This window comes from Micromys minutus, assembly GCF_963924665.1.
Source record: "Micromys minutus genome assembly, chromosome: 1".
NCBI classification, from domain to species: domain Eukaryota; kingdom Metazoa; phylum Chordata; class Mammalia; order Rodentia; family Muridae; genus Micromys; species Micromys minutus.
In genome coordinates this window covers 14,662,714-14,951,071 of record NC_137969.1, presented here as the reverse complement: position 1 = coordinate 14,951,071, position 288,358 = coordinate 14,662,714, and the positions used below count along the sequence as shown (strand labels likewise).

Genomic DNA, 288,358 nt, shown 5'->3' with positions numbered 1-288,358 from the left:
TCGATTTACCTGCATTCTATATAAAATGTTTGCCAGTTCCTTGCTTGCCCAAAAGGGAGGTAAAACCAAGCTGCCCTGGAGGAGGTAATAAAAGGTCCTGTTGCACTCAGTCTTACCAAAATGCAAGAGTAAGGCATGAACTAGGCCTAGTCCTGCTGCTGATTGTCTCAGAATGAGTAAGCTGTGTGACCTCAACCTCTATGCTAATAGCTTCTCTGAATGGGAAAGGAATGTAGCTTTTGTTAAATATAGAAATGTTGAACTCATTGTTTTTTAATAGCTGAGTAGTACCCCATTATGTATATGTACAAAATTACTGTATCCATTCCTCTGTTGAAGGACATCTGGGTCCTTTCAAGCTTCTGCCTATTATAAATAAGGTTAATATGAACAGGATTGAGCATGTGTCCTTGTTAGATGTTGGAGCTTCTTTTCGGTATATGCCCAGGAGTGCTATAGCTAGGTCCTCAGGTTGTACTATGTCCAATTTTCAGAAAAACTGCCAGACTCATTTCCAGAGTGGTTGTACCAGTTTACAATCCCACCAACAGTGGAGGAGTGTTCCTCTTTGTTCACATCCTGACCAGTACCTGCTGTCACCTGAGTTTTTGACCTTAACCATTCTGACTGTTTTGAGGTGGAATCTTTGGATCGTTTTGATTTCCATTTCCCTGATGACTAGGAATGTGAGTATTTCTTTAGTTGCTTCTCAGCCATTTGATATTCCTTACTTGAGAATTTTTTGTTTAGCTCTATAGCCCAATTTTTAATAGGATTATTTGATTTTCTAGCGTTTAACTTCTTGAGTTCTTTGTATATATTGGATACTATCCCTCTATCAGATGTAGGATTGGTAAATTTTCCTAGTCTGTTAGTTGCTGGATTGTCCTTTTGACAGTGTCCTTTGCCTTACAGAAGCTTTGAAATTTCGTGAGTTCCCATTTGTCAATTCTTGATATTAGAGCAGATGCCATTATTGTTCTGTTCAGGAAAATTTCCTCTTTGCCTATGTGCTCTAAGGTCTATCCCACTTTCTGTTCTATTAGTTTCATTGTACCTGGTTTTATGAGAGGTCTTTGTACAAGAAGAAAGAATTGGTTTTCATTCTTCTGCATGCTGACTGCCAGTTAAACCTGCACTATTTGTTGAAGAGGCTGTCCTTTTTCGACGGAATATTTTTAGCTCCTTTGTCAAATATCAAGTGGCTGTAGGTATGTGTGTTCATTTTTGGGTCTTCGATTCAATCCCATTCAACTACCTGCCTGTCTCTGTACCAATACCATGCAGTTTTTATCACGATTGATCATAAAGCTTGAGGTCCGAGATAGTGATTTCCCAGAAAGTTTCAATGGATGAAATTTGAAACTATTATCCTGAGTGAGGTAACTCAGATGCAAAAGAATGCACTCACTCATAAGCAGATACAAACCCCCAAAGCTTGAATACCCAAGAAACAATTCACACAACTTATGAAGCTCAAAGAGAATAAATGCTAGAAGGTGGATGCCTCAGTCCTTCTAAGAAGGGAGAACAAAAACACCCCTGGGAGGAAATAAAGGAACAAATCCAGGAGTAGGGATTGGAGAAAAGTTCATCCAGAAACTGCCTCACCAGAGGATCCCATATGTAGATCCTAAAGCCAAGCACTATTGCTGATATCAAGTAGTGCTTACTGCCAGGAACATAATATCGATGCCTCCTCAAAGACTCTGCAAGAACCATGCTGATACAGAGGAGGATACTTGAAGCTAACCTTCAGACTGAACATGAAGACCCCAACAAAGGATCTAGAGAAAGTACTGAAGGAGCTGAAAGGGTCCACACCCCCATCAGAAGAACAACATTATCAACCAACCAAACCCTGCAGAACTCCCAAGGACTAAAACATCACCCAATGAGTTTGTGTGGAGAGACCCATGGCCCCAGGTGCATGTGCAACAGAGGATAACATTTTCTGGCATCAATAGGAGGAGAGGCCTTTGGTACAGCCAAGGCTCATTTTCCCAGTGTAGGGGATTGCCAATGTTCTGAGCTGGGAGATGGGGTGGTTGGGAGAGAAAATACCTTCATGGAGTAATTGGGAAGGGGAGGGAGGCTAAAATTGGAGAAAGGAGATAATATTTGAAATGTAAATGCAGAAAATAACCAATAAAAAGGAAATGAAAGTATTAAATATAAAATGTAAAAAACATAAATGATGGCTAGTGCAGAGGTAGATGGATGGTTAATTTTTGTAGGTGTAAAATAGAACATCCTTGATGAGTTTTAGAAAAAAAAAAACAATGAGGACATATCATTGACATAGAATTAAATACACTGTAGTTAACTGTAATTATTCTTACTATTAGCATTATAGTTGTAAAGCTGTGTTACAAAACTACTCAGAATATATCCTCACTTTTGAGATCAACCATTATTATCAAGAGGTTCTACTGTGTTGCTGATGTTTTCTTTCTTTTGAGTTCAAAGCCCTTGTCCTAGCAATGGCTGTAATGCCATTGCAATGTGCTGAACTTTGCACGAGTAGCAGACTTGGGTTGGACATGTATTGGCTAACTCCTGAAGATGATGAATGATTTTCATTAAAATTCAACCAGCTTTAAGTAACCCAGGTACTGTATGTACACAATTAAATCTTCTGATAAATCCATGTGAAGGCAGAATGCAAAACAGAGTCATTTTGAGAAGTGAGATCGGTTAATCAATTCATTTGTATAGATGTGAAGGCATCCTGCTTAGCTAGCCATCAAGTAGTCATGAAAATATAAATCACTGTTTTAGGTTGGCTTTATAATATCAGACACTAAGTAGCGCTTGCTCCAAAGAAGCAAAAGATTATTCTCAACAGTGTTAACCAGTCGATCACAACCTGCCAGAGAAGAAACCACCACATCAACAGTGTCAAGCATCTCAAGAAAACTTTTTCTTTCTCAGCATATTTTTCAACCCTTTGGTTATAACCTCCATTCCAGAAGAGATATATCTGAAAAATCCACAGTCCAAATTTTTTTTTTACTATTTTCATACTTCACTTCTGAGCATTTCTTGTATTTTCTGTACTCAGGATTGCTATTCTTCTAATTCCTCCAAGCTCCAGTTTTATGGAAGTATCTGATTCCAGTTTTCTAGTTTCCTTCATAACAATTGGCCAATGAACCAGAGAGATGTCTCAGTTGTTAGGATCACTTGCTGCTCTGCAGAGGGTCCAATTTATTTCTAATATCCACATGTGTTGGCTCAGAAGTGACTATAACTCTAGCTTTAAGAGATCCAACACCTTCTTCTGATTTCTTCAGGCATCCTCATATATGTAAACATACACACAAAGATGCTGTAATGCACATAAATTAAAATAATCTTCAAACAGTAACAATTGATTTTTATGCTTCCTAGTTTACTGCGAATATCAGTGATGTACCTCTTAGTGCCCCTATTTAGTAGCTCTGAATTTGTCATCTAGTTTTCATAAGTGACATACGATTTTCAAAATATAAGGGCACAAGAAGCAAATTCATATGCTTCTAAAAACCACAAAATTTACAAAGTTGAGGCTTGCTGTCTATAAAACTATATGCTGCATACTATATGAAAAATAGTTTATTTGTACAAGTATGCATAAGATATCCTAGCTTCTTTAAAACTACTTATTCTTTACCTCAGTTATCACTTGACAATTTAATATTTACCTTCATCAACTAATATTTGCATATCTTAAAAGGGCTAATTGTAATGGAAGTATTATAGAAAAAATTGATCTCTATGTAATATTAATTACTCCTTATTGTTTTGAAAATATGCAACAGCACACTTTTAGTAAATCCTTCTTCCACTACAGACTCGGTTCTATGTTTTTTTTTTTTTAAAAAAAACCTTATTTTAAAAAACAAAGATAAAAGAAAAAATTTAAACATTTTTGCATAAATGTATACAAATACAATCCTCTTAGATGGGACTGGAGAGATGGCTCAGAAGTTAAAAGCACTGGCTGTTCTTCCTGAAAACCTAGGATAATTTCCTAGCACCCATGTGGCAGTCTATATCTGTCTGTAACTCCAGTTCCAGGGAATTTGATATCTTAATACAGTCATACATGCACGCAACACACCAATGCACATAAAATAAAAATGAAATGATCGTTTAAAAGAATGCTTTTATATTACTGTTTTGCATTTTCTGTTTCCATTAATATTATACATAGAGAAGGATGATTATCTTTTACAATTGACTTCATGACCTATAACTGCATCCCAGAAAAAAATAAAAATAAAAAGTCTAACAGTAACAGTTTTCATGTGGCAGCATGTATCAGGATGGTATAGACTAAAAAAGCACAAATTTTTTTCTCTCAGTGTTTCTGATTCAGCAGTTCTGAAGTGAAAGAAAACAATTTGCATTCCACATCAATAGAGGTCATAGGCACAACTCTTCAAGTGGCCCCATTGTCATAGCTATGTCATGTATTAGGGGAGTAACACTGAATTTTTGTGACATTATTATTTATAAAATCAATAGCTGATATTGTTACTTCAGTGAGCTAAATATCACTCCAATGTGTTCGACATAGTTTATGCTTGTTGCAATTCTGTTACTATAATATTTTGTTATTCCTAGAGGAGATAATTCTTTCAATTTATTTCCAGATTTAGATGAGAATGTAAAACTCACCTGTCTCAGTGTCTCAAGACAGTCAATCGGATACTAATTGATTTCATTTTTTAAAAGTGTTATGGAGCTACACAAAACAAATGTATAAATATATGTATGCCTGAAAAATATAAATGTGTGTATGTGTATACAGTCATTCTCTTTAGAATTCTATCACAACTTCTTGTCGCAACAACTAGAAATTTTTGTTGCTTTTGTCTTGAATTCACCAGGTTCCCCATCTTAAGCAGCAGCTGTGATTACAGACTACACACTCATGTTTGGATCTGTATTGACTTTTCTCATGCCTATATTTAATTTCTCGTATTTTCATAGTTTCCACTTTTATTTTATTAAAGCAAATGTTGCAAAGGGTGATCCTTAAGTTAATTCATATTTATATACACTTTCTATATCTACATATTTGGTTGTCATTTGGGTAGTTATAGTCTAGAGATATTTACCTCTAAGTATTTTTAAAGGATCATATTAAATATTGTTATTTTTTAATTGAAAAACTTTATCTTAAAAAAACAAAGATAAATGTACAGATTTTAAGCATTTATGCAAAAAAGTATGAGAATACATTTTTGTCAGTGCTTAATTTTTTTTAAATGTGTGATAGTATGCATTAAAACCTTACTAGTTACAATGAACATAAATTACATGTGAAACAAGGTATAACCTGGAAATAGTTAAAGTTTTCTTGATGTGTAAAGATTAAGCATAATGATTTTTTGTCTATTATTTTAATTGAATTTCATATAATCTGTAAGTTTTTTCTAGGGTGTTCAGAGCTTTCTGTGGTTAGTATCCAATTATTAGTGACTGCAAATTATGTCTGTTCTTTTGTGGCTGGGTTACCTACCTCAGGATGATATTCCCTAGATGCATTCATTTTCTTAAGAATTTTATAAAGTCATTGTTTCTGATAGCTGAGTAGTACTCTATGATGTAAATATACCATAATTTTTGAAACCATTCAACTACTGAAGGACATCTGGGTTCTTTCCAGCTTCTGGCTATTATAAATAAGGCAGCTATGAACATTGTGGTGCATGTGTCTTTGTTGTACCTTGGAGCTTCTCTGGGGTATCTTCCCAGAAGTGGAATAACTGGGTCTTCAGGTAGTACTATGTACAATTTTCTGAGGAACCACCAGACTGATTTCCAGAGTGGTTGTACTACTTTACAACCCTACAAACATGGAGAAGTGTTCCTCTTCTCCGCATCTTCACCAGCATCTGCTGTCATCTGAATTTTTGATCATAGCCATTCTGACTAGTGTGAGGTGGAATCTAAGGGTTGTTTTAATTTGCATTTCCCTGATTGCTAAGGATGTCGATCACTTCTTTAGATGCTTCTCATCCATGCGATATTCCAATTGAGAACTTTTTGTTTAGCTCTGTATCCCATTTTTAATAGGGTTATTTGATTTTCTGGTGTGTAATTCTTGAGTTCTTTGTATACCTTGTATATTATGCCTCTATCAGATGTGGGGTTGGTAAAGATCTTTTCACAATATGTTGGCTGCTGTTTTGTTTTCTTGACAGTGTCCTTAGCCTTTCAGAAATTTTGCAATCTCAAAGTCCCATTTGTCAATCTTTGAACTTAGAGCATAAGCCATTGGTGTTCTGTTCAGGAAAATTTCTCCTGTGCCTATGTGTTCTAAGGTTTTCCCTAATTTCTCTTCTAATAATTTTCGTGTACCTGGTTTAATGTGGAAATCTTTGATCCACTTGCACTTGAGCTTTGTACAAGGAGATAAGAAAGGGTCTATTTTCTTTCTTCTGCATGCTGAGTACCAGTTAGACCAACAGCATTTGATGAATAGACTGTCCTTTTTCCATTGAATGTTTACATCTTCTTTGTCAAAAATCAAGTGAACATATATGTGAGATCTCATTTCAGGACCTTCTATTTTATTCCATTGATTCATGTTCCTATCTCTCTGTACCAGTACCATGCAGTTTCAAACACAATTGCCGTGTAATATAGCTTGAGGACAGGGATTGTGATTCCTGCAGATGTTTTCTTGTTGTTGAGGATGGATTTCGCTATTCTAGGTCTTTTGTTATTCCAGATGAAATTGAATATTGCTCTTTCCAACTCTATGAAGAATTGGGTTGGAATTTTGTTGGGGCTGCATTGAATCTGTAGATTGCTTTTGGTACAATGGCCATTTTTACAATGTTGATCCTTCCAATCCATGAGCCTGGGAGATCTTTCCATATTCTGAGATTTTTCTCGATTTTCTTCTTGAGATTTGAAGTTCTTTTCATACAGCTCCTTCACTTTCTTAGTTAGAGTCACACCAATGTATTTCACATTGTTTGTGACTATTATGAAGGGTACCTTTTCCCTAATTTCTTTCTCTACATGTTTGTCTTTTGAGTAGAGGAAGCCTAATGATTAGTTTGAGTTAATTTTATATCTAGCCACTTTGCTGAACTTGTTTATCAGCTGTAGGAGTTCTCTGGTGGAATTTTTGGGGTCACTTACTTACACTATCATGTCATCTGCAAACAGTGATGTTTTTACTTCTTCCTTTTCAAGTTGTATTCCTTTGATTTACTTTTGCCATTTAATTGCTCCTGCCAGGACATTCAGTACTATGTTGAATAGGTGGGGGAGAGTGGAAGCCTTGTCTAGTCCCTGATTTTAGTTGGATTGCTTCAAGTTTCTTCCTGTTAAGTTTTATGTTGGCTATTGGATTGCTGTATATTGCTTTTATTATGTTTAGGTATGGGCCTTGTCTTGGATTCCTGTTATTTCCAAGACTTTTAACATGAAGGGGTGTTGAATTTTGTCATGTGCTTTCTCAGCGTCTAGTGAGATGACCATGTAGTTTTTTTCTTTGAGTTTGCTTATATGGTGGATTACGTTGATGGATTTCCCTGTATTATACCATCCCTGCATCCCAGGGATAAAACCTACTTGATCATGGTGAATGATTTTTTTTGATGTTTTTTTTAGATTCAGTTTGCAAGGATTTTGTTGAGTATTTTTGCATCAATATTCATTAGTGAGATTGTTCTGAAGTTCTCTGAAGGGTCTCTGTGTGGTTTAGGAACGAGGGTTATTGTGGCCTCAAAAAATGAGTTAGGTAGTGTTCTGTCTGACTCTATTTTGTGGAATAGTTTCGAGAGTATTGGTATTATGTTGTCAGTAAATGTCTGATAGTATTCGGCACTGAACCCATCTTGACCTGGGTTTTTTTTCTTTTGGTTGGGAATCTTTTCATAACTACTTCTATTTCTTTAGGTGTTATGGGATTATTTAGATGGTTTACCTGGTCCTGGTTTAACTTTAGTACCTGGTATCTGTCTAGGAATTCATCCATTTTCTCCAGACTTTCCAGTTTTGTTGAGTATAGGCTTTTGTAGTAGGATCTGATGATTTCTTGAATTTCCTCAGTTTCAGTTGTTCTGTCTCCACTGTCCTTTCTGATTTTGTTAATTTGAATACACTCCCTTTGCCCTCTAGTTAGTCTGGCTAAGGGTTTATCAATCTTGTTAATTTTCTCAAAGAACCAGCTCTTGGTTTTGTTGATTTTTTGAATTGTTCTTTTTGTTTCTATTTGGTCATTTTCTGCTCTGAGTTTTTTTATCGCTCTCTACTTCTCAAGGGTGTATCTGCTTCCTTTTGTTCTAGAACTTTCAACTGTGCTGTCAAGTTGCTAGTGTATGCTTTTCCCAGTTTCTTTTTGGAAGTGCTCAGAGCTATGAGTTTTTCTCTCAGTGCTCCTTTTATTGCATCCCATAGGTTTGGGTATGTTGTCTTTTCATTTTCATTAAATTCTCAAAATCCTTTATTTCTTTCTTTATTTCTTCTTTGACTATAGTATTGTTTAATAGAGCATTGTTTAGTTTCCATGTGTATGTGGGCTTTTTGTTTTCTTTGTTGTTATTAAAGTTCAGCCTTTACCAAATATTGTTATTAAAGACTCTTACATTATTATCCTGTGTGCTTGTTTGTGTATATATGTGTGTTGCATGTCTTCTCATAAAAAATAATTCCTTTTATTTAAAGGGTATCTATGATTATAAATCATATCTCTCTTTGGAATAACTGAATGACCCAGAATTCCTGATAAAGTAATATTTCTAGGTACAGTTGTAAATATGTGAATATGATCATGACTGACTAATATTATTATTGTCCTCAGATTAGATTAAAATTATTTTTAGTTTTAGTGTTTATAGGCAGCTTTTTTGGGAAGAAAGCCTAATGACAAAAAACAACTTGCCTCTGGTTACAAATTTGAGTGGTATGATCCAGTCCTTTATACCATGATGTATTAAATATTTTGGTTAATTTTTGACATTTGGAATAGTGAAATTATGAGAAGTAAACTCTTTTATCCCCCCAAAACAATACATATATGCCATTGAATGGGACATTTAATGGGTGTGACTCAATGCTTATAGACATCTACATTTTAAAGTGATCAAAGATGATTATTATCAATCTGTTTAAATATCCATCTGTAAATCTGAAAACCTTCTCTAGTAAGAAAACTAGCCAAGTTCCAAAGTGATAGTGAAATGATAGGATAGATTTGTGGTAAGCTGTGAGTGATATCAACAAGTTATTGCTGCTTTCATTGTAGATTTTGTTATATTTTTATTAATGGCACCAATATTACAATGCCACAGATTCACAACCCTATGTAGTCTTTAGGATAGAGTTTGTGACATATTAATCATTCCATCTGCTATAATGAAACATTTATGGTATCATTGTTCATTGAGGTGAATAATAACATCACTTAGGACAAATGAGATGGCAATCTATGACAATCCTGAAAATCTTCATCATAACCCCTCCCAATACCATATGGTCCTTCTTGCTGCTCTGACTCTGAGTCTTTCCAATGCTTCTCTTTTGTATTCCTTGCCTCTTATCTCCTTCAATCAAAATCCCACTTTAATTGCCTCTTCTCTGGCAAACACAAACATTATCTTCCTTACTCCTGGAATTAATAACTTTTCTGATGGCTTATCATCTTTTTGTTCTCTAGTGTGCCAATTCCAATTAAAATGGAAATTAAATGGAACAGAGTCTGAACACCAAAGTCATGTGTTTAGCTTTTGGTGGATTTGGATTATAATGAGTGCTAAACAGAACCCTTTAGAAATGAATTTCTTTCCTCTTCTGTACATAAAACACAAACACACAGTTGGGAAGCTTATTATTGTACTGTTTATTGATAGATCCATTTTTAACCAGATATTTCTAAAATTCTAAATGGCTAAGGAACACGTAAAGAAATGCTCAGCATCCTTAGTCATAACGGAAAGGCTAATCAAAATTACCTGAGATTTCACCTCATACCAGCCAGAATCTCTAAGATCAAAAACTCAGGTGACAGCAAATGCTGGTGAAGATGTAAAAAAGCAGATTCACTCCTCCACTGTTGGTAGGATTGTAAGCTGGTACACCCACTCTGGAATCAGTCTGTTGGTTCCTTAGAAAATTGGACATAGAACTACCTTGGGATCCAGCTATACTACTCCTGGGCATATACACAGAAGATTCTCTAACATATAACAAGGATACATGCTTCACTATGTGCATAGCAGCCTTATTTATAATACCCAGCCAGAAACTGAAAAGAATCCAGAATTCCCTCAACAAAAAAAATGAATACAGAAAATGCAGTGCATTTATACTATTGAGTACTACTTAGCCATTAAAAATAATGGCTTCATGAAATTTTCAGGCAAATGGATGGAACTAGAAAATATCATTGTGAGTGAGGTAACACAGTCACAAAGGAACACACATGGTATGTACTCACTGATCAGTGGATATTAGAAAAAAAAATCTCTCAATATCCATGATTCAACTTACCAAAGTCTGAATGCTTCATGCCTACTTAGATGGGAGAACAAAATAATCACTGTACATAGAGGGTGGGAAGGACTTAGAAGGAAGAGAGAACAGGATTGGATACAGGCAGATATGGGAGAGATGTAAAGAGGCACAGGAATTGAACAAATGTTTGTAGCAATGGGAGATGGATAAGTGGGTATAGCCACCAGAAAGTCCTAGATGCCAGGAGAGCAAGAGGCTCCCAGGACCCGCCAGGGATGACATTAGCCAAAATACCCAATAAAGGGGAGAATGAACCTGTAGAGACCATATGTAGGGGTTAAGCATGGTCTCAGGTTGAGTGGCAGGGCCACCCACCCTTTTCAGAATTTAACCCAGAATTGCTTTTGTATAAAGGAAATACAGGGACAAAAAATAGAGCAGTTTTGAAGGGAAGGCAATCTAGAGACTGTCCCACCTTGGGATCCATCCCATATGAAACCACCAAACCCAGACATTATTGCTAATACTAAGTAGTGCTTCCTATGGTTGTCTCCGGAAAGGCTCAGCCAGAGGCTTACCAATACAATGCAGATGCTTGCAGCAAACCAGTGGAGGAGTCTCAGAAAGGACTGAAGGAGCTAAAGGAGTTTGCAACTCCACAAGAAGAAAAACAATATCAAACAGAAAAAACCAGACTCCCTAGAGAATGCAGGGACTAAGGCACCAACTACAGAGCACACATGAAGGGACCCAAGGCTCCATTTGCATATGTAGCAGAGCATGGCAGGGGAGTCCCTTTGTCATGTGAAGACTTGATGGCCCAGCATATAGGAGGGCAGTGAAGCAGGAGTGGGTGGGTGGGTGGGTGGGTGGGTGGGGGAGTACCCATATAAAAACATGGGGGAGAGGGGTGAGATTGGGAATTTTCAGAGTGAAAACCAGGAAGGGGGTTAACATTTGAAATATCAATAAATAAAATAAGCAATTTTTAAAATTCTAAATAAAATTTAATTTATTCTAAATTGAACAAAAACATTTTTCTTTCCCCTTTGTTGACTGGTATTTGCTTTTAACTGTTCTTATTTGAATATAGTTCTTACTCCTACCATTTTTAGGATAATGACTTCATGGTGTGAGCTTGACTAAGTAGCTCTGACTTGGTAACTGCTTGGGAAATGCTTGTTCTTCCACTTGAACTGCCTCTGTGCTTCTCTGTACCCTGTCTTTCTACTCCGAAACATATAAATCACATTGCTTGATCTTCTGGTATCAGCAAGTTCACTGATGCTTTCATCCATGGGACAAGTTTGGTCAAGGCAGGATGGATTAATCACTCAGTATTGTCTCACAACCCAAAGAAAAGATTCATGATCATCTAATATGCCAGGAGGTCACTAGATCCCACTAGATCAACTCTTTTAATTTTTCTTTTCAGCCTGGTTGCAGGCTATAAACTCATAGCTTATGAGAGTATCTCATTTTTTTCTAATAACAAATTTCATAGAACAGCATTTTAGAATTCCCTTGTTTACACTTCAAAGCAACTTTTGCTCTGTTTCTGTTCTATTTACTTCAGATTGGCTGTTATACTTGTTTATCAAATTGATACACAGTTATTCCTGTCCATCATTAGTAAAAATAAAAATTTAGAAATGGGAAAGTAAACATAAATTGTTAATGATTTTTACACATGAGAAAAGCATTATTTAATGATTTGGAAATACAGTCTAAACCTTTATTAAAAATAGATGTGTATGACAAAAAGAATTACCCTAAAAACTGAAATATATACATATTACTTATAGTTAATTATTGTAATAATGTGTCAAATCCTTTTTGAATTGAAGAATGATTCTGTACTAGTGAACACGGTCAATATTAATCATTACCACAGACTAACTGTTGATAGCAAAGTCCATTTTATTTCTAATTCTCTGAGCTAGAAGCCTGTTCCAGCACTGAGAGTGACAGTGTTCTTACTTTCTAAAAAGACCTTGTCCCCATCTTCTCATAGCTTGTTCTTTATTATATCTTTCCACTGACTTTTCTATGTTTGGGGAGAGAAAGAGATGGAGATGTGGGGAGATAAGATAACAGAAAAAAAAAAAAAAGAGAAAGGTACAAAACAGAAAACTAGAGGATCAGACAGATTGATTTTTTAAAGGCTGTGTTACACTGCAACACTCATCTTGGAGGTTGGGTCTGCAATATCAACTGTAGAGTGACAGCGTTCAGTGGATAAGGAACTTTTTCAACTATTTTAATAGTTATTAAAAGCTAATTATATACATATGACATAACTTGTTTCACAATACATTTATATGCTTAGGAATGCCTTGTCCTCTGTATTTTTAATCAGTAAGTTTTGTTAGGATGAATATCCTTGTGGAAAATTTTACACTTACTCTCTTTTGTTTTATTTGGAAAAATACTCATAAGAATAAGAATTACTTGGTCAAATTAGTTTTACGTAAACACAATTTTGTGTCATAGGTAAAGAAGACTTTAAGAACAATTCGTGCTACCTAAAATATACTTGAATAATTTGTTGTCTTTTATTGGTGCATGGCCAACTTACTAGGGACTAAAGTCTTAGAGAAAGTTTATCATTCCTTTTTATCAGCTAACAATTGCCAGTAGTTTCATGACTAGGGGTGAGTTTGTTTGTCTAAGTGTCCTATCCAAGCTGGGGTTTGTTCTAGTTTGGATTTGCAAAGGTTTTGTGAATGCTGTAACAACAATGGTAGGTATATTTGTGCAGTTGTATGCACACATTTCTGTATCTAGAAGATGTTTCTATCTAGTTATCCATCTCAGGTTATTACAGTTTTTGAATCCCCTTGCTGAAGAAAGAATATGATCACCTATCTATCAATTTATCTGTCTGTTTGTCTGTCTGTCTATCATCTATCTGTTTAACTATCCTATTTAACTTCGATCCATAGATAGATTGATAGATAGATAGATAGGTAGATAGATAGATAGATAGATAGATATAGAAACAGGCATAGATATAAATATTACATTTAGGGCCAAGAATTTTACAGTTTCTTCCTTTCCGCACCTTGGCCAGTTTTGTGTCTCTGCAAATAGAATTTTCTCAAACAAAGCTTGAGAGATGCATTATGCTGATAGGTATATGCAGAAAGATTCACTCAATTAAAACTTATTTAGTAATTTCTTTCATGTGTACAAGTGTTTTGTCTCTGTGGATGTAGGTGTACTGCATATGTGTCTTCTGCCCTGGGGGCAATAAGAGAACATCACAGGTATTGACAATATAGTTACATATAGGTTCTGGCAACCAAACCTGTGTGTTCTGCAGTAGCATCAAGTGCTCTGAATCACTGAATCATCTATTCAGCTTCCTTTTTCATGGTTATATTTACAGCAGGATACATAACTCTTCAGTACTTCTTCCTCTCTCCAATGCTTGGCACTATTACTTACATATCTGAGCATATGTTTAACACATGCTATTCAAAAATTAGTGTTGAAAGGTATGTGTTTGTGCTGAACCCTTGGCAAATTTTCCCAGGTATATTATATATAGGCTTAACTAGGTCATGAAGATAGTCACTCTTTGAAGGATAAAAAGAAAAAACTTATGTAGTTTACAATTTTAGTGGCTCAAGGATAAAGTATGAGGAAAGTTCTAATGAAGGCTGCGTTGTGGGTGGTGATTAAAACATGACTATGCCACAGCTTCTGCTGGAGTATGTAGAGAGTGGGAAGAGAAACTGGAGTGTCACAACACATTATGACTGTGTGTGGCCATTAATTAAGGACATTCCTTGTAAACTTCAGCTCCCAAAAATCTCCCCGCAAAGAAACACTGTGGGTCAAGTTCAGTCATGTCTTATTTATTATTTTTTTGGAGGATATTCCTATCAAATTATCACAGCAACTCTGAATCCACTTTTAACAGAATTGCATTTGTATTTGATTCATGTTGTTGGTATTGTTTTGTGTGTTTGTGTGTGATTTTGTGTGTGTGGGGTTGTTGTGTGGGTGTGGGTTGGTGTGTGTGCATATGATTAATCTAGACAGTGACATTTTTATAGTTTTCTCAAATTTTGAATAAGCTTTCCAAAACTTAGTATTATTTATACATCTAGAAAATGACAGTATATGCCTTGAACAACTTTCTTCTATGTTTAATATTTTATATTCCAAGAATTCATTTGTCCTAATTAGGAATCAATACCAGCACATTACAATTTACCACACATGATTAGGATATTACTCCCCCCCACAGTGTCCTTTCCTTTTTGGACTATTTTTCAGGATACTTACTTATCAATATTGTTACCACATTCTTACTTGCAATAATATTTCAGGCTTTCATTGATTTTGACCTTATTGGCAGAATTAAAGAACGTTGGAATCCATTTAGCAGAATGTTCTCAGTTTGGATTTGGGGAATGTTTTTATTATTCTGCAAATAAACTCAGCCACTTAAGATGACCTTTGCTCAGTGATGTTAGTATGTTTGCAGGAGTTGTAGTATTTTTTAATAACGACCTTCTGAGTAATGTCATTTCCTAAAATTTAGAAAACAAAATTTAAAGCAATGAGCTGACATAATAGGTTGGCTCATATACTCTTAAGCTTTGGTGGTTTCTCTTTTTATAGTCTTATATGTTATAGTCAGTAGACTAAACATGAATGTTGAACATGGGAGTGTTGGTGTCAAACAAGTTTTTTTATATTTAGGCTAGTAAATTTCTATCAATTTCTCTCATAGCCTGTCATAAGTTCTTTGGAGTGTAAGATAAAGACTGTCAGTGTTTTAAAATGTCCTTCTATTTTTGAAATTTGTAGGGAGTGTGTGTGCATGTGCATACACACACAGTGCTTTAATTAAGCACACACCACTGCCTTTCTCTAATTTGCACATTTCCCACATTTTTTCCTCCAAACTTTGTTTATCACCTCCCTTCACCAACTCTCATAACCCACTGAGTTAATTTAATATTGTCTGCTTATACCTGGGAGTAGGGCCATCCAGTGGAGATTGGTATCCTTTTAGGGAGGCATCCATGAAGAAAACTGACTGCTTTTAACTTTGAGGGGATTTGTAGATAACCATGAGAATCATGTTAACAATTTTAGTTACACTCTGAAAAAATCAGTTGTATATAACCACTGATCAGCTGAATTCTCCATAATTTTAAAGGCCTCGTATTATGCCTTTACTTAAATAATTTAAAATCCTTTAAAAGTACTTGTTTCTTTCCTTGAAAGTATTTATTGACTGTAATTATGTTATGAAATGCTTACAATTTATTTTTCTAAACTGAATTCTTGTACATAAGAAAGTAGCTCCTCTTCCTAATTCCATTTTAACTTGGAGATCAACTTTTTCTGCTCTCTTCTAAAACTGCTGCATTGAATTCTCGGTTTCAAGGTGGGTAGTATGTGGACATGAATGGCATCATGAACTCTCTTGGGTCTCTGGTTTGTTAAGTTGTTCTTTACACTAGGGACTGCACTGGTCCTCTACTAATGACCCAGTCCAACTTCTCATCTCTCCCTCTGTCTGTCTACATCACTAACCACTGTGTGTGTGTGTGTGTGTGTGTGTGTGTGTGTGTGTGTGTGTGTGTGCATGTGTGTGTGTGCATGTGTGTGTGTGCATGTGTGTGCATGTGTGTGTGTGTGTGTGTGTGTGTGTGTGTGTGTGTGTGTATAAAACTATTGCCTCTATTTCATTAGAGAAACCTGTATAATATAATGATAAAATGAACAAAACAAGATGAGATATTAATGAAGTTAAAATGTCCTAATTTCCAGTGTTGGTGATATTCACTTCAGTTGTAATTTCTCCAGCCTGTGCTTACCTGTCGGTGTCACATGGTCATTACAGTGGAGCAGCAGTGGTCTACATTTATAATTGGTATAATCCTTACTGCTGACATGTCAATATTTAACTTGCATTAACCTTTCCTCTGAGGCTGACAAATTGTGCATCTGTGGCTTCTTCAGTCTAATTTCTCATGTCACTGCCTTGCAAAGCATACAGATTTATAATGTCATCGTGTGATGGATGCAGACTCCTCCTTCGCCTTGGGAAAGTGTCTCAACCACTTAGATGATCTCTCCTTTGTTTATTTTCAGCATCACCTGGCACCTATGTCTAAATGCCTTCCATGAATTTCTTCCCGAGAGCTTCATATTTTGAGGATGAATGGAAGGCTACCCCTGTCATAAATCCTTAGTATGCTGCTATAGAAGAATGAATGCTGTCTTCTGGCCTGTCACACACAGACTAGCCTTCAACTGTGTGTCTACTTTGTCACTAACAATTTGATGACTGAAAATGAAGACTGGTATAGGAAAATCAGGTCAGAATAATATGTGGGAAGAACTGACAGTTTTTTTTTTTCCTTTTATTGGATACTTTTAAATTTACATTTCAAATGTTATTCCTTTCCAAGTTTCCCCTTCTGAATCCTCCTATTTCATTCCCCTCTCTCTGCCTGTATAATACTGCTCCTTACCCACACACCCACCCACTCCCTTCTGCCTTCCCTCCCTGGCATTCCCCTACACAGTCATTACAGTACAGCAACAGTGATATACATTTATAATTAGCATAATTCTTATTTCTGACATGTCAATATTTAACTTGCAGGACCAATGGCTTCTCATCCAGATGATGCCCAACAGAGCTATCCTCTGCTACACATGCAACTGGAGCCATGGGCCACTCCATGTATACACTTTGGTTGGTGGTTTAGTACCTGGGAGCTCTGGGGGATCTGTTTGGTTGATATTGTTCTTGCTTTTGGGTTGCAAACCCCATCAGCTCCTTCAGTCCGTTCTCTAACTTCTCAGTCCAACAGTTGGCTGTAAGCATCTACCTCTGTATTTATCGGGCACTGGAAGAGCCTCTCAGGAGACAACTATATCATGCTCCTGTCAGCAAGTACTTCTTGGCATCTGCAATGTTGTCTGAGTTCAGTGACTGTATATGGTATGGATTTCTAGGTTGGGCAGTCTCTAGATGACCTTTCCTTCAGTCTCTCCTCCACATTTTGTATTTCATTTGTATTTCCTCCTGTTAGTATTTTGTTGCCCCTTTTAAGAAGGACTGAAGCAAACTGACAGTTTTGAACCTGTGGTCAGCAGCAGACAATCCAGTTTCTTGGGATGTGAACAGATGGAACAGAAATTCAATATTTTTTTTATTTTTTAATATATAGCTTGCCTTTATTCCACACAAAGTTGAATATGGAATCTAAACAATTGTCTAAGAAGTCCCATTTATACTTCTTAGAGAGAATGTTATTGAAATGGACACTTCGGCAAATGCCTTCCTATTGGTATCTACCCACGCTACAGGTATCCAGGATACCTTGTTTCTAAGATGGGTTTACATACAGAGTAAGGGTGTTGTTATGGCTATTTTTGTTCTCAAATTGTCTGCATCTGGAATGGACTACAATCTAGAATTGGGGAAACATCTGTGATGCAGATCTTGGAGCTAGAAGACATTAGTTTCCCATGGATCTTGACATGGAGATTTCAAAACATAGTGGCCATGAAAATATTGGGATCAGGCAAGGTGGTACATGCCTTTAATCAGAGAAGACTGAGGCAAGCAGATCACTGAGTTCAAGGTCAGCCTGATAAAAAGCAAGTTCCATATCCAGCCATGTTGGTACATACCTTTAATCTGGACCACACCACTGGAAAAGACCTGTAGAAGGACATTGGAAGAAGGAAGACTCATTTTTTTTTTACCTGCTTATACTTACTTGCCAGTGCATCTATTGGAACCCACTTCTTCAGTACTCTATCATATATAGAAGACCAGCTGAAACAACTTGCCTCTTGAGACTGAGAAACTACTAGATTCTTCGACTTTCCATTCACAGGTGCCCATTTTTGGGTTAGTGGGACTGCAGGCTATAAGTCATTACAATAAATTCACTTAATATAGAGAAACATTTCATATGTTATATGACTCTAGAGAATTTTAGCCAATATAGAAGTTGTTACCAGAGACTGGGGTAATTTTGTGATAAGCCTGACCGTGTTTTTGTTTAGAGGTACATAGATTTTGAGACTTTGGATTTGGAAAACCATGGAATGTTTTATGTGGAGATTTGTAGGCTCCGTCCTAGTAGAAATATGGAAGGTGATGGTGCTGAGGGTGATTTGAACTGTGTTGGCTTACCCGTCCAAAAGGATTCAAAGGAGAAGAATGTTAACATGTAGCTGTGAGACTGTTTTTATGATATTTTGGTAAAGAACATTGTTGCCTTTTGACATTGTCCAAAGACTCTGCCTGAGGCTATGTGAAACCTGGTTGAAGTGGAAGGCTCCAGCAAATTGAAGATGCCTAAACCATGGGATGACCACTAAGAGCCATGAGTGCCTTTCTGTGAAGAAAATGCAGGGCAAGACAGTACTGGTGTTCCTCAAGATCCCCAAATATTTTCTTCTAGACCTATAATGAGACTTGAGGAAAAGCAAAACCCTAGAGCCGAGGTAGAAAGTATAGTCCACAAAGAAGTGTGCTACAGGTACTTGGTATTTTATTTAACCAGAAGGCTGGGGAGTATGTGTGAGAATGGTTTTTAAAGGTGTGAAATAATTTTAGGAGGAACATAATTGATATGGGCTCTCTAATTGGAGGTTCTAGGTTTAATATAAAACCTTGCACAATTAAAAATGTTGTCAGAAATATTTTTCCTTCTGTAATTTATATTTTTATTCACAAGACATCTCAGTCACAGCCATCATTTCCTCTTCCCCTCCCAGTCCTGCCCTTACAAATCCCTTCCCCCATTAACTAACTTCTCCTCAGAGAAGGGAAACCCCCTTGGGTAACACCTTGAGACAAGTCCCTGCAGGAATACTTTTCTCCTCCCCGTTTGAGGCCCAATCAGGCAGTCTAGGTAGGGGAAAGGAATCTAATGGCAGGTAAGTGTCAGAGACAACCCCGACTCCAGTTGTTAGGGAACCCACTTGAAGACCTATGTTCAGCCCCTGCACAATCTTTCAATGGTGGTTCAGTCTCTGTCAGCCCCCAACGTCCCAGGTTTGTTGACTTTGCATATAGCTCTTTTTACAGTGTTCTTGGTCTCTCTCTATTGTTTAATTATATCCCCCACTCTTCGAGAGGACTAGAAAACTCTGTCTTATGTTTAGATATGGGTCTTTGCATCTGTTTCCATTCATTGTTAAATAAAACCTCTCAGGAGAAAGTTAATGCTAGGTTCCTGTCTGCCAGCATAGAGTGGGCTTTCTGTTGTTTTTGTTGTTACTGAAGACTAGCCTTAGTCCGTGGTCATCTAATAGGATACATGTGATTATTTCAATCTTATATTTGTTGAGGCCTGTTTTGTAATCAGTTATATGGTCAGTTTTGAATAAGGCACCATGAGATGCTGATAAGAAATATTGTTTTAAGATAAAATGTTCTATAGATATCTGTTAAATCCATTTGGTTTATAACTTCTGGTAGTTTCACTGTGTCTCTGTTTTGTTTCCATTTCTATGATCTGCCCATTACTGACAATGTGGTAGTGAAGTCCCCTTGTATTATTGTGTAAGGGGCAATGTGTGCTTTGAGCTTTAGAAAAGTTTCTTTTATGGATGTTGGTGTTCTTGCATTTGGAACATAGATGTTCAGAATTGAGAGTTTATCTTGGGAGACTTTTTTCTTTGATGAGCATGAAGTGTCCTTCCTTATTTTTTGATAACTTTTGATGTTAGAACTTTTGTTTCATGGGGCCATTTGCTTGGATAAATTTTTTCAAGACTTTTTCTCTGAGGTCTTTGTCACTGATATGTGCTTCCTCGATGCAGCGAAAAGCTGGGTCCTGTTTCTGTGTCCTGTCTCTTAGTCTATGTCTCTTTATTGGAGATTTGAGTCCATTGATGCTTAGAGATATTAAGGACAAGTGATTGTTGCTCCCTGTTATTTTTGTTGTTAGAGCTAGAATTGTGCTTGTGTGGTTATCTTCTTTTGTGTTTGTTGAAAGAAGATTGCTTTCTTCCTTTTGCTAGGGTGTAGTTTTACTCCCTGTATTGGGGTTTTTCATCTATTATGTTTTGTGGGGCTGGATTTGTGGAAAGATATTGTATAAATTTGTTTTGTCATGGCATTGCTGTGCATTGTCCTAAAGCCATTTGTATTTTGATGTTAATTCCACTTCCCCAAGAAGGGCTGCTTAGTTATATACATAGGTGACTTAATTAGAACCTTCTTCCTATTTTAAATTTTAAAATAATGGCAAGAGTTGGTGATTGGGCAGGGGAAGGGAAGGAGAGAGAGGGTCAGAGGAGGAGCAGGAGGGAGAGGGGACAGAAGGATGATCAAGATGGCGCTCTGGAAGGATGAGCTGCATCCAGTTGGACTTAATTGGCATTAGGTACCTATGAACATTTTAAGGATTCATTCTTCTATTTATTGTATTTTGTTGGTGATGCTTACATCTTTGACTCCTAATCTCTTTCCTAGGTTTTCTCTATCTCCAGTGTTGTCTGCCTTTGAACTTTCTTTATCTTTCTTTATTGTTTCTATTTCTACTTTTAGGTCCTAGATGGTTTTGTGTAATCCCTTCACCTGCGTGGTTATGCTTTCTTTTAAGGAATTTTTATGTTTCCACTTTAAGGGCTTCTACCTGTCTACTTGTGTTCTTTTGTATTCACTTAATGAAGTTATTTATGTCCTTTCTAAAGTCCTCTATCTTAATCATGAGGCATGATTTTAACTCTAAATGTTGCTTTTCCAGTGTGATGAGGGTATCCAGGACTTGCTGTAGTAGGAGAACTGTGTTCTGATGATTGTAAGCAGCACTGATTTCTGTTGCTTATGTTCTTGTTCTTGCCTTTTGCTATTTGGTTATCTGTAGTGCTGCCTTCCCTTGCTGTCTTTGACAGGAATCTCTCCCTCTCGTGATACTGGTTGTGTCAGAACTCCTCAGAGTCCAGCTGTCTTTGTGATGCTGTGATTCTCTCATCCTGTGATCCTGAGATCATGGGTGTGTCAGAGCTTCTGGAAGTCAAGCTGCCTCTGGAATCCTGAAATTCTGGTATGTCCAGGCTCTTGAGATCCAGTTGTTTCAAAGTTCCTGAGAGTCAGGCTTTCTCTGTGTGTTTCAGGAGTGGGTGGGTAGCCTGAGCTCTGCACATGAGATTTAAATAATTGTGGAAGAGATAACCTACAAATAACCTTTGGGTACAGATGTAAGACATATAAAAGGCATACAGGATTCTTAGACTTGTGGTCTTGGATGGGTTCAGGAACTGTTGTAGAAAAATGACATAGAAAAGTAAGTCAAGATGCAAACAACAAAAGTGAGGTTATAGGGATAAAAATCATGAAAAATTTACATTGGTGTTTTGTTATGATTAGTCCATATATCCCAGTTTGTTTTTTAACCAGAGACAGAAAGGGTATGGATCCAGATGGGATTGAAGGTCAAGAAGAACTGAGCAAGTAAGGACAAGAGAAATTGTAATCAGCATAAATAGTTTAAACAAACTATAACCTCACACAGTAGCTAATGTCTACAGTGGGAGGATTGTGGGTTTGAGGCCAACCTCACTATATAGTAAGTTATAAGTTACTCTGTACTAATTAATTTCAACTGATGAACCAATCAAATAGCCAAACCCAAAACTTTAAAAACCAGTCGCTTCAGTATCACCATCCTCAACCAAAACCTTTCAAGATTATGTTTGCCAAATGACTATTATACAGTACAAAGGTAAATTTCTACATCATGATGGTAATTATAAAATTTATTTAAGATCATTTCAATGTTTAATACTTATGGAATATAATAGAAATATATAAAGAATAATTTTAACTCCTTGATCAATTTTGCTCAAGATAATTATCTGATGCTTAACATGTTGTCAATACACTTGGAACATATTTTATGGTCTGTATGAGATAGATGGTCACCTTGATTACTTTTTGACATAAAATCGGCTACTATGAAGTGAGTTCTTCTAAATATAAAAAATTGATTGATAAAGAAATCATTTTTGAGTCATTTTGTCAAATATTATAGTTGTTATTAGGTATGAGAAAGTTTTATAATTAAAACTATTGCCATTTGTCAGGGCACTGTACATGTTAATTCTTAGATCAATTCCAAGGTGAAGCTCAACATGCATCAGCAATGCTGATAGGAAAACCAGTGATACATTGCAAACTGCGAGCCTTGGGATTTATTTCTAGGATTATTTGTTTTGGAAGAAAACAGCTGAAGAAAAGAAATAATTGGTTTCTTATAAGTGAAGGTGAGGTCAGCTGAACATCTGGTTCATACGTACTTGGTGCATACATATGCTGCGTGACATATATTTTAGGACCTTTTCAGTTGATAGAAACTTGCTTTCAATTGAGTGCAAATTTATGTAAAATATATGACCTGAGTGCATTAAATAGTTAAGTTATAGTTGGTTAATATAGCACATATTTTAGATGTTTGGTTTTCATTTTCTTCTGTGGAGAAATCTAGTTTGAATTATTAATATGAAAAAGTTTCTTCATGTTCTTGAATTTCATGATGGACAAAGGTCAATCATCCTGACTTCAACAAAATGCTATCCTACATAACAGTGATACATGCTACTGATTATACTTCCTAGATCAGTCAGTGAACACTTTCGATAGATTGTTTCTTTATCCATTTAGACAGAAAAAAATATCAGAAAGCAAAGATAGATTGAATAGATTCACCATGTGTACTAGATTATGAAATTTAAAAATAAATTATTTGATATTCCACTGAATGTAATAATCTTTACAGCCAGTATGTTGATATGGGAAAATTCTACAGGAGGCAGTCTTTTGTATTCATTCCAATAACTGTTCAACTTTTCTTCAATTTCACCTATAATGGCTATTTCTTTTAGTTTCCAGTTGCATGACATCCTATTTGATCTTATATTCTAACACCTCGATTCTGGGGGTTAGGCTATTTCCTTGTAAGTATTTTGGTCAGCATAGATATCAATAGCTCCACTAGGTCCTGTCAAAATATGTTCGGAATTACTTTTGGTATTTAGTGTTTCCATTTTTCTTTGTCTTTACATATTTCCTATTTTCATGTGAGTTCGACCTTGTTATTGAATCATTTCCAAGTGTGTTCTTTATGTTAACAAGAGTGTGAATGAATTTGTAACATTTCTTTTCTATTGCCATTCTACTGTAGTAAACTCACTAACTTTTCTAAAAAGAAAACAGAAGGAATAGTAATTTCCCATTCGCTAAATACCAAAATATATAAAATATCACGTGATCCACTTTACTGGTAAGGCTTGCCACTCTGGCTTTTATTTGACTTATTGGGTCTTTCATTTCCAACATCACTGTTTTATTGTTTGGGTTTTCTGGCTGTGGAGTGCTCATTACACACAGGAGATCTGTGTCATACCAGCTCTTCAAGGCTTAAGGAACATAAGATTAGCAGAGAAGAACTATAAAAGCCAGATGTCAGGAAGGATGCAATTGAAGTGGTATCTTCTTGACATGGCAAGACTGCTGCTCTCATGCAGCTGTGTTTGCCTGCGCCTGACCAAACCAGTCAACAGTTTAGCATGGAAGATTTAGGAACCCCTAACCCCTGTCTGAGGCTGATGGCTTCTAGGGATAGAATAATCACTTTTCTTTAACAGCATGCTCCTTGGTAGATGACCAACACATGTGCATGGCTCCATATCAAGAAATATATGAGTAACACAGATTAAAGTTGCTAGGTAATATAAAAATATTTTAAATAAAATAAGATAGCAAGTTGGAGTAGAGAGAGTTACAGAGGAGGTATTGGATCTGGCAAAAGGTAAAGGGAGGAATTGGGGTAAATATGATAAAAATATATTATAGAGTTCTAAAATATTTTCTTAAAAATAAAAGGATAAGCAACATAATTGATAAAAATACAATTTTTAAAATGCTAACATACACTAAAAATGTAACAAATCCTGACAATATATGATATATATTAATAATTCAAGATGATCTAAATTTCAAAAACTGAAGATATATTATACAGTCATGCTGATCAAACAGCACAAAGCCCAAATAGCAATGTTATAAATAAGAATCCTTTTTAAATTCTAGGTCCCTGTTATATTAACAGTAATAAATATTAAAAAAATAATGCTGAATTTGTTGTACAAAGAAATGAATGTTTGGGAAGATTTATCATGTTCAGTTACACGGAAATATATTGATTCCCTGATTAAAAGCTGTTAGAATAAAAATTTTATATATATGTATGTGTCTGTGTATGTGTATGTGTGTGTGTGTGTGTGTGTGCATGTATATGTGTACCTATACTTGATAATATAAGGAACCCATAATGATTGCATTCTCAAACATAATAAAACTAAATGAGAAAGAAATTTTCATTTCAAATTTTATTAAAATCCTAAGTAAATAAAATAATATGACCTGCCACAACAAGCAGAAATAAATATTTTAAATAAATATTTTAAATAAAATGTATGTGCTTTATACTTATGGTAATCTGATAGTTGACAAAGTGACAAATACCATTGCATAAGAGAAGAATAATATTTCAATAGTGTATTCATTTAATTGAATGGTTAACAAAACATTACAAGACTATGATAACAATTACAAATTTAAATTGTACAGACTACTATGAGCTACTAAGACTTGTGTATCTGTTGTGTTCATTATATAAAGTTTATAAAAGTATCAAAATGTAAATCAAAACAAGCTTAAGATTCTACCTCAGACCAGTCAGAAATGCTAAGATCAAAAACTCAGATGACAGCAGATGCTGGTGATGAAATGGAGAGAGAGGAACACTTCTATACTGTTGGTGGGATTGCAAGCTGGTACAACAACTCTGGAAATCAGTCTGTCGGTCCCCCCAAAGTTTGGACATAGTACTACCTGAGGACCCAGCTATACTGCTTTTGGGCATATACCCAAAAGATGTTCCAACATATAACAAAGACACATTCTCCTCCATGTTCATAGCAGCCTTACTTATAATAGCCAGAAGCTGGAAAGAACCCAGATGTCCTTCAACAGAGAAATGGATACAGAAATTGTGTTACATTTACACAGTGGACTACTACTCAGGTATTAAAAACATTGACTTTATGAAATTCCTAGGCAAATGGATGGCACTAGAAGCAATCACCCTGAAGAAGGTAAGCAAGTCACAAAAGAACACATAAGGTATGCATTCACTGATAGGTGGATACTAGCTCCCAAAGCTCTGAATACCCAAGAAACAATTCACAGATCTTATGAAGCTCAAAAAGAAGAAAGGCCAGAATGTGGATACCCCATTATTTCTTAGAATGGAGAACAAAACATTCACAGGGAAAAAATAAAGAGACAAATAGAGGATCTGGGATTGAAGAAAAGGTCATTCAGAGACTGCCTCACTTGGGGATCCATGCCACATGCAGCCACCAAACCCACCACTATTGATGATGTGAAAAAGTGCTTACTGGCAGGAGCCAGATATGGATGTGTCTTCAGAGGGTCTGCCAGAGCCATACAGATACAAATGAGGTTAGCTTGCAGCTAACTCTCAGAATGAACTTGAGGACCCCAATAAAGGAGCTAGTAGAGAAAGGACTGAAGGAGTTGAAAGGGTTTGCAACCCCATGGGAAGAACAACAATATAAACTAATGCAACCCTCCAGAGCTCCCAGGGACTAAAACACCAAACAATGTGTACACATGGTGAGACCCATGGCTCCAGTTGCATATGTAGCAGAGGACAGCATTGTCTGTCCTCGATATGACAGCATTGTCTGTCCTCGATATGACAGCATTGTCTGTCCTCGATATGACAGCATTGTCTGTCCTTTAGCCCAGTGAAGGCATGTTTTCCCAGTGTAGGGGGAATGCCAAGACTGGTGTAGGAGAGGAAAGAGGGATGGGAGTGGGGGAAAGGGGATAGCATTTGAAATGTACATAAAGAGAGTATGCAATAAAAAAAGAAAAATAAGTTCAAAGAGAAAGTCAATTTAAATATGGAGCTTATTTAATATGCTTTCATCCTAAGAAGGTCTTATAATTTTCAATAAGCATATGAAAAGATTCTCAGAGTCCTTAGTCACTGGGATCAAAAGCAAGCATATTACTGCATACTTACTGGGATGCCTTTGCAAAATCCAAAATCCCATATATCTGGGTAATGCTATATATTTGCAAAGCTGCCTTATTAAATTCTTTATTATTGTCTAGCAGCTAACATTTCGAATTGCCATATGACATAGATACTCCACTTTTTGTTATACACTGAAGCAAAAACATATATACACACAACAATCTAAGTATGAGCATTTTTATAATATAATCATTAATTAAAGTCTCTCAAACAGGAACAACTTAATGCCTGGTATCTAACTAATATTTAACAAAATGCTACATAGATATTATGATGGAATCGTAATTGAATATAAAGAATAAAACACCAAACCTATCACTACTGAATGAACCTTAAAATATAGTAAATGTAAATAAAAAGTCAGACAGAAAATGAATTTGTGGTGAACCATTCTTCAGAGTTTCTGGGGTGACCTACTGACCTATCTTTATCTATAATCATTATAGTTAAAACAAACATCACAGCTCAAAAAAGGCTGATTACAAAACCTTTTCCTGACAACCCAGTCTACATTTTCTCTCTTCTCTATTGCTCAATGACTTTGAGGATGCTGGTGTTTTGAGGATGTGGAAAGCTGCCTGAAGTTTGTGCTTCTTCAGTTGACCACGCTGCTGGAAATTTTTGATGATATTGTCACTACTAGTAATTCCAATGATCTCATGGTTCACCATGCTGACAGTCGACTGAATCCTTCCTTTATTCTTTTGGTATCTGGGACTAATAGTTACTTCTATACTTCTCGCCATTTTTATATCCTATTATTTTTATTAAAAGAAATCATAATTCATAGAGCTAATGAAACAGTACCAGAATGGCAGCAGAAACTTTGAGGAAGATTTTAGAAACCCTGCTAGTATAAAGTGAATATCAGAGTCTTGTGGGCATCACTTGTAATGTACTGGGTCTTGTGTCCCAGAACCATATGTGGGTTATATTGTAAGCAAGGATATTTTATTTCAAGGAGGGTAATGTATACCAAAGCTTGTAAAGTGATCAAAAGCTCAATTGCACCATGATCAGTAGATGAAGGCTGTTGTATTTTTATGGTGTGCACATTGGCACGTTTCCTGCACATGCTGTTAGACTTTCACTTTACTGGGAAGGGCTTTCTGGTCTGATTTATTTTGCAAGATAAAGTTGACCTCACTGTTACTCAGGTGCAGTACAAGGAAGATGCAGATGGAACACAGAAAATAGATTCTTAATGAGGGACATGCTGACATAGTCAGGGTTGGGGAAGCCAGCCAGTCTCAGTGTGGAGTTGCAGGGCAGACATTGAGTGTCCAGAGAAAGAATGGCTAAATTAAGTTTGCATATAAGGCAATGGGGGAGAAGACACAACAGCATTAAAAAGAAGTGAATATTTTAAGCTTTTGTAACCAAAGCACGAACTGTTCCTATGGGAATGGGAATGCTCCATTAAGATAATATTTTAGTTTAATTTAATTTAATTTAAAATTATTGTATAAGTATATAAGTACACATTGAACATTGAGACTATTCCACATCAGAAATACCTCCTCCATTTTTGCCTTTCCTTTTTCCTGTTAGTCCATTTTGTTACCTAAATAGCTTTAGTTCAACTTCTATGTTTCATACATAATTTTATGTATTCTTATATAATCTAGGAACCAAAAATGAGAGATAAGGCATTTGTTTGTGACCGAATTGATTTACTTAATATGTTTTTCTCTAGTTACTTGTATTTTATTACAAATGGTATTAACTTAACTCTTCTTTATGGAAAAAAAAAAGGTCCAATTGTGGATTGTACAACACATTTTCTTTAGCTATTTTACTGGTATTGGATACTCAGATTGGTTCTGGACCTAAGCTATTGGGGTAGAGCTGCAATAAGAATCAGGAAAATCGAACTTGCCTCTTATGTTCAATGCGCTCCCCTGAAGCTGCTGGATTTCAGAGCTACCCACTTACGGTGATCTATTATCCTTCAACTCAGATGCTCCAACTTTACTAGCCAGGTGGTAAATTGTCAAAGAAACAAATGGCTCACTTGTGCACGAAGATACTTTTTCCCCAAATGTTCTCAGTTCAGAATATCTTTAATGAATCAGCCTGACCTTTTCTCGTTCATTGGTGCTGAGGCATAGATAGCCCAATAAACATTTTCAGAATTTCTGAGAGCGATCAACACGGATGCGGCAGCAGACTTGACCGGACTCTTGGATTGTGGGGATCATGCAAAAAGGGCTGATAATGTTCAAGTCTATAACAAGAATAAACGGAGGAAAGGTGACTGAAACTTGGAAGCTCTCTTGGCTCCTTATCTGTTTTGGGTGTGTACCCACCATACCATCATTTAAGTGTACACAAGAGATAATGGCAGCATACCTAGTCTTCACTGAAGCTGGTTAAAACAGAAAACACATCCAATTTGATGATTCTTGCAAATCCAAACAGCATGTTCTTAAACCTTTGAAATATACAGGATGATAATAGTCTAGGATTCCGTTGTGTTAAACGTGAACTTTGACCTACAAACTTTTTCACAAACCTTGTTTTGCTCAAGATTAGGCGCCTCATCACAGGCTTTCACAGGCACTCAACACTCAGTTCCAGGCCTTAGTCATCAACACCATCCAACCATCTGCTTAAAAGAAGCAAGACATACCTTCTTGGGCTCTGTGCTATAGTCCATAATTTTCTATCAAGGAGCTTTGGACGCTGACGGTGGAAAAACATGTGCAGCCTGGCTTCAGAGTAGTCTGACCTCTAGGCAGAAAAAGAGCAAGACATCCTAAGACATCTTTTGATGTTTACCAATTCGCTATCAGAAAATTTATATCTTCTATTAAGTTTGAGGATAGCAATGGCTTCCACATACGTTAAGCTCCACTAAAGCGCTCCAGATGTTTGTTGCCAGACCAGCAGCCATCTTGCATAGATGTAGACAGTAAGGGTATATGGCATCTTTAGGTGATTTAAAAGACTAGTGGGTTAGAGAGAAGTGAATTTAATAAAGGAGCATGTGCTCTTAGGAGCTAAATCTTAGTTCTAGGCCTAAATAGCTTTAAAACCGCAAATACACAAAAAAGCACAATTTGCAAACTCTGACTTTATCATTTTCTCCAGTATTGAGTAGAAAATGTGAGTAAACTCATATATGTATCCACATATTTTTATGTCTGTGCACCCAAAAACAAAACAGTGTAAAAATATAGTAATATGCATATTTTTCTGTATACTCAGTCACATTTGCATTACCTGCTTAGTTTTTTTCTAATTTTCAGTGAAATATAAAATGAGTATAATAATTAGACAAAAGATTACATAACTCTCTATGTTAACCTATGATAAACATTCAAAGATTCTGTTTATTTTAACTGATTTTTCTTGGTGTTTCTATGTAATTCAAAGTTACTGTAAATGTTCACAGAAATTTAAACACTCATCCATCTTTCCAAGAGGGCTGGGTATGAAACCCACTGGAGAATTTCTTTCAAATATTGACAGTCCTGTTCCTTCTGTATAGAGGATTTGAAAACTGTGTTGGCTCCAAGGCACCTCCTTAGTTTTCACTGCTGTTTGATGTTTGGGTCTCAGGGGTGGCTCAGGAAGCAGGGATTCTCGAAAGGCCTACAGAAGCAGGTCTGCTTTCCGTTAAGGGCCTGAGTCAGGTTTACACTGGAATTGTTGTTGTCTGTAGTTACCGTGGAGCCTTGGGGATGACAAGGGACATTCTTGCGTGCTCTGAGCTGAGGTTACAGGCAAATTTAAATCAGAGATGTGAGGCTCTGGCTGTCCAAAAGTAATTTTGATTTCTCTTTTTTCCTTACTAGATAAATTAGATCTCACTTTTAATGGATGACTCTTAGGTTATTATTTCACCTGGCAAATTTGTACACAATTAGTTTTGGAAATGTCACATTTTTAATTATTCCATTTTAAATTGAAATTCATATACCACTAAGACAAGCTTAACCTTAAATATATTTTTTTCTTTTCTTCTTAAAATTTAAACCTATTTTCTTTTACCTTACAAATTTAATTTTAAAAGTTCTGTGCTCTTCAAATTAGAGCATTTTCACAATACGGGTCAAATAGTGAAACAGATCTAGTAGTGAATGTTTAAACTGTTAGAGAACAAAGATGGCTTATTTTCAGAGTGGATCTCAACAAACCAACAAACAAAACAACAGAGATAAACATTTTCATATTTAAGAGTAAGAAAAGGACACTTTTTTGTCAATAGCTTTTCAGGGATGTTCCTTAAGAATGACCAACACAAATTGTATCACTTTCTGCAGAAAAGATTGGTGTAGATGTTATTGCTTCTGAGTGAAGGATTTTGTCAAAGGCTAGTGCCTTTCTGGGCTCAGATCTCATGCAACTGTGATAACTGTTTTCACATACATTTTTATTACGGCTGGCTGTTATGATGTGATACCCAAGAGAAACAATACCTACATTGCCATGCTGTTGGTTTTATGCCCTTGGATGTCTAAAACTCTTAGTGAAACAGGCCTCCTAAAATTCAGACACAAACCTAAGGGAATTCACACACCTGAAAAAAAATTTTGAACAAGAACAAAGTTGGAAATATCATGCTTTCTTATTTCAAAGTATACTACAAGGCAGTGCTGATGATAAATAGTATGTACTTTGTAAGCTAATAACTTCCAGAAAACAAAGGAAGCAACATATTGACAAACCTTATATTTGGTGAGGTGCTAATTTCTAAATATATAATGGAGCCTATGTTCCTAATCGCTTGGCTAACCTTCTTATGCATAGTTCCTTATTAAATAATTCACAAAAGAGAAGCTATTTTTGAACAGTTTAAAGTTCACAGCAGGCTATGGGTACAAAGGACATATTTCCTGTGCACTTTCTCCTTTTACACATGCATGACATCCTTCATGATCAACATCCTTCAACTGAATGAACACTTATTATAATGGATGAATTTGATTTTTCCATGTCGCTATCACCCACACTCCAAAGTCAGGATTTACTCTTGTTATTACATATTCTATGGATCTTGTCAGAATCATAAAGATCTGAACCATCATTACTATGATATATAGAATAGTTGCACTGCCTTAAACACCCTGTGTGCACTGCCATTTCCTTCCTCCTTTCTCATTAATCTCCAGAAACTACTGATGCTTTAACTGTCTCCATGGTCTTGCCTCTTTCTTACTTCCATGCTACTGAGCTCAGGCAGTATAAAACTCTTTTCTGATCAATTTTCTTAGTGCAAAGCATTCATTATTTGTCTGTTTCTTATTATGACTCTATAGTTTCTCTCCTTGCAGTACCTGTTTGTATGTCTAGTCACTGAGATGTACCAAATTTTGACAGCTATGAACAATGATGTTATAGTGTTCATTGTTCAGAATATTGGGTCTCCAGGTTATTTGCAAATGTTTTTGATAGAAACTTTGGCTGGGGTTTTCTTTTCTTTTTGTTAGATGACATATCGTAAATGGTATTAGGTTAATTCTTCCCCTTGGACTGGAAGACTGGTACATCTCTAAGAGAAAAATGAACATGTGATTAAAGTTGTACATGCTGGCTCCTACTTGAAATCTGAACAATGGAGCGGTAGAGATAGAGTTTGATGCTGGTCTATAGAGAGTTTGAGACCAGCCTGGGCTACATAAGACCCTGTTTCAATGTAATTTGTTAACTCATTTATCATATATTCATTTTTATATGTGAAGTTCACTAGCCATTAACCCCTATTTAACCTCTTAAGCACACTCCATTAGCAGAGCCTGCGTTCAGTCTTCTTGTGTCCCTGTAACCCTTGTTCTCTGCTTTTCTTTGCTCCCTGAACTTGGGCTCATTTTTGTTTCTGGTTTGAAATGTTTTACCCTTTTGCACAGGTTTTTGGCTGCCCTGAGAATGCCTGTTGCTGAAAAACTATAGAAGGAGCTTTAACATAGACATGGGTAGATCAGAAAAGACGAAACAGGAATGTGACCTATAGAACCTATTTCTTTTTCATCCTGAATGTCTGTAACTGCAATAGGAACAGACCTCTTGCTTTGAAAGGGTTACTATCTTGCTTTATAACACTTAATTTTAAAAGCTATATTTCAGGTTTTAAAGCAAGAATCTTATTACAATAATGCTTCAAATCTTATAACCGAAATTAATTTTTTGTGTATATGATAAAAAAAGATGTCTCATAACCTAACACTGGAGATGCATAGAATGCATTAATATCATGCGTCATTTAGCATAAGATAATGTGAAGTGTTGAAATATAATTAATCTGAAAGTGTTGACGTCATATCACAGATTATTAGGCTACAAAAGATATCACCAAACTTCTATGAGAAGCAGAAGAATTCAAGTAATGACTGATCACTGCCATATTAGCATCTTTTTCTTCTATTAAGACTTTTGGTCTCTAGTCTGTCCTAGTCTACTACTGATTTCCAAGAAGCTGGAATCTTCCTGTCTGAATAACAATCTTCCAGAATCCCACCCTTTTCCTATCTAGTTATCTATTCTCTCTCTCTCTCTCTCTCTCTCTCTCTCTCTCTCTCTCTCTCTCTCTCTCTCTCACACACACACACACACACACACACACACATACACACACACACACATGCATCTATCAATCTATCATCTATCTATATTCTATCTATCATCTATATCTATCTATATATCTGTCTGTCTGTCTGTCTGTCTGTCTATCTATCTATCTGCCATCTCTGTCTCTCTCTCCCCCCCACACATATACACACATCCTGATATTTTAAAAAATAAGATTTCCCATATCAATTTAGGAGTGTATTTTCTGTGTGTGTGTGTATTATATAATATATATATATATTTATATATATATAGGTAGCTGAAATGAAATTGTTCTATTGTTTATGCAAGAATGCATCAGTAATTGAATAATCTTTACATTTTTGCATGGCAAGAATCAACAATCAATTTATTATTTCTATGTTAAAGTAATACATATATTGCTCCATAAAACTACAGTCTTGATAAAGAAACCCCTGTACGCTCTTATTCCAAATATTAATGAGTCTCTCTGTGGACTGCAGAGCCCAGGATAGTTGGGAGAGGGCTTTATTTATTTGGTCAGTGGGGCCTGTTGCAGCTGATGCTTGATAAATATTTTCTGCAAATCATATCGAATAAGCAAGGTAGGAGAAAGAAAAGTGGAGTAGCCAAAACATTTCACTTTCAAAGTCCCATTTCTCATGACAGAAAGTGTAAAGTGATCTTCACCAAAATGATAATGACCCTTCACAAAACCAGCATCTATCTATGAAAAGCAGCTTCAGGCTTCCTTTCATCATGTCACTAATTGCACAAGGAGAATTAAATATAATTTTCTATCAAGCCTAAGTGATTATACATATGACCAGAAGACAATATCCTATAGAAGTTCAAAATTATTCTTAAAAATAAAATATGCATAATCCCAAAATTTGTCCATGTCATCTGCATAAAATATTAAACATACTAAAATTTTTACATGATTTTGCTTCATTTCTTTTTCAGCAGACTAAACAAATTGAGTGAAATATCCCTCCCTGTTGGAAGACTGTAGGATGTCTTAAATGGTAGAATGGAATCTTTGAGGCTTAGAAGTGTCTCCTGGCTACAGACTCATTTTTTCTTTGAGACATGTTTGTCTTTTCAACCATCACTATTATCTTACCGCCTAGGCATGGAATGGAAGCATAGCAAAGCCAAACTACTTCCTGTCTACTGTTCTCAGATCAAGCAAATATATATATATATATATATATATATATTCGTTTTTAGGGAATAGAGAGGGTTTTTTTATCATGGGAATCTGATTTTTCAGGGTACAGTGATGATAATAAGCAGGCTGGCTTCAGTGGTTTCTATAACTTATGTTCTTACCTTTTGTAAAATGAAAGTGTCAGCACCTTCTTTTATCAGGGAGAGATCCTAATGCCCTTTAATTGGTACATCACTTTGTTTGTACTGAGGAAATCTCAAGAGCTCATTCAAAACAGTAAATATTTAAAATATTTTATTCAATACTTTGTTGGTTGCTTCATAGTACAATTTAGGTCATAAGACCACTGGAAGCTCTTCAACCTGTGGTTTCTGTGGATCGTCTACCATTAAATTCAATAATGTGTGACAGAGCCTTGCAAAGGACTGTGGGAAATAGGAACTATATCTGTATGTTGGCAATTGGGAAATGGCATTTATTGAGTACATTTTCATGTCTTGGTGTTATATCACACACATATTTATGTCTTAGTTAATTTATTCATACTCCTTGACTAAGCTGATAAATGAGCAGTTTTTTAGCCACAGCAAAAGTATATTAATCATACATTTGGCATGAAACTCTAGAAAATATTATTGAAATAAAGACATTGTTTCTACAATCATGTTTTTCCAACACTAATTTATTTATATTTTTATACTCATGAATTTAAGTTAGTTTTGGAGAATTTTATGATTTATAATAGATTTTACACTTATTTTCTTATTTTAACTTAGTAGTAACAGTTTTTTAGCTTAAACAATATCTTTCCATCCGATTTTGCCAATGGAAGTACGGAGATCCAGAGATTTTAAGGAAGCATATAGTTCATTTAGTACATAACAAGCATTCTTAGAACAATGTTTTCTAAGGAATAAATCATGTTTAGCAGTCTCAGGTATAGCCAGCATTCATTCAACAAAGCTTTTTAGTAAAATTATTCTTATTTGGTTTGAAATTGTAGCAAGGTGTAATCATATGACATAGTTAACACACACACACACACACACACACACACACACACACATACACACACACACATACACACACACACACACACATACACACAAAGAGAGAGAGAGAGAGAAAGAGAGAGAGAGAGAGAGGCAAAGACAAAGACAGAGACAGAGAGACCAAGAATACATATGTACATCACACAGGCACTAATTCATATATGTTTGCAATTACCGAAGTTTGTTTTCCCACAGATCTTGTTTTTGGGACTTGATGGCTAGGTGTGCTCACAGCTATGTCTCTTCTGAAGTACTCATGGAGAAAGACATCCTATACTTTTGCAATATTGGCTGCCCAGGCAGTTTTTGGTTTTCTGTCATGACTCTGTTTTTTTTTTTTTTTTTTTTAGTATTTATTTTGAGTGGGTATTTTTCTTCTGTGTTTTCTCCTTAAGATTGCTTATAAAGAACTGGCATTTTCCTTGCACACTACCTAAATTACTCATTATGATCTCATCTCTGCATCCTTATGCATACACAAAGACACCTCTACCAAATAATTTCACATTCACTGGTTGTAAGTATTTGAATATGTGTATGCTTTTAGGGCTACCATTTAACTTAATATACTCGATATGTTTTTTCATACCTGTGCAATAACATATTACAACAAATATAAAGTCTGATGATAGTGCACAATTGTAGTTCTGGAGCTTAGAAGCCAAAGCATCTGATATATTAAAGCTGGTCTTACAGGGTTTGCTGGTTTTCCCTTCCTTGCCCTGTTCTGTTTTCCGGCTTCTGTCACAGCACCCTGTGCCACTAACCCAGACCCTTTGAAAAGTGGCCTCATAATACTATCAAGTACCACATTGTTCTAGGTAGTCGCATTGTCATAATTTTCTGATTGTTTGCAGTAAGAAAATGATATTCTTATTCTCCTGTAAGAAAACATGTTTATTTGAGCCCAGAGGATACGAGTATAGATCTGAGATACATTATTCACTTTAGCACATTCAGTCAAATATGTACAGAAATAATAAATCTATCAAAATCCTGCCACGTAGATAAAGTGCTATATTAGACACATTCAATTAGAGTTTTAACGAAGAGGAGACTGTCCCCTGCTTTATGGCTTGAGCTGACATTGAATGGAGAGCCCTTTTATTAGAGCAGAGCTAGGCTTGGTACATCAGTCCTTGGTTACTGGTTCCTGACTGCTGCTCTCTTGTTCTCAAACAGTGGTCCTTATTTCATCTATTTCTCTGTGCTGAACATAAAGCACGTTTGGCTTATTAATCTTTATAATACCCTCGAATACCCTTGTGAGGTTATCAAAGGGCAAAGGAAAGGGCAGCAGTAATTATCCTTATTTTGCAGGCCAGGGATTATGACAGGAGAGTGGTTCAATTAAGGTCTCCAGTGAGTTGCAGAGAAAGACAGGAAAGGTACCCAGATCCTTGTCCCATTAATCTGGTTCTTACTTCTGCAACCACGGATTTTTCTTTTACAGCTTCCCAAAAACTTAGAAAATGGTCTGGGCATCTTGGAAAGTGAGTTGGCAGCAGTAGACATGAAGGGTATATTCATTTCAAGTGTAAATGAGAAAGAGAGAGGAGGAGGGGGAGAGGGAGGGAGAGTTGGAGAGCGAGAGGGAGAAGGAGCCAGAGACAGAGCCCCTCTTTCCCTCCCTTCTTCCTTCTTTCCCTCCCTACCTCCCTCACCCCTCCACCCTGTATGTGTGTGTGTGTGTGTGTGTGTGTGTGTGTGTGTGTGTGTGTGTGTGTGTGTGTGATTAGTGGCAGCTTTTCTCTTGTGCCTCCCAAAGGGAGAGTAGAATGAACCACTCCCCGAGGAAGCATTAGCTGTACTGTGAACGGGCTGTAAAGTAAAGCCGGCATAGGTTTATATTCCATGTGGAAAGTATTTGCTAATACTGTATTTTTTTAAGAGGGTCAAACAGGTCACTCTGCCATCTGAAATTTGTATGGGGCAAAGTGTTCAGGGAGGCCTATCATATTCTCCTCTTTCTTTCTCATACTTTGGAACTTAAGTATGACTCTGCTCTTTAAGCTATGTTGATCTAAAGGTCAGCCAAATTTTAATAACACTATGAAAAGGGAATTGGGGTGAGGTGGGAGCTGCAGCCTCCTCTCTGTGATGAGAGAAGAAAGTTTATCTATTCATGAATCTGTATCAGACGTTTGCCTAACATATAAACATCATTTTTCTTTCCAGCCTCTCCTTTGTGTGATGAAGTACTGCTGCATTTTGGAACATCACACAGACCTTCAGCAAACTGAGGACAACAATGTGAGTTATACAGTGTGATCCAGTAGAGTGCTGTGGTCTCATCAGCATCTGGATTTGTGGATTTCCCTCAGTGCAGTACAGTGCTTTTGAAATCTGACCTACCTCATTGTGTCTCTGGAACTCTAAAATACATGAAAATTGGTAAGCATGCTATGATTGTCTCATATGAGTTCTTCTACACGAGATGTATAGTTTCCTTTACACATTCACTTTTTATACTTATTTCTCCTCCTAAGTCCCAGTTCGCATATACTATATATATGTCTTTCTCTATAAGGCTAACTTAGACATAACTTCAGTGTTCTAAGAGATGCTTCCAAAATATTGGTTGAATAAAACTAAGTTCAAATTCCTATACTTTTTTAAAGTTTATAACTGAAACATTTAATAGAATCATCCACTCAAGTAAAAACCAAAGGGAGCAGCAATCCTTGTACAGTTAATTTATAACTATATCATGTTGTGCTGGAGCGATGACTCAGCAATTAAGAGAGCTTCCGGTTCTTGCAGAGGATGTAATCAGTTGCCAACACTGACATCTGGCTGGTCACAATTGCCCTTAATTCCAGCTCCATAGGATCTGACACTTTCTGACCTCTGTGGGCACCCGAACAATGACATAATCCTTGCCCTGGAATCTGATTTCTAAAAAAATTATCAAGAAAGTGAAATTCTTATTTGTTTGAGTTAATTTTGTATCCAGCCACTTTGCTGAACTTGTTTATCAGCTGTAGGAGTTCTCTGGTGGAATTTTTGGGGTCACTTAAGTACACTATTATGTCATCTGCAAAGAGTGATGTTTTTATCTCTTCCTTTCCGATTTGTATCCCCTTGATCTCCTTTTGCTATCTAATTGCTCCAGACAGGACTTCCAGTACTATGTTGAATAGGTAGGGGGAGAGTGGGCAGCCTTGTTGAGTCCCTGATTTTAGTGGGATTGCTTCAAGTTTACCACCGTTAAGTTTGATGTTGGCTGTTGGTTTGCTGTATATTGATTTTATTATGTTTAAGTATGGACCTTGGATTCCTGTTCTTTCCAGGACTTTTAACAGGAAGGGGTGTTGAATTTTGTCAAATGCTTTATCAGCATCTAGTGAAATGACCATGTGATTTTGTTCTTTGAGTTTGTTTATACGGTAACTATTGGGTTTTCAATGCATACTGTCAAACCTTTAAAAATATCAAGTACTGACTAAAAATATATTCATATAGTTTTATGTAAAAATTATTTTAAAATCTGAAAAAAAGTACTGACAAAAATGTATTGTATAATTTTACACAAAAAATGCTTGAAATCTGTACATTTATCTTTGTTCTGTAAAATAAAGTTGTTAAAAAAAATGAAATTCTGAGAGCAAAACTTTGAAAAAAATATACTTATGGCTATATAGTTAGTAAACATGTATCTACTGATGTGATACTAAAATTTAAACAAGATATTAACAATGGCAAAATCAATAAACATGCTAGCATAAAAGTAGAGTATTTCTTGGTGTCCAAATTCTAGGCAAGAACTATAGGTAACTAGCTACTGCAGAGAGAGGAAGAAGTAGCCATTTCTAGGCCAACCAGCCCCATAACTGATCATCCAGTACAAAAGTGTCAGCACTATAATCATGTACATACAAACCACAAAACTGGATTCAGCAGGCTATATTTATATACTCATGAACCTAATATGTATGTAATAATAATAATAATAATAATAATAATAATAATAATAATAATAAATTTATCAATTTGAGAGACTTGAAAGTCAATTAGAGATGATGTGGGAGGTATTAGGAAGAAATAAATATTAGTGACGTAATTATATTTTAACGTAAATGCATATATATATAAGCAGCACATTTTAAACGTAGAAATAAAGGTTGTGGGTAAAATATAATACATCCATCAAAATTATTTATCCTGTAGATTTTATGCCAAAGATATGATACTTGCACTATAATATGAAACATGGATCATAGTTTAAAATGTTAATAATAGTTAACACATATTTTAATATAAAGGAATGTTAATTTAAATATGATGTAAAAGATACATCAAGTTGTCAAAGTTTTTTGAGTAGTAGATTCATGTCTAATCACTTTTTATTATATGTTATTTATTTTATTGTGAAATTATGACAAAACACAATAAAATTAACTTTATATGAATAATAGTATTTTATAAAATAAACTCCTATATTCCCAAATGCCATAGTGTGTACAAACATACATATCTACAACAAGCAAATAGTAACCCCAAGATGTTATATTTTAAAAGACAAAAGGTAATTGATGATAAAAGTAATGGTTTTCTTTATCTCTCTTTAGAAGACCTTGTCTACTTCTGTGTAGTTCTTTTGGCAGTAGATACAAAGGAACATACACAAGAAATAGCTTAATTTCTGCTAGTATACATCTCTTGTTTTTCTATCTGACAGTACCTGTGTTCTTTGGAGCTTGTGTCTTGACTTTTCAGTGGAGACAACTTGTGACATATTCAAAGGCTCTTCTGCTCTGAGAGGAGGGTAGGGACAGGGTTAAGTTTGGTTAGTAATTTTATGTCATTCTTGTCAACAAGAATAACTGAGGATTAGTGGCACGTGTTACAGTTCTTATGAAGTTTTGACTGCATATATTATTTGTAGTAAATAAGTCTCATGTAATATTTTCATATATACAAACCATGTATCTGTGCCCATGTGTTCTCTTTACACTTTCTTGTTCCTTAATGTCTTCACCTAACTGTTGGTCCCCATCTCATTCCTAAGTTGTCCTTGTGATTTCAGCTCCTCCTTTAATAACTTAGATCGCACATGTGAATGAAAACATTGGTCTATTGGTGGGACTCTGATTTAGTTAATTATGACAATGATCTCCAGGTTTCTTTATTTTCCTATAGGAATTTAGTCTTGTGTCGGTAAAGAACACTCATTTTCAATTCATTCCACATTGGTTCACACATTCATTCCTTAATGGTCATTAATGCTGATTGCATAATGTGGCTACTTCAAATGGCCATGACAGACATGGGTGTGCAGGTATCCCTATTATAATTTGAGTGATTTCATCAGGTGCATTCCATGGAATGGTACACATGGATCATGTGATAGACCAACATTTATACTGAAGAATTTCCACACTGATTTCACTAGAGGTGTCACTGGGAGAGGATGCCATGCCTTTGCTCTTAAAAAATTTTCATTGCTTCCACAACTTAATGTCCCCACAGTTGTTTATGATAGATGTATTCAGACAGTAATGCTGCCCCCAAATAAACTGCTGGGTTTTTTTTGTTTTTATATTTGGTGTTCTTTTGATAAAAATAGTTCAGGAATTTGGTTAATAGCAACAGCTGCCACTTACTTTTGGCTTTAGTTTCTAAAACACATCTGTAAAATGAAGAGTTAGCTCAATCCTTCACTACTCAGATCGGAAATACAGATATTGCACAGTACTGGCTGGTTTTGTGTGTTAACGTGACACATGCTGGAGTTATCACAGAGAAAGGAGCCTCAGTTGATGAAATGTTTCCATGAGATCCAGCTGTAAGGCATTTTCCAAACTACTGATCAAAGGGGGAAGGGCCCAACCCATTGTGGGTGGTGCTATTCCTGGGCTGATAGACCTATAAGAAAGCAAGCTGAGCAAGGCAGGGGATGCAAGCCAGTAAGTAACATCCCTCTATGGCTTCTGCATCAGCTTCTGCTTCCTGACCTTCTTGAGTACAAATCCTGACTTCCTTCGGCGATGAACAGAAATGTGCACAGTGTAAGCTGAATACATTTTTCCCTCCCCATTTTGCTTTTTGATCGTGATGTTTTGTCCAGGAATAGAAACCCTGGTTCAGGCATGCCCTAATTCTCCAGTCCTTACTCTCACAGTTTATTCATTTCCTGCACCTTGTCTCTATTTCAGATGACATTTTCAGATAATCTCTTCCCCATAGCTTCTCATTGATATGTCTGTCCATCAGAGTTTTTCATAACACCTTACTAATCATTATATTTACAAGAAAAGTTCCCACAACTTACGAAAACAAGGAGTAATTGTGGCATGAAAGCATCTGTCCTTAATGAGGTTATAGTTGCCATCATCTTGGCATGTAGATACATTCTATTTACCTGGGACATGGTCCTTGTGGGTTTATCCAAGTCTTCCATCACTGTATTTCCCCTTCAACCAGCCCTGATCTTGTGGTTAAGTGTAGGCTCTCCAAAATTAAGTCATTTATATAAATTCAGGTCTGCATGAAAGCAGCTTTTTATTCGAGGTAGAAAGGATTTTTGGATCTGTTTGACCAGAGTCTGGGACCATTTTGCATAGCATACAGTTTTCATATCACAATAGGATAAAAGTCTGTCATTTGCATTCTGAAATATTTTAATTTATAGCAATTATCCAAGTGCTTTTCAGTTAGTCCTATTTTCTAATAATTAACATAGTTATTATAGAGAATTAAAGAAAATTTATGTCTACATATTAATTAGGGAAAGAAATCACCAGAAGCTGCCATCTACTCTACAGAATCCTGGGTCACAGTAGCATCAAAGTCCACATTAGTGTCTGTGGGCCTTCAGTTTCCTCTCTTGTAGCTTAAAGTTTCAAAGATGTAAATTTCTTTGATTTTCTACATCTTAAATACATTAATTTGATAGACTATTATTTTATTAACAATTTGCTAAAAAATGATGTTTGATAATTATGTTTCAATTTTTAAAAATGACTAAATAGTTTATTCAGTGAGTAACAATTTCGTATGGCTAAGTATATAATTATGAGTGTGTATATTCTTTGATTTCATTGAAACATTTGTTTAGCATCTATTAAGTAGATTTTTCTGATATGTAGCAGAGCCCTGTTGTTCATTACTATGTTACTGCTTTGAAAGTTTTAAAGTAATATTTTGATTTTAAATAATAAATTATATAAATAATGGTAAAATTCAAGAAACAAATATTCTTACATTTAACTATAGAGGTAAATGAAATGTAAGAACCATCTTCTAAAATATTTGTGTATACACATATAAATTCAAATCTAAGCTTATTTTGTTGAGAAAGAGACGAATCACCATTTCTATGCTAAGAGCAGTATCATAAATATCAGCTATTTAATCTGTGTCATCTAAAGTTAAGGCATACAGTCATTAATTTTTTTTTTTATATTTCTCAGTTATTGCTTAAGTAAATGATGGCCTAGCAAGATGCCAAATGCCAGATCCATTTCCTGAAGAAACAAATTACTCAACACACAAACAGGGCATGTCTGTAATCTCACCATCAGGAAGGGCAAGAGGATCACAAGTGTGAACTAGCCTGGATTACCTAGTGAGATTGTGTCTGAAATAACAAGGGAAGAGTTAGGAAGGGAGAAGACTAGGAAGAGGAGGAGGAGGAGGTGAAGGAGGGGGAAAAAGAGCAACAAAACCCCAAAACCCTTTTCTTTCCCCTGAGATACTATTTGGAAGATAGGTTAGATCCTGCACCTGGGGTGAATGAGGCTAATAGAGTTTATAGTAATTAATCTGCAGCACAATTCTCTGGTGATCAAAGATGGAATAATATGAAGCGTGGTTTTAATTTCCTCTTCTAAATGAAGAACAAGAAGAACTATAAATCACATATCCAACTCTGCCATATATTTCCTTTGCTTGCTGACAACGTGAAAGAAGTATTTTCTTCCACACATTACTAGTTCCTACCAGGTTCACTGTAGCTTGCTCATTCTGGTAATAGCTAAGCGGAGAGCATAGGAACTCTGAAGTTATGAACAGCGCTTTTTATCTGTTGACTCCCTAGATTGACAGCAGATACTCAGGCATCCTGATAGTATTGCTTTGTCTTTGCACACTGCAGAGTGAGCCAGGGTGTGTGGAAAAAGCATCTAATGTTGATTTATGAGTTGCAGTGGGGGAAACAAAATCTGCAGTACTCTCTTGTCATAGAGAGATAGGAAATCTTCAATGTAGGATCCCAGAATGCATCCAGATACATCATCTGCATCACTGTCTAGGAAACGTTTTTACTAATTTTCAGGAGTTCCTGACAAAAATTTTATATCTATGATATTTTAAGAAGCATACCAAACAATTTTAGTCTTATAGACTTACACACATTTTTTTTCTTTGTTCGGCTTGACGTTATGCATGTTTGGTTTTTGCTAAGAGGATGAATCTATTAGATGCAATAGTGAGTCAGTTGATAAAGGAGCAGAGGTAGCTGAAGTTTTGTTTTCAAACTACTACATTTGCATGTGTTGCATGCTGATATGCTGACATATAAGTACTGTGTTCTAGTAAAATTGCAACAGGGTGTTATTCATTTCTTAGACTTACATTGCCTCAAAAGAAAACCATGGAAATAAGAAAATCCATATTTTGGAGTAATATTTGAAAACAATGTACAGCTCATCTAGAACTTCTGATGATGTGTATTTGTGTAAGGAATAGTCCTTACAATCACAGCTTGTCACTTATCATAGACAAAAACAAAACACAAAAGTGCCTTTCCTAACCCAAACCTGCCTAAAAAAAACCTTCATCAATTTCTGGGCTTATAATTTTACATATTTATTTATTTATTTCTTCGTGTTACACTATTATTTAGTGAATTTCCTTGTTCACTGGCTTTTTTGGCTTCCCTTCTGAGGATATAGAACTTTCACTTTCTCTCAAGGAAAATATCAGATCTTATGGACGTTTTTATGATAATAACAAACATTTTAAGGAATCTAAAAGCAAGAGTTAAATTGAATACAGCCATGTTTCTGGATTTTTATTCCCTGTAAAATAAAATGTGATATTTTAAGTAATGGAAAATTAAATTTCTTCATAGTTATAATGAACTATGAGGAGTGGCTTTTTTGCATTGTCTTATACTATAAGAACACTAAACAATTAATTTAAGCATAGAATGCAGGACAAAATATACACTGTCACAAAAAAGGAACCAGTTTATTTGCCATCACAGAGTTATGAAGAACATCAGTGACTTTTGTTACTCTTGAAATTCTATTTTATATCTGGTAATATTTTTATTTTCATTTTATGAATGAGTAAACTTGATTCATAAAAAAAGTCACATAGAATAATTTGACTATGGCCCCACAGCTTGTGTGGTTAAGAGATTTAAGATGCCTAGACAATTTGGCAGCATAATTTATGTTTAAAATCTGGAAAAAAAAAAAAAAAAACTGCGATTTCCCAGCATCTTTATAAAGATAATAAGCCCTTTTATTTTGAGAAATACTAAAAACTATGTGTGCAATGAATATAAGCTTTGTAGTTTTCCTTCTCTTTCATGTTTTTTGAGGGAATCTTTTCTCTACCTCATTCCTACTTCAAAATTAAATAAGTTGCTTTTAATGACACAGCCACATGGTAGAGAACGGTTACTTATAAGGTTTGGTGTATTGTAGTTGATCTATTCTGTTCGTATAAAATGGCCTCTTTATATAGTATGTACTCACTGATATTGGATATTAGACATAAAGTACAGAATACTCATGGTACATAGCACAGACCTAAGTTAAATAACAACAAAGACCCAAACGAGGATGCTTTAATTAAACTTAGAAGGAAGAACTTAGTCATAGGAGGACAAGAGAGGAAGGGAACTGAGGGTGGGGTGTGGGAGGCAGGATCACATGTGGGGTGTGACAGTAGAAAGGCCCACTAGGCCTGGAGAATGAATGGAAGGCTGCAGTTTCCTGGAGTGGGTGGGGTCTCTAGGAAGCCTCAAAGACCTGGGATAAGGGAGGATCCCAGGAATCAATATGGGTGACCTTATCTGAAATGCCTAATAGTAGAGGCATGGAACCTGTAGAAGCCACCTCCTATTTACAGGCAGGACCCCAACGGAAGGTTAGAAATAGAAATCCACCCACTAAACTTTCAACAGCAAATTTGGCTCATCTAAAATAAATGCGGGGATGGAGCAGAGACTAAGTCATAATCAGCCCAACCAGAAACCTATTCCTTGTACAAATACTAATTTCTGGCATTATTAGTGATACTTTGTTTTGTTTGCTGATAGGAGCCTAGCATAACTGAGTGATTCTACCAAACAGCACACTGAAACAGAAGCAGATATCTACAGCCATACATAAAATAGGAACATCTAGTTAGGAAATGTGGGAAAGAACCAAAACCCAGGAGAAATAAATGAAACTTCACAGGAAGACCAACAGAGTCAATACAACCTGGACTCCTGGGAGCACTCAAAATCTGAGCTAACACCAAAGAACATCAAAGCCTAGAATGAGGTCCCCTGTAATATATGTAGCGGATAGGTCAGTATTGATGACAGCCCTATTTGGCCTCAGTGGGAGAAAATACACCTAATCTGGTAGAGACTTCATGTGCCAGGTTGGAGAGTCTTGGTGAAGAGTGATGAGGGGGGATCAGTGTTTGAGATATAAACAAATTAATGCGTTAATTAAAAATATTTTCTTTCAGGCTGAGAACAAGAGCTGGGCCCACACCATCAGGACTCACAGACTGCAGACTGCTGAGTACTCAGAGGAGCTTCAGGAGCACTCTCCCTCCTGAGTCTATGGTGAGTCCCCACTTTCTCTCCATTGACTATTCAGGAAGAGATTGCCATTGAGAATTCTGGATGGAGGTAGCACAGTGCTGCCTCGAAGAGATTGTTCCTGCCCTCATCTGTGTCTAGAGTCAGAGCCGGTCTACTGCCACCAAAACTCACTGTCTACCACAGAAAGAAATCTCCCTCCTGAGCCTATGGGCCCACAGACATGCAGGAGAGATGAGCTCCAGTTAGAGAAAAAAGATCAGCTAGCATCACAGAGAGCAGCATGGCAAGAGGCAAGCACAAGAACCTAAGCTATGAAAATCAAGACAACCTGGCAACATCAGAACCCAGTTCTCCCACAAGAGCAAGTCGTGGATATCCCAACACACCAGAAAAATAAGATGTGGACTTAAAATCACGCTTCATGATACTGATGATGCAGATCCTCAAGAAGTGCAAGAAGAGCCTCCTTAAAGAATTATAGAAGAACAAGGAGAACACATGTAAAAATGTAGTAACCCTTAAAGAGGAAACACAAACATCATTTAAAGAGCTACCGGTAAAGGAATTGAAAACAGAAATAGAAACAAAGAAATCACAAAATGAGAAAACCCTGGAACAGAAAATTTAGGAAAGAGATCAGGAATCATAGATGCAAGCATCATCAACAGAATACAAGAGAAGGAAGAGAGAATCTGGGTATGGGGAGGAGATGATACAATAGAAAACATGACAAATCAGTCAGAGAAAATGCAAAAATCAAAAATCACCTAACCCAAAAATATCTAGGATATCTAGGACAAATTGAGAAGACCTAACCTAAGGATAATAGGTGTAGAAAAGAGCAAAGGCTCCTAACTAAAAGGCCCACTAAATATCTTCAACAAAATCATAGAAGAAAACTGCCCTAATGTAAAGAAAGAGAGGCCATGAATATACAAAATGCATACAGGACTCCAAATAGATTGAACCAGAAAAGAGATTTCTACCATTACAGAATAATCAAAACACCAAATGTTCAAAGCAAAGAAAGAATACTAAAAACAGTAAGGAAAAAATGACAATTAACATATAAAGGTAGACTGATCAGAATTACACAAGATTGCTCAACAGAGACTGTGAAAGACAGAAGATCATGGACAGATATCATACAGATCGTAAGAGAACACAAATGCCAGCCCAGGTTACTAATTACAGCAAAACTTTCAATCACCATAGATGGAGAACCAAAGATATTCCAGGACAAAAACAAATTTACACAATATCTCTCCACAAGCACATCCCTATAAAGAATAAGAGATGGAAACTCCAACACAAGGAGGGAAACTATACCTTACAAAAAGCAAAGAAATTATCTTCTTGCAACAAAACCAAAAAAAAAAAAAAGAAAGAAAGAAAGAAAGAAAAAGAAAAAGAAAAGAAAATCACACAAATATAATTCTTCTTCTAATAACAAAAATAATAAGCAAAAACAATTACTATTGCTTAATATCTCTTAACATCACTGGATTCAATTCCTCAATAAAAAGACATAGACTATCAGACTGGACATGTAAAGAAAGTCCAGCATTTTGCTGCATACAGGAAACTCATCCCAGTGACAAAGATAGATAATACCTCAGCGTAAAAGGCTGAGAAATTTTTTTCCAAGAAAATGGTGCCAAGAAACAGAGGCCTAGTGGGCCTCTCTCCTGTCACACCCAACATGTGATCCTGCCTCCCATACCCCACCCTCAGTTCCCTTCCTCCCTAAGCCTCCTATGACTATTTTTTTCCTTCTAAGTTTGATTAAAGCATCCTCATTTGGGTCTTCATTGTTATTTAACTTAGGTCTGTGCTATGTACCATGGGTACTCTGTACTTTATGGCTAATATCCAATATCAAGTCATTGGTCATGGTGCATTGAAGAGAGTAATACAAACCAAACACACTCTTTGCTTTCTCATTTTGCTTCCTTGTCTCCATGAAGTAAACAGATTTGCACTGTTCACCCTGCTACCAATCACTGTCCTGTCATATGCATATCAACAAACCAAGAACCAGATACTACTGCCTCCATCTGTGAGCCAGAGTAAAAATTTCCTCCTCATATGTAGTTTATTTCTAGTATTAGATACAGTAACAGAAAGCTAAATTAATCATTTCTGAACATACAAAATGCTGATCAGGAAATTAAGACAAACTAGGGACATTAGCATGTTTAATGAGCAAGAATGTGTCAGGGTTTGGGATGGAGATCTGAAGGCCATAGGTATAATGTAAGGATGTCATCAGCAATGCCTCTGACATCTCAAATTGGGGAGTCTTGGGTTTTTTCATCATTGTTTTGTTTACCCTGCAGCTAACAAAGACTTTACCATTTCTTCTTGGCTTGAGTGAAGATATGTTTAGAGATGATATTAACTAAAGCTTGAAATTGAAGGTAGTATAGATAGAAAAGGAAAGAAGATAAAGACCAGAAATGCTGATGGATTCTGTGAGCAATGAAAGCAAACCCTGAAATCATCTACTTCCATGCACCTTCCACAAAAGCTTGTAGGACTATAAGCTCTTCTGCTGTTGTTTGAGACAGATGTTTTGATCATATAGTTCATTTTTCTACTGCAGTAGATGAAATTTTGTTCAACTAAAACTTATGTTTGTATGTATGAATGTATATATGTTTTACACTCCAGATTTTATTCCCCTCCTTGTTCACCATTCAACTGTACCACATCACATTTCTTCTCCCTTCATCCCCTGTCTACACAAGGATGTCCCCAACTCCCCACCCAATGAGACCTCTAAACTCCCTGGGGCCTCCAGTCTCTTGAGGGTTAGGTACATCTTTTCTAACTGAACCCAGACCTGATAGTACTCTCCTGCGTATCAGCTGATGTGTGCTGCCTGGTTGGTGATCTAGTGTCTGAGAGATCTTGGGAGTCCAGGTTAAATTGGGAACACTGGTTCTCCTTCAGGGTTGCCCTCTTTCTCAGCTTCTTCCAGTGTTTCCCTAATTCAACTACAGCAGTGAGCAGCTTCTGTTCATTGATTTGGTACAGATATCTGCATCTAATTGTCTCAGCTGCTTGTTGGGTCTTTCAGAGGGCAGTCATGATAGGTCTTTCTGTGAGTGCTCAATAAACTCAGTAAAAGTGTCATGTCTTGTGGGACCTTCTCTTTAGCTGGATGCCACGTTGGGCTTATCCTAGACCTTCTTCCATTAGGCTCTTCTCCACTTGCATCTCTGCAGTTCTTTCAGACAGGAACAATTATGGGTCAGAGTTTTGACTGTGGGATAACAAGCCATCTTACACTTGATGCCGTGTCTTTCTGCTAGAAGTGGGCTCTGTAAGTTCCCTCTTTCCACTGTAGGGCATTTCATTCAGGGTTTCGCCCTTTGAGTCCGGACAGTCTCTCACCTCCCAGGTCTCTGGTACATTCTACAGGGTATTTCCAACCTCCATCCTCCTGAGGTTGCCTGTTTTCATTTTATTTTGCTGTCCTCAGGGCTTCAGTCCTTTGAAGTCATTCATTCCCCCACTCAATGTCAGATCATGTTCCCCTCTCCAGTCTCAACCCCCAGCCCACCCACCCTCCCCCCACCACCTTTTCCTCTTAGGTTCCATTCTTCCTCCCCTTTTTTAGTTGCTTCCCCTCCCCCCAAGTGAGACTGAGGTTTCCTCACATGGGCCCTTCAGCTTGTTGACCTTTTTGAGTTCTGTGAACTGTATCTCAGGTATTCTGTATTTTTTTTTATTGCTAATATCTACTTACTAGTGAGATATCTTACTATATTGAGCACAAATTTTATGTGCTACTTGTTACTTGGACAGAAATGAGACTGAGACTCAGAAAACAGCTTTATTAATTATAAATGTGTATTCAGAGAGATACTTCAAGAAATGAGTGTTCAATAAGATTTCATTGTAATGCTATTAGCATCCTTTTCTTGTGGCAAAACCAAAGCATGTAAAAAAAAAATGAGAAGGAATATAATGGTTTGTTGGCATTCAAATTTCTTTTCTCAGAAGCAGTTCAAAAAAAGCCAGTTATACTTTGTGATAAAAAGAAAGTGATGTTTTAAAAATTCATTGTGATCTATAAAGGGTTCAGACATCTGGGAAAGTATTTTGTGCTGTTTTTATTCTGGAATAAATGAAGACCTGCAGCTGACAGACCTATGACTTTGCATAATAGTGTGTGTTACATTTTATCTAGAAACCGTTTTTAAAAATGCTCAACTCCATTGGTATTGCATGCATCGAATTCATTGATATAATAAAGCAGAACATTTGATAAATAATCTATCAAAGTAGCAGCAGTAGCTGAGATACTAGGTTATGAGAAAAAAATTATCATTTGAAAATCAGTAATTCTTAAATAAGAAGTGCTGTGGGTTCTAGGAATCACTCCTCACTTTGTCTTTTAGCTTCACGTTAATGACTTCTTATGATCTTAAGGGAGACAATATTCAAAAATCTTAGCCTTGTATTTAGTCATAAGACTTCATAGTTGTGTTTTCCTTAGATAATTACCAATTTGATACATAGTGAAATACATATAGTACAAATTGGCCACTATATAGAGACTATAGGCAAAACTTGTTGAGTGTTTAGAGACAGCTTGTGAGAGAAAGAAAGAAAAGGCTAACATGACACCTAGTAGAAGTATGGATTGATCTGAACAGAAACGTGTGTGAGTTCTGTGTCCCCAATGGAAATGTGCTTCTGAGTCTCATACAGCAAAAATGATGCATCTTTTTCAACGTTAACTTAACATCAGCTTCATTCATGTGCTACATGGTGTGAGCTGTTCATCATTATCCCCCATTATTTGCTGTCTTGCACAATTTAACCTCATCTGTCTGATTGCTGAAATGCTGTGTTTGGATGTTTCTCATTGTGTTTGGGTTAAGCAGGCTTAACGGTGTTGAATCCTTAATGACTTGTCTTTATTATGTGAGAAAATTACACAATGATTTACTGACTTTGATTTAACCTGAGATTTTTGTTTCTGTTATTTGATTGTTAACCATGGGGTTTCAGAACCCAATTTGAAAAGGGTTCAGTGAAGAATTACTCCTGAAATTTTTCTAGTTAAGTTAAATTAAGCAAAAAGTTCCAGGTACCTGCCATGTGCCTGAGTATTTCATATTGTGATTTTTGTAACAGCATCAAGTCATGGTAACTGATACATGTTAGATACCAGTAAATAATTTTCATAAAATAATATTAGGTGGTCTAAGGATAACATTAGCATTACATTGAGTGGTAACATACATTTTTGAAAAATAATTAAGGGAGTAGTTATAGATGAAAAGATATAAAGTAGTGTATGGATTTTATAGTTATAATTGTAGTTGTTAAGCTCTAAATTGATCATACAAAATACTTAACAGTGAAACGAAATCTTATGAAAGAAAACCATCAAGTAATTAGGAAGAATGTTATCATCCTCATTTGTAATGCAGATACATGAAATTATTTTCTTCCATGAAAAATGTCATGGCTAAGTCTTTTCCAATATTATCCAGATAAGAAATCATCATCTATGCATGGTAAGTTTAAGTCAGATGGTTTGTAGTGATCTTAATGTAGTTATCTCCTCTAAACTGAAGCATGTTCTCCTAGAACCTTGATTTTCGTAAGACTCAGAGTGCAATTCTTCACCTGCTTTTACTTTGGTATCATAATTTGTTTGGCCCATGAGACAATTAAAAAAAGTATTTCCTGAAGTAAAATCAGATAATGATATTGATTGCTGAACAGTGACTGACAGAGTCAAAGGTAGGTTAGAGAGGAGTGGCTCCAGTAGGAGGGATCAGATATGTGCTGAGCCATGCCAATCATGTCATGGATGCCCTTCCTCATGTGCCTTTGGATTGTGTGCCTCCATGCTGTAATAGAAATTACATGTCTTTTGTCATGCAAGGTGAGAGGTGACTTCACTGATAAGACTTCTGATACCAGAACATAGTTGGGCAAATTCAAGGATTACTTTCTTTATGTAGAATGTATTGAGTGGCCTGCTGCCTTGATGAGTATGGCCTGCCTCTGAAGTACAGGGTTGTCCAGAATGCCTGATGGAATGAATAAAAAAACTATATTTGAAATCCAACAAAATAGGATATATGACATTAGATCATAACCAAGTTAGAGTGTGTGTTCCTATGGCTGGAACAATAAGAAATGCAACTGAGATTCAAAATGCCAAAAAATAGCAACTTACAGTCATGTGGATATGGCTAAAGTAAGATCTTACCCACTGTTGATTGGAGTGTAAACTGATACAACTACTAGCAAATCATTTTTCCCAGTAATGTAGAAACAAAATTGTGTTATGACACAGCCATTTACTGTATTTGGCAGATATATTAGCACACTATAGTTTTCCCAGTTTTACTCTGGGCTCCAGTAAACCAAAAAAACTCATATAAATTTGGAGAACCCTAACAAGTCCAAAATATGGTGTTTGGTTAAAAAACAGTTGTTTCCGATTTTTTTTATTTCAATATTTATTATATTTTAAAACTTATTTGCATTTATATTTTAGCAAGAATAAAGTGTTAGTAAATAACTTGTAATGGTTATATAGACATTAAATATTACTAAGTTAATGTGATATTAAGCAAGTTTTAGAAATATAGTGGCTACATAATTGGTCCTTGTGCCTAACATTTTAATTTCATTGATTTCTAATTAGTAGACATTTCAAAGTGAAATTAATTAAGGAAAACTTCATAGCTTATTGCATATTTGAAAGATCAAAACAAAACATTTGAGTTGATAAGAGGTATAAAAAGATTCTTCTTCCTACATTTACAAAACTCAGTTTATATACTATTGAGTTCTAACAATCAAAAGGATAGGGGAATAGCTTAGTTGTTGGAATGTTGGTCTGTTATATAAGACCTTCTAGGTTCTTTCTCCAACATTATATAAACCTGGACATGATGTTATATTGTGGTGATCTCAAATTCATGATATAAAGTCAGAGAATCAAACATGGAAGGACAACCTTGGTTACATATCATTTCAAACTAAACCTGGAATTCGTACAATCTTAAAAATTATCCTCAACAATAAACGAACTTCTAGGGGAATCACCATCCCTGATCTCAAGCTGTATTACAGATCAATCATGTGAAAAACTGCATGGTATTGGTACAGCGACAGGCAGATAGATCAATGGAATAGAACTGAAGAATCAGAAATGAATCCAAACACCTATGGTCACTTGACCTTTGACAAAAGAGTTAAAGATATTAAATGGAAAAAAGATATTTTAAACAAGTGGTGTTTGTACAAATAGCAGTCAGAAGGTAGAATAATGCAAATTGACCTATTCTTATCTCCTTCTAAAAAGCTCATGTCCAAATGGATCAAAGCCTTCCACATAAAACCAGGTACACCAAAACTAATAGAACAGAAAGTGGGGAAAAGCTTAGAACATATAGTCACAGAGGAAATTTCCTGAAAATGCAAAGTTTCTGTAAAGAAAAGGAAACTGGCAATAGAAAAAAAAAAAAAAAAAAAAAAAAAAAAAAAAAGGAACCAACAGAATAGGAAAAATCTTTAGCAATCCTACATCTAATAGATGGTTAATATCTAATATATACATAGAACTCAAGAAATTAGACTCCAGAGATTCAAATAGTCCTATGAGGTATGAGTAGTTGGTTAAGAGTAGGGCCATCTTTATGGAAGCAGGAAAAGGGGAAAAGGGGAATGATAGAGGGATGGAAAGAGGATAATATATATTAAATGTTAATACATAGAATATCCAACAAAATGTTAAAAAAGGATTTCAATAAAAAATAAAAATAAAAATGTTCAGAATGGAATTTTAATAAAATTTCACTTGATGTGAAGTAGATTTTGAGAATTCAGTGAACCTTATCACTAGCAAGTTCATTTTTGTAGTTTGAATGTTTATTTTAAGGGCTCCAAAGTACTCACACTCAAATAATTACAAAATAAATAATATAGAATGCTGCCAATGAGACATCCCCCAAACATGCTTAAAATTCAATAAACTATTCATTTAAATACAAACAGTTATATTTATCCAGTTGATACATATCTTTCTTTTACTCAAAAATTCAAATATCAAATTTAATCTTCCAAGAATTAACAATAAATTATATCAAAATTACTTTTTACTTGTAAAAACTATTCTTAGAGTTGTCAATGGGATATATATATAAATTCTCCAGAGTCTCAACTGTACAGTGTTTGAGTTGTATATGTATTATGGATCACTGTTCTATTCCACAAAATTGTGTTTAACCAGAGATAAAATATGGGCTTGGAATTGATCCCTGAAGAAATATTATATCATTGTAGGTTAAAACATCCATGCAGTTAGTTCCCATAGTGGCAGGGAGGCACAAACTTGAGTGCCAACCATTTCTTCTTATGGCTGCTTCCTCTTTAATCCCTCTTTAATTCTTCCTGCTTCAAGAGAACTAAACAACTGTATCACAGCATGGTCCATGGAAAATCATAACATTGTCAAAGTATTATTATCCTAAACCACAGCTTGTGATAAATATGTGAGTTTCTAAGACAAACCTGACATTTTATGTGGAAAAGTAATCAATGTGTTAAGCAAGAGTACTTCACTTCAGATCTTAACATATTGGCCTCTTTTACCAGATGTTTTCATTTTAGTGATATTTTGTTCCACACAAATGACAATATTCTTCAACTGTAAAGGCTGGATATTTATGGAAAAATAAGTTGTGAAACATTATATTTGGCATTTCCTTTCAGTGCCAAGACGTGATGTAGTGGAAAAATAACACATTATTATTGTGCTCATTCCTTGAGACAACTGTAGAGTTGTCCTTTTATGGTTGAATTTTTTCCATTTCTAATTTTATCTTCATCTTTGTTTTATACATTGTGTTATTGGCTACAAAACCCACCCAAAAGAGCTAAAGATTTAATGGTCCTCTTATGTTTAAAGCCAGGTTGAAAAAAATTCAAGTCATAAGATTAAAAAACAAGGAAGAAAAAAAAGAAAAGAAAAGAAACAGTGAGAGAGATCTGAAATGACTTTTCTCAATGGTCACCTCTGTTTCTTTTGGTCATATGTTTAGGGTCTGTGGCATGTATAATGTTTATAAATTAATATTGAAAACTTATTGCAGCTCAACATATGGAATGATATTTTACATCACAAAATAAATGTTCGTTTAGAGTTGTTCAAATACATGACCATTAAAAAGCCAGGTTACAGGAAAGAAAGGATCACAATATTACTTTTAGGAACTTATACTGCAGTGTACAGGAAGATTATAAATCCTTCCTTAAAATCTTACGATCTCACACCGAGAAAATAAAAAAGATGCCAGTTATCATTTTTACATATGGCCCAAAGTATGTCTGACATTTAAAAATTAATGGTGAGTCAATTTCTTTTCTTTTTCATTTAATTGAAAATAGTTTTTTCCCCCATACAATATATTCCGATTAGTTTCCTCTCTGCTTCTACAAGTTTCTCTCCACCTCCCCTCTAATTTGGATCAAAGCCTTTTCTGCCTTTCATTACAAAACAAGATTCTCAAAAACACTAATAAAAAAAATAAGATAAAGGAAAACCAAACACAGACCAGAGAGATGACTCAATGGTTAAGAACACTGACTCCTCTTCCAGAGAACCTAGTTTAACTCTCAGTACCACATGGCAGCTCAAAAGTATCTTTTCTTTTCCTGACAACTTTATTTTTAAAAGAGAGATACAAGTGTCTTTAACTACAGTTCTAAGAGACCTGACACCTTCATACAGACACACACACAGATTAAACACTAATGCACATGAAATTAATAAATTCTTTATGAAAACAAATAAACAAACCAGAATAGGACAAAACAAATAGACATGAAAATAACCCAAGAAAAGGCACAAAAATGTATATAGATATAAAGTCCTGCTAGTTTGCAATTTCAGGGATCATATAAAACCATAAAACCCAAAGCCATTAATATATGTGAAAAGCATTTGGGGTTTAATAAACAAATAAATAACTCAACAAACAAATAAATGAAAATTAAAAATAAGATTGAAAATAAAATGTCCAGACATAACATTTTGAGAGACAGACTTTCAAAAATGCCTTTTAATTCATTTTCTGTTGGCCATCTACGGCTGAGCATGCATCCTACTTTTAAGAATGGTTTGTTTCCCCAGTGAAACATCCTTGTAGAAAACTAACCACTCCACCTTCTTTCTCTTGTTTTGGTTCTTTTTTTTTTTTCCTCATGAGACAGGGTTTTTCTGTGCTTCCCTGGATATATGCAAACTCACTCTATAGAACAAACTGTTCTCAAACTCTGAATTCTGTCCCCTCTACCTGCTGATTGCTGGGTTTAAAGCCATGTGCCATCACTACCCACAGAAAACCAAATTTCATTTGTGTTTATCAATTGGAGATATTGTCCAAGTTAGGAATGTGTGATGTGATGATTTTTTTTCTGCCAGCTCAGTGTCCCCATGTGGTACAGACCTGTGTAGGCAATGTGGACCTTGTCTCAGACTCTGTGACTTTAGAAGTGTGAATTGGTTCATGTGTGCTCAGTGTTGAGAAGGTCTTGTTTTCTTGGTGTTGTCCATCCCCTCTAACTCTTATTAATTCCTTCTACAGGGTTCCCTGAGGCCTTAAGAGATGGGTTTGATGGAGACACCCCATTGAGTGCTGAGAGTTCTTAGGTCTCTCCTCTCTGCTTCTTGCCTGTCTGTGGGTCTCTGTTAATGTGTTTCCATCTGCTGCAGTAGGACTCCAGATGATGGCTGAGAAAGCACTGACACACGAGTATAGAAGAATGTCATTAGAAGTCATTTTAATGCTGTATTTCTTTAGTGGAAAATTATTTCGTTTTCCTCTAGATCACTGGACTGTGTAGTCTCAGGTTTTAGTAACAAAAGGAATGTTGGGAATGGGTTTCATCGCATGGCTTTTAAAAATTAAATATTGGCTGGTTACTCCCACAAGCTTTGATCAACAATTTCACTAGCATTACTTCTATGCATAACACCATAGTAGATTAAGGAGTGTGTAGTTCAGTTTGTGTTTATATTTCTCATAAGGCAAAACTCTAATGCAATGTTCTGTGTACTAAGTTAGAAGTTACAGCTTTTGTCTATTATTAATTTTTATATGGAAGTAAGTGATGAGGATGATTTTGGGACAAGGTTGAAATTGCTATTACCTAAGGGATGATTGCTAAGAACTACTTTACTGTTGATAAAATGAAAAACAAAAGATATTACCTTGACACCTGAGGACATTCTTCCCTCGACGGCAACATTCACAAAATTGGGCTACTTGCTTCAGAGCAAGTAAAGAAACTAGAGAAAGACAGTTAGACCAAATGATCAATCAGTAAATCCCTTTTTCCAATGAATATTCCTACCAAAGACTAAATTGTCCTATTTATCAACCAGGGAATTCTCATCTCCATCTGTAGCTGGGTTACTCTTTGAGATGTTGCTTGGCAACATATAAACAAAGCAAAGACAAGTAGGGGTTTTGGCCTAGATGAGAAGAAACAATGCAAAGCAACTGGAAAATGCTTTTTCTTTGGAAAGCACAAGATCAGCGTGGTCAGTGTGTGTCCTTTGAATACTCTTGTATAGTCCTCAATAAACACACCTGTCCACAATGATTTGCCATTGAAGGATGCAAGGCATGAAATCTTGCTTGTATGACCTTCTGGTCTGTGAATTAATCATTAGCTAGACAGAAGTAAACAAAATTGTTCTTAAACTTGTACTTATTAATAAAATGCATGATTGTATGAAATAATGTTTTAAAGATAAAATATTATAATCATATATTTTACAATGAACTATTTATGTGTTTGTCTGTATTAATCTCTCTCTCTCTCTCTCTCTCTCTCTCTCTCTCTCTCTCTCTCTCTCTCTCTCTCTCTCTCTCTCTGTGTGTGTGTGTGTGTGTGTGTGTGTAGCAAAGGAAACAAGTTTCTCATTTTCTATTATCTGAGTTTTGTGAAAAAAACTTCAGTTGTAAGATTTGATGAAAAACATCTATTTCTACTGAACTATCTCACTATCCCTTAATATATATTGTAAACTAATGATCAAATGACCAGGTAATGGATTCACAGTGAGAGAGGTCACAGGTTCATTTCCACTGCCTCTAAAGCAACTCAGGGACCATGACCAGGAGATTCATAGCACCATTGTCTGAACAGTCAGCATGGGTAACATCTTTTCTTTATGTCAATTTCCCCATTCACTTCTTACTGAGTCTCTCATTCATTTTTTATGAATCATAATTTAAACTTTTCATATAATTTGAGTCAGTAGGTCTCTGCCCTACGAAGTCCAGGTTTACAGAAGAATATGTTCTATTTGCAGTCTATACACATAGAATGAATGGTGAGCAAGCACACAGCTGTCCATATTACACTGAGAATTTATGCCAAAACTGATGTTGTTCTTAAAATTATAAAATAGTTTAAGTTAATATTTATGTGCCAGCAAATTATATTCTTAAACATGAGGAATACCAACAATTTCCAGCATAGAAAATGTACCAAAAAAGAAGCTAAAACCAAATTTGGTCAACAATTTAAACAAATTATTTGGGATAGCACATGTTTTCAATTGCAACTTAAAGTTTGGTGTATCAAAGTATAGTTAATGTGAAAACTATTGTAAAATGTAAATCAATTAGCAAGAATAACAGTATAAACTAGCTCCCCACACCTGACTTATCTTGACTGTTTCCTATCTTCTGAAAATTGTATGTTCTCTTCTTTCCTTTGTAAATACTATGAGGAGAAGTTCCAAACTTGTCTTTAAGCTTTGTGTATAAGTTATGTTGGTGAATAAAATACTAATTGTTTGGATGTGACCTTCTAATAGAAGGGAATAGTATCTGCACAAGTTATCTTAACTTTTTGACAATAAATATGTAATATATCTTTGTGTAGGATTTCTCTGTGTAGACATGGCTGTCCTGAGACTCCCTCTGTAGCCCAGTAATCTCAAGCTCAGAGATCTGCCTGCCTCTGCCTCTGCAGACCTGTGGCTAATGGTGGGTGGCACTGACGCCTAGTAAAAATATTGTGGAAGTTTCAAAGGCCTTTGAAGTGCCCGTTTAGAGTCATCTCTTCTTCAGTCCTTGTTTTGTAAGAGGGGAAACACCGAATAGAAAGGTCTCTTCTCGAGGTCACATAAATGTGCTTTACATAATGAAGCCAATGTGAGTTTAAGACGCTCTCTTTCCACCCTCAAATGAGACTAGGAGATCCCTGGTGCTTTGGTAACCTTTTAAGCTATGACAAGAAACTATCAGGTGCTGTTAATGAGAAATCAGTATTATTAGGGACTACTGAGATTTTGCATTTTGGAAAGAACAGATCCAAATAGTGCCACTCCCCATTGTCAGTGTCTTCTCTCTGTCCTTTACTGAGTGATGCGTCCTTAATATCATACCCTATTATGTTTCACTCTAAAACTATGTACATGTGCTGCCTACACTTTTTTGTTACTTGGTTGTTTTGTCAACATGATACAACCTAGAGTTATCTAAGAAGAAAAACCTCAGTTGAGGAAATGCTTCTGTCCAGATTGCTTAAAGGCAAATCTGTAGGACATTTGCTTGCTTGCTTGATTAATTCATTGATTGATCAAGGAGGGAAATACCAGCCCACTATGGATGAGACCAACAGTGATCCTGATTTCTGTAAGAAAGCAGACAGAACAATCTGGTAAACATAATCTTCCTTGGCTTCTTCTTTCATTTCTATCTCTGGAACTTTCTGGCCAGGTTTCACTTAGAAATAGGTAGGGCCCTGAAAGTACATAAAGAGAAAAATTCTTTTCTTGCCTGCTTAGTTTTCATTGTGTTTTATCATGGAGATAGAAAAGGGAGTAATACAATACTTATGGTAATCTTTACTCATGAGGTGATAGGTTAAATGCACTGAGGTAGCCTATTGTTAGCATTTATCACTGACAAAGGAAGGATTGCTTCTTGCAATAGATTTAAGACGAATGCATACTCTTTAACAAAATAAAGTCCCAAGTACACAAAATCATTTTCATATTGATTCCCTAGGAGCCTTTTCTAATTATATGTAACATTAGAAACCTTTCCATGTTCCAGAAAAATAAAGATAGCAAAGTTTCTCAAAATGGAATTAATTTGTCAGGTCAAGAACATACTTTAAGTTCTCTGACACACAAAATTTTCTGTCAAGCAGAACTTTTAGGAGCAATTGACTTTCCATCACCAATTTATAGAATTTTCGTTATGGGATGTCCTTGTCATCTGTTAGAATTGAAAATTTCACACATTTCCTAGGTATATAGCTAACATAGCACCTTGTTTAATCAGAAGAATAATGCAATCTGAACATGTTAGATTATAAGCATTAGAACAGAAAGCATTTGTTACTAGGACTCAGGCTGTGATTAGAAGAACTCGATGACAGCACATTAACTTGTGCCATGTAGGTATAACATTTATATCTCACACTTAATATTTCTCAAGATGTTTTGCTGAAGTTTGACACTAGAGTCGTTCTTTCATACAGAACTATATAGTGTAAGACACAGAGCCTTCCTGCTTCTGCCTACTAAATGTCATTTTCTTACTCAAATAAGTTTTCGTATTTTCCTCGTTGATGGCAAAATCATGCCTAAGCCATGGTTATAATGAACTATAAGCTCACTTTTTTTGCATACTTCACTCAAGGTGGAGCAAAACAGTCACAGGAGGAAATACAGAGACAAAGTTTGGAGCAGAGACTGGAGGAATGGTCATCCAGAGACTGCCCCACCCAGGGAACCATCCCATATACAATCACCAAACCCAGACAATATTGTGGATGCCAAGAAGTGCATGCTAACAGGATCCTGATACAGCTGAAAACTGAGAGGCTCTGCCAGAGCCTATGAAATAGAGTTAGATGCTCTCAACCAAACATTGGACTGAGAACGGGGTCCTCAATAGAGGAGTTAATGGACGGAAGGACCTGAAGGGGTTTGGACCTCACAGGAAAAACAACAGTATCAACCAAGCAGACCCCCCCCCCCCAGAGCTCTCAGAGAGTAAACTACCAACCACAGCTCCAGGAACATATGTAACAAAGGATGGCCTTATCATGCATCAACGAGAGGAGAGGTCTTTGGCCCTGTGAAGGCTCAATACCCCAGTGTAGGGCAGTGCCAGGGCAGGGATATGAGAAGGAGTGAGTGAGTGAGAGAACACTCTCATGGAGGCAGGGGGAAGAGCATGAGATATGGGATTCCAGAGAGGAAACCAGGAAAGGAGATAACATTTGAATTGTAAGTAAAGAAAATAGCCAATTTAAAAAAAAAAAAAAAAGAAGAAGGAAAAATTTCCAATATGTTTTGTCTCTATAAACTAAATGATCCAAACAAAAATCTGTTTGTCTTTGTCTATTTTCTACTCTTCAGAATACCAGAGGCTAAGTAATTTATAAACAAAAACTAATTTTTGTTGTCTTTGTTATATTCATTTTTTTAATAACTGTGGACACTGGGGAACCCAATAAGTTGTCAGCATTAGGCAATGCCCTCCTACTGTCAGCTATAGTGAGCAATAAGACAAGAAGTACTGTTAAAGAGCAGAAGGGAAGAGCTCTCTTTTGCACAAGCCCAGTTTTGTGATGGCTGTGAACAGCCCTGGAAACATGGCATTGATCGATTCATGCAGGCAGGCAGGCCCTCATGTCTAAGTCATCTCCTGTTAGCTTCAAACTCTAGTCACAGTTGCATTGGAGACTTGTGTCCAAAATGTGAAGTTTCAGGCATTTTTCAAATAGTTGTGATTGGGAAAGATACTCCTGTCTCTCACTCTCCATCTCTCTCCCTCTTCTTCTCTACCCTCCCCTCAACACATGTAGACATACATACATTCAAACACAGATAAGGGTTCCCATAAATACCAAATATTTAAATATGATTTTTTCCAGTGTCTTGAATGAATTTTGTGTAGTAAGAGTTAATAAATTACAATAAGAAATAAGCAAGGCTCTAACCAACAAGTGTAGGTCTCAGACTACATAAGATGAGAACAAATTAGCATATACTATTGGTTTTTCAGATATTCACACTATTTTCTAATCTAATAGGATTCAATTTATTTCAATGTTTCTTTCCATTACTCATATTCATTTATGCAACTAGATGTTATATGCCTTGACAACAGGCCATGCAGAGCTTAGAGTGGATCTTGAAATATCTTAATTCCCCATATATAATTAGTAAAATCAAAAGCAAATAAGTGAGCATCACGAATATATATTTTTTTTCTCTAAAAAGTCCTAGTCATCCAGAATATTGATGCTGGTGAAATGGACCAGGCAAGTCCCAGACAGGAAAACAGAAACCACTCTAAGGCTTTTTTTTTTTTTTTTTTTTTTTTTTTTTTAACAGGAAGAAATTTAAAACAGGGATAGTCACTTAAAAAACAATTGAAAATGTTCTGGGAGCAAAGAGTTGGTAAAAACCTATTAACTTCCAGGAAATGAGGAGCTAAAGTAATTGAGTGTAGACACTGCCAATAATGTCTGTAGCTGTCAGCAGTGGGAAAAACTTTACTCAGAACCTGGTGAGAACTTCCCCTCTGCCCCCACCCACACTTCTGCTGACTTCTGCTGTATTGGGAATGACTGTGTGGATTTTTTTTCTCTTCATGTTCTAAAGCTTTCAAAAAAATATCACTTATAAGAACACCATATCCCAAATTCAGCTAGCAGAGAAGCTGGGAAAATACATTTTCAGTTTCCAAGCCCAGCATATAACATCATTTTAAAATTTCTTTTCCCTCTCCATTTGCAGCATATGCAGTTTAGGAGAGGGTTGTAAGGTATTTTTAAGAGACAATGTGGTTCTGGGGCAGTGGCTGAACTGAGTGAAGGACACATGAGGAACCCTTTAGAAAGCGTGAGTTCTTTCAACTGTAGAATCAGCAACACCCAAACCCCAAATGTTCACTTGGAACACTGGCAAGTGCCAGGTGTCTGACAGGAAGGAAGAGGGGAAGAGAATAAATGTTTGTCTGCTTGGTTTTTAAGATGTTTGGATAATCACATGGACGAGTTGGATTTAGACGGATGTCAGAGAATTCATGAGGCTGCATAAGTGGGGATGGTAGTGGGATTTGTCACCTTAACAATAGACAGGATTAGGGTGCTCAGGAATAGAGAAAGGCATGGAAGCGAAGGAACATTAGGAAACAGGTGGCACACTGTGACACTTGGGGACAATCTCCTGGATACAACAGTACCACGATGGCTGCCAGGATTGAGGGATTGCTCATCTGACACACTGGTGCCATGTTTATCATTTGCTATGACATAATAATACATTTTCTAGTTTTTCGGTATTTAGTATTTTACTGCAATTTCTTTTTAACCTGTTTGCAATAAATTAGAGAATTGTTCCCTTAATATATATACTAATTGTGTCTTAAGGTTCAGTCTGTGCTGAATCTGTGTTTCATGGATAATTACCTCCAAATTTATATTCCCTAAAGATTTCTAGGTTCATAGTACTGTTAATGATTATAACAAGAAGTATTTTTCATCTCTCTCTAATCATTTTTATTTATATTTATTGGTAACAATTTTATGTATAGAATATATGGATAGATTGGTAGTTGAAGGCCACATGTTATCTTGAACCATCTCATTTCAGAATATCATGGAACTAAACATAATCCATGAACAAATAAGAAACTATAGGGATGGTCCAGAAATACATTTTAATGAATAATAAAATTCAGATTTTATATAATGTTCATGTCTCATACAATATTAATATTTTAATTTATTTTCAAGTATTTGTGAAAGTTAGATGTCATTCTTAATCACTGGTTTATTCAATATAGTCTGCATCCTGACTCTGGTCAATAAGGTATGGCTTTCCAACATCGTTTCAGTTCAACAATATCAGTAAATATAATCAAAGTTCATTATGTACATGCACAAAAATACCACAGTAGAACCAATTATTTATGCTATTAATTTAAGATATAAAAAGTTAAGGAATCATACTTTGTTATGAATCATGGTATTAAAGCTTACTGAAGGTATATATTGGGTAACCTGCCAAACAAGTGAAAGATCCGTATAATCTTTCAAGAAAGAAATCAAAGAAGGTATCAGAAAATGGAGAAATGGACCATGCTCATGGATTGACAGAGTTAACATAGTAAAAATGGCCATCTCACAGTTTACAGATTCAATGCAATACCCATCAAAATCCCAACACAGTTCTTTAAAGATATGGAAAGAGAAATCCTCACATTCATCTGGAAAGTCAAAAAATCCAGAAAAGCAAAAACAATTCTTAATAGTTAAAGAACTGCTGGAATAATCACCATTCCTGACCTCAAGCTGTACTACAGAGCAACAGTGATAAAAACTGCATGGTATTGGTACAGAGACAGACATGTTGTTTAAAGGAATAGAATTAAAGGCCCAGAAATAAAACCACATACTTAATAATACTTGATCACTAAGACAGAAGCCAAAAATATACAATGGAAAAAAGAAATGATCTTCAATAAATGGTGCTGGTTTAACTGGCAGTCTCTATGTAGAAAAATGCAAATATATCTGTATGTGTCCTCTTGCACAAAGCTCAAGTCCAAGTGGATCAAGGACCTCAACATAAAACCAGATACAACTGAATCTGATAGAAGAAAATGTGGGGGAAAAGCATTTTGAACAAATTGGCATGAGGGAAAATTTCATAAACAGAACTTCAATGGCTCACATTCTAAGATCAAAAAAATGATAAATGGGGCCTCATGAAACTAGGAAGTGTCTGTTAGGCAAAGGATATTGTCAATAGGACAAATGGACAAACCACAGACTGTAAAAAGGGTGTTTACCAATCCTAAATCGTATAGAGGGCTAATATTCAAAATATACAAAGAACTCAAGAAAATAACCGCTAAATATCCAAACAACTCAATAAAAAAATGGGGTATAAAACTGAAAAGAGAATTCATAACAGAGCAATCTCAAATGGCTGAGCATCACTTAAAGAAATGTTCAAAGGCCTTAGTTATCAGGGAAATACAAATCTAAAGGACTCTGAAATTCCACCTTACACCAATCAGAATACTAAGATCAAAATCTCAGGTGACAGCACATGTTGGTGAGGATGTGGAGAAAGAGGAACACTCCTCCACTGCTGGTGGGATTGCAAACTGGTACAACCACTCTGGAAATCAATGTGGAGAGTCCTCAGAAAGTTGCAAATAGTTCTAACTGAAGATCCAACTATACCACTATATATATATATATCTAAAAGATTACTCACTGTGCCACAGGGTCACGTGTTCATAAACAGCTTTATCTGTTAGCCAGAAGCTGAAAACAGCTCAGATGTCCCCAGCAGAAGAATAAGTACAGAAAATGTGGTTCATTTACACAATGGAATACTAGTCAGCTATTATGAATGAAGATTTCCTGAGTTTTACAGGAAAATGGATGGAAGTAGAAAATATCCTGAATGAGGTAACTTAGACCCAAAAGGACATGCATGGTATGTACTCACTAATAAGTGAATATTAGCCAAAAAAGTACAGAATACACAGGGTACAGTCCACAAAACTCAAAAACTTTAACAAGCCTAAGGACCTTAATGAGAAAACCTCAATTCCACTTGGAGGAAGAAGAAAGCCATCACAGGAAGTGGGAGGGAAGGAAGGTTCTGGGTTAGAAAGAGGAAAGGGAGATCAAGAGGGCAACATGATCTGATATTGACGGTGGGGAAAGAATTGAAGCCCTGAGGGTCAGAAGAAAGATTGGAAACAGGCAAACTTGGGAAGTAGGAGGTGGGGGAACCTCCAGAATATACCAGGTACCTGGAAGGTGAGAGACTCTCAGGACTCAAAGGGAGGAACGTTAGATGAAATGCCCTACAGTGGAAAGAGGAACTTGTAGAGCGAACCTTCAGCAGAAAAACAGAACACCAAATGAGGGATGGGGTTGGCATCCCGCAGTCAAAATCTCTGACCCATAATTGTTCCTGTCTGAAAGAACTGCAGGGACCAAAATGAAGTAGAGCCTGATAAAAGGGAGGCACAGTCAGCCCATGGGAGGTCCTAAAGCCTGGTACTATTACTTATGCTATGGAACACTCACAAAGAGGCCTATCATTACTGCCCCCAAAAGACCCAAGTAGCCGAAAGAGTCAGAATCAGATATTTACATCAAACTAATGGACAGAAGCTGCTGGCCCCTGTGGTTAAATTAGGCGAAAGCTGGGAAGAGCTGAGGAGAGGCTGACCCTGATAAGAGTACCCCAACACAAATCCAGCAGAGGACTGTCAGGTCTGGGTTTAGTGAGAGAAGATGCATCTAACCATCAAGAAACTGGAGGCCCCAGAGAGTAGGGAGTTCTGGTGAGATAGGGGTTGGAGGGTGGGGAAATCCTCGTGGAGACAGGGAGTATATATCTCTTGGGGGCAGGACATACAGGATATGGAACAATCAGAAGATAGACAGGAAGATGGATAAAATGAAAAAAATAGGAAAAATATAATTAAAGTTACTGTCTATAAAACACCAGATTTTAAAGATTTATTACAAAAATGCACATAAAACATATTACCATTTAGATGTTGTTTTAAAATTATAATTTTTACTAAATGTACATTGAAAATGATTAAAGTTTTTGAATATACTCCTCCAAAAAGTGCCATTATTAAGTAGTTGTATGTTTTACTTTATAAAATAATGTGGCCACCTGAAATTTTATAGTTGCATTCATGGCTACATATTTATGTGTGTTGGACAGAACCACCCTAGACACACAGCTAAGCTTCATTTCCTGGCTTCTCTTGAAACTCAGTCAGCAAAGATGACTGAATGAGGTTAAAGGCATGCTGGCACTAGTGAACTTATAAGCATGGCCTATGTACATCACCAGCTTCTGCTTTCCCCATCAGCTAAATGTAGAGAGCTCTGAAGAAAACATAGAAGGCTTAGGGCATACTGACACAAAAAAAAAAATTAGGGAACTTGGGTACTGAGTGCTTTGGCACAGCTTATCTGGAGAACCCACAAACCAATATCCCTGCTTTACATTGTAATGAGAACCAGAAATCTAATTTTAATTATAGAAGCCCCTGGAATGTGTACTTTTTTTAGTTGTTATTCTACCCCACAAATAATTGAATAGCTGTCAGAAACAAACCTGTGGAGGCAGAATAAAATATAAGACAGGGATAAGGTGTACTGCTGAAAACTCATGGATAACTGGAGAAATAAATATAAGCCAAGAATTTCAGACTCAGAAAGGGGGAAGCCTAGGACTACAATCACAGAGAAAAGAAACAAACAAACCAATCCATTTGCAAGAACATACTGCCTGCAGCAGTTTTCAGATTACAGGAGAGAGAAGAAAGACAAACAAAACTGGGTGGCTTTTCTGATTACAAGAAACAGAGAACAAAATTGAGGGAGGCCAGGTCAACTAAAATTTACAGAAACTAGGATACACACACACACACAGAGAGAGAGACAGAGAGAGAGAGAGAGAGAGAGAGAGAGAGAGAGGGGGGGGGGGGAGAGAAAGAGAGAGAGAGAGAGACAGAGACAGAAAGATAGAGAGACAGAGACAGAGATACCTAGAGAAAGAGAGACAGAGACAGAGACAGAGACAGAGACAGAGCTCTCCACAGATCTATAGGGGAGCCTCTTCATTAACCTGACAGATAAAATGAAGTTACCTAAATTATAAGGAAACACTTCTAAAGAAGAGTAGACAGACAATAACAACAAAAGTCCTACTTACAACAGGAGTTGGGAAGAACACACATTTCTATTAGGTAGCACAGAAAGATGGAAATATCTACAAGACTGGTATGTAGAATCCTCAGAAATGTATTACCTAGTACTCAATGTCTTAGACTAGAATAAATCCTCTCCTTAACATAATCTGAAAATCTTGAAAGACTCAAAGTATTTCAAAAAGCTTAACTGTCCACGAAATCAAAATAAAATGCTATTCTTAAAGGAAATGAGATATATCATGGGAAGTACAAAAGAGAAATTATTCTAGCACCCAGTTAGAATTGGCTGGTATGTAAAATATCCCAGAGGAAAGTTGTAGATTCAAAGCACTGCACTGAGAGCTTTTAATTCTCAACTTGTGCCTCTTGACCCTTTAGGAGTCCATTAACCCTTTCACAAAGGTCATGTAAGATAGTCAGTAAACAAAGATATTTACATTATAATCCATAACACTAGCAAAACTAGTTATGAAGTAGAAACAAAAATAATTTTATGCTTAAGGGGCACCAGAATATGAGTAACTATATTAAATGATCACAGGTATAGGAAGGTTGAGGATGAATAAATAATATGCAATACACTTTATTACATATCCATTAAAAAATAATGACAGCATAAAATTTGCAAGCAAATGGACAAACTAGAAATAAGTCTTCTTGAGTGAGGTATTTCAGACTCAGAAACATGAATATGGTATGTTTTTGCTTACATGAGAATAAAAGTTGTTTAATCTATGATAACCAATCTATCTTAGAAAGGATAGCAGTAGATTAATGAATTACAGGAAAATTTCAATCTCATTTTGACTGGGAAAAATAAAATACATGTGGATGGAAGGGCCTGGATAGGTAGATCTAATGGCAAGCTGAAGGGGAGAGGTAGTTGACGCAGAGGATTTGGGGAGAGACAGTTAAAATTAAGGGGCATTTGGGGTTAATATGAAAATCTAATAAAGTTTAAACTTTCTGAAATATATGTTTTTATGAAGGCAATCTAGTTGAATTCACTACATAATACAGATGACACAGTCCCAACTAGCTAATTCTCGTCACTAATTAAAGATTCTAGTACTAGGATTGGGTGACATCTAATAAAGTTCTTGGCTAAATGTTCCCTTCACGAATCTCAAAACAACTGAAGTTATTACCAGGTCCATAAGTTTTTCAGGACAAACAGACCACAAGACCCTATTGCTGAAGATAACATCTACGAAGCTCACTGAACCTAGAGAGGTCATTCTGGTACCTATATGGAGTCTTCAACCCTAAATTCCAGCAACTTTGGTACAGGACTATGCTCCCATGTTATCTACGTAGGTCCATATCCTAGAAATCTTACTCTAAAACCAGTATGAGTAGGATTGTGCCCAAACTTTGCCCATAGGCAGGTTAAGCTCGGCTTACTGATATAAGCTCATATCCAACAGCACCTGGAATTGCTCTGTATAAACAAAGGCATTCCTAGTGCTTTGGAACTGGCCAATTGCATACACGTACCACAAAATGTTAAAGAAATAACTTTGTTCTCTCATTTAAAATGAGCTGTCTCAAGGAAGCTACCTCTTGAGATTTTTTTCTCACCATGCTCACATCAGCCTGAAGTCTCTTCATTCCTAGTGGTCCTTCCCCATATCCCCACTAAGGATCCAACAATTGTGGTCTTGTAGGCTTCATGTTCAAGTATAGTAGGTCAACATATAATGGAATTTACAGATTTTTTTGTGTGTGTGCTTTTTCCATTTATATTTCATTGTTTGTTTCCTTTTTATTTATTGGATATTTTATTTATTTACATTTCAAAAAGTTATTTCCTTTTTCAGTTTCTCATTCACAAACCACCTATCCCATCACCCTCCATATGTTTTTATGAGGGTGCTCCCCCACCTACCCATCCATCTACCCATCCTTGCCTCACTGCCCTATCATTCCCCTACACTGGAGCATTGAACCTTCCAGGACCAAGGGTCTGCCTTCTTATTGATGCTAGATAAGGCCATCCTCTGCTACATATGCAGCTGGAGCAATGGGTCCCTCAATGTGTACTCTTTGGTTGGTAGTTTAGTCGCTGGAAGTTCTGGGGTGTGGTATGGTTGGTATTGTTTTTCTTCCTGTGGGGTTACAAACCCCTTCAGCTTCTTCAGTCCTTCCCCTAACTTTTTAAATTTGATAACAATGCTCATTCTGATGGCTGGCATCATGCATCAGTATCTGCATTGGTTAGGTTGTGGCAGAGCCTCCCAGGATACAGTTATATCCGGTTCCTATCAGCAAGCACTTCTTAACATGAGCAATAGTGTCTGGGTTTGGTGGCTGCATATGGGACGGATCCCCAGTTGTGGCGATCTCTGCTCTCTGTATTTTTTTAGACAGGAGCAATTCTGGGTTAATATTCTCAGATGTGTGGATGGCTCCATCCCTCAAGCAGGGCTGTGCCTATCCTCTGGGTACGGTCTCTACAGGTTTTCTCTCCCACTGTTGGGTACTTTAGCTAATGTCATCCCTGTTGGGTCCAGGAAGTATCTTGCTTTCCTGGCATCTGGGACTTTCTGGTGGCTCTCTCCAAGTTCCCCACACCCCACTGCTACATACCTCTGTTCAATTTCTTGACCCTCTCTCTGAACATTTCCCAAGACTTGTCTCATACCTGGTCCTGCCTCACATTTCTCCTCCCCGTTCACTTTTTCTTCAAAGTCTCTCCCACCCTCTTCATCCTGTGATTATTTTGTCCCCCTTTTAAGTAGGACTATAGCATCCACCCTTTGGTCTTACTTCTTCCTTAACTTCATATTGTCTTTGATTTGTATTATGGGTTTTTGCCTAATATTCACTAATTAGTGAGAACTGTGACTGGGATGTTGTTACGTTACTCAGGATGATATTATCTAGTTCCATTTATTTGCCTGTGAATTTCATGAAGTCAATGATTTTAATAGCTGAGTAAATATACCATTGTGTAAATATACCACAATTTCTGTATCCATTCCTCGGTTGATGTACATCTAAGTTCTTCAATGCATCTAGCTACACTAAATAAAAATGCTATGAAAATAGTGGTGCATGTACCCTGGTTATATGCTGTAGCATCTTTTAGGTATATGCTCAGGAATGGTATAGCTGGGTCCCCAGGTTGTACTATGTTTAATTTTCTGAGGAACTACCAGACTGATTTCCAATGTGGTTGTACCAGCTTGCAGTCCCATCAGCAATGGAGAAGCGTTTCTCTTTCTCAACATCCTAACCAGCATTTATTCGGTTATAATTTGGTGGAAAAAAAGGAATGGTATTTTCTTAACAATTATTTTAAAACATTAAAGTTGTTTGCCTTTTTAAAAAGTAGTTGTCACAAGAAGTACAAGGAAAATGTTGAACGCTATGATTTTTAATTTGTTTACATCTTAGGAAATAGGATGGAATTTTTTAAGGCATAAACCTTTATCTTGAAAACTTAAATTTAAGTCGATTTTTTTCAGTACTTAACTACACAATTTTGTTAAATGTGAAGCTGAAAATCTTTTCTGGCCATTTTCAACTAGATCTGAAATAGAAGTGAAAAAAATAAAGATCATATTGACTCTCTAATTCTCTCTGTCTCTGTCTCTGTGTCTCTCTGTTTTACACACACACACACACACACACACACACACTGAAAATGAAAGTGGAAAAAAACTCAGTACTGAATTATTTTCCTAAACCACCAAGTAAAATTAGATAAATAAAGGGTTTAGAAACCTGTAGAAATAGAAAAAGAAAATAGAAATAAGAGATAAAGAGCATTTAAAAAGCAAGGGAGGAAGAGGGAGAAAGAGAGAGGGAGCCAGATAGATAGAGAGAAAGAGAGAACAAAAGAGAGAGAAAGAGAGAGAGAGAGAGGGAGGGGGGAGGAAGGAAAGAAGGAAGGAAGGAAGGAAGGAAGGAAGGAAGGAAGGAAGGAAGGAAGGAAGGAAGGAAGAAGAGGTGCGATTCTTTAATTTATTTATTGGGCCCTCCAGCTAGAGCACAAGGGTAAATATCCGTGGAATCTGAACTGTATGGCAAGTCAAAGAGTGTCCTCATTGGTCTGTATTCATTAAAATTTTGTTCCAATCCATCCATCTGTTAGAAGTGTCCTCAATGGGTGGCCACTGGGTTTTACTTTTTAATGATTTCTTGTGTTTTAATATTTTTTTCTAACCACAGGATGTTTTCTTTAATCTATTCAATTAAGTGAGCCAAGAATTTAAAAGATACTGTTTTCCAACTTCCTTTCTGATGAATAATTAATGTCACAAAGGAATTAGGTAGCAGGAGGTGGTTTTGTCCACACCATCTGTTATCCATGGGAACAAAAGGAAGATATTAAACTTTAAATTAGCTACTGCTTCATAGAACCAAAAGATGCATGAAAACACACTCTAATGGGGAAGATATTCATCAATTCTTATCAATAAAGAGATGTGTATGAAACAGAGTTTTGAGAGGCAACCAAACTCTTTTACTTCTTGATCAGTTTAGTTGAAATAAATACAGGAAATCTGTAACTATCATGTGTCTCTCTTTTAAGATAATGCATTTTCAGTTTTCTATGGAAAATATGTACCATTTCTCTCCTTAGTACAAAAAGAATAACTAGACAAAAGTTAAGGACTAGCTTTTCAATATACACAGCATATTCAAGGATGAGTCTCATTTCCATGGCAACCAAGTCATCAGTCAAAGGATAAAAACAAACATTTACATCTGTGTGCATTTAGTGTAAGAATCATTTGCTGAGTGTTGATCCTTATAAAACACAGTTAATTTTAATGAAGAAATGACATTGTATGCTCCATTTCCTTATAGAAGTAACCATAATATTTTTAAAATCATAAGTGTGTATTTCTATACCTAGATGCCTCTATTGTTGTAACATTACTTCTTCTTAAATAGAGCCCAGAGGAAATATATTTTTTCCAAAGTCAATAAATACTCCAAAGGACGCTGTGAAAATAACATAGTTGTTAAGAGCATAGGGATTAGTGGTTGTTAGCAGCATAGCTTCACACTCAAGCACAGGCTGCAGGGAAGTTATATTATCTGGCCTTTGGAAAATGACCCAATCTCTTTACATCCCAGTGTATCCTTCTATGCAATGGAAAAGCAGTCTCTTAATCATGAAAACACAAAATACAGAAGGCAGTATAAAACATGTGTCTCCAAAAAACGAGGCATATGTGTTGAGCAATGCTGAATTTGTCTGAGACCATGGGTCTTACCACTAGTCTCTCTTTATACTCCTTATACACAGGCAAGTGGATAATGAATTTAGAAAAAAAAAAAAAAAACAATTCAAAAGAAAAGTAATATAAACTACAAAGATGTAGAAACATTCCATTTTACTAGTGAATAAATAAAAATGGATTTGTTACTTTCATATGCTTAAAATATTCAAAATATTAGAATAACCAGGATCAGAGACAGAAGGAAAAAACTATCACAATGTTTCTTGTTATAAAATTGAAGTCACATTTTGGAACAGCACGTAAGAAGTGATTGGAAAGGTTAAAGATATATTTATTGTTTTATCAATCTGTTTTCTGAATGTGACTTTGTCCTGTGAAGACAAATGGACAGAAGTTTAAGCTACGCGTAAAAATCATATTTATTACTATTTTATTTGCAATTGTAAAATATTAGATTAATGAAAACATTTGTAAACAGATTACTTTTCAAATGCATTACAAAAATACTAGGTTGTTTTTAGGCAACTAAAGTTTGTGTGTGAAGACATATTGATAGTCATTAGATAGTCATTTGCTCATTATCAGAATAAAAATTTGTTTCTAGGATTATTTTTGAGACATGAAATGAAATATAGTACAAACATGTCTCAATGAGGTTGGTGATACAGGATAAAAATGATAGATCATAATATTGCTTGAATCATTTCACCGCACTGGTAATTCATGCCAAGAGTACAATTTTAGCATGAATTCTTAGCATCAATTGCTGAAATGTTTAGGTAATTGATAGACCATAGTTTCTGAATTCTGTAGGATTATTGGGATCATAAATTTAAAATTTGTACCCAAACTAAAATGTTTCTTCAATATTAACAAAATTAAAAATATATTCACTGTTTAATTTTAAATTTATTACTTGCTCCTGAAAAATTTTATTGAGACAACAGTAATTTAAACAAGGCAATGAGGGGGAAATGGAAAAATAGAAAAATGTTAATCAAAGTATAGGTTTTACTTTTTACTTTTAAAATTTTTGTTTATGGATGTGTAGGATTTTGCATTTGGGGTATAGAGGTTCAGAATTGAGACTTCATCTTGGAGAATTTTTTTTATGTATATGAAGTCATTCTCTTCATCCTCTTTTAGTACTTTTGGTTGAAAGTATGCTTCCTTCTTAAACATACTTAAGCTTCTTTATTGTGACTGTGCTTCGAAAACCTTTCTCTAGACTTTTAAAATAAGGTAATGTCTATCTTTGTTGGTGAGTTCTATTTCTTGTATGCTGCAGAATTCTGTATTCTATTTATGTACTTACTGTATTAGCTTGTGTCGTTTTATTGGTAAATTGAAGTCCATTGATGTTGAAAAATATTAATGAGTAATGATTATTAACTTCTTCTATTTTTCTTGCCACATACAAATTGTCTTCTCTTTATTTCCTTTCGCTAATGTGTCTTGAGTCTTTAGTAGGCCTAAGATACTCACTCAGTACTGAGGGATGCATTCAGATAACTTTGGGTGAATACTTTATGATCAATAAATTTTTCATCACTATAAGCTCTGGTGTCTTTTCCACTCTTGGTGCCTATGATGGTCTTTACTGAAATTGTTTTTGATATAATAGTCTTTGTTTATAACATTACTGCCCAATAAATGAGAACTATATCTGATGAGAATATAATTGCTGAGGGAATGATTGATTGTGTGGTGCCATGAAAAACTCTGAAGTCTTTGAGAAAAATCTTGATTTAATATTTCTGTGTTTCCATCAGGCTTAACTGTATAAAGTATATTTCTTTTGAAAATACCGGTTTGGTAATTATATGGCTCATGTTGTCAAAATACTTCTTGTTTAAACTTCAGAAATTCAGGACAGAGAGAAGTTAAGGCAATTATATTCTTCTATCAAAAGCATCAACTAAACATAATTCTAAACACAGTATTCAGCATGTTCTTGAATAACTTTATGTAATATACACACTGCATATAATTAAGATGTGTGTTATCACAAATATAGGGCCTTCAATTACTATCTACAGAGGATTAGTAAGCTTTGGACACTCATTATTAATATATATATATCATTTTAGCTAAAAGAATTAGTGGTTTTATATTGCTGATTAGAACAATATTGGGCTACAGTCTTGGAAGCAACTCCTAGCATTTTCTTCCTTGAATAAAATAGAGAACTTACAACTCATTGCCCACTGTATGCTGACTTTGAGAACTTTCCCACACTGGTTCTTCTAGGAATGTTCCATGTCTTATGAGTCAGCATTGCCCGTCTTCTCCAAAGACACTTCTTATCTCTTTACCATATATCCAATGCTTTTTCTTCAGTGGTGCAATTTTCTAACCAAGAATCTCCTGTTTTTATCTACATTAACTACAACTCTCCTATCCACTCATCCCCACTGAGAAATCCCCTTTTTTGAGAGTGTTCCTGTATCTGATGGTTGAACACAAAATAAATGAAGTATTTGTGACCATCACTCTACATATATCCAGATCTATTTATAGCCACTATTGTCCAGATCTCATTCTTCATATGAGCTTGCAAAGCACCTGAAATCAGAGCCTTCTTAATCCACTGCTATGCTACTCTGGTTTGGATACATGCATATTTATGTCATAAACAAACTCTCAGAGTTACTTGTTATAAGGCGTTAACAAGAGTTGTCAACTAGATACAAACCTAGACTTTTGTTGAAAAGAAAAACTCAAATGAGGATTTGCCTCTTCAGATTAGCCCGTGGACATGTAAGGAATGTTTTCTTGGTTGCTATGTGAATTAGGAGTGACCAGTCTATTGTGGGTGGTATCATCTCTAGGCAAGTAGGCCTGGGATATAAGTAAAATATATAAACATGGAACTCGAAGGAAGTCAGTTATCAGTATACCCACAAGGTTTTGGCCTAGTGTTACTGTTTTGTTTTTTCTTGATGAGGGACTATAATCTTTAAGATGAAATAAACCATTTCCCCTCTAAGTTGCATTTTATCATAATGTTTATTAGGGAAAAATAAACAAGATGAAGTAGGACATTGTCAACCTGAAATGAAGAAACCATTTTGCATTTAGAAGTGACTGATTCTTTTCAGAGGATGAGGAAGTCAGTGAATTCATATACAAACATTCCTTTCATCCTAGCACATTTTCCTTTCCATTTTGACATTACAAAAGTTAGTGATGAACAAAAAGTAGGAAGAGTCAACTGAAAGGAGACAGAGTCTGTGCTATAAAGTTAGCACATTTTTTATCTTATATCCAATGCTGGTATGTGTGCGTAAGACAAAGTATACATTGGCACATGTATTTCAGTCATATTACAGGTCATTTCTTCAGTAACCATGGCAATAGAATTAGATATAATGATGGCAGGGCTATATTACATAAACAAGTTCAAAATCACCTCTATTTATTAGACCTTTGTTCATTTCATAACCAGAGGCTGAGGCCTCTTGGCTTAAAACTTTAGCAATGGCAAACTCAAAGTTTTACATATTCTTACTGCTAGATTTCTCTATTGTGACAGAAAAGCAGAAAAATGGAGTCTGACCTTAAGTAGGCTAAACTGGACTGTGTTTACTGGTACACACATGGCATGGGGGACCAATATTGATCACATGGATGGCTGACCTGTGTGTGTATCCCATACCATGCTGACAGATGAGAGAATTTTCATACCATGTGAGTGGATGAAGGAATGCATAGATTAAGCAACCAAGGAGTGAATATCTACAGAAAAATATAACTTCGACTTCTATATGCGTTAAAATGACTCCCACATGTGTATTATATTCATTCCTATAACCTCTCTCTTTTGAAGTTGTCTCGCCTGGACCCAGACCAAGAAGAGAAATGTAGTCTTTCAATAGGAAATTATCAGCTCTTTTTAGTGCAACCTCCTCACTAATTGTTTACCATTCAGAGCCTGCATGTCTTACATACTTTCTGAAATCTAACTTTTCATCTCTACACCATAAAGTGATTCTCAGCCTTTCTCTAAGGGCTCTGTGACCAGGAGAAATACTTAAATATGGAAGTCCAAAGAAATTGATAGCCTCTCTCTACTTCTGGATAGCATCCTATGTCCTGTGCTTCTGGATGGAGTCATACCCAGAGTACCACCTTGCACGCTCATTGTCCAAGGTCCTCACCGCAAAACTGTGTTAGTGTGCCTTTTATGGTGACCCCATTGTACATATACTTGTCTTCAAATCTCAAGCCTGAAACAAACAGAAAAAAACAGATGAGTATCAAAACTTTTTTGCAGAAGAAATAAGAGAAGATGTTTTTGAGAAAAACTGTCATCAATTGTTTATACATTTTAACCTAATTAGTAAATGAATTTATATTATTAAATGCAAGATGGGAAGACTCTTTTGCATTTGTATTTCATGTGTGTAGCACACATATAAAGTTATATATCTTCTTTATGTATTAATTTATTTCTCACTTTTACTCCCCTTTGATCTCTTGCCCTTTTCTCCTTTAAACAGGCCCATGGAGTTTTATTCTGTCCTCTCTCTGAGGAATGGAAGAATGTTAAATGGATGCATATTTAGATGACATATAAAGACTAGCCAATGAGCACAAAGCATTGATACTTCCCTAGAGCAGTTATCTAGGAAGATAATCTGCTAAACAAGGCTTCTCAGAGGTAGACATTAACTTTCAGATCTCCACTGATTATGAGGAGAATGCAAACTTTGGTTATTATCCTCTCCCTTAGTAGACATTTTTAAGACCATAAGTAAACTACACCCTTAATAGAGAAAAGAAAACTCATGTGGACTTTGTACAGACTGGTCATCCCTTTAAGCATCCGGAGAAAATCATGTCAGGAACTCTTCACTGAAGTTTTCCATGGCTCTCGATCACAATTAGGGCTAAGAGTGCTTGGCCTTCCCTGAGTTCCCTCTCTCCAGTTGTGAGTGAATAGGGTTTCCTGATAGGCCCCATCCCCCTACCCCATATGACATCAGGAAGGAAGCTCTCAACTTTCATCTAACCTGATTATGTAGGTATATGCTTCCCATAGCAGCAGGATGAGATCACAGTGGAAGTTTTACTCCCCCCTGGTTTGACTGCTCTGATGCTTTGCTGTCACCAAAAGAGCACTTTTAAGTAGCAGAGGAGCAGGAGCCTAAAGAAACTTGAGCAAGGTCTTAACCTTTTATCTGTTTTAGTTTAGCATGCTCCATAGAACCAATAAGGGAAACGAAAGGAGATTACCGTGTTCAAATACTATTATATGGAAGCAAACCTACTGAATGTTTTATTATAGCAGGTTCTACAATACTACATGCTAATAAAAATAGCAGGCTAATTGAACAAACACAGTTATTTTCCTAAGGTGCAAGCTGGATGTCAAATGTAAAGAATATATGTACATACAGAATCTTGTTAGTAGTGACAGTGACCTGTGTGGTATGACTGCCATCTAACCACTCTCTATCAATAGTCTGAGATGTATCAACATTTGAGCAATTGCAAATAGGAACTGTACTCTGTGTAAGGCCCTGCTCTACCCCCACCCTCAGTCTCTGTCAGCACCTGTGGCTCCTCCCAACATCTCTCCTTCATCCCCATCCTAAACCTCTTCTTCTCAGGGGCTTGGTTTCAGCTTCCCTTCCTCTAGCTCTAGATTCCAAAGTAATTCAGCCATTTTGCCTACAATCTCTTTGTCTCCTACCTTTCTCTTGGTCATTTGATCCAAGACTCTTCTCTTCCTGGACCTGCCTCTTTCCCCTACCTGTCTCCACTCCCATAGTCGAGTTCACCATGGTGGTGGTAGGTGTGTTTATTCTGGACCTTGCCAGAGATGCCTCTGAGTATTCTCTTCCTTGTATATACAGTAAATCTTTCTCCTCTACTATACCTTGGAGCACTCATGTCTTCATTCCTTCTTTCATTTGATGCTGAAACCCATCCATTCTCTTCTTTCATATATTAGCAGACTAGTCTACTAGCCATCTGCCTTAGTCAGGGTTTCTATTCCTGTACAAAACATCTTGACCAAGAAGCAAGTTGGGGAGGAAAGGGTTTATTCAGCTTATACTTCCACATTGTTGTTTATCACCAAAGGAAGTCAGGACTGGAACTCAAGCAGGTCAGGAAGCAGGAGCTGATAAAGAGGCCATGGAGGGATGTTACTTACTGACTTGTTTCCCCTGGGTTACTCAGCTTGCTTTCTTATAGAACCCAGGTCTACCATCCCAAGGTATGACAGCACCCTCAGTGGGCTGGGCCCTTTCTTCTTGATCACTAGTTGAGAAAATGCCATATAACTGGATCACATAGAAGCATTTCGTCAGCTGAGGCACCTTTCTCTGTGATAACCCAGGTTGTGTCAAGTTGACACGAAACCAGCCAGTACACCATCTGTCCTGCATTTATTTGAGATCTATTTTTATGAGAATGCAAAGTTTATTCAACCTTCTAGAGTAAAGTACATTATCCAGGGCAACTGAATTTTTATTCTTATTTCATAGTTATTCATATTGCACAAGAGTAAAGTATCTATCATTTTAATAATGAACTGTGTATGGTTTTGATAGAGAATCTGAAAAGAACACTTTTCCAAAGAAAATGAGAAATCATATAGCCAGACTTTATATTGGAGTTCATGTTTTAGAGTTATTCCTCATTCAGGTGCATCAAGTAATGGGAAGAAAAAGTGTTCAAGTGAACAGCATGTGTATGTCTAAAACTCATTCAAGTTTTAGTATAGGTTGGGCTTTGTCTGCAAAAGAAGCCTAGAAAAAGAAGAGAACACTATTTCACTCACATAGGCTATGTATCAGGATATCTCCTGCTGAATGTTTGTGTTTTGGAATATGTCTAACATAAAAAATTCTTATTTGGTAGAGGACTACTAAAACTATTTAGACTGTCTAGCATAGAGCTAGAAAATCTGTTCGATGGAAGTGATTCATAACCTGACAAAGAACAGTGCAACCCATTAATAACACAGAAACAGCAGCACTCCTTACTCAACTGCTTTTCACAATCTGTGTTTTAGGAGTTGGGAGAGGTGAAATACATAATAGGCCTAAGCATTTGAGTTTAAGCACTGACCTTTTGTTATCAAGACAAATAACCTATCAAATGACTTTAGGAAGAACATACTACTACCTGAAGCAATGCTGTGGTAAAGAGGCAAAAGGCAAAAGAAATTTGGATAACGGAATAAACAGGCATTTGCTAAATGTGTCTCATACTGGGCATGACACAGAATATAGAAGCATTCAATACATGGTCAATGATGTCTTTTATTGTTTGATTTTTTCATGTTTATGAAGTCTAACCTTATTTAAACACAGTCAAATCAGTTTAAGTGGAATTAGACAGTATTCTTAGTATGTTCATGAGGTTCTTTTTATCTTAGTGGGTGAATGAATCTAATTCATATCATATAGATATTGGAGCAGTGCTTCTCAACATTTAGGTCCAAACCACTTTCTGGGGTCAAATGACCCTTTTCCAAGGGCCACTTAAGACTATTTAAAAACAGATACTAACTTTAGGGTCCATAAGAGTAGCAAAATCACAGTTATGATATAGCAATAAAATTAATTTTATGGTGGAGGTATCACAACATGAGGAATTATAGTAAAAGGTCACAGCATTAGGAAGACTGAAACCACTGTTCTAGAGTATTTCTTCAGAGGTGCAGAGACTTAACTTCTGCTTACCCATATTGAAGTCAATGTCAGAGCAACCACCACTCTGCGTGATCTTAAATTTTTTATCGTTTGCCTCAGTAAGTGAAGAAGATTTCAAAAAACTATAGCATTGTTATGTCTTTTAAAAAAAAACAAAAAGTATTTTTCGACAAATTACATATGCCCTGTCAGTTATCAATGGTTATTTTGGGAAAGAACATTTTATTTTAGAAAGTATTCCAGGAAACCAATTGGAGAAAGGAGGGAATTAAATGTGCTTAGTGTGTTCTACTTTTCTGTCACATTCATTGTGTACTCTAGGGGAGCGAGCTTCTATGGCTTATATCAGTGCAGTTCCTTTTTCTCTCTATTTGGGATTTATGAAGAATAGGAAGGGAAAAAGATTTAAAAAGTTTATTACCCAGGTTTACTTTCTAGCCAATATTTTCTTGTATCATAGCTGTACATCTTATCAATGTAACCCCACATGTTCTCCTTGTGGATTCTGCTGGAATGCTTTCCCACTGGACCTGCTGAAAAGTTAAGAAAACGCCCCTGTAGTCACCGGGCCTATGGGCAACACTCTGTGTTCTAGTCTCCAAATCTCCCACACTTTTGTATACATACTATTGTTGTTATTAATTTATTTTAATTATTATGAAACTATTAACTTCTAGTATCTAATTAATAAAGCGGTTTCTTACAAAGGAAATACTGAAAGCATCCCATTCACATCTGAACATTATTCACAGAATATACTCTAAATAGCAAGTATCTTCATATATAATAAAACTAAAATGAGCAGAGACTGCAGGCACATAGTCAAAGTTACAAGCAGGGAAATTCAACATATTATCTCATGGACTTTTCTACATAGGCCTAAATAATTATTTCCATTTTTTTCTCTGATATGATTTAATATTTTAACTATGAAATGTGGTTACATAAAAATAGCCAAAAGGCTCAATAGGAGGAAATGGAAAATTTAGTTTGGTAGAGGTTCAAGCCACTGCTATGTGTGTGTACCCTCAGCATTACTCTATAGACCTTTCCTTCCCATTACCCAGTTATAACAAACTCAGTATGAAGAAAGACAGAGGCAAGGGAGACTGCTCTCTAAAGTTTCAATTCAGTGTTACAAAGTGGAATGACATATTTCAAGTTTTTTCCTGTCAAATGTCTTTCCTGGATACTTTCCAACATGTAATAAATTAAATTAGGAGAGGGCATTTGAGGAATATCATATGGATTTGTTGAAGTTTTCATTGGGGAAGAAAATAGGGTGTTTGGGTTAACAGAATGGAAAATGCTTTTAAAATAAGCTAGAAAAAATCTAACAGAAAAGGAAATAATGCATTATATGATCTCCACATTAACCATGATATCAAATTGCTCTCCTAAGAACACACGGAGCTCAAGTCACTGAGCCTGGTGGGAAGCAGTGAGCACTGTGCTTTGCTGTGATGTAGATCTCCACCTTCACCCACAGAAAGAAGCAACACTCACTGGGATCAATCCTATTATATTATTTCTGTTTCCACATACTTTATTGGTTTGTGTTGTGTCACTATATGCTGAAAATGGTCATTTAGTGAACAGAATGAAGCAACCCTTAATTTTCAACTTGTAAGTATCAAGTTAATTAATCAAAGAGTAAATAATCATTAGATATTACAATGTTTACGATTTTATATACATACATACATACATACATACATACATATAAATACTATGTGTGCATGCATGTTTGTACATATACACATGTGTCTACATATGTACATACATACATACATATAAATACTATGTGTGCATGCATGTTTGTGCATATACACATGTGTCTTCATTTGCTTGACACTCAGTGCTCAGGATAAGCCCAAATTCTAATTCTCATCAGAATAGTAAAGCCAGTGTATATCCAGTAAATCTTTTGTAAATGATATGTTTTTGAAATGCTCAATCTAATTTCTAGATAATGAAAAGTAAAGCCTAAAAGAAAATAGTTAGGTCAACTTATAATAACACAATTTGATGAACGAATAGACATTTAATTAGATAATTTTCTATGATGATCTCCTACAAGAACACAAAGTTTTTGTGTTAATAAAAATGAAAACACAGAGATAAGACCATGTCAATTAAAATAAAAGGAATAACTTGTAATAAACAATCTACACAACTTGTATTACCTCACATACTCAGAATTTTTTCACTTAATATGTGTGTCATTTAGGCTGGCTGTTTGCTATAGTTATATACATATTTGGGGATTGACCTTACATTGGCTCAATTTTGACACATTCTTTAAAAATCACCATGGCAGAAGAAAAGCACACTAAATTAAACCTTCTAACAGAAAGTGCTCTTCCTCCTTACATGTTTTATGACTAAAGATACCTGATAGTCAAATATACCTATAAGGGAAATGGAGAAATATAATAGAGTTAAAATAATGGATAAAAACATTTGTTACGAGTTCTAATCCTTTATCTAATGTGACTCAATATATCATAGAGAAGCTAACAATACACTGAAAAGATCCCTGAAAATTTGAGGAAAGAACTTTCTAGATTGGTTATCTAAATTACCTCTACCAGTTTGTTTTTCTGTAAGTTCTTTGCTTTTGTATATCTGTGCACTACGTTTAAGATGGTGCCATTTATTTGAATATGCACATGTATGTTTGTGGTCTGAAAGCCAGATGGTGTATTCTGTCTTGCCTTTCATCTACATTGCTTTCTGAGATGAAGGCTTTCACTTTTATGAAACATATCAAGTCTAAACAATGAGTTCTAGGGATTCTTTTATACATATATATATATATATATATATATATATATATAATATCACATTATATATTATATATAATAATGTTATATATTATAAATATGTTATATATTATATAAATTTATATATTATAAAAATTCATATATTATATAATTAATTTATTATATAATATATTATATATGATACTGTTATTCATTATAATATATTATATATGATACTGTTATTCATTATTATATAATATATTATATATGATAATGTTATATATTATAAATATATGGAAAGTTTATGATAGAAACAATATAGATTGGAAAAGTATATTTTAGGTAATAGGGATTGGATTTTGCTACTGCTGAATAAAAATTTATATACAGAAAGGTGTAATTTATAAATTCAAAATAATAATGTGATAGTGTACTCTGGACATTGAGAATTCAGTTTACTAGTCAATAGGAATAGAACATCCATTACGTGCTAAATATTCTATTTGGGAGAGTTCATTTGTTGAAGATGTTAAGCAGATTTGATATATTAGTTTTAAACCTAGAGTAAATTTCAAGTAGAATATTTAAAAAAATTCTATATAATATGTTTAAATGTAGTAGCCTTAGTTTCATTTTCTTTCCAAGGATCTTCTTGGGCCAAGAAACTTGGTAATAGAGTCATACTTTTCTTTAAAAATTCCCTTACTCTTTATTGTGCAACAGTTTCTGACCATTTCAAAAATAAGGAGAAGAAAAAGAAAAGAAAAACCAAATCAAATCATACAAACAAACAACCTCTAAAAAACCAAACCAAACCAAAACAAACAACCATTGCATGCATTTAATCACATTCCCAGAGGAGTTAGATTGAGTCCCATCTCCTCCTGCATCTACAGCTTCCTTTCCTTATGAAATGTATTCTTCTCATTTTATAACCTTTTTCCAGTACTACATCTCATTTCCCTCAGCTTGCTGCCTCTGGTCTTTCTAGTCAGACTTCAATATCCTGCCTGAACATCCTGAGATTTTTATTATTAATTTAAGCTCCAACTTCTGTGTTTTTAATAGTTTCTCCTATGGCTTTGAATGAGATGCTGGTGAGGAATCTCTCATATGTATTGGTTTAAGGAAATTTAAGGTTCCAGGGCAGTGCTTCCTGAACATATTCAGATGATGTCCATATATCCTCCAGCAGTTCTTAGTTTGTGAGTCATAATGTGGGAGTTGCCTAAGACCATTAGTAAACACAGATGCTTACAGTATGATTCATACCAGCAGAAAAATTATAACTATGATGTAGCAAGGAAAAAAATCATTTCATGGTTGAGGTTACCACAACATAAAAAAAAATGTGTTAAACATCACAGCACTAGGGAGAATGAGAACCAGTAAGATGTACATATATCTCTCGCCACACAGACAAGAAAACTGAGGTTCTGATAAACTGTAATGATACCACAGAAACATTACAGTAACTAATGTGTCTTTATATCTGTAACATTGTGATGTGTATATGTCTTACAACTATCTTGCTTTGTCTATAAAATAATTCTGCGCAACAGATATTAATTTATTTTAATACATATTTTTATTTAGTGTATGTGTGTGTGTGTGTGTGTGTGTGTGTGTGTGGTGTGTGTGTGTTTACTTATTGTTGTTTACAGCATGGATATAGGTGCCTGAAGATCTGAAGGAATTGTTAGATGCTCTGGGATTAGAGCCACTATTTGGGTACTGAGAGCAGAAACTTGTTCTTCAGCAAGAACAAGTGCTCTTAACCACTGCATATCACTCTAGTACCAGAAGAGCGGTTCCATTATAGAGAAGAAAATACAACCCACAGGTATTATGTAAATTAGTCAACAAAACTTAGGATATTTATTATTTATATATACCATACTCCCCTGGTAGTACTCTCAAAGTAATTAATATTTTAAAAGCAGCATGTGTTTTATAAATATTTATTGACAATTTGATCCTTCTGTGTTGGAATGAATAAAAATTGACCCAATGGGTCCATAGGGCGTTACAGTATTAAGATGTGTACCCTTTTTGGAGAAGGTATGGCCTTGTAGGAGGAAGTGTGCAATGATCATCCTTCCTGGTTCCTGGAGATCAATATGTAGAACTCTGAGACCTTTTCCCAGTACCATGTTTTCCTGCACACTGCCATGCTCCCTACTAGGATGATAATGGGCTATAGTCTTGACATTGAAAGTTAGCTCCAAATGAATGTTTTTTTTATGAGAGTAGCCATGGTCGTGGTTCCTCTTTATAGCAATAAAATGCTAAGAGACATTCCAATCAGTTTTATATATCAGAAAGGAAGATTTTCTGTGTTGTGTGCTGTTGAGACATGGAGTACAGATGGAAACCTCAGGATTTTCTCTAACAACTGAACCCGCAACTTTTTTATTTTGTTTTGTTGTGTTTTCAGTACATTGAGATATATCGCAATTAAATGACCTTTGGTCAAAATAAATTAATAGCATGTTTAACTTTAATTTTCCATTCCTTTTGTTTATCTACCTACCACAATAGAATACATTTTGTGAGTGGGCTGGGGTTGGCTCAGAATGGAAACATGAGGGAAGAGGTAGTGGTTAAATGGACAAAGAGAAAGAGTGCTGAGAGATATGACCGAGATTGAGGAGCATTTGCAAAGCTGATCTCTAAACCTAGTGTCATAAAAAATCTCTGGTGTGAGTCTCTATTCTTCCTGGGGTCACTGGCTCCCAGCCCATGAGGATGAAGAGAGCAGAGTCAATAAACAGGTTTTCAGACTGCCTGTGTGTACAAATTATAATAATGACACACCAAGATCAGAGTTGGGGAGATAGTTCAAGTTTATTTGGGATCAATTAAGGGTTATATAGTTTTGGGAATGGGTAGCAATATCCAGGCTAGAAAATGGTCATTGGCTGAATGCTAAGGTACTGAGGTATCTCATTAGCATTGGGAGGCTTTCCAGTAATCTCAGGTGTAGCTGAACAAGTTTATATCATGAGAAAGGAAGCTGAACATATAATCTCACTAAGGCTGCATATACTCGTACAGGTAGAGAGTATAGGATTTTTGATCTCCCCAGATAAGTTTAAAGTAGGAGAAATCCTGCTGGTAAAGGAAGTCTGCTATTGTCTATGGAGCTCAACAATTTTCTATGAAGTCAGACTTCAACTTTAGTTAGCAGGATAACACCCTGGAATCCAAGAGAATGATCGTAGAGAAGCCTCCTAAGAGTGGGAATATGGAGCCTTAACTGTCATCTTCAATAACTAAGCAAGGCTCTGAGATGTTGGACTGGGAAGTTAATTAAGTCACAAAATCTATGACCTACAGTCTGTCCTGCCTTTAATACATGCTGAAGCATGTGAAGAACTTGTGGGAATGGTCATGGAATGATTGGTCCAATTTAAGGCTCACACCATGCCTGAGAGACCATGCCTGTCATTTCTTAGATGGCCAGGAACAACAATGATGATAACAACAACAGATTATAAAATAATAACATCTTTTGAAACAATTATGTTGTTTTATAAAGTGTGTATCTTTGTGTCTTTGTGGGTATGTGCTCATGTGAGTACAAGTCTTGTAAAGTCTAGAGAAAAATGTTGAGTAACATGGACACGAATTTGCAGAAAGTTACAAGCTGCTATATGTTGTTGCTAGGAACTGAATTTGAGTTCGGAGTAATAGCAATTTATGCTTTTAAACACTGAGCACTTTTCTCTCTCTCCCCAGATCTACTTAGAAAGAGATAGATAGATAGATAGATAGATAGATAGATAGATAGATAGATAGATAGATAGATAGATAGATAGATAGATGAGAGAGAGAGAGAGAGAGAGAGAGAGAGAGAGAGAGAGAGAGAACTTAGCTGACTCTCTGCAGAGACTTTATGAAAATGAGCAAACTTAAAGAGAGTTTTACTAGTTGAAATGCCGGTTTAAGCATGCTTATGACATTTTCTATTAAACCATAATGGACAAATGATATCTGCATGATGTATCATCTAGCACTGCTTATCACAACCTAAAGTCAATACTGGTTGACTCCAAACCAGGGCAGAAGCTGATCCCCTGAATCTAAAGATTGAAGATGGTTAAGCTTAAAAAAAAAAAAAAAAAAAAACAATGTGATTAACAAGTGTTAGTCATGGTAGTTAACTAGCATATAATCCTATGATTGAAAATAAAATATTGTCCATCTGTTCCTTGAAGAAAATGAGTAAAGTCTTTTGAGACTATAATCCTTTTATCACTTGGGAAATTGTTATGCTTTTCCAACCTAGACTAAGATATCAGGGGCACCAACTGAGAATGTCTTTTTGTATTTAATTTAGCATAACATAAATATTTATATTTTGTTTCTATGTGTTTATGTAACAGTGGCAATGTATGCTGGCCATCTTTTCTCATCTTAGTCTTCAATTTTTTTATGAGTTAATTATTTTATCGCTATAATTCAATTCAGGACAAATAATCATCAGGTAACATTTCATTGACCAAATTGCTTTTGTTTATAAAATTTTCCCTTTATCTAAATAATAATATATTACAAGCATATACAAGATTTTGCCATGTGTTATTGCATTCAAGTACTGATACTTGATGCTGTTGATACTCAAATTCTCAATCATAGGAACAGACTACCAGTATTAATCATTTTAGTGCTTCTGTATGAGGTACATCTACATATTTCTTAGCATATGAAAAACAGTCATACACATAATTTTAAAAAAATGTTGACACTAATCAGTATGCTGGAATTATTTTATTACAGTTAAATTGATATCAAAATTATTGATGTCTTTTTTTAAAATACTCTGCGTTCTGGAAATGGCTCAAAGGTTAAAATGCTTTTTGTCCGAACATGAGGACCAGAATTGAATCTCACGTAATCCAGTTATTCCTACAGGCAGATGGGAAGCAGATACTGAAAAACACACAGGACTTTGTACATTGCAAGTCCAAAGGGAAATATATTACTATGAGATGGGGATAGATCTTTGTGTTTAATCACATTGACCGTCATGACTAGTTCAAACCTGCCTTGAGACATATCCCACTGGACAGACAGCACAATCTTCATATGCTAAATGCCATTCCTAAGTTTCACATTTGCTTTGCTTCACCCACCCACAAATTCCTGCTCAAAATGCTCAAAATATATTAATTGGTGTGCTCTGTAGCAAAGGAAAGTCTTCATTTCAAGATTCAACTCCTATAGATCCTCCAAAAAAACGCTGTAATTTATTAATTCTGTGTTGGTTGTTTGATCCTCATTAGTACCTCTGTTTTCATTATGACTTGACTCTCTACTTGAAGGACCAAGAAAATAGCTACAATGACTGCTCACGGTTTTGCTACTTATTTCTATAATACTAATGACTATGATATGGAAGGAATTAGTGGGAACTATTTTTCCTTTTTGGAAAATGAAGGATATTGTGAAAAGATCAATAGTTTATATATTCTCTACTGACATGGTTACTAAAGTCTTCATAAATTCAATTCTACAAAGATTTACATGCTTAAGATACTGTAACGCCATAGAGAATGTTCCAGAAATGATCACAGTTTGATAATTAATGAGTTTTCTCTTTGGGAGGATGTCTCATGTACCAATTGGGTCAAGGCTTCATTTCTTCTACTAGATTTAGTGTGTCAGGTTTTATGTTGAGGTCTTCGATCCACGCAGACTTAGTTTTGTTCCAGATGATAAATATGGGTCTATTTTCATTCTACATGCAGACATCAAATTATACCAGTATCATTTTTTGAAGATACTTTCTTTTTTCCATTGTATAGTTTTATATTCTTTGTCAAAAAACAAGTGTCCTTAGGTATGTGAATTTATTCTGGACCTTTGATTCAATCCCATTTTGAATCTGCCTATTTTTATATCATGCAGTTTTCATTACTATTGCTCTGTAATACAGCTTACAATCAGGGATGGTTATACCTCCAGAAGTTCTTTTATTGTACAAGACATTTTTTTTTAGCTAGTCTGGGTATTTTTATTTTTCCATATGAAATTGAGAGTGGTTCTTTTGAGATCTGTAAAGAATTGTGTTAGAATTTTGATGGAAATCTCTTTGAATGTGTACATAGCTTTTGGTAAGACGTACATTTTTGCTAGGTCAATCCTACTGTTCCATGAAAATAGTTATGCCAGATTAGTTTATATTACTTATGGCTAATGTAAAATGTGCTGTTTCTTTTGTTTCTTGTTCTGCTACTTTAACATTTATATAAAAGGAGACCGGTGAATATTTCTTTGAGTTAGTCTTATATCCAGTTACTTTGCTGAAGTGTTTATCAGTGGTTGCTGTTCTCTGGTAGACTTTTTGGGGTCACTTATGTATACTATCATATCACCTTCAGATAGTGAAAGTTTGGCTGGTTCTTTTCCAATTTGTATTTTCTTGATCTGCTTTAGTGTTTATATTGCTCTGAACTTCCAAACTTTTTTAAAATTCAGGACTAAGATTATTTTTTTCATTTTTATTGGATATTCTTCTGTATATATACTTAAATGTTATCACCTTTCAGGCCAATTCCATCTTTCTTGCCCCTGCTTCCATGAAGGTGCTCCCTTTACCAAATACCCTCTCCACCTCAGTGCCTTGACATTCCCCTACACTGGAAAACCAAGCTTTCACTGAACCAAAGGCCTCTCCTTTCTTTGATGCTAGAAAACCCTATCCTCTGTTACATATGCAGGTGGAGCAACAGGACTCTCTCCTTGTGCACTCATTGGTTGGTGTTTTAGTCCCTTGGAGCTCTGGAGGGTTTGGTTGATTGATAATGTTGTCCTTCCCATGGGGTTGTAAACCCTTTCAGCTCCATCAGTCCTTTCTAGAGGGTCTCCATTTACAGTCCAATGGTAATCTGCAAACACCTTCATCTGAATAAGTAAGGTTCTACCAGAGTCTCTGAGAGGCATCTATATCAAGCTTCTGCCAGTAAGCACTTTTTGGCATCAGCAATAGTGCTTGGGTTTGGTGGCTGCATATGGCATGGATCCCCGGGTGAGGCAGTCTCTTGATGATCATTTCTTCAATTTCTGTTCCTTTATTTGTACCTGTATTTCCTTCTTTTGTTTCTTGGGTTTTCGGGATCCTTTTATTGGTGAGTGCATATCAAAAGTGTTCTTTTGTGTGTGGGTGACTTCACTCAGGATGATAGCACCTACTTCTATCTATTTCCCTAAAAAATTCATGACATCATTGTTTTTAATAGCTGAGTAGTACTCTATTGTGTAAATGTACCACAATTTCTCTACCCATTTCCCTTTTGAAGAACATTTAGGCTCTTTCTCACTTCAGGCTATTATATATAAGGCTGCTATGAACATAATGGAGCATGTGTCCTTGTTATATGTTGGAGCATTTTTTGGGTATATGCTCAGGAGTGGTATAGCTGGGTCCTCAGGTAGTACTATGTTCAGTTTTATGAAGAACCAACAAACTGATATTCACAATGGTTGTACCAGCTTGCAATCCTACCAACAATAGCGAAGTGTTTTATTTTCCACATCCTCACTAGAATCTGCTGTCACCTGAGATTTTATTTTAGCCATTCTGACTGGTGTGAGGTGAAATCTCAGAGTTGTTTTGATTTGGATTTCCTGATGACTAGGGATGTTGAATATTTCTTTAGGTGTTTCCCAGCCATTTGGTAATCCTCAGTTGAGTATTCCTTGCTCAGGACTTCAAAAATCTTAACTGAAGAGTTACAAAGAGACTGGACAGCCTTGTATGGTATCCAATTTTAGTGGTATCATCTAAACTTTCTTTCTGTTTTATTTATTGTCTTACTTTATAATGCCCTAATTGTGTTTAACTATGTACATTATATGCCTGATCTAAGTTTTTTAATAGGGAGCAGTGTTGGATTTTGTCAAAGACATTTTCATCATTTAATGAGATAATCATATGATATTTCTTTTAGTTTGTTCATGTGGTGGATTATGTTGATTGGCTTTATATATTGAACTATCACTATATCTCTGTGATAAATCCAGTTTGATTATGATAGATAATGTTCGGATGTATTACTTAATTAATTTATTAACTAATTAACTCAATTTATTTTATTGAGTATTTTTGTATCAGTGTTCATAAGAGAAATCAGCCTTAAGTTTTTTCTTTGTTGAATCCTTATGTGGTTTAGATATCAAGATTACAGTAGCTTGATAGAATGAACTTGCCAATGTCTATTCTATTTTGTGGAATAATTTGTGAGGTATTGGTATTAGTTTCTCTTAGAAACTCTGGCAGAATTTCAGGATAAATGCATTGACTTTTGGCCATTGTTGTAGTTGGGTGTTGTCCATTTTATTTGCATTTTCAAATTTAATGGAGTATAGAATTTTGAGGTAAGACGTTTGAAATAAGATTCTTCGTATTTCCTCAGTGTCTTTTGTTATGTCAGATTTGCAACTCTGATTTTGTTAATTTTAATATTGTTGTTCAGTCTTTTGGTTAATTTGGCTAAGGGTTTTTTTTTTTTTTTTTTTTTTTTTTTTTGATCTGATTGACTTTCTCAAAGAACCAGCTCTTGGTTTGATTGATTCTTTAGATTATTCTCTTTGCTTCTTTTTTTTTACTTAAAAGTTTATTTTTTTAAAAAGAGGGATAGATATGCAGTTTTTAAAGGCATTTTTGTCAGTACTTAATTTTTTTAGAGGTTTGATAGCATGCATTGAAATCCCAGTAGTTACCATAAACATGAAGTATATATAGGACTGAACATAACATGGAAACACAATTCTTGTTAAGTATAGATTAAGCATAATGATCTATGATTACCAAAAATTGCCACAAGGCTATTGCTTTAGCTCTTGGATTATTAATGATTTAAGGTCACACTCTGAGAGGGTGCTATACATTTATTTTTTCCTAAGAAAGACTGAGGCATTCATTTTTTTTTTTTTTGTTTTTGGCCTTTGTTTTTTTTTTTTTTTTTTGAGCTTCATATACTCTGTGAGTTGTTTCTTTGGTGTTCAGAGCTTTCTGGGGTTAGTATCCAGTTATCAGTGACTGCAAATTATGTCTGTTCTTTTGTGACTGGGTTACCTTATTCAGGATGATATTCTCTAGATGCATCCATTTTCTTGGAAATTTCATAAAGTCATTGTTTCTGATAGCTTAGTAGTACTCTGTTGTGTAAATATACCGCAATTTTTGTATCCATTCATCTACTGAAGGACATTTGGAACCTTTACAGCTTCTGGCTACTATAAATAGGGCTGCTAATAACATTGAGGTGCATGTCTTCATTGTATGTTGGAGCATCTCTGGAGTATATGCCCAGAAGTGGAATAACTGGGTCTTCAGGTAGTACTATGTCCAATTTTCTGAGGAACCACCAGACTGATTTCCAGAGTGGTTGTACCAGTTTACAACCCCACCAACAGTGGAGTGTTTCCCTTTCTCCACATCCTAACCAGCATCTGCTGTCATCTGAGTTTTTGAGCTTAGCCATTCTGACTGGTGTCAGGTGGAATTTCAGGATTGTTTTGAATTCCATTTTCATGATGACTAGGGTTGTAGAACACGTCTTAGATGCTTCTCAGTCATTCTATATTCCTCAGTTGAGAACTTTTTGTTTAGCTCTGCACCTTATTTTTTAATATGATTGTTTGATTCTCTAGTGTCTAACTTCTTGAGTTCTTTGTATACCTTGGATATTAGGACTCTATCAGGGGTTGGTAAAGATCTTTTCCCAATCTGTTGGCTGCCATTTTGTTTCCTTGACAGTGTTCTTAGCCTTACAGAAGCTTAGCAATCTCATTAAATCCCATTTCTCAATCCTTGGTCTTCTTAGAGCACAAGTCATTGCTGTTCTGTTCAGGAAAATTTCCCCTGTGCCTATGTGTTCTAAGGTTTACCCTACTTTCTCATCTAACAGTTTCAGTGTACCTGGTTTAATGTGGAGATCTTTAATCTACTTGCACTTGAGCTTTGGTACAAGGAGATAAGAAAGTGTCTATTTTCATTCTTCTGCATGCTGAGTGCCAGTTGAGCCAACACCATTTGTTGAAGGGGCTGTCCTTTTTCTGTGGAACATTTTCAGCTTCTTTGTCAAAAGTCTAGTGACCATATGTGTGAGGGTTCATTTCTTGATCTTCTATTCTAGTCCATTGATCCACAGGCCTATCTCTGTACCAGTACCATGTGGTTTATAACACAATAGCCTTGTAATATATTTTAAGGTCAGGGATGGTGAATCCCGTTGATGTTTTCTAGTTGTTGAGGATGGATTTTTATATTCCAGGTTTTTTGTTATTCCAGATAAATTTTCAAATTCCCCTTTCCAACTCTATGAATAATTGCATTGGAATATTGATGGGGATTGCCTTGAAACTGTAGATTGCTTTTGGAAAGATAGCCATTTTTAAAATGTTGATCCTTCCAATCTGTGAGCATAGGAAATATTTCATATTTCTGAGATCTTCCTCGATTTTCTCCTTCAGAGATTTGATGTTCTTGTCATACTGGTCTTTCACTTGCTTAGTTAGAGTCACACCAATATATTTCATACTGTTTGTGACTATTGTGAAGGGTATCTTTTTTCTAATTTCTTTCTCCTCATGTTTTTCCTTTGAGAAGAGGAAGGTTACTGATTTGTGTGAGTTAATTTTATATCCAACCACTTTGCTGAAGTTGTTTATCAGCTGTTAAAGTTCTCTCTGGAATTTTTGGGGTCACTTGTATATACTATCATGTCACCTGAAAATAGTGATGTTTTGATTTCTTCTTTTCCAGTTTGTATCCCTTTGATTTCCTTTTGCTGTTTAATTGCTCTGCCCAGGAATTCCAGTATTATGCTGCATAGGTAGAGGGAGAGTGGGCAGCCTTGTAGAGTCCCTGATTTTATTGGGATTGCTTCAAGTTTTTCACTGTTAAGTGTGATGTTGGCTATTGGTTTGCTGTATATTGTTTTTTTTTTTTTTTGATGTATATTGCTTTTATTATGTTTAGGTATGGGCTTTTGATTACTGTTCTTTCCAAGACTTTTAACATAAAGTGGTGTTGAATTTTGTGAAATGCTTTCTCAGCATCTAGTAAGATGACCATGTGGTTTTTTTCTTTGAATTTGTTTATATGATGGATTATTTTGATGGATTTTCCTATATCAATACATCCCTGCATCTCAGGGATGAAGCCTACTTGATCATGGTGAATGATTGTTTTGATGCGTTCTTAGATTTGGTTTGCAAGGATTTTGTTGAGTATTTTTGCATCAATGTTCATAAGTGAGATTGGTCTAAAGTTCTCTTTTTGTAGGGTCTTTGTGTGGTTTACAAAAAGGGTTATTGTGGTCTCAAAAATGAGTTAGGTAGTGTTTCATCTGACTATATTTTTTTGGAATTATTTGGTAATAATTGATATTAGGTCATCAATAAATGTCTGATAGAATTCTGCACTGAACCCATCTGGACCTGGGCCTTTTTTGGTTGGGAGGCTTTTGATGAATGCTTCTAATTCTTTAGGTGTTACATGATTATTTAGATGGTTTATCTGGTGAAATGTTCTGTAGATGTCTACTAATTCCAACTGGTTCATAACTTCTGCTGTTTTTACTTTGTCCTTGTTCAGTTTCTGCTTCCATGATCTGTCCATTGATGAGAGTGGGGTGTTGAACTCTCCCAGTATTATTGTGTGTGGTACAATTTATTTTTGAGCTTTAGTAGGGTTTCTTTTATGAATATCGGTGCTCTTGTATTTGGAGCCTATATGTTAAAGATGGAGTGTTCCTCCATGACAGGGTTTCTGCTCCCCTGCACCAAGCAGAGGGCTGCGTTTTCCGAGTGCTCAGCCTAGATCTCTCTGTGCTTTGGCTACTCGCAACACAGTTTCACCAGGCCTGTGTCCCTGGATCTCTGCTTTTCCAGGTGGCAAATGGCTCATTCTTTTTGTTTCTAATATATTGATTTCAACCCTGAGTTTGACAATTTCCTGGCAAGTAATTCTCTTGTATTTATTTGCTCCATTATGTTCTGGAACTTTCTGGTGTGCTGTTAATATTCTAGTATGAGAATTATCCAGTTTCCTTTTGAAGACAGTTAGTGCTATGAATTTTTTTTTAAGCACTACTTTCATTATATCCTATAAGTTCGGATATGTTATTTCTTCATTGTTATTGAATTCTAAGATGTCTTTAATTTCTTTGTTTGTTGGTTTTGTTCTTTCTTCCTTTGCTTCTTCTTTGATTCAGGGGTTCTTGAGTAGAGAGTTGTGCAATTTTCATGGTATTTCAGGCTTTCTATAATTAAAGTCTAGTTTTAATCCATATTGATCTGTAATATGCAAAGGGTTATTTCAATCCTTTTGTATATTTTTTGAGGCTTGCTTTGTGACAGAATATATAATTAATTTTTAAGACTCTTCCATGAGGTGCTGAGAAGTTTTATATTTGGAGGAAAGAATTGTCCACAGATATCTGTTAAACCCATTTGATTCATACATTTTGTTAGTTTTATCATTTCCTCATAGCCTGTCCATTGGTAAGAGTGGGGTGTTGAAGTCTCCCATTGATAATATGTAGTGTTCAATGTATAATATAAGCTTTAGTAATTTTTCTTTAACAAATATGGGTGTCCTTGGGTTTGAAGAGTAAATGCTCAGAATTCTTAAGTACTTTTGATGGATTTTTTTCTTAGATGTGTATGAAGTGTTCTTTCCCATCTCTTTTGATTCTTTTTGTGTGAAAGTCTATTTTATTAGATATTAGAATTGCTTCTCCAGCTTGTTTCCTGAGGCCATTTGCTAGGGAAATCTTTTTCAAACCCTGTACTCTCAGGTAATGTCTAGAATATATTATATATAAATGAAAATATACTTTATAGATTATAAGATATACTTATTTTCCTATAAAATAAAACAATAAAGACTTGACTGTCATATTATGTCTGTAAAATTTAAAATACTTAAATCTTTCACTGGTACTTTAAGAATGCCTGTCACAGTTTGCATTGACAAAGTTGAATTCAGGTGTTCAATGTGGGTAGTTAATAGAGTTTGAATAGAAATATTTCCAGATGCACAGAGAAAAAAGTAAACTCCTCTAGTCCCATGGGTTAATTTCAGTACTCATTTGCCAAATTTGGTAAAGGTTTGGGATGTAATTAAAAATACTAGTCACAGCAACTAAGGTTAACTGTTAATATAAATTATCTTCAATGTAAAAACAAATACTGTAGATTTCATGGTAACTACATAGACATCTGAACAATATGTATGAAATGAAATTTTTGATGTAATTTATTACTTTCAGCATAAATTTTACCAATATTCTGTAATAACAGGATAAAAAATATGATTGCCAATATAATAAAAATATATACTTGTAACACATTACTTTAAGCGAGATTTATGTTGTAGCTTCAGTATATGATAAGGACAAGAGTAAAAAACTGAATAATTTTATATATGCTGGGAAGAATATTATTTATTAAAAGTTAGGTTAAGTAAATTAGGTGATCAAAAATGACATTTTTGTCAGTAATATAAATATTTAGTTCTTCATAAATTGAAGAATTATAGATTAATAGGACATTTCAAAACAGCTTATAATTGACTCTTCTTTGGTACAATTGACTCTTATCAAGATCTATAATTAAAAGGAATAAACTTAGCAAGAAAAAATATAAAATGTATAATTTGAAGAGAAAAGCATCAAGACAAAAAACAAACAAAATTGAAAACAAAACAAAATAATTTATTTTAAGTGGAATAAAGCAAACTGTGACCTTAGAGCAAGACTCCATTGAGCCAAACATCCAGTTTTAGAAAAGGAATTAGAAAAATGTTTAAAGAGTCCAGTGTGGTAAACACCATTAATCCCAGTAATCTGTAGACAGAAGCTGTCAGATCTCTAAATTTAAGGGTCATCTTGTTTACAAATAAAGTTCCAGGACAGTAGAGCTTAGTCAGTAAAGAAAACATCAAAATACAGAAATCTGGTAAATAATGAGCAGGCCATGTTTCCATCCCAGAAAGCAGCAACATTTGGTACCTTCAACCACATTGTTCTGGTTTTAGAGTGAAGAATAGAAGAAAGAGGTTATGGAATCTCCCTCTGCAAATAAGGAAGGCCATTGAGGCTAAGCATATGTCAGGGTGTCGCTGCATACAGACCTAGACAGGCCATTGCGTATAGCTGTGAAGATGAAGCCTGGATTGTGTTGAAGGTTCCAAGATGTTATAGATGCCAGAGTGATGGGAAACCTGCCAAGGAAAGCTGCTGACATTGAGAATAACCAGCCCAAGAGAACAAAGTATGTTGCAGTATAAAAAGCTGTAAGGAGTTGGAGATCTAAATAGTCCTTTGACTTGAGACAAAGACAAGTTTACCCGGCTGGTTTTAGATCTTGCTTTTGTCCAGTTTTTTTTTAACTAGGCTCTTGATATATGTTGGAAGTGTGTGATATGCTTTTTTATTTGATTTTCAATGGGATTACATTTAGGAGATTGCATGAGTCTCATAACAGAACTCTGACTTGTAAACAAGTTTGGGACTGTTATAGAATAGGGGACTTTTGAAGCTAGACTAATTGCATTTGCATTATGATATGACTATAACCATATGGGGGCTGTAGAGTAGAACATGCTGGCTGAAAAGAAATGGCCCCCAAAGGCTCAGAGAGGGTGTGGCACGATTAGGAGGTATGACCTTTCTGCAGTGGGTGTGACTTTGTTGGAGGAAGTGCATTACAGGAGTTGGTATTTGTGTAAGTGGGAGGAGTAGCGTATGAGATATCAGAAGCTCAAACTAGGCCTAGTGGTTCAGTTTTCTTCCTGTTGCCTGAAGATGCAGATGTAAACTCTTAAGCTCTTCCCTAGAACTGTGTCTACCTTTATCCTGTGAAGATACTAGACAAACCCTCTAAAACTGTAAGCCAAACCCAATTAAATGCTTTCCTTTATAAGAGTTTCTTTGCTATGGTCACAATATCTCATCACAAAAATAGAAATCCTAGGATATTGCTCCTCCCTCCACACTTTTTTAATACATTTCTAATACAGCCCATAATATATTTAAATTAACAAATGTTTCCTTAATTGTTACTTTCCAGAAACGAAGCTTCTTATGAAAGAATTGAATATGTCATATATTTTTATTCTAGTATTATAGCAGATTATCATTAGTGGCTTTTCTGCATGAATCAATAATTGTGTGTATGTACATGTGTATGTATGGTGTATATTGTCTAGTAAAAGAAAATATTTTTTTAAGTATGATACTATCTGATAGAGATATTTAAACTTTCCAAATGTAAAACATAAAAGACAGGATTTTAGAACTTGGATATCTAGGCTTCATACTCAGTTTGTATGTATTCATTGTATTAGTTTAGGCAATTCTAATCTCTGGGTACCCAGTTTCCCATCTCATTTTAATAATATATATCTCTTAAAACTTTATAAGCATTTCAGAAGATATATAATATAATATATAATGTAATAAACATAATGTAACAAATCAATAATATATAGTGTTGAATTATATCTTATATACTTAATCATTCATTAATGACTGTATCATGATCCCCACCTATATTGGGAAGATAAAGATGAGGTTTGGAAGTAAAAATGATGCTTGGAAGTATTAGGAAATAAGGAAGGTATTTGCTAGCCAAGACTTGGTCAAGACTCTTCTGATGTAAAAATAACTGAAATATGAGTTTTTCCAAGTTTTTCCAATTAAATCAAGTTGGGTGGTGTTAGGGGAAAACTGGTAGGCCTAGCAGATTATTAGTTATAGTGAGGGCATGGATTTGAATCAATATCTTTTTTTTCTCCATTTGTTAAATGGGATTTGATTTTAACTGTTCTTTAAGACTATGATATATAGAACCATAGTAAAACAATCACTTCCTTCTGTCAACTTTAGTGTCTTTTAGTATTAGATTTTAATAGTTTGTTTCTGTTTGAAACAGTCTCACTATGTATCTCTGCTTAGCCAGGAACTTGACATGAAGACCCAGACGGCCTGGACCTCACAGAGATGAATCTGTTATTGGCTCTGAAAATAGGGACTTAGGTAAGGCCTGTGCCACCACTTCCAGATAGAGGTTAATGCTGCCTGTCACAAATGACTACCACCCTAAACAGTCTGAAAGGACATGGCCCAATTCTTTTATGCATATACCATTTTTGTTTAAAAGGAAGTGAGTATTGGGCAGTGCATCCTTACAGTTAAAGTCCAACAGGCCACAGGGTCTTTAATGTGACTTTCTAACCCCTTAATATTGTCTTATAATGGTACTAGAGAAAACAGTTAGTTCTCAGCCTTTGCATGTATATGCTAAATTGATAGCCATCATTATGCTTAATAATAAGCAAAAGAGAAAATATATCGGAAAAATATTCAACACATAAGAAATGAAATAGATTGAGTTGAAGTTACTCAGAGTTCCAACAATACCTGTCTGTTCATTTGAGATCCATCAAGTTATAAGTATAAATATAACATAGAATCCAACATTCCCAAAGTGAAACAAGACCTATTATGTGATTCCAAAGGTTTGCAGTTCACTCCCGCCTTATTCTCAGCATCACTGCTAAAAAAAACCAGCTGAAATACCATAGTCAACATGCTATTGTATACTCCTCAGTAACTAGAGTTGTACTTGTGAAAATACAACATACTTGGGATTATTTTGGACTGCTCACATTCACTAAGATATCCCCCATACAGTGCTGCCTTGAATTCTTTAACTCAGGACCTCTGGCTCACATTGCGCAGACTAAGACACCAGACATATTTTTTCATTGTTTTAATTATTTTAAGAATTTCATGTGGCATTACTGTGTTTTTCATTCTTTTCTGTTTTTCTATTCAACCTATGTTCCCCATTAATTTCCACTCAAATTCATTAGCTGTTCTTTTAAAATTATTGTTGTTTATCACACACATACACACACACAGACACACATATATACACGCACATAGGCACACATACACACACACACACACAGAGAGAGAGAGGGAGAGAGAGAGAGAGAGAGAGAGAGAGAGTCCTGATTCCACATACATGTATGTAGGATGATCTGCTTAGGTTCGGATTGGATAACCTATCAGTGAGCTCATTCTTGGAGAAAGAAAAAATGATGCTTACTCAGCAGCAAGTGATTGCTTTTCCCATAGTAGAGACATTGAAAATTGTATACACTGGATGCACATTGACCTTGTGCCAAGACTACATGGCTGTGAGGTACCAGCCCAAGAGATGCATAGCTAACACTTTGAGAAAATCATAGAAGAGTGTAGTTGTGGCAAAAAAAGATTGTAAAATTCTAGAGTACCATATCTGATGTTAGGAATTCTTATAAACCTTGATGGGAATTTACCCCTAATTAATCTCAATGGCATAGGTGCCTAAAGTAGACCTACATAATAATCAACCAGATGTCTTTCTTTAGCAAGGAAGGGTTTGTTGTCACCCTGTTTTTAAGAGAAAAATCTAAAGTGTTAAGTATTGTATTGCTATAATAACAAATTAATGCTGATACCATGAACACAAATTAGTTTTTATTTCAAGTGTAACAATTTTTAGAACTAAAGTGAAGGGTTAGTATATTATTTTCCAGGAATGTCATAATAAACACCACAGATTTCACAACTTAAATTACAGCAATTTATCCCTTCATATTACTGGAATCTAGAAGTTCAGCATCAAGATCTTAAAAGCAAGCTGGAGAAAAGGCTCAATGTGTGAAGTATTTATTGTAAAATCATGGGGATATGAATTTAGGTACTAAGAATCCTTATAAAACTAGATGTAGTAACATATATATGGGTAATACCGGAACTCCTATGAATAGAGGAAAGGTAGAGACAAGAATATCCACAGAAGCCCATGGGACAGCTAGCCTAAAATATATAGCAGAAAAAGTAAATAACAAAGGGAGATGGTAAGGATGATAAGAAGTGACACATGAGGCTGTCCTCTTACCTCCACACATATATCATGATAGAAACATGTCCCCACTCACACACATAAATGTGCCCAAATTTTCACACACACATATACACATAGTCATACACAGAGATTAAAATACTAAAAGTATTTATCAGAGAGCTCAGTTTTCCTAAGATTTTCACCTTACAAAAGTTTACATATTTTTATGCATTTTCATACAATATTTTCTAGATATTAATGCAATTTTATATATTTCTATGATAGATGTTATTGTTTACATTAGATTAATATTATTGTAATGACCTTATTTTAATTGTCTCCTTTAAGAATAGATCTAAATAGACAGTCATATTTAATCATATGAATCCTTTAAAATACAATTAAGACAAGAATCAGATGATAATACTGAAAGAACCTTGAAGTAGACATGTGAGACCCCAAGACTAAGTTCTCAGAGTAAAGAGTTGTTTTAACCTCTGAGGGACTAAGGGCATTGAATAGGAGACAATACAGTAGATAGAGAAAAAAAGAAATCAAGGAACAAGGTAGAAGTTGTGGGGAAATATTTGCCATGGGCGACAAAGGACTGGCTCTGAATAGAGAGGGCACAGACTTGGCCCATATGTTAATGGTAGTTTTTAATTGTAAAGGAGAAAACTGTGTTAGAATGAGGTTTTTTTAATTTAGTTGGACATGTTATTTAGGATAGCCAAGGGAGGGGGGCTGTGATTGCTGGATTTTATAGCTAGACCTTGGTAGTCAGTTTCAGGCAGAGGAAGTGGCCAAATAAGGAAAGGACCTTAGTGTCTAGCTTTAGAAATGTGACCTAATATATTTTAGCAAGGTGGAAGGAAGTGGGGAGCACAGTATAAGAGAAAAGCTGTTGGGGAGTTACTAGCCATGCTTGAGAATACCCTTTAATTACAATGAAAAAAGATACTACATGAAAATTTAATATAGTATATTAAGTATAATATCTCTTTACTATTCAACAATATTTTAAAAATTTATTTATTTAATGTATGTAATATATCTGTAGTACACCCATATACAAGAAAAGTGCATCAAATCCCAGTTAGATTGTTGTGAGCCAGCATATGCTTGCTGGGAATTGAACTCAGGGCCTCCGGAAGAGCATATAGTTGTCCTGACTAGTGAGCCATTTCTCCAGCCCCCTATTTAACAATAATTTAAGAAGCATCTACTACATATCAAATTGTGGTCATACAGTGTACCAATCTGTGTAAAAGTAATATAGAGACCTATTTAAAATGGAATATGTGAGAGATTTTAGTGAGGAAATGGGTGGATATGTAGAATAAAAGAGGATCTGGAGAAGAATAATTAACACTAAGACTGAACAGCTATAGTGAAACATATAATATTATTTCATATATCCATATATATATATGGATATATGAGCACATACATATTCATATAAAATAATTTAATTGGAGTTCTCCTACACAGGGGATAATAATACATCTTGAATCTCAGAAGCCAAGTCAAAAGCTCCTTGTTAGGTTTTTAACCCCTTAACTCGTTGCTCAAAGTTGTCTTAAAAACCCCCAAAAGCAATACCATCTGCTGCTATTACTCTTGATTGTCCACTACAACTAGATAGTAAAACTCTCTTTTTCACTGGACATGGTGAAGTCACAGTGGTTCCCCCAAGGAATCATTCTCCCTCCTGGGAAGCTTTTCGAGTATTAAAAGGTGATATGTAAGCTTCTGGGAAGAAAATTTTATCAAGAACCTTACCCATCTGTGAAGTGCATGTACTATAATAATGATGTGTTATCAATTTATGCTCTTATATGCAAATGTGACACTAACCACCTGGGAGTAGCCAACCACTTTCTGATTGAATAGAAGGCATGCTTTATAGGAGCAAATCTCTGTACACATATCTCCTAGATTTCAGCACAGTTTCCTTGTAGAGTAGATGGTAGTTAACATAGATAAAAAAAAAGTGCAGAGAATTAGCAGCAGTGGAATAGTCAGCCAAAAAAGGGACCTTTGCTTCACCCTTCCCCCAAACATACAAGGCTCATAGATCATTCCAGAGGAGGTGGCAGAAAGGTAGAAATGGGCAAGAATTGGGCAGTATCAAAACTAAACATCATCTCCAAGGACTTGACAGATTTAGTGTACTAACAAACTCTTAGCAACTACTGTCACCTGCATAATACCAGCACAAGATCAATCCCTTCAGTATTTGAGCTAAGAGAATTAAGAGGTCCACAAACATCAACGACTAACACAGGAACTATGGACAGTTGAAGACTTCTCAAGGATTGTGTGTAGCCCCCATTGTAGGTTGACGATGTATTAGTGGATTTCTACACTCCTTAACCCAGGAGTATAGAAATAACACAAATTGAACTTAGCAAGTTATAAATAAAAAGAAAAAAATAGAATAAGAGAAAACAGGGCTGTAGAAAGGGGGAAAGGCTCCTCGTGAAGGAATCTGACAAGGCACGAGGAGCAAATATGATCAAAATATACCCTATGTTTTCTTTAAGAACCTATAAAATGTTATAGCTATAGTAAATAAGATAAAATCTCAAGGAGATGTGTGAAGAAGAAGATGGAAGAACTGTCAAAAGACCAATCCTGTGTGCTGCTGCATCCCCTTTAACCCTGCCTCAGACTACCTCAGAGAAAAGCTAAAGGGATGAAGGTTAAGGAAGACAGAATATATATCTGCCACATGGAAGATCAGCAAAGTCATCTATTAAATTGACAGAACCAGAGCCAGAGCCTGAGCCAGATACAGAGCCAGAGCACATGCTGAAAACCATCCTGATAAAGAAGGGGCACATTTACCAGCACGGAAGAAGGTGATCCTGATGCTAGCAAGGACATGAAATAAATATCCTGTAGAAGCACAGTAAGCGGAATGCTGAAGATCCCAAGTGACTATGTGTGCACATTTGATCACTGTTTCTTCTGATACAGTTTTGATTTTTTTAAATTTTTTACCAATGTTTATAAAACTGTAGACTTCTTTTAACTTCTTTTTTCTAATTCTGTATTGTTAGCACACAGAATACTTTGTTGTTTTTTTTTGGCAGGGTGTGAGGGGAGACTAGAGGAGGGAATACATCACTAACAAAACTTCTGCCAAACTGGATTGATGACAGAGAACATCTTTCTTTGATAATTTTGAAAGATTTCCTATTGGCTCTCAAGAGAGGTGTCCTGGTGTTGACATATGTGGTCCCTATGGCACATAATGCTTTGTAGTGTGGGAAACATCTAAACAAATTTTAATATCCTCTTTCCCTGAACCATCAACATAGACTTAAGTCCCCTAAAACCAGAGACATGTTGGAACCTGACTCTCTAAAATCAGTTTTGCCAGTCTACTGGATGATCTGCAATGACACCATTGAATGTCTTCAAAAGAACAGTGGTTCTTTTTAAAAAAGATCATAGATCTTCACATGCTTAATTCTGTAATTCTGATTTATTCCCTGGAAGTGAGGGTCAGCTTGGGATACGTTGTTAAATAGCATCCTTAGTGTGAAATCTCCATCCTCGCTCTAACTTATTTTCTATTTTCAAGGCCTCAGATGAAGACTTCATTAGATTTTATAGTGGCTTTCTGATTTTCGTAGTCAGTCAAGAAAGGAGTTCAGGTACTCTTAGTGATTTCTGCCCTTGCCCTGCCTTATGTAAATGTATCTATAATAAAGCTGTTTGCAGTTTGGCTTGGAAAATATAAAACTTTGAAATTTATATATTAAAAAACTTCTACACACCCAAGTATAGTGCTCGTAATTTAGAAAAAGGAAAATAAACTGAATTCGAAGAGGCTAAGATGCTCTTTGTTATTTCTTTTTGCTAAAACCCATAAAAAAGTATTTGAAGCTCATAACTATTAAATTCCGAAGGTTAGAATTCTTTTATTTCAAGTTATTTCTGCAATACTGGCTCCACAGATATGCATAAAGAGACTAGACTAAAATTCAATTATTGGTTAAAAAATGAAACATTTAAAATGTGATTGTTTCAGATATTAATCAAGCACTTTAGAGGACATAATACTAAGAGCAACTGTGTGCTTTAGTCATCCTAAGTAGTTCACAAGAGATCAATACTCAGTCAAAGGAATCTCGGATGTAAGATAGCAGCCAGGGGTTTAGAAGACAAATCCAGAATTTTTGAAGAGTATCAAGGAATTGCAAAGCACTGAGGTAAAGGACCCATGAAGAATCAAAGTATGTGCAGACATAGGAAAATCGCCCCCACACAGATATGGCTCATTAATATGCATCCAAAGAGAAAGAGTGAGAGAAAACCAAAACTCCAGCTCAGGGCCAGACTTTCAAAGCCCTGTACTACATAACCCTTGATATACAGGAGCTGTCAGGGTGCGGTTCTCAACAGTTCCTCTAAAAATAGGACACTGGGAGATTCACCGGTTGATCTACAGAGGTATTTATCATGAATTCTGAATCTCAGAAAAATCTGAGCAGTCTCCCATTGTCTAAGTGGGAGTAATCTGGAAGAGACTGAACAGTGTAACTAAGATGCCATGTAGGAATGAGATCTGAGAGACCACCTGGGAGATGACCAGCGTATGTAATGATGACCATGAACCAGTGTGTGTAAAAGTGGTTATAATTGCCAGATTATTTCCCATTTCGACATAGTAGTTGTTTTTCTTCCACCCAATGCAGTAAAGTTGTCCGTCATTTCTAGTGTCAGTTGTAACTGCTCCATCCACAGCAACGTCCAAAAGCATTTTAATTCTCTGTAAGCATCAGGGCTGCTTATTGGATTGTTTTTGCTTTAGCTTAAATCTAATAAGATAAGAGAGGCACTAAGAAAGGATTAGTGATCCCTGACCTGCCTTGAAGATGCTTTTACCACTAGTATTATGAATCAAGTGAGCTGACTTAAGTAAAATAAACCACAGCCTTTACTTTGTTTAATTTGGCAGACAGAGAGTCCAAGGTCTTTCTTCATTTTCTTGCCAAAGCTTCTACTGAGTTCATTGCAAATCCTCCTTCCCTTGAAGGGGACATGGCCTCCCTTTTGTCTTGTCTATCCTGTTCTCCAGATCAAATCCGGGATAAAATGAGGGGAGCCTGCTGCCTGTGTGTTCATCAGGTGCTGCCACAATGTGCTCCCCAAATCACTGGCTTTTCCTGTTACCCCAGTTCTAATCCCAGAATCCCCATCTTTGTTTAAAATCACAGGGGATAGAACACAGCAAGTATCTTTTCCTGTGTGTCTCCAGGGACAACAGAAGAAAAGAACAAGGCAATCTTTGTTTTCTGTTTTATTTTGTTTTTTTTTTTTTTTTGTCTGTTTTTGTCTTCATGTAGTCAATCTACTGAATAATGTTTCATGTTAATTTAAAAAGGCAACAGTGGTCTCTCCTCTCTGTTGTCACTGCATAATTTCTTTCTTCAGCACTTGCAGGTAGAGGCAGGAGTGGTAGGGTTTCAAAGCAAGCCAAAGATTCGCAATAAACCTGAGACCAGCCAGTGCTACATGAAATCCCACCTCAGAGAGAAACAGCAAAGCAAAGCAAACCAAACCAAACTAGACCAAACTGAAACAAAAAGGTCAAATTATAGAAATACATTCTAGAATTGTGAAAATATACAGAGAAGCAAACTCAAGAAATGAAGAGTACTCATATTCACTGGAAATAAATAGATATTTTATATCATGTTCATATTTAGTTTATTAAAGATATTCACTTGTTATTATTTGTGGGTACATATATATTTGGACACACATGGTAGAATGTATTTACTCGGAAATATTTTTTTACAAATGAGTGTACACAATGTGTGTATACATACATTGTTTATATTATTAGTCTCATGATTGACTATAACTTCTGCCATGCACAATAATTTTAGTCACTGGAATTTTTCCTGGTGTTGTTGATTAGAGGTATATCAAAACATATTATAGTTATGTCAAAATGTATTTTATTGAAGATGATTTATCCATTTTTATGTTTATTCATCCAGTAGTTCATCATGCCATTCAATCTATCAGTTTGGAATTGTACATATGATATACATATGTATATGTATGTGTATGTGTATGTATTTGTATATCCTAAGCCTTAAACAGAGAAACTTCAGGCTTGTAGGCTTGCAAGTAAGCTTGCTCTGTCTTTTGCCCAACACCCCCTGACAGTGTCTGTATCTATGTAACTCACTTGTGGTCAAGTTTTGTGATTCTTCTGCTTAGGGTAGGAATTTTCCAACACTGAGTAAATCTAAGAAAAATAACAAAAGATCTTCAGAGACTGCTCTGTGGCTAATAGCTGTCTTATGCTTGGTCAGGGGATATTTTTGCCACAAGGAGAACAAGGAATGTCTGTATTGCACATTCTTCCCTTAACCTGCTTTCCCATAAGGGCAGGGATTACAAGATTTCTGTGTATGTAAGAGAAGGACTCAGAAATTGGAGGAAGTCTTGGCCCACTGGGATGAAAATATATTTCTGGAGAGTACGGAGCCTCCTTTCCACATGATCTGTTACTCATGGGGTTTATGGAGGCTCAGGAATCCACTAAAGTAGCTAAACATCCTAAGTTTATTTGTAGGAGGAACGCCAAATGTCATTTTAATGTTTCTGATGGCCAAATACTACTGCTATGATTTATTTTAATGTGGGTGAAGCGAGTAACCTTTAGGCTGTTAGGCATTGTTCTTCTTCAGTCAGAACTTTCGGGAAATGAATGTACTTCATTGAAATTACAACTTTGTAAACTTGTTTGTTTTATTTTATAAAATCATTTGAATTTTGGTAATTTTGATTATTTAAAGGTGTAGCAAATTACCTTATTTCAGTTTAATTCTTTTTTTTTATTCTTTGAATTTTTCTGATACAGATACTTTCATGATAAAGACTGTTATGTTTTCTGGTAGGATCTATAGAAAAAAACTATTTTGTTTGCATAAAACTTAACATTTATCCATTAATTTATTTAACAAGTATTTGTTATTCACTTACACGCAAAGTGGCATGGTCTAGGTGCTGTATGCCAAGGCACATGAGACACACCACTGAAGCGTAAAATATGAGATATTTGCTATGCCTCTAATACATAAAAATGTAAATACACACACATAATATAAATTGATAACTTTCTGGGAATTTTATTTTTTCTTTTTTATCTTCTTATTCCTCCATTGCTGGTGGAATTGCAAACTAGTACAATAACTCTGGAAATCAATCTGGTGGTTTCTTAGAAAATTAGAAATAGCTCTACCTGAAGACCCAACTTCTAGGCATATACCCAAATGATGCTCCACCTTGCCACAAGAAGATATGCTCTATTATATTCATAGCAGCCTTGTTTATAGTCGCCAGAAGCCAGAAGCAATTCAGATGTCCTTCAATCAAAGAATGGATACAGAAAATATGGTTCATTTACACAATAGAATACCATTCAGCCATTTAAAATGAGAATATCATGAATTTTGCAGGCAAATGGAAGGAACAAAAAAAAATATATCATCGTGAGTGAGGTAACCCAGACCCCAAAAGACATGCATTGTATATATTCACTGATAAGTGGATATAAGTCAAAAACCTCAGAATACCTGTGTTACTGCTCACAGATCTTAGGAAGCTTAACAAGAAAGTAAGCCCAAGTATGGAAACCTGAAACCCACTTTGAAGGAAAACAGAATAATCATTGGAGGCAGAGGGAAGGAGGAACCCGAGTGAGAAGGGAGAGGAGGAGGTGAGTAAATGGGGGGAGGAAGATTAAGAATTGGGAACAGTGCCCAGATCACCAGCAGAATGTATTGAAATGTGCAGCATTGGTGGTTAGAGGGCAGGGGGGACCTCTAGAAAGTCCCAGAGACCTGGGATGTGACAAAATGGGGATGACATTTGACAAAATGCCCAATATGGAGAAATGGACAAAAAGAAATGACTTCCAGTAGATAGACATGGCCCCCAGTTGAGGTAGGGGGCCTCCCACCCATCTTCAAAGTTTTTAACACACAAATGTTCCTGTATAAATGAAATGCAGGAACAAAATAATGAATGAGAGACTTAAAGGAAGTTCAAAGAGTGGGCTACCCAACTTGGGATCCATCCCATGTGAGTACACCAAATCTTGATACTATTACTGAGACCAAAATGTTTGGGTAGACAGGAGCCTTGTGTTTCAGGCTCTCCTCTGAGAGGCTCTCACATCAAATGACTGAGACAAATGCACATACCTTCAGCCATTGGATTGAGGTCAGGGACCAATATGGAAGAGTTAGAGGAAGGGCTGAAGGACTGGAAGGGGATTGAAACATCATAGGAGGAACAACAGCGTCAACTAAACTGGACACTTCAAAGCTCCCAGAGACCAAGCCAAAGACCAAGGGGGTATATGGACTGTTTCATGGCTCTGGACACATGTGTAGCAGAGAACTGATTGCCTTATAAGGCCTCAGTGGGAAAGACTGTGCTCAATTCTGTGGAAACTTAATGCCCCAGGGAAGAGGGATGATGCTAGGGGTAAGGTGGGAGTGGTTAGGCTAGTGGGGTTCACCCTCTCAGAGGCAAGCGTGGGTACTTGAGGTGAAGAACTCAGAGAGGGGGACAGAGAAGGGAGGCAACTTTTAGGAATGTAAGTAAATAAAATAATTTAATAACAACAATAATAAAAATAGAACAGGATGTTGGGCATATTGAGTATGAACTACTATAATGTTTGTGATAAATGAAATAATACATCATGGTTGATAGACTGGCACCAGGACAAGGGTGACGGAAATCATGAACACATCTCAGAAATGTCTTGGCCACAACAGTTCTTGGCTGTAGTAAGAGTGTAAAAGGAGTGTGATAGTAACCAAGGAGTTGATATTTAAAACAATGACACAGTCAGGACAGTCATTTGAATGTAACTTTTATAAGGGAGAAGACAGTCAAGGAGCAGTAATCAACAATGGTGCTCTTTAAACCGCGTTTCTCAGCTTTTCTCTCGTGTTGTATTCCCAGCCTGAAAATGGTTTTGGCTTTAGAATTTGTAAGTGGATATTTCCTGCTCACTTTTCCTCCTGTTTTCCCTACCTCCGAGCTCCTGCTGTGTGCTCTTCAGTAGAAATTTAAGACCCAGTGAAAGGCAGGTGGACTGACATTACCCCCCCACATGCCTGGTGTTTATGGTGAAAATGATATTTGACTGACTACCCAACCTTTGAATGCTGTGTCAAGCTTATGGAATCAAATGGATCAGAAAGCCCCTCAATGCATATTGAAAGACTGAATGAGCTTGAAGCCTTTCTAAAGCCAGGTTAACCCCTAATCAATACTGCTTTACCTCCTTCTCCTTTTCTCACAGATTCGCTTTCAACTAGATTATTTACAAATAATCAGTGAATGTTATTAGACATGCCTTCTGTAGAAAGCTTAATAATTTATAAAGATCAAAGCCCAGGTAAAGCAAGGCAGAATTCTACCTCCCGAATGTGACCACAGATAACATTTTGGAATGTGCATTTGCAATTTATTTTTTCCAAAATATATTCTGTCTTGCTTGGCACTGCTTGATTAAGTGTTTTAACATAAAATTATGTCGTTTATTCATTTTTTCATCCACATAAAATAAATATTTTAAATAATTTTCTAGAATTCTCTTGTTTGTTGAAATTTATTTTTTCCCCTTCAGGATGTTTTCTTGAGTTTTGACTTAAAATGCTTCTCATTGTCATAATCAATAAAATTAGGTAGACTCTCATATATATCTTTGGTGGCTCACCTAACAAAGTTCTTAATGAGGATGATGCACAAATTACATTTACAAATAAAAGGATTATCGAAGTTGAAATGTTTCAGCTCAGATTTCCCGCACTGAAAAATAAATAAATTAATTAATTAAAAAAAAATCTGTACCTCCAACAGGAAGACTGGGGGAGATGAGTTTTATAAAGCAGTTTTAAATAACTACCATTCAAAGAATGAACAGACTAGTGATTTGGAAGCTTTTATTGTTTTTTTTTATAATTTATTTTGGTATTTTTCTTTATTTTTGGGTAAAAAGCTCACTACACGACCACACAGTTCTTGATCTCACCACCTCTGTCTGCTTCTGCCACCAGTAAAGATGCGTGTGACAACCCAGGCTCATAGAAGTTTTAAATTTTCACTTTTGTGTAACAATAAAGAAAGTTGGTGTTTTTGACTATTTTCCTATAAATAATTATTTATTTTAGAGTGGATATATCATCATAATTAGCATCTATTGTATAAAAATCATAACTGTTGGCTAACTTTCTTAATTGTTGTGACTTGTCTTTGTGAAGAGTGACTTTGTGCTGTATTGTATACATATTACCCTATGTGCACTCTACTGCTAAAATATTTGTCACCAGTCACAAGTACAGCCAAATATGAGCAGTGACACGAGTAAGTCAGATTCTTCTTTGTGTTCAACAGAAATGCAAAAAGTTTTAGAGAATTAATAATGTTAGTTTTAGAAAATGAGAGAGATTATCTTCAGTAAAAAGCATTTGTCATCTCATTTGCCAAATTTGTAATTATTACTCATACTTTTCATCAAATATTTTATGACTCCAATTTAGTGAAGTAGGAGTCTTATCCACTGACTCCATAACATTGAAAAACGTTGCACACCTGGATGATATCCTACATTTTTATGTTTACCTTAATTTCTCAAAAGAAATCTCAGCTGCCTAATATTTGCACACCTAGCAATAAAAGCGCTTGCTTTATTTAGTTATTTTACTGATATTTATTTGTCATGTTTTGAATTTAAGGTTGATTGATCAAATGTTCCTATGCCTTAGAAGTTTTCTTACGATTCCTCTCCTTCAGCTAAATTGAAAATACGTAGTTGAGAATTATATTATATTCCTAGTGATGGCACACCCCTCACAGCACAGTATTTATTTGTTAATTCATCAATGGACTCTTGAGCAACCACTAGCTGCCACCTTAGCTAAAGATTCTGAGCACTTGGAAAGAATGTTCCACCTTTAGTCTGAATGACATGTTGCCTTTGAAAGGTTTCTGGAATATTAATAAATAATACACACTAATATGTACATTATATATGTTGATTAGAAGCTGAAAGAATTGTCTCATTATTGACTTTCTTCACACCTTCAATAAAGCTCTGCATAATGATTTAAAAACTGAATGGCTGTTAATGGCATTGTAAGAAATTAAATAGGCCATGATGTCTATATTTATGTAGTAAGGTACAATTTTAGAATTATGAAACATTGTAAGTACACAGACATGTGCTTATGTATGAGTATATGAGTATATGAATGTTTATGGAAGCAATATGTGGGTATTATTTTTTAAATCATACGAATTATTAAGTAGTAAGCATAAATGTGTTTATTTTGTAATAACTTAGTAATTGTTTTGCCTAGTAAGAATAATCCAGCCCAAACAATGCCTTTGTGAAGTATCATGTATTCTCCTGCCACCAATACATTTCACTCTTCACCTGGTGGCTCTGTTTTGATCCATTAATACTTTTGCAACTGTTTGTTGCTTATGATTTTTAGATTACTGTTATATCTAAATACAATGTAGTTATCAAAAACAATCATTTAAAAGAGCCTGGAACTAATTTAGACACAAGGTATTGAGTTAGTGACATCTTGTTCTTTCTGTTTTTCAGAAATACAAAAAAGAAAAATTACTGAACAATTGTTAGAATTATTCTCTTCAACAATACAATGTACATCACCATTTTATCTTATCTTATATAAAAGCAACTTACCTAAAAAAATATGGTATAGAATCTTTGATTTGTTTCTGAATTGTTATAAAAGGGATGTTAAATTTTTAATTTTTATTAATATTTTAATGTTCAGTTGGTAACATGGAAAATTTAGGTCTCCTAATCTGTTCCACAAGTTAGAAACTACGTAACAACACTACAGGGTTTGATATGCTGATGGACAGGCAAAGTACTGTTGTATAGATTGCTGAGTTGGCTCATCTGCTTCCCACAGTCTTAAATAAAATGGACTCTACAGGAACACATCTGAATGATAATGTGTGAGTAGGGTTGGCTGAGACCTCTTCTCACTGAAGATGTCTAAAGAAGGCATCAGGATTCCAGGAAGTGAAGTTGCAATCAGTTTCAAGCCACTGAACTTGGGCTCCTCAGGAAGAACAACAAGATCACTTAAGTGATGAGCTACCTACAGCAGCCCCAGTTTAAATGTATTTAAAAATTTTTACATCTAAATGTCTTGTGTGTGTGTGTGTGTGTGTGTGTGTGTGTGTGTGTGTGTGTGTGTGTGAGTGAGTGTGTATACATTCAAAACTTTACTTCAACATGTTGTACTATTTAGCTACAAAATAATAAATGGGAAATATTAGTGTTAATAAGATTATAAAGACCCTTCCTGTAGTAAATGTTTGCTAAGAAGCTAAGAATAATCAACTGAATGAGTAATGAAAGAAATCCCGGGTTCTCTACTAATTTTCCTGTCATTGTTGGCTTTAGCACTTTAAGTTCACCACTGTTCTCTGAATGTATGCATTTAACAAGGTTTTAATAGCCTCTAAAAGATTGCTGCACTTTTGGATGGTGAAAAGTTCATTGCATCCAAGAATTTCTAGACCCTGTGTTAGCTAAATAAGTATATCTTGTGTGCACACATGACCCTTCCATTTCTTTTTTTACCATTTTCTATTTAGCAAAAGGTAACATGGCTCTTCTCTGAGTTCCAGCACGTAGTAAACAGAAAAGGAACAAATAATCCTGCATTTGTCTTAGAGTACTGTTTGTTTGTTAGATGACTAACACAATTTCACATTTTGTATTTCAGTTGAGTTTAATTGCAATTCATAAATAACCCAGTAATAATGTGTATCAAGAAATATTCTTCCATTATAAATGTAGGTGTCAGATGGAATCATTAGGAGTCACTGCAGTGACTTCACTTCATACCCTTCTTCAGTGAATTGGATACACCCATTCACAGTGTCTAAAATCCCAATAAGAGGAAAGGGTACCTGTTCTCAAGTGAGTCAGGTCTCAAACCTGGGAGAGCAGTAGAGACACCTAATATATATATCAAATAGGACCTGGCTGCCAGGTTCTCCCAGCACCCTTTACCCCTTGATCAGTCATATGGTCCAGTTCTGGCCATGTTTATTCTGAGCTCTCTCAGATGTCTCTGCCTCTGGCTATGTTCTCCCTTTTACCTACAATAAACCTTATCCAACAGCATACCACAACGCAATCATTCCCTTTCTTTTGTATTTCTTTTTCTCATTCAAAGGGGGCATCTTTTATTTTAAAGACATAATTTGTAAGCTAGCAATGAAATTTCTATGTCCAGGGCTAATTATGTAAAGTTTCCTTTTATTTATATAGAGATAATGGTGTGGTACAGTGGTCAATTAACAGTGATCAGTATAGAAAACAAATGTTCTGAATCGAAAACAAGTTCCCGAGCTTATAAGACAATTTGGAGAAGACAACACATAATATATACCTAGATATATGTATACAAATATGTACACATACATCTAGATGTCTATATATTATTAAAATAACATACTAGAAGGAAAATATCCAATAAAAATGGAAAAAAACAATTATATTAGGAGAAGAGTTTAATTGACATCATACATCAAAGTTTATAGAAATTGAGCTTTATCATATTGAAAGATTTTGGCAAATTATTTATAAATTAACCTTATAATTTTTGGAATGAAAAACTTGCATATTAGTTAGATGCATGTGTTTGATTTCTTGTACCCATCTTGTACACGTTCCAGAGGTGACGGACAATTTGATTTATAATTGTCATTGGTGAGAGGGCACAAAATGTAAAGCTAATTTTGTGGGTACTTCTGAAGTTATTGGATATTCTGTTGAAATCTTGAGCCAAATTCATTTCATGGTGGTTTATAAAACTGAGTTAGCAACTCAAACAGTAATTTTAAACAGAATCATGCTAATACATTATTACCCAAAGGTACCATATTTTGATACACATTGGAGAACAGCAGTAGGCCCTTTTACAGAACTGATTGCCTGTACTCGAAGAGAAACATGCTCTGCCAATCATGATCTAGGTATGTCTTGAATCTCTGCAGAGGGGCATCAGGAAGCATTTGTTGGCATTTCTCAGTGCAATAGCTTATGCAGTATGAAGTACCCATGGTGTGTTTTCAGAACCAATGCTACAGTGAAAGCACATACACAACATGGCAAACTGCTAGCAGACACATCTACTACTTCTCATGTGTTTGAGTTTGGGGGATTTCTCTGTTTTGTTCTCACATGTGGGAGTTGTGCCCGCATGCATTCCTGTGCACCACATGCATGCAGTGCCTGCAGAGGCAAGCTGATGGCTTAATGGCCTCAGGAATCCAATGTAAAGATGCTTGTGAGATACCACATGGGCACTGATAATCAAACCAAGTCTTCTGGAAGAGCAGCCAGTGCTTTTAACCACCTCGTCGTTTCCTCAGACCTGTTCTTGATTTTTGAACCCGTTTTGGCTTGTTGGGTGTTCAAACCCAACCTTTAATGTTTGCTAAACTTTTATCATCCACAATTATTGAGGGGAGCACACAAGAAGATTAAGAAGCCAGACCTTATTTTATTTAAAATTTTACCTAGTTATCAACAAATCTTCATACCCTTTATATCTCATTACATTCATATTATTTTCTTCTAAGAGTCTGACTATTTTAGATTTCAGAGAAAGACTGCAGAATTTGCTCTGTGACTAACAGCTTCTGCTAGCACAGTGTCTTGTAGTTTTATTTATATTGTATTGAAAGGCAAGATTGCCATTTTCAATGTTTTAAACTATATATTAATTACTTTGTTCTTTATATAGTCATCAGCTAACAAACACTTTACATTCTCTGTTTTATTATTTCATTAATACTATAAAAATTTAGGTGGGCAAATATATTTTATATATGTCAATTTTAATTTTTTTTGATGCATGCTAAAATAGATATACTTAGATCATATGTTTCAACCATCTTTACTGTTTGTGGGTGCACTGTGACATATCCTTATAGGATTGTATCATTTCACATTGCCCCAAAATCACTTTTCTTGACATACTTCTCATTCTCGTCTTTAACAATCATTCTAGAAAGTTGCAGTATGACCTCTCCTTATGGTTTTGATTGTCTTACATGTAGATTTGAAATACTTTGCATTTGCAAGCCCACCATTTAGGGGCAAATGCTCAATTTCTTTGTCTACATTTTTTCCAGGTCACTCTTTCTTCGTGATTGAGCTTTGATAGAGAAGCATTTATAAAAAATGTTAAAGAAGAAGTTGGATATAACATTACATTTGTACTAGTCTGTGTTTTGTGGAGTACAGGTTGTCTACCCTCAGCCTTCAAATATTGTAATTTCACCTTCTTTCAGAATTTCATTTAATTTCAGATATTGCAAAACTTTAATAATATTTAGAAACAGAGAATAATTTGTGCTTTTGATGTTGGACTCTGGGAAGCTGGAAAACATTGCTTCTAACCAACAAGTTTGAAGTCAGATAAAACAGTTGGGTTCCTAAACACTAGATGGCGACATTTATGAAAATTTTAATTTGAATACCCTTCTGAACCTACATTAAAAAAAAAAATCTTTAAAAACACACTTAAAAGCAACAGTGACAACAACCACAACAAAACCAAAAACCTTCTTGAGCTGAAGAGGTTTGCCACCACAAAAGAAAAACAACAATGTCAACCAAGCAGACTACCAAAGTTCCCAGGGATTAAACCAACCAATGAGTACAGATGCACACATGGAGGCACCCATGGCTCTAGTCACATATGTAGCAGCAGATGGCTTTGTGTGTCACCAGTAGGAGAAGACACCCTTGGACCTGTAAAAACTCATTTCTCTAGTGTAGGAGAATTCCAGGGTGTTCAGGTGGGAGTGCATGGGTGGGAGGGGAAGCACCCTCATAAAAAGGGGAAAGAGGAATGGGAGAGGGGGGAACTGGGAAAGGAGATAATATTTGTAATGTAAATACAGAAAATACTCAATTGAAAAATGGAAAAGCCACCAGTTTTCACCTGCACCAGAGATTACTCAGTATCAGAGTTCTCTATACCCAAACTCCACTGGGAAAGAGCCAGTCTCACAGGAGTCCTGACACATCTTAGAGCACTTGTGCTCAAACTCCTGGCCCAAGAGGAACCTGCCGAGAGCCTCCAGGATACAGGAACCTAGGAGTGGTTTGGGACAGGATCCTTCCCGTTTACATCTGCACCCACCCAGAGGGAATCCTGTACTATAGCTCTATATAGCCAGAACCCACTGGAAGAGCTCTGGTCACAGAGAAGTGCTGACATACCTGAGAGCACAGGTAAGACCACCATTTCTGCTCTGAGGGATCTGTCTACAGTCTTTGGGGCACTGGAATCAAGAAGCAGTTTGGGACATTATCTTCCAGTTTCTCTCTGCATGTCATGCTGACACTTTGCCACAGTTCTCAGTTCCCAGGCACTGCTGAGAGAGAGCTGGTTCCCCAGTAGTGCTGACACACAGGCTTACTGTAGGGTCAAGCCATTGTCAGAATCAACAAGACCAGCTACCATCAGAAATAAGCAGATGGCAAGAGGCAAGTCCAAGAAACTAAGCAACAGAAATCAAGGCCACTTGGCATCATCACCACCACAGCAAGTCCTGGATATACAAACACACTGGAAAAGTAAGATTCTGACATTAAATTACATGGAGGCCAATTTTTTAACGGGATTATTTGATTCTCTGGAGTTTAAACTCTTGAGTTCTTTGTATATACTGGATATTAGACCTCCATCAGATGTAGGATTAGTGAAGATTCTTTCCCAATAAGTTAGTTGCCATTTTGTCCTCTTGATAGTGTCCTTAGGATTACAGAGACTTTGCAATTTCATGAGGTCCCATTTGTTGATTCTTGATTTTAGAGTAGAAGCCATTGGCGTTCTGTTTAGGAAAAAATTTTCTTGTGCCTATATGTTCTAAGTTCTGCCGCACTTTCTCTACTATTAGTTTTAGTGTACCTAGTTTTCTGTGGAGGTCTTTGATCTACTTGAACTTGAGCTTTGTACAAGAAGATAAGAATGGATCAATTTGCATTCTTCTGCATGTTAACTGTCAATTGAACCAGCACCATTAGTTGAAGATGCTGTTCCTTTTCCATTGAATGCTTTTAGCTCCTTTGTCAAAGAACAAGTGACCATAGGTGTGTGGGTTCATCTCTGGGTCTTCAATTCTACTCAAACTGATTTACCTGCCTGTCTATGTACCAATCCATGCAGTTTTTATCACAACTGATCTGTATATAATACAGCTAGAGGTTAGGTATGGAGATCCCCCTGAAGTTCTCTTATTGTTGATAATAGTTTTCACTATCTTGGGTTTTTTTTTATTATTCCAAATGAATTTGCAAATTACTCTTTTTAACTCTATGAAGAATTAAGTTGGACTTTTGATAGAGATTGCATTGAATCTATAGATTGCTTTTGGCAAGATGGCTATTTTTACTATGCTGATTCTTCCAATTCATAAGTATTGAAGACCTTTCCATCTTCTGAGATTGTGGAAAGCGGGTGTGGTGGCAGTCCAAAATGGAGCTTAGGACTCCGGCCTTGTCTTGTGACTAGCCCCTGACTTCCTGCTGCCCCCAAGATTAGCCACTCCCACAGTGTGAGCTGTGCAGGTGCACCCATGACTCAAGATCAGGCCCGCTGACTCGGACCTATGAACTGCAGCCATGAAACATGGACTGAGGAGGTGGAGTTGAGAGAGGATAAAAGGGACTGCGCTTGGGGGAAAGGGAAAGAGAAACAGAAACAGAGAGAGAGACAGGGGGAAGAAAGATTTTCACTGGCATGCTGTAAGGTTCCTGAATAAACCCCTTTGAGAAGAACACTGTGTAGTCGCTCTTTTCTGCTGGTTGGAGATGGTAGCGACATAAGATCTTCTTGATTTCCTTCTTCAGAGACTTGAAGTTTTTGTCATACATATCTTTCATTTGTTTGGATAGGGCTACACCAAGGTATTTTGTATTGTTTGTGACTACTGTGAAGGGTGTCATTTTCTAATTGTTTTCTCAGCTTGTTTGTCCTTTGAATATAGAAGGGTTGCTGATATGTTTGAGTTAATTTTATATTTAGACACTATGCTGAAGTTATTTGTCAAGTTTAGGAGTTCTCTGGTAGAATTTTGGGGTCACTAAGCTATACTATTTTATCATCTGCAAATAGTGGTATTTTTGACTTCTTTCAGATTTGTACTCCATTGACTTTCTTTTACTGTCTAATTTCTCTGGCTACAACTTACAGTACTATATTCAATAGGTAGAGAGAGAATGTGCAGCCTTGTTTAGTTTGTGATTTAGTGGGATTGCTTCAACTTTCTAACCATTTACTTAGATATTGGTTTCTAGTTTTCTGTATATTGCTTTTACCATGTTTATGTATGGGCCTTGGATTCCTGCTCTTTCCAAGACTTTTAACATGAAAAGGTGTTGAATTTTGTCAAATGTTTTTCTCAGTATCTAGAGAGATGATTATGTGGTTTTTTTTTTTCCTTGAGTTTGTTTATATAGTGGATTAAGTTGATGGATTTCCATATATTGCAATATCTGAGCATCCCTGGGACAAAGCCACTTAATCATATTGAATGATCATTTTGATGTGTTCTTTGATTCAGTTTGCAAGAATTTTATTGAATATTTTTGCATCAATGTTCATGAGGGAAATTGGTCTGAAGTTTTCTTTCATTGTAGGGTCTTTCTGTGGTTTTGGAATGAAAGTAAATGTTTCTTCTAAGAATGAGTTTGGAAGTGTGTCCTCTGCTTCTATTTTGTGGAATATTTGTAGAGAATTGGTATTAGGTATTTTATGAAGGTATGGTAGAATAATCACTGAGCTCATCTGGTCCTGGGCATTTTTTGGTTGAGAATATTTAATGACTGCTTCTATTTCTTTACGAGTTATTGGACAGTTCAGATAGTTTGACTGATCTTGATTTAAACTTTGTACCTGGTATTTGTCTAAAAATTTTATTTTTTCTAGATTTTCCAGTTTTGTTGGGTATAGTCTTTTATAGTAGGACCTGATACTTTATTGAATTTTCTCATTTTCTGTTATGTCTCCCCTTTCTTTTCTTTTTTTCAATAGATATATCTTTAAATTTAATATTTTTTAAAAACATTGGTAATAATTAAAGCAAACTCAAGATTCTAGTTTTGTTTGCAGGAAAGTTATCTGCATAGATAATGTCATATGTGGTCAAGATTTGTTGCTTCAAAACAAATGGTAAGCTTTAATACTTCTCTTTAATTCAACAAGGAAGAAACATATCAGTTACTGATATGTGATGACTAAACACCATAACCAAGAAACAGCACCTTAGAGCTCCATAGTAGTAAGAGACAATGGTGGTACTGATGAAACAAAGAAGAAAGTGACAAATTTGGCAAAAAAAAAAAAAAAAAAAAAAAAACGGTGATGAACCAGAGAAAATATATCTTCACTTGCAAGCACAAAATCTAGAAACTAGTAACACAAACTCCAAGTGGAACTTTTCCCATTTTGATGTTCTTTTCTTCCTACTTTCGTAGTTTGATAGTGTACACACACACACACACACACACACACACACACACACACACACAAACAGACACATACACATGCATATGGAAACAAAGACAATTTGTCTAGTATTTGTACCATATTTGAAGTGTTCCAAAGTGAATATTTCATGTGAAGATATTATCTTTTTTTCTTTCTCTCACAAATTTATTTTTTAAAAAAGAGGGGTACATATACAAATTTTTAAAAGCATCTTGGCATAAAACAATATAAATATATATTTGTCAGTACTTAATTCTTTTAGAGGGTGATAGCATGCATTGAAATACTGCTAGTTACCATAAGCATAAAGTACATGTAGGACAGAAAATAACATGGAAACACTCTGATTTCTTGGTGAGTATAGATTATGCATAATGGTCTCTGAATACCAAAAATTGCCTCAAGGCTTTATTCTTATCTCTCGGATTATTAATGATTTAAGGTCCAGGTGTACTGCACTCTGAGAGGGTGCTATCTATTTATTTATTTTGTAAGAAAGACTGAGGCTTCCTTTTTTTTTTTTTTTTTTGGACATTGTTTTCTTTTTTTTCCTTTTTTTCTTTTTTGAGCTTGATATGGCCTGTGAGTTGTTCTAGGGTGTTCAGAGCTTTCAGGGGTTAGCATCCAATTACCAGTAACTGCATATTATGTCTGTTCCTTTGTGACTGGGTTACCTCATACAGGATGAAATTCTCTAGATGCATCCATTTTCTTAGGAATTTCATAAAGTCATTGTTTTCTAATAGCTGAGTAATACTCCATTGTGTAAATATACCACAATTTTTGTATCCATTCATCTACTGAAGGACATCTGGGTTCTTTCCATCTTCTGGCTATTATAAATAGGGCTGCTATGAACATTGTGGTGCATATGTCCTTATTGTATGTTGGAACATCTCTGGAGTATCTTCCCAGAAGTGGAATAACTGTGTCTTCAGGTAGGACTATGTCTATATTCTGAGGAATTTCCAGACTGATTTCCAGAGAGGTTGATAAAATTTACGACCTCACCAACAGTGGAGAAGTGTTCCTCATTCTCAGCATCCTCGCCAGCAATTGCTGTCATCTGATGTTTTGATCTTAGCCATTCTGACTGATGTGAGGTGGAATCTCTGGCTTGTTTTGATTTGCATTTTCCTGATGACTGGGGATGTCAAGCACTTCCTTAGATGTTTCTCAGCCATTTGATATTTTTTTCAGTTGAGAAATTTTTGTTTAGCCTTGTACCCCCATTTTATATTAGAATTGTTTTATTCTCTGGTATCTAACTACTTGAGTTGTTTGTATACATTGAATATTAGACCTCTATCAGATGTGAGGTTGGTAAAATCTTTTCCCAATCTGCTAGATTCCATTTTGTTTTCTTGAAAGTGTCCTTAGCCTTATAGAAACTTTACATTTTCATTAAGTCCCATTTCTCAATCTTTGATCATAGAGCATAAGCCATTGGTGTTCTGTTCAGGAAATTTTCCCTGTGCATATGTGTTCTAAGGTTTTCCCTACTTTCTCTTCTAATAGATTCAATGTATCTGGTTTAGTGTGAAGATCTTTGATCCACTTGCACTTGAGCTTTGTACAAGGAGATAAGAAAGGGTCTATTTTCATTCTTTTGCATGCTGAGTGCCAGTTGAACTAACACCATTTGTTGAAGAGGCTGTCCTTTTTCCATTGAATGTTGACAGCTCCTTTGTCAAAAATCAAATGATCATATGTGTGAGGGTTCATATCTGGATCTTCTAGTCTGTTCCATTGATGAACGTGATGATCTCTTTACCAGTACCATGTGGTTTCTAATACAATTGCCTTGTACTATAGCTTGAGGTCAGGGATGGTGATTCCCTCAGATGTTTTCTTTTTATTGAGGATGGATTTCCATATTCTAGTTTTTTTGTTATTCCAAATGAATTTACAAATTTGCTCTTTTCAACTCTATGAAGAATTGGTCTGGAATTTTGATGGGGATTCATTGAATCTGTAGATTGATTTTGGTGGATGGCCATTTTTACAATTTTGATACTTCCAGTCCATGAGCATGGGAGATTTTTCCATGTTCTGTTATATTCTTCAGTTTTCTTTTTCAAAGATTTGAAGTTCTTGTCATACAGGTCCTTCACTTGTTTAGTTAGAGTCACAGCAAGGTATTTCATATTGTTTGTGACTATTGTAAAAGGTATCTTTTCTCTAATTTTTTTCTCTTCATGTTTGTCTTTTGAGTAGAGGAAGGTAACTGATTTGTTTGATTTAATTTTATATCTAACCACTTTGCTGAAGTAGTTTATCAGCTGTAAAAGTTCTCTGGTGGAATTTTTGGAGTCACTTACATATACTGTCATGCAATCTGCAAATAGTGATATTTTGACTTCTTTCATTCTGATTTGTATCCCTTTGATTTCCTTTTGCTGTCTAATTGCTTCAGCCAGGACTTGCAATAAGATGTGGAATGGTTAGGGGGAGAGTAGGTTGCCTTGTATAGTTCCTGATTTTAGTGGGATTGCTTCAAGTTTCTCACCTTAAGTTCGATGTTAGCCATTGGTTTACTGCATCTTGCTGTATTTATGTTTAGATATGGGCCTTGGATTCCTGTTGTTTCCAAGATGTTTAGCATGAACGGGTGATGAATTTTGATAAATGCTTTCTCAGCATCTAGTGAGATGATCATGTGCTTTTTTTTTCTTTGAGTTTTTTAAATGGTTGATTACATTGATGGATTTCCTTATATTAAACCATCCCTGCATCCCAGGGATGAAGACTACTTGATCATGGTGAATGATCATTTTAATGTGCTCTTGGGTTCAGTTTGAGAGGATTTTGTTGAGTATTTTTTGCATCAGTATTCATAGGATTGTTCTGAAATTCTCTTTTCTTGTAGCGTCTTTGTGTGGTTTAGGAATGAGGGTTATTGTGGCTTCGGAAAATGATTTAGGTAGTGTTGCATCTGACTCTATTTTGTGTAATAGTTTAGAGAGTATTGGTATTAGGTTATCAATAAATCTGATAGAATTCTGCACTGAACCCATCTGGTCCTGAGCTTTTATTGGTTGAGAGGCTTTTGATGACTACTTCCATTTCTTTAGGTGCTAGGGGATTATTTACATGGTTTACCTAGTCCTGGCTTAACATTAGTATCTTCTGGTATCTGTCATGGAATTCATTCATTTCCTCCAGATTTTCCAGTTTTGTTGAGTAAAATCTTTTGTATGAGGATCTAATGATTTCTTGAATTTCTTCAGTTTCAGTTGTTATGTCTCCACTTTCATTTCTGATTTTTTAAATTTGGACACTGTCTTTGGCCTCTAGTTAGAGTAGCTAAGGGTTTATCAATCTTGTTAATTTTATCAAAGAACCAGTTCTTGGTTCTGTCGATTTTTTGAATGGCTTTTTTTGTTTCTATTTGGTAATTTCTGCTCTAAGTTCAATTATTTCTTGCTGTCTACTCCTCTTGTGTGTATCTGCTTTCTTTTATTTTAGAGCTTTCAACTGTGCTGTCAAGTTGCTAGTATATACTCTCTCCAGTTTCTTTTTGGAGGCACTCAGAGTTATGAGATTTCCTCTTAGTACTGCTTTCATTCCATTCCATAAGTTTGGGTATGTTGTGTATTCATTTTCATTAAATTCTAGAAAATTCTTAATTTTTTTCTCTATTTCTTTTGACCATGCTATCATTTAGTAGAGCATTGTTCAGCTTCAATGTGTCTATGGGCTTTTTGTTGTCTTTGTTGTTTTTAAAGACCAGCCTTAGTCCATGGTGATCTGATAGGATGCACGGGAGTTTTTCAGTCTTTTTATATCTCTTGAGGCTTGGTTTGTGACCAACTATATGGTCAGTTTTGGGGAAGGTGACATGAGGTGCTGGGAAGAATGTATATTCTTTTCTTTGAGGGTGAAATGTTCTATAGATGTATATTAACTACAATTGGTTCATAATTTCTGCTACTTTCTCCCCTTTCCTTTCTGATTTTGTTAATTTGGATACACTCTATGTGCCCTATAGTTTGTCTAAGAGTTTATCAATCTTGTTGATTTTCTTAAATAACTAGGTCCTGTTTTTGTTAATTTTTTGTGTATTTCTTCTTGTTTCTACTTGGTTAATTTCAGTTTTGTGTTTGATTATTCCTTGCCATCTATTCCTGTTGGTATATCTGCATCTTTTTGTTCTACAGCTTTCATGTATGTTGTCAAGGTGTTATGGTATACTCTGTCTAGTTTTTTTTTGGAGGCACTGAGAGCTATGGGTTTTCTTTTTAGTACTGCTTTCATTTTGTCTCATAAGTTTGGGTAAGTTGTGCCTTTACTTTTGATAAATTCTAAAGAATTCTTAATTTTTTCCTTATCACTGAGTAGCACATTTTCCTTCTTCCATGTGTTTGTGGGCTTTTTGTTTATTTTGTTGGTATTGAAGACCAGATTTATTCCATGGAGATCTGTTAGGATTCATGGGAATATTTTAATCTTCTTTTATTTGTTGAGTCCTATTTTGTGACCAACTATATGGTCAGTTTTGGAGAAGGTACTGTGAAGTGGTGAAAAAAAGTTATATTCTTTTGTTTTTGGATGAAACTTTCTATAGATATCTTTTCAATCCATTTGGTTCATAACCTCTGTTAATTTCACTGTGTCTCTCTTCAGTTGCTGGTACAACTACTCTGAAAATCATCTGGCAGTTTTGCAGCAAATTGGACATAGTACTACCTGAGGACCCAGTTATTCCTCTCCTGGGCAAATACCCCAAAGATTCTACAACATATAACAAGGACATATGTGCCACTATGTTTATATCAACCTCATTTATAATAACCTGAAGCTGGAAAGAACCCAGATGTCCTTCAAGAGAGGAATGGACACAGAAAATGTGGTACACTGAAACAACGGTGAACTACTTGGCTATAAAAAACAATGACTTTATGAAATTCTTATGCAAGTGGGTGGAACTTAAAGCTATCATCCTGTGTGAGGTAACCCAATGACAAAAGAACATATATAGTATGTACTCACTGATAAGTAGATATTAACCCAAAAGCTCAGATTGCCCAAGATACAATTCACAAAACATATGAAGCTCAAGAAGAAGAAAGACCAAATTGCAGATGTTTCACTTCTCCTCAGATAGGGGAACAAACATATTCACATGTGAAAATACAGAGACAGTTTGAAGCAGAGTCTGAAGTAAAGGCCATACTGCTCCACCTTGAGATCCAGCCCATATGCAGCCACCAAACCAGACAATATTGCTAATGCCAAGAAGTGCATGCTGACAGGAGGCTGATATAGCTATGCATTGAGAGCCTCTGCCTGATCATGACAAATACAGAGGTAGATGGCAACAGCCAACCATTGAACTGAGAATAGAGTCCCTAATGAAAGAGTTCGAGAAGAATTGCAAAAGCTGGATGGGTTTGCCACCCTATAAGAATAACAATACCAACTAACCAGAGCTCTCAGGGACTAAACCACTATCCAAACAGTATACATGAACAGACCTATGGGTCCAGTCACTTATGTAGCATATGATAGCCTTCTTAGGCACCAGTGGGAAGAGAAGCCCTTGGTTCTTCAAAGGATTAATGTCCAAGTGTAGGGTAAGGTCAAGGTAGGAAGGCAAGAGGGTGTGGGCAAGTAGGGGAATACCCTTATAGAAGCAGGTAGAAGGGACATGGAAAAGGGGGTTTATGGAGGACAAGCTAAGAAAGTGGATAACATTTGAAATGTGAATAAAATGTATTCAATAAATTTAAAATAAAAAAGAAATATAAAATATGTATAAAAATAAATCTGATAGAAATTTAACATAAAAATGCAAAAGATCCTTTCTTTCCCTTAAGTTTTTTAATTGTTCATTTTATTTCTATTTAAAAAAGTACAGAAAACCATAATCAATGAGCCAGGAAGAAAGGCCCTGATTCTCTTTAATGTAGACAGACACACTCACCCACACACCATTGTGCAGTTACTGCTGAGTACAGGAATCTCTGGCTTCATGTCCTTGATCTGTCCTTGGTTTAGGAATAAAACTCAGTGTAATAAGACTAATGATAAGGAAAGCTTGCTGAAGGGACAGCACTATAAAGAAATTTGTTCTAAGTTCATTTGGTCTTTCAATTAATTGTTTAGGGAAGCATCAGGTATATAGATTAAAACCTCATGCACAATCCTCATTCTGTCTTCCTGCAGCCCCATAGCATAGGCCCATTTGGGTCATACTTTCAGCCAGAATGTGACATTTTACAATCACTATAAACCTCTGACCTCTCATGGCCCTTTTAAATGACTGAATTAAATTTAAAATGTAAAATTCACCTCCTTTTGAGTCTAGATGGAGATCTAAACCATTTTGCTTTACAGTTATTAAAATGACAGACTTTACTTGATTACTGTAAAATATACAAGTTTGTGACCTTGTAATCCCTTCGAAGTAAAGTTCAATATGACATTGAAATGATTTTATCTACAAAAGGAATCAAATTGCACCCACAAAAAAAAATTGACCCTTAACATTTAAAGCAATGATTTGGTTATTTTGATTTACTTAGTTTGAGAACGACAATTAAGTTAAATTTATTTTTTAAATTCATTTGTCCTTTGGAAATAATCAGCAACTTACATTTATAAATGAAGAATATGGATTTCATGTTTATTATCCTCACAAGGCAATGTGTGGTAAGATTGAAGGAAAATGAAAAAAAAAAGGAATAAATGATACTATTTATAAAAATTGTCAATTGTGTTTAATGGCATCTGTGTGTTTGCCCATAGTTACACAAAAAGTGTAAAATATACAGGATTTAATATAACAATTTTATTACCAAATATTTTTCTTTGTTTTGTTTTTCAATAATTTTGGTTTTTTTCTAATTTTGTAATTTTAATTTCCCTTAGCACCATGGCAATGTTGAAAATAATATGAATACAAAAATGCTCATTTTAACAGTTTATGCATGAGTACGTGTCACACCATTTTTTTGAGAGGTGGTGTTGGGGGAACAGTTTTGACAACGGAAGAAATCTAAGCTATGGACAAAACAGAAGTCAGATAACTGCTTCTGACATGCCACTCCCCCAACATTTAATATACATCACTCAATGGACACTTGTATCAGTTTGAAACACAGTAACAGAACATCAATGTGCATTTCTACATTTCTAATCAGTGTTCTGTGCAACAGAACTTAAGACAGAATACTGGGCCCACAGCTCAGACATCAGAGCTGCACCTGTAGGACTGTAAAGTGTAATAAGACACAACAAATCGTTAGTTTTAAAAATAAATATTGTTACTTAATTTTTAAAGGTGACTTTTAAGAGAATTCAAAATGTCCTCATTCAGCTAATAAAAACTGAAATTTCGACACTCAGTATTTTGAGAAAAAACTAAGAATAACCTTGCTTTCTTTAAGAGGAAGTATTTTTTTTAAAAAAATTCTATCAGACCTTTAGAAGTTGGAGGTATAGGTCAGTGCTGTAACACTCACGGAGTCTGTGTAAGGCCCTGGGTTCAAGGGCAGCACTCTAAAAAACCAACACATAAACTAACAAGAAATTGGAAACTGCATCTGTGACAGATTTAAAGAAAACAAAACAATGTTTTTCAGTTTAAGTGCAAAAATAAGGTTATAATCATTACCAAGCAATGTTTTGCAAAATGTTTATTCTATTTAACATAGTACATTATTGTATGGTTTTGTTTGTCCTGCAAAGTTCCAAGTTTTGAAAATTGATAATAATATTATATTCTGAAACACAGGTAACAGTTGCATGATTTGAAGTCTCTGTAGATTGTGGAAATACTTCATAAATTTCATGGTTTCATTTTAAAAATCATGTTATAAATTAAAAATCTAAATGTTGCACAGTGAATTATTTTGAACATTAACTTTAAAGGTATGTTCTATGTGAATATAATATAAATTCATTTATATATTTAATGGGTTTATAACATTTTAAATTATGAGAATGAATATGACACTCTAATTATAAAACTGTAAGAAAATGCAAATTGTTGCTATATTTTGTATGTGTGTGTGCATCCTTTTTTTTAATTGAACAACTTTATTTTAAAAAACAAAGATAAATGTACAGATTTTAAGCATTTTTGCATAAAATTATGTGAATACATTTTTGTCAGTACTTGATTTTTTTTTTAAAGGTTTGATAGTATGCCTTAAAATCTTACTAGTTACAATGAGCATAAAGTACATGTAAAACAAGTTATAACCTGGAAATAGTCAAAGTTTTTTGGTGTGTAAAGATTAAGCATAATGGTTTCTCATTTTCTTTTCTTTTCTTTTTTCTTTTTGGTTTTTGTTTATCTTGAACTTCATATAGTCTGTGAGTTGTTTCTGGGGTGTTCAGAGCTTTCTGGGGTTAGTATCCAATTATCAGTGACTACATATTATGTCTGTTTTTTTGTGATTGGGTTATCTCACTCAAGATAATATTCTCTAGATGCATCCATTCTCTTAAGAATTTCATAAAGTCATTGTTTCTGATAGCTGAGTAGTACTCCATTGTGTAAATATACAAAAACTTTTGTATCCATTCATCTACTGAAGGACATCTGGGTTCTTTCCAGCTTCTGGCTATTATAAATAGGGCTGCTTTGAACATTGTAGTGCATGTGTCCTTATTGTATGTTGGAACATCTCTGGGGCATATGCCCAGAAGTGGAATAACTGAGTCTTCAGGTAGTACTATGTCAAATTTTCTGAGGAATCGCCAGACTGATTTCCAGAGTGGTTTTACAAGTTTACAACCCCAACAACAGTGGAGAAGTGTTCCTCTTTCTCCACATCCTTACCAGTATCTGCTGTCATTTGAATTTTTGATCTTAGCCATACTGACTCCTGTGAGGTGGAATCTCAGGGTTGTTTTGATTTGCATTTCCCTGATGACTAAGGATGTTGAGCGCTTCCTTAGATGCTTCGCAGCTATCCTATATTCCTCTATTGAGAACTTAATGTTTAGCTCTGTACCCCATTTTTTTAATACTTTTTTTTTTATTCTCTGGTGTCTAACTTCTTGAGTTTTTTGTATACCTTGGATATTAAACCTCTAACAGATGTGGGGTTGGTAAAGATCTTTTCCCAATGTGTTGGCTGCCATTTTGCTTTTTTGACAGTGTCTTTAGACTTACAGAAACTTTGAAATCTCATGAAGTCCCATTTGTTGATATTTGACCTTAGAGCATGAGCCATTGTTGTTCATTCTCTTCAGAAAATTTTCTCCTGTGCCTTTGTGTTCTAAGGTTTTCCCTACTTTCTCTTCTAATAGTTTCAGTGTACCTGGTTTTATGTGGAGATCTTTGATCCACTTGCACTTGAGTTTGCATGCTTTTGTGTGTGTTTATGTGTATTAATAAAGTAAAAAAATATTGTAATCAGTTATTGAATTTTTAAAATTGCAGATCTTCAATGGCTTGTTATTTATAAATATCAGGCTTTGCTCTAATCTAAAAGATAAAATATTCTGTCAGTACATGAGATTATTATCAGTCTACTAGGGACACCCAGTTAATTGATACATATTTAGTTGATATATATTCAATGTAGAAAATTTGTCATATATATTACATGTGTAGTGGAATAGTATAGGAAATAGTTAAAATCTGTTTTGGTCCAAACCTTTCTGAAATTTCTCTGAAAGAAATAATAATGTTATATATATACTATTGTATTTATTGTACATTTCTACTGTTTATTATAATAAGTGATCGAAAATACCTTGAATTTTCATCATTATGGGAATATAAATATTGTTAAATGTATATAGAGACACTTTTTACAGTTTCAAATAATACTTATGAGCTAGTAGGTGGTTTGTTTGCAACACTCAATATTGCTCCCAGATATCTAGAGGTATATTGGTCATTTCTATGCCCATTTAAGCTCATAGAGCTCTGAATGAGAGACACAGAAACCTGGTTAATTTTATTAACAGGCTGCAAGCCTAAACTTGGCAGATTCTGAGCTATTCTAACCCACATCATAGCCATGGACCCCATGCTACTTGCCAACTGGGTCTTGTTCTGCTCCATGTGTGTCCTCTCCCCGAGGCCACATGCTCATGGTCACAGCCTCATGGTGAATTCCTTTTTCCTCTCCCTTTTTCTTCCTTTTCATGATCTCTACCTGAGACCGTCTACTCCATCTCTGCCTTTCCTTTTCTCCTGCCCAGCCAGAGTAGATGCTATCCTTTTATTACCCAATGAAAGATTGGGATTAGTCATTATTTATAGAACATTGGTCAATCTAAAGCCCATGTCTAAACTGCAACTTGATGTGGAGGCACAGAACTCAGGATCTGTACACACAGTGCATAAGGCCAATCCATACTCCCTCTGCTCTCTGTCTCTGTCTCTGTCTCTGTTCTCTCTCTCTCTCTCTCTCTCTCTCTCTCTCTCTCTCTCTCTCTCTCTCTCTCTCACACACACACACACACACACACACACACACATGCACAGACCCACACCCACAAACCCACCCCCCCACACATGATCTTATTAAAATACACACATTTTTCCAGCCACAAATAAACAGCATATATTTTCAGTCTCCTTCTGTTTCCTAGACTGAAAATGGGAAAAACATAGATAGGTCCTACATGAACACAAGCACATATATCACATACATACCCACTATATTACTATTCTTTTGAACTGTAAAATGTGTTTCTGTATGAATTTAGCAATATTTGTATTCCCAAAGAGATGAACATTCAAGTCATTTATCTATCATTCCTTATAGTAAATAATAGAATTATATAAAAGTTTACATATAATTAGATTATTTCTTTCAGGAAAATTTCAGAATGTTTTGAATCAAAACTTTAAATATTTCCTATACATGTTCCACATCACCTTCCAGAAACATAATTTTTTTATTTTTCAGAAATTGTATGTAAACTTTTATTTTTACTAGGAACACTTATATAAGACAAATACATACACATTCATACACACAAGTTAGCAATTTTAATATATGTATTTATAAGTATCTTAATAAATGTAAAATATAAATCTTAAAAAATATAAAAATATATAACATCTATTGTGATCTTATGTTTCACTACTGAGAAAGTGTGATGGAAAGCGTTAGCTCACATCTGCCCCTTTTATACCACTGTGATCCTCTGATTGCTTATGTTCCTCTTTGAAATGAAAATACAAGAGGCATCCAATTCTAAACAACATGACTGTCATGTAGCTACCAATCAGTTTAAAGGCAGATAAGTGCTTTTAAATAAATTTAAAATTTATTTAAAAGTTAAATAAATTAATAATGGTTAAATAAATAATAATGGTTAAATAAAAATAATACATAAAAAGATCCCACAAAGGAGAAAAAGTGTTGGAGGGGAGAAATCATGCTACTCATAAATGTTTTATTTTATTTTATTTTATTTATAAAAATAAAGTGAGCGATCAAGTATTTTTCTCTCCTTTTACTTCCTTGACTAAATATTGTTTTCATGGTTATTCATGTCACATTGATCATTTAAATTCTTATATTTGCACTTATTGCAAAACCTTCTTCTTTATCTATTCATATGATGTGATTTGATTTATCTGTCAAGAATCATTTCACAGTATAATACACTGATCATAAATCTTATGTCTATGGTTTTAGGAGAGTAAGTTTTTTTGTGGGTATAAAACACACACACACACACACATAATATTTAAAGAATACTTTTCATTGAGGAGCAGCAAGCAGAAATCTGAAAAAGCAAAGCTTTTCAGGTCTGATGTGCAGGTGGACATTTGTAGCTTTCTGATATTTCTTATTGAGTACTTAAGTATAAAAGAGAAGTGTCAGGAGTTAATAAAATAAACATTTTACATTATATATAAAATATTTATGTGAAACTTGCATAAAATATATGATTATATTTTATGTGGTATTTTATATGTTAACATATGTGTGATTTATATTTTAAATATATTATACATAACATTAACATTATGTATGATGTAGCATTCTATGTTGTCATTAGATATCTTTTTAGTTGAAATCGTGTGCTGCATTTCTAGAGAAAACATGGAGAAGGAGCTTTATTTTAAGCTAAACCTATGTGTAATTCAAAATTCTTTCCTTCTACTATAAAGCCTGAAATTTTATATATTCCCTTGACTAGGCATTGGGATGTTCATAGCCTGATAAACATTATCTTTGCTGAATCCATGAAAGCATTTCTAGACAGAGTGTACATGTGAATGTGGATTGAGTAAGTTGATGAAATACACAGTTTATTCAGTCCCTCACCCATTCCAGATAGAGCAGATAGAATAAAACAGAAGGAAGAAAGGGTGATTTCACTCCTGTGCTCTTCAGCTAGAGTTGTCTGTCCCTTCCGACCTTGAGCATAGTCTTTGTTCTTGGACCTCCACTCTTCAGGGTTTGGAAACAACCACTCCTTCTCTGGTCTCAGTCTAGGGAAGAGATGTTTAATGCAAGAGTTTCCCTGGTTGTCACATCTGTACTGAGGCTGAATTGTGCTACCAACTTTTCTTCCTCCAGGCATGTAGACAACAGGCCAAGAATAGATCAAGGAAACATGACTTTTTCAATCATGTGAATAAATCCTTAAAAAAAAAAGCATCACCTCTTGTTTTGGTTTATCTGTGAAAAGAAAGCTCATGCATAACTAAAAATTTCCTCAATCATTCTGTTGTATTGCCTTCCATTAGGGTAATATTTCTTCCTCGTCTCTGGTATTCTTGTTGAAGTAGGTGAAAGTAAACGATTAGATGTGACATGGACTGAAATGTCCAAACATCAGTCAAAATTGAAGTTTATTCCCTCAAATAGGAAAAGGAGACATATCAGGAGATGGCCAGTAAACTGATTTTGCCCTCTTGAGGGTTAGGAAATCAGATCTATCTTGTGCACACAGAGAAGACAAATCTATCAGAGTAGCTAGTAACATTACTCAAAATATTATAGCTATTAACCCTGACTTGAAGCCAAATAGATCAATCTCTGCCTAAGTGGAAAACAGTTATCGAAGCAATATTTACAGGGTGTGAATGTCCCCTAAATATATCTAAATAGAATAGTGTTTGTTTCCTTGATGGTCACCTACATTATTTGGGGTTTAAAAGGAAATCAATTAAGTTAATTTTCTTAAATATTACCTATTGAACAAATGTACAGTTTTGTCAAGTACTGACCTAGTGTCCAGAAGGAAATAGTTCCCATGTTCCCTCTTTGATTCTTGAAATACAACATACTTGTGGCACTATTTCAGAATACTACATGCTTTAGTTAAGGTGGTTTTTTTTCTTTTTGCTATGATGAAACACTATCACGAAAAGCAACTTGGAGAAGAAAGGGATCATTTCATTTTGTAGCTTATAGTCTATTGTCCAGAGATGTCAGGATAGAAACTCAAGTCAGGAATCTAGAGGCAGGAGTTGATGCAGAGGCCACACAAGAGTGTTGCTCTCTGATTCGTTCCTTGCTCGTTCAGCTGCTTTCTTACAAACCCACAAGCAGCTGCCCAGAAATTGCTCTGCCCACAGTGGGTTGGCCTTTCCATATCAATCATTAAGAAAATGTCTCCCTGGCTTTCTGTGGGCCACTCTTATGGAAGCATCTTCTCATCTGTGGTTCTTTCTCATGCAGCTTGAGCTCTTGTCAAGTTGACAAAAAAAGAAAAATGAACACAGGCCAGGCAAAATTATATCATAGCATGTACCTTACTGTTCACATGCAGTTGCCTTCAAGAGGAAACCTAATTTTGTCCAAGTTTCCAGTTGACTTTTTTAAAAGAATAAATCACTTGGCCTTTTTCTATAGATTACATTTTTCTTTTTAGAGATCCCAGCTGTAGAAAATGTGTTACATTTCATACTGGAACCACTTTCATTTGCATAATTAATAAGGAATGAGTAGCCCTAATGCTTCAAGTACAAAAATCACAGATGCTCTACAATCTTAAAATTATAGATCCTTTCCAATATCCCTCAATCTTTTCAGTTTTCATTTAAGGAAGCTCAACCCATAGAAATGCAAATACATCAAAAATTACAAAGAAGAATCCTTGGACAGAGCTGATCCCAAGCTTTCCAGCAAGGGCCTCTTGGTTTGTGTCTTCATCTCTGGAAAGCTATATAAGAAACGGGGTGGCTGTACATGTCCTGTCGAGTCACTCAGAAAGATACAATGCTGCATAAATTGCTGGTAAAATATTTTTTGTTTTGTTTTTTTTTCTTTTTTAACAAATTCTTTTTTAAAAAGCTATAAAACACTGCTCCCAAATCTCAGCTTAAAAACAAGCTTTCAACTGCTCAGAGTAGGTTTAAAAGCATCTGTGGACATTATCCTCTGTTAAGCACTGTTCTAGACTGGTCTTTTTTTCATTCACTTTTGAGGCCCCTAGTTGATCAAGCATTTTACTCTTTTGGATGTAGCTTATCTTATCATGATTATTAATGTGTCTTTCATTGTAATCACTTTGTTAGTAAAAAAAAAAAAAAATCAAGAACTTCCTGCTTGGAAGAAAGCAGTTCACGTGTAATATATCAGACTCTGAGTTAATGTGTGAACTTGATCTGTTCGTAGCAGAAAAAGAAATATTGTAAAAATAAGGAGGATGATCTTAACCCTTTTTATGCTTTATAAAGAGGCAATAAAAGGAAGCTAAAAATTTAGGTTTTTTTTTTTTTTTTTTTTTTTGGTTTTGTGTTAGGGTAAAAGTTCAGGAAGGCTGTGACTTGTCATATTAGAGACAGCTATGCTATTTTATGCAGTGAAAAGAATTCTGAAGGAAGTGAACTGTAGTAAAAGGCAGAAAATTACTCAGCAAGGCAGCAAAGGTCAACTTCAGAGTGGGAGTATGCTAAAGCCTTCAAATAGAGGAAAGACTTCTGGGAAAAGCCATCTATTCCTTACTTCAGGAGCCTTCCAGGGATAGCTCAGGCACCATCTGCGTAGGTTCAGAGGTTACTGGGATCTTGCCTAGGGAGTGAAGACAATGTGGAAGAGACCAGATTACTGCAGACCACAGAAGTGGGACTAAGTATGTGCTGTGTAGGTTTTAGCATGGTAATTGCTTATTGTAAATTAATAAAAAATGTCATTGGAGGGTAGCATATCTTTGTATACAAATTGGTGTGTGTATGTATGTGTTTGTGTCTGTGTATCTCTCTCTCTCTCTCTCTCTCTCTCTCTCTCTCTGTGTGTGTATGTGTGTGTGTGTGTGTGTGTGTGTGTGTGTGTGTGTGTGTGTTTGTGTATGCATGTGCATGTGTTATACACGAGGAAATGTTTCCATTTTGCCAGAGTTTAAGAATTGACCAAACTTCTCTTTCTAGAGCATCATAATATATTGGAGAAATCAATCTATTAAATCAACCATTTAAGCCATCTGTCATCCACTTTGCCAGCACGATTTGTTAGTAGAATATACTCAGTGCTATAATCAAGCCTGGCAAAGCGTTAATCCACAAGGACACAGTCATAACCTGGCCTGTTTCATTTCTTTGTTGGTTTCGCTTGGCTTTTTTCGACTTTTGTGGAAGGACTATGTGTGTTACGGTATGGCCTCAAATTTCCTGTGTAGCTGAGACTGACTTTTAATTTCTGGTTCTTCTCCTTCAGCCTACTGACCTCTTGCATTAGAGGTATGCATTATACCTGGGTGACTTGATGGGTTTTGCACCCTGAACACATAGCTGGTGTTCAGAACTATTTATCGACGAGACTCAGATGGGAAGAAATATAGCTGAAAGGCGTGGTGCCTGTCTTCTAGGAATAGAATCCCTGGAGCTAAACTGTAGTGCTTGCTATCTATTATGGTTCATCTTGTGAAATGATTCTAAGATTATCAAATCTTTACTTCTCCCTAAATAAATAATTTGCAACAGTTACAGAAGACCTGTTTATTCAGACCGTAAGCTTTGAATTGTACACTATCCTGGATGTTCTAAGTGAGAGATTGTGTCAGCTAGCCAGGTTATCAGGGACATGGATGTCAGGGACTGCAGTAAAGCCAAGGACACTAAGAAGTGAAGATAAGATAAATAGTGTCACAGCACACTGTGGGGCATATGTGGAGCAGGAAAAGAGAAGAATTATGCATACTGTAGGGAAAGGGTTACAAATTGAGATCTCGTCCAAATAAACAACCAGAGAAATGAGCTACATATGTCAATCTTCAACTGTCATCTTCAAGTATCTAAACGTTAAGAAGGTAGCTCCTTCGTTCTAAACATACCCCATGGGGTTGGAAAATCTTGTAGTAAGACTTTTCTAATAAATCACTATGGGTCTATACATTTTCCTTGTCTAAAGCATTTAAGAACATAATGTTAAGTCCATCAAATAACAAAATCCTTATTTCTGCTTATGCTTCATAACTACTGCTCATTTGAATATTAAATCCAGACCTCTAAAAATAAATAAGAATGAAACTATTATCCATTAATTCCAAAGATATCTGCGGAAATAGAAGAAAGATACCCATTTCACAGATTTCAGAAAGAAGAACATGTTAGCCTGTGATCTCTATTTACCAGGCAATGTGCAAATGCCCTGCCACCCTGCATAAACCAGGAGGAAGTTCAAGAGCTTCTGAGCCAGATATGGATTCAAACAGAGCCCCATCTCCTCTAATGTTGCAGCTTGCGTTACCTGTAATACCACACATATGAAATGCACAACTAACATTCAGGACTTTTCTAAAAGTCACCAAAATATTAACTTTTCTGTAAGAAGTGAGTGTTAAATCATGGATCTCTCCTTTGTCCTTTGATATCTTAGGAATTTATAACCCTAAAATGTCAACACTTTCCTCCTGCCTGACTTTCTTTACTTAAGAGCAGTCTACGAGCAGCTTTCTTTGAAAGTTTATGCCTTGGACCTCTTAAAAATCTTCCCCGATGACAAGAACCATGGTAGCCCTTCACTCAGATTGTAGTGTCTAAAGACATCAATAACTGCATGGCTTGTGTTCAATGAATAAATATTCTTATGATGACTTCATTGATTCTAGACTCAAAATAATGTCTCCTTCTCTATTCATTAAACTACCAGCAAAAAACCTAAGTAAAACATTAGTGTTAATAATAATAATAATGGGTAAACAGTACTCAATGCTCACTTGGAAGAGACCACAGACTCCTCTTTAGGAAGTTACAGTCACTTCATATGACACTTTCAAACATGAAATTTAATTTTATTATATTTATTAAGCTTTCAGAGTCTGATATTTGTACAGCAGCTATAAAATCATCAGAGTTATAGAAAACAACTTAAAATTGGAATCAGAAGAATTTAAAGCAAATTAAAATTATTTAGCACCCCATATTCTATGTTAGGAGATAGATTTGCGATACAGTGGAGCCCATTGGTGGAGAAACCTGAGATCCAGCAAAATATATATGCCTCAGAAAAACCAGCAATAAAATTTCTGGTACCTCTGTGGTCAACACATTTTAAGAATTTTAACCATCTTTTACTTAAATCCCTTTTAATATACAAAGTATTATGTGTCCACTGCATGAGAGCAGCAAGTAGAACATCTGAAATATTTAATACCAATGTTTATGTTTAGGCTTACAAATGTATTAGCACCAAAGTGTAATCCCATTTAAGTAACATTAAAGTAGGCTTGCACTATTTTCAGATGAAAGGAGGGGAAGAATGAATCCTCTACCTTTTTTTTTTTTTTTTTTTTTTTTTTTTTTTTTTTTTTTTTTTTTTTTTTTGCTTTTATAAACTTTATATTGTGCAAACATAAGAAAGCCTAACCTACAATAGATGATGTTGTGAGGGTGAAGTATGCGAAGAATTTGGTTGATTTTTCTTCCTTAACTGTGGAAAGTATTCCCATTTGTAAGTGTAAAACAAGTCTCCTACACTGACACTCAAGCTGGCCTCATGTTCAAAAGCATTTATCCGCGGGCCCCAATGAAGAAATATATAAGAAACCCTGTCCCATTTCTTAAAGACTATTTTATGTATTTATAACTTTGGTGTTGTTCCTCTGTGCTTTCAACACCTAATTCCCTGTCTATCTAAACTAAACAGGCAAGGCAAGGCTTTACTATTGATATGACAAACAGGGAATTATAAATAAATCCAGTGACTGGAGGAGAGATCACTCAAGGAAAACAACTCTACTCAGTTAAGAATGTTTGGAATAAACATGAAGCTACCCTTTTGTGGACTGTTTTTGGCTTTGATGAGGAAGAGACACTATACTATGTCTTTGCAATTCTCTCAGAACTTGTGGTTCCACCATGTAAAGACATATCCTTAATGAAGGCTATAGCTGGAGATGTAGAATTTAAGCACCCTCCCTCAGTCATGATATTGGCCACACCTTCCTTCAGTATCTCCAGCTCAGTTCTTTACTGATGCATTTTCTTAGTGTATTATACATTCGAGATTAATAATTATAATTAATAATTATACATCCGTATAGTACACTAGTCATTGGTAATTTAGTTTGGGTCATGATGCTGAAAGTCAGGGTCCATGTGAGGGTTTATTGCCCAGCAAGACTGATTTCTTGACTCCCCCAAAGAATTTTATGGACATGGAAGGGAGTGGTCTCCTATGAATCACATAAATACTATAGAATGATATTGATTCAGAAAGTATTTCTTAATTTGTAAATTCAGAGGGCCATTTCTGGGGAAGATGTCTAAATTAAAATATATACCTTAATATGTAGAATGTGTAGGAACTGTTTTAATTATGAAACACTTGGTTTACTCTATTTCTGTTACCGTTAACCACTTTAGAAATTTAAAATATCATGGAGCATTTTTTTTTTCTTAACTATTTACTTCTATCATTAGGGGAATTTGCAGTGTGTAGTGTGGTAGAGGAAACACCAAGCAGGGTTCAACCAAGAGGAGAAACAGATGAGTTGGGAAAGGGCTGGATTAGGCAGAATCTCTCCTGGGATAAAGTATTAATCCTAAGAGATAAGAAGACCAACACTGCATCTACATTGTAAATAAGGAGACTTAGAAGCAGAAATCAGTCCAGGGAGGACGGCCAGACCTCAGCTAGCCAGAATCTGGAAAACTGTCAGCCACATGTGAGAAGCAGAAGGGGAGGCGGATCTGGCTGTGATAACAGTGGGAGAAATCTGATTTTGCCAGGTTCGCAGAGGAAGACCAGCCCCATAATCCGAGGTGACAGTGTGCAGGCAAGGTCTGCGCTCTGTAGGCAAACTGAGTGAAAACTGGAGACTTTCCCAGCTTGTAGATTGTAAACAGAAACAGTCTAAACTGACTCATGCCACAGGCCAAGCCTAAACCGATGGCTGCTTCTTGTCTTCCATATCTTTAGCTCATGTCACTGAAGAGGGGTCAATTGAGAACAAAAGTTAAAAGTGAATAAGCCCAAGAAAAATAAGTCGAAAGTATGATGTTCTTATATATGTGACTATACTTGTTTCTGGGAGGTTTCACACATATGCTAGCCATCCAGCTTTGCTTCCTTAAAATAATTGATTAACATCTAATAAGTCCTTTTTTTTACTTTTCTTCTGAAATTAAGCCCCTCCCCCAAAACCTGTATCCATCACCACAAGTTACAATTTTTTCAAAGATTCTCAAAATTTCTTTTATTCTCTCTCTCTCTCTCTCTCTCTCTCTCTCTCTCTCTCTCTCTCTCTCTCTCTCTCTCTGATGTGTATCCATATTATTTTATTTTAAATTTGTTAGTAAATTAATCATATTAATTCTGGTTTCTTACAAACTAGGATAGTTGTTCTTCCCAACAACAACAATCCAAAAATTCTACCCACACAGTTTTCACCAGAAGTAACTGTGGTTTGTAATCAGCAATTTCCAAAAACAAATCCATCTTCAAATGATGAGATGATGAGATATGTTTCTGCCAGCGATGTTCTGTCCAGGATAGGTCAGAAAAGCTTACTGATATATTTTTATTGGTGAGTTATAGATGTACAAGAAAAGATAAATATGCTCTTGGTTTCCATGGAAATGGACATGTCATATGTGATTTCACTGAATAATTTGTGTAATTATTCATTCCTTACCGAGTGAACAGTAGTGTTAAAAGAATAAATGAACAAGTTGTAGGAAAGTGTCCTGTGTCTTTTCTCACTGAATAACTAGTGAGTTAATTCATAAGTGACTTTGCCATGGTTTATGTTATGATCATATTAGCACTTCCTTGAATATTTTGAAGTTTGTCAATTTTCTTCCATGTGCATCATTCTACTTGGAGGATCAATATAATGCCATGTGAGAAATTTCTATTTTCACTATAAAGTGGCAGTTCTGTTTTAGTGAATTTAAGTGATTTGGCTATTTAATAGAGTAAATTGAGAGAGCTCAGATGTGAATGCATATAGTAGACTAGTTTTTTTTTTCCATTTCACTGTATGATGTTATAAAATATTTATTCTACTATAAAATTAAGTCTAGCATGAAAGATATGTCTGAAATGTATTAAAGAAAAAATTCAGGATAACAAATGCTAGAATACTTAGGCCATGTATATTTTGTATATGAGTGATTTTGTGTTAATGACTGTGTGATTTTGTTTATTGGGTAAGTAGTTAACAAATCAAATGTACAAAAAATTTGACTAGTGTTGTGATATATAGGATTATAAACATAATATAAAGAATTCCACAACCTGGCTCTTAGAGGTTCTTCATATGAACAAGTATAGACTTTTGAAAAATATGTGTCTCATTAAACATTGAACATTCTTTCTGAATTCCCATGCTTACTTCTCTTTATACCCATCACAGTGCTTACATAATTTCTGTATAATTTCTATTCGTTTATCCACAACTTATTTTTTTTTTAATCTCAGTATATGGTTCACATTATTCATGAATTTTTGCAGACTTGAAGCAAATTCATTCATGATTTTGAATTGCAGCACTAATAGCTTTAACAATAAAAATTAGCACTTACCTCTTTTAAAATTATATCTCATAAATCCATTTTACTTAATTTATAAAATACATATCAAATAGCAGGCTGAATTTAGATATATGTTTCTGCCACTTGAGTTGTCCTGTGAACAGATAAATCAAAAATTTATAATCAGAGTATCATTATGTTGCAGCACCAAACAAAGCTTATCACAGTACAGGGATATAGAAAGGATATATCCCTTAATCAATATACTTTAGTGACCTATCTGGAGCCTTCATTAAATTAATAAAATTCACCAAACAGGAGACAAGGCATTAAATAAAGTTCATATATGGTTTGTAATTGATGTAAAAATAACCTTACATCCAAGTATAGACATCTACAGAAATTTAGAAAGTTTGTGTCTGAAAATAATTTATTACACAATGACAAATGTTATATGATTTTATACCGTATAATATTATAGAATTTTGTCAATACTTTCTTATCTTAAAAATCATAAATACAAGAGCTGAAAAGATAGTGCGGGGGTTAAAATTTTTTATTTCTTTTTTAGAGGATCTTGGTCAATTCCCAGCACCCTAGCAGGAAACCAACAATAGCTGCAAGGTATTCAGCACCGTCTCCTTTCCTGTACAAGCACATCTACTCATATGAAATGCCTTCTACTTAAAAGAATACAAATAATTCTGTAAAAATACATAGATCAAACTAATTCAGCAATTTCACTAAATTACGTGTGTAGATATGAAGTTATCATGATGTTTATGTGTAGTTAAATGCATATCTGATTTCAATTTAAAATACTCCTAGAGAGATAAGAGTTAGATGAGAGGATATGACTCATCTTTCTCAGTAACAGGCATGCATGTTTATAAAAGCCTAACATTTTATTGTTCAGTACCCATTGTTTAGTAAACAGAAATATTTTGGGATGTGTTTTTAAAATATTATGTAGAAATGCACATTAACTGCTGCAAGAAGACATTTTTTCTTTTTCCTAAACATTGAAAAGTAAAGAGAGACGATTATATCTGTCTGCCTGGCTTGGTGTTCTGGATATATGGATAGAGATGGGAATGAGAAAGTAATGTGTGGTACCAAAGTCCTACTAAGATAGAAAGTGCCAATTCACACCTTGGAATTCCATTTCCTTTTAAAGGAAAGACACTTTATGATAATTTCTCTCTTAACATTGTTAAGCCTGAATTTATTTTATATAAGCCCCAGGGGACACTTCTCGTTAGTGACTAAACAAATTTCCTTGCTCTAATGTTAAATACATTTCTTGAACAACTTGTGCCAAAATACCAACCAAAATTAGTCTGGAGTATAAAAACATTGTGACACCTGCTAACCCGAAAACAGTCTAAGTGATGTTTTATTTTTTAATTTCTTGCCAAAAAAATCAGTTAAGTTAAATTCAATTAGGATCAGATGCAAGGCATATATTCTAAAATCCAAATTTAACTGGATGTAGGAATGTAAAAAATGCTTCTATTTGTTGATATGATTTCCAGTGTCAGATTCCAAAATACATTTTTGGAAAACAAAGAGCAAAATCATCATCATCAACAACAATAACAGTAACCAACAGTAATAAAACCAAAATGCTCTATTCAAATGTCACACATGTACCTGGATTTTGATATTTGAGACTTTGAGGTGAATGGCAATTTTCAGTTTAGAAGTATCTTCAAATTTTACTCCTGAAGAGATGACAGTGGCAGAGCATGGTTGATAAGCAAGCAAAGTTTGCCAAACTAGTCAAGCAAGGAAGGACATGCTGGCTCATTTCTAGAATATTCCAGGGAACCTCCAGGAACCTTCTTGGTCTCTTAGTGTAGTGTCAAAAACAGGACAGTCTGAACCTGTAATAATGAAATTTTATTGACCTTAACTTTTGTGTGGCTGCAATTAGATCATATTCTAATATAGAATAGATCTATAAAATGATTAAATGGTTTAAAATAGTAAAAATTGTTGCATAATCCATCTGGTCCTCAGTGTTGAACAAATGCTGGTATCATGCTTTTGGTCTTTCTAACATCTAAAAATATGAACTAGATAAATCTTAATGTTTTAAAGTTAATTATTGGATCTATTTAGTTTATGTTAGTATTTAGTTATGATAACCGAAAGATACATGGAGGCAAATGCTGTATGATACTTGGGAATTATTCAATAATTATCTGTTAGTAAATTGATTTGACCCCCTCGATGGAGGGGTGATGTTGCTTGAATCCTCATAATTAGTAAGTAGAAAGTGTTTATTAGGAAATCAAAGTATTTTGAGCCAAGTATCATTTTATATCCGACTCATTTTTTTCATAAAGTTATTTCTAATATTAAAGCATTTAGTTACAGTTAACATTTTTGCTTTGTTTTCATTTCTTTTTTTTTCCAAAATGGAAAAGCTAAGAAAAAAGCTAATCAATAGATAGTCCCAAATAAAATAAGCGATACATAAATGCCAGAATAGAAGTAGACATCATTTACCCATGATAGATGTGGACATTATTAACCCAAGAAAAACTGGACATTATTAGCCCATGAAAGAACTGGATATTATTATAAGCCCTAGATAAAATATCCCTGGTTTCCAAAACTCTAATCATTTGTTCATTTTATGGAATCTTATTATAATTGGTGGTTCCACATGCCCTGCCCTGAACTCCTTCTGATAACCCTTTGTAAAGAGTTCATGTTTCTTACTTCATTATCCATTATGGTTCTAAAGGATTTACTTTTTTACATGGGCTAGAGTAACTATTCTCAAATTTGGAATGCTTGAAAGTTCTTTGTTTCTTTTTATCACTTGCTGATCCCATGATTATTTTGTTCTGCCTTCTAAGTAGGATTGAAGCATCTCCATATTGGTTTCATTGTTCTGGAGCTTCCTATGGTCTGTGGATTGTATCTTGGGTATTCTGCACTTTTTTTCCTAATAACCACAAATCAATGAGTGCATGCCATGTGTGTTATTTTGTGTCTGAGTTACCTCACTCAGGATGATTTTGTCTAGTTGCATCCATTTGCCTATGAATTTAATGAAGTCATGGATTTAATAGCTGAGTAGTACTCCATTGTGTAAATTACCCTTATTTTCCTCATCCATTCCTCTGTTAAGGCACACATGTGTTGTTTCCAGCTTCTGGTTAATATAAATAAGGCTACTATGAACATAGTGGAGCATGTGTCCTTGTAATATATTGGAGTCTCTTTTGGGTATAACCCCAGGAGTGACATTGCTGGGTCCTTAGGTAATACTATGTTCAAATTAGTGAGGATCCACCAGACTGATTTCCAGAGTGCTTTTACCAGCTTGTAATCCCACAAGAAATAGAGGAGTGTTCCTCTTTCTTCACATTCTCACCAGCATCTGCTGTCACCTAATGTTTTACTTTAGCTATTCTGACTGGTGTGAGCTGGAATCTCAGGTTTATTTTGATTTGTATTTCCCAAATAACTAAGGATAAAGAACACTTCTTTAAGTGTTGTGCAGCCATTTGATATTCCTCAGTTGAGAATTCTTTGTTTAGCTCTGTGCCCCCTGTTTTTAGTAGGGCTATTTGGTTCTATGGAGTCTAACATCTTGGGTTCTTTGATATATTTGATATTATCTCTCTATCAGATGTAGGATTGGCCAAGACATCTTCCCAATATGTGGGTTGCTTTTTTGACCTGATAACAGTGTTCTTTGCTTTACAGAAGCTTTTCAATTTTATGAGATCCTATTTGTCTATAGTTGTGTTTAGAGCCCGGGCCATTGATGTTCTGTTGAGGAAATCTTCCCCTGTAGAGATGTGACTAAGGCTCTTTTCTACTTTTTATTCTAATAAATTCAGTGTATCTAGCTTTATTTGGAGGTCTTTATTCCACTTAGACTTGAGCTTTGTACAAGGAGATAAGAAAGGTCAATTTCCATACTTCTACATGCAGACCTCCAGTTGAACCAGTATCGTTTGTTGAAAATGCTGCCTTTTTACCACTGGATAGTTTTAGCTCCTTAGTCAAAGAACACGTGACCATAGGTGTGTGTGTTCATTACTGGGTCTTCGATTCCAATCCGTTGATCTACCTGTCTGTCAAGGTACCAATACCATGTGATTTTTATCACTATTGCTATGTAGCACAGTTTGAGGTCAGGAATGGTAGGTGATTCCCCCAGAATGTGGATCGAATTATCTGAAAGACCAAACAAAGGGAGAGATCAGCTGTAGAGATCAGATTCAGAGGTTAGGCATGGCCTCCAGTTGAGGCATGGGACCACCTGCCCATCTCAAAAATTTTAACCCAGACTTGCTCCTGCTTAAAGCAAATACTGGGAGCAGAGACTGAAGGAAAGGACAATCAGAGACTGCCTCACTTGAGGATCCATCCCATATTCAGCCACCAAACGCAGACACTATCGCTGGTGACAGGAAATGCTTGCTGACAGAAGCCTGATATTGCTGTCTCCTGAGAGGCTGTTCCAGAGTAGTAACAATTGAAATGTGGCTGCTTGTATCCAACCATTGGACTGAGCACAGGGACCCCAATGGAAGAGTTAGGGCAAGGTCTGAAGGAGCTAAAGGGGTTTGAAACCAATAGGAATAACAATATCAATCAACCAGGTCCCCCAAGAGCTCCCAGGAACTAAACCGCAAACTAAAGAATACACACGGAGAAACCCATGGTTCCAGCTGCATCTGTAGCAAAGGATGATCTTATCTGGCATCGATGGGAGTGGAGGCCCTTGATCTTGTGAAGGCTGGATTCCTCAGCATAGGGGAATGCTAGGGCTAGGAGGTGTGAGTGGGTAGATAGGTAGAAAAGCACCCTCATTGAGATAGGTAGGAAGGGTTATGGGATAGGGTTTTTGCAGAGCTGAAACTGAGAAAGAGGGTACCATTTGAATTGTAAATAAATAAAATGACCAATAGAAAAAAAATATTGCTGATCCCAGGAAAATGTGGTTATGCATGTCTGAACAGGTGACTGCTTATCATGTCAGACCCTTACTAACACAGTTTCAATATGTACCATTCCATAATCAACACTCTGACTTGAACAGGAGACTTGTATTTAAAAATCCCCATCTCCCAAAGCAACACATAATAGTGAGAACCGAAGGGATTTGAAATTTTGGAAATGTCCTGGGGCTTACTGAGAGGAAGTAGCAGAGGTCTTTGTACTTCTGAACACATTGCTTTATGCTGTCCATGAAAGAATTGTTGGACATTTGTAAATGAATGCAGTTAGTTTTCCATAAAAAGTTATTTTGATTTCTTGGTAAGGTTTTTAGGAAGGGGCAGACACACTGCAGAAACAGTCAGATAAAGCGATTTAACCTATGACATATTTCAAGAAGATTGAATGCTGTTGTGTTACAGGCGCTGAACTATACATATGTAAAGTAAAAGATATTTTCTTATTCTCTGGTTCTCTCTGAACCTTTAATGCATTAGTGTTTATTTTACATCTCTAGATGACCTTTAATTCACTAATTTGCTGGATGGTGGGAAAAAGTGTCTACCACATTCATTTTACCATTGCCTTCCATTTTTCTTACATTTATCAGATGTCCTGGGAAAGCCATCCTTGAACACAGGCATTTGTCAGATTTTGGGGAAAACAAGTTGCTTCCAGGAGCTGGTGTTTGCCTGGAGGGTTTATCAATTTATTCCCACATTCTCCAGGAAAGGATTGGTGCTTGAGTTAAAAGTAGGACTCCTTGCTTGTTATAAAGGTGACTGGGGGTTTCCATAAGACTTGACAGTGTGAATACCACACCCAGTGGACTAGTTTCCGAAATGTAAAACTGCCATAGCACCAGACTGAGACTTCAGGGTTTTCTGAGTTTTTCTGAGAATTTATAGACAAGCATGCTCAGGACAAAGCCAGTGCGTGCGGAAAAATTGGAGCCCTACATCAACTCAAGTGACCACATCTAATAAAGCAGGATAGGCATCAATTGAATGATTTCCAACTTGCACTAGAGAACTCTGAATTGGCTTGGCCTTGCTCTATACTTTAAGAAGTATGGGTTATGAGTTATTGACTTGATCTCTGCTTTGCCTTGAACTAAGTCTCTCTCTTCCTATTTCACATTTTAACTTCTCCCTTCATGTTTGTTAAGTTTCAGGAACTATTTTTGTCTTTGAGGATGCACTGATACATAATCTAATAATGTTCTCCACCTTTAAAGAGATTAGAGATTTTGGGTTTGAAGGGGCACATTCTCCTATTCACATCTTACTCTTAATTTGAAGAGATATTTATGTGTAACAATGTAAGCTTCCTCCATGGGTTAGACGAGATAAGATTCAAATATGAAAACATGTCTTTCAAGAGCATAATTTCACAGACTCAAGGATTTTTATAAATGTGACACTGGGAGAAATATTTCACAGAAGATCCAGGGAACTGTAAATATACACACTGTATCCTTATGAGCAGACTCTGAAATTCTAATGTGGACAAGATCTACTGCAGAAGCTATATTGAGCATTCTTTATTATTATGTTTCCAAAATTTTATGTCATCATATTTGCAGGAAATTTAAGGGTACCACTTATTTTAGAAAGACATTGAATTTATTGCTCCATATTATGTATGGTAGATAAGACAACAGATTCTGGATCCAGGAATTAGTAGTAGATATTCAGGGTTCATGCACAACCTGGTTCTTTGCTTTTTTAAAAAACTGTTGTGGGGAGAAATTGTCACTATGCTCATTTCAAGGTAAACTTTAATATTTATATCAGAGAATCATTTATTCTTTTTATGTCCTTTCTCTGTCACTCTCTCCTTCCTCCCTTAATTTACATACACATTTAATTTTAATTTTTTTCTTACATGTTTTCTAAACTCTGGGGTTCACTTTGATTTTAGTAATTTGAACAAAAGTTCACTACTATTATGGTTAAATTACAATATTAAAACTTCTCATAGACGAGGCTATAAAGAAACTGTCACAGCCATGGTAGGTGTTTGATTACATTGGGTGTCCCTAGGTAAGAATGGCTAGATTCTTAGAAGCATAAAGTATAGTTGTCATTCATTTGTCAGTATCTGACTTCTCCTCCCTGTCCACACTCTTCACATTGTCATAATCATTTTAGCCATATTTTAAACAAAATAAAGCAAAGCTAAATATATCCAACTCCTTGATTTAAAAGGTAGAATGGAAGCTAAGACTGACTATTTTATATGTCTCAAGGTGAAAAAAATTCTCAGCCAAGAGAATTTTAACTCCCTTTATTCTGGCAACAACACTTTATTCCCTAAGTAAAGAGCTCATTGGAATTACAGAATTGAGGTCTGTGTCTAAGCTTTGATTATAGTAAATCTAACTCATAAAAAAGAAAAAAGAAAAAGAAAAAAACAGTCAGCTCCCATGTCTTTATCAAATGGATTCTTCTAGTTTTTCAGGCTTGAAATCAGAAGAACTTAGTTCCTTTGTTTTTCGCAGGACACATACTAAGCGAAGCTATTTTCTTCTTCTCCTTATCAATATCCACAAAGTCTGTGTCCTGTTTTTCCTTCTCCATCTGCAGCCTACATCCAAACTTAGTAATATTTTTTCTTCTGTGCCTTCTTCCTCCTACTTCTGTGTCCAGCTATAACTCTTCTTAGCCTTGTCTCTTTACAATATGATTCAGTTCCTCATATCTCTTTCAACCTTGTTTATACCACTAGTATAGATTGCGTTTTGATGCAGGACTCATTAATAGCAGATTTGCCTCTAGGCAAACTTTTCTTATTCATCAGGATGTTGACAGGATACTTAGCACCTTCTGTTCCCTCTGCCTGAAGCACTGAGTATCCCATAGGAAATCTTAACAAAATACTCCTTTTTTTCTGTTTGGAGGTCAGAAACACCATCCTAATAAATGGAAACACTCTCCTCCGGTCCCTTTCTATTCCCTTACCCAGTTACTACTGATTCATCATATGTATCTTGGAAATGAGCATTTACCTTCTATAATGCTTTAACTAAAAAAGTGTGGGAGCAGTTATTTCACATATTTTATTAACTGAAGTCAAATGGTCTCCATATAAACTTAACAAAAAATAAAATAAGAGAAATAATTGAAAATTGCAAAATTATGTTTCAGATTTGGACTTATGTCCCATTGATAAAGCAAGAGGTGGTCGCAAAAAAAATGATTTAAGGCTGCTTGTCTGGATCTCTTTCCAATGCCTTCTGATAAGACTTTGTCAGAAGCTGGATGCTACTAGTGATATTATACAGGATACCTTTCATCACAGTCACTATTCCACACACAGGCAGAGAGAGGACACAGGAATCTGTCCTCAGTACAGACCCATCCTCCACTCCCTCCTATCTCTCCAGACAATCTTTTCCCTAATCACAGACTCTCCTCTTCAGTTGAGAAACAGAAATGGTTCAGAAGTTCTGGTTTAAGATTTATGTTTATGCATCTGATAAATAATCACAGATAATACAATTTGTTTTTCTTTCTTTTGACAAATATTTTGCTCCTTTGGAATGCCATGTGTCTGTAGCACATCAATCGCCTTCTATCACTGAAGGTTACTGAAGAATGCTTGTGAACTAGTCATTAAATTCTCAATCCACTGTGACTGTCCTCTACTGTTTCTCCTCATGTTTATTTTCTTCATGTTAAATATGAATGTATACACACACACACACACACATACATACACACACACACACACACACACATACACACACACACACACACACACACACACACACACATAATCACTTGCTTTTCTGTTAGTTTTAGACCTGTTTTGCAGGAATAGTTTAAACTGTGAACTCTGACCTACTCATTCAGACAATACATTCTGCATTGAGGAAAGGTTTCCTAAGAAACTCATCATCATAAGAAAGTAAGTCATGGGTCTTTGTCAAGCATGTCGTATTGTTAAAGGTACAAGATACATCCCAGTAATACTCTATGCAATTTACTCTTTACTTCACTTTTACTATTCCTGAAATTGGACTGTTTTTTAAATATATATTGTTACCCCATCTCTTGTGGGTTGGCATTATTAGAAAATTCCAATTTTGAAATTGAAAATTATGATAGAAATTCTAAACTCATAAAGTTAAAATGATTGTTAAATCATCAATGTAAAACATTTTCAAATCATAAATGTATGGTCACTTGACAGACAAATTTAATAATATGTCAAACATGTAGTAATAGAACACTTACCCTTTCTTAAACATTGTTTTTCAGGCTATTTTTACTGAATTTCTACATATTATTCATAGATAAAAAAGACAAGTTTCAACAAACGTGACATTTTTCATGGCACCCAGTGGATATGGAAAAGAGCTAATACTGAAAGACAGGTCTGACTCTCAATCTGTATGTAAGTCCTAAGGGGGCCATGAGTTGGATGCAAATAATTTTATTATGCTTTGCTTGGGATTTTGGATTCCTTAGCAGATGAAGCCTTGAAAGTACTGTAAGAAATTTTTATAGAGGAAGTAAATTTGAAATGGATTTTAAAGACAAGGTAACCTTAACAGTACGTTGAAGAAAGATAATAGTTATAGGAAAGACAATGAATATAAAACCTCTAAAGAGAAGAATTGAGTATAGGCTTGAGATGACAGGTGTAAATCTCTGTATACTCACTTGACTATAATTTGTGAAGCAAACCTTAATCTTAAAACTTGGCAGGTTGCTGTGATTAGAATATGTGAGATTATGTGATTAGAAACTTTAAAGGTTTCAGTAACCTTTCAGTAGAGGAGAATACTGAAGGCATTCACAAAGTAGACATGTGCTCTGCAGTGGATTGAGAGTATTCCTGTGACAAAGGAGTCAGAGAAATGAGATGGGAAGGAATGGAGGTAAAAATGCAGTAAGAGACCTGTCACAATGGACCAGGCCAGATGGTTGTAGTTAATACTGCTTTTGGAGAATGTCTACACAATCATGAACAGAATATTTTGCATATCATGTCAAAAGAATATTATGAGCTTTGAAGTGCTTGTTGCCATGGCAACACTTACTCTTCTCATGGTACACTGAGGACCTCCTTCATTCTCAGAGGTTTAAATAGATAATGGATAACCAGAGTCCCTGACCTAATGTCTCCTGGTATTTGTGATTCCTCTAGCTCATGTTATAAGAAAAGCAGGCAAGGATCTACTTACAAGTCATCTAAATGAAATTTTTGTTTTAACTTTAATTGTGAGTGCCTGATGCTTTAAATATAATTTAGAAAAAATAGGGTATTAATGAGGAAACAAAAACAAAGAACCAATTTCCCTGAAATATCAAATGTTTTATAGAACTAATTTGGGCCCCAAATTATGCCTAGAAGTGGATTTTAAAAATCCTTTGTTCTACTAAGCAACAGAGAACTCTCTGTTCCTGTTTGAAAAACCAATAGTCACAGTTGCAGTTGAGAAGCCAAGACAATTACTGAAGAGTGTGGATCAGAAGAAACAGTCTCCATAGAGAATTAAAATCTTTTGATAATGAGATATGTGCTTCAAGATAAATGAGCCATTAATGTTTCACAAATTTGACAGATTACAGTGCAAACTATGTAGCAGGCCACAGATCAGTCTTTTCATGTAGTAAATGTATTCGCTTATGAGAAACAAGTGAACAGCTACAAAGGGAGTGTAAGATAAAAGAGGAGGAGGTAGCATCCCATTTGGTAAAAATAATGCAGTGAAGAGACAAAATCAGCATGTCAGCTACCTTATACTGAGTCTAGTGATTTACAAGATAGCCTCAGCCACAAATAGTGATGTAATGGTGCTACCATCTGTGGTGTTGCCTGCTGTTTTTCTTTTTCCTCCTTTCCTCTTTGCTTTTTGATTGTAGTGTAACTGTTCATACACACACACACACACACACACACACACACACACACACACACACCACAAGTATCATTCTCAGATAGAAAACATTTCTATGGGAAAAGCATAGCTATATGCTTTACAAAATGATCTCATATGCATGGACTCTTCCACCTAAAGGAGCTCAGGATGCTATGCAGTGTTTCCTTTCCCATCTAACTTAGTTGGCATTTCTTCATCTCCAAAGTTAAGGTATCCAGGTTCCACTTATTTCCAAGGATAATTTTGAGAATAAGGTGACAATTTACATGAGGTGCTTAATAAGACACCCAGCATATGATAAAGAATCAATGATGTTTTAAAAGTTATCATGAACAATGCATTTAGAACCCATTTCTCAACTTAATGTTTCATATACGCTTTCATAGGCACTGTAATAATGTACAGCACTAAAATGCTGTAAAAATAACTTCCTTATCTATAAAATCCTGCAACTCAAGGCTATGTTTATAAATTTGAGTCATTAAGTTCCTCCACACTATTCAGAAAACAAGGTAACCTTTGCATATAATTGCTTAAAACTCTTAAACAAGAAATATTATAACACTGATATTTTAAGACTCTATATCTCATGTACAGGGCATGTGGTTCCCAAAGTTAATTTTTAATACCATGTTCTCCTACTTGGCCTGGCTAACTAATAATTAGTTATTAAGAGAGCTCAGAATTTCAGCACTATCACAATATACACACTAACAAATGAGTTGAATATCTACTGGTTTGGGAATTATCTAATGAAGACTACTTGTTTTCCAGCTTCAGGAGGACCTTGTGTATGTTCTATATGAAATGAAATCATGGAACAAGAGTAGAAACGTTAATGTTGGGTTTAGTGAGTGAAGAGTTCACCATGACAAGTGAAAATCTGAGAATTTTAGTTTCCCTGAACCCAATCATCATGTTCATAGTATTTCAGTAATCCCTGCACCTGGAGATGAGGATGTGAATGCCTCAGGGTATTTCTGGTCAACAGTCACAACACAATCACACATGCAATATTCAGTGAGAAATGAGGTGGAGACCAATAAAGAAAGACACCTGACATTGACCTCTGTACTCCACATCAGCATGCACTAGTATGCACATTCATAAACATGAGTGGGCACATAAATATTTACACAACACACACAAGCACACACCTATACAAATACAAATAATATAAATACAATAATAACACTACAAAAGAGCAAGACATGAATGTATGTCAGAGTTATAGTGTCAAATGTTTATCTTTTAACTATTTTTGTAGAATGTCTTGGGTGAGATGAGTGTTAAGATTGGATAGAAGGTCCAAAAAAATGAGAAAACGATAAAGATGAACTTCATATAACACCCAGGAGTACATACGCAACATCAAAGATGAGGCCTTGGCACATGGCACATTTTATAGCAAACATTTTATTTTGATTAGGGATCAAATAACTAGTGGTTCACATGAAAGCTTTTATGTCTAATAAAAAGACATAGATTTTTTTAATTTTACAACATAACTAGTAAGAGCAGGTTTAGAAATGTCCTAGTTCATGACAGATTTCCTTCATAAAATTCTTAGATTCATGGTGATCCTTTGAGGTTATGCCTGAACTCAAATTTCAAAGCAACACCTCTAAATTGTGTGTCATCTATTCCTTGATGTGTATGATGAAAGTTATGGATACTTCCATAGGAACACGACTACTCATATGCACATATATTTAGAATATTTCAGAATTTAATATTCCTATATCCCCATTTCAGAACTGTCTTTATTAACTCTTACAAAGTCATAAACTTTGCTTTTGAGAATAATATTGTATTCAAAAGCTAAATGACTGTCTTGGGAAATACTGACTTTTTCTTCTCACTCTGCTGCACAAAACAATCAGGAAAACTTGTGGGATTTCAGAGATGATGGATTTTTAGAGGCAGCCTTTATCTGGTTTACTAATTCAGATGCAAAGAGCAAAGGAAATCTTTCTGAAGAATGACACAGGATGCTGAAAAATGCTTTCCTTCCTCTTAGAGATATAGTCTGGTGCTGTAAGCCCCTATCAGAGATATATGTATGACAAACCATGGAAAAGAACCAGAATTTCTTATTAACTCGATGTAAATCCCAGCAACAGATTAGAAGTAGTAACAATGGGAAACCAGCTATCAGCAAAACTGTCCTAAGTAAACACCCTTTACTCTTTTCCAAATTCTTTGTTATCTGCAGTGAGCAAACACCATCATCTTTGTTGGCTGAAACATCTCAAAAAGGTCATGCTGAAACTCCAGGCCTACCATAGCTAGATGTGATTGAAAATGTTTCCCAGTGAATCAGGTTGTCACCTGCCTCTTTGTGCTTTTGCCTTTTGAGGTTTCCCCATTTAAATTCTCCAAGACTTGGATTCAATCAAGATACAGCTCAAATACTGATAGGTAGCATTATCAACTGTGACCATGGAGATCCAGCCAAAACCACCTCTCTGTGGTCTATCCAGCTGGGATGCTAGATAAGTAATGAAGGATGACTCAGAAACAGGACGGCAAATGAGATTGTTAAAAAGAAAGTGGAGTGGAAACTGAACAATCTTTAATGGAAATAGGTGATCCTCCTCTTTCATTTCTTCTTTTCCTTATATAGATGTGAATAAGAATGATTAAGAACTAGAACTTGTATGTGTTTTATTTTATTAACTCTCAGGGCTCTTTTTCCTTCTGTCTGGCACAGAATCTTTCTTCTGGGCCTTTGATTTGATCATTCCTGTCTGAACTATTGACTTCCTCTTCCTTCCTTGGAATATTACTAATATCTAGAAGGGAAAAGACATGCACACATACACACACACACATATACACACACACACACATACACATACACACACTTATACACACACAAACACACAAACACACATACTCACATACACACACATACACACACATAAACACAGACATACATACACACATACACACACATACACATTCGCACAAATACAAACACAGATACACACACATACACATACACACATACACATGCACACACATACACACACACAAATACACACACATACAAATACACACGCATACACATACACACACATACACACATACATACACACACATACACATATACATACACACACATATACACACATACATACACACACACATACACACTCATACACACACACACATACACTTATACATACACACACATATACACACATACATACACACACACATACACACTCATACACACACACACATACATACACACCCTACTGCTTTCAAGCCAGCCAGGATCCACATATTTTATTTTTTAATGTTAACAATATGTCATGTATTATGTTACATCTTTTATATGTCAATTAGAAATAATCATGATTTTAACCATGGCTTTTGCTATATACGTATTTGTCTGATGTCAGTGAGTTTTGTGTATATGAAATGGTTGGAATCTTTCCCAGAAAAGTAAGTAAACAGAAAATACCTACCAAGAGGACTTGAGAGTTGAGAACTGGTAAAAGTTAATGCTAAGTGACCGTGTATTCTGTGAGGATACTTCAAAGTAAGTATTCTAACGTTTTTATCACCAGAAGAATCAGAGTTGATTGATTCAATGTTAGTCCTGCTGTCACTTATGAAGAAACTGAATCTTTCTTGGAGCCTCTGTTACTAAAATGGAGTCTTAAATAATCCACTGATGGGCTCTATTCCATTGTATGTTCTGTCACCTTTCTACCAATTACCAACAATGCCTGGGTTCAGTCTGGACTCAGGAAGAGAGACTCAAGACCTGCAGCTTTCATGAGTGTTAGGAGAGGTGCCATTTCACTGACAGTTTCTTAGTTAATGGTTACTAGAGACAGAGGTGGTATTTTCTTCGACATTGTAGACATGGAATGTTTGTCATTGCCTAAGCAATAATCTCATACCTATGTTCTGGCAAGTCACTCTAACTAATCTCAGTGGGCCACACACCAAAAGGAGACAAAAATGTAGGGCAAGGGTTTGCAGGAAGAAAAGACATGGAAATGGTGGGATATGATTCAGATTCTTTACATACATGTATGAAACTGTGAATACGGAAGAATTACAGCTCTCTGTAACAAGGTGAATCCAGATGGTATAATATAAACTGGAATAAGTTTGATACCCAAATACAATATCATATAATATCATATGATAAATACATATAGGAGGGGAAACTTGTTGGGGAAAAAATAATTGCAGTGGGATTCAAGGGAAGAAGAGAGAGTAATGTATAATGAAAGTCATCAAATTTAACTCTAACATCTGGGGACAAAGGCCTGGTGAGATAGCGCTGTGAGTAACAAAAGCACAGAGAGGGCTAGGCAGACCTCATGGGAAAGGTGCCCCTCAGGCCCAAAGTAAGGACCGGACCTCTGGCAGAGGGACTAATCATCTGCCCAGAAAGGCCGGGCTTGCAGACTAAACACACAGCCCAACAGTAAGGCACAAGCCCTTGTCAGTAGGTACCGGGGTCTGTCTGGGAAAGGCAGTGCTTGAAGTTCAATTCTACAGACCATCTTACACCTGGACCAGAGGGGATCCTGGCACACATGTCCAAGGAGAGCCCACCAGCCTAGAGAAAGATCCAGGTCTCAGCAAGTACTACTCAGGACATGTGGGCAGAAGACTGAGCTCCCAAAACAGCCTCACAAAAGCATCCAAACCTGAGCCCACAAAGACAGAGCTGAGTCACTGCTACCAGAACTCACTGCTTGTCCACTAAAAGACAAACACTCAGAATCAATTTTCTTCCTGAGATCCACAGGACAGGTGCCAACACTGACAACAAGACCACATATTATCACAGATAACAAGATGGCAAGAGGAAAACAAAGAATTTAAACAATGGAAACCAAGACAACCTGGCAACATCAGAACCCAGCTCTCTCAGAACAGCAAGCAGTGAATTGCCAAACACCCAGAAAAAGAAGACACAGATGTGAAATCATACCTCAAGATGATGATGGAGATCTTTGAGAAGAGCATGAATAACTAACTCCCTTAAACAAGCACTGGAGGACACACATAAACAAATAGAAGGTTTAAAGTGAAAACACAAAAATCACTCAAAGAACTACAGAAAAACATAACCAAATAAATAAAGGGAAAAATGGAAATAGAAACAATAAAGAAAACACAAAAATAGACAACCCTGGAGATTGAAAAACAAAAAATGAAATCAGGAGTTACATCTGCAAGCATCACCAACAGACTATAAGAGATGGAGGAGAGAATGTCAGGGGCTGAAGAAAACATAGTAAACATACACAAAACAGTCAGAGAAGATGTAAAAAAGATCCTAATCCAAAACATACAGGAGATCCAGAACACAATGAGAAGATAAAAAAACCTAAGGATAATAGGAATAGAAGAGGGTGAGGAATATCAACTAAAAGGCACAGTAAATATCTTCAACAAAACTGTAGAAGAAAACTTCCTTACTCTCAAAAATGAGTTGACCATGAGCACAAAAGAAGCCTACAGAATCCCAAACAGATTAGACTAGTAAAGTAACTCTTCACAACACATAATAATCAAAACAACAAGCATTCAAAACAAAGAAAGAATAGAAAAGCAATTATGGAAAAAGGACATGTAGAGGCAGACAAATCAGAATTACACCTGACTTCTCAATAGAGACTATGAAAGCTAGAAGATCCTGGACAAACATCATAGAGACAGTAAGAAAACACAAATGTCAGCCCAGGTCACTATATCTTGCAAAACCCTCAATCACCATTGATGGAGAGACCAAGATATTCCAGGACAAAACTAATTTTATACAATATTTGAACAGAAATCCAGCACTACATAGAATAATTGATGGAAAACCCAATATAAGGAGGGAAACTCTATCCTAGAAAAAGCAAGAAAATAACTAAGCAAGAAAACAAAAAAAAAAAAAAAATACACACAGACATAATCCTACCTATAAAAACAAAAATAGCAGGAAATAGCAAACAATATTCCTTAATGTCTGTTAACATAAATAGACTCAATTCGCCAATAGAGGGACATAGACTATCAGATTGAATACATAAACAGAATCCAGCATTTTGCTGTACACCGGAAACTCATCTCAGAGACAAAGACAGGCACTATCTCAGAATAAAAGGCTGAGAAAAACATGCCAAGCAAACAGCCCCAAGAAACAAGCTGGAGTAGCCATTCTTATATCAAAGAAGTAGATTTTCAACCAAAAATTTTCAAAAAAGATAAGGAAGAACACTTTTTATGTATTACAGAAAAAAATTTATCAGGATGAATTCTCAATCCTTAACATATATGCTCCAAATACAAGAGCACCAATATTCATAAAAGAAACTCTACTAAAGCTCAAAAAATACATTGCACCACACACAATAGTAGTGGGAGATTTCAACACCCCACTTTCATCAATGAACAGATCGTGGAAACAGAAACTGAACATGGATGCAATGAAACTAGCAGAGGTTATGAACCAATTGGAATTAACAGACATTTACAAAATATTTCACCCTAAAACAAAAGAATATACCATCTTCTCAGCACCTCATAGCACCTTCTCCAAAATTGACCACATAGTCAGTCACAAAAGAAGCCTCAATAGATATAAGAAGATTGAAATATCCCTGTATATCCTATCAGATCACCATGGACTAAGGCTATTCTTTAATAACAACAAAGACACCAAAAATTTATCTACACATGGAAATTGAACAATGCTCTACTAAAAGATAGAATGGTCAAAGAAGAAATAAAGAAAGAAATTAAGGATTTTCTAGAACTTAATGAAAATGAAAGCACAACATACTCAAACCTGTGGCATGCAATGAAAACAGTACTAAGAGGAAAACCCATAGCTCTGAGTGCCTCCAAAAAGAAACTGGAGAGAGCATACACCAACAACTTGACAGCACAGTTGAAAGCTCTAGAACAAAAAGAAACAGGTACACAGGATTAGACAGCAAGAAATAATCAAACTCAGAGCAGAAACTACCCAAAGAGAAACACAAAGAACCATTCAAAGAATCAACAAAACCAAGAGCTGGTTCTTTGAGAAAATTAAGAAGATTGATAAATCTTTAGAGGGCAAAAAGAAAGTATTCAAATTAACAAAATTAGAAATGAAAGTGGGACATTTCAACTAAACGTGAGGAAATTGAAGAAATCATCAGAGACCTATAGTAAACAAAACTGAAAAATATGGAGAAAATGGATGAATTTCTAGAAAGATACCAGATACCAAAGTTAAAGAACGTCTAGATAAACCGTCTATATAATCCTATAACAATAAAGAAATAGAAACACTCATCAAAAGCCTCCCAACCAAATAAGAATCCCAGGATCAGATTGGTTCAGTGCAGAATTCTATTAGACATTTATTGACTACCTAATAACAATACTCTCCAAACTATTTCACAAAATAGTCAGATGGAACAGTACCCAAATCATTTTTAAAACCATAATAATCCTCATTACTAAACCACACAAAGACCCTAGCAGGAAAGAGAACTTCGGCCCAATTTCCCTTATGAACATCAATGCAAAAATACTCAACAAAATCGTGCAAACTGAATCCAAGAATACATCAAAACAATCATTCACCATGACCAAGTAGGCTTCGTCCCTGGGATGCAGGGATAGTTTAATATATGGAAATCCATCAACATAATCCACAATATAAACAAACTCAAAGAAAAAATCACATGATCATCTCACTAGATGCTGAGAAAGCATTTGACAAAACTCAACACCCCTTCATGTTAAAAGTCTTGGGAAGAACAGGAATCCAAGGCCCATACCTAAACATAATAAAAGCAATATACAGCAAACCAACATCCAACATCAAACTTAATGGTGGGAAACTCGAAGCAATCCCACTAAAATCAGGGACTTGACAAGGCTGCCCACTCTCCCCCTACCTATTCAACATAGTACTAGAAGTCTTGGCCAGAACATTCAGACAGCAAAAGAAAATCAAAGGGATTCAAATCAAAAAGGAAGAAGTAAAAGTTATCACTATTTGCAGATGACATGATAGTGTACTTAATTGACCCAAAAATTTTCACAAGTGAAGTTTTACAGCTGACAAACAATGTCAGCAAAGTGGCTGGATATAAAATCAATTCAAACAAATCAGTAGCCTTCTTCTACTCAAAGGACAAACATATTGAGAAAGAAATTAGGGAAAAGGAAGCCTTTTTAATAGTCACAAATAATTTCAAATATGTTGCTATAACTTTAACTAAGCAAGTGAAGGACCTATATGACATAAAACTCTGAAGAAAGATATTGAAGAAAATCTCAAAAGATGAAAAGATCTCCCATGCTCATTATTTGAAGGATCAACATTGTAAAAATGGCCATCTTACTAAAAACAATCTACAGATTCAATTAAATCACCATTAAAACTCTAAATAATTCTTCATATCATTGGAAAGAGCAATTTGCAAATTCATCTGGAATAACACAAAACCTAGAATATCAAAATTAATCTTTAACAACAAGAAAACATCTGTGGGAAACACCATCCCTGACCTCAAGCTATATATCAGGGCAATTGTGTTAAAAACCACATGGTACTGGTACACAGATGGGCAGGCTGATCAATGAAACAGAATAAAAGATTCAGAAATGAACCCTTAAACATATGGTCTCTTGATTTTTGACAAAGGAGTTGAAAACATTCAATGGAAAAAGGACACCTCTTCAACAAATGGTGTTTGCTCAACTAGCACTCAGCATGCAGAAGAATGAAAATAGATCCTTTCTTATCTCCTGGTACACAGCTCAAGTGCAAGTGGATCAAATATCTCCACAGTAAGCTAGGTACACTGAAGCTATTTGAAGACACACAGGCACAGGAGAAATTTTCCTGAATAGAACACCATGGCTTATGCTCTAAGACCAAGGACCAAAAAAATGGGACTTAATGAGATTGCAAAGATTTTGGAAGGCTAAGGACACTGTCAAGAAAACAAAACAGCAGCCAACAGATTGGGAAAAGATTGTTACCAGTCCCACTTCTGATAGAGGTCTAATATCTAATATATACAAAGAACTCAAGAAGTTTGATTCCTGAGAATCAAACAATCATATTAAAACATTGGGTACAAAGCTAAACAAAGATTTCTCAGTTAAGGAATATAGAATGGCTGAGAAGCATCTAAGGAAGTACTCAACATCATTCATCATTGGGGAAATAAAAATCAAAACAACCCTGAGATTCCATCTCACATCAGTCAGAATGGCTAAGATCAAAAACTCAAATGATAGCTGATGCCGGCAAGGATGCCGAGAAAGAGGAACAAACACTCTTCCACTGTTGGTGGGGTTGTAAGCTGGTACAACCACTCTGGAAATCAGCCTGGCAGTTCCTCAGAAAATTGGACACAGTCTTACTTGAAGATCCAGTTAAACCACTTATTGGCATATACCACAAAGATGCTCCAACATTAAATAAGGACACGTGCTCCACCATGTTCATATTAGTCTTACTTATAATAGCCAGAAGCTGGAAGAACCCAGAAGCTGAATCACCTGGAGGCTCTCAAGATGCTGAATATTCTTTTGTTTTTCTTTGTTTCCTGACAGCATTTGGATGACTAGGTTCAAAGGACTCATGTCTACAGAAAGTCTTTCTAGAAGTCATCATCAAGTCTAGACTGATTATGACCACTTTCCAAATGATATTTACTTGAAATAATGATTTAAATTGCTTCCTGATGGAAAATAATTTTGATTTTGACTAGCTCAATTCCCTCTGCATGAGAGCAGAATGCTTTTCTACATCACTGTTTAGCTCCTCTGATAATTCAGAAATAAAAATAGGAATGAAATTAGTGACTGAGATGATGCTTGATCAAGGTATACCAGGAACTTTTTCAGAAAGACAGTTGGGAGAGGTCCTTACTGGCCACATGATTCCAGTGACAAGGTGACTGCTTCCATGGAGTTACACATGAGTGCCATGATTATACAGCTTTCCATTGTGTATGCTAAGAAAGAGGGGTGAGCATAAATCAAGCTACCAGCAGTAACATCCTGAGAGAGGGCATTGTCCCACAGCCCGCAGTCCCTTTTATGGCTACACTAACAGAAGCTATCACTTGTTTCTTTTTTAAATGCTCAAAAAAAAAAAAAAAAAAAAAAAAAAAAAAAAAAAATCTGCCAGTTTGTCAGAGACCAGACAGGTGGGTGGAAATGAGAATAATTTAAAGCCCATTTCCAGAAATCTGAAGCAAATGCACTTATTTGGCAGACATTTAACAAGTACCTACTGTGACCTAAGCAACCCTTCCAGACACATGGGGTAAAACAGAGGTATCATGCCCCTGTATCTGCAGGAGCCAAGCATCCAGCAGAGGGCAGTCCACTGGGAATGGAAAGCAGGCCAAGGAGCTCTAAGGGGATGGGAAAAAAGTATCAAATACCACCTTTTCTTCTTTCCTATGTTTGTCTACATGGCCATTTACCCTTGGATTAGTTGGGTAGTTTTTCAGTATTTTTAAATAAACACAAATAGTTGTAGAAATAGAAGAAACTAAGTTTCAAAAAGATGATAAAATTAAGTTTTTTGAAATTTCTAAGAAGTCACAATGAATTAAATTTTACAAAAAGGCATTTTGTTGAAAAAATATTGTCATAAATATAACATTCATATTATTTTCAAGACTGTTCTGGTGCTGCAAATTCATAGAAATTTCCCATTAATCTGACAAATCAGCCATTTAGTTTCCTCCCCGCCCCCATGATTAATTACTGAACAACACAGTGAGGTTTTCTATCTAAATTAATAATAATAAAACTCTCTGGATTCTAGTGGTGTTCCAATTAGTAAGTGAAAGTCTAAAAGCATGGATTAATCCATGAAAGCTATATGCATGAGCAAAAAGAAATCTTGTTTAACATTTGAATAATTATCTACACATCATTCGGTCACCAGTGTCTCCATTACAGAATAAATAAAGAGATAGCCTCTAAGAGGTCATACTTATCTTCAGATTAGTAATAGGAAAGAGGATTTGTTGCCTACTGCATTCAAAGAGAGTGATTTATTTCTCATTCTAATTTAGCTAATTTCTTAATTATTCTGAATTTCTTATTTGATCCACTCAACAAACCAAAGCCATAAACCTCATTCAGTCTGTCGTTGAATAAATTCTATAGTTCACCTTGACAGTTGCATTACTGGTGGATAGCTACCTTTTGCTTTTAAATAATCCAGTTCTAGGTGAAGAAAATGAACATTTTTTTATGACAAAACCCAAGTGATTTTGATAAGTAAAGACAGTTCAGTTCAATTCTCCTGCCAGGAAGGTACTCAGTGAAGTGACAGTGTGTCTCTAGCCAGGAGGGTAAGGTGATAGCAAATGTCACGACAGCAATTACTAGATCAAACAATAAAATGTACTATATAAAAGTTAAAAAAAAACCCCTACGGACAGCATGATTCATAAAAGTTTAAATTGAAGATGAACAAAGACCTGAATAATAACATGAAAACTGGAAGAATGCTTAGTGAAAAATACACTAGTATTACAGAAAAATAATTTTTATATTTACCTGCCAGGCAGAGAAAAATGATAATATCAAGGACTAGTATTAAAATTATAAAAATAATAATAATGATGATATAATAATAATAATAATAATAATAATAATATACATGCCATATCACTTATTTTTAAAAATAATATAGTTGGGAAAGCAAAGTGATATTTATTTAAAATATCATTAGTAGAATTAGTCCATGTTGAAAAATTTGACTCATATGAAGTGACTTCCTAAACAGGTTTCACTACCTTGAGTAAATTACAAAGAAATCTCTCAGGGTTTCATCATTTTTAGCATTCAGTAGAGGTGGTAATGCTACCAAACTTATATGCTTTATTGTTAGCCTGAAAATATTAATAACAAAGGGGAAACCCTGTTATTTCTCACACTGTAGAAGTGACAGCTGTTACTATGGTTGTCATGTTAAATCATGTTTTCTCCCTTCTATCTATCTCTTTGATGGAAATCTTTGTTTTCCTTTTGACTCTCTTTTCAGGAGAGTTTCAAATGTGTAATAGTGTGTAATAGGTAGCTATAATTCAGGCTTCTATAATATTAATTCTTCCTTTTGGTCCCTAAAAACACATTTCTATATTGTTTTTGCCTACACCCTTGAGCTATTCGAACATAGAAATCTCACTCCTTTCATATCTGAAATTTTTCTTCCTTCCCCATACCTAAGATCCACTACTCTGATTTCCTTTGTCTCTGAATGCACATTTGTGTTGATATTTTAAGAGAAAGGCTTTTCATTAAATCTGAGAGTTTTTATTTTTATTTTAAGAAATTATAATCAGTTATTTTCTATGATTCTTCTTACAACTCAGAAGAAGGATAATAGAATCAGAGACATAGAGGCATCAGGAGAAGCCAACTTCTTCATGCATACTATATGTTCCTTATTTTTCTCTCTCTTATTTTCCAAAGGTTATAATTTCTCTGTTTTTTCAAGTATTTATTTTAATATATAACTAAATTTCATGAAGGATGTATGTATATAGGAAAGGGTATCCATAGCATGAAAAGAAATCTCCATAGCTCCAATCACTGTCTATTAAAAGATTAGATTTTTTTCCTATAAGGTACCCATCCATTCATTTAATAAAGCATATTTCAAACACAAACTATGTTGCACATACTGCTACAGATATAGGTGAAGATAAAACACAGATTTAACAATGCTTGTGACTTACAAAGATGAAAGCATTGAATGCTTCAGACAGCACAGCAACATAAAGGTACTGGAGTAGGAACCAGAATGAGTTACCAAGAAAAAGAAGCCTATTGTAGTTTAGCATGTGATGAAAGGCAAAAAACCTCATGGACACTGCCTCTGACTCCTTCCACATCCTTGCATTTTGGTTGTACATGTGAGTCTTTCTGTCATGTCACTATTCCTGGAGTTAAATGCTGTAGTAACCTACAGCAGCTTATGGAAGGCGGTTTCACACTATTTTCTACTTGCGGGTAATATTTTGGTCTCTACAATTTATATTATACAAAATATTGATGAGGAATAGATTAAACCCTCATATTCTAATTTCTCCAATGGTGTCCTGTTGTGAGTGACACGCTCACAGACAGTAGTTACAGAATTATGTTCAAAATAAACATTTCCAATGACAAAGATTTACTAACAATCATAGCTTATTTTTCATCCTCCAATCTAGTATTAATTTTTGCACTATTTAATACAAATAGATAGTTTTCTATTATATGTCTATCTATGAACAATTAACAAAATGTTCAAGGGAACAAAAAACTTAGTCAATGTATGCCTATCTTTCCTTACAAGTTTTGGTGGAATCATTTGGGGCATCAATTGTAAGTTTGATTTCATGAACTTCGAAATTATCTAGTGAGGTATCTTTGTGGAATTTGATAACATCATGGAAAATTATGTTTGGAAATGTAGGCATTTGATTCACACATGTAGACGTGGGGTTTGTAATAAATAAAATTGAGAATCATTCTTATTTTATTGATCCTTCATTTCATGAAACATTTCCAAATGTCTGTGATGCTCTGGCTTACCCCATGACTATGTAAACTTTACTTTCTTTCAGAAACATTTCTTACCAAAGGTCTATAGCTATTCACTGTTACACATTGTAATCTTCAACACATAGCCCTATTCTCACAGTAATTACCCATTACACAGTAACATATTTGTCTATTTGTCTGATTAATAACTTTCTCTATCATGACATTGCATAATCATGGTGACAGGGTCCCTATTTATGTAGCTTATCACTCACATTCCAAATCATTGTATCAAACTTATATCACACACAATCTTACTATATCAAAGTGATTGGGCTATGTGCAATGTCAGCTGCCCCTTAGGAAGGGAACAAACGATGTGCCATTATTATGTGGTTATGAACACATGGTAAAGAAAGAGAGAATGAGGAATAGAGAATAAAGAAGGAAATCATATCATCCAAGGAAGGACTGCAACATACATATGCACCTTCAAGAAGGAGTTGCTCAATTCAGCATAACAGATTACAGTTTTGGCTTTTGTCACAAAAACTCAACTCATTTACAATAGTATCAAGGCAAGAAAATCTATAATTCATTAAGTTAAATTATAAAATGTTGATGAAGACAAGAAATACTAGAGAGCAGGAAAATCTTCAGAAAAAAAGGCAACTTAACAATCTGTTTGTAGATAAAGAGACATGAAGACATATCTGTCATCAGTTTTTGTTCTTTACTGCAACTTGATCTTTTTTTTCAACTTATAAGAATATTGACCCTCACCAAAAATTGCAGGCAATTAAGGGCTGCCAAAAGCAAGAAAAGATGCACAGGTAACATTACATCATTTGGTCACCCAATGGTCAACTCTGAAATTTTACATAAAATTTATATAATACAGACAGAGAAAACTGTATTTATATATTTATGAATATATATTTAGCAATTTTTAAAGAAGAAGTTAAGAGTTTTCTGAAAGTAGTATAAAGGAGAGTTTGGAAAGACAAATGAGATAAGGAAATGCTATTATTGTATTATAGTTTCAAATTTTAAAAGAAATAAAATAAAGAAATATGCATCTGAAAATTTACAAATAAAAATTTTAGATTTTTGGAGTTTAATTTTTTTAGTTATTTATATATTTTGGATATTAGCCCTCTGTTAAATATAGGCTTAATGAAGAACTCTTTTCAATCTGTAGGCTGCTTTTTTATCCTATTGACATTGTTCTTTATCTTATAGAAGCTTTTCAGTTTCATAAGGTCCCATTTATTAGTTATTGATCTTTGAGCCTGAGACATTGGTCTTCTGTTCAGGAAATTTTCCACAGAGCTAATGCATTTGAGATTATTTCCCCCTTTCTCTTCTATTAGATTCAGTGTATGTAGTAATATGTTGATATCCTTGATCTACTTGGACTTAAATTTTATGTAAGGTGTTAAATGTGCATCAATTTTTAGTCATCTACATGCAGACAGACAGTTATACCAGTACCATTTATTGAAGATTTTTTTCCAATGTATTCTTAGGTATGTACCTTTAATTCATGATCTTTCTAAGACTTTTAACATAAATGGGTGTTGCTTTTTGATGACGGTTTTTTTCAGAAACTAATGAAATAATTGTGTATTTTTTTCTTTGAGTTTATTTATTATAGTAGATTACATTAATGAATTTTCCTTTATTGAACCACCTCTGTATCAATGAGATGAAGACTAGTTGATCTTTGTGTGAAGGAGGAATGAGTCAGTAAATCCTGGGCAGGTCAATATGGCCCACACAGGTTTAACAGTAACTTCTGATCCTGCTAATGACTAAAGGTTGCCTGATACCTGGAGAAAAGTGAGGACAGACTGCATGCCCAGAACATCCAATCAGAAGGTGCCAAGTACATGGAAAAGGCAGTAATGGGCCAATGGGGCCCAGGTGAAGGGTATAAAGGCTTGCCAAATTTGTACTTCAACAAGTTTTCTTTTGCCACTTTCCCAATTTCAAGAGTCTGTGACATTGATTAGACTGCCTTCTTACACCCCCAAGGGTGTCTGTCAGGGTCACAAAGAACAATTGTGAATGATATTTTTGATGTGCTCTTAGATCCAGTTTATGAGAATTTCATTGAGTATTTTTGCTTCAATGTGCATGAGCAAAATTGAGCTGAAGTTCTCTTTCTGTGTTGGGATTTTGTGTAGTTTAGGTATCAGGGTAATTAACTGTGGTTTCATGGAACAAATACGCAACATCCCTTTGGATTCTGTTTTGTGAAATAATTTGAGGAGTACTAGCCTTTGGTTTTCTTTCAAAGACTGGTAAAATTCTTTACTAAAACCATGTTGTCCTTGGCTTTTTTGGTGGGAGGCTTTTAATGACTACTTCTATTTCCTTAGGGCTTGTCAGACTTATTTTAGTAAGTTTACTTGTTCTTAATTTAACTTTGATATGTACTATCTGTCTAAAAAATCATTGATTTTGTGTAGATGTTACAGTTTTATCAAGTACAGATTTATAAAATAAGAACAGATGATTTTTAAAAATATTCTCCATGGTCCATTGTTATGTCTCCTTTTTAGTTATTATTTTGCTAATTTTGAAACTGTCTCTGTACCTTTTAGTTAGTTTTGCTAAGGATTTTTCTATTTTGTTGATTTTCTCAAAGAATCAATTCTTGGATTTGTTGATTCTTTGAATTGTTCTCTGTTTTTAATTAGTTTATTTAATCCCTGAGTTTAACTATTTTCTTTGACTACTCCTCACATATGTGCTTGCCTCCTTTTGTTCTACACCTTTGAGTTATTCTGTTAAGTCACCATCTAGAAATGTCTCCAGTTTCTTTGTGAAGGCACTTATGCTTTGAATTTTCCTCTCATTCTTAATAAAAATTTTTATTTATTTCTAGAAAGTCTTTAAATCATGTCTTTATTTCATACCTCACCAGGTTATCATTGGGTAGAGAGTTGTTCAGTTTCCAGGAGAATGCAAGGCATTCTGTCAATCTGTTAAGGTATTTATTCTGTCCAATTACTTGTTCAATTTTGGAGAAAGTTCTGTGAGGTACAGCAAAGCTGTATTTTTGTTGTTGTTGTTTTTGCTTGGGAGTGAAATATTCTGTAGATATCTGTTAAGTTCCTTTGTTTCATAACTTATGCTAGTTTCACTTTCTCTCTCTTTAGCTTCTGTTTCAATACCTGTATATTGATAAGACTGGGGAGTCAAAGTCTCCCATTATTATTGTATCAGGTTCTATGTGTTTTTTGAACTTTAGTAAAGTTTCTATTATGAATGTATGTGTCCTTACATTTGGGGCATCAATTTTCCAAATTAAGAATTCATCTTGGTTGATTTTTATTTTTGACAAGTATTGATTATCCTTCCCCATCTTTTTTGATGTCTTTTCATTGGCTGTCTATTATACTGAATATTAGAATGGCTACTATCTTGTTTCCTGGGAGCATTTACTTGGAAAATCTTTTTTCAGCTCTTTACTCTGACATAGTAGTATCTATCTTTGTTGCTGAGGTGTGGGTATTTTTGGGTTTTTTTTTTTTTTGTTTGTTTCGTTTTGTTTTTGTTTTGTATGCAGTTGAATGGTATATCCTGTTTATGTATTCAGTCTGTTAGCCTCTTTATTTTCATTGGGAAATTTAGTCAATTGATGTTGACAAATATTGATGGCCAATGATTTTTAGTTCCTGTTATAAACTTAAAATAATTTATTACTATGTTCTCTAAAGATATTATCAAACACACTTTCATGAAAAGAAAATGTATTGACTAGGAACTATCTAGTATTTGATTAAATGGTTGACAAACAAAACATGAAGTATAGTAATATTACTTTAAGGACATATTTGCCAAATTCAAGTGCATTTGGCAATTTTTTATTTAGGACCTACAAAGCTACTATGGTTCTAAGCATCTAGCACACATAAACAATTAGAAACACGAGGGAGGCAAATTTCTTCATAAGGCTTTGTAAAGAGATTTATATTTGAATGTAAAGTAACAAAACTCCAAACTTCAGTTTAATAATCTGGTGACAATAATTCTCAGTATATTCTCCTACATATTAAGCACAGCAATACAATGCATATTTAAAATCAGAACACTGTAATGCTCTAGGAAATAGTTACCACCAGAATTTCATGGAAAGGTTGTAATTTATGCAAACTAATGCAAAGAGCAATTAGGCAATCCTTTGCCAGATGAGAATTATAACTGGAAACGTTCATAGTACATTTTCTTAGCTAGGTTAGAAAAGTGACTCTTGTTTTTTAAATCAACACAATCTCACAAAAACCTAGTGAGCTCTGGTGTTCTTGACAGTGAATAGAGACTCTTATTTCTGTCTTTTTTTAGGTGATGGTCCTTCCTTAAAAATCCTCCACTTCAACTTTTTTTCTATTGTTCTATTCTTAGTTTAGATAGTTACTTCTGAGAAATCTTTGCTCTTTAAAGAATACCAATAAACTAATTTTTAGAACATTTTATTACTGACAACTTAGACACTTTACTTTTGCAGAGGACTTTGGTAGAAAAGAAGGTGCTCTTTATAGTGGGCTAAAATATGGATTTTCTCCCAAATACTTGGGATGCAATCTCTAAAACTTTTTCATATGTTATAATTATAGGGTGATGATGCATTTCAGAGACCCTTGAGAAGAAAGGTCTCACCAAGTACAGATGAGCTTGTGTGTTAATAGCTCTAGGGAAAAATTAGAATATAATTTCCCTAGACAAACCCTAGGGTAGGATAAAAAGAAGGGTATGATCAATTTTATTTCAGGGTGCAACAGCTATAGCTGTTAAAATATGGACCATTCTTTCTTTGGGAAGTCATGATGAAGGATGTTTGTAGTATAAAAAATACATGGACATGAAGGAGAAAACAGGAAATAGATGATATATAGTCAAAGTAAGAAATCATCTTGAATGATCCAGGCAGGGTCTGCAGTAATAACATTTTATAACATTATTGTCTCAGAACCATGGGTACTTCATTTTCACTTAATTTCCATTTTACTCACCTCCTTTGAAAAATTTAGTACTTTTCTTTGTCTTTGAAATCACAGCTGCCAAAAGAACTCCATGTTTTTCTTCTTTCACAATTGTAGACATTAAATAACATAGCAAACTGCTAATCTTGTGTGTGTGTGTGTGTGTGTGTGTGTGTTCCACATAAACATGGCATTGTTACTCAGTGATCACTTAATGACAGTTAAAATCTGCTTTAGAGAGCTAATTTTCTAGGGTTTTAAAATCTATTTACTGTATGACTAAGGATCAGGGAGCTATTTTTTTCATATATATCCTTGAAAATTAAACACTAATAAAGCAGTGAGGAGGCTTCATATGCAAAACATTTTATGAAGTGTTTTCAATACAAATGAAAATTATGTTGCTGTGTTCAGGAAGTTCAATTTATTATTCATCAAATTAAATGATCACGTCATGGCTACAGAGATGGCTGGGTGGGAAAACCATATACTTTGCATAGTTGAAGACATGTGTTTTAACACCCAAACCCATTCAAACCTGAAGGTGGAGAAGGGATTCTGTTGAGTTGTCCTCTGAAATTTGAATGGCATGCAGATACTCTCTGTCTCTCTTACTCTCTCTCTCTCTCTGTCTCTCTGTTTCTGTCTCTCTCTCTCTCTCTTTCTCTCTCTCTCTCTCTCTCTCTCTCACACACACACACACACATACACAAAACTACACACAGAGACTTTTATATATAAAATTAAATATTTATTATGAAATGCAATGAGGATACCATCTTGTTTAATTTGAATAGAGACAGAGAGACAGAAACAAAGACAGAAATAGAGCATGTGGTATTTAGAGGTATTTAAAATACTAAAATGATCTTTTTGTTCTTTTTACCATGAGATTGAAATAATTAATCATTCCAATTTGGACAAAAGTAGAGCAAATGAGATAAAATGGATAGAATATCTTTTCACAGAAAAAAAGAGCAACTTGTTACAAATAAAGGATGATGGGAAAGAAAATCAATAAATGACACTTTGAAAATATAAGGACCAAGAAAATAAGTCATCTAGATTTAATTAGCATACATCTATGGCTTTCATTAGCTTGTTAATACACATGTGCAGATTTATTGTGTAAGAGAGCTCTGCTGCATCAAAATTTCATTGCAACAGGCCACCAAGTTCCTGTTACATACTTAGGTTCGGAACGATGAAGGAAATGGTTGAAGCAAATATGCGTTGAAAATAAGAAAATAGTTATTATTTTATATATAAATAAATATATAATATATATGACTAATTAGTTTCTCTTCTTGTTAATATAACTGATAATGTAATCATAATAATAGTGTTTATTATTCTGGATTTAATGTTGTTTATATTAATTAATAATACATCACAGTTAATAATTTATAACTCCATAAATATTTATTCTGCACGTAAAAAATGAAGTTGATATTCTTAATTTAGAAGCAATTATAATGTTTTAGAAGAAAGAAATTACAGTATTATAAGAAGAAATATAACACAACCATCATAATAGGTCATAAGAAACCATGGTATGAGTGAGCTGAGATTATGAAGACCACTTGACAGTATTAAGAAGATTTAAACCTATGGTGAGTTGTGGTCTTTTGATAGTTGTTTTTAAACAGCAAGTTGATTTTCTGGAAAGATTTGTTATTTCTTCTGTGTTGTATGAGTTTTATTCTTGAGATGACACTGGCTTCTGAAGTGTAATACGAGGCAAGTAAAATAACAGGTACTAATAAATAAAGATAAGATTTGGGACCGGACAGAAGTATGTCCTTCTGTCATTTCTATATCAGTTTGAGTCAGAAGTAATACCAAGATACATAATGACAGAGACTGGCCAGAGAGCATGGTCTTTAGGTATTAGCACTGGCACAAGGCTTTTAATGGAAACCATAGGACTGATTGTTAATCTAAAGACAACATGTCGTTAGAATATTTTAACAGTATAAAATGATACTAAGCAATCAAAACAAACTTATATAGGTAACACGTTAGATAACTTTTAACACTATGATTTTAAAAAACAGCCAGGCATAGAAAATGATGCTTTTTTAAAATTTTTTAGCAATAGAAAGAAATAATGTGAGCATGAGTAATCTGTGATAAAAAAAAAAAAACTGAGTAAATCTTTGTTTCAAGTGAATTATTAAATACTATGAGATCTGGCTTGGGAAGAAGATGGTCCCATAACTTGATAATAAAATATATTATACTAGAGTTTGCATTTGTCAAAACCCATCATATCTAGTGTGGCCTGTGTGTAAACACTACCTTTTCTGTAGCAAAGAATCTAAGACCAAATTTTGATCTTGAATATCAAATCTCCTTCTTGCAATGATCTTAATTCAAAATTCTGAAAAATGTTTGAAAGTGAAATATGGACAATGAAATTTTATGTAAGAACAGCAGTGTTTCTCTATAGATGTCCGATATGTTAGGCCTTGTAGAAGTACAGACTTTAAACTTCACAGCCCATATGTTCTCTTTGACCAAATGTAACTGGGTTTGAAACTAGAAAACAAAGAAAGCGATGCATAGCAGACTTTACAGACAGAAAAGGAGTATGTCCTTTTAAAAATTATGTTGTTTATTTCTTATTTTTTGTATTTTTGTCCTAGCTCTCTAGTTTGATTGGGCATAGCTCTATTTTTACCCTATTTGGGGATATAGCTTATTTTCTTAGATAGATTTCACTTGTTGTTCTAAAGCATAAAATCAAAGTTAAAATCTGAAATAATAGTACCATATGTGAAATGAGTAACTGACCTTTCCCAATGCTTCCCTTCCCTCTCCTATTGTTCTCAATCATTTTATGTATCTTGATGATGTCATTGCACAACACCCTGTTATTGCTGTTCTAAAGAGATATAAATAGAAACATTTAAAAGCTTTGCAAAGTAGTGCATATTGGCAAAAATCTTGCTGCTGAAGGAATGGAAGTGGGTGAATCTCTGGGACTCTCTGGCTATCTTTCACCTCCTAGTTCAGTGTCAGGTTATTGATACCAACTCAAAGTTGGATGGAGAAATGATATTCCAGAGAGACTTTTGGCCTACACATATTAGCACACACCTTCATCAGCCCCTACATACCCATAGGAACCTGTAAACATGTACATAAAATTACATATATAATAGAAAAAAATATTTAGTTGTTTAATCTTCTATTAATTCCGTGAGTTTTTTTTTTCTTTATAAATACAGATTTCTGAATTTATAAATTTTACTCCTATATGAAGAAATTTGGCTTTAAATAATGGTAGTTCTGTGTATATCATGGATTCTTTCAATGTCTGTTTGTCAAAAAATTATTTCCCTGTTATGTTTGAAAGATGGTTCAGTGAAAGCAGCATTCAAGGATGTTGTTGTCATCTTTGTCTCCTTTTATTCTTTGATTCTGTCATGACAAGTCGGCTATATAAATTACTCCTTCTATCTGCAAATATCATGTTACCCTGAGACAGCCGGCCTCTCTCATTAATTTAATTTACCCTTTTTTTTTCTGGTTAAATAACAGACATCTCTGTGTGATTTTATTTGTCTTCATGTTGTTTTGCTGTTGGACTCTGTGGATCTTATCTCTGTTCTGCATTGTCATTCCAGCTTCATGAACTGTGTTTTCTTGATTAGCCCAGGTTCTGGGAGTTTATTGGCCATTATTGCTGCACATATTTTAAGCTCATTCTCTCATAATGGATGTTTAATTATGCATGTTGTGTAGTTTTAACATTTTACATAATTTTTTTTCTAAGTTTCTTTGCTCATTTTGGTCTTTACCTCTGAGTTTGGGAGGTTTCTACTGACTGGATTTTAATATCCATACCATTTCTCATCCATAGAGTCTTCCTAGTGCTCTCTAGCTAAATTTCTCACATTTTTCAATTTCTTATGCCATGTGTTTGTTTTTGTAGTAATCTAACTTTATAAAACCCAAGAATGTACCATTATAGGAGTTTTAGGTTCTCCATATGGAAGTTTTAACATCTTTGCCATCATGATCCTTGCCTCATTTTTCTTCTGAGGTATTTTCTTCAGGTGTTTAGTGTCTTATGCTTGCTGAATTTTTTAAATTTTTATAAATGTGACTATATATTTCAAAAACAAAAAATGGGTAAGACAGTATTATGAGGAAATGTACATGGCTATATAACTGACAACTTAGAAATAAATAAAATATCCTTAATAGAGTATACCACTTGCTGATTTTTCTAAATGCTAGGTATGTTCCATAGGTGATAGAAATTTAGTGCATATGTTGGTACTGGTGATAACACATAAATTACATAAGAATTGTGCTGTTTAAAGTTTGCTAAATCTGTGAGTACCCAAAGATTTGATTTACTTGTTATTGTTAATTTATTAAATTTATTATTTCTTCCTTGGTCTGATCAGACATTAAAAAGAAAAAAAAAAACCTTGGGTAAGTAGAATCTATGTCTTGAACCTTGTCGTTTATAATCCAGTGATACAGTATAGTTCTTTTGATAGGATCATAAGATATGAAGGAAAGGCAAATGCCTATGTTCTGTTGGTTAAATCTCATTCCTTCCAAGGACCAGTGTAGGAACTGTGATCTCCAAAGTTTTCCTCTTCTGGAATCCTAGTTTAGAGTAGCAACAGTGAGTGGAATGTTCTTCCTTCCTACTAGTTGAGACTAAGACTGGTTGTTGAATCTTTGTTCTAGTGGTCAGAAGAAAGAATGGAATAATACTTTATATTATTATTCCATAACATCTATCAAAACATGAGTTAATTATTTTTGGCTTTTTCATGAAAGATGTGAAGGTATGGTGAGAAGTAGAATTTGTGCAGCTATCTCTAAAATATCGACTCAGAAGTTCCTGTCTCCCTTCTGGGTTCACACACAGTCTCTTTTATCTAGAATCTTATCATTTGGAGGTACTGTATAGCTTTTTACTTAGAACAGACCTATACATTTTTCACATGGCCCTAAACATTGCATTGCTAAGTTTGTGATTATTTTCTACAGTAATATTTTTCTCTACCTATGCCTTAGAGTCCTGAATACTATATGACACTCTATCTTCATAGGTGCACCCTACCATACAGCCTTTTCCTAGAGTATTTCTGACATCAGCATTTGGGGACACAGAGGAAGAAGTAGATGAGTATATAGAATTCCTTCAGGTGAACAGCAAGTAGACTTCTGCCATTGCACACAGAGGATGAGTGCAGGGCTTAATTCTAAGTTGGTTGCCAGGAGCCAGAAGACAAGACAGCTTCCTAGAGTTAATTTGAGGTCAAGCAGAACAATGCACTGAGAAGTTGAAAGAGGCATGTTTAAATTAGTCTGCTTGAAGAAGTTTGAGCCAGAACAACTGATTTTAACCATTTTGAGCTGACTCAAAAGTAAGCCTCTAAGGCAACAGTTATATCAAGCAAATAAAAGAAACTTTTATAAATATCCTCTCACAAGTATTAAGCAGGTTCAAAGGAGATTCTCTCTCTCTCTCTCTCTCTCTCTCTCTCTGTCTCTCTCTCTCTCTCTCTCTCTCTCTCTCACACACACACATACACACACACACTCACACTAGATATATATTATATCATATGTATTTGTGTGTTATATATTCATAAATATGTGACATGTTTTATGATATATGATATATGATATATGATGTATGATGTGTGATGTATGATGTATGGTGTATGATATATAATATGTGATATCTGATATATTGATATATGATATGTGATATGTGATATGTGTATGTGGTATGTGATACATGATGTAAGATATATGATTGATATATGATATATGATATATGATATATGATATACAATATACAATAAACAATATATGATACAATATAATATATAATCTGATATGTAATATAATATGCAATATATATTATATAAAAAACACAGACACACATATAAATATGTGTAAAATAGTTTCATATTGTAGGATATTGATTTAAAGAACATTATATACAAGGTTATTAAGAACATGACGCCTTCTTGCGTGACTGATAATGTTGAGCTGAGGGAGATGAAGTTTCCTTAATGATTTTGAAAAAAAAAGCTTAGTAAAATTTTTCTTCACTGTCTCAGAAGCCATTAGTAAAAAAAAATAAAGTTATTTTTTTATGTATTAGTTTTATTTTAATGCCCCCCAAAGGGCTTAGAAAAGCATAGATTTTGCAAATAAATCTGTAAAGGTTCTGATGCTTGTTTCATTGGCAAGTAAAGATCTACAACTCTTCAAGAAACTATGACATTTCTGTGACCATTTCAACCAAAAATCTTTCAACACGAAATTTTATGGTGCTTCTTGTGGAGTTTGACAAAAAAAAAACTTCAGGTCGTTTTTGACTTTTTGTACAGAAAGCACACACCTGAGCACTTTTGTAGCTATGTAATACCATGGCAATTAGAGGCTGTGCAGCAGAACGAATGGTAATAGTCGGGAATGTACACACACACACTCATACACACACACACACACACACACACACACATTTCCAGGTAGGTCAAAAGTCACAGTCTGACTGTACTGACTTCTCCGAGAACTCAAAGCAGAGCTACCACCTGAGACCATCATGAATTGACAAGCTTAGGAGTTATTCATAATATTATCATTTCTCTTCTGTTACATAAATTCTAGATTGTTGCTCAGCAATAGGGAGCCAATTGGAATGTGTATTTATTGACTATTTTTTCCTGGTTTAATTAGAAATTTTGTACTGATGCATTGCTACAGGTTTTGTAATCCATATAAATTATGAATTATTTGGTTATACAATGATGAAGTAATTTACAGATATGGTTTATCAGATAAATAAACTCATAGCATATGAATAAAATATAAAATGACAAATTTCATATAGTTAAGGTACATGTCTGGTGAGTCTCAGCTCTGTTAATGAGGTCAGGAGACTGGACCTGTTTACAGAAGTTCCAAAGTTTGATTGTTAGGTAGTCGGCTAGTGAAAGATGAACAGGTAAGGTCCATCTTCTATGAGACTGTTTTCTTTTTGTTATAGTCAGGATTTTTGCTAATTGGATGAGACTCTTCATAGCCTTTTTGTACCAATAGTCATGCATGGAAACATAACCCAGTTACTCTAAAAACATTGGTTTAAATGGAAATATCCAAATCACAGACTCACATACTTAGAGAAATCTTTGCCTATATGTGTGGGTAGGTGGATAAGCCATGAAGTTAACCATCACTTTATTTAAATAAAAATGAAAAATTGTCCCTTGATATAGAGTCTCATTTCTTCATCAGTCAAAAGGTGAGAAGAGATTAACAATAAGATATCTTCTTATCATCCTATAACTATCCAGTAACATAATTTAGGAGGAAGTCATTAACTACAATTATAATTTTTATGTATTTTTATTTATTTCTTATTAGATACTCTGTGTTTACATTTGAGATGTTAGCCCATTACGCTGCCCCACTCCCATCCCCCACCCCTTCATTTGCCTTTACAAAGGTGCACTCCCTTCTGATCCCCTTCTCCAACCCATTGCCTTGGCATTTGCCTACACTAGAAAAATGTGCCCTCTCTTGAACAAAAGTCTCTTCTCACATTGATGCCGGACACAGCTATGTTCTGCTACATATGTAAATAACTGGATCAATAGGTCTCTCAAAGTGCACACAGAGGTTAGTGTTTTACTCCATGGGTGGTTTTAGAGATATGCTCTACATAGAGTATGGCATACACTGAACATAATTAAATGAGATTATTTATATTGTTGCTTCTTCTTTTCCAAAGACAGGGAGAAAATATATAAAAACAAGAATTATTCCTGTGGGCCATCTGATATAAAATTGGAAATATTTACAAAGAGAAATCATAGTATTGTTCCTGTGTGTATAAACTTGAAATTGGGACAGGGAAAGCAAAAATGCAATACTTTGTAAACTATTTCAAATTAGCTGAGGACTCTTCCTGATTAACTAATTTGTTGATTATTTAAATAACCCAGATGTTCTCTTATATTCATATTCCTCACAGTCACATTTACATGTATGATTTGATATTAAGGGTATACTGTCCATGTACTTGGTAATTCCATAATCATGAAATATACAATCAAGACTTCTGCCATGATTTATGTCTTGAGTTAAAATGTGACAACATTTTAGTATTTTTCTTAGCTAAATTCATACATTTTTTTTTGCTCACTCAAGGAAAGGATCAATAGTAAATATCTTGTATCTGTCACTTACCACTTTTTAGCTCCTTCGCCTGCACTAAAATAACTTCCTGACTTTTTGATAAAAACTTTTAATATTACTAATAGTTTGGTATTAGATCATTCTTGCTATCAGATTTTACCTTCATTTTCTAATACTGTAATGCTGCATTAAATTTTTGAAAAGTAACAAATATTTTCTATTTATCCATCCATATCATTTCCACATCAAAGATTTCTTTTTCCTAGAAAGACGTGTTAGTTAAAAACTACTTAAGACCACAATGCATGTGATGCCACACTGAGGAAGCATCCAAGAAGTCAAAAGATTCAAGGAAGGTGTGCATGTGTGTGTTTGTGTGTGTATGTGTGTGTGTGTGTGTGTGTGTGTGTGTTGAAAAGCCTGTGTGAAGATTCAGTAGAAGAACAAGTTTGGGAGGTTGATTGTTTTAACCAGGATGTATACTTAGAATGACATACAGATTTGAGCACACACTTGGATCATAGAGAAATAATAAGGTGAAAGACTTGTGGTCACACTTACAAGACATCAGTATTCCCATCTGCCTTCAAAGTAGTCTTCTTGGCTAGGTTATCATTAATAAAGAGTGACATGGGGAATGGAATGAGGTTACACTCTCCTTTGTTGCATATCTTAGAGTATGATTCTGAACGTAAGTTGAGGATACCTCTCTGGTAAGATCTATCTCAGCTTTTCTGAAGTATGCTCATTTACACACACACACACACACACACACACACACACACACACACACACATACCAATTTCCATGACTTGTCAGTTGTTAATATTCAATGAGATTAACCTATTAATATTTTGATATTTTAATACATTGGAATTTGAGAGAAAACCATAATTCGAGTGAAGTATATATTTTCTCCTTTCAAGTGTTTTTTAGTATCTCTTCAGTTAATTCTTTCTCTTGGTTTTGTGAGCTGCTAGGACTGATGTACTTCTGAAGAGGCCATAGGATGGATTGTGCATGCAACAGACCACTTAGAGATTTCGGGGTAATGTAAATGTCACCACTTGAGGGCATCCTATCATTATGTTCTGCAATCATTGTGAACTTTTAAATTCATCTCAAACTAGGGTCCCTAACAGGAAGTACCAAAAAAAAAAAAAAAAAAAAAAAAAAAAAAAAAAAAAAAAAAAAACAGACAAAACCCAAAACAAAACCCTCTTGTTGGGAATGCTAAGTCCACTGTGAAAATAATACTTTACTAGGGTAAATACTGGCATCTCAGAACTCTGAAGTATATGTTTCAGGAAAGGTTAATTCAAGAGAAGAGCAAGGACATGTTACACACAGAGGCAGATGGGATCTTCCTGACAAAAACTAAAATAGGATCTCAGTCAGCCACAGTAAGCACTCTCTACACTAAAATGGTTTTGGCCAATAAAAAGGGACAATACATCTGAATCTTTCCTTGAGCCTCTGGGAGGAAGCTGGAAAACATTCCAAAATAGAATTCTTTCACAAGAATATGGCACAAAGCTAGCATAGCTTCTGTCTGTTTTGATAACATGAACTATATGAAAGAATCTAGAAATGACATAACTTTTGAATGATCTGAGGATTATTTTTGGTTTATGGTTATGCCAGTTTACAATTAAGTTGATCAAACACCTTAAAGGTGCATAAATATGTTTGAAAATGTGTAACTGCTGCTTGGATGCAATAAAACTTCCTCAAACATTGAATAACAATTAAAATATAACCATTGTTTTCAGATGACTTCATTATTCCTTAGAAATAATGTGGGCTTGCAGAAAAACCATCTGAACACATAAATTTTAAGGAAAGGGGCATGTGGTGTCTGCTAAAAAAAAGCATGGTTGAAATCAGAGTAGACCCCATAAAGCTATCAAATAATATTAAATTTCATTAAAACTATATGATTTTGCTGACCAAACATAATCGTTAAATTTTGGGAGCTCACAGAACTTGTGAAAACCCATTTACATTTTCAGTTTTATATTTTAAGCTAATGTCTCAGTTGTTTAACTAATAAAACTTTGCTATATCTAAAATTACCATGCCTTTCATTTCTGTTGGAGGTGGAGGTTAGATATAAATGACTACTTATGAATGAATTATTAATGGCCAGATGATGTCTCTTGTATGAAGAAAGTAGAAGGCTCTTTACTTTTTATTACATCAACTTAGAATCCTGAATATATTGCAAAGGAGGCATATAGTTATAAGGAAGCTTATCTCAGAAGCAATCTTAAGTCAATTATCCCTATACTTAATTCAAGATAGAACACTTACATGAGCAAAGTTAATTCTATTCACAGAGCAGCTGATTAGTCCTAGGAAATTTTTTTTGAAAACCATTTAGACAGCTTTTAAATGAAGCGATGACGGGTGTGAGAATTTTATTTCTCATGGTGTAATCTTCAGAATCAATCAGTATTGTTAGGCTATTATCAGCCACATTAGGTCAGCAGAGGAATAAGCCATGTTCCAGAGACAGTAAGTTAGAGTAGAAACTTTAAAAGTTCTGGGTGTAATTTATGTTCTTAGAGATAAATAACCAATTTTGTCGATCAAGAAGATTTGCCAGAGTTGTTCTTAAAAGTCTGGTTGTGGCTTTCTAGTTAGTATGTTCTTCCATATAGAAGAACATTAGAACACACATATATTATCATATATACAGACATATACTTTCCATACTACCTTGGGGCTAAGAACAAAGACAATGATAGATTATAAAAAATGAAGTCATTCTCCTTTTGCCGTTCATGATAGATTTAAGATATATAAATATGTATAGGTCAACTTTGTGTCTATGTATGTATGTGCTATTTTGTATGTATATACACATGTGTGTGTATATATATATATATCATCTCTATCTATCTATCTATCTTTCTATCTATCTATCTATCTATCTATCTATCTATCTATCTATCTATCTATGTATCTATCTATCTATCATCTATCTAATCATCATTTGTCTCCATTATGGAGTGGGAAGACATTTATGGTAGACTAATTAATGGAATAAAAGAAAAAAAACACTGAAAAGAAATGTTCTGAGTTTTTGTTGGTAGTGAAATTCAAGTTCAGCCTGGATATATGCTGTACAGGAAAGCAGTACACAAATTTATCTACCTGAGGGGAGATGAAAGCTGTTTCCCAAACAGATTTTAAAAGTAAGAATAAGAAGAGGGAAAGGGCATCATGACTATGAAATTTTCAATCAGCCTATAAAAAGAGGGTAAAAAGCCACTGATAGAACAGCTAAATTCTTTTTTATCTATGCGACAAGCTGCTCCATTCTGTGAAGCCGAGGGAAATGAATGCCATGGCCTTTTTAACTGGCACGAGGGATCTATTTAGTGTGAGAAGTGATTTGCTGAATAACCGTAAAATGCACAGATAGTTCTGGGAGTCAGATAACAGCTTTGATGTGGAGCCTCACAGAAACCACATCTTAATAATATTCATTCTGCCTGCAATACACCCCCCATCATCACTGGGCAAAACCATTAGAACACTAACCTCACTGCTCACAACAGTGATGGTGACAATGGCAAGCACTTAGTCTTGAGTATAAAAAACGAGGGACATAGAGATGGCCATTTCGTGACCATTAGCTCATAAGTAAAGAGACTAGAGAGCACGCTATGGATTGTTCTTATATCACTAAATAGTTAGCTGCTCTGTGCGACAGGTTACATATATCAATGTTTCCAGGAGCTATCTGGATTCACACACACTTACACACATGAACACACACCTACACACACAGACGCACCAATTAATTTTAATAACTCTTGACTAGCTCAAAGACTGGTTCTAATCCTTCATCCAGCAAGCAAACTCCCCCCCCCCCAGTACTCCTGGCTCAACACCTTTCTAAATCTGTTTTATCTTTGCTGCCCTATTCCCTTTGTGTCAGCTCCTCCCATACGTCCACTTCCCTTTTCCACCTACATTTTAGATGAATTTTCTTCTGTAGCTCTAAATCTGATCTGGTTCACTCGGAGAATGCTTCTCTTCCTTTCAATTACTAGTCCATGCTAATCTCTAACTCCTGCCTCAGTCTACCTGCCCATCCATTGGCTGTTGGCTTCTTATTGATCCATCAAAAACCATTAGAAACAAGGATCTTCAGCATTTGGATAAGCAGATCCTCGAATTGAGGGACTGGAGTTGTTCAAAGCATTAGAAACAACCCCCAACAGTTCTACTAGCACAGCTGGTACAGGCTCTCTGTGAATGACTGAAGAGGCACGAATGGGAAACATACAGGTATTTGTTGGCTCATACCCATGTTACTATCAGGATGGATGGAAATATTAATAGGTGCTTTAAATTGAACCTTTAATGTTATTCGTTTACACTGACAAAATTTAACAACGCAATTCTGTGTAATTTATTTTACTCTTTTAAAATAAATTTAAACTAACTGTAGAATCTGTTTTTGTCCACTATGCCATGTTTTCTTTGCTCTCTTTGAAAATGCTTGAATCGGCCTGTATTTATAACACACAAAGATGTTGTCCAAATGTAAACTATTGCTTCTACCTTGATATTATATATATTAAAATTTAAATAAAGTTAAGGAAATTCTGGTAAGATATGCATATAGCCAAATATAAATGAAGATAAAGTTTTTTCTTTGTTAGGCAATTTTACTTATTAAAAAAAATAGCACTGGCAAGGCCACGATAAGAGACAGAGTGAGTTTTATGCTCTCTTCCTTACTGTTCTTATTCAGTCCATTGTGTATGTTCTGTGCTCAAATATAAAATGATGGTTTTGGATGCTTATGAAATATGTACATTCTAGGCTTGAAATTGGCATACACAAGTAGAGAAAGTTGGTAAAGAGCATCAAACATGACTTAGACGAAGGCAGGAATGTGGCAAGTTAGGATGTATTTCCTTATATACACCTGTCAATCAGTAGAATCACTTTTCTCCTTATGTAAAATTATACAGATAAATGTCCTTTTTTCTTTGATACCTGGTGTTTGGTGACTGAGCTCTGATACAAATGGTGGACTTTCAGTTCCATTAGCATAATGGTCTTCTTGTTTTGAGTAAATATCCCCATTAAAACTAAATGAACTCTTGAAAACTGAAATATTTCATAAATCTTATTTATTACATTTCTGGGCAAACATGATAGAAAAGAATCATCAGAATCCCAAAGAGGAGCAAACACAGAAAACCTGGGGACTAAGCAATCTCTGCAGCCAGCTGGGGGTTCTTATGAGAGGCATTTACATCAATACAGAAGACCCTCGGTTTTGTATTTATATCTTTCTACACTTCAGACACGGAGAACTTAGCCACTAAGAGGTCTCCCCGTTTAAGAAATGCTATTGAAAAACATGGTTACATAAACTGAAAATTAGAGCAATTCTGTACTCCCTAAATAGAGAATTTTGATTTCAAACTGCTCCAGAATTTTGAAGATACCTCCTTTTTCCTTGATCCTCTTCATCACAGGCAGTGGGAATTATACGGAATGAGTCTATAAGATGCCAGGTGATTGGTCATTGTCATTTATTCACGAAATGCTTATGATACAGTTATCTGAATCATGCAAATTGTCTGATTTAAAAATACTAGTTAAAACAAAGCAAAAATTTTTATTTGTGTATCAGTTTGCACTAGATGGACATGCTGATTTAAGAATTTTGTACAAAAGAAAATACAGTATGCTGCTTAAAAGCAGACCCTGTAGTTCATACATCTGCATCATCCTGAAAGGGATTTTATTTGTAAATATTTTTTAGAAAGCAATTGACTAGTCTTCCATCCCAGGTTCAAGGCTAAGATTTTATAACATACTATAGGTTTTAAAGATATAACCAAACAGATGGAGTCTTGCCTATAACCCAGCCACTTGTGGGACAAAAGCAGGATGATTGCTATGTATCTGAAGACAGCTTGAGATGCATGTGACCTCGACTAAAGGTGAAATAGAACAAAAACAATAGTAGAAGAAAAAACGTTATTTACCACATCTTTCATGAGACACAACTTTTCTCGAAAATTGAAGAACAGATGGGCCAATTAGACTTGTATATCCTAGGCTGGTTTTGAAGTTGAAGTAGATTTTTATAAAAGACTATGTGTGTAGTTTATCAGTTTCAACTTTAATTTTTTTATGTTCTTGTGTCTTCAGAGATGAGACTGATCTTTGCTGCTAAGTAAAGGAGAATATTTCTTGAGTGAGAGTTTTATGACCTAGTCCAGGAAAGGTGGAAGTAATGAACCACTTTGTACTGGGAGGAAATTCAGAGTGATGCTCCTGCTTCAGAAGTTTTTTCAACTGCCGTATTTAGAAACAGTATGTCATAGACTCTCCCTGTTGCTTAGCTAGCCACATAGAAAAGAAACTGGCAATAAACCTTACATGTAGGAATGTCTGCGTTAGCATTACTCACAAAACATTATCCTCTTGATCAGTGGCAATCCAAGATGTTTTACCTAAAATGTATGTAAAGACATTTTTATATAATATTGTGAATTATGTATCAGATTGACACTATTTCTTCCAAACTGCAGTCTAGAAATTTTTATTTATAAAACAAAATGTATGAACCATGTGCTGTTGATCTGATGAAAAAGTAATTCAGGCAAAACTAATTATTTGCCTATATTTATCACTAGTTCCTTAAATATCTGTTATTAAAATATAATGTCAGTAAATTGTTGCATTGAATGGTATAACATTCATATCTCATAACCGTGTATGATATAATTTATTTGGCTTGCTTGCTTTAGCTATAGAGGCCATGATAAAATTGCCTCATCTGCCTCATAGCAATGTATAATATGCTTAATGTAGCCTCAAATCATTGCTCTACCTGCAACTGAGGAGCTCAGACTTAGAGTAGGAAAACAAAAGGGGGAAATAATTGAGCAATTTATAAAGGTTACTCATGGAAGATAGAGAAAGATTCTGAGCTTCTCTTTGTGGTCACCTCCCATGATGATGGTAGGCAGTTGTTTCTTTCAGTGTCCCCTGATATAACTTTTGGCATAGAGATCTATGACCCTTACTAAGAGAAGTCATGTCAGTGCAATAACATGGGTGTAAGAAAGACCTGAGAAAATGGAAGCAGAATTAAGAAACTGAGACCTGATGTAGTTTAATTAAGGAAAGAAAAATTTTGCTTGCAAGCATCACTGGGAAGAATGTGTTGAGCATTAAAAAAGACATTGAGAGGTTTTCTATGAGAATCCAGAATGGCAGAATTGAGGGAAATATAGTTTCTCACTTTTCAGGTACTTGAGACTCATTCCAAGAACAGAAGGCAGCTGAGAGAACAAGCTAAGTTTAATGTGGGACAGGTATTTGAAGGAAGCCACAGTGTGTTGATTGCTCCTTCAGAGGATGAGAAAGAGAGACTGAGAACCCCAACAGGAATGGTCAGGTACCAAGTGTTGGGAAGGAAGTAGCAGGATGAATAATTGGGGTTGGAGGGAGGAGACACATGTAATGGAGTTAAGTTGTCATTAAAGGACATTTAAGGAAAATGGTCTGTGAGCTGAGCAGAATAGTAGGCTGGCTTTCTGTAAGTACTGGGGTTGCACTGTGTTGGAATGCATAGTCTGCTGAATAGACATCCAGTACTTCAATCCATTGTTGCCAGAAGTGACTGTGTAGTTCAATATGGCTCTAGTAGAATGCCTCTGAAAGAAACCCATTGATAAATATCTGCAGTGGGTTTTAGGTCATGTTGCACATGTGGAACGAAGTGGTACTGACTTACATTTTTAATGCATGCTATCAAACCTCTAAAACAATTAAGGACTAACAAAAATATTCATATAGTGTTATGCCAAAACACCTTTAAAAATCTGTATTTGTATCCATTTTTTAAAAAATAAAGTTGTAAGAGAGAGAGAGAGAGAGAGAAAAGACTGTGATCATGGTGGCTTTCCAGGACTGTACTGGTGTTAGAGATAGTGTGTGTATTGTACCTGAGCCTCAGGGAAACATAGTTTTAGGCAATTCAGAGAGCAAGGCCCACTGTCCCCTTCACAGTTGCTCATTTCTCTACATCTCTGTAGCCTTTAAAGAAACAACACTGATAATTCTCAACATCTGAGAGATGTTTTGTAATCCTTTGCATATCCAGAGGATAGTGCAGCATATAAAAAATTTTAAGCTACTTTATGAGTTAATTATGGTTAAAGCAAATGGAATTACATGAAAGTATGGATAAAAATGTCTTCTAATCATACAGTGAAATTATTTTTATTTCATCTTAAAAGGAATATTATGAATGGACTTTAAAAAATAAATACTGTGTGATTCTGTTTCTCTGAAGTATCTTAGGTAGTCAGTATCATAGAAACTTAGAATGTGGTCCAATAACTTTTGTAGTACTTCTCTATCTGCATTGGCTGTTGTCATGGAGTTCTGTAGGATAAGAAATATGTTTGGCCAATTTCTATAAATTGAGAGCTGAAATCAATCTTTGTAGCAAAAAGTGCATGTAAAAATAAAACATATTTTTATTAATCTTTGTAATTTTTCCAGGAAAAACAAATGAATATCTGTTCAGTTTAGTTTAGGAACTATTGATAGATTAAATAAACAAATAAATAAATCCTTAATATGTAGCCTTATTTAATCAGGGCTACTTAATTGGCTAGTGGCTGAGTGGTTATTTACAGGAAAATGGGCAGCTTAAGAGTAACTTTATCACTTAAGAAAGAACCTCTTCCATTTCTCCTCTCCTTTCTATTCTAGTAACCACTCTTTCTGCGGAAATCCTCAGAGAATGAAAGGCAATTGCTACAGATCCTTTCCTTCATGACAAAACATGATTGAACTACATTTGTATAAGTCTTATGCAGGAAATAATAACCATTGGAAGTTAAAGGGGAGACAGAGGTTGTCAAAGACAGGAGAAAGGATGTGTAGATATTTAGTTTGTGTTCTGTGTCTCTGTTTAATTTCTATAGAGTCTTGATTTTATAAAATGTAGAGAACTGGTGATTGGTTGTCAATAATATGAATATATTTAACACTGCATATTATATACCCTAAATAATTTAATTGTGAATGTTTCCTTTGTGTACTTTCTTTGTAATTCATTTAATTAAAACAGCTCATTCCTTTTTTTGCAAGATGAAAGTTACCAATTTGTAGATGAAATATGAATTAGATTAAAAAATGTAAGCTATACCTTTAATTGAACATTTTGAGACATTAAAATGAATGAAATTGTGACAGACTACACAAGAATGAACTTTAACAACTTTGTATTGAGAGACATAACCTGTTCATAAGTGTACAAATGCTACATATTTTTAGTTTTTTCCTTTTATTTGATGTTATATGTATTTACATTTCAAATGCTATCTTCTTTTCTCCTACTCCCATCCCCTCTTCCTTTCCACTGTGTCCATGAAGGTGCTCCCTCTCCCAACCACCCTTTTCACCTCAGCACCTTACACTGGGAACATTGATCTTCACTGGGCCAAAGGCCCCTTCTCCCATTGATGTCAGACATCTGCTACATATGCAACTGGAATCATGGAACTCTCCATGTGTTCATTGCTTGGTATTTTAGTCCCTGGGAGCTCTGGAGGATTTGGTTGGTTCGTAATGTTCTTCTTCCCATGAAGTTGCACACCCTTTCAACTCCTTCAGTTTTTTCTCTAGCTACTATACTGGGGTCCCCCTGTTCAGTATAAAATGAATCTTCCCAGGGCAGAGTGAAATATGAGGTGATCCAAAATGATACTGTCACAATCAGCAGCATGTATTCAGGACTCAAACTCAAAGCATTGAATAGCAGCTGTGAGTCAGTTAATACTGCCTATATTCTCCAGGGCTGTGACTGAAGAATCTTTTAATCAAAATATGATGCAACGTTCTCTTGAGCAATGACCTCAAAACTCCGCTAGTTCAAGCCAATACTCCAAAACATATTTTTCTTCAAAGGTTTAAACAGCTTCAATCTCTCATTTTCCCCAACACTCAGCTCAAGGTTAAATAATATGGACATTTGATTCATAATGTGAGCACATCAGTGAGAAAGCCCAGATTCATCATTTTATATATAAGGGAAGGAAGAAACCTATGGATATAGACTCATTTTTGTTAAGGTTAGAATATCCTTTGAAACAGTCACCGTATAGATTGAAGAAGGTCACAGAAATTTGAATTTCAAATAAGGATTTTAAGAATGATATTTTCCAAATGATGCTTGTAATACACATGACACTAAATATTATGCCGTGTTTATGTGAAATATAATTTAACTAGTGATTTTATATATATTTCCTAAAATGAAAATATTAGCCTATAAAAGCATAGATATCTGTTTTGCAATATTAATAGTCTGATTGTCATGTTTTGTATGCGATTAATACTATAATTATATAAATTAACTTAAAATAATGACTTTTTGTCCTAAAGAATCAATGAAAATATATTTTAAAATTGTATGTAAAAACTAAAAAGTCTATAGAACTATTTGAATACTCAGTATATACCAAGTATTGAGGACCAAATCTTGCTTAGGAATATTGTGACTTTAGACATTTTATAGTCTTATATAATTTGTAGACTTGAAGAAAAGTTTCTGTATGATTATACTTATCAATGTTTTCTACAATTGCATTCTGATTGACAAATAAGAATGACTTCTTTGTTTATACTGAAAACTATACCATGGAAAATATTAACTTTGATGTGTTTATGTCAATAGATTGCATTTTGTGAAAAATATTGAATTTTCAAAAATAAGAAAATAGATAAAGAAATATTTATTTTACATTTATGTCTAACATTTTTTAAATGTATACTGTTTTATATTGGTGTCATAGGTAGGATTTGTGGCTTTTCACAAAAAAAAAAAAAAAAAACAATAAAAATGTCAGTAATGAATAGAATTGGGGCTATATGAAGGCAAGAAGAGAACGCTCATCAAAGAGCAACAATATTGGTTTCTAGAATCAGGTTTCTAGTTCATATATGTGTGAGAAACAAATTCCTATTTTTTAAGCTGCATAGCACATGTGGAAGATCAGAGCATATCATCCTTTATTCTGCTACTTTGGCCTGAATATTAGAGTTAAAGTCAATTAAGAGGAAGCATATGCACAAACATACAGCACTCTTCCTTCTCTTTGGCTAAATGCTAATAAACCTTACAAAAGTGCCTAGGACCTCCTTTCTGTAGGGGATAATGACAGTCAATGACTTCAACCTTTTGACATCAAAGGCATCTACATTAGCAGACTAGCCCGATATTTTCTGCTTTTATTTGGCTTTCCCAAATTTTCTGTCCATGACTTGTCTTCTTGGGTATCTCAAATTAACTGTACTTTCTTAAAATTGGAACTTATTATGAAATATGAAAATACTTATTGGGGGAAGAGAGCCAATTCCATTATGTCCATGAAGACAGACAGACAGAAACACACACGCGTATACACACACACACACACACACACACACACACACACACACACACACACAAACAGAGGAACAGAGAGAAAAAGAGAGGGGGGGGGCTACCTAAGACATTTTTCAGTTTGACATTACATTAACTCTTTACCCTTCCACATATAACTTTTTTTAGTGTTTTAGGACTTTGTTGCCTTTTAATTTTCTCAGGCTATTCAACTACATTGACTTTAACAATAGCATCTCATTCTTGGTTTAGAGGGGGAACAATAACACAAAGGGTTGCAATAGTCAGGGTTGATTTTTACAGCTGGAAATGAGTCTCCATAAGTATTGAAAGAAAAACATTCTTTCATCTTTCTAAGGTAACAGCTTCTTTCTTTACATATGTAAGAAAAATCAGACCACCGCAAAGTTAAATATCACACCACCTACTATCTTAAATTTTAGTTCTCCATGTGGTAAGATCGACAAGAAACAAAATTCATTCTTATATAAAGTCACTAAGGAGTCAGTTTTATATGGTCCTCACTAGATTTAGCTAGTATTGGAAAAGCTTCAGTATCCTAGTGAGGAATATATACTTTTGACCCTGAACAACCTGCTATCCAAAAAAGCCCTCCATTCTCTTTCCGTTTCTCTTCCACTGCTATTAGATGGCTGAAACATATAAGTTAGCTTTACTCACATCACTTGTCTTTCCTGCTGACTGAGTTCTCTGGGATACGCCAAGCTTCCCTGAGCAGTCTGCCAACTTATATGGAACTTTATTCCTCCCCTTTACCTCCACCTGCTTCCATCAGACTTGAAAATCCTTAACTATACAGGTTAGCCACTCTTCCTCCACCTTCTTTTATCCTGCTCTCTCTGAGCCACACACCCCTTACCTGCACTTGTGATCAGTTTGCCTCTTCCCAGACCCCAAATCCAGGCTTTCTTTTAATAGATCTGCTGGAATCAGAGACATGGGAATATAGGATATTTCCTTTAACCAGAGATATAGGATAATTTCCCTAACAAGATACAGCACTGCCTGCCTCTCAGGAGGCCTGTTCTAACCCAGGCAATACAGATCTACCTGCACAGACACCCAGGCCACAGAACACCAGAGATATCTGAATGGCACGATGAAAAAAAAAAACATAAACAACAGAAGTCAATGTAATTTGCCACCATCAGAACCCAGTTGACCTACCACAGCAAACCATGGCCACCCTAACAAACTTGAAGAACAGGATACTAACCTAAAATTTCATCTCACGAAGATGATAGAGGCCTTTAAGGAGGAAATAAATAACCCCTTTAGAGAAATACAGAAAAACACAGGCAAATAGTTAGAAGACCCTATAAAAGAATCAAATAATTCTCTTAAAGAAATACAGGAAAACATGTGAAGGATTGAAGAAAATGGTCCAAGACCTAACAACTGAAATAGAAACAATAAAAGTAATAAAAACTGAGGGAGCACTGGAGATGGAAAATCTAGAAAAGAGGTCAGGAACTACACATGCAAGTATCACCAATCTAATACATGAGGTTGGAAAACAAATCACAGCAATTAGGAGATACTATAGGAGAAATCAACACATAGATTTAAGAAAATAATAGTATAAAAGTTCCTAAACCAAAATATCAAGGAAAATTGGGACACAGTGAAAATACAAAAGCTATGAATAACAGAAACATAAAAAGAAAAAGATTCTAAGTTCAAAAAAGCCAGAAAATATCTTCAACAAAATCTTGGAAGCAAACTTTCCTAACCTAAAGAAAGAGATGGCTGTAAATGTGCAAGAAGCCTACAGAGCTCCAAATAGATTGGACCAAAAGAGAAAATAGTCTCATCATATAATAAACAAAGCACTAAATGCACAGAACAAGGAAAGAATATCAAAAGTTATAATAAGGGAAAGAGCTGTCATGCTTACCCTAAGAGACAACAATTGCCAGCCCAGGCTACTATACCAAGAAAAACTCCTAATAACCACAAATAAAAAAACGAAGATATTCCATGACAAAACCAAATTCAAACAATATATTTTTGCAGATCCAGTACCACACAGAGTACTAGAAAGAAAAACCAGATGCATGGAGAGAAACTACACTTAAAAAATACAAGAAATTAATCATGTCACAACAAACAAAAAAAAAAAAAAAAGAAAAAGAAAGTCATACACATAATACTACCTCTAACAACAACAAAATAGCTAAGAGTCATTGGTCCTTAATATCCCTTATTATCAAGAGGCACAACTGCCCAATAAAAAGACACAGGCCTACAGACTGGTTAGGAAAAGGTTCATTATTTTTTGGATACAAGAAACATACTTCAGCAATAAAGGCAAACACTGTTTCAGAAAATAAAGGGGTAGAAAAAAAGTCTTCCAATTAAATGTTGCCAAGAAACAAGCTAGAGCTGAAACTTTACCATCCAGTATAATAGATTTTCAATCAAAAGTAATCAATGAGTTGTAGAAAGACATTTTGATGATCATTAAATGAAAAATCCACTGAAATGAACACTTTATTCTGAATATCTATGCCCCAAATATAAGAAGAACACATAAAAAGAAACTTTACTAAAGCAGAAAATACAGAATGAAATTCATACAATATTAGTGGAAAACTTCAGTATTCTACTCTCACCAATCAACAGGTCAGTGACACACAAAATAAACAGAAATACACTAAAACTAAACAAAATTATTAACCAAATGAATTTAACATATTAAGAAAACATTTCATTCAAAATAAAAGAATATGTCTTTTTTTTTCAGCACTGCATAGAACCTTCTCCAAAATTGACTGTAAAATCAGATACAGAACAAGCCTCAACAGATACAGGAAAATTGAAATACCCCATATATTCTATCACATCTCCAATGATTAAGGCTGGACTTCAATAACAGTAAAAACATCAGAAAGCCAACATACTCATGGAGAGTGAACAACTCTAAACTCAATGATAACTTGATCAGGGAAGAAAGAAAGAAAGATAAATAGAAAGAAAAAAGAAAGGAAGGAAGGAAGGAGGGAGGGAAGAAATAAATAAATAAAGGAAGAAAGAAAGAAAGAAAGAAAGAAAGAAAGAAAGGAAGAAAGAAAGAAAGACAGCAACTGAAGACTTCCTAAACTTCAATGAAATTGAAGGCACAGCATTCCTAAACTTATGGGACACAATGAAAGCAGTGTTAAGAGGAAAATTTATAGCACTGAGTGCCTTCATAAAGAAATTTGAGAGATCCTATACTATCCACTTAAAAACACACCTGTAAACTCTAGAGCAAAAAGAAACAAACACACCCAAGATGAGTACAAGGCAGTAAATAGTCAAAATTATGGCAGAAATCAACCAATTAGAAACAAAGAAAACAGTACAAATAATTAACAGTACCAGGCGCTTTCTTTGAGACAATGAAAAAAAATTAATAAACTCTTAATGTAGCTAAATAGCGGGAAAAGACACAGTATCCAAATTAACAAACTCAGAAATCAAAAGGGAGGCATACATAACAATCAAAACTGAGGAAATTTTTAAAAAGTTTGAAACTTACTACAAAACCTATACTCATCAAAATTGAAAAATCTAAATGAAATGGATGATTTTCTGGAAGTCACCACTTATCAAAGTTAAATTAAAATAAGGTAAACTACCAAAACAGTACCATAAACATTAAAGAAATAGAAAGAGTCATTAAAATCATCCCAACCCCAAAAAGCCCAGGGAAAATGGTTTTATTTCAGAACACTACTGGACTGTCAAAGAAGAGCTAATACCCATACTCCTCAAAATATTTCACAAACAGAAAATAAAAGGAAGAATACCTACTTCATTCTATGAACCCACAGTTACTCTGATACCTAAACCACAAAAACACCCAACAAAAAAAAAGAGAACTTCAGGCCAATTTCACTTATGAATATCATTGCAAAAGTACTCAATAAAAAATTTTAACATTTATCCAAGAACACATCAAAACCATTATTCACCACAATCAAGTAGGCTTCCTCCTGGGGAATCAGAGATGTTTTAATAAAGGAAAATGCAGTAATGTAATTGACTATATAAACAAATTCAAAGAAAAAAATCATCTAATCATTTCATTAGATGCTAAAAATGCCTTTGACAAAATATGACACCTCCTTATGTTAAAGGTCTTAGAGAGATCATAAATTCATGGCATGTACCTGAACATAATAACAGCAATATACAGTTAAAAAAAGACAATATCAAACTAAATGATGAGAAACTTGAAGCAATACCACTAAAATAAGGGACAAGAAGAAGCTGCCCGCTCACTATCTATTCATTATGGTTTTAGAAGTTCTAGGTAGAGCAATTAACTACAACAATGACAATAAAGATCAGGGGGATAGAAATCATAAAGGAAAAAGTCAAGTTATCTGTACTTACAGATGATATGATATTATATATAAGCAGCCCCAAAATTTTTTTCAGAGAAAACTTATATTTGTGAAACAACTTTAGCAAAGTGTCTGATATAAAATTATGTCAAACAACTCAGTACGCTTCCTTTATAAAAATGATAAACAGGCTGAGAAAAAAAATAGGGAAATAACACCCTTAAGAATAGCCACAAGTAATATAAAATATCTTGGTATAACCCTAACCAAGTGAGAGATCCATTTAAGAGAAACTTCAAGAAGACCTCAAAAGACAGAAATATCACCAATGCCCATGGATTAACATAGTAAAAATTGCCACACAAAGCAGTCTACAAATTCAATACAATCTCTATCAAAATTACAACACAATTCTTCACAGACAAGAAAAGAGCAATTCTCAAATTTATATGAAAAAACAAAAATTATAGGATACTCAATACAATTCTCAAAAATAACAGAATTTTTGGGCAAATCACAACTCCTGACTTTAAGCTAGATTTCAGAGAAGCAAGGATAAAGATACATGGCATTGTTACAGAGACAGATAGATCAATCAGTGGAATAGAGTTGAAGACCCTGAAATAAACCCACACATTTATGGAAAATTGATATTTGACGAAGAAGCCAAAGCCATAAAGTGAATAAAAAAAAGCATCTTCAACAAATGGTGCCAATCAAACTGGAGATATAAATGTTGAAGAATAGAAATTGATTCATATTTATCAGCTTCTATACAGCTCAAGTCCAAGTGAATCAAGGATCGCAACATAAAACCAGATACACTGAATCTAATAGAAGAGAAAATGAGAAATATCTTTGAATGTATTGGTACAAGAGCAAATTTCCTGAACAGAAGACCAATGGCTCAGGCTCTAAGATCCATATTTGACAAATGGGACTTCATAAAACCAAAAAGCTTCTTTAAGGTAAAGGACACTGTCCATAGAATAAAACAGCAACCTAGAAATTGGAAAAAGATCTTCCCTAACCCTGCATCAGATGGAGGGCTAATATAAAAAAAAAAAAAAAAAAAAAAAAAAAAAAAAAAAAAAAAAGAACTCAAGAAGCCAACCTGCAAAAAAATGAAATAAACCAATTTAGAAAATGGTAGTGCTAAACAGAGAATTTTTGCCAGAAGAATCTCAAAGAGCTGACATGCAGTTAAAGAAATATTGAAAATCCCTAGGTATCAGGGACATGCAAATTAAAATGTCCCTAAGATTATAACTTATACCAATAAGAATGGCTTGTGGTATTGCAGACTATTCCAACCACTCTGGAAATCAACCTGCTCACTCTTTAGAAAATTGAAAATATGTCTACCTAAAGACCCCGTTATACCACTCCTGGGCATACACCCAAAAAATGCTCCACTATACCACAAGGGCACATGTGTCGCTCCGTTCATAGCAACCTTATTCATAACAGCCAGAAGCTGGAAACAATCCAGATGTCCTTCAGCTGAAGAATGTGGTTCATTTTCACAATGGAATACTATACATCTATTAAAAACAAGGACATCATGAAATTTGTAGACAAATGGATGGGACAAAATATATCATCCTTAGTGAGGTAACCCAGATTCAAAAGGACAAGGAAGTTTAGGAAAGAAGACATTGCCCCATGGAAAACGAATGTGGTGGCAGGGTAGTAAAAAATGGTAGTAGTTGGGTAGGGATAGGGTCAGTGGAAAGGAGAAAAACAATGAAGAACTCTTGGAGAGGAGAACAGGAAGGTGATGCTAATATTTGGAATGTAAATAAATAAAACAATTTTTAAAAATGTGATGGTTTGCATGTGCTTGACCTGGGAATGGCACTAGTAGAAGGTGTGGCCTTGTTAGAGAAAGTTTGTTACTCTGGGGATGGGCTTGGAGACACTCATTCTAGCTGCCTGAGGATGCTCAGGCTGTTCCTGTCTTCCTTTGGATGAAGATGAATGGCTGAGTATAGAGCCACGTGGTTTTAACTGAAGGTACTGTCTGGCTGTAAAATGGCTCTAGGTACACTGTGTTTTATTTCCTTAGACACACAGGCAATCTCTCAAGAAAAGTTCTTGATTGTGGGGAGCTGTCCATTTTTGGTCACTTAGACTGTCATGCCAAACAACTTTTCAGTCAGTGTGGGCAGTTTCTGTAAATTATCATCATTGCCACCAGTACCCACTGGGCATTAGTCTACCCCACCTCTATCTCTGTTTCTGTCTCTCTCCCTCTCTCCTCTGTCCTGTGTTTGTCTTGTGATGTGACTATTTCTCTGTTTCTATCCCTTATCTCTCTCTAGCTCCTTTTCTCTGTCTTTGTCTATAATTTTCAGTTTCATGGTCTCCATCTGTCTTTGTCCCTGTCTCTGTGTCTCTGTGTCTCTCCCACTTTCCTGCTCTTCGCCACCCCTTCTCTCTTTCTCTCCTTAGCAAACAGACGTTTCCCCTCCATTTTCCATAATGATTTAAGGACTGCACAGTTTTAACTTTCATGTCTAATTTCAGACACATGGGCCCTGGATTAAATATCCTATTGGCCTGTGTCCAACCCTTTTTGTTAGTGTTTTTTTTTTTTTTTTTTTAACCTTGGATGCTTGATTTAATTACTTAAAACGCAGATAAAGCCAATCCCAAATTGCATAAAAATGATATCTGGACATTATTGAATATGCTTCAGATTTAAGACAATTGTAAAAGATTAGCTGCAATATGAACTGGAGATTACATCTTTTCCTAAAACAGTTTTCCTGTCCAGGTTTTTACTAGGTGTGAATATGTTTGAATGTATTTTCTTCTATTTGCTATAATTGTGAGCTGCCCAGTAAACAGGTCTGGCAGCAAGGCCCGGGCTGAAATTTTTAGAGGGTGACTCGGTAACCACCTCCATCATCCTGTGGGCGATTATGCTGAGGATGGCGACCAGCTGTTTTTGTTCTCTGGTGAAGCAAGAATCATAGGAGAAGGGCATAAATTGCAGCTGGAAGGAGTTGGCATGATGTAAGGGGGGACTCTGGGGGGTAGCAAGCATGGTTAAGCAGAGAAGTTAGTAGAGCGACTAATTCCTTTCCTGACAGCATGTCTGGAATGGTTTGGTGAGCTTTCTGAAAGGCGAGGGTTCACCTAGATGACTTTGACAGAACTTTTTGGTTCCAATAATCTGCCTTCATTTCTCTTTGTGTTTTTCTACCAACAGTTCCCACCGTCTACTTTATGATATAAATGACTTGCAAAAGTTACATAAATAGAATCCTTAAAAAAGTAGAGAGCAAAGAATTAAACAGTGCAGAAAATATAAAAATTGGGATTAGGAATCAAATTTCTTGAAACCCAAGCTCACTGATTATTTGTTTCCGGCTTCCAAGCAAGTGATTTACTGTTCTTTAGTTTATTTCATGGTGCTGTTATGAGAATAAGATAAAATATCCATAAAGATGCAACTAAAAGAAAACATTCTCTGATCACCAATGAATCTTGGTGATTTTTGTATTCATTCCCCAAAAGCACTTGTTTATAAATAAATTTTTGCATTTCAACATAATCCTTGCATTATGCTTGGTGCTTTTATGCCTCTACAAGGTGAGGGTAGTAGAATTTGAGGAAGTGAAATGAACAATCAGAACAGTCGGAAAATTGGAGTTGAGGTTTGCTTTTCTTTACAAAATCTACACCTGGTAGTTTCACAGCTTGTACTGCTTCATCTAAGAAAACTTGTAATTTTACCCCGACAATAAAGAGATAAGAAGCACAAGTACCATGATTGTATTGGCCTCTCAGACTTGGCAAGCAGATGAAATAGAAGGTAGGCAGATGTTATCCTTACAACTGCCCTAAATCTGGACCTATAGCCAAGCATGAGGGTTGAGAATGAATAAAAAATGCTCATTGGTAGTGGAGATGCCAAAGACAGTGTGGAATGACAGTCAGTGGATATGATGTCAACAGTACAGGTGACACACCAGCCAACAGAGTATTCCATGAAGATTATGGGTAACTAGAGTTTCTCAACAAGCATGTGTTCCTATGATCACAGAATGGGGCATCAAGAATTTATCTGAATCTGAGCCACAATATGTGGGCCATGATGCTCACTAGCTCAGAATAAATGTGCAGATGAGCTCCAGACACCACAGCAATCATGATGGAGAATATATATAATTCCTTTTGCTGTTAAACATGCTGAAGTATCTTAGCTGTGTAACTACAAGTTCATGAGAACATTACAGACTTTCATTTAAATTATCAGCTGCTGTGAGGAAAAAGAATTCTATTTTATTTATGCCCTATAATTAAGTCTAAAACCATGTTTAGAGATGTCTTAAGCTGCAGTTTAAAGTGTTTCATTTGTATTCTTGCTACTTTTCAGCTGCAAATCCTTTCAGGGTTTCCTTTCCTCTTTGAATATATATAGGTATTTTCTAATTTCTGCTTTACTGTTTTTGGTAAAAATGTTATGAAATAACCTTAATATTGATTATGTTTAGGGGATCATATTTTTATGTGGAACTGTGTTCCATTGAATGCCAAATGAGACCTATATCTCAGACTGAAATTCCAAAATAAAAATTAGACAGATGGAAATTAATTTTCACTCATTTCCAGTCTTTACTTGGCTCTAAATTCGAGACTGTGTTTGCTGCTCAAATTATGTACTGCTTGTGTTATATTTCCTTGAGAATAAAGAAATGTTCCTGTAGGTATGACTCCCAGGAATGACAGCCACTCAGAGAAAATAGATGGCTTTGGGAAAATAGGCCCTCAATATTTTTAAGGAACATATGTATAGAAAGCCATTCTTTTTAAGGGCTCAATCTCTCTGCAAGCTCCAGGTCCAGAGTCTAGGTGAAAAGGCAGGATCATGCCAAGAGGCCTATACATCCTGAGATTTTGTGGAATCTGTAGCTGTTTTGTTGTATTTTGTCATTAATTAGTAAAGAAAAGATGAAAGAAAAGATTTAATTCCTGTGAGTTAAAAAAGTTCATATTCAATTTACATTGAGTAATTTTTATGTGCAAATAAACTCTGCCTAGTTATATAAGAAAAGGCTTGTGAAAAGTCGTTTTCCTGCCATACAGACTAGCTTTTATTCAAACCACAGAAACTTTGTTCATGTTATATATAAGAACAATGGACAAGAATGGAAACCAACCAAGCCTGTTTCATCAAATATTATTGAATATTATTTTTCAAGATAAACTATACAATGAAAGCTTTCAACTATACTAGCTCTTACATTGCTCCCCGAAATCACTGAAAAACCTCATATTAGGCATAAAATTTTGCTTAATAAATAGGTGAGCTGATATTTAAGTATGTACCATAAGAAGATGTATGTATCTACATATACAATAATTGTATGTGCAGCTCTACATATTATTAAATGAAGAAAAATATCTCAAATCAATGTGAGTGACAAGAAGTAATTGAACAGAAAACGTTTGAAAATGACTGGTCTGTCTGGGTCATTTTGGAGTGTGTGAAGAGGAAATTACATGAAATGCTTGCTCCTCAGCCTGTGCCGTAGTGACAAAGGACCTAGAAATTTAACCTAGATCTAAGACTGTCCGTAAAATAAGGTGAGTTTACAGGGTAAATACCACATAAAATTGCTGTAGTTCCATATTTTTCCTCTCTGCAAAGTATCTGATTACAGAAAGTTACAGAATGACCTTTACATTGTGTTTCCCCACAATTGTTCAGGAGTACAGAGCCTAGGTCACATCAGCACATATTTCCTGGGGCAAGGCCCAAGAGAATTCCACTTGGAACAGAAGTTGAAATTCTAGGTTCTCTCTCTCTAATGGTAAATGAATAATTAGTGTTGCACTTACTTTCTTGTATGTTATTTTATGTACATACACCAGATATGTCCCATATGTGGATAATATATTTATTGAATAATATTGAAATTATTTTCTGCCTTAGTTTGTAAAAATATATGTAAGCTAAAACATTCAGTTATCAATATTTGGATGGAGTATTTTATTGTACATATTCAGTCGTCTTTATGTCCAGAAGGGGATTCATGTTGTAACTCTTAGAAACAAAAAGTCATGTTTTTTTTTTAACATCTTTCTGCCTATTATGTAGTTTAATATGAAGTATAAAATGAAGTTCTTTATAAAGCTGACCATAATATCACATTTATATGATGAAAAGTCTGCCTACAGAGTGGCCCGCACTATATCTCACCTAGCCAAATGCCTGAAAATACAGGTGGTATTGGAGCAGCAACTTAATCGTGCCTGTGACATAGGAACTCCCATTCAATCCCCCACTGAAGTCTTTGCAATTGAATTAGAAAGAAATCCAGAGTGAAAGGGAGCAGTGAAAGGAAACTTTTCAGAGTTAAATTGGTAATAGACCGAGAGAGCAGCGAAATTGGTAATGGAGTAGCAAGGCAAAGCACAGCATTGAGCTTCACAGAAATTGTGACTGAAAGTCATTACCACCTGTGAGCTGCCCATTCAGCTGTTAGAATGTGTTCTCAGCATTGATTCATTTCCTGCTGTTCAGGGGCCCAGAGCAAGGTCTCATCATCCTGAGAACATTTGACAGAAAACAGAGGGGAAATTAAATAGGTAAATAAAAGAGAGGAAGGAAGAAAGGTGAATGGTAGATAGACTTAACTAGTGAGTAGCCTTTGCCCAGGACGTCCTGCTATTTAACATGCTTACCAAAGGAAGAATGTCCTGATAGAAATGAAATAGCACAGGGATACGGATACGCAATAATAAGGAAACAAAGGACAAGCATGGTTTTCTTAGTGTTTGCTATTTTAAACTCTATATCATGAAGGCTCATGTCACGGGCAGAAGTAGAAAACAAAATGATGACTGTCTTAACGATGTGACAGGAGAAGGCAAATTTGAATCACATAATGCAACAAAAATGGTGCTGTGAGATGACACCTTTACACATCAATTTCTATTTAATTTTCACAGAAATTCTTTTTTTGTAACATTGAATGTTTTTGACTTTCACGGAAGATACACTGAAGGAGGGGAAAACAAACTTAGAGAGAGAGAGAGAGAGAGAGAGAGAGAGAGAGAGAGAGAGAGAGAGAGAGAATCAGAGACAGAGAAAGAATCAGAGAGCCAAGACAGATATTATTTGAGTTGTATCTTCTCCATTCATAGTTTGAAATTTTACCAGTATCTAAAATGTGAGTTTATTTAGAAATACAGTTAGTACAGTTATAATTAGCTAACCCATTTTTAATAAGATGATCTATGAATATGATTGAGGCCATTTTATAAAAGGTAGCTAGAGACAGAGATACAAAGAAGGAGAACATTCTGATGAACGAACAAAATCCCACCTTGTATTCTGAGAGGGAAAAAATGACAGAATTTAAAAGTACAGCTGTGCGATAGGGAAAATGGATAAGTGGGAGAATCTGGTCATGCTGGCTTTTTGAAGTCTGTGTGTGTAATGCTTGATACAAGGAAGGAGTGCCTTATTATTTCTTCTTAAATGTTCTTGTTCTTGTTCTGATGCTTCTGATCCATTGTCCAATGAAAAATATGGTAGATTCCCAAAGTCCCATGTGATCCCCAGGATTTAGGCTTTGCATCTGCTTTCTGTTTTGCTAGTAGTTATTAATGGCTTGGGATACCTCTCTTCAGTCTTTAGAGACTGTTACCTTGATTTTAAAATCAAGCTTTTAGTTCTCTGACAGTGTACTTTTGTTGTTTATACAATGGGGCTTCTATGCTTTGGTATACTTTGGATGTACACCAGGTCACAAAGGCACCTTACTAAACTTAAGGGAACCATTCATTGGTAGAGTTGGGATTTGAACTCTTATCTCTAATTCCAGTATATTTCCCTCTTCAATTTCTTTCCTTTTCTACCCCCTCACTCACAGAGACCTCCCCCATGCCCCTTCTCCTCGGAGAGAATCCATCACTTCCTACATATCATGTATCTGCAGGATTTGGTACATCTTCTTTCCACTGAGACCAAATTTTTCATTCTATTTCTTTAAACCAGTGTGGCTTAGCATTAGGAATCCTCCAAATGATTTATAATTCATCATTCCAGAGATTTTAATTCTTCTTATAATCAATGCAACCCCCCTTATTCATTCATCATTTCTCTAGTCAACATTATATGCAGGCATTCTCTTTGCTTCATTGGTAGATGTTTAAGTGTCCAATAGCTTACATGGTTATTGAGGCATGGATTTTCCTAGAGTTTTACTGTAAATCATATCAATCAACTCTGTGGAATGTCTCTTAAAAAATTACATCCTCTGGAATAATTCAGTATGGTTATTTCTAATGAAATAAATACAGTTATGTATCTTGATTCTAATATTCTAAAACAGTAATATTAAACATTTTGAATAGTTGTTCTCAGAATAAGGCTTCCAACTATGCAGTATTGTCCCCAGAAAGAACTTGTAAAAAGATAGATTATAGGCTCTGGTGTAAGGTCGATTTAGTCAAATATCATTAATTCGATTCAATAGTGGTTTTGTCTGTGATTTTATTTTGTTTTGAAACACAATCTTATCCAGCTCAGATTGTCTTGAATCCATAACAACTCTCCTGCATCTGTCTCCTTTATTCTGGAAATTCTTATAATTAGTTATATACTAGATCCTGTCATATAGTCTAATTTTTGAGAATCATTAAGTATATTTTTAAAATCTCAATCAATTTTACCTTATGTTTAACTATGCTTATGGTTGTGTGTATGTGTGTGTGTGTGTATGTGTGTGTGTGTGTGCATGTGTGTGTGTGTAAGTGAACATGGTGCCAAAAAGAGCCAGAGGCACTGAATGATCTGGAGCTGGAGTCATAAGTACTTGTTAATCATCTGATATGAGAGCTGGGAACAGAATGTGTAACCTGTACAAGATCAGGATGTGATCTTAATAGCTGAGCTATCTTTCCAGCTCTACTAGAGCATGTATTTAAATGTACAGTAAAAAGACATAGACTTCATCTACAGTTTTCTAAATACAGCTGTTTATACTTTATTATATCTTCTTCAATAATATAACATATCAAATAAATGAGACATTAGACCAAAATAGAATAAACTGATATAGTAGCCTTATAGTTTTGTAAATACAAGTGAAAATTAAACTATAGAGAAAATTATTTTATAGCATGTGAAATCAACAAGTAGAGATTCATACTATAAATAACAAACTAATATTGAAATATAATAAATGAGTATGAAAGAATAAAAACTGGTGATCAAAAATTTTATTATCAATATAACATGGTAATTTTTTTAATTGATATCTATGCTAGAGGAATGGCATGTTTATGGAAGTGATTACAAGAAATTTACAAAAACACACCATGATGTGGAAATGCAGAGGTATTATAGAATATTTACTCGTATACATTTATGGTATTATTTTCTTAAAAATATACCACCCATTCATTTAATGAAAATAAGAAGAAATGAGAGTGTTATGGTAATTATAAAATAAGGATTACCCTTTAACCTATGCTAATATCAGCTCCCATCCCCCCCCAGTCCCCCCATGGCACTGCGGGGTATCAGTATCTTAGCAGCTACTAGTTTCCTCCATGTATTTGCAGAAGCTGGCTTCTTTTGAAGCAGGCACCTCCTCCGCACACCCTGACATGTGGCTTTTACTCACTTCCTCTTGGCATGTGGCTGCCTCCTCCCAACTCTGTGTCAGGCTTTGTGAATTCTGCCACTACACCCTTTAACTCAATTAAGTACTCATTTTTTAAGAACACTCCAAAATACTTTGATCCAATGTGTATAATATAATTTGCCCACCAAGATAAATCAAAAGATCATAATACAATTTCATCCCCTATAAAACACATATAACAACCTTATTCACATAGAGATGTGCCAAGAGAAATATCCACATATGCTTCGATCTTCTTTCTCCATTAATCTCCTGCTTCTCCACCTCCTCTCTCTTTACCAGAAGTCTGTCTCCTCTACTCTCTACTGACCAATCATGTACCACCTACATGGAAGAATGACAAGAAAGTCAAATTCTCCAAAAGGTAAATGAGAGCACAAAGACATAGCTGGGTGGTCCATGCCATCTGGAAAACTTATCATTTTTTCTTGTCAAAAGAGTTTTTTTCCACTTCTACTGGCCATTTCTTTCTTTATCTGCATTTTGGAAACTCATGTGTGGGCTTCTCTGACTCATTCTTCTTCTTCTGATAACCCTAGTTTTACATCATAGAATAACATTTACATCCTCAAAAATTGTTTGTTTTCTTGTAAAGACAGAAATAGTCCTCCATGTCTAGCTACTTGAAGCTGTATTGTAGTGAAGATTATTCACAGAGTTTATTAATAAATGAGTTTTTCATAGACAATCTGGTTTTCAGTTGCTAGCCATCATCTTAGTTCAGGACTTACCTGTCTTTTCCTTTCTTTCGTCCCCTTCCATCTCGCTTTTATTTGCTTTGTAATACACTTGAATGTGTTGCTAATTCCTATACTTTAGCCATTTCCCATATTTTGTGGCTCTTCCTAATCTGACTCTGTTTCTTCTTTATATTAACATGCTAAATTAAAGAAAAAAGTCTTAGATGCTGAATCAGAGCCACACTTTTCAGTTCTCACTGAAATGCCAAATTTGGTGTGCATTGTTGGTTGCCTACCCAGATTTTCTTGTTCCCCTCTTCTTTTGAAAGGGAATTCTAGCTTTAGTTTTCCCAGGCATAAAGCTTACCCTTGATGTGATTGAAAAACTGTGCTCACTCTCAGCATCAGCATCGTTCAACTAAGATAATTTCATTTACTATGCTCATGTCGATATAAGAAACTGACTCATGTGCATGCGTAGCTAACAGAGTATAAGCAGATGCTTCAAAGTCTAATGCAGATGAGACATTTTTTGTTGTTGTTCTTAAGAAACTAACTTATATACCTTTGTTCTCGAGTGACAATAGGTGAGTCAACTCTAAGTGAAAATTTACCAACTGAACTGGAGGATAAAAGTGAGAACTTGACTTTATCACTTGGATAAATGATCTTCTTTGAGCCTCTCAGGTTTTTAGTTTCAAACCAGATTTTATTAAATATTTGCTAACACATGTGCCACTAATAAAAGAGCCCAAGAGAAATGCCATGGAAGGGTCTCATTTAATAGAGCTTGTAATGGCTTGTATATGCTCTGGCCAGAAATTGGCACTATTGGGAGGTATGGTCTTGTTGGATGAGCCTAAGACCCTCACCATAACTGCCTGGAAGTGAGTCTTCAAGTAGCAGCCTTCAAATAAAGATGTAAATCTGTCAGCTCTGCCTGCACCATGCCTGCCTGAATGCTGTTCTGTTCATACCTTGATGATAATGGACTAAACCTTTGAAGTTCTAAGCCATCCCTAATTAAATGTTGTTCTTTATAAGAGTTGCCTTTGTCATGTTGTCTGTTAACAGCAGAAAACCCTAAGGAAGGCAGAGCTCAACCCTTGGTTTCCTCAGGATTTCTCAGAGCAATGGTTCCAAGCATAGTGGTGACAGAAACCCCTAGAAACTCAAAGCAGGTTTCTGAACACCCACTCTTTTCACAGTGAACCAGAAGCTGAAGATTGTCCCATGATCAAATTTGCCTCAGCAAACATTGTAGGCAGTTATGTAGCCAGATCTTTGAGAAATTCTGGAGGTTGTTGGAGTCAGAATGTTTACTGTGATGGTTAAACTCCTTGTCCACAGAATTTAGAACTACCTAGAATACCTATCCTAAACATGGATGTTGTCTCATGAGCTGCAGTCTTCGATACAAGGAAAAGAATAACAAGAGTTGCAAGAGCTGAGCACCAGTAATTTTTTCTTGCTGCTGCTTCTCTCTCTCTCTCTCTCTCTCTCTCTCTCTCTCTCTCTCTCTCTCTGTCTCTCTCTCTCTCAATCTCTCTCTTTCTCTCTCTCTCTCTCTTTGAAGTATCTGTGTGACCACCTACCTCATACTGCTATTACCCCCATACCTTCCTCTCTTTTGATGACTATGTTATAAACTATAATACTAATATTCCCACCCATACACACTGCTTTTTTCAGATATTTTCCAAAGCAAGAAGTTATATGGTATAGAAATTGGTCTCACTCCACCCTCATCAGAGAAGTTGTTTGCAGTAGATGGGAACTAACACAGAGATACACAAATGGAGGATGATGTATAGACAATGAGAGCCTTTGGAGCACTCCCTCCTAAATGAGATGTCTTTAGCAAACCACTTCCTTTATGCAGAAAAAAAGGGAAGATTGTAAGAACCCAGAAAAAGTTAATGTCTCTGAGAAAAAACAGTCTTCCAGAAACAAGAGGACTCATGTACATTTGAACTTATAGAGATTATAGTAACCCATATAAGAGTTGCACAGGTTCAAGGCAGACAGGGTCCTAGTACTGAGAGGGACAAGTGTACAAGAGATCCTGCTCATAACCAAGAAACTATCTGCAATCAATACCAACTTTCAAAAGAAATTTCATCTTTCTCCAAAGAAGTATAACTGCATATATCAACCATACTCCATGGCAAACATGTTGTGGGTTTGTCTGTTGCTAGGTATGGTAAGGCTAAAGTTCTGTATCCCAAGATCTAGTCACCTCAAGACAAGTGAATCCTCACATATACCAGTTTTGTCATGCCAAACTTGCCCCTTAATTAAAAACCTTTGGTGGGATAAAAATACCTACAACCTGTATCTGGGAAGAAGAGAGGCCATTGGGCTTTTATTACAAAGCTTAGTGTCTGAGGCAGAGAAGGGAATAAAAGAGAAAGATGAAGGAACCATGGGGTAGACAGTACATAAGCGCATGGCCATGAGGCCCCCTTGCTTGAGCAAGAGCAATCCAGGCTGACCATGGCAATTTCTAGCCCAGGTTTATTGACAGGTAAGTAGAGAAAGTAACATAGTGGGTTGTTATCTGCACTGTTTTAATGTTTTAAGGCCTATAAATATAAAACTTTTATTTTGGGACTAAATCTTCAAAGGTAAACTAGAAACCCCTAATTAATATTTAGTGCAACACAAGCTTCATGCCCAGGAATTGTTGGCCAACATAAATGAACTCCATATTTTTCTGTTTGTTCTTTTTGATGTTTGTTTGTTTGTTTGCTTTGTTTTTGTTTCATTTTGAGGGTATCTTTTGGTTGTTTGCTTCAGTTTTTATTTTGTGATACACAAGCACACTAAAGTTTTGTGGGGAGGAAGTGGGAAGAATAAGGGTGACAAACAAGTTTTGGAAGAGAAAAACATGATCAAAATACATCACACAAAAACATTAACTATAACTGGATTGTAAATGAAGTTCAAATGAGTATCCCTGACTAAGCAATCTTTCTTAATCACAGACTGGAGTGTCTGTCTTTGTGTTCTGTCAAAGAGCAAAGCAAAAGACATACTTCTGTGAGCAGCATACTCCTTTTAGATAGTCTTTTTGATCTCTGGCTCCTACAGATTGTCATAGAATCATTTCAATTGGTGTGATCGTGATCAGGCCTTCCCCCCCTAATTTCTGATGTTATGTGCTCATCTTTTTAAAGATGCATAATAAGCTTGAGAAAACTTACTTCATTTGTTCTTTAGATAAATATTTACTTTTCTCTATCTTAGAAAATGCCCATTTCTATTAAGAATTTTTGCTTTAATTCTATATATTTAATATAGCCATACAATATTTAGGCTAGATTGTTCAAATAATGTTAAGTCTCTAAGAGATAGGAAATAACTTGTTTTAAAACTAATTTTAAGTTTTCCAATAAATTTACACTTTTCTGTTGTCAGATGATAGGAACTTGCCTCCCCCCCTTGTGGACAGTAAAAGTTTGAGCAGATTTAGTGACTAAATTAATAACCTAACCTTTGCAGCTTCTTAAACTACTCAATATAAGCATTCACAGCCTTAAAATTTCAATATTTTCTTCTCTGTGAAATGTTCAATACATGACTATCTAGAATAAATGGGAATTCATACTTTCCCCCCAATAAATGTTCACTTTTTAATATTAAGCTAGAAAGTCAACATAAAGTGTATTAATTCCCCTTGCTTAAAACTTTTTGGTAAATGGTTCTCTGTCCAAAAATGAGAAATATGGAATATTAATTCTTGACTCAGACTAAATCACTCATGAGTTAGAAGTCTGCATTCTTAAATTATTTTAATCAATTTGAACCTGCAAATAAAAACATGTGCCACAATTTTGAAGAATTGCAAGCACTTTGAGATTTATGAAATGGGGAGACTTTGACCATTTTTCCACTCAGCTGCTGCAAGTCTGAGAGTTATTGATGGATTAACGATATGTGTAAGTGGCAGCCATATAAGTAGGTGGAAAGTTTCCAAAGTCTGGAATTTGTAAGTTTTATGTCAAGAGACTTTGCTATAGAGATCATTTGCAGTTTTCCTACAACCATATGAAACAGAGATTCAACTGGTTTCCAGCCTCACCCTTGTCATTGGTTCACTGAAAAACAATAATACTCAAGGATTCTATTGGAGCAAATTTCTACAGTAACTTTTTATTACGTATGCCTTTTGGTTTAGTGTACAATACTCAGGTAATTCCCAGAGAGGTTTGTAGGTTTCTACTGAATTCTTTAAAGTATTTATTTCTGTTAAAGAAAAGAAAGTGTAGAAGGCCACTTTCTCGGTGAAAAGACCACAGTAACATAGAGATCACATTTGTTTCAGATTCTAGCAGAAATTACCTCACCATAATGGTTTGATGGGTTTGAATGGTCAAGTTTACATGCAGTGCCTAGAATCACCTTTATGAATGGCACTTGGTGGGGCAGGGCAAATTTTTTTCTTCAAGTATTGTTGGATGGTTTCCTAAGGAAATCATGACCCCAAAACTAATATATAGGAAAGTATGGTATATTAAATATATCATAATAATAATACCTTTATTTCCCAATATGAAAATGATCATGTAGTCTCTTTAGCCTGATTATGTGTATGATTTGTGAATCATTTCAAATTATCAGAATGCAGCAAACTTAAAGGATCAATATTATTATAGGTAGATGAATATATACAATGTATTTGATTTGTAACAAAAAACTTCCTGTTTTCTCTCTCTCTCTGTCTCTCTCTCTGTCTCTCTCTCTGTCTCTCTCTCTGTCTCTCTCTCTCTCTCTCTCTCTCTCTCCCTCTCTCTCTCTCTTTCTCACATACACACACACACACACACACAAACTTAAATTTGAAACCAAATCTGATATCTATCTGAGTGAACTTAGAAGTAGATCTGGTATAGTTATCTCTGCTATAATTAAATATGGGAGGCTAGATATTTTGCAAATATATTGGGTTTGTTTGCAACATAATTTGGAGGTTAAAGTGCATACAACATGACATATGTTCTGGGGACAGCCCTACGAATTGCATCATGATATGAAAAGTACTTTGGTGGATCATATAAGAAAAAAAAAAAAAAAAAAAAAACCACAGGGAGCAACAGAAATTCAGACAAACTGCAGATGAACTAGGCTTCTTCCATACTAACAGCTTACTCTCATCAAAATAGCAAAGTTTTTTGATATAAAGTTCATAGGTCCATGTCATCTGGCCTGATCTCCTGTCATGTGTGTGCCTGCACAGCTGGCACGGTGGGAGTGGCTAATCTCGGGGAGGGGGAGGCAGGAGTATGTCAGGTGCTAGTCACAGGAAGAGGCCGAAGTCCCAAGAACCATATTTGGACTGCGGCCACACCCACTCTCCACACACGTGTGTTAATGACACAATTGAATTGGTCCCTGAACAGTCATAAGATGCACACGCAATGCCAGAAATATTAAGCTGTAATTGGAAAGAAGCTGGGGGTTTTTTGTCTCCTTGTTCACTTGCATACATTAGGTGAGGAAGAAAGATAAAGAAGTGAGTTCATTAAGAAGGAATTATTTACTCAATCCCACCAATGAAATTCTGGATGTGAAAATTCCCTAAATGATATTGTTGAATCTGCTTCTAGAATGAACTCATCTATGCTGTAAAAAGAATACCACACTTCAACTTTCTGAAAACAGAAGTTTCTGCATGCAGAATCCTTCCCAATCATATCATTTGCTCCTTTTTCCTAGCTGTTCTGCTTCTTTAAAAAAAATCTTTTCTAACAAGTCAGTGATAATGCTGAAATTCTCCTGAATTTTGGAAGCCATCGCTAACCAACTATTAAACCAGAAAGAAGGGACATTGTTGTAGGAACTCCTGACACTATAGCCAATTCACATGAAAAAGTATTATACATATCCAGTATTTAAAGTTATCTTTCAAATAAGAGAATTATTAAAGAATTGAAACCTAAATTTAAATGCAGTCTAATAAGCCAATTGACTTATAAACACAAGGTTGATATTTGGAGAGTTAGAATATTGATTGTTTATAAGCATAGGAAAGTAGCATAAACAATTCTATCAGGAGCATTGTTAGTAATTGATTTCTGTGTGAATAAAAGACAAACCTGGGCTTTCTACATGAAACTTGCCTATATTTCTTGATTATGTTGATATCCTTTAGTGAAATGAACTTTGTGTCTGATGTTAGCTCATTGGCATCTCCTTGTCTACCACAGAGGAAATAATCAACTAAAATAATTAATAGGGGGCTCAGTCTTCTGAGTCTTTAATTCGAAAGATCAAATCAATCCAACGCCCTCAAAAAATCAAAGTTCTATTAGATACTGTATAGACTTATAGGGTGGAATTTGGTAAAAATAGTAATCAAATAAATCCACAAATTAAGAAAATTATATGGTTCTCAATTCTGTACATATGCCCCAGCTAGTTTTGGTTACAAGAGTAACCTATAAATTCAAAGGGTAACATTAAGTTAGAAGAGTAACTTATCATTGTTCTCCAATGGCATTTAGAGTGAAAACGCACATATGCATGCTGTCGTGCAAATAGAGACCTTGAATAATTAGCAAAGCCGGTTAAAGTTTTTAGACCATATTGTTTCCAATGCAGTATAATTATCAATGGGCTAGAAGACATGAATATGTATTAGTATTAAAAGGAACATGGGCAAAAGTATATGGTTGAATTCTTGAGATTGATGTACACTCATAATCTAATATGTTAAGTATCTTTGTGTTTGGCTTGTATGTTTTATAAATAAATTGAATAAATATACCAGTACTTAAGACAAATTATTTAGCAAGTGGCCTATATTAGAGGATTTTGAAATTTTACCTCAAACTGCTGTTTAAACATGAGTTACCAAGGTAACTAAGGAAATATTTAACTAAAGCTGGTAGTTTACAGGTTCAGAGGTAGACTCCATTATCATCAAGGCAGTAGCATGGCAATGCATAGGTAGGCATGGCACAAGAGGAGCTTAGAATTCAGCATCCTTCTCTGAATGTAAATAGGAGAAGATGCTTTCAGGCAGTTTGGATGAGGGTATGAAAGTCCAAGCCCACATTGACACACCTACCCCAGCAGGGCCACACCTGCTAATAGTGCCACTCTTGGGGCCTAGTATATACACATAATCACAGTAGTGTAGTCTAATTGATAAAACAATCACAATATTTAAAATCAAAGTAAATCTATATGCAACAGTAAATTATTCAACAATAGTATTGATCTAAAGCAGAATAGGACACTTCCATCTTGACAAGAAACCTAAGCATGATAAATGAATTAAACTAAGTCATGACAAATGAATAAAGCTGGCTATAAGGAGACACAAAGGGAAATCATCAATTAAAAATACAGGAAAGAAGCAAAAAAGACAACATTGGCAGAAAATATGTGCCACTTATATATGAAGAACAAAGGTAAAGTTAGAAACAAAAAAATAAAATAAAATAAAGCATGCCCATAGACAGAAAAAGGGCAAGGAAAAATAAAGTGAGCTGTGTGAAGGGGTGAGGCTGGCTGAGCAGAGGCTAGACCTCAAATAATAAATAACCAAAAGTTATCACCAAGAACAGCACTAAACCAAGCTTAGGTGATGTCTAGGAAAAGGATGTGCTATTCTAATAGAAAAGTCATTAACATTTTATGGCAGGAAATAAAGAAAAATTATGGGTACATGAGAAAGGACTAGAGCCTTGTGTCCCATAGTCTTGCCAATTGAACATAACTCTGTAACAATGAACATTTGTGATAAAGGTTGCTAAAATAGAATCAGTATTGTTTTCACATACAGATATGCCATGGTAAAGTAGAGGGGACTCTGTCTTACAACATGAATGTATAAGATATTGGTTATGGCCTCATTCCTTTATTCTGACATTGCCTGAGAATCTTAAACAAAACTGTTCAATAAAGACATTCTACCTTTCTGTAGATCTGTAGACTACATTTTCACCATTCCTAATATAATACCACCAGGAATCCCTCATTGAGAAGACAAAAACTGCTAAATGAGAAGACAGAAACTGAAAAAGGCCAATAAATATCATATATGCCTATTTCAAAGCAGTGAGTTGCTTATCTCCCTTGTGGTCTGATTTCACTCTTGGGTGTGTCTTACTTTTTGTGAGTACCTCTCTTTTATCTTTGTATTTAATTCTATACCAAATCATACTTAATAAACCATGTGTTCCTTTACAAATAGTTTAGTTCCTAAATACATCTGAGAAGTCACATATTCTGGATTTGTCTAAGTTATAGATTATAAAACATTTTGAAAATGTTTTAGATGGCTTAGAGTGACACAGAGAGGCTCCATATTCAAAAGAGCATTTATAAAGAAAGCGAGACATAGTGAGAATTGGTTTATTTCAAAATCATACAGTGATAAAGAAACAGACTCAGCAGTTGATGTAAAAAATAAAATGTGTTTATATTTGCTTTTTAGTTAAAATTCTACCAACAAAAGGAAAGGCAATTAATAAATTCCTGAAATAGTTTGACATGTAAAAGATTTGAAGCACACACATATCACCTCTCTATCTCTCATGCACACACACACACACACACACACACACACACACACACACACACGCATGCATACAGAGCGTGGGGAGAGAGAGAGAGAGAGAGAGAGAGAGAGAGAGAGAGAGAGAGAGAGAGAGAGAGAGAGAGAGAGAGAGAGAATGAAGCAAATTTCAAGTCCTCTTTTCTGGATTTTCTTTTGTAGTTTTCATAAAATCGTCTTTATTTTTTGTGGAATATTAATGTGTGTGTGTGTGTGTGTGTGTGTGTGTGTGTGTGTGTCTGTGTGTGTGTGTGTGTCTGTGAGTGTGAGTCTTTGTGTGTGTGTGCAACTGCTTGGATGAAAACATCAAGTTCAGTTGTTGGGCATTGACCTCAGGTCCACAGGCTTCACCACAGGTGTCCTTACCTACTGAGTCATCTAATCTTCATTGTTTTTAGTTTTTCATAACTATGATCTAGAGATTTCTTTATTGTTTTTGTTTTTGTTGCTTCTGTTTTATGTTTTTAAGTTCTTATTGCACATCTCATAACCTTTCCCTTCTGCCATTACTTAACTACCCCTGAATCATCAGCATTCTTTTCTTTAATTGAACAACATTATTTAAAAAAATAAATGTACAAATTTTAAGAATTTTTGCATAAAAGTATATGAATACATTTTTGACAGTACTTGAATTTTTTAAAGGTTTGGTAGTATGCATTAAAATCTTACTAGTTCCAATGAGTATAAAGTACATGTAAAAGAAGATATAACCTGGAAATAGTCCAAGTTTCCTTGGTGTGTAATGATTAAGCATAATGGTTTTGCATTTTCGTTTTTTTTTTTTTTTTTTGGCCTTTGATTTTCTTAATCTTCATATAGTCTGTGAGTATTTTCTGGGGTGTTCAGAGCATTCTGTGGTTAGTATCAAATTATCAGTGTCTGCATATTATGTCTGTTCTTTTATGACTGGCTTACTTCACTCAGGATAATATTTTCTAGATACACCTATTTTCTTAAGAATTTCATTAAATCATTGTTTCTAAGAGCTGAGTAGTACTCCACTGTGTAAATATACCAAAATTTTTATATCCATTTATCTACTGAATGACATCTGGATTTTTTCCAGCTTCTGGCTATTATAAATAGGGCTGCTATGAACATTTTGGTGCATGTATCTTTATTGTATATTGGAGTTTCTCTGGGGTAAATGCCCAGAAATGGAATAACTGGGTATTCAGATAGTATGTTGTCCAATTTTCTGAAAAATAGCCAGAATGATTTCCAGAGTAGTTGTACCAGTTGAAAACCCCACCAAGAGTGGAGAATTGTTCCTCTTTCTTGGCATCCTTGCCAGCATCTGCTGTCATCTGAATTTTTGATCTTAACCATTCTGGATAGTATAAGGTGAAATCCCAGGGTTGTTTGGAATTGCATTTTCTTGATTACTAGAGATGTGGTGCACTTCCTAAGATGCTTCTCAGCCATTCCATATACCTCAATTGAGAACTTTTTATTTAGCGCTGTACCCCATTTTTAAAAAGTGTTCTTTGATTATCTGGTGTCTAACTTCTTGAGTTCTTTGTATACCTTGGATAATTGGCCCCTATCAGATGTCTGGTTGGTAAAGATCTTTTCCCAATATGTCGGCTGCCATTTTGTTTCCTTTACTCAGTTCTTAACCTTACAGAAACTTTGCAATTACATTAAGTCCCATGTAGTAATCCTTAGTCTAAGAGCACAAGCCTAAGTATTCTGTTCTGGAAATTTTTCCCTTTGCCTATGTTTTCTAAGGTTTTCCCTACTTTCTCTGCTAATAGTTTCAATGTACCTGGTTTAATGTAAAGATCTTTGATCCACTTGCACTTGAGCTTTGTACAAGGAGATAAGAAAGGGTATATTTTCATTCTGAGTCATGCTGAGTGCCAGTAGGACCAACACAATTTGTTGAATAGGCTTTCCTTTTCCCATTGAATGTTTACAGTCCTTTGTCAAAAATCAAGTGATCATATATGTGAGGGTTCATTTCTGGATCTTCTATTCTATTCCATTGATCCACGTGCCTATATCTGTACCAGTACCATGCAGTTTTTAGAACAATTGCCTTGTAATATAGCTTGATGCCAGGGATGGTGATTCCCCCAGATGTTTTCTTGTTGTTGAGGAAGGTTTTCACTATTCTAGGTCTTGTGTTACTCCAGATGAAATTGCACATTTCTCTCTTCAACTCTATGAAAAGTTGAGTTGGGATAATGATGGGGATTGTATTGAATCTGTAGATTGCTTTGGTTAAGATGGTCATTTTTATAATGTTGATCCTTCCAATCCATGAGCATGGGGGATCTTTCCATTTTCTCAGATCGTCCTCAATTTCTTTCTTTAGAGTTTTGAAGTTCTTGTCATACAGGTCCTTCACTTGCTTAGTTAGAGTCACACCAAGGTATTTCATATTGTTTATGACTATTATGAAGGGTATCTTTCCCTAATTTCTTTCTCTGAAAGTTTGTCCTATGAGTAGAGGAAGACTACTGATTTGTTTGAGTAAATTTCATATCCAGTCACTTTGTTGAACTTGTTTATCAGCTGTAGAAAATCTCTGGTGGAATTTTTGGGATCACTTGCCCTATCATGTCATCTTCAGAAAACGATATTTTACTTCTTCCTTTCCAATTTGTATTTTTTATTTCCTTTTGCTTTCTAATTGCTCTGGCCAGGACTTCCAGTACTATGTTGCATAGGTAGGGGGAGAGTGTGCAGTCTTGTCTAGTCCCTGATTTTAGTGGGATTGCTTCCAATTCCTCACCATTAAGTTTGATGTTGGCTATTGGTTTGCTGTATATTGCTTTTATTATGTTTAGGCATGGGCGTTGGATTCCTTTTCTTTCCAAGACTTTTAACATGAGGGGGTGTTGAATTTTGTCAAATGCTTTCTCAGCATCTAGTGAGATGACCATGTGGTTTCTTTTCTGTGGATTTGTTTATATGATGGATTACACTGATGGATTTCCTTATATTAAACCATCCCTGCATCCCAGGAATGAAGACTACTTGATCATGGTGAATGGTCGTTTTAAGATGTTCTTGGATTCTGTTTGCAAGGATTTTGTTCAGTATTTTTGCATCAATGTTCATAAGTGAGATTGTTCTGAAGTTCTCTTTCCTTTTAGGATTTATGAATGAGGATTATTGTGGCCTCGAAAAATAAGTTAGATAGTGTTCCATCTGACTCTATTTTGTGAGATGGTTTGGAGAGTATTGTTAGTAGGTTGTCAATAAATGTCTGATAAAATTCTGCACTGAGCCCATCTGGACCTTGGCTTTTTTTTTTTTTTTTTGGTTGGGAGGTCTTTGATTACAGCTTCTATTTCTTTAGGTGTTATGGAAATATTTAGATGGTTTACCGAGTTCTGGTTTAACTTTAGTATCTGGTATCTGTCTAGGAATTCATCCATTTCCTCTAGGTTTTCCAGTTTTGTTGAGCATAAGCTTTTGTAGTAGGATATGATGATTTCTTAAATTTCCTGTTTCAGTTGTTTTATCTCCACTTTTCTTTCTGATCTTGTTAATTTGGATACTCTCTCTTTGCCCTCTAGTTTGTCTGGCTAAGGGTTTTCAATCTTGTTAAGATTCTCAAAAACCAGCTCTTGGTTTTGTTGATTCTTTGAATGGTTTTGTTTCTATTTGGTCAATTTCTGCTCTGTGATTGATTATCTCTTGCCAGCTATTCCTCTTGGGTATATTTGTTTCCTTTTGTTCTAGAGCTTTCAACTGTGCTGTCAAGGTGATAGTGTATGATATCCCCAGTTTCTTTATGGAATCACTTATAGCTATGAGTTTTCCTCGGAGTACTTCTTTCATTGGATCCCATAAATTTGGCTAGGTTGTGTTTTAATTTTCATTAAATTCTATAAAATTCTAAATTCCTTTCTTTATTTCTTCTTTGTCCATGCTATCATTTAATAGATCATTGTTTAGTTAACATTTGTATGAGCTTTTGTTGTCTTTGTGGTTTTTAAAGACCAGCCTTAGAACATGGTGATCTGATAGGTTGCATGGGAGTACTTCAACCTTCTTATATCTATTGAGGCTTATTTTGTGAATGATTATATGGTCAATTTTGGAGAAGATACCATGAGGTGCTGAGAAGAAGGTGTATTCTTATGCTTTAGGATGAACTGATGTGTAGATGTCTATTAATTCCAATTGGTTCATAACCTCTGCTAGTTTCTCTGTGTCCTTGTTCAGTTTCTGTTTCTATGATCTGTCCATTGATGAGAATAAGGTGTTGAGGTCTCCCATTATTATTGTGTGGGGATCAAGGAATTTTTTGAGCTTTAGTAGCGTTTCTTTTATGAATATGGGTGCTCTTGAATTTGTAACATATATGTTAAGGATTGAGAGTTATTCCTGATAAATTTTCCCTGTAATGAGTAAAAGGGGTCCTTCCTTATTTTTTTTTTGATTACTTTTGGTTGAAAATCTACTTTATTTGATATTAGAATGGCCACTCAAGCTTGCTTCTTGGGGCCACTTGCTTGGAAGCTTTTTCTTCAACCTTTTACTCTGAGATAGTGTCTGTCTTTTTCACTGAGATGAGTTTCCTGTATACAGGAAAATGCTGGATTCTATTTATGTATTTAGTCTGATAGCGTATATCTTTTTATTGGGAAATAGAGTCCATTTATGTTAACAGCTATTTAAAAATAGTGGTTTCTGTTTCCTGCTATTTTTGCTTTGAGAGTTAGAATTGTTCCTGTGTGTCTTTCTTCTTTTGGTTTTCTTGCTTAGGTGCTTTCTAGTTTTACTAGGATGTAGTTTCCCTCCTCGTTTTGGGTTTTCCACAAAAAAATTTGTTGTAGTACTGGGTTTGTGGTCAGATATTCTATAAATTTACCTCTAGAATATGTTGATATCTCCATCTATGGTGATTGATAGTTTTGCTGGGTATAGCAGCTTGGGCTGACACTTGTGTTATCTTAGCATCTGCATGATGTCTGTTCAGGAACTTCTAGCTTTCATAGTCTCTGTTGAGAAGTCGGGTGTGATTATGATTGGTCTGCCTTTATTTATTTTCTGAAAGATTTGTTTATTTTATACTTTTTTTAAACGTTATTTTTAAAAAAAAGATAAAAGAAAAAAATAAACATTTTTGCATAAATGTATACAAATGCATTTTTGTCAGTGCTCAGCTCCTTTTTTCTTTTTTTTTTTTAAGGTTTGATACTCTCCATATTAGTTTCAATGAGCAAAAAGTCCATGTTAAACAGGATGTAACCTGGAATTAGTCAACATTTTCTTGGTGTGTAAGGATTGAGCATAATGTTTTTTTGTTTGTTTGTTTTGTTTTATTTTCCTTTTTTTTTTTTCTTGAGCTTCACACATTCTGTGAGTTGTTTCTGGGGCAGTCCGAGCCTCTGGGATTAGCATCCCATTATCAGTGACTGCATATTATGTCTTTTCTTTTGTGACTGGGTTATCTCACTCAGGATGATATTCTTTAGATGCAACCATTTTCTTAAGAATTTGTTTAAGTCATTGTTTCTGATAGCTGAGTAGTACTCCATTGTGTAAATTTACCACAATATTTGTATCCATTCATCTACTGAAGGACATCTGGGTTCGTTCCAGCTTCTGGCTATTATAAATAGAGCTGCTATAAACACTGTGGTGCATGTATCTTTGTTGTATATTGGAGTATCTCCGGTGTATATGCCCAGAAGTGGAATAGCTGGATCTTTAGGTAGTACTATGTCCAACTTTCTGAGAAATCGCCAGACTGATTTCCAGAGTGGTTGTATCAGTTTACAACCCTACAAACAGTGGAGAAGTGTTCCTCTTTCTCCTCAACCTTGCCAGCATCTACTGTCATTTGAGTTTTGGATCTTCGCTAATCTGACTGGTGTGAGGTGGACTCTCAGGTTTGTTTTGATTTTCATTTCCCTGATGGCTAAGGATGCTGAGCACTTCTTTAGCTATTTCTTAGCCATTCAATATCCCTCAATTGAGAAAGTTTTGTTTAGCTCTGTACCCCATTTTTAATAGGGTTGCTTGATTCTCTGGTGTCTAGATTTTGAGTTCTTTGTATACCTTGAATATTAGGCCTCTATCTGATGTGGAGTTGGTAAAGAACTTTTCCCATTCTGTTGGCTGCCGTTTTGTTTTCTTGACAATGTCCAAAGCCTTACAGAAAATTTGCAATCTCATTAAGTCCCATATGTTAATCTTTGATTTTAGGGCTTGAGCCATTGGTGTTTTGTTCAGAAAATTTTCTCCTGTGCCTATGTGTTCTAAGGTTTTCCCTACTTTCTCATCTAATAGTTTCAGTGTATCTTGTTTAATGTGGAGATTTTTTTTTTGTGGCCGCGAACTTTTATTTTTTATTTTTTTTAACAACTTTATTTTACAAAACAAAGATAAATGTACAGATTTTAAGCATTTTTTGCATAAAATTATAAAATACATTTTTGACAGTACTTTTTTCAGATTTTAAAATCATTTTTACATAAAACTTTATGAATATATTTTTTAGTCAGTACTTGATTTTTTTAAAGGTTTGATAGTATGCATTGAAAACTTAATAGTTACAATGAGCATAAAGTACATGTAAGACAAAATGTAACATGGAAATAGTCAAACTTTTCTTGTTGTATAGACACTTTTTTGTTTTGTTTTGTTTTCTTTATTTTTTGGACTTCATACAGTCTGTGAGTTGTTTCTGGGAGAGTTCGAGCCTCTGGGGTTAGCATCCCATTATCAGTGACTGCATATTATGTCTGTTCTTTTGTGACTGGGTTATCTCACTCAGAATGATATTCTCTAGATGCAGCCATTTTCTTAAGAATTTGGTCAAGTCATTGCTTCTGGTGGCTGAGTAGTATTCCATTGTGTAAATGTACTACAATTTTTGTATCCATTCATCTTCTGAAGGACATCTGGGTTCTTTCCAGCTTCTGGCTATTATAAATAGAGCTGCTATTAACCTTGTGGTGCATATACCTTGTTGTGTACTAACGTGTCTCTGGGGTATATGCCCAGAAGTGGAATAGCTTGGTCTTCAGGTAGTATTATGTCCAATTATCTGAGGTATCGCCGTACTGATTTCCACAGTGGTTGTATTAGTTTACAACCCCACCAACAGTGGAGAAAGGTTTCCATTCTTCAAAACCTCGCCAGCATCAGCTGTCATCTGAGATATGGATCTTGGCCAATCTGACTGGTGTGAGGTGGAATCTCAGGGTTCTTTTGATTTGCATTTCCTTGATGGCTAAAGATGTGGAGCACTTCCTTAGATATTTCTCAGCCATTTGATATTCCTCAACTGAGAACGTTTTGTTAAGCTCTGTACCCCATGTTTAATAGGGTTGCTTGATTCTCTGGTGTCTAGCTTTTGGAGTTCTTTGTATACCTTGAATATTAGGCCTCTATCTGATGTGGAGTTGGTAAAGAACTTTTCCCATTCTGTTGGCTGCTGTTTTGTTTTCTTGACAATGTCCTTAGCATTACAGAAACTTTGCAATCTCATTAAGTCCATTTGTTAATCTTTGACCTTAGACCTTGAGCCATTGGTGCTTTGTTCAGAAAAAGTTCCCCTTTGCCTATATGTTCTAAAGTTTTCCCTACATTCTCATCTAATATTTTCAGTGTATCTGGTTTAATGTGGAGATCTTTGATCCACTTAGACTTGAGCTTTGTACAAGGAGATAAGAAAGGGTCTAATTTCATTCTTCTGTATGTTGAGTGCCAGTTGGACCAGCACCATTTGTTGAATAGGCTGTCCTTTTTCCATTGAATGTTTGCAGCTCCTTTGTCAAAAATCAGGTGACCATATATGTGAGTGTTCATTTCTGGATCTTCTATTCTATTCCATTGATCCACATGCCTATTTTGGTACCAGTACCATGCAGTTTTCAGCACAATTGTCTTGTAATATAGCTTGAGGTCAGGGATAGTGATTCCCGCAGATATTTTCTTGTTGTTGAGGATGGATTTTTCTATTCTAGGTCTTTTGTTGTTCCTTATGAAATTGTACATTGATCTTGTCAATTCCATGAAGAACTGTATAGGAATATGATGGGGATTGTATTGAGTCTATAGATTGCTTGTGGTAGGATGGCCATTTTAAGATGTTGATCTTTCCAATCCATGAGCATGGGAGATCTTTCCATTTTCTGAGATCCTCCTCAATTTCCTTCTTTAGAGGTTTGAAGTTCTTTTCGTACAGGTCCTTCACTTGCTTAGTTAGAGTGACACCAATGAATTTCATAGTTTTGGTGACAATTGTGAAGGGTACCTTTTCCCTAATTTCTTTCTCCACATGTTTGTCCTTGGAGTATAGGAAGGCTACTGATTTGTTTGAGTTGATTTTGATTCCAGCCACTTTGCTGAACTTGTTTATCAGCTGTAAGAATTCTCTGGTGGAGTTTTTGGGGTCACTTAAGTACACTATCATGTCATCGGCAAAGATTGATGTTTTTATCTCTTCCTTTTTGATTTGTATCCCCATGATCTCCTTTTGCTGTCTAATTGCTCCAGCCAGGACTTCCAGTACTATGTTGAATAGGTAGGGGGAGAGTGGGCAGCCTTGTCGAGTCCCTGATTTTAGTGGGATTGCTTCAAATTTCCCACCATTATGTTTGATGATGGATGTTGGTTTGCTGTATATTGCTTTTATTATGTTTAACTATGGAACTTGGATTTCTGTTCTTTCCAGGACTTTTAACATGAAGTGGTGTTGAATTTTGTCAAATGCTTCTCAGCATCTAGTGAGATGACCATGTGATTTTGCTCTTTGAATTTGTTTATAAGGTGGATTACATTGATGGATTTCCTTATATTAAACCATCCCTACATCCCAGGGATGAAGCCTACTTGGTCATGATGAGTGTGTTTTGATGTGTTCTTGTACTCGGTTTGCAAGGATTTTGTTGAGTATTTTTGCATCAATGTTCATAAGTGAGATTGGTCTGAAGTTCTCTTTCCTTGTAGGGTCTTTTTGTAGTTTAGGTTCGAGGGTTTTTGTAGCCTCAAAAAATGAGTTGTGTAGCATTCCATCTGATTCTATCTTTTGGAATATTTTGGCGAGTATTGGTGTTATATCCACGATAAATGTCTGATAAAATTCTGCACTGAACCTGTCTGGACCTGGGCTTTTTTGGTAGGGAGGCTTTTGATGACTTCTTCTATTTCTTTAGGTGTTATAGGGTTATTTAGATGGTTTACTTGGTCCTGGTTTAACTTTGGGATCTTGTATCTGTCTTGGAATTCGTCCATTTCCTCCAGATTTTCCAATTTTGTGGAGTATAAGTTTTTGTAGTAGGATCTGATGTTTTCTTGAATTTCCTCAGTTTCAGTTGTTATGTCTCTACTTTCGTTTCTGATTTTGTTAATTTGGATACTCTCTCTTTGCCCTCTAGTTAGTCTGGAAGGGGTTTATCACCTTTGTTGTTTTTCTCAAAGAACCAACTCTTGGTTTTGTTGATTTTTTTCAATGGTTCTTTTTGTTTCTATTTGGTCTATTTCTGCCCTAATTTTGATTATTTCTTGCTGTCTACTCTTCTTGGGTATATCTGCTTCCTTTTGTTCTAGGGCTTTTAGCTGTGCTGTCAGTTTGCTGATGTAAGCTCTCTCCAGTTTCTTTTTGGAATCACTTAGGGCTATGAGTTTTCATCTCAGTACTGCTTTCATAGCATCCCATAGGTTTGGGTATGTTGTTTTTTCGTTTTCGTTGAATTCTAGAAAGTCCTTAATTTCTTTCTTTATTTCTTCTTTGACCCTGCTATTGTTTAACAGAGCATTGTTTAGTTTCCATGTGTATGTAGGCTTTTGTTGTCTTTGTTGTTGTTAAAGACCAGCTGCAGACCATGGTGATCTGAGAGGATGCATGGGAGTATTTCAATCTTCTTATATAAATTGAGGCTTGTTCTGTGTCCAATGATGTGGTCAGTTTTTGAGAAGGTGCCATGGGGTGCTGAGAAGAATGTGTATTCTTTTACTTTAGAATGATATGCTCTGTATATATCTCTTAATTCTAGTTGGTTCCAGGTCTCTGCTAGTTTTACAGTGTCCTTGTTCATTTTCTGTTTCCATGATAAGTCCATTGGTGAGAGTGGGGTATTAAAGTCTCCCACTATTATTGTGTCAGGTGAAATGTATTTTTTGTGCTTTAGTAGGGTTTCTTTTATAAATGTGAGTTCTTTTTTATTTGGAGCATATATGTTAAGAATTGAGCGTTCCTCCTGACAGATTTCCCTGGTAATGAGTAAAAAGTGTCCTTCCTTATCTTTTTTGATAACTTTTGGTTTGAAATTTACTTTATTCGATATTAGAATAGCCACTCCAGCTTGCTTCTTGGGGCTGTTTTCTTGGAAGTTTTTTCCCAAACTTTTACTGTGAGATAGTGTCTGTCTTTGTCTCTGAGATGAGTTTCTTGTATGCAGCAAAATGCTGGATTTTGTTTATGTATCCAGTCTGATAGTCTATGTCTTTTTATTGGGGAGTTGAGTCCATTTATGTTAATAGATATCAAGTAATAGTTGTTTCTGTTTCCTGCCATTATTGCTTTTGTGGGTTGAGTTGTGTCTGTGTCTTTTTCTTGTTTTAGTTTTCTTGTTTAGGAGTTTTCTTGTTTTTACTAGGCTGTATTTTCCCTCATTGTATTGGGTTTTCCACCTATAATTCCTTGTAGTGCTGTATTTGTGGTCAGATATTGTGTAAATTTTGATTTGTCTTGAAATATCTTCATCTCTCTATCTATGGTGATTGATAGTTTTGCTGGGTATAGCAGCTTGGGCTGGCACTTGTGCTCTCTTGGGGTCTGCATGATGTCTGTCCAGGCTCTTCTAGCTTTCATAGTCTCTGTTGGGAAATCAGGTGTGATTCTGATTGGCCTGCCTTTATATTTACCTGACCAGGAATTCAGCATTGGGAACTCTGTTCCCACCCGGCGGCATTGGACTGCAGTACAGGGCTTGGACCATTCTCTACCTGGACTTGTGGAGATCCAGGGACACAGACCAGGTAAAAGGGAAAGGCAAGACCATATCACTGACAAGAAGGCTAGAGGAAAGTGAAAGAGCATGTCCCAAGGAAACCAAGACAACCTGGCAACAAAAGTTCCCAGCTCCCATCACAGCAAACAGTTGAATGCCAAACACTCCAGAAAAAGAAGACACAGACCTAAAATCATACCTCAAGACAATGATAGACATCCTCAAAAAAGACCTGGAGGAAAAGCAAAAAGAATCAGAAGCTGTTAATGAGGAAACAAGAAAGACACTCAAAGAACTCAAAGAACTAGAGGAAAAAAGAAGCAAAGAGATGAAGGAATAGAAGAAGAAATTTAAAAAGGAAATTGACACAATAAAGAAAACACTAAAAGAGGTAACCCTAGAGGTAGAACACCTAAAAAAGAAATCAAGAGTCACAATGCAAGCAATTCCGATAGACTACAAGAGATGGAAGTGAGAATCTCGGGGGCCGAAGACAACATTGAAAACATAGACAAAACAATCAGAGGAGATGGAAAAACCCAAAATCTCCTAACCCAAAATGTGCAGGAGATCCAGGACACAATGAGAAGACCGAACCTAAGGATAATAGGAATAAAAGAGGGAGAAGAATATCAACTAAGGGGCACAATAAATACCTTCAACAAAATTGTAGAAGAAAACTTCCCTACTCTTAAGAATGGGATGACCACGAGCCTAAAAGAAGCCTTCAGAACTCCAAATAGGTTGGACCAGAAAAGAAATTCCTCCCGACACATAATAGTCAAAACACCAAGTGTCCAAAGCAAAGAAAGAATACTAAAAGCAGTTAGTGAAAAAGGTCAGGTAACATATAAAGGCAGGCCAATCAGAATCACACCCGATTTCTCAACAGAGACTATGAAAGCTAGAAAAGCCTGGACAGACATCATACACACCCTAAGAGAGCACAAGTGCCAGCTTAAGCTGCTATACCCAGCAAAACTATCAATCACCATCGATGGAGAGATGAAGATATTTCAAGGCAAATCTAAATTTACACAATATCTGACCACAAACCCAGCACTACAGCGAATTATAGGTGGAAAACCCAATACAATGAGGGGAAATACATCCTAGTAAAAACAAGAAAACTCCTAAGCAAGAAATCCAAAAGAAGATAGAGATACAGACACAACTCAACCTACAAAAGCAATAATAGCAGGATACAGAAACCACGATTCCTTGATATCTATTAACATAAATGGACTCAACTCCCCAATAGAGAGACATAGACTATCAGACTGGATACATAAACAAAATCCAGCATTTTTCTGCATGCAAGAAACTCATCTCAGAGACAAAGACAGACACTATCTCAGAGTAAAAGTTTGGGAAAAAACTTCCAAGAAAACAGCCCCAAGAAGCAAGCTGGAGTGGCTATTCTAATATCAAATAAAATAAATTTCCAACAAAAGTTATCAAAAAAGATAAAGGAGGACACTTTTTACTCATTACAGGGGAAATCTGTCAGGAGACCTCTCAATCCTTACCATATATGCTCCAAATGTATAAGCACCCACATTCATAAAAGAAACCCTACTATAGCTCAAAAAATACATTTCACCCACACAATAATGGTGGAAGACATTAGTACCCCACTATCACCAATGGAAACAGATCATGGAAACAGAAAATGAACAAGGACACTGTAAAACTAGCAGAGACTATGAACCAACTGGAATTAATAGATATCTACAGAACATATATTCCTAAAGTAAAGGAATACACCTTCTTCTCAGCACCCCATAGCACCTTCTCGAAAATTGACCACATACTTGGACACAGAATGAGCCTCAATCAATATAAGAAGTTTGGACTGCCTTTATATGTTACATAATCTTTTTCCCTTACTGCTTTTAGTATTCTTTCTTTGCTTTGTGTACTTGGCATTTTGACTATTATATGTTGGGAGGAATTTGTTTTCTAGTCTACCCTATTTGGAGTTCTGTAGGCTACTTTTATATTCATGCTCATCTCATTTTTAAGGGTAGGGAAATTTTCTTCTATGATTTTGTTGAAGATATTTACTGTGTCTCTTAGTTGATATTATTTGCCCTATTCTATTCCTATTATCATTAGGTTTGGTCTTCTCATTGTTTCCTGGATCTTCTGGACATTTTGGTTTAGGAGCATTTTGGCTTTTGCATCATCTTCTCTGATTGTTTTTTTCTGTTTTCCATGTTGTCTTTGGCCCCTGAGATTTTCTATTCCATCTCTTGTAGTCTCTTGGAGATGCTTGCATCTGTGACTCCTGATTTCTTTTTGAGGTTTTCAACCTCCAGTGTTGTTTCTTTTTTTTTTTTTTTTCATTTCCATTTTAAATTCCTTCTTCAATTATTTCATGTTTGTTTTTGTTTTCTTCTAGTTCTTTGATTTCTTTGAGTTTTTTCTTGTTTCCTCTTTAAAAGCTTCTCTTTTTTTATGCTTTTCCTTCCTTTCTTGTTTAAGGATCCCTATCCTCTTCTTGAGGTATGATTTTGGGTCTGAGTCTTCTTTTTCTGGTGTTTTTGGTATTCGGCTGTTTGCTGTGATGGGAGAGCTGGGTTCTGATGTTGCCAGGTTGTCTTGGTTTCTTTTGGGTAAGTTCTTTTGCTTTTCTCTTGCGTTCTTGTTTTCTGTGATTATACATGATCTTGTTGTCATTGATTATTACCTGTCTCTCCTGTTTACCTGGTCTGTGTTTCTGAATCTCTGCTGTTCCTGGTAGCAGATGGCATGAGCATTTGTTCTACAGGCAAAGGTCCTCTCGGTGGAAACAGAGTCCCCATGGCATAGTTCCTGCTTCCCTGAATCACTGGGTGGGGGCTTACTTTCTGTGCGCTCATCCCAGACCTCTCTGTGTCCAGGCTATTCTCAGCACCATCTCACCAGGCCTGCGTCCCTGGATCTCCCATCATAAGCATTCTTAGCACATTTATTTTTAGGATGTCCACTATGGTACAATAATTTTGTCTTCAGTGGGATTTCTGCATTAAACCATGAGTTTCTTTCTTTTTTTTCTTTCTCATTTTCACTAGCATACTTTTTAAACAATACACGAAAAAATCAAGAGAAAAAATCTCAGTATTAATAGAATAATTGATGTGTAATGAAGGCAATTATGACCCTAGAAATATTCACAGGAATTAAAAGAGAAAATGACATCAGAAAATCTGTGATTTGAGTGAAATAGGCAAACTACTTACATTAGTTTGCAGGTAAATCCAGCCAACCAAATCCATGTATATACTGACATTGGTTTGTTTCATGTTTATAGCTGTGAGAGTTAGCCTCTTCATAAGTCTCTTTTAGAAACCTGGTGTGCAGTAGACAATAGGAAATCTCAACATCATTTAAAGACATGTCTTTTGCATTTGCATCCTATCGAACTTTTCCAGTAAATGTTTTGTTTTGAGCTGAAACAGAGATAGAGCTTTGAGATGTGATTTGTTACCATACTTTATGTAGATATTACACAACTAGATAAGTAAAACTCATAGATTTTATGGGACTGGATAATTTTTCAATCTTTCTTATTTTATATTTAGATCTTAGTTATAATACCAAGGCATAATATTTATATATATATAATATATAATGTGGAAACCAGCAAAATAAAAGACTCTCTATAATGACACTGCTTAAGAATGTGGCATACTATTTCTTTCATAAGAAAGGTTTTGCTTTTTGACATTAAATCATATGGCCCCAAATATCAATAAAATTTCAGAACCTTGACAATAGAGTGTCAACATCTAGCCTGCTTGATGTAGATGAGCACAAGGTCAAATGACTACTAAAGTATCTAGATACTAGTTAACCTTGCAAATATAAACATCAGGAATAGAATGCAAAACCATAAAATGCAATTAGACAATTGTAGAAATGACAAAATACACAAATTTGGTTGAAAGAAGTTACTTAAACAAAAGAAGAGAAAACAACAAAATAAAAGAAAAAACAAAATCAATACCACCATGGTGTGCAGGAAGTTGGGGGCGGGGTGTTAATAACCCAAATATTCCCAGGCCAGGCAATCTCTGATTGATCTTTTCTTCAACCCCTTCTCCTCTATTTGACCTTGACTTTCCACAGCAACCTTGTGGGAAGAAGAACATATCAACCAATCAAACCCTCCAAAATTCCCATGTACTTAAACACCAACCATTGAGCACACATGGAGAGACCCATGACTACAGTGCATATGTAGCAGAGGATACCATTGTCTGGCATCAGTGGAAGAAGAGGCCTTTGGTCCAGTGAAGGAGCATTTTCCCAGTGTAAGGGAATGCCAAGGCGCTGAGGTGGAGATGGTGATTGAAAGAGGGAGCACCTTCATGGAAACAAGTAGACGGGGAAGAGGGATGGGAGCAGGGGAGGGAGGAGATAACATTTGAAATGTAAATACAGAGATTATCCAATAACATAACTTTAAAAAAGAACTCAAATATCCAAGTGTAGGATTGGTAAAGATCTTTTCCCATTCTGTTACTTGCCATTTTGTCCTATTGACTTGTTTTTGCCTTACAGGAGTTTGCAATTTTTTGAGGTCCCATTTGTTGATTGTCGATCTTACAGCATGAGCCATTGGTGCTCTGTTCAGGAAACTTCCCCTATGTCCATGTGTTCAATGCTTTCCTTTACTTTCTTTTTATTATTTTCACTGTGTCTAGTTTTATGTGGAAGTTATTGATCCACAGGAGCTTGAGGTTTTTTGTTTGCTTGTTTGTTCTTATGTTTTATAATTTTTATTGGATATTTTATTATTTACATTTTAAATGTTATGGTCTTTCTCTCCTCTCTCATACACCCTCTCCATTCCCCTGAATGCTCAACTCATTTTCATAATTTTCTCTCAGCCTGTTTATTTTTTGAGGAGGCAAAGATTATTGATTTATTTGAGTTAATTTTATATTCAGACACATTGCTGAATTTGTTTTTCAGGTTTATGAGTTCTCTGGTGGAATTTTGGGAGTCACTTAAATATACTATCATGTTATCTGCAAATAGTAATATTTCGACATCTTCTAATTTGTATTCCTTTGACATCCCTTTGTCGTCTAATTTCTCTAGCTAGGACTTGGAGTACCATATTGAATAGATAGGGAGTGAGTGTACGTCTGTGTCCAGTCCCTGATTTTAGAGCGATTGCTTCAAGTTTCTCTCCATTAAGGTTTTTGCTGTGTAGTGGTTTGGTGTATGTTGCTTTTATTATATTTAGTTATAGACCTTGAATTTTTTATCTTTCCAAGACTTTTAGCATGAAGGGGTGTTGAATCTTGTGAAATGCTTTTTCAGCATCCTGTGATTTTTTTCCTTTGAGATTATTTATATGTTATAGTGAATTACACTAAAAGATTTCTCTCTATTGAACTGTCCCAGAATCTCTTGGATAAGGTTCACTTGAACATGGTGACTGATAGTTTTGATGCTTTCTTTGTTTCAGTCTGTGACAAATTTCAATGTGTACTTTTGCATCAATATTCATAAGGGAAATTTATCTGAAGTCTCTTTCATTGGGTCTTTGTGTGGTTTAAGTATAAGCCTAATTGTTGCTTCATAGAGCAAATTACATAGGTATTCTTCTGTTTCTATTTTGTGGAATAGTTTGGAGAGAATTGGTATTAGGTCTTCTTAGAAGGTCTTTATAGAATTGTGCACTAAACCATCTGGTCCTGAGCCTTGTTTGGTATGGAAACTTGTAATAACTGACTCTAATTTTTTAGGGCTTATAAGACTGTTTAGAGGGTTTATCTGATCCTCATTTAACTTGGTAACTGACATCTGTCTAGAGAATTTCAGTCTATTAATTTTCTCCACATTTTCCCATTTTGTTGAGTATAGGCTTTTGTAGTTGGATCTGATGACATTTTTAACTTCCTCAGTGTCTGTAGTTTTCTCTCAGCTTTCATTTCTGATTTTGGTAATTTGCATACAGTCTCTGTGTTCTCTGGTTAGCTGGTTAAGGGTTTATCTGTTTTGTTGATTTTCTCAAAGAACCATCTCCTGCTTTTATTGATATTGTATATAGTTCTTATTGTTTCTACTTAGTTGATATCAGTCCTGAATTTGATTATCCAATATATACAAATAACTCAAAAAGCACCTAAAAATGTTCAACATTCTTAGTCATCAGGGAAATGCAAATCAAAATGATCCTGAGATTCCATCTCCTATCAGTCAGAATGACTAAAATCATAAACTCAGGTGACAGCAGATGCTGGCAAGGGTGTAGAGGGAAAGAAACACTCCTCTATTGTTGGTGGGATTGCATGCTGGTACAACTTCTCTGTAAATCAGTCTGACTGTTCCTTAGAAAATTGGACATATTACTACCCAAGGACCCAACTATACCACTTGGCATATACCCCAAAAATAATCCAACATATAACAAGGACACATGCTCCACTATGTTCATAACAGCTTTATTTATAATAGCCAGAAGGTAGAAAGAACCCAGATGTCCTTCAAGAGAGGAATGGATTCAGAAAATGTGGTAAATTTACACAATGGAGTACTACTCAGCTATTAAAAGCAATGACTTCATAAAACTTTTAGGCTAATGGGTGGAACTAGACAATATCATCCTGAATGAGGTAACCCTGTCACAAAATAACATATATGGTATGCAATCACTGGTAAGTGGATACTAGTCTAAAAGCTCAGAATACTCAAGATTCTATTCATAGACAATATCTTGATGCTTAAGTTCTAGGAAGTCCAACATGTGGATACTTCAGTTCTTCTTAGAAGAGAGAACAAAACAATCATGGGAGGCAGAGCATGGGAGGGCCTTTTAAAGTTGGGGGAGGGAGTCAAGGTCAAGTATGGAAGAAGACAGGGATGATATAGATAGGGTCATGAATTTGAACATAGGTGTGTATCAAAGGTCATGGGGAACTGCAACTAGCCACCAGTAACTGCTAGATGCCAGGAAAGCAAGAGGCCCCCAGAATCCAACAGGGATAAGATTAGCTGAAATGCCCAACTAAGGTGAGGGAAGACATGTAGAGACCAAATTCAGAGATTCGGCAGTAGCCTCAGTTGGGTGATGGGGCCACTCACTCATCTCCAGATTTTTATCCCAAATGGCTCCTGTTTAAAGGAAATATGAGGACAAAGTATGGAACATAGATTGAAGGAATAGTCTTCCAGAGACTGTCCCACCTGGGAATTTATCCTATATACAGACACCAAACCAAAACTATATTGCTAATACAAAGAAGTGTGTGCTGACAGGATCCTGATGTAGCTGTCTCCTAGAGGTTCTGCCAGATTCTGACAAATACAGAGGCAATGCTCATAGCCAACCTTTGTACTTGGCATGGAAAACCCAAAGTAGGAGTTAGAGAAAGGACTGTAGGAGCTGAAAGGGTTTGCAAACACATAGGAAGAACAAGAATATCATCCAGTCAGAGCCTCCAGAGATCCCAGGGACTAAACCACCAATCAAAGAGTACACATGGAAGAACCCGTGGCTCCAGATGCAGAGGATGGCATTGTGTGTCATCAATAGGAATACACCGCCTTGTTCCTGTGAAGGATCCATTTTTCTAATGTAGGGGAATGCCATGGTGGTGAGGTGGGAGTGAGTGGGTAGGAGTGGGAGTACCTTCTTAGAAGTCGTTGGAGGGAATATGGGATAGGAGGGTTCAGGAATGCAAGACAGGAAAGGGGAAAATGTTGGAAGTATAAATACATGAAATAGCAAATTAAAAGAAATGAACCCAAATATTCTACAAGTAGCATATCTAAACTATCCACCTTTCTACAAAAACTATTGTAAATTAAAATAAAGTAAGAAATCTGTGACTCATGCTGCCTAAATATGTCGATGAATATTTTATGTAAGGGGTTTCAGATGTAGTACAGAGCATCAAAAACATGTAAAAAAAAAAACTATAGTTAAGTACATATTGTCTGTTATTGAAAATCTAAAGAAATAATATAATTAGAGATGCTTAAACAATTGTGACAAAATGAATTTCTGTTGAATTATGTGATTGTTCACTTTTTCCGACCCTTAATTAAACATCGCATTGAAAGGTTGTTGCTTCCTTCTACAAACTTGACTTACCTTCATTGTTAGGGATTAAAATGTATCATAATTTTGTGTCTGCAGTTTATCCTGACCATACTGCAATCCAGGGCCAGTCTATATTCCTGCAAGATCATGTAGACTTAGGAGATCCTTGGATATGATTCCTTGCCAGAGCTGCCATGTTGCTGGATTAAAATTCCTCCACATCTTTACTTTTCTAATACTTGGAGTAAAGTGGTATTTTTTTTTTGTTTTGTTTGTTTATTTTTGCTTATTTCGTCAGTAAATCATTATCCTAGGGATTCTAATTGATACTAGAAGTAAATAAATGCAACTAATAACATTGACAGCAAGAGAAAAAAATGAGTAAAATTCACAATTATAGAGAGAGACATAAAATGAAATACTTGCAAACATAGTGGCAGCTCCAGAAAGACAGAAACAGAGAAAGATAGAACCAGAGGCAGAAAATTTTCAAAAGAAAAGAGAGATGTAAATATCTTTATAACAGATATTTTTTAAAAATTCCAAGAAATTAATGAAGTTGGTATTAGTATTGAGAATATGAATAATCTTACTATAGCATAGAAGATCAAAAACTGAAAATAAAACACTTGAGAAGGGTATTTCCCAAACAACTATTGCTACAAAAGGATCAGAATAGTAAAATTAATAAATGGGAAAAAGCTCAGCCACACACATGTAATTTTAGAATATTTCTGAAAGAATCTAAATATGATGAAAAATAGGTGGTAAAAAGAAAGAAAGAAGACAGACAAGAGAGAGGGAGAGAGAGAGAGAGAGAGAGAGAGAGAGAGAGAGAGAGAGAGAGAGAGAGAGAGAATATCAAAGGTCTAGTAGCTTTGAGTAAAGTTATTTAAAATATTTAAACTTTATAAAAAAAATCTAAAAGTTAAGCAAAGCCATAACAATTAAGAATGTCATCAACCACTCATTCATACTCAATGTCAAGACCTACTGTGAATATCTAATAATGCAGGCTGTGCACTGACACAAAGATCAGTGAGACATGGCTGTGTTTCAAGTTGGTCCAATATTTTATAAATCCCTGTGAAAACTGAGAGAATTAGGGTCAGGGCAATGGAAACCCTCAACCCATATCTCATGTAGAATCTCAAAGCTGAGCTGAGACAAGGTACCAGTGGCCAAGAAGCCAAGAGAGCTAAAAGTAAATACGTTTTAATATAAAATGTTGAAAAAAAATCTGCATTATCTTATGTAAAAATAGTTCTGCACAATGAGAAGAATCATAAAAAATCTGGCTTAAGTACAAAATGATATTTTACCCAAAACAATAACTACCGAGAAAAATCCACAAAGTAATAATAACTGGCATTAAGAAAAGTGATATATTTCATGAATGATTTGAATTCATAACATGTAACTTTTTTCATTGGTTATAAGTAGATAAACTTACAGAAGGAGTGCTTTCATTACCAATTAAAAAGTACATAACTTGTATAATATTGGTAAGAACATAAAGGTGTGTGTGTGTGTGTTTGTGTGTGTGTGTGTGTGTGTGTGTGTGTGTGTGTGTGTGAGAGAGAGAGAGAGAGAGAGAGAGAGAGAGAGAGAGAGAGAGAATAAAGCAATTAAAGAAAATGAAACAATGAATTTAAAAGAAAACAATGGGATGAGCATAAAAGGTTTGGAAGGAAAATATGATGTAATAATGATCTCAAAAAAAAAAGGAAAATTGAAAATAAGCTTTTACAGGAAATTACTTCAGTGTATTATAATACATTAGGGAAAATCACTATATAAAAACCAGGTAACTTGTATTTGGTAGTGTTTGGAAAAGCTGAATCCTTCACAAGTTTCTCACTAGATGCAATGTAATACAGTCATGGGGCAGCAGAGATATTTTAAGAGGTAAAAACGACTTGACTGCTCTTGCATAAGACTAGAATTCAGTTTTTTCCTCTTCTTACCTTAGTAGGAATCTACAGACACACACATACACACCACACACACACACACACACACACACACACACACACACACACACACACACAAACATGCACATGCTCATGGGGTAGGGGGAGAAAGGGAGGGAGGAAAGGAGTGAGAAAGAGAGAGAATATATTTAAAAGATAAAACAATATAATTACATTTCAAAAATCACTTAACACTTTCTTAAATTGTTAGTGATTTCAGAAGACCCATGTCTCACTTTTAGTATTCTACTCAGGAGAAAAGACGACCAAGTTATTTCAAAAGGTATGGACTCAAATGTTCCAAACATCATTGCAACAATAGACAAGTATGGAAATATTTCCAATTCCCATAGAATGATAAAAGACACAAAAATATGCAATAGTTATAGAAGGAAAAACTGATAAAAACTGATTCTAAAAACAGAGAATCAATATATATATATATATATATATATATATATATATATATATATATATATATATATATAAAGCTAAAGCTAAAGAAAGCATTTATCATATGAATAATGGGAAAAGACAGATACAAAATTACTTATTGTATAATTCAGTATAATGAAATTCTTAGATTATGCAAATTGATGAAGACTGATAGCATATCAGCTTTTGCACTGGATTAGTGGTTTGCATTTTATGCTTGCCTTATGGATTATATTTAAATAGACACAGAAAAGATTGGAGAACCTATGTAAATACTTTACATTGTGATGAACATTACATAACTATAAATTCACTAAAATTCTCTGAAATGTGCAATTGCTATAGGTAATTTTATACTTGGCAAACCATGTTTTAATAAATCATTTAAAACAGGAGCAGAGTACTGTTTAGTGGGTGGTAAATGGGAGATTAAATACAGAGCATTAGTTAGGAATGTATTGCTGATTTCTTGATATAAGGAGATTAAATGAAATCTATATATATACCAACATGCAGAGTTAGATATGTGATGACCCCAGTGAATTGGCTTCCTACACAACTGAGTCTTAAATTAACTTTCAGAACAACGAGTGTGTTTTACACTTTCAAACATCTATGTACAAGATTAAATAGAACTGTGTTTTACTATATTATGGTGTACAAAAATATCCTTCTCTAATTACATAGAATCTTAAATCAAAAGTCTGTAAGAACTGTATTGAAATTGGTGAAAAACTTGTAATAGAAAATAGAGATGTTCTTTAGAATGTAAAATAGTAAAAATGGTTTTGTGTGACCTGTTTTATAATATATTTAAGATTTCCCTGGGAATCCACTGTCCACTCTGGCTAAGGAAGGACATGGGCTAAATACAGATCTTTTTGTCTCCCTTTATTCTTTGAAGTTCTATCCTTTGGACTTATCTCCAGCTCTGTAGCAGACATTCTTCAGTCTCCTTTCACCATGCCCTATTCTTTGGTGGATCACACAGACCTTGCCTTCCAAAGTTCCTTCCACTAACATTCCAGACCACTATTACCATTGAAAAGAGTAGGCTATCTGCAGATTTTCACCTGTCCTTTCATTCCAAATGATCATTACTAAAAAGGACAAGGTGTCATAACAATAGATACAGAGTAATTCCATATATACTTTAAGACATTTACTTTGCCAAAATGAAGAATAATATTGGTAAATTCCCCTTATCAAAATGAAATAAAAATCAGGTATGTAATATAAACAGATTAATAACCCCTAGTGAAACAGAAACATTCGTGAAAAGCTACATAAAAACAAGAAAAACCCAATTCAATACAACTCAACACAAAGCAACAATGATACCACCACAAACACCATCACCACCACCACCACCACCACAACTAACAACAACAACAACAACAACAACAACACACTGTCAGAGCCAGATGGTTTTAGCAGAGAATTATAGCATATTTTAAAGAAGAGGTAAACCAACACATTTCAATTTATGCCTGAAAGTAGATATGAAAGAAGTATTGTTTTATGAGACCACACTTACCCAAAAACCTAAACCACTGAAACACCCAGCAAATAAGTAAATTTGAAGACCAATTTCTCATATGACCATGGGAGCTTCTTTCATATGAATTTCAAAAAAAATTATCAATATAATGCTTGCATGCCAAATCCAAAAATACATAAAAAGATCACCTTCTATGATCAAATAGAGCTCAATTGATAAATGCCAGGATGGTTCAATATTTGGAAATTGCCAATTGCAGGTTACCACAGAAGCTCTTTCTCTAAAAGACAAAAATCAGCAGATCATCTCAATAGGTTCACAAAAGGATATTGAGAAAAGCCAACACCACTTCATGATGAAAGATCTTGAGACATTAATGAGCCCAGGGATCCATCTAAACTTAGTCAAGACAATTTACTGCAATCCCATAACCAGAAACATCAACTTTGAGCTGGAGAACTCGAAAGAATTCCACTATAATCAGGAATAAGACTTCGTGGTCTGATCTCCATACCTCTTCAATATAGTACTTGAAATCTTAGATCAGTAAGACAAGTGAAGGAGGTTGAAGAGATAAAAGTTTGAAAGGAAGCTGATGAAGTATCATTAATTGAACATCACACGATAGTATACCTAAATGAGCTGAACAGTCCCTCCCTAAACTCCTACAGCTGATAAATACATTCAGCAAACTAACTAGATACAAATTTAGCTCACAAAAATTAATAGCCCTTGTGTGTACATATGACAAACAGACTGAGAATGAATCAGAAAAAACACATCCTTTACAGATGCCTTAAACAACAGAAAATATTTTGGAATAGCATTAACTAAACAAGTTAAAGACTTGTAAGATAAAAACATAAAATGATTGAAGAAAGCCATTTAAGAAGGGAGAAAATGGAAATATACCCCAAGTTCATGGATTAGTAGGACTAAAAAGAAAATTGTGAATAGCCTTGTACTCATTGGCCCAGCAGAAGACTTCCTGAATAGAACATACTCTAAGCGCAGGCACTAAGATCAACAAGTAATATATGGGACATAATGAAACTAAATAGCATTTGCATGTTCAAGGACACTTTCACTTAAACAAAGCAGGGACCTATAGAATGGGCTATGATTTCATGAACGACATACCTGATTGAGGCCTAATGTTTAAAACACATAAAAAATTAAAAATCTAGATATCAAAAATTTCAAATAAGCTACAAATCAAAATTGAATTTTCAAGAGGAAACTCAAATGACTAGGAGATACTTAATGAATTCTCCAACACTCTTAGACATCGGGGAAAAGAAAATGGAAATCAAAGCCACTTTTAGATATCATCTTATACCTCTCAAAATAGATATGGTCAATAAAACAAATGATAGCTTAGGCTCGCAATGAGACACTTGCTCAGCCATTTTCAGTGATGTTATATTCAGAATTGCCAGAAATTAAGGGGGGGAAGGTAGATATTTGTTCCTCAACAGAGGGATGGATAAAGAAAATGTGAAACAGTTACACAACATATTAATCAGCTATTTACAAAATTGAAATCATGCCTTCCAGTTTCCATCTGCACTATGGAGCTAACCTTGTGGCACAGCTCTCCATAACTGAATCCCGCCAGGAGACAGCTGGTCTCCAGGAGTGCTGTCACTCATAAGTTCACAGGAGAAACCACTACTATTGCTTCAATAACTGACCAAAGATGGCACAAGAACTGTGGAGAGTCTGGGGAGAATATTCTTACAGTTCCCATATGTGCCCTGGAGCTAATCCTGTGCTCTCACACTCCAGTCTCACCCAAGAGTCTCCCAGGAGTGCTGACACACCTAAGATCACAGGCTCTTAGTCTTGTTAATGCTTGATCTTCCACTGTAGGGGAATGCCAGAGCATTGAGTTTTGAGTGGGTAGGTGGGTAGAGGATCACCCCTATAGAAACAGGGCAATGTGGGATATAAGTTTTGCAGAGGGGGGTCATGAAAGGGGATAACATTTGACATATAAATAATAAAATATTCAATAGAAAGGAAAAAAAATAATGCAACTCATAGTTCAATGGATAGACCTAGATAAATATCATGCTTAGTGAGATAACCCAGACTCAGGAAGAAAAATATACTAAGTGAGATATTCATACTCAGAAAGACAAAGGCATTTATTCACTTATATGTAGGTATGATCTGTTCAGTCAAGGATAACCATACTGCATTCTGTAGAACCACAAAGGTTAAATCTAGAATAAGGTTCATAGATAGATCTTCCTAGGAAAGGGAAATAAAATAGGTACCTATGGATGGGTGGGACTGATACAAATGTCTCCATCAAATTTCTGCCCTCAGGGCTATGGGAACTCTATGGAAGAGGAGGTTGTAATGCTTAGCAACTAAAGGATGTGGAGGACAGCAAGCAAACAAGACCCTAATCTTTCAGATTGAAGCACATAAAATACATAGGGTTTGCACCACTTGACTACTTAGCTGAAAGGAGAAAATAAAATTCTAACCTAGAAGGTAACACTTTCTAACCTAGAAGCTATTTCTAATTGACAGAACTTGAAACTGACGGGAATACCACTGGAGATGCAAACTATTCTTAATGGCGGGCTGCATTCTTAGCCATAGATGACCAACAGAAACTTATTTCAATCCATCTTTGGAGTTTCTTAATCTCATGTGTCATGCCATGTCCCAATTCCTTTTCAATTTTCATGTTATATTTTTATATCATTTTATTTGTTGTTTTTCTTTCTTTTCTAACTCTACATATTTTATTCATACCCAATATGACTTCCAGTTTTGTATTTTTAGGGAACTCCTAGTCATTTAGATATTTGTGTCTCTGTTTCTTGTTGCTGTCTCCTGGACTCTTTCATTTGTCAATTCTCATTTGTTTATTTTTAATGTTATTTTTAAATAATATCCATACAAGCCAGTTTGCTTTCTAATGTGAGACAAAAATGGGTTGTATCTGAATGGGAGGAGAGGTTGGGAATATATAGAATGGTTACAGGGAAGAAAAACAGTAGTAACAATATACTACATGTGAAAAAATCTATTTTTAATGACAGATAAAAATATATTTAAGTGTAGTAACCTAACAAAATCTCAATTGGTTTGATTTTTATCAATGAAGCCTTAGAAGCCAGATGCTGATGAGAAAGCCTGCTAGCTTAGAAAAAGACAAAGCATTCAGGTTTTGTTTCTCCTTAGCTAATGTAACACCAACTATGCCTTTCCTTCAATAAACCCTAATACAACCTTTTTCAAACTGAATGTCCCTCCCCTTTACTTTCTGTGCATCTCTTTTTATTTTTTGCCGACTCCCTTATACTCTATGGTTATTTTTATTCTTAATAACTGTATGTTCACATTCTACCAACCTGCTGCCTACTCTGCCTTGACCTGTTGTTGACTTTATTTAATTTTTTTTTAAATTTTCAAGGTGAAAGCTCTTAGATTAATGATGTGTGACAAGGCTGAGCCATACCACAATTAAAAACAGGTGTTATTTTTTTCAGTAAATATCACAATCTAAAACTTCATGGTGTGATGAAATATCCTACAACACTGGATTACACATTGAGGAAGAACACAGAGCCAGCTAAAGGTGTTAGTTTGGACTTTTAAAAGTATTTGAGAATAATTTTTCCAAAGTAAAAAAAGGAGATATGAATTTTTAAAAATATTGCTAATGGAGGACTGTATTTAGAATATAAGCAATTTTCTCAAATATGTTCTTGTCATTTACACGGAATAAATTGGAACATGAAACTCAGTAAATGCAGGAGGCAGGGTGGATGACACGTAACACCAATGAGTTCAAACAAGGCACATAATAAAATTTCAAAAACTAAGTTTTAATTTATTAATTTTAGAATCAATATTGATAATCTACCTTTATCATTCCCGGTAAAATATTAAAGTCCATAATGCAAATAAAATCAAACTGAGCCAATTTTAATTTTTTGGGCTCGTATTAATACTGAATTGCTTAACAGCATTTCTGAAAAGAAAATAAGAGGATACACATTCAACCTCTCCTATGCCTCAAAAGAATGCTCCCCGCTGGGACATACTTTGAGCATTTCAATCCTGAGAATTTCAGTGTCTTGTGACTTAAATAATATGTCAGTAGTTACACTAACATGCTATTGTTGTTTTATAAAACTAGAATATACCATGGGTAAGTGTGTGTACCTGTAAATGGGTGTCGGAACATGTGTGCAGGTGCCTGCAGACAAAGAAGTACTTAAGGTATATTCAATTATGAGTTGCCCAAGGTGAATGCTTAGAACACACTCAGGTTCTCTGCATAACTGGTGCCTGCTCTTACCTGCTGAGCTACTTTCCAGGCCCTAGAATTATACTATTATTATTCTATAACCACCTATTTTTGAAGAGAAATGTAGTTGGGTATGCTTACTGTCAGGTTAACTGATTAAGATATGCTATTTTAGTTCAGATCAGAATCACAAATGATCATGATAAATGAGACACTTCATCTATGATTATTTTTTAGCATAGCTTAGTTATCTAGACTCTTGGTTTCCATGAAAAGAAAATGATAGAATTAAGAATTATAGTATGTAACATGGTTCAAGTTATCTCTACCTTCTCAGAGAAATTATTTGAAATCTTTGACCCTTGATTTTTCTTTACACAAAAGAAAAGAAACTGAAGTTGTCATTCTTACCTCCAAGACCCAAATTATACTGTTAGGCTAGACTGAGTTTTGGTAAAGTAAATGGAATGAACCAAGACAGTTCTGAGTGGCTCATTTTTTATTTATGTAAGACATGTTGTGCATTGTTGGATCTTCTCTATCTCATAGCTGTTCAATCTGCAACATGTGATACCCAAGGTCTTATTAGGAAAGGAGAGATGTAAAGGACATTGTTCTCTATTGCTTCAAGCTGGGATGAACAAAAGCCTAGCTTCTTAGCCAATCCATCAGTACTATCGGCAAATTCCAACACATTGTAAATTGAGCTGTAAATAATCTTTGTACACTGTGATCACACATTTTATTGAATAGATATATTAATAATACTCTAATGACTAATACTTGCTGGGCATTTGGCATACATGTGATACTACAACAAATGACATATCAGAGCCACTACTTCATGTATACATATTCCATTCTCCTTCCAAAACTGTCCATAATGTTCTACTTTGAAAGTAAGGATAATATGTATTAAGTTTTTAGTTTTTTAATCCAAAGTCTGAATTAAAGCTGGTGGTCATATCAAGGGTTATCAGTGTTTAAGCTTTTCCATGAGAGGCATACCATACTGCGCAGAGATACATACAACAGATCAAATTTTTATGATGTCAAATTCACTGCTGTATTGTTGCTGTTGTTACTGTTTCTCTCGTATGACTTTTTGACCACTGTCTCAGTTCTAAATTCATTGTGCTGGGTCTAGGTCAGTGGACTGTTATGAAGCATACATGTGAATGATTTCTCACTAAAAAGAACCTGTTAGTGACTTGGCATGTGTCTTTTTACCACTGTCACTATCCGTAACAATGCTCATGAGTCTGAGGCTATTTTGGGAATTCTAATTTTATTCCCATTTCCAGAGCTGGATCATATCAGTTCTGGCAAGCTACAGTGGTGACTTCAAAGGAGGGAATACAGGGACATATGGCAAGATGAACTAAGACTGAAAAGAGAAGCCATCTAGTGCTTAAATCAAGCTGATACTGCCTTTCAAACTTTTCCCTTTTCATTATTTTGGTGTGTGTAAACAAATTCTTATTTTCAACACATTCTTTTTTTCTGTGCATTTACACAGTTATTGCGCCTTCACCAGACAAAGGATGCCTTTTTAAGATTTTAAATGCTTGTCTTTAAAAATTATGGTTTTATGTCACAAAGGACTGACTTTGAACAAAACCAGATAATAGTTTTTATAGGGGATTATTTTGAAAAACTAATGATTTAAAATCAAAGTGTTTTGACTTATTTTTTAGTCTCAAATATAAGGACTAATTGACCTTATTTGATTTTCACTAGGATATAAGTATACTATTAGTGGAAGTGTAAGTCTTAAAATAAAGCAATATAAAAACACCTAAAAACTAAAACATCAATCTAATGACTATTATCCTAAAGCTTACTAGAGGTTTACATGCACACATAAACATACACACACACACACAGACAGACACACACAAACACACACACACACACACACACACACACACACACACACACACACATCCTAGAAACTAATTTGATTAATCTTGACTTTAACTGGAATGTATTGTTTGTTATGAATCATGGGTTTTGCGTGGATTTTACTAAATACATTTCAATTAATATTGAAACACCAAAAGATTATCTATCTTCAGAGATTACATGATATGGGCTCTGACAGGATGTTTTAAGAAATATATTTATGCCTTGATTCTATCAATAGCAGGTCTGTTTGGTTATAATACTAAGTAACCTACAATTCATAAAGAACCTGTAAGGGATTAAAACATCCATTGTTCTTATTTAATTTCAAGTTACTTATTTCAATGACCCAATGGACAAGGCCCTTTCTATAAACGGTAGGAATAAGACCAAAGATAAGCAGCAATTTATTTAATATCTGTCTCATTAAGGACTTTCCTAATCAGCTGGAAATCATGTATACTGTTAAGTTCTATTGAAATTATAATTCTGGTTCTTTCCTATCCTTAAAACAAATGATCATCTAGAGAATTAATCGTGTCATAATCCATTATATTAACATGCTAGTATTCTGCAATGGAAACATGGCAAGAAAAGACTTGGCAAAATATGACAGTGATTTGATAGAATAATAAAGAAGTTCCTGAAGTGTTTCTACAAGTGCCATTCAATTTAAAGACTTCATCCTACTGAAGGCATTTGCAATTGAATGAGTATATATTTATTATAATCTCGAATTGATTTAATAATTTAGTTTACTCATTTTTGGTAAATATAAAACATTTTCCCTAGCCTCTAGTTATAAACCAGCATTTGACTGCTAATGACAAGATGTTCCTTTTGTGCCTTTTTTGCTACAAGTTTTTAAATGGCAAACCTGCTAATTAAAGGCTGTTTTGAAAGAAATAAATGGAGATCATCGAATTAATACTAAAATACTTATCAGTTAACCACTTCTCATATAGTTCTCTTTCCAAATTTAAAATTCCAGCCAAACTTCATCACCCCCTATAAGTTTCTCAGTTTTATTTTTCAAATGGACACCACCATGGGCAGAAAAATCATTAATTCATTTAAGATGTACAAATTAATACCATTAAACTGTCACTAAATCTTCCTGAAATTTTATATCAATAGGATCACAGAATTAATGGAATATGGAGGAGAAAACTCTGCAGTAAGATAGCACTGTAAGCACTAGAATTTCAGGATTGAACTCTCTTAGAACGTGTTGACTGCCAGTTGGCCGTCAGCTGTTCTAGGCTCTCAGTGTCTCTGATTTACTATGGAACGACACTGACCTTCAGAAACCAGAACTCTTGGTGATAGCATTTTGTTTGTCTGTCTCTTTCTTTATTTGCTTGTTGTTCATTTTGGTTTTGATTCAGCCAGGATAAGCAGCCATTGTAAGTTTTGCAATGTACTTGCACACAAGTTGAAGCTTTTAGGTTCTTTTTAAAAAAAAAAAAAAAAAAAAAAACAACTTTATTTTACAAAACAAAGATAAATGTACAGATTTTAAACAATTTTTGCTTAAAATTATACATTTTTGTCAGTACTTTTTTTCAGATTTTAACATAATTTTTACATAAAACTTTATGAATATATTTTTTAGTCAGTACTTGATTTTTTTCAAGGTTTGATAGTATGCCTTGAAAACTTACTAGTTACAATGAGCATAAAATACATGTAAAACAAAATGTAGCATGGAAATAGTTAAAGTTTTCTTGTTTTGTAAATATTTTTTGTGTTCTTTTGTTTTCTTTATTTCTTAAACTTCATACAGTCAGTGAGTTGTTTCTGGGGGAGTGCAAGCCTCTTGGGTTAGCATCCCACTATCAGTGACTGCATATTATGTCTGTTCTTTTGTGACTGGGTTATCTCACTCAGGATGATATTGTCTAGATGCAGACATTTTCTTAAGAATTTGATTAAGTCATTGTTTCTGGTGGCTGAGTATTATTCCATTGTGTATATGTACCACAATTTTTGTATCCATTCATCTTCTGAAGGACATCTGGGTTTCTTCCAGGATCTGGCTATTATAAATAGAGCCGCTATGAACATTGTGCTGCATATATCTTTGTTGTGTACTAAGGTATCTCTGAGGTATATACCCAGAAGTTGAAAAGCTGGGTCTTCAGGTAGTACTATATCCAATTTTCTGAGGTATCGCCAGACAGATTTCCAGAGTGGTTGTATTAGCTTGCAACCCCACCAACAGTGAAGAAGTGTTCCTCTTTCTCCGCAGCCTCTCCAGCATCTGCTGTCATCTGAGTTTTGAATCTCAGTCAATCTGACTGGTGTGAGGTGGAATTTCAGGGTTGTTTTGATTTGCATTTCCCTGATGGCTAAGGATGTCGAGCACTTCCTCAGATGTTTCTCGGCCATTCGGTGTTCTTCAACTGAGAACATTTTGTTTAGCTCTCTACACCATTTTTTAATAGGGTTATTTGATTATCAGGTGTCTAGCTTTTTGAGTTCCTTGTACATCTTGGATATTAGGCCTCTATCTGATGTGGTGTTGGTAAAGATCTTTTCCAATTCTGTTGGTTGCCGTTTTGTTTTCTTGACGATGTCCTTAGCCTTACAGAAACTTTGCAATCTCATTAAGTCCCATTTGTTAATCTTTGGCCTTAGAGCTTGAGCCATTGGTGTTTTGTTCAGGAAATTTTCTCCTGTGCCTATGTGTTCTAAGGTTTTCCCTACTTTCTCATCTAATAGTTTCAGTGTATCTGGTTTAATGTGGAGATCTTTGATCCACTTACACTTGAGCTTTGTACAAGGAGATAAGAACGGGTCTATTTTCATTCTTTTGCATGCTGAGTGCCAGTTGGACCAGCACCATTTGTTGAATAGGCTGTCCTTTTTCCATTGAATGTTTACTGCTCCTTTGTCAAAAATCCGGTGACCATATACATGAGGCCTTATTTCTGGATCTTCTATTCTATTCCATTGATTCACATGCCTATTTCTGTATCAGTACCATGCAGTTTTCAGCACAATTGCCTTGTAATAGAGCTTGAGGTCAGGAATAGTGATTCCCGCAGATATTTTCTTGTTGTTGAGGATGGATTTCGCTATTCTAGGCCTTTGTTATTCCATATGATATTGCACATTGATCTTTCCAATTCCATGAAGAACTGGGTTGGAATTTTTTTGGGGATTGCATTGAATCTGTAGATTGCTTTTGGTAGGATGGCCATTTTTAAGATGTTGATTTTTCCAATCCATGAGCATGGGAGATCTTTCCATTTTCTGAGATCATCCTCAATTTCTTTCTTTAGGTTTGAAGTTTTTATCATACAGATCCTTCACTTGCTTAGTTAGAGTCACAACAAGGTATTTCATAGTTTTTGTGACGATTGTGAAGGGTACCTTTTCCCTAATTTCTTTCTCCACATGTTTGTCCTTTGAGTATAGGAAGGCTACTGGTTTGTTTGAGTTAATTTTATATCCAGCCACTTTGTTGAACTTGTTTATCAGCTGTAGGAGTTCTCTGGTGGAATTTTTGGGGTCACTCAAGTACACTATCATGTCATCGGCAAAGAGTGATGTTTTTATCTCTTCCTTTCCGATTTGTATCCCCTTGATCTCCTTTTGCTGTCTAATTGCTCCAATCAGGACTTCCAGTACTATGTTGAATAGGTAGGGGGAGAGTGGGCAGCCTTGTCGAGTCCCTGATTTTATTGGGATTGCTTCAAGTTTCTCGCCATTGTTTGATATTGGCTATTGGTTTGTTGTATATTGCTTTTATTATGTTTAAGTATGGACCTTGGATTCCTGTTCTATCCAGGACTTTTAACATGAAGGGGTGTAGGATTGTTGCGAATGATTTCTCAGCATCTAGTGAGATGACCATGTGATTTTGTTCTTTGAGTTTGTTTATATGGTGGATTACGTTGATGGATTTCCTTATGTTAAACCATCCTTGCATCCCAGGGATGAAGCATACTTGGTCATGATGAATCATCGTTTTGATGTGTTCTTGGATTCGGTTGGCAAGAATTTTGTTGAGTATTTTTGCATCAATGTTCATAAGTGAGATTGTTCTGAAGTTCTCTTTCCTTGTAGGGTCTTGGTGTGGTTTAGATACGAGGGTTATTGTAGCCTCAAAAAATGAGTTGGGTAATATTCCATCTGATTCTATCTTTTGGAATAGTTTGGAGAGTATTGGTGTTATATCCCTAATAAATGTTTGATAAAATTCTGCACTGAACCTGTCTGGACTTGGGCTTTTTTTCATTGGGAGGCTTTTGATGACTTCTTCTATTTCTTTAGGTGTTTTGAGATTTTTTAGATGGTTTACTTGGTCCTGGTTTAACTTTGGGATCTTGTATCTGTCTAGGAATTCGTCCATTTCTTCCAGATTTTCCAATTTTGTGGAGTATAAATTTTTGTAGTAGAATCTGATGTTTTCTTGAATTTCCTCAGTTTCAGTTGTTATGTCGCCACTTTGCTTAATGATTTTGTCAATTTGGATACTCTCTCTTTGCCCTCTAGTTAGTCTGGCTAGGGGTTTATCAATCTTCTTGATTTTCTCAAAGAACCAACTCTTTGTTTTGTTGATTTTTTCAATGGATCTTTTTGTTTCTATTTGGTCTATTTCTGCCCTAATTTTGATTATTTCTTGCAGTCTACTCTTTTTTGGTATACCTGCTTCCTTTTGTTCTGGGGCTTTTAGCTGTGCTGTTAATTTGCTGATGTAAGCTCTCTCCAGTTTCTTTTTGGAAACACTTAGGGCTATGAGTTTTACTCTCAATACTGCTTTTATTGCATCCCATAGGTTTGGGTATGTTGTGTTTTCATTTGCGTTGAATTCTAGAAAATCTTGAATTTCTTTCTTTATTTCTTCTTTGACCATGCTATTATTTAACAGAGCGTTGCTTAGTTTCCATGTGTATGTGGGCTTTTTGTTGTCTTTGTTGTTGTTAAAGACAAGCCTTAGACCATAGTGATCTGAGAGGATGCATGGGAGTTTTTCAATCTTCTTATATCAATGGAAGCTCGTTCTCTGTCCAATTATGTGGTCAATTTTCGAGAAGGTGCCATGGAGTGGTGAGAAGAAGGTGTATTCTTTTATTTTAGAATAATATGTTCTGTATATATCTATTAATTTTAGTTGGCTCAAAGTCTCTGCTAGTTTTGCAGTGTCTTGTTCAGTTTCTGTTTCCACGATTTGTCCATTGGTGAGAGTGGGGTATTAAAGTCCCCCATTATTATTGTGTCGGGTGAAATGTATTTTTTGAGCTTTAGTAGGGTTTCTTTTATGAATGTGGGTGCTTTTTTATTTGGAGCATATATGTTAACGATTGAGAGTTCCTCCTGACTGATTTCCCCAGTAATGAGTTAAAAGTGTCCTTCCTTATCTTTTTTGATAACTTTTGGTTGAAAATTTACTTTATTCGATATTAGAATAGCCACTCCAGCTTTCTTCTTAAAGCTGTTTGCTTGGAAGTTTTTTTCCCACCCTTTTACTCTGAGATAGTGTCTGTCTTTGTCTCTGAGATGAGTTTCCTGTAAGCAGCAAAAGGCTGGATTTTGTTTATGTATCCATTCTGATAGCCTATGTCTCTTTATTGGGGAGTTGAGTCCATTTATGTTAATAGATATCATGGAAAACTTGTTTCTGTTTCCTGCCATTATTGCTTTTTTGGGTTGAGTTGTGTCTGGGTTTTTTTCTTCTTTTAGTTTTCTTGTTTAGGAGTTTTCTTGTTTTTACTAGGCTGTATTTTCCCTCATTGTATTGGGTTTTCCACCTATAATTCGTTGTAGTGCTGGGTTTGTGGTCAGATATTGTGTAAATTTTGATTTGTCTTGAAATATCTTCATTTCTCCATCGATGGTGATTGATAGTTTTGCTGGGTATAGCAGCTTGGGCTGGCACTTATGCTCTCTTAGGATGTGCATGATGTCTGTCCAGGCTCTTCTAGCTTTCATACTCTCTGTTGAGAAATCGGTTATGAGTCTGATTGGCCTGCCTTTATATGTTACCTGACCTTTTTCCCTTACTGCTTTTAGTATTCTTTCTTTGCTTTGGCACTTGATGTTTTTACTATTATGTGTTGGGAGGTATTTCTTTTCTGGTCCTACCTATTTGGAGTTCTGAAGGCTTCTTTTATGTTCTTGGTCATCTCATTCTTGAGGGTAGGGAAGTTTTCTTCTACGATTTTGTTGAAGATATTTACTGTGCCTCTTAGTTGATACTCTTCTACCTCTTCTATTCCTATTATCCTTGGTTTTGGTCTTCTCATTGTGTCTTGTATTTCCTGGACATTTTGGGTTAGGAGCTTTTTGTTTTTTGCATCTTCTCTTGCTGTTTTGTCTATGTTTGCAATGTTGTCTTCTGCTCCCGAGATTCTCTCTTCGATCTCTTGTAATCTATTGGAAATGCTTGCTTCTGTGACTCCTGATTTTTTTTTTCTTTTTTTTTTTTTTGGTGTTCTGCCTCTAGGGTTATCTCTTTTAGCGTTTTCTTTATTGTGTCAATTTCTGTTTCATTTTCCTTCTTCCATTTTTTTATTTCTTTGGTTCTGTTTTCCTCTAGTTCTTTGAGTTTTTTGAGTATTTTTCTTGTTTCTTCTTTAAAAGCTTCTGAATCTTTTTGCTTTTCCTCCATTTCTTTTTTAAGTATCTCTATCAGTGTCTTGAGGTATGATTTCAGGTCTGTGTCTTCTTTTACTGGAGTGTTTGGAATTTCGATGTTTGCTGTTATGGGAGAGCTGGGTTCTGGTGATGCTAGATTGTCTTGGTTTCCTTGGGATATACTCTTTCGCTTTTCTCTTGCCATTTTGTTGTCAGTGATATGTTCTTGCCTTTCCCTTGTATCTTTTCTGTGTCCCTGGATCTCCACTGGTCCAGGTGCCAGATGGACCAAGCCCTGTTCTATGCCTCAGAGTCATCGGGTGGGAACAGAAGTTCCAACGTTCTGTTTCTGGTCACTGGCTCAGGCAGGGCAGGGCAGGGCAAGGCAGGGAGTGCACTTTCTGTGTGTACTCCGCAATGATCTCTCTGCTCCCCGGCAGCCCAGGTCTCCCACCCACCAGTTGCTCAGCCTCTACGAGCCGAGCCGCCGTTCTGGGTGGCAGATGGGCCAGGCTCTGCTGTGATTCCTGAAGTCGCCTCCGGGTGGAAACAGAAGTTCTAAATATCTGTTCCCGGTCGCTGGATCAAGCAAGGCAGGGCAGGGCAAGGCAGGGGTGCACTTTCTGTGTGCACTCTGCAGAGATCTCTCTGCTCCCCGGCAGCCCAGGTCTCCCACCCACCAGTTGCTCCTTAGGTTCTTATATTAATCCAAAATAGGTCTTAACCTTCAATATTATCTGAGAACACTACTCCAGAAATCTCTTTAATTTTTTTTTATTTCAAGAATTCATATATGTTTATATATGTATGTATGAATGGTGTATATATTCATTTTTTATATCTTTGCTTTTTACCTGAGTATATTTATAAGCCACCTAATCTCTGAACTTTAGCTTTCTATATTCACAAATTGAGGATATCTACCTAACAAGATGGCTTCACAAAATAATGTAGTTGAACACTTATTCGAAGTTATTTGTGCATGAAATTTAAAAAATTTTATGTTTCATTCTATGATAAATTCTCTCAGTTGCGGGATAGATTCCTATTGTTACTTGATGGTCAATAGGGTGATTAATATATGTATATATTTAGAAATTTTTAGTGTTTTTCTCTCTCCTATCTCTGTAAACTGGACTGTGGTGTAATCCAGTTAATCATATTATTATATAGAAAGTAAAATTTTTAAAAATACCAAACTTAGCAAACAGATACCCATGGTTTTTTAAAAGGAAAATCTAGAACTTAGTGATTAATTATATATTCCATAACTCAGGCAAAATGCAGAGTTTAAACATAAATGAATTTATATCTATGTGATTTGACCTGTCAATGTGTAGGTTTTTGCCACGTTGAGATGACAATGACAACTGCATGCACAGCATGAGGCTAGGATCTGCCACTGCCTACATTCTGACAAGACGACCATGACAGACACATCTGGGCAGGTGAGAATAGGTGAGGACATGTGTTCTAGAGGTGACATCTAACCGGTTGGCTCCATGACAGACATTTCCTGGGGGTTGTAAAGAAGCGCAGACCGGCACTACAGTGCACCAGAGAGTTCCTGAACTATCCCATTATTGTTCCTGGAAGATAAGTACCGTTTAAATGCTACTTAATTTTTGACCATCTTAAAAATAAATATTAGCTTGAATAATAATATTTGAGTAATATAAATTGACTTTCTCTCTATATATGAATCATGTTGTTGCTTAGAATCCATGATAAAGGAACTGATATTTTCTCCATTACAAAATTTAGATGAAAAGCTATATGAAAGACCATATTTCAAAAAAATTTATTCATCAATAGTTATCAGGTATTAAGGCACAAGCAAAATTGTTATTACATCATAAGACAGAGAGAACTCAACAAACAACAGTCGATTGTTGCTGAATTGTTAATTGAGTGAATAAATACTGCTGACTGTCCAAACTACAAATGAATATTAGCAACATTTCAGTGGAGTTAATTTTGGTATTCTTCAGTAAAAGCCAAGAAATATTTTTTATGTATTGCAAAGAGGCCATTCTGAAGTCCTGATCCCAATCATGACAAACACAATGGATAACAGAAATAATTTCTTCACTTGCAGAGCAAAATATCTCGCCTTTTAACAGTATGTGTGCAGTTAAGTCCCACAGTTGCCAAGATCAGCTTGTACATTTTACAATCTTGGATTTTTTTCTCCCCAGCATATCTTCAAAATAAGATTCATGAGAGCAAGCAATGAACTGCCAAGGCAATTACAGGGCTGTTTTCCAGTTCTTGCCTATTTTAGAAGGCAAATAACATGGGAACCCAAATTCTATTAAGAAGTAATTATCGAATTAGGTGATAATGACACAGATAACAAAGGATGTGAGCCAATTTAGACAATTTACTGAAGAACTAAAACCACAGTTGCTGTTATAAGGCAACAATTGAGAAGATTTATATTACAGTATGAGTGTGTGCCCTGATTTCAGCTCGCAAGTTAACAATGAGTGAATTGAAGCTCTATTCAGTGGTTCTGTTGCAGAGATGTGGAAGAAAGCACTAACTTGCCAGAACTGGCAGATCTTTATCCACTGCCATCTTTTGTAGCCTGTCACCTTCATCTAAGTTCTGTTCTCAAATCCTTGTGGCAGGCATCACTTTAGTCCTCCCAGAGATGGTATGGCGGTATCTTTAGATGCTACTTATGCTATCTGAGATGGGAAATGGAAGCAAGCTTTGAAACCATGGTTCTGTTTTCAGTACCTATAGCATCAATAACTGCAGTTAAAAGAGCATGGTTTGCTTATAACCCAATGTTCAGGGAAGTTGAGGCAGGATGATGACCACAAGACTAGTCTGACCTGTGTAGCAAACAGTAGAACAGTAGGGACCTCAGAGCAAGACCATTTCTAAAAGTCAAATCTCTGTATCAGCACAAATTCAAAAAAATATTTTGAATACCTTGTTTCATCAACATCCTTCTGGAGCCTCTTTTTTTTAGAAATGTTAAAGCAAAAATGTTCACATTATTTAGAATTTAAAAGATGCTTTCAAACTCTTCCTTCCTTTATTATAACAATGGTTTCCTAATAAAGATTTATCTCCCTCCCAAATATCATCACATTCTGAATTCTACTATTAATGATTACCCATTTTGTGTTGAAATATTTGTTATACAAATTTGCACAATAGGCTCTCCCAAAGACAGCAGTGATCTCATGCCTGGAATGTACTTGCTCTTTTTAAATGATGTATTTGACATTCTGTTTCCAGTATGAATTATTTTCAGCTATAATGTAAATATATTTGGGGAGTAACCTGAAATTATAAATTATCAGCTTAACAAGAGGACTGATGGAGAGGATCAAGTTGTGAATTCTCAATGAAATGGCAAGAAAATAAAGTCTGTGTGTCTCATTATTTCAGCTCTTTCAGAACAGAACTTTAACTGTTTCCAGGGAGGTTCCTCATCGACAGAAACAAAGTAAAGGGGATCTTTATCTTCTTAAGCCTACTCAGACAGAATGTGTGACCCAGAGATCTCTATAGTCTCATTTTTTTCCTGTTTGGATTACCGAGAATAAAAATCCAAATCATGAAACATATGGTTTTATGTACTAGGCATGATATCTTACATTTTCAAACTTCAGTAATTCTAGCTCCCTTCCTTCCAATCTCAACTGTAGTTGCTCAGGTAAGAAGTCTTTTTCTGTCTACTGGCAAGACTGTGAAGTCTTGAGATTTTTGACAAGACTCAGAATTACCAACTCAGAATTAATCACACCAAGTTCACCTGCAGATTTAGTCTAAGGGCATTGCAGAGCAGGAGGAAACTTAGGAGCATTGGTGTTCAACAGGCACAGACACAGAGAGCTTTTCTGCTTCTCTTTTAGCTGAAATTAATCATTTAAGATGTCATTTCTGAGTATAATGCTACACCCCTACATCCCAAAACCCCGGAGAACACTGTTTCCTTGACCTCGTGGAAACTTGTACCTTTAGGCTCTTTCTCTTTGCATTACCTTTGCTTCTGTTATCTGGACTCTTAGTCCGTATGGATTATGCTTACAGAATTAAAATGCCCTTTTTTTTTTTCTGGAGGTTTATTCCTTCCCATCTGTAGATTGTTGTCTATTTTCAAATAGTTTGTCACTCTGCACTCACTCTTTGCTTAATTATGACAAGCAAGGTCTATCAATGATATCTCCCTTTTACTTTACCTGGAAGTAGTTCGATGGAGAATAAGGACACATACAAACAAGCAACACAGATGATAGATAGAAAGATGGAGAAGTAGATGGATAGATAGATAGATAGATGATAGATGATAGATATATAGATGATAGATGATAGATAGATAGATAGATAGATAGATACATACATACATACATACATACATACATACATACATACATACATAAGAGAGTCTTCACCTTCTCTGATACAGCCTTAAAAACCCATGAAACAATTAACAATGAATGCACTTTTTAAAGTCACAGCCTAAACACCCTGAAATTCCCAAGTCATCAGAACAGCTTAGCCTCTTATACTGGTCTCCCAAGAATGCCTCCTTATGTAGTAGAGAAATCCTTTTTTTGTTGTTGTTTATGTAGCATACTTATAATTAACCTAATTCCTTGTAAATTCTTGTACTTCTAATGCCTCTGACCTGATTTACTTTAAATAGTGACTTTATGTATGAATTCTCTCAATTATGTTTTCTGGAGGAAAGAAGACAGTTACATCTCTTTCCTCATGAGTATTTTCTCTAACTTCTTTGTATTTTCTTTCTCTGGGCTCTGGATAAGACTCTTCTTTTCTCTCTCAAACTATATGACGATGAAAGTTCAAGGTCATCACTGGCAACTCTACCTGACTTTTGGAAACTACACTAGTCATTTCCTTCCTCACTCAAAGTCACTTCACTAACCTAAATGGATATAATGAAATAGATAACAGCATAGAACCCCTTCCCTATGGAGCATGGGCATGGGATCAGGCTTAATTACCTAAACTCCTGTGCTGTGCTCACACAAAAAAAGAAATAAATGAGTCCTACATGCCCCGTGACTGCAGCACCATCCTGGTGTGAGTGCTGGACTGGAGCTTTATGCCAGTATGACAGGAATGGGTGATGAGCCTGGAGTGTGTTGGGTGGATGGGAGGGGTAGGGCTTGTTTCTGTTTGAGTCTGCAGACATGCTGCAGGTTAAAGGATGCTGCCCAGTGGACAGTGATGGTCAGGCAGAGAATGTCTCTCCCCTGTCCATCTCCTAACAGGAGATTAAACAAGGAGGTTCCCCATAGATAGAGAGGGAAAGTGCAAACTAAAGTGTGTGCCTCAGATTCCTATGCTGGATCTTGATGGCTGCTCCTCAGGCTGGAGCTGGATTATGAAACTAAGCTTCAAGGTGGTGACAGAGGCAGTAGAAGGCTATTGGAATTCCTTCTGTGACATCTGACTAGCCATAGTGTGATGGGAATCTGCCATTTCATAGGCCAAAAAAGGCTAAGAAGTGGCTTCCAGCACAGGCTTGACATTCCAGTCACATGAAGAACAGCTGCTGGCTGGCAGGCCTGGGCACAGGACTGGATGCCAAGATCTAGGTATTCACAATGACATTCCTGCTCCACCTGACCTGGAGCTTGCCACTCTCCTCTGTAGCCATGAATCTCCAGCTGTACAGGAAACGTAGAGCCAATGAGAAGTACTCCAATGAGCTCTTGAGCGTGAGCAGACCCTCTGACTATTGTCTGTCACAAGGAGGGCAGTCAGGGACAAAACCTCCTGAGCCTATTACCAGTCACACTTGGGCTCTCAAGGACTTACATAGGTATGTATACCCATGAGTATGTTTGTGAGGTATATGCACAAGTGTCTGTACATCCCACCCTAATCTAACACCTTCCATGGCTCCTCAGTGCCCAACAAGGAGGCAAACAGATGTTTAATAGCTTCCTTCAGAGAGGATACCAGGTATTGGGGAAGACTAACAGACTGCCTGCATATGGCTATGAGAGACAGTATTAATAACATACAGAATTGACACTAGAAACACAATATTCTAATGTTTCTATTTCTATCACCAAAGCCATTTTATTTCACAATTTTCAAGAATCATATTAACCACTCTCTAGGATTTCACTGTTCATTTACTCGACACCGTATTTTAAAAACAAGTTGACACAGGTGCTTTCAAATGGTGTAAGTACTATCATGTTTTGTCTTTGAATGTATATTTATGCTATTACTTGGCTTATTAGATTGCCAATAGTTTCTTTCTTGAGATATGTATTGTCTTTTATTCCATAAGACCATCTTTCTTGTTTCTTTTCCTAACTCTAACAATTGATTTCTACCTATTTCTTAAGCTCTACAATTTCTTGTATACACATAGACCAGAGACCATAGCAAACAATGGTCTTCAAAAGAACTTTTTGAAAGAGCAGTGACCAAATTGGGGTTTGCATATCAGATATCCTGCATATGGGGTATTTACATTACAATTTATAATAGTAGCAAAATTACATGTTTGAAATAACAATGAAACAATTTGATTTGGGGATCCCCACAATATCAAGAACTCTATTACAGAGTTGCAGCTTTAGGAAATTTTAGAACCACTAAAGTAGAAAAATATAAAAATGAGAGGAGATGTAAGAAGAGTGAGAGGTATATTGGTTCATTAAGGGTTAGGAAAAAGCCAAAAGTTATGGCTTATATGTCAAATCTAAAAATGTTTTATTCATAAAAAGCAACAAAAAGTCAAAAATAACTATTGTACTCATATAACGATGCCTTCTTGGGAAACACAAGAGTGAACTCCCAAGATGGTTTCAGAGAGACTTGAGATGAGAAACACTGTATGTTCAAATAAAATGTTCTCCATAAGCACTTAAACGGCTTAAATAGATTTATATTAATCTGTAATTTCTATAGAATATGGCTTATTAGGCATTTTAAGTGTTTAACCTACAAATACAGGCTAATTTTCTGCTGTTGTCTCTTATATGATTTTATACACAAGAGCAATGGACTCTTTGCAATTAATTGATACTCTCCCTGGAATTCCAAATTACATTTTTATGCTTTTAGACTTCCTTGCTCGGCATACCTTCAACCTTGCCAATATCCCCTATTCCTCCATTAACTGTCTAGAAAACTTTTAACCCAACTTATCATTTAAGACTCTGATTGCAAATCTCTTTTTCCAGTGCTTCTGTTCTGACCCCCTGGGCTGGCTTATGTGCCCTTCATCTGTTCATGTGCTTATTAGATTCTGGAGAATGGTTTATACCTACTTTTGTCATTACACTGTGATGTCCTTTAGGGAGAAAGCTGTGTCTCATAAATCCCTGCAACCCCAGCACCCAGCAAAGTCCCTGACACATGGCCAATAAACTTTTATTGCATAGGGAGTCTTCAAGCCATAAAATGATTCACAAGAGAATTAATGGAGAAGAAACATTGTCAAAGCACTCCCTGTGGAATCAGTGCTCTGTGGTGCTGCAAAGGTCATGTCACCCCTCTACAGTCCTGTTCCTTGGCTGCAAAGAGACTACTGTACTTAAGGTTCTCCCTTACCACATATTTTCATGAAATACAGACTTTTCATGCTGCATTTAGGGTGATGATTATAGAAATTTAACAACCCACATGAGACAATTCTTGGGTGCTATTCAGTGAATAACTATAGTGATGAATGTATTGTGAGTTAAGTCAGTTATAGTGATTCCTGGACAAGAAAATCAAATTGAATAATTAAATAGTTGCATTTTGTTAATAATTTTTTAAAGTGTAAAAGAAATGTAATAACTAGATATTGACAACTTGGTATCAGATAAGTATGTTGAATATATTAATAGAATGTGAATGATATTTAAAAGCTAAAAGTTGTAAAATACTACTGGGAATTTTGTTCTTCTAAATATAATTTATTTATTTGTTTATTTATTTACTTACTTACTTAATATGTATTAGTGCTTTGCCAGCATGTGTACCATATGTGCTCCTAGGCCCTCCAAATGCTAGAAGATGGCATCAAATTCTAAGTATTATTCATTTATGTATTTATATATTTATTTGTATTTATTTATTGACTGTATGTATATTAGTGTTTTGCCTGCATGTGCATCATGTATGTTTCTTGGGCCTCCAGATGCAAGAAGATGGCATCAGATTCTGAGAAACTAGAGTTAACATCAGTTGATAGTCACATACCAGTGCTCAGAATTAAACTTGGATAACCTCTAAGGTCAGCAAGCATACTTAATTCCTGAGCAAACACTCTAGATATATGTTTTTTAAAAGTACTTTCCAATATTTTCCTTAGCATTTGTTATTTATAAATAAGACATTTCATTATGACATCATCATCATTTATATAATACATGTGCACCTCTGTCCTATTAACTTTTCTTGTCCTTCATCACTTCCTTTAATTGTCTTCCTCTCATCAAATAGCTCCCCTACTACTTTTATGTCTTCTTCTCTAATGGGGCATGAGCTTCATTAGGGTTGTTTGTAAGAGCATGAATAATGGTTTACTTATAGAAAGATGGGCAATTACCAATCACTATATCACTGAAGAAATATTTTTTACCCCATTAAGCCATTAACTACATATAAATCCGCAGAAAACGTTGCAGCCTTATGATGACCTTTCTTTAAATAAATAAAAGTTCACCAGTCATCTACTCCTTATGGGCCATGTGACACACATACTAGATGTTAGATGTAGAGTTGATAAAAAATATGTGACCAGTACTCTAATTATACTTAGACAAACACATTTCATATGAATAATTATGTAATAATAAGATAAAGATTTTAATATTTAGTGTGTAAATGAGGAATATACTGGAGCAATTAGGTAGAGAGTTGCTAGTGTAGTCCCTAAGGTAAAGAGACATTAAGTTGAACACTGAAGGATGTGAGAATGAAAAACATTAGAAGACAAATGAGCTAACTGAAAGAACCTGGATGGAGGAAACTTGTTCTAAGTAATGTTTGGCTACAATTTGAGTGTGTCCACCAATGGGATTATGGTTTTGTACCTTGGCTTCCAGTGGAACATTATTATGAAATAGTTAAGAGGAACTATGGGGTGTCCAAAGCCTGGCATCTCCTTGTTCTGTCGGTTTTTTTTTTTTTTTTTTTTTTTTCTCTTTTCTTAGGAGTTTTTCTTCTAACCTCCCTCCTGTGGTTATTGCAGAATTGGCATGATGTGATGTAGCCAAGAAGTTCTCACCAGAGCAAATATATTACGTTATTTCAAAATTACATCTCTCAAAAGAATCTCTGGGAATTTGTAAAGACAACAGACAACTAAGAGACTGAGACAAAAATTAAAAAAATACACCACAAAATTCTCCATAATAACCAGTCTTAAAGCATTGTACACTTTAAATATCCGTTAAAGCTCCTGTAATTTTAAAAACCTTGGGGGTTATGGCTAAACTAATTGATACAGAATGCATTTTGAAACATCATTCTACTACTTTGTAAGAGAATTATTGTGAAAGTCATGTACAACAATAGCTATAAAGCTTTAAAAGCTTTAAAAGATTATATATATATATATATATATATATATATATATGTATGTATATATATATATATATATATATATCATCTCATTTTAATTTTCATGTTTACTGGTGATCTATGCATGACTATTATCCATACTTCCATACTAAGGACTATAGAAAGATGTAAAGCTAATGTTATTTGACATACTGTCACCAAACTCTAGATCTTGACCATAAGACAGTGTAGAATTTCAGCTTCTTTATGTTGATCAAAGATACTCATGAATTACAAAGCAAAAAGACAACCATTCATTGAGTAGCCAAGGACCAGACACTGAAGTTGATACTGAGAATAAGACAGTGAGCTATTAGCTGATCCTATCTTTCAGAAGCTGATCATCACCATGGGAGAGTTATAAATTAGTGCAAATAAAGTATATATCTAGTATACTAGTAGGTGGTAAGAGAAAAGGAAGGAAGGAAAGAGGGACAAAAGAAAGGCAGAAAGAAAGAAAGGAACAAATAAACAAACAGATAAAGAACTTCAAGGAGTAATTTTCTAATGCACAGGGAAAGATTCATTGTTATGATCATATTTAAACAGAAATGTAGGAAAATTCGGAACAATCTGAGATTTTTATAATAGTCATTTATCAAGTAGATGTGACTACATGACAAAGAACTTAAGTTTCCCTGTGCAGAACAGATGGTAGACTGTGCTCTTGTAGAAGAATAAACAAAGAGATAAACAGAATAGGATACCGGAAGCCCTGATATGGAAAGTGTTTTGTTAACACTGTGAAGATTTCGGCCTATGGTTAAGTGTGATATGCAGTCACTGCAGGGTCCAGAGAAATAAAACGTCAATGTCGAATTTACAACAACGTTATATTATGGAGCTTTTTGTGGGTGAGAATAAGGGGATTGAAATACTGATAGACAATGTATGTGTTCACTAGTGATGGAGTGGGATGAAGTAAATTCTGAAAGAGAGGTTGTATGATTGAATTAGGACAGAATATGTGAGGGGAAGGGAGATATCCATAAATGCATAGTCAATAGTTCAAAAGACAACCAACCATTTATCACCCTCCTTAGTGTGGCCTCTTCATTTGAAAATTATCATGTTGTTGTTTCTGTTACAACTTTTTTTTCTTAAGTATTACTTCATTTGCCAATTTTTTATCTGAAAATGGAACTTAAAAACTGTCAAGAGTTAAAGGAATCAGATGCATTCTGGGGCTAGTTTTATGAAGTTTTAAAAAGTATAATTGTAACATACCTGCACTAAAATTTCATGAGAGAAGCCAGAGATTCATTGGTAACCCCCCTCCTTTTTTTTAACCTAGAAGAGTGTTACTATTGTATCAGGTGAGTTGTATTATATTTTTCCAGAGATTTACTTCTGTCCAACAAAATCAACACACATTACTACTAGAGAGAATCCTCTAAAAGAAAGTAATACCTTGGCCACCAAAAAGTCCCTGATATTTTGTTTCAAATATCACTTTGCCTGATATAAAGGTCAGGCACTGTGTTTATATGTAAAAAATACTTGTTTATCTGACTGTAAATTCCCAAGCTTAAGCAGTTGAATAACTTTCAGAGCAAATGCCTTGATCTGCATTCATATAAAATGAGTATGTGGTAGAGCAAGGACAGATATTAATCCTGAACAATGACACGTGTGACACAAGGATTGCACGTCATGTTGGGAGATCATGGAGCGTGCTATTTCAGGATGACTGCCCTTGTAGATGACCTAACATAGCACTTCAGCATCACAGTCTTAAACACTTTCTAATTTCATTTCACAAGAGTCACACAGAAGAGTTGAAGCAGAAAATATAATGGTAGATAAAACTGAATGTGCATATCTCATTCAGAGCAAAGCACTAGCTCTTACTGAGCTCTGGAGAGCCCGAGTTCAAACCCCAAGATAACTGTTTATTAGCTACTTGACCTTGAACAGACCAGTGAGCCAGTTTTCTTGCTTGCAACAGTGAGGACATTATTATAGACTTACATTAGAGAATCATCTGGCTCAAATAAGACCAAGCATGTGTAAAAATGTCTTAAGGCTCTATATAAATATTTGATGCTATTATTGAACAGAGTTTTCCTTTGAAAGACAGAGGTGGGAATGAATATAACAATTATTTAAATGATTCATCAATTATTGAGTATACTCTTTACATTCAGGAAATGTTAACCTACCATTACACTAAATCTGAACAATTGCATCTTCCTAACTATCATTTCTCATGTAACTATAATCTCTTTCTAATGTCTGTCATCTGTCAGCCATCTATGTGTTTGTCAATAGTTATTTTTGAACAACTTACACAATGATATTATTAATTTAAGTCGAGATCAAAATTTAGATTTCTTTTGTGTTTTATCATCTCTACTTAACACATGGAGCCACACTGTGTCAGAGATCAGGAACTGATAGAGAGCATCTACTGAAATGTATTGCAAATGTTTGGTTGCAAAGTCCTCCTGGGAAACTCAATAGTGGTTGGAAGTCAGCTTCCTCTATTTAAGTGTGAGTTAGGAGCACAAAACCTGATTCTCTGCTTGGCACATCACGCATCTCCTGTCCTGGATGTAATAAACAAAAGTATTTAAAGAACATACATCTATTTCATACTATCATTTTTATTAAAAAATATAGAATCTGGAAGTCTAAGTAATTTATATAAAAACATACATAAACACAAAACCCTATGAGAATAACAAACAAAAAAACCAAAGAGCTCAGATTTATGACACTCTATCCTTATGCTGCCATAGTCTTTCTACTTCATTTTAGTGTGGTTGGTATTTACAGAATCTCAGTGGAGATTGTCGCTATGGTCTCCAACCAGCAGAAAAGGAGCAACGACACAGCGTTCTTCTCAAAGGAGTTTATTCAGGAACCTTATAGCATGCCAGTGAAAATCTTTCTCTCTCCTCTCTCTCTCTTTCTGTTTCTTTTTCTCTCCTCTCTGCCCCCAAGTGCAGTCCCTTTATTCTCTTGAACTCCACCTCATCAGTCCATGTTGCATGGCTGCAGTTCATAAGTATGCATCATCTGGCCTGATTTCTCTTCATGGGTGCACCTGTGCAGCTTACATGGTAGGAGTGCCTAATCTGGGGGGAGGGCAGGAGGAAGTCAGGTGCTAGTCACAAGACTAGGCTGGAGTCCCAAGTGCCATCTTTGGACTGCCACCACAACCTGCTCTCCACAGAGATTTTTTCTGTTTTGAACCAGTGGAAAAAATATGGGAAGGAGGATATTATAATGATGATGTTTCTTGAGCAAATGCTTCATTGCTTCAAGGCCCCAGGATTCATGCACACCTTGTATTAGTAAGAATGCTTTCACAAGGAAGGGCAAAGACTTTACCTTTCATATGTTTATACACTGAATAAGCAGTGGGCAACAATAAATGTGATTGTGAATACCTTGGAAGCCAAACTAAAGCTGAGTAGATGGTATTTGTGCTAACCTTCTAATCGTGTCTTGATGACTTAACATCACATTCAACTTTTAGAGGTAAGGGGGAAGGCATTGAGAGTAGGGCTGCATAGTGCCTTCATGATCATCATTGGTCTGGTCGATTCTAACTATTGTAACAATGTAGTTGTTGAGAGCTATACATACGATACAAGTTCATGATGATTCACCATTTATAAGTAAATATAAATTCTTCTGAAATGAACAATATTATAATGATATATTCTGTGAGTGAAGAATAACTGTCGAAATACCACGTACCTTTTCACTATGAAAGATCATTCAGTGTGATTGTCATGTATTGAAAATAGAAGTCTTTAGGATAGAGGAATGACTGCAGATAAGGGGACTTAGTACTCTTATAAAAAACCCAAGTTCACTTCTCAGAACCTTAGTCAGATGACTCACAACTACCTGTAACTATAGCTCCTGTAGATCTAATACCCTCTACTGGAAATTATAAGCACTTCCACTCATATTTGCATAACACAGAAATGCAGATATACATATAATTAAAAATAAATGTGTCCTCTACAAAACAGAGAAAAATTTGCAGTCTCAAAATTAGAGAAATAATGTAGGAGTTGTGTGACTTATGTAAGTCATACAATTTAAAATATCGAGGAAATTTGAAGGTAAAGAGGAGTTTCAGACACTTATGCTCTAGGTAATATTAAACATCTATTAAAGATGCTAGGACTACAACATATCTTGAGTTTAAGATCATATCTGTCTCTAAGGAATCTCTTCAATTTAATTCAAATAGAGGAGTGATGTTCACTGACTTCAATTTTAAAAATTTACAATCTGTGACAAATAAGAAAAATTATATTATTTACAATATTAAATGTGATGTCAATAGATAAACATCTAACTATGGTAAGAGTGACATCAATGTAATTACTAATATACACCAAAGCTTTTGTCCCTTAGCTTAAACAAATAACTGCATACTTTTTCTATCCACCCCTCTTTCCTATGAATCCCCAATCTAATTTCTATCCCTGGTACACAAAGAAATCTGGCTTGAAAATTTGTCTGTATGATGCTTACACTAATTCTATTTACCCTCCAGCATTTCTAGATCATTTTTGAAAAGAACTTTCTCATTATCCTCTAATAAGAATGTTTCCCTTCTGGGTTCTCTTCTGTTTTCCTAGTGTTTCTACTGCCCATTATTATAGTAGACCTCTCTTGCAATTTTGCTTCTCTGACCAGTTCTTAGTGGCTTTTTTGCAACTTAATATATGATTGAGAACAAGGTAAACTACAAAGGGATACAGATATCAAATAATAGGATGGACATTCATTGTAACTGGATAGTAATTTCTGTCCTAAATTTATTCAGGGTCTTTCTGTCTTGAACTTGATATTTACCACAATTATGCCTGGTTTCATTGTAAATAAATTGGGATGTTTGAAGTGGATCCAGTGGCGATCCATCAGGTGATTGCCGTCATCAAGAAGAGGAATTACAGTGAAGTGAATTAAGGCATGTGGTTAGTGAAAATGTAGAACATATGGGGAAATTTATTAAGGGTCATTGATGCAATGTGCTTGGCTGTTTATTGTTTGTTTTGTTTTTGAAGTTGATGGCAATAATGGAGTAAGGCTGACTTGCAAATATCAATGTAAATGGGCACCATAGTAGTCAGCTACTGGCCATCCACAGTGAGCCAGGAATGACAAAAAGAACACAGCCTACATGAATGACCAGTGCTACTCTATTCTGTCTGTGATCCACATAGGAATATTGTCCTGTACTGCTAAGCCAGCTCTGTATCCTACAGTTGTGGTAAGAGAGAGTAGCCTAAGCATCAGGAGGGATTAATTGAGTTTCATAACCCAAAGAAGAGTACCCAGAGACTAACTCAACTTTGGTAATGAGAATTATTAACTTTGATAGCCCTGTCTTGATCTCAGTACCTGTGAGTATATCAATTCAAATGGCAATGGAAAATTAAGGTTAACTTCAGAATTAGCTCCTTTAATGTCTCAATTCATGAGATTATCTAGAATCATTAATATTCGCATATTACTAACAATATGTGTATTTGTATGTGTACATACATGTGTATATGTGTGATATTAAATGAAGAGGAACTCACCCTTGATCCTCCAATCTGTGTCTTGTAGTGCTGGGATTATGGGTGTATGCTGTTATACCTAACTTTTCTCAAGGGTGTTGAGGATATTTGCTCAAGATTTTATGATTGAATAGCAAGCACTGTTTATATTGAACCATCTTTCTCCCCCCCCCTTTTTTATATGTGAATATGCTTAAATGTCATCATTCCATGTGAGTGCACATACCTGTATATATATGCACATGGAAGTGGATATCAATGGTCTCATCCATAGTCTCTTAAGTATTGTCAATAATTTGTTTGTTTTGTTTTATATTGTTCTGTGATAGATCCTTTTGCTGAGACCTGTGGCTCACTGATTTGGCTGAGCTAAATGGCCAGTGACCCTCCAGAGATCCTCCTGCACTGAGATTACAAACCTGCTAGAGTGCCTTGTTACTTTTTTGTTTGTTCGTTTGGCTATTCTTACATGGTGCCAAGATATTGAACTCATGGACTTGTGTTTGTTTGTCCTGTGCTAGCTCTGCAGGACAGAAATTATTTTAATAGAGAAAAAAGTTAGAAGATCAATGCAGGAGACACACTTACAAATGTTCTGGCGGGGGGTTGGGCTTTGGATGCAGGGGGGTGGACACAAATAAACAATGCTGATGGTTTTTTATTGAAAATTTTATGGATTTACATTCCAAATGTTATCCCCTTTCCTGGTTCCTGCCTCTCCCATCTCACCTCCCCCTGTTTTTATGAGGGTGCTATCCCTCACACCCAGCCATCCCATCTCACCGCCCTGACATTCACCTACACTGGGGAAATGAGCCTTCACAGAACCAAGAACTTCTCCTCCATGATGCCAGACAATGCATTCTCTGCAACATATGTGGCTGGAGCCATGGGTCCTTCCATGTATAATCTTTGGTTGGTGGTTTAGTTCCTGGGAACTCTGGAGGATGACTGAAGTAAGAAATATTTTTAGAACCATCAGAAGGAAGAGTATACTGTTAAACTTTGATTTCTACCCAGTGAGATTCATTTGTGATTAACTTCCTTTTTGAACTGAGGCATAATGCTATTTTGTTTCAGGTCACTAAGTTTGTGATGATTTATTTCAACTACAATAGTAAAGGAAGGCACCTTCCCAATTTATTGTTGATGATTGAGACAAGAAATGACAAGTTTTTTTCAAAGAAACTGCTGTCAAAATAGGATTAATATTGTCACATGGATTGCCAGAACAAAAAAAAAATGTTTAATAAATATCTTAGTGAAAAAGATAAGAGACAACAAGCAAATCAATTATTCCCTTTACAATAACTTACTATTGATTTTTGCCTGAAAAGTCTCAAAAGCATGCACACACAATTAAGTATATAAGTAAATTTGCACACACACACACACACACACACACACACACACACATACACACACACACACACACACACACACACACACACACACACACACACACATATATATATATATATATATATATATATATATATATATAATTTTATGTGGTTCCTGGAAATTTGCCTAATATCCACTCTATTCTGGTAGGGAGGAAGTATTGCCAAGGGTACAATCACAGTGTTTTTCTCCAAAGGGAAAACGTAAAATTCTTCATGGCATTATCAATTATCGGTGAACTTTAAAAGATGTCCCCAGAACCTAAGCAGAACGATAGTTGTATGACTAGTATTAATTACATGAACCTTTTAAACTAATCCAATGCTATATGTACATGTTGAGCTTGTCTGTGTTCATCTCAGCTTATTCATCACAGGGCCCAGTCTAATGCTCTAGGCACAGCTGCTGACATAATTGTGTTTTCCCACAGGAATTCTTTGCTCACTCTAGTGTCAGTTTGCTCGGATAGCCTGTCTCCTCTGAGTCTTTTTTGTGTTTCTGAATTTGCCATATTATAAGTCCTTCCTTGAAAGTATAGCTCTGTTAATCCGTTAACAGTCAAAACTCTTTAACTGGACCACGTATTACTCACTGTTTAATGTCCACATATATCAGTTCTTTTCCCACTTATGTGGCTAAATACATGACACAAGTTAACTTCAGACAGGAGAGTTGATATGAATCTACAATTTAATAATTAAAATATCTTCTCCAGAGAAGGCAGCACAGCATCAAGAAAGAGGGCATCTGTCGTTAGGAGGGGAGACAGTGAGAGTCAACACTCAGCACATATTCTTCTCTCAGTCCAAGAAACTGACCAAACACTTAGGGTAGGCCATTCAAAATTAAAACTCTCTGGAAACATGCTCCTAGACACAGTCGGAGAAGTGTTCTCATGGCTGTTTCAAATCCATTTGAGTTGACAAAGAATGTTAACCATCTCAAAATATAAACAGCTTTTGTAGGCCAGATGCTTGATGCCTGCACTTCAGGCATTAAAGACAAGCCTAAGATAAACAGCTCTATTGACATAGTCACCATGCTAAATTGCTGGGACAATAAACGATAATTACTAAAGGAAGAGAAAATATCTACAGGCAATGCTTCGAGAACAAGAACGATTTATCCTACTTAGCCATACTAAACTATGTTAAAATGGATTGGCAGTATGGGTGTGTATTTAGCATTGGCTTGTTTTTAAATGTCTGTCATTCCTACTCATATTTGTACAGTGTTCTACAATAACTTTTCATGACTCCTTTTCTGTCTCTATAACCATAAAATGTAAATGAATTTAATTAATAGGCTCAGGGGACTAATTATTTTTTGATATCTTTAAATCACTAAAGCTGAACACATTACTACTCAAGAGTGAACACTTATAAATGATATTCCAGGACTGTTATTAAAGGAAATAAAAACTGCTTAAAATAATCACACTCTTTGGCAGTTGCCTAGACCAGGGTTTCATCTCATATTACTATTTGAACAAACTGCATTAAATTTTCCAAGGAAAATACTGACTTGGCTGATATAAAGGCCTCCAAGTCCTCCTTTGCTATTTCCGGTCTTTAAACATTTCAAGATCCATGAGCTTTATGAGAATCTATGACTAAAAGGAACTGATGGTGGCCTAACAACAGAGCCATTGGACTCCATTCTGTAAATGTTATTACATGGATTTAATAATTTGCATACAATTAATAAAACTAGGTTATTTCAGACTAAAAGAACTTTTAACTCTATAAACATTTCCAGGCTTACACACAAGGAGATAAAAATAGAACTGTTTCAGAAAGATGACTTGTCTTATGTACTTGCATCCAGAACACTAACAAACCAATTGAAGAATTCAGAAGCCTGGGGCATGTGTTGACTTTTTCTTCTACTGAGGGTGCAGCTGTTTAATATCTAGTTACTGAGAAGCAGCGAGCAAACAGCTGCAGCTCAGGCAGGAGGGACCAAATTTACTTACACTAAGGGCATCATGTAGGCAAAGAAAGTGACCTGTGGATTTCAGTAGTGTCGAAGATCTGGGAATGCAATTAGAAAGATGTGGGATCACATAGGCTGAAAAAAAAAATTGCAGTCAAATGTGGAATGTCAGACCATGTCAGCTGCAAAAGTGGTTGTAGTGATGTCAAGTCCAGTACTCATGTGGCTATTCATCATGTTTTGTTTAAAAATGCACAGCCAGTGTGTCAGTAGGAAATCATTAGATTTGGTCTATCTCTGCTGTGTGTTTATAAGCATTTGTGTGCATGTGTCTATGGCAGAGACTATTGTGCTGGTCACTCATGAGTTGGGTAGGTTTTTAAATTTTTGGGATCACCTGAAAACACTAAAATTAATGATCCGTTTGGAATATCTTAAACTAGGAACAATTTTCTGATTTGAGAGGTACTAAAAAGTACATTCAGTATCAAATACCTCTTCTGCCTTTCAGAGATGGAGGATGCTTTCAGTGGGAGGAAGAGGTAAGGAGACATAGTGTCTCTGTCAATTTTTGTTGTTATTTGAAAAGTGAGTATTTCCTCTCCTTAACCGGCTGCAACCATGGAGGCTGTTCCAGAGAAGAAAAAGAAGGTTGCTGTTGTGCCAGAAACCCTTAAGAAAAAGTGAAGGAATTTCGCAGAGTTGAAGGTGAAGCGCCAGAGGAAGAAGTTTGCCCTGAAGACACTGCGGAAGGCAAGGAGGAAGCTCATCTATGAGAAGTCAAAGCTCTGTCACAAGGAGTACAGGCAGTTGTACCGCACTGAGATTAGGATGGCTAGGATGGCACGAAGGCTGGAAACTTCTATGTTCCTGCAGAACCAAAATTGGCGTTTGTCATCAGAATCCGGGGTATCAATGGAGTGAGCCCAAAGGTGCGCAAGGTGTTGCAGCTTCTACATCTTCGACAGATCTTCAATGACACCTTTGTTAAACTCAGCAAGGCCTCAATTAACATGCTGAGGATTGTGGAACCGTACATTGCATGGGGGTATCTCAACCTGAAGTCAGTAAATGAGCTCATCTACAAGCGAGGCTATGGCAAAATTAAGAAAAAGCAGATTGCCTTGACAGATAATTCCTTGATTGCTCGATCTCTTGGTAAATTTGGTATCATTTGCGTGGAGGATCTAATTCATGAGATCTATACAGTTGGGAAACACTTCAAGGAAGCAAATAACTTCCTGTGGCCCTTCAAATTATCCTCCCCACGAGGTGGAATGAAGAAAAAGACAACTCACTTTGTAGAAGGTGGAGATGCTGGCAACAGGGAAGACCAGATAAACAGGCTTATCAGACGTATGAACTAAGGTGTTGCCCATGGATTTTTATAATCTGGTCAGTTAATAAACAGTCACAGTTTGACAAAAAAAAAAAAAAAAAAAAAAAAAAAAGAAGAAGAATCTCCTTTTGATAAGAATAGAGGGCACAGCCTTCCTTTCCAGAGGTACTTAATCTAAGATTATAATGAAACTGAGTTTAAGAAGAAGCCCAGTAATAAAAGAACACTCATGGTATGTGCTCACTGATAAGCAGATACTAGCCGAAAAAAGCTTGGAATACCCAAGAAACAATTCACAGATCTTATGAAGCTCAAAGAGAGGAAAGGTCAGAAGGTGGATGCCTCAGTTTTTCTTAGAAGGGAGAACAAAACACTCATGGGAAGAAATAACAGGACAAATAGAGGAGCAGGTTTTAGAGAAAAGATCATCCAGAGACTGCCTCACCTGAGTAGTCATCCCATATGCAGTCACCAAACCCAAGCACTTTTGCTGATACCAAGTAGTGCTTACTGGCAGGAATTTTATGTGGATGCACCCTCAGAGACTCTGTTAGAACCATACTGATACAGAGGAAAATGCTTGCAGCTAACCATCGGACTGAACACGGGGATGCCAGTGAAGCAGCTAGAGAAAGGACTGAAGGAGCTGAAACGGTTTGCAACCCTATGGAAAGAACAAAATTATCAACCAACCAAACCCACCATAGCTCCCAGGGACTAAAACACTAACCAATGAGTTCACATGGAGAGACCCATGGCTCAAGGCACATATGCAGCAAAGAATACCATTCTCCAGCATCAATGACCGAACTTTGGTCCAGGGAAGGCTCGTTTTTCCCAGTTTAGGGGAATGCCAAGGGGCTGAGGTGGGAGAGGGAGCTTGGGAAAGGGAGCACCTTCATGGAGGCAATGGGAAGGGGAGGGTGAGAATATTGGCAGAAAGAGGATAACATCTGAAATTTAAATACAGAGAATATACAATTTTTTTAAAAGGGGGAAAAAGGAAGAAAAAACCGGAGGACAAAGGAGACATTTTTTAAAGAAGGAACATTGATTCATTGTTTCCTTTAAATATTAATTTCCAGAAAGTTAGTACTGAGGCGACATGTGAAGGTCCTTTAGTTATAGTACAAGTTTAGTTATAGTACAAGTATTGTGTATTTTCAAAATGTGTGTTTCTATGTACTCCCTAATGAGAAAAAATATCTGAACTTTGTTTAGCAGAGTTTTAAAACTGCTTTAATCAGTTTTCTGCTTGATAGGAGATAACATGGTTATCCTTGCATTTGATATTTTCTGGGGGTCCATATCTGAAAAACAGATTATGTCTAAAAGGCCAGCAGATCATCCAGTGCTGAGGACCTCTGCACAAAGCCAGATGGTAAGGTGTTTTGGTAGCTATAGAAGAGTCCTTAGGGCAGAACTCAAGATTCACAGATCTGACGAACTCAGAAGCCTTTCCCACCACCAAAGATGCTGCTGAGGTATATCAAGACGTAACTCATGAGATAAATTTATGAGAAGAACTGCAGAGAGAAATGGAAGAGGACAGTGAACCAAAGATAATTGGGAAAAATGATGTAAACATATATGAAATAGAAAATGTACCACAAGAAAAGGATATGATGTGAGAAATAGAGGAAATGTAAAAAATGGAAGAGACTAGAAAGTAATGAACAAAGACAAACAAAAGCTGTGTATCCTCTGGAAGAAATCAAAAAAGTAGCAGGTGAGGTAAATTGGGTTTTTATAAACAGTATTATATTGAAGATAGTAATTTTAATTTTATACCATATTAGAGACAAAGTCAGTTTATTCAGATGATAAAATTTTTAAAATGACAGTAGAGATGGTAAAATAGAAGAAATGAAGTGAAACATGCTTATTACTGAACAAAACCATAAATTAAATCAGCTTGACATGCTTAAAATGACCAAGAGCTGATGCTGTGTTTTCTTGAGTGACAGCTCTGCTCCTGGCTAACCATGAAACTTGGAGCAACTGCTTAACCTCTCTGAACTTCTACTCCCTCATCTGAAGAACACAGATAATGAAACAACTGATTCCCCTGGCGCTGTAGCAATTTAACATGAAGATTCCTTGATATGTGATGATTATTTTCCTGAAAGGGATAAACCAGGTATCATACTTAAATTCATAAGCTTTCACTTCCTGTTCCCATAGTGGGCCACACAAAGTCTTTTTGAGTGAATCAGACCACAGCACCTTCTCTCAGTGCAGTTCCTGTGCTACACATTCTTGAGGTCCTGGTCTAAACCAATGCTTGGGTTCATAGTTTGCTGCTCTCTCTCTCTCTCTTCCCTCTTTCTCTGTCTCTCTCTACCTTCCTCCCTCCCACCCTCCTTCCCTCCCCCCTTTCCTCCCTCTCTCCCTTCACCTCCCTCTCTATCTCTGACCATTACCCCATCATTGTACAATCTTATCTTGTCATTGATAAACACCCCATCTTAATTCATAATAATCTTTATCTAAATTCACATACATTGCCATCTTTAGGACCCAGGGCACTCTTTGTCTCTTCTACCTTGGCACGTTTATTACATCATTTCTGCTCTGAGCATATTGATTTGTCTTCTTTTTCCATTTCCTTTGAGTGTGTGTCCTTTGAGATTAGGACTTGTGCCATTTGGGCCATCTGCCACTTAACCTCTGAATCAATAATCTCTGAAAGAATATTTTTAAATGAGGTAGTATCAATGTGTGTATGTGTATGTGTGTGTGTGTGTGTGTGTGTGTGTGTGTGTGTGTGTGTGTGTGTGCAAGACTATACTCATAACCATATGACACCAAAATCCTACTTTTCACTTTACTGGAAGCATGTATTAATTCCCATTTTCCTCTCAAAAGCTGTGGAATTGGTCTCATCTTTTGCCAGCATTCCGGTCTGGCCTGCTATTTTTGTGTGTGCTTTATCTAAAAATTAATTAAAACAGATAATCTGGTTCCACAGATTTCTGTCCCACTCAAACACTAGCGCACACTGTAAATTGCATAATCTGAGACATTGTCTTTCATACGGCACATTCTTTCCTAAGACATTAATTCTTATTTTTAGCTTTAATCAAAAGCTCTTATCAGGAATAATTAAGTGATAGAAAATGTTGCTATTTGGCTTACTTTGTAAATAATTATAAAAAAAAACCTTTTTTTTTTGAAAGAAGACTACATCATAAGTAAATTTGACTCTGTCAAGTGAACTATGTAAAAGTTCAGTAGAAAACCACTTATTAATTTTGACTCTTTTTTTTCAGTTTATTAAATCCTTGAAAACTTCATTCTGACTTGTCTCTGTCCCCTGCTCACTGATGTCATTGCTTTAATAACCACATGTCAGCAAGAGTCCCCAGTTGAGTAAAGCAGGGTGCAGACTCCAGCCCTGTCAATTGCATTGACCTTTCCCCTCAGGACATTCATCACCAGTGACACTGACTGATAAACAGCCTGATCCCCTGCCCTCGGTTTATTAATGCTGATGATCTTGACACTCATCTTCCTCTTCCCGGCTCCGCACAGCTGCCTTCAGTCATCTTCACACTACTTCCCAGAAACATCTTCTGTTTCCATTCTGGATGGCACACATAGCCTATTGCCTTATCAGGAAGGAGCTGTCAAACTTTTTGTATTGCTTTTCATATTCTGTAGACTTCTTCCCATTCCCACCAACATTTCTAGGATATCTGTCCAGTAAAACATAGACTGTATCTCTGAGGGGTTATTTCTAAGAGGGAGAAATTAGCCTTCATTTTGCTGTAATCTAATTGACAATAATATCATTTTTTCTAACTACATTCCACTTAATTGAGGCCAAGTCATTTTTTGTCAGCTATGAACATATTCATAACTTCATAAATAGTACTTATTATTAATTCCATGTCATTCTCTCAGAAAACATTATCATTACTATTAAAATAAGACATTTTAAGAACTAATAACTTAGAGTAGTCATTTTCTATGTAAGATGTTTTAATATTTAACATATGCATATTTTATATATTTATACATGATATAAATATATACAATAAAATAAATAATATATTGTATATATTTTATAAACAATTTTTCAAGTTTTCCTATGAGATTTCTAAACAGATATTTTGACTAATGTTGATATTAAAACCTAAGCAGTCTTAGTTTTTTATAGTCTTGAGGAATATCTTGCAACATGGAGATCTTGTTCAATATACACTTCAGAAAATGGTAAATAATTTTTATTTTATGTACTCTGGATTGAAAAATATCAACATTCTCTTCAACTTAAATGAATATAAAGATAAACTTAAGAAAATGATTAATTATCAAAACATTGATTCATGAATTCAAGCAAACAGAATACATGATATACTAATAAACAGAAATAAAGACAGGCTTTTAGCAAAATTCACAGAACTCTTCTTACATCTTACAGTGTAGTTAAACATCAAAACATTATACTGAGTGAAATCAGTCAGTCACAAAAGGTTCACATTTAACTTATACCAATTTGTATGAATCCTCTAAATCAGAAAACAAATCACCAGTGTATTGTGGTTGGAGATAATGGGAGCAGCTGAGGGTAAATGATACAAACTCTGTTACTATCTCAAATTCTACAGCCATACTTAGATAAGACTTAAAATAATGAATTTTCTAAAGATCTGCTGAATTGTGCATTTAGACAGGAAAATTCCTATATATAAAAACTTCATTGAAGTAAAGTATTTTTAAAGTTTAAAATTTAAAGAATATGTACTGCACCTAAAAAATAAGGTATACATTTCAATGGTCTTTGTTCATTAGGTTATTAAAATTATTTTTTCACCAAAGCAATAAGACCACAGAATGAATGAAATTGGATTATGGCTGGAAGGAAGAATATTTTTCTTTGCATATGATTTGGTTTGTATAAAAATAGAGAATACAACAGAGTATTAGCACTAATAAATATTTTTGTTGCACTATATAACATCAACAGATGGAAATCAGTATTTTTTTAATATACCATAAACAGAATGCCTGAGAAAAAAATCCTATTGACATTAGCTGCTAAAATAATCAAAATGATTAAAAATCTGAGAATAAACTTAGTGATAAATCTGGATGTTGTCTACAATTAAACCTGTAAAATATTAATGAAAGAAGACAAAGAAGTTAATGACAAATTAGAAAGGTAAAGTTTTCATGTACTTTAAGCCTGAGTGGCTGTTTACACTACTCATTACTTATAATTTATAAACTATCTTATTCCCATTTATTTTGTAGTCTATGAATGAACTCTCTTACTCTTATTTAAATGGTTTATGATGGAAATAAAGCTCTGGAAGAAGTCACTGCACTACAGTCTCTTTGCTTTAATAAGCCAAACAAAGAATTTAGTTAATTTAATGTTAAGTATACTATTAAACATCATTGATTATAATTTAATGAAGGCACATCTATCTATAATTGTATAATTTGGATAAGAAATATTTAAGATACAGAGACCATAGGAATAGAAAAAAAGGCCAAAGCCTGATCATGGGTAATAGTTTTAGTATGATCCAAAAATTATCTTTCTTATTTTAAGATTTTATTTATTTAATTTGCTATTATTGTTATTATTATTATTACTTATTATTATTATTTAATCATCTTTTACAGTCTAGTCATTATCTCCCTCTACGTCTGCATTCTGACTATTCCTTATCCCATTCATTCTCCCCCCATTTCCAAGAAGATGTTACCACCCCCACCCCACTAGACCAACCAATACCCTGTGGCCTCAAGTCTCTCATGGTTTAGATGTAACTTCTCTCAATGAGGCCAGACCAGGCAGCTCTTTGTTGTATATGTGTTGGGGGCCTCATATCAGCTGTTATATACTTCTTAGTTGATGGCTCTCAGTGATCCAGGCTAGTTGAGGCTGCTGGTCTTTTATGGGTTCACCATCCTTCTCAGCCTCTTCCAGCTTTTCTGTAATTCAATGTAGATCTTGAAATGTTAAATTCATTAAAAAAAACTATAAGAGAATTGCTCAGGACATATATGTGATTCCCTAATATGCTGGGTATGATCCCTGAGACACGACAAGAATTAAATTTCAGCATAATGAAGTCAATGTGCAGCAGTAAAATGAGACCATAGTAAAATCGGCAGTCAACAGCATGAAGACTTCACAGAAAGCAGAAAGTGTTTGCCAACTACTTATTGCACAAAAAAGTTGTGTCCAGAATGTACAAAGGAATCAATAGAAATTGTTGATTAAAATGGGCCAGTTGCTTTACTGTATTTCTTAAAATGTGATATTCAAATTGCCAATAGTTACAAAAATGCTAATCAACATAAAATATAGTTGGAAATTATAATAAGAATCATTTACCTATTGTTCTAGGTCTATTATGAAAAGAAAAATATAAAAAAAGCAAACAAAACGTAAAAAAGGTGAATTTTCATTTTCTTTTTGTTTCCTTACAACTTTATTTTTAAAAAAAGAGATACGTGTACACATTTTTAAAAGCATGTTGGCATAAAACTATATGAACATATTTTGTCAGTACTTGTTTTTTTAAAGGTTTAATAGGATGCATTGAAATCTTACTAGTTATTATAAGCATAAAATGAATGTAAAAAACGTAACATGGAAATAGTCAAACTTTTCTTGGTGTGTAAATATTAAACATAATGATTTTTAAATACTAATAATTTCCACAAGGCTATATTCTTAGCTCTTGAATTATTTATGATTTAAGGTCTAGGTGTAACAAACTCTGAGAGGGTGACTTTTTTTTTTCTAAGAAGGACTGAGACTTTAATTTTTTAGCCTTTGCCTTTTTTTTTTTTTTTTAAGATTCATATGGACTGTGAGTTGTGTCTAGGGTATTCAGAGCTTTCTGGGGCTAGGATCCAATTATCAGTGCCTGCATATTAGGTCTGTTTTTTTTTTTTTCTTTTTCTTTTTTTTTCTTTTGGTTTTTGTGGTTGGGTTACTACACTCAGGATGATATTCTCTAGATACATCAATTTTCCTAGGAATTTCATAAAGTGTTTGTTTCTAATAACTGAGTAGTACTCCATTGTATAAATGTACCACAATTTTTTTTGTATCCATTCATCTACAGAAAGACATCTGGGTTCTTTCCAGTTTCTGGTTATTATAAATAGGGATGCTATAAACATGTGGTGCATGTGTCCTTATTGTATGTTGGAACATGTTTGTGGTATATGCTCAGAAGTGGAATAACTGGGTCTTCAGGTAGGACTATGTCCAATTTTCTGAAGAATCACCAGACTGATTTCCAGAGTGGTTGTACCAGCTTACATCCCACCAACAGTGGAGAAGTGTTGCTCTTTCTTAGAACCCTCCGCAGCATCTGCTGTCATCTGAGTTTTGGATCTTGGCCATTCTGACTGGTGTGAGGTGGAATCTTAGGGTTGTTTTGATTTGCATTTCCCTGATGATTAGGGATGTGGTGCACTTCCTTAGATGCTTCTCAGTCATTTTTTATTCCTCCATTGAGAATTCTTTGTTTAGCTCTGTACCCCTTTTTTAATAGGATTGTTTGATTATCTGGAGCCTAAGATCTTGAGTTCTTTGAATATATTGGATATTAGACGTCTATCAGATGTGAGAATGGTAAAGATCTTTTCTCAATCTGTTGGCTGCCGTTTTGCTTTCTTAGCCTTACAGAAACTTTAAAATCTCATTAAGTCCCATTTCTTGATCTTTGGTGTTAGAGAAAAATCTATTCTCAACAACAAGAAAATATCTTTAGGAACTACCATCCCTGACCTCAAGCTATATTACAAAGCAATTGTGTTAAAAACCACATGGTACTGGTACAGAGAAAAACAGGTAGATCAATGGAACAGAATAGAAGATCCAGAAATGAACTTTTACACATATGGTCACTTGAGCTTTGACAAAGGAGCTGTAAACATTCAATGGAAAAAGGAAAGACTCTTCAACAAATGGTGTTGGCTCAACTGGCACTCAGCATGCCAAAGAATGAAAATAGACCCTTTCTCATCTCCTTTAACAAAGCTCAAGTGCAAGTGGATCAAAGATATCCACATTAAACCAGGTACACTGAAACTATTAGAAAAAGTGACGGAAAACCTAGAACACATAGGCACAGGGGAAATTTTCCTGAACAGAACTTTCATTTTCTACAGCTGGGATGTAACACAATATAAATTATAAAAAAATGACAGTCACTAATATTTTAGAATAGAATCTAGCAATCCCAAATTGAGTACAAAAACAGAGGAATTAATGTCATGATGAGGGGGTATCTGCTATAACAGACTTGTTCTTGAACCAATTACAATTATGAAGATATTATGAATCAAAAAGTTTCTTAATGGATGTATAGATAAAGAAAATATGGAATACATGCATGACTGACATTACTCATCCATTATAGAGAAAACAGTTCATTATTTATAAGAAATTAACTATTGTTATATTAAATCAAATGTCAATGATAGAAAAACATATATAACCCATTCTTACACGGAAAACACTATATTCAAAAGTTGGTCTCCTAAAAAATAGAAAATTGATCAGTACCAAATCCTGGCAATCATATATTTGAGGAAAATAGTGGGAGCATGTTTTACAGTAAAGGTACATTGAGATAGTAAAAGGTTTTCCTTCCAATTCCCTCCAACAGCAGGATAGCTACAGGTGAGTAGCTTTAACTAACGCTAAGATAGCTATTGAATAGAAATTTGAAAGTATAAATTTCTGTGGTCATGGATACAGTTACCTTTTGATCATTATAGATTATATACATACATGCATTGAAATGTTTTAGGATGGTTCATAAATATAAATACTCATTTGCAAGAAAATTTAAGAAATGGTAATAGGAAAAATTAATATTTGCTAAATCTTATCTTACAGCTTTTCAAGATGTTACCTTAATATTTGAATTTAATAATTCATGTATCCAGTTTAGCATCTAACAGAACTCATATAGTTTGGTATGAACATTTTTTCTTAAAAAATTCTTAAAGTGTTCATATATTTTCTTGACAAGGTTTACTTAGAACCTACTTGTATTTGTGTCAGGATGGATGTATTATCCTATATACTATATGTGTTATATATAATACACTCTCAAACATATATAGATTATATTTATGCACTAGAATAGCATTGATTGACCATGAATATAAATTACATAAAGAACATTTAATTATAAATTATAAAATTTAGAACTTCTTCAGAAATAATAAATGTTAAAAATGTTGTATGTCCTCTGTTGATACTGCTTGATTATCTGGCATATATGGGTCATTAACCACTCATGATGACATCTCACTCTTTTTGCCATACACCAACTGGAAAGGGAAACCACCGTACTAAGTGTAATGCAAGGTCAGAATTAGCATCTGCTCAGTAATAAAATCAAGACCCATTTTTTATTTGTAAAATGAGACTTTTGTGCACTATGTTTTGTTTATTATGCTGTTTTAGGTCTCAAATTTTATTTCCATAATCTTTTTCTTAAACACAAAAGCAAAGCAAAACAAAAACAAACAAACAAGCAAAAACCCATAATAACAAAATGGAGCAACAAAACATTTACATCACAGAAATGAGTTCTTTATTATTTTATTTTTTAATTCTGGTTATGTAGTTTATTGACTCCCTACTATTTATTTCATCTGCAAATTACTATTTAAAATAACTATGCACTCTTAGAATTAAAAGATCATTTCTACAAAACAAATTTTACCAAATGAGGATGCAGCTAAACCATCTGTGGCAGATACTTCAAGGTTCCTGCTAGAATACAGCTACTATGTTTGCACCTGAATCTCTTCTTTCTGGGACTAGGAGACAAGGAATGCCCTACCAAGGTCCCTAAAAACCATGGTCTGTTATGTTCCCTTGACCCTTGAATGAATAAAATATTTTGGTTAAACACACCCAGACACACAGACACACCCAGACACACACACACAGAGAGAAAGAGAGAGAGAGAGAGAGAGAGAGAGAGAGAGAGAGAGAGAGAGAGAGAGAGAGGCACTCACGGGGGGGGGTGTCAAGGAATAGAGAGATTAGAGATTGTTTTATAGGGAGCTAATTGTTTTCATTCTCTTTGTCCTCTAATCTCCCTTCTGGAAGAAGCTCAATATCCATGGGATGGTGAGGGCAGGTGGATTTTAAGTTTTTACAAGTGGGGTTATGAGAGAAGGTGATCAGACCTTGGAAAACAGCTTGTTCATTTGTTCTTATAGGAGTTGGTCCTCTGTCTTAAGAAGATTAGACAATATTACAATTGTCTAATTGTAGATGCTAGAAAGTGAGCTGTATTGTTGGCTGTCCTTTTTGGCTTGCAATGCAGTGTCTCAATCTCCCACTTATTCCTACCATGAAACTAGCTTTCATATTATGTTATGGTGTTCAGGTATTTCCCAGCAAAGATCAACCATATGAGTTCACTGGGTTCTGCAATTTCAGCCCTCCAAAGAGCATAAGTCACCATATTACTAAAAAAAAAAAAAAAAAAAAAAAAAAAGGAAACTAATTTAATTACTAATTTCTGTTCCAATGCTCATTTTTATCTCATCTAATTTTATCTCCTTTCTTGGAATAGATAATTGTCGGAAATCAACCGTCTTCATGCATCTTCTACTAGATTGAGAAGTACACACTCACATTGATGATATATTTTCCATGTTTGCTTCTATTGATTAGCTTCTATTGATTAACTCACATGACTGTCACAACCAGAACTCATTGGAATTTTCTCTCCTTCTATGCTCAACTCGGTACATGTAAAGTTAGAGCTAATTAAATTATTCTATTCTCAGCAAGATTCATATGAACGTAATGTGTTCCAGAAATAAGAAACTGCAGCATTATCTTGCCCAGATTTGTAAGTAATAGGCAGCAATGGGGAGAAAATCTAGCAACTTTATATCCCAGACTGGGTGTGATCCACACGGGCTTACTTACATACATCTCTATATGATGAATACACAAAAACATAAGCCAGAAAAATGATAATTATGATAATTTTATTCTTTTGTTATGATATCACTTTGTGTATTTTAATAAAGTGTTTTTTTAAATTATATTGGCTATCCTCTTCTGACCAGACTTGAGTTGTATAATGTGCATTTTAAAAAATTCTACTGCAGTACAACACCTTGGTTAAAGGATTAAAATACCCCTTGCATTCAACACATATTTTGAGTTGAGTTTTAAATCTCATATGCATGTTACTTACTTACTAATTGCTAAACCCCATGAGATGCTTTATTAATATTATTACTAATACTTAAAGAATAAATTCTGAATGCCATTGACAGTGAAATTCAGTTTTTTTATATAGGTACACAGCATTCTAAAACACGATGAAAATATTTCCTTTATATCTTTGACTACCATTATCCTACCACCTTATCTGGAAATAGAAGATTCAATTTTTCTAGTTGTGCCAGAATCCAGAATTCTGAATTACCACAGGGATAAAGAAGTTTTATTTCCAATAAAAAATAGTCTTAAACTGCCATAACATTTAACAGGTTCTAACATATTACATAGAAAAAACCAGACTGAAATATAAGAAAGGATGCATTGTTCATTTACAGAAACTTTTAGGACATTGATTCTAAGAAATCTCAACCAAATTAGAAAAAATATATAGACTGCATGTGTATGTTTAAAATAGTCTTGATACAGGGCAATGCTAACATAAGCTCACAGTGGCTGGAACCTGCATGCACATGACCTGCAAATGCACAAGATATATCCGTCCAAAATCCCAGTACAGACAGGCAAGACACTTATGATATTCACCCTTAACGGATGCGATATTACAACCAATAATTTCCAGGGGAAAGTGAGTTTTATTCAGAAGTATGATCTTTTCTGGAGTAGATGGATTTATACCAAAACAAAAGCAGGCACTAAAACTTGGTGAGTTTAAAACAGTACTGGAAGGAGATGGGAAAGTGGGTGGTAGGGATGGGGAGGAGTTGGGAAGGAGGAGTCGAAAGTAGATTTGATCAAAACATAGTTCATGAATGTTGAAGAGTTTTAAACAAAAAATAAAATTCAAGAGAATAGTCTTTATGAGTTTTATAATTAAATACTCAAATGAGAACTTGAAATTATATATGTGGTAGGTAAGGGTCTCTTTAACTGAAGCCCTCTGTATAATAATCAATTTCACAAGTCCATAGGGATTACCTTTATTATCATAAAGAGTCCTAGAGTATTTGAAATCTGAGGATAGACATTTACTACAAGGTTTATAAGAAGCACATGAATCTCAAGAGAATTCATTGCTTGAGAAAGTGAATTCATTTTCAAGAGGATAAAAAGAATCAGTCATCTGGATGCTTAATACACTCCAGCTTTGAATAAACTGCTCACCTAATTTGCCTGTTTTTCCAAGGTCCACAATTTAGGACATGTCTAAGCTCTAAACTACAGTTTTTATGGCCCTGACAAAAGTAAATAATTTACATGTAATCTCAGGGAAAATATAAAGAATAACCCAGGTCATGCACTGATTTTTCTACATCATTGGTTAAGAAGGGATTTTAATCCATTCATATGGAAAGGGGCTGCATCTACATGTGTATCATACATCCCAAACTGAGCATTCAAAGTCACAGATCTATAATAACAGTAGATAGTTTACAGTTTCTGTATTAGTTAACACTCTCTGTACACTAATTAAAAAAATAGCACTATCATAAAATGTCGCCACACTGAGAGATGGTTGAAACTGAAGGGTTTGCACCATGAGCTCTATGGTGGAAGATGGTGGAATCTAATCATCACTATGTGCATACTGGAAAACATTTATTGGACTAATAAATGGTTGCAAGCAAACAGATTATATTTGGGATGCTTATCTCCACTCCTAATCTATATGTGTAATTTTCATTACAGGTAATTAGAAGTTGATACTTGTAGCAATGAAGGAACAGAACGGATATTTTTCTTTCTTAAATGAAAGAAAACTTGCATCGGCAAAGGAACAGACTGCTGAGGTTATGGGGTGCTGGAGCTAGACAGTGTTTGTGAAGTGAGGGAACAGGTTTCAGTGTAAAAGAAATTTCCATTGGCTAAGCAATGGAAGCAGAAGGAAATTATTCCAATGAATATGTAACACACTGAGCATAATTTACTTCTCACTGTAAAGTAACAGAATGAGCTTTCGTTTTACTACAGGCAGCTCTTGGAGCATATACTTTCCCTAATGGGTAATAAATGAGAAACCATGTTAGATTCAAGCAAACCCTTGGATGACATAAAGTATAGGGGTCACCCAAGGTGTGAGCTTGATATTGAATTGATGTTGCTAGAACATTAAGACCATTCTAAAACTGAAAGGAATAAAATGTACAGAAAATGCCAAATTTATACTTCCATATTTTTCTTTTCACACATGTGTGCATGCATGCACGCACACACACACACACACACACACACACACACACACACACACACACACAGTAGCATAGAGAAAGAATGGAAGCTGTAGTCTTAGGAACATAAGGTAATAACAACCCCACAGGATGACCAAGAGTGTCAATGCCACTAACTGGATGCCTGGGAGCTCCTAGAGCCTCAGCCGTCTGCAAAAGGGCATACAGGGGTTGGTATGAGGCTCCTGGCACATATATAACGTAGGGCTGCCTTTTGTGGCCTCCTTGGGAGAAGATGAGACTAATCCTCCAGGGATTTGATGCAGGGACAGGGATTGCCCTCTCAGAGGCAAAGGGAGTGGGATGGGAGGAGGAACTCTGTGAAGGGAGATAGGGAAGGGGTAGCTTTAGAGATATAAAAAAACAAATAAACAAATCTATCTATCTTACAGAGTAGATTTGGAGTTTGAATTTCATGGTTGAGTTCTCTAGATGCAGATGTTGGGGGTGAGTTTAGATTTGGAAGAGTTTTGGAAGGAATCGATGGCTGAAGTGAGTGAGAGGTGATTTCAGGTAGAGAAAGAAATGGAACTCTTATGTGCATCAGTGGTCATAAGGAGTCCCTCTGGACAGGTACGTATATTGAAGCAGATCCTGAAAGTGCAATGAGGTGGAGAGGGTGATTGGGAGAGGGAGCTTCTTAAATGAATCAAGTTGACAGGGAGGAGGGAGAGGAGTGGGGGGAAGGGCATAACATTTGAAATGTAAATACAGAGAATATCTAATAAACTTGAAAAAAAAGAAAATGCAATGAGGTCACAAGTACTTACTGGAAGAAACAAAGGTCTCTTTTTGTGTCAACACCCTCAGTCATTTGTCTGTCTGTTATGACAGTGAGTGTCTACCTATGTGGCCTGACTGGTTTTCACCTCATAATGACCTTCCAGCCTCAGCTTCCAAAGTGCGGAAATTATAGGAATACACCTGCTTGCCTGGATAGTTATTATATTTTCATTAAACATTATTGCCAAGTATCTAGTCATGACTACAAGTAAAAGACAGGGACTTAATATGTGTAGAAAGAATCTCTTGTGTCTCTTTGAAAGCTTCACATGACAAACAAACCTGATTGGCCTGTAGTCATGGCAGAAAATAGAAGGTGGGATTTCCAGTATGAAGCAAGGATGCAGGTGCAGGAGAGTATTCACCCTGAAACACAGATGGCAGAAGAATGGGACAGAATCTAGAACAGAAAGAATGACAGGATGATTAATTTATGAGCTAGTCAGGGAAGAGCCAAAGCTTATGATCAAGGTATTTGTAAATATAATTTGGGTATCAGAGTCATTATTTGGCAGCTTTTAAATGAGAGGAAAAACCCTCAATTTAACAAATATGTGTTTGAATGCTAATAGTTTATATTTCAGCAGCAGAAACTTAGAAGCATGTGCTAAATATAAAGACCCGGAGAGAATGCAGTCTTTACAGTGGAGTTATTTACTGAACCACTTACAAACTGTTACAGCACTAGTGAGGAATACTAAGAGACAAGAATAAAATGAAAGGGCATGTGTGTGTATGTGTGTGTGTGTTAGTGTTATATTATTTTGTCGAAAACCTCAAGAGTGTTTGACAAGATATACAAAACTTAAATTCTGTTGCTGTTTGCTGGCTATAGCGTGGAGATTCTACAAAGTTTTGTCTATCACCAGAACACAGCTGAGCTACAGTTAGTGTGAGACCAAGTGTTTGGCACAAGAGCTTCCCTGGAGGCAGGTGACACTTAAGCATCTGTGGTGAAAGAAGGTATATTCTCTATTCGAAAATGGAGACTCAGGTTTTCTGTGAGACATGGTGAAAATAATCTTACTAAGTTTTAGAAAGTCATTTACATGGGTAGAAGCATGGCCCATTGTCTACTCCAAAAATAAGGAGAGAAGAAATGATAAATGACCAGGGAATTTTTTATTCCTCTTTATTCACTTCTCCATGGATTCTGTTAAAATAGAAGGCCATGGTTTAAAAAAAAAAATTCAAAGGAACAGTCATCCATGACTGAGAAAACAGACTGATGACCAGCAACAGAGGATTGAGCCATGGAACAATGGATACATGTATTTCCACAGTACCACAAAGCTACACAAACAGGTACTTCACACTCTCTCGTATCATCTATGTTCTCCGACACTGTCACAAAGTCATGGGAAGGGGATATCACAGGAGGATTAGAGCAACTTATAAACATGAGTTTACACTCCAAGAAAAGAAAGAACAGAACATGGTGGCACCGCATTACTTTCAGTAGGTCAAGAATGGTATTGGATGATCTGCAAATGTAGCTTCTGGGATCATGCCTAATGAAATTAGCTAGAACTACAATTGTAGTTAACTAAAATCAAACAAAATCAGGATTAATTAAAAAAAAACTATTTTATCCATCCTGGTATGTCATGTAGATACAACCATAAGAAAGCAACGTTATAGAATGTATTAAAAGGATTTTCATCTTCAATATTTGAATTAGAATATGCATCTTCACATTTTATCAATTCCTTAAATTTTATTTTCACCTAGAATTGGATATGTATTTGAGCAAAAAAAAAAAAAAAAAAAAAAAAAAAAAAAAAAAAAAAAAAAAAAAAAAAAAAAAGAAAGAAAAAAAAAAGAAAGAAAGAAAGAAAGAAAGAAAGAAAGAAATTTAGTAAGCCAGCTACATCCTACTACTTAAGAAAAATACTCAGGGGATGAGAGTTGGTGAAAATCTTTTTATTTTTTGTAAATAAAAAGCGTTGTTTCAACTATCACATATCTGAAAAAAAAACTAGTTTAGTCTTTTTTTTTTTTCTAATAATTCCTGTGAGTTTGTCACCTTCTGCTGTGTGACAAAACATCTAAGGGGAAAAACTTCCCCAAACATTTGTTTCAATTTGAAAACTTACTTTGGTCATATTGTAGGCATGTCTAGGGTTTTTGTGAGTTTGTGTTTTGCTGTGAGTTTCACATGCAGTGATGTCTTCTTTACTGTTGCATATTTCCTGCCTTGATAGGTTTTGAACCTAGCAATTTACATAGTGTGTTCAAATCCAAGGTTGTTCCGTAGATGTTTCCAAAAACTCTAGGATTTTTAAGCTATATTTATTACTCTTGAGATAATAATATTTTATATTTTTTATCAATATTATATATTCCACTGCTGAAGAATTGGTGGTTCCTCATATTGCTCCTGGGCATGGCCAGAGTTCAGTTTCTATCACCTTTGCTGGTAGCTGACAATCTCTGATAACCACAGTTCCAGAGAATCTCACACCCTATTCTCAAATTCCCTGAGAGTTGCACTCACAAATGTTCATACCCACACACAAAAACAAGGATTATTAAAAGCATTTTGTCATAAAACTATATGAATATATTTTAGTCAGTACTTGATTTTTTTAAAGGTTTGATAGTATGCATTGAAATCTTACTATTTACAACTGTCATAAAGTATATATAGAACAAAACATAACATGGAAATAATCAAAGTTTTCTTGGTGTGTAAAGATTGAACATAATGACTTCTAAATACCAAAAATTGCCACAAGGCTATCTTCTTAGGTCTTTTTATATGTCCTGATTTTAGAGTATGAATATTGTTGCATCAAGGTTTATGAGGGAGATTGGCCTGGAATTCTCTTGTTTAATCTTTATTTGGTTTTGGTCAGGGTAACAGTGGCCTCATAATTGTCCACTGTTAAGGATGACTTTTCTCTACGGATCTCAGGTGAATCTCTAACTTCTTATTTCTCCATTATTTTTTTCCAGAGTATTAATGTATAGGGATTACCAACATGTGCCACAATAAATAATTTAATTGTCAGTTTCTTTTACTCTCAGTATGCCTCTTTACCAGACCGTTGGATTTGCACAGTGTGACAGGTTTGCACATATGGAGCACCCGTGTTTATCATCACATTAAGCAAGTGTTTAAGAACGTGTCAGGAGTACAAAGGAAGGATTCAAGTTGAATTTCACTCACCAACTTTAGTGACATTTGACTGTCCAGAAACAATGGGAATGATAGTTTATGTAAAAATGCACATTTCAAGGAAAATTAAACAGAATAAACACCATAGAACTGTGTGAGGTCTTTGGTATAATCTTTAGCTCTGTTAAAAAAAAAAAAATAACAGGAGAGGAAACAATGAAATGAGAGAGAGAGGTAAAAAACACAGGTCTGGTAAATAGAAATTCTTGACAGAATCAAAATAAAGAAAATGCAGGAGTATAGGAGACATATTTCTTTAATGTTAATATATATGTAACATGAAACAAAGATGGATGCTAAGAGGTTGAGGTTTAATAAGCTCATATACCTTCAATTTAATTTAACAAAATTAATTACAAATAATTGGTTTAAACTGTTAATAATAGTACACAAACCTCAACTTCAGTAAAACAGTACATTTATTATCAACACCATGGACCAAACGAACTGCACACAGTTTTTAATATAGTGTTTTGTTAAACACAATGTACAAACCTGAGAAAATATTGTCAATATGTGCAATCTAAATAATCATAACTGAGAAATACTATAGAAAGTCAAATTCAAAAAAACAAAATCGATCAAAATTGTGGTCTAAGGATTGATGAATAACTTGTTTATAGTGAGTTTATAATACAACATTTTCTCAAGATAATTTTTGGAAATTTAGTCTGTATTGTATACTATGACCTATGAAACATAGTTATCTGGATTTAATATTTCTTTTGAGTATATGAAAATAGTCCTATTTTTTAGAATAACCACATTTTATTATTTAATTAATAAATGATATTCACATCTATAAAAAACCTTGACATGTCTCATATTTGTCTGATTAATTTTAAAATTAATACCTTGCTTATTACTTATCAAAGTTTTTCATTTTTATGAATTGTATCATCTCCATCTCTAAATTGTCTTATCTTTTTCTAGACTGATTTCTGAGCCTCAGTGAACATGCACACTCTGAAAAAAATAAGCTTCCATCACAAAATGATTCGAAAACCACAGAAGAAAAATGAAATAATGTCTACATATTATAGCCAAACATGTGGCAACCACCTGAAAAGAAAAGGTCAAAAAATAATCAAAAATTTTACTGCTACAAGGACTTTAAAACTAGTATATGCTTTCCTTCTGGCCTGTAAAAATAATAAAGGTTGAGAAAATAGTTCAGTAAATATTTTGATGGCTTTTCACACAACTTTATAACCTTCCTCTGTTCATAACTTCAAAGGAATGTAGAATTTGACTTGGGCTCTTTATAAAGTTTTATCAGTTGCAAATGACATTC

The 288,358-nt window shown here is 35.3% G+C and overlaps 1 pseudogene across 1 annotated transcript; it reads left to right on the top strand.

Moving 5' to 3' along the window:
* The first annotated feature begins 268,942 nt into the window (after window positions 1-268,942).
* On the top strand, window positions 268,943-269,736 carry LOC308425904 (large ribosomal subunit protein uL30-like; annotated as a pseudogene). The gene has a single exon. The product of its transcript is annotated as a large ribosomal subunit protein uL30-like (transcript).
* The last annotated feature ends 18,622 nt before the right edge of the window (window positions 269,737-288,358 follow it).